Source organism: Tribolium castaneum, chromosome 1 (assembly GCF_031307605.1).
Source record: "Tribolium castaneum strain GA2 chromosome 1, icTriCast1.1, whole genome shotgun sequence".
Classification (NCBI taxonomy): domain Eukaryota; kingdom Metazoa; phylum Arthropoda; class Insecta; order Coleoptera; family Tenebrionidae; genus Tribolium; species Tribolium castaneum.
In genome coordinates, this window is record NC_087394.1 from 15,597,381 (window position 1) to 15,850,934 (window position 253,554).

At 30.3% G+C, this 253,554-nt stretch overlaps 1 protein-coding gene and 4 long non-coding RNA genes across 7 annotated transcripts; 2 read left to right on the top strand and 3 right to left on the bottom strand.

The window, feature by feature from the left end:
- Nucleotides 1-18,221: 18,221 nt before the first annotated feature.
- Nucleotides 18,222-204,761, top strand: Nmdar2 (NMDA receptor 2). Of its 3 annotated transcripts, none has more exons than XM_015978316.2 (13): nucleotides 18,222-18,850; nucleotides 88,687-89,042; nucleotides 112,064-112,304; nucleotides 133,104-133,426; nucleotides 140,061-140,290; nucleotides 152,923-153,166; nucleotides 167,035-167,247; nucleotides 175,099-175,318; nucleotides 188,420-188,884; nucleotides 193,805-194,135; nucleotides 194,381-194,437; nucleotides 198,333-198,413; nucleotides 203,280-204,761. In XM_015978316.2, exons 1-13 carry the CDS (start codon nucleotides 18,409-18,411, stop codon nucleotides 203,317-203,319), a joined length of 3,243 nt encoding a protein of 1,080 aa, XP_015833802.1. In that variant the 5' UTR covers nucleotides 18,222-18,408; the 3' UTR covers nucleotides 203,320-204,761. The 3 variants fall into 3 exon arrangements, with proteins under 3 accessions (XP_015833802.1, XP_008191276.1, XP_015833804.1); XM_015978318.2 differs by lacking the exon at nucleotides 18,222-18,850 and adding an exon at nucleotides 42,581-43,019; XM_008193054.3 differs by lacking the exon at nucleotides 194,381-194,437.
- On the bottom strand, nucleotides 132,506-147,744 carry LOC135265635 (uncharacterized). The gene is made up of 2 exons (XR_010333368.1): nucleotides 147,620-147,744; nucleotides 132,506-133,333 (listed from the first exon to the last, which is right to left on the bottom strand). It is a non-coding gene; the product is annotated as an uncharacterized LOC135265635 (long non-coding RNA).
- Nucleotides 143,812-144,170, bottom strand: LOC107397600 (uncharacterized). Its single transcript, XR_001574680.2, has 2 exons — nucleotides 144,053-144,170; nucleotides 143,812-144,006 (listed from the first exon to the last, which is right to left on the bottom strand). It is a non-coding gene; the product is annotated as an uncharacterized LOC107397600 (long non-coding RNA).
- On the bottom strand, nucleotides 149,813-152,073 carry LOC135267116 (uncharacterized). The gene is made up of 3 exons (XR_010335410.1): nucleotides 151,762-152,073; nucleotides 151,453-151,712; nucleotides 149,813-151,376 (listed from the first exon to the last, which is right to left on the bottom strand). It is a non-coding gene; the product is annotated as an uncharacterized LOC135267116 (long non-coding RNA).
- Nucleotides 204,762-221,493: 16,732 nt separating the features above from the next.
- Nucleotides 221,494-232,411, top strand: LOC103314948 (uncharacterized). The gene is made up of 6 exons (XR_511777.3): nucleotides 221,494-228,703; nucleotides 229,037-229,248; nucleotides 229,395-229,627; nucleotides 229,678-229,899; nucleotides 229,952-230,022; nucleotides 230,080-232,411. It is a non-coding gene; the product is annotated as an uncharacterized LOC103314948 (long non-coding RNA).
- The last annotated feature ends 21,143 nt before the right edge of the window (nucleotides 232,412-253,554 follow it).

Genomic DNA, 253,554 nt, shown 5'->3' on the forward strand with positions numbered 1-253,554 from the left:
ATAGTACACCCCAAATTTTATTGCATTCTTGGACGTACCTAGTTTTTAAGACTGATGATTTTAACCTCAACTTGTGTTTTAGTAGATTCTGCTTAATTTTTGAAATAATTTGATTTATTTGACATAAACACGTTTTATTAAAAAATTTATTACAGAAAAACGGAGACTCATAGATAAGTAGGATTTTCTCCACTTTAAAAACAAAAGTTCAAACTTAAATCTGTTTAAGAAAATGTTTAGCACATTACAATTAAGAAACGTAGAAAAATGATGAAGTTTGGTAAAATTTGAATAACTTGAAAAATAGGACACCTATTTTTTGTTCTTGTTTCTCAAAGATTATTCAGTTGTCTATCTAAAAACATAAAGTTTAACTGCCGTTATTAAAAGTTAATAAATAAAAAATATTTCACTTTAAAAGTTAATTTCAACAACAATGCACACTATTTATGAGCATTTTTGTTACCATAGTAAACCATATCATAACCATAGCAACCACCGACCTTTGTTGGAGATTAAACTTTAAAAATTTGCCATAAATATTGACATTTTAGTTATTTTACTGTAACAAATGACAAATAATGGCCCAAAAGAAACATTAAAGTTATTATTAGTAAAAAATTCACTTTTTGACTATTAAAACAATAGTTAATATTTTTTTTGTTTAATGTTACATATCTTTTGAGTAATCAGCAAAAAACCCATAATTGTTTTTAGAGCGATAATTTAATGGTGTTTTAGATGCAAAAAACTGGGTGTTCCTTTTAAAGTTTTTTAGTTATTCAACTTGCAACAAACCTCTTCATTTTTTATCTTATTGATTGCAGTAAGCTAATAAAAATGATACATCCTTGAAGTTTGAACTTTTTTCTTTAAAGTGGTGAAAGTTCTACTTTTATGAGATACTTAGTTTTTATGTAATGATTTTTAAAGGAAGCGTGTGTTTGTCAAAAAACAGGTTATTTCAAAAACAAAGCAAAATCGACCAATAACAATTTAGCTTGAAAGTGTCTGTGTCAAAAGTTACATCCAAAAATGCAAAAAATATGGGTTGTTCCATTAAAAAAAAACATAAGTTTGTGTTGTAGCCAATTTTAGAAACATCTTGTATACTTGAAAATAATTTTAAGTGAGTCAGGGGGTTAGTTTGTAAAAAAAAGATTAATTTTCTAACATTTAAAGGTCAATAATTTTTCACATCACTGGGACACCCTGCATTTAAATGAAAGTGTTTTTGAGAGAGGATAATCACTTAAAATGAAGTAATTTACTGAATTCTAAAATTTTCATTCAATGCCTTTTAGGCGATAACATAAAATACAACCGTTGAATATTTTTTGAAGAGTATTTTTCTAGTTTCTGGTAGTTTATAAAATAGAATTCGGTAAGTAAATTGATTGGTCTTATTACTTTTTTATCTTTATAATCTCAGCTACGCTAGCACAAACATAAAACGATCTTATATTTTACATTGTTAAACAAAAACAAGAATTTTTAATTTCCACAGTCTAATTTTAACAATTGTTTAACAATTAAAACCTGTCTGAATAAATTTTTTAGAACTTTTTTCACACAAATTTTTTTGTCCCGTCCGTCATGTGTAAGTAAATTAATCAGTCGTAGCACAATATTACCTTATTCTTCAGTTTTGTAGTTTCAAAGGTATCAGTAGGTTCCACCTTTTACTTTAAAAATAGTTGTGGGAATTAGTGCTTTTGAAATTAACAGAATTTTAACATGAATGTCAACGATAAAAATATGAGGTCTTTTTTGTGTCCCGTCATCAATTTGTATTTCCTTTTTCTACTCTGTGGCTCTAATTGTAATTTGCAAACAGTGTGACTGGTATTAAGTTCTTATAAAGAAAAATTCACTTCTACTGATAATGTTCGTAAAAACTGAAAATAAAATCTAAAAATTTGTGCAAAGTGTTTTGTTCGTTAAAATGGAATGCTGCACTATAAAAGTATCCAAAGTTTTTATGTTCTTTTCAATACCAACATGGTAACCAAAAAAACTAAGTGTACTATTTTTCTCTGTATACAACATGTAAATAAAGTGTCTAAAGTAAAATTTAAATTTTGTAAGTGTTTTTAGTAATTCACTGTACCAGTATGTTCCGTTCACAAGCACAAATGGACTATATATTTTTTTAAGTTATTTACGATATATCCACTTTTCCGTCAATGCTGCCAACACCTAAACATGTTCTTGGATCGTTGGATGTTTTTATGTTGGACAATTTTACGGATGCTATTTTTATGTTGGATTATTCGACGTTGGACACTTTTACGGATGATGTTTTTACGTTGGACCATTTTACTTTGGATTAATATTTTGGATGATTTTAATTTGAACAATTTTGTATGCACCCATTTTTTTACTACGTTTGTACTAAAATTTGTTAATTTGTTGAATAGGAAAGACATATTTTTCACTCAAAGATCCCCAGATAACTTCTAGATATGATTTTAGCATTACGATGCTATAACCTTTCTCGTTTCACGATTGCAGACTCAACGAGGATAACACAATACGTAATAATAAGTATTTCAACCGTAAATGATCTGCGAAACATTGCTTAGGGGATTTTACAAATAAAAGGACTTTTCTCCTGTGTTTCTCGCAGAAATAGATAAGTTTTTACTCATCTTAATTGTTGCGAAGCAATTTGTAGGTACAAATTTTGCAGCTTGTCTTAATAAAACAAAGCGAAGATGTATTGCATAAGTGATGTGCGAACAAAGCCCAGAGTCCCTACGTAAGTAAGTAAACACAAAAGTGTCAAGATAACGTAAATGTCAAGCTTCAAGTAACTGCTTTGTAAAGTAATTTACTGATACTACCGAGACTTGTAGCCAAGTTCAGGTTACACACACGTAGTTAGCCTAATTAATTTATTCCTACACAAGTGGGCATCTTTTATGTGTTTACTCTTAACTTAGTTTGTTTAATAACACCTGATGGCACAAATGTTCGTAATTTCGAAATTTAGTTTCATGTTAATCATTGACTACAAGGTCTTAATTAAGGGACGATTTAATGTAGAAATTTTAGTATACATGTTGATGGATTACTTTTTGCTTTTTCTGTTTTTTTTTTTCACCAAACGCATTTTTAATTACGAATATATTCCATTTCAGTTTATAGAAAAATTACAACAGCGCATTTGATTTTTTTTTGAATAAATAATAAAGCACAAATTGAAAGTTCTGTATAAGAAAAGAATTTTGTGTTAATCTATATATCCCAGTGACACACTTTAAGCTAAGAAAACCCACCAGAAACTTTCAATTTGTGCTCCATTTTACTCATAAAATGCAAATGCGTTGTTGCAAAATTCTACTATGATCTGAAATGGGATATACAGGGTCGCTAAAAAGTATGGATATAGCTAAATATTTCCTTAAATTTGGGAACAGTTATAACTGTAATAAGTGTTTAAATGCTTTCATCTGAGATCTGTTTCATTTTCTACCATCATTTATTCTGAAAATACAAGACTAACTTGATTTCTTTTAGATGGCACAAACGGTCAAATTTAATAATTTTTAAAAGAGAATGTGTTTTAATGCAGTGATGTAACATACAGCCTCTTTTATTTTTATTAAAACCAAAAATTAAAAAATTTAATTCTGAATTTTTGGGAAAAAAATATATTTAAAAATAAATATAAATTAAAATTAAATTAAATTAATAAATTAAATTTAAAATAAATTTATTCAAGGCAGCTTTGGAAATAATGTTATTAGCGATCTGTCACTTATATATTAGACAAAAATTAAACTTGTTTTAATTAGTTTAGCAATGCTACATTTAAGTGAAACTGAGCTTATAGAAATTCTTATGATGGTTGGTTATAGCGATAAAAAGCTAACAAATCAATGAATATCATTTTGAACATCTTTTGTAGCATAAAAATCATGTTTTTCGTGTTTAAGATTGTTTTAATAAAAATGTGTGCTTTTTCAGTTAAAACTGTTATTTAAACAATTATTATTAAGTTTTACTTATTTTTGGATAAAGTTCAAGCGGCAAAGAGCTAACGAGAGATAAAGACAACATTTCCAAGGCTAACAAAATTTTACATTATTCAAAAAATTTTTAATTCGATAATATTTTTTAAAGTTTCGATTCAAATAAGGTATGCATGTGTTACACCATAAAAAAATTGAACCTTCTTGTTTTTAAAAAAAAACAAGTTAGCTTTGTATCCTAAGAAAAAAAGGAGATTTGAACTTATACAGCGTGGAATTTTTAACTGGTGACTTTAATTTTGGCGATTTTGGTGAAAATTTCCGAAACAGGTCAATTTTTATTCTTCCTTGCTTACTATTTGGTACACATGGTTTTTGTTTATCTGTTGTCAGAAATGCACAGCCACCTCTAACTTTTTTTTCAAATGTACTGGTATGTTAAGTGACATCTCGTATGAAAGCTCTTTTCGCAAGAATTACCATGCACTATTTGTTTTTTGAAATTTTTCAAAGCCTACGTGATAAAAAAAAATAGAAACCAATTTTATAAGTTGAACATTATTTAGTGCAACTGTTGTTTAAAATCGGCACCGTTCCTCTCTTGAGACATTACATAACGATAGTAGCATGAATTTCTAACATTTTAAAAATTGGTTTTTATTTTTTTAACGCGTAGGCTTTGAAAATATTTAGAAAACAAAAAGTGCGTTGTATTCTTTCCAAAGTGCTCTTTCACATGAGGTGATACTTAACATACCCTTACATTAAAAAAAAAGTTAAAGGTGGCTGGGAATTTTTGAAAATAGATAAACAAAATCTGCATGCACCAAATGATGTGCAAAGAAAATAAAAAATCGACATGTTTCCGGATTTTTTCGCATATATCCAAGTTAGAAATTTTATTTTAGTCAATAATTCCACACTGCTTTAATTTTTTTATTACTTGGGCATTGACAATATTTACAAAACAAAATAGTGCGTTGTACTGCTTTAGCAGTGCTCTTTAACATGAGGTATCACACAACATACCGTTACATTTGAAAAAAAAAAACGTTGAAGGTGGCTGTGCACTTTTGACAGCAAATAAAAAAAACATATTCAACAAATGACGGACAAGAAAAAACAAAAAGCGACCTGTTTCAGGAATTTTTACAAAATTTGCCTATATCTAAGCTATGAATTTTATTCCAGTTAAAAATTCTACACTGTTTACTCTTAAGCATATACCAAATTTCAATAAGTTTTGATAAATAGTTTTCCATCACTTTGATCTATACCTTTTAGCCACCCTGTATAATTTGTTACAAAACTATAAAAACGCCAACAGCGCATTTTACCAAATTATTTTTTTAAATAAAATTGATAAAATTGTAAAATAATTATTAATGATATTAGATCTCTAACTGAACGTCTCAATTACAATATATAGGATTTTTTTGAAATACATGAATAACTTAAAACCGTTAATTTTGAGAGAAAATGCGACGTTGGCGTTTTTATAGTTTTGAAACAGCTAATAGGTTTTTACACGTTTTCAGATAACAGAATTAAAAGCAATTTTAACAGACATTACTATCTTTAATATTAAGTATTATTGCCAGCTCAAACATTCATTCTTGATATGATAACGATTTTTTTTTAATGAAAATTAAAATTAAATGAAAGAATGTGTTAAAATAAACTTTTCCATTTAAATTTCGTGAAGCTCATAACAAGTATACAAGTGTAAAGCGATTAAACTGGTATCGCTACTTAAATTTGACATAGCAATTATGAAAGCTTGTAATTACATCAACAGGTGGGTACACAACTAATTTGTTGTCAAGTTTAAAATATTGATTGGTTTGCCATTGACGGAAACTCGTGCTTGACCTTATAATTGCACCTCAATTTAAAATTCAAAGCACATAAATTTAAGCAATACAAGTTAAAAATCTCTTAAACAAAGTGACACTTGACCCTTCTTATCATGAAAAAATATTAAGTTGAGGCCCTGCCGAGGGTCGTGAGCGTTTCAGAGATAAGTTAGGTGAAATTTATGAGAAAAAAGTTGTGTTAAAACTGGTGATGATGATGAATTGTGTTTCGCTGGAACATATAGTGCAAAATAAGTTTCGATAAGATATTAGCGGCTATAAAATTTATACTTTATATGCAGATACAGTTACGGATAGTGTATGGGTTAATAAAATTTTTATTTCAGTATCATATTTAGTGTGGCTTTATTTTTATCTATATTTTATCTATTACGAAACATGCAATATTTTTTATGTACACATAATACTCTAAATTATTTAAGAATATAAACAGCGTCAAATCGCTCTTGTATGGTTTAGCGAATTTATAGTGTGTGTTAGACGATAGTAGTATGGGCTACAAAGAATTTAATTTTTGTATTTCTTTTGTAAGGTTAAATATGTGCTGAAATATGTCATTTAAGTACTAAAACAGAACAAGATATATGAAACAAGTTTTTTCATTTTAGTTTTATAAATTTACACTAGCAGTAATAGTGGAGGTGCCGGGTAATTTGTATTTGACATTTTGGCTGTTACCAACCTTAAATCAACTAAATTTTATCCATTTATTAAAACTATGGATAGCTAAAGGTTAGGATATGAAATGACGTACAAATAAAATGTTGCCATCTTAGATCCGGTAATGTCTCCAGAGGTCGCAGTTATTTCATTACCGTCTAAGTTTTCAGAGCAATAAATGGTTGTATTAGTATAACAGTTACTATATCGTAAAATATATTTATAGTTATTAACAATATGTGTGCGAAAACATAAGCTTAAAATTCGAGGGCTGTCGTTATGCAACAAGCGTATGCGAGTTGCACACTTACATTCGGTTCACTTTCATAAAAACCATTGTGGTGGAAATTGGGTACTCTTGGCATTAACTTTTATATGAGTTGTCATGGTAACAGGTTAGTCAACTCCACCACAATGGTTTTTATGAAAGTGAACCGAAAGTAGACACCTGAGAACTTTCAGCGTTTTCGCATAAATGTTATTCCTTTGTAGAAACATTTTAACTGAAAACACATTGCTATGGGATGCGTTTTTTAAAGTAGTGAAAACATTAATTTAAAACACGTTGCTATGAGAAGCGTGTAACGCCACTTTCGATTGGATTTTCTGGTTTTTAGCTTATTTTGGCCAATCTTTTGTAATGTTTGTAATACATTTTCCAGCCACTTTTCACAACAATTAAAAGAATGCAAGTTAAAGTGCTCAAAAAAAGCAAAAATTGTGTACGTATTTTGGTTTGTTTTATAAGCAAAAATATAGTTTTTTACTTTAGAAATAAGTTGTAATGCTTGTAAAGCTAAAATGATAATCAAATTTTGTTTGTGATTTTTTGGCTTTTTTGCAACTATGTAAATGATTTAAATCAAGTAAAATAATACCTTGTATTTTTTTTGATTTTTAAGCTTTCTTAAAATCTTGCAAAAGCAACTGAAATAACGTCCACAACAGGAGATTTTTCACCATATTTCATCGAAATTTTGGGGAAAAAAGCCTAATTTAGTTTGTTGGATAATTTTTGGCACAATATAGAGAAATAAAAACGTTTCTAACTAAAATAGTTATTAATAATACGACTGCGAAAACACAAGCTTAAAGTTTGTGGGCTGTTATTATGCAACGAGCGTATGCGAGTTACATACCTAGACACCTGTCGCATATTTATCAAAACGCGGTAAGGAACATGTTTGTAGAGAATTAAATTTTCTATAAAAAAGTTCCAGGCACCATATTTCTATCTTTTACAGTTTAAGTATAAATTAACTTTCCGTCACTTGGCCGCCGGTAAAATGAAACATTCCGTTGCTTCAACTTCTTTTTTGTAATTTGCAGTCATTTTGATACTTTAATAGGCATATTAAAGCACGCAACGTCATCGAGTGTGATGTCATTATTGGGAAGTAAAATCACCGCTGGGGACGCCACTGAGTTAGATCGAAAACAGTAACCATAAATGGCGGGAAAATGTTTATTCGGATATATTGAGCGTTGTACGAATTTTGCAGCTTCTCAATTATTTTATTGTCTATGCGAAATGACTATTATATCTTTGGTGCAAGAAACAAATGTTGACAAATTAGAGATGACAAGGAAAATTATTACAATGACATTGAAAAGTCTACCTTTTGGAACAATTCATGCTTAAATGTATCAGCAGTTGTTCGTCTTAATTGTAGTTTTGTAGGTTTACCGAAATATTTCATGATTTTTTCAGTGGAAAAATTTTAACCTAAAATTCAGACACATCACGAATTTATTGGTTTCTTGAGATCAACAGTGTTTGCTGTGATCCATTTATTACTTATAGTCTTTAATTAGACAACTGTTTAATAACACTTCGTAATCAAAATTTAAATCTTTTTCGCTTTTTATCCATTTTCAAAGTCCCACAATAAACACTTTGTAGTACCATGAAAAACCGCAGAACCAAAGTCAAAGCTAGTATTTACCACTACATACTTTTAAAGTGAGTAATTAACACAATACACGCAAAATTGTTAAACAATTCATTAAATGTCAATTTAATGTGGAATCACGAAAATTTTGTTACTGTTTTCGACATAGTTCGAAAGTCATCACCAGAGGGCGTCTAGTTATGTTTATTTCCGAGTAGTCATTATTATCCAAACTCTTGTTTTTTGACTCATTCTTACACTCGTTTTTGAAACTGAATTTGAAGTTTGATGTTATGGTCACGATGACTTCTTTAATGGAAATTTAATATTCTCTTCAATTTGCTTCTGAGCATTTTTCTTGTATCATTAACTAGATTTGCAGCGTTTTGAAAAATACGGGACGAGGCGAAAATTTTAATTTTTAAATAATTTTTTTTTCATATAAATTTTAGTCTTTAGCGCGACCTTTAGTTTTTGTGTCTGTTGGGAATGTAGGGTTCAAAACTTCTGTATTCTTTTCCAGGTAATTAGTGAATTGGTTGGATTTAAATTGTTTTAAAACGATTTGGCTCTGAGCTGCTATAACGCTCATTTTTCCTCTATCGTGATATTTTTTTGCGTTCAGAAAATTCTGCGATTTCGTATCTTGTTTCGTCTCCTAAGTTATAGTCCTCCGTAGTTAAAACATCCTTTTCTAGGCTTTATTTTTGTGTCAGCTGCCCATTTTTTTCCCTGTAACTATATTTTTTTATATTCAAATTGTGAACAATTTTTCCTCTTGTTGCGATTCAGACTGTTATGAATATAGCCATAAAAAACTGTCGCTCACCGCTTAATAAAGCCGTCAGCTGAATCCAGTTATTTCAAAACGTGACTGATTTAAGCTAAAGCAGAAGACACAAGATCATAAAATAGGGCACAATATTCGATATGCAATAAATAAGCACAAGAAGACCTCCAAAGTCAGCGAAAAAAATTAAAACAGTTTGGCGAAACCTATAGGTAAATATACGATGCTAAATTTAAATAAGGATTTTGGGTGGCGTGAAATTGGAAATTTATTTCAAGTGATAAACGTCCAGGCTGACCCACATTTTTTTGCACTGACGAGTTTTGTAGGCAAATATTACAAAAATTGATTGATTCGTAGGTGATTGGCAAAACTGGACTGAAAATCCGTGATAGGATTTTTAGGGCTTCGCATCGGTTATTGGCAACATACATCAGCGGTTCGGTGTATTTAATCTAGTAGATGGTGCTTTTTGTAATCGAGGGATAAGTAGAGTTAATCTTTTCGTTTTGTTGATTTGTTTTGTTTCACGAATTTAAGCTAAAATTAATAAATACTGACTACGAGATATCTCATTTTTATTAAGTAGCTTACACGGCAATTTTATTTCAACGGATCATTGAAACCTGGGGTTATTGAATAAATAATAGGCTTTGACAAGCGGTCACACAGCGTTTGTATCGGCTTTTATTTGGTGACATCACAAAAGAGAAACATAAATTGTAGCTCACAGGTACGTGCTTGTGGTTTGTGCCAATAAATTATCTTGGTTGAATTAGAACTAAAAATATACATCTAGTTCTAGTTTCTCTTTACGAGACCAAACGTATTTTTTTTAACGTAATATTGCATGCAAAGCTCTAGCAGCGAATGAAATAGAGATAGAAGATACGGAATTTGAATTTCAAAGTAGTAATATTGCTTGCAAACACCGAATATGAATCAATTTTCTTTAAATTTTCATTAAGAACTAAGGATATTCGGTTAAAACCGATTCTTTTGTATACAGAGTGGTCCAGCCCAGCTCCTGTAGGTGACATTTATACTCTAGGATACATTTTAGGAAAATATTTTTGACTATACAGTGTCCAAAAAAGTATGACGTCATAATAATAACTTTTTTAGTGGCATGCTCTTGTTTCTTTGTGCTCATTATGATATTTTTTAGCTTCTTACATGTTCCTATTATTTCAAATCTGTTCAGGGGTTATTGTTAAAAAAATAAAAAACAAAAAAATCGGTTTAGACTTTTAGTTTTCAAAATCATAAAAATTAAAAACAATGTTTTTTTGACGACGTTATTACTAGGTACGTGTTGAACAAGGTCTAACAGACTTATTAATTAAGTTGGATTTATTTGTGTTACTACAGTAGATTGTTTACAATTTAATTCCAAACTTTTATAATTTTCGAGCTTTGTATGTTGCTTATTTTAAATGGCAACTCCAGTTTATTTTTATATAATATTTCTTCTTACTTAACACTTACACCTTAACGTTAATTATTTAATGAATTATGAATTATGAATTATGAATTATGAATTATGAATTATGAATTATGGATTATGAATTATGAATTATGAATTATGAATTATGAATTATGAATTATGAATTATGAATTATGAATTATGAATTATGAATTATGAATTATGAATTATGAATTATGAATTATGAATTATGAATTATGAATTATGAATTATGAATTATGAATTATGAATTATGAATTATGAATTATGAATTATGAATTATGAATTATGAATTATGAATTATGAATTATGAATTATAAATTATAAATTATAAATTATAAATTATAAATTATAAATTATAAATTATAAATTATAAATTATAAATTATAAATTATAAATTATAAATTATAAATTATAAATTATAAATTATAAATTATAAATTATAAATTATAAATTATAAATTATAAATTATAAATTATAAATTATAAATTATAAATTATAAATTATAAATTATAAATTATAAATTATAAATTATAAATTATAAATTATAAATTATAAATTATAAATTATAAATTATAAATTATAAATTATAAATTATAAATTATAAATTATAAATTATAAATTATAAATTATAAATTATAAATTAATTAAAAAATGAACACTCTCTTATATTACAACCCTAACGTAATTTTGGAGTTATTTGATAAAAACTTGTTTTATCAAGTATTTTAATGACAATTTTAATGAATACATATCGAAGATGGTTTTAACACCGTTCTTTTTTGTGTCTCTCGATGCAGAATTAAAAAACATTTTTTTGTTATCACAACCCTGCTGCAAATGCTAATATATTCGGAATTATTTGCTAACTCATTCTGTCATTGAGAAATGACAAAGTCGAACATGGTTAAGGTTTTTGGGAAATAACTCCGAAAATATTAGGAGTTGCAATATAGTTGTAATAATAAAAAATGTTACTTTTTTAATTGTACATCGAATGAAATAAAAATAAACAGGTTTGGAGTCATCTTTGACTTTTGTTCATTAAATTTGTTAATAGAATAGCAGAGAAAAACAAGTTTTTTGTAAATAACTCCGAATGTGTTAGAATTTAGGTTAGGGTTGTAATAAGAAAAAATATTCGTTTTGTAATTGTGCGTCGAATGATTTAAAAATACATAGGGGTTACCATTTGAAATAAGCAAAATAAATAACTCTAAAGTTTAAGAAGTTTGGAAATAAATTGTAAACACTCTGTTGTAATTCAAATCAATCAAACTTACTTAGGTAAGTCTGCTAAACCTTGTTTAACACTTACGTAGTAATAACGTCGTCAAAAAAGCACTGTTTCTATTTTTTCATTATTTTTAAAATTAAAAGTGTAAAACAATATTTTTTATAGCTTTTATTTTTTTTAACAGTAATCCCTAAATTAATTTGAAATAAAAATTAGGAACATGTAAGATGCTAAAAAGGTATTATAATGAACACAAAAAAATAATAGCATGCCGTTCAAAAAATCGATTATTATGACGTCATATTTTTTGAGACACTCTGTATAATTAAGAAAATTTTTCTAAAATGTATCTTGAAAGATAAATAACATGTACGAAATATTAAAACTCAATTTTATTAATAACTGAGCTGTGTTGGACACCCTGTAGGGTTTAGGGAAAAAACATCACGCTCCGTTCGAGTTGCAATTTTTATGTCACGTAGTATATTAATAATATAAAGAAAGGCCATTCCAACTTTTAGCTAGAGTATCACGTGAATTGACGTAAGTTTTATTGTATGGAATAGAGCTTCTATTCTAATTGTATTTCTTGTTTTACTTCAGCTCTGATGATAGCATTATAAAATATGAATAGTTTTTCCTCTATTTTGCTTACTCCTGCAAACACCTGAAAAATATCATATTCGAGAACAAGAGTTGAAACTCTTTGTCAGTCAAACGGACTTATCTTTATTAAATGTAAGTAAAGTTCGAGTAAGTTGGAAGACGCGTTGTTACTGAAAGTGACTTAATAATTTGTATGTAAAATGTGCAGAGCAAAAGTTGTTCATGGTGTGTGAAGTATTGCACTTGGATAATGCTTTCATCTCAACTTTCCTGAAATCCAGTCAAAGTTGAATTTGTGGGTGCGAATGCTTTTGTGTGCTGCGAAAACATCGATAATGCCGCGAATAGATTGGAATATACGTCTCTCTCGACGAAAATGCCAAATCTCGAATATAATTAAACTAGATTAACTACTGATCTATTCCAAATTTAATTTAAAAAATGCGTCTCGGCAACGACAAGTCATTTGGCGAAAAACTGGAAACGAGAAATGCAAACAAATACCAGACGTATAATGATTAATGAAACAGAACATTTCTCGAATTTGAGACGACATAATGGCAATCATCAAGTTTGATTGCGGGGTGGTGATTCGAATACTGAGAGTGAAATGTTGCTGAATAATGGAAAAACACCGGAAAAGAAATACCACTGAAAAAACTCTACAAATATTTTTCTGTTTTAAACCTGCTCGTAATTGAAAAACTACTAACAAAACGATGAAACAACATTATTTCTAGCACATGAAATGAATATATGGACGTAGAATTTTTTGCAAATACATTTCGCTGCTCCTGATTTATGCTTCTGGTCTTCAGGTTTTGTTTACAATTGACTTATAAAACCGCTCTGGGTTTTGGTATAAAAAATTGCACCTGTTTTTGGAAATGGAAAGTTAAATTTACACAATTATTCGCAAGACATTAATGGATTAAAGCTGTTGAAAAGATCAATTTTCTCTATTTATTTTTTGTTATTCCCTCCCTCATCTCTTTGAACGACGGAGTGGAAATTGTTAAATTCATGAGAGATAAACATACCATGTAGCAATCATTATGATGACTGAGGACGGGATGAGTCAACTCAAAGTGCATTTTTTCACATTTATTATTTCATAAGAGATGACTTATTTCTGATATTTTTCTTTGGTTTATTGGAATACTGATTAAGTTTTTTGTTGGTAACATTTTAAGCATATTTTTTAAATATATGGATCCTAGATTATAAACATTATTTTAAAACACGTTTCCTATATCAACGTGTTTTCACTTCTCATAGTAACGTGTTTTAAATTAAAATGTTCCAACAAAATAAATTTTGAATAATACTCATACGAAAACGGGTAAAGTTCTCGGGTGTCTAGGCATGCAACTCGCATACACTCGTTGCATAACGACAGCCCTCGAACTTGTGTTTTCGCTTCCGTATTGTTAAGAACTACAGGGTGAGTCTATAGTGGTTTATTTTTGATTTTTTTAATATGCAACCAATAATACTAGAATTATACTGGTTTTAGCTGACCAGATCAGTAATCCTTGAAAAATTTCAAAATTATTGTCTGCCTTGAGATTTTGTTAAAATGACATTATGGACTATTATTATTTAAAAGATAAAAAACAAATGTTGATTCAATTAATGATTTTAAAAGTCAAACAAAGTAACCAAGTGGAAAGTGTAATTAGTATTTTTGGTTGCCTTTTAGGACATGTTAGCAATAACCCACTACTGACTCACCCTGTATATTAATATATACTGAGATTTGTATTTAACTGAACATTACACAACACAACTATTCCTATGTTCAATTAAAAAAAATCACATCAATGCATTACTAGAGTTGCTAGATCTTCTGTATTACATAGTAAAGAGGTTATTTTGCTGAACATTCCATAACAGACATAATACGATTAATTGTATCATCCTATGTTCAGTTTTAAAAGATCGACATTATGCATTGCAAACACTTTCATAGAAACGCCTTTGTTCAGAAAGATAAAATCTTTACTGTACAGGGTGTTTGAGGTTTTAGTTCCAGTGACAAAATAAATACTTCTAGTTGCCGAAAAAAAATATACCCTGTATATATGTAGTTATCCTTAGGAAATTCAGCTTCCTACAAAAATATTTTTTTACGATTTTTTGTTGAATGTAATAAAATACTAATAACTTATGTTTCTAATTTTTACAAAATCTATTAAAGTCATAATTTTTTCTGACTGTTTTATTTTAGTATTAATTATGTAAAAGTTTTGATATGGATGCAAATTTGATCTAAATAAACGCTATTTGAATAAATATATGAGTTAAAAGTAGCACTTGTATCTGAGAAAGTAGCAATAAATCACTGTCAACTTGTTTTCAAATGTCTTGAATAGTTATTAAGATGTATTGGTGATTTAAGGATGGATTTTTAACATTAAAATAAAGTAATGAATTTTTAACATAGTTTTTTTTGTTAGTTTCCTCATTTCTTTAAGTTGAATCTCATAAAAACTGCGTAACTACAAACAGAAATTCTTCTAGAAAATCAGTCTGGATTACCGATTTTACTTGGTAATTATTTTTTGTTTTTTTTTGTTAGTTTACAGAGCATTAAATTGAAAATGGAGAATTAAAATGCCAAGTAAAAAGCCAATTAATATATATCACTTCACTTTAGCGTTTGTTAAAACTAGATAGCTTGAAATTGATTAATGATTATTTATTATACAAGACGATAAAGACTGCTTATCTACGAGTGAAAAGGTTAAGTTCAAGATTGACTGATGAAGACAACTGTGGACTTATTTCACATCTCTTGTAGAACTTTCATAGTATAAAATTTAAAAGAAAAAATAAGGACTGTAGTTTATGGCAAGATCTCCAGATTTTACTCCCCTTGATTTTTCATGGAGATTTTGCAAGTCTAAGGTCTATGAAACAGAATGAAACAACAGTGAGTAGTCTTCCAACCGAATTAGTGAAGATTGACTAAAATAATAAATCATTGCAGAATGCTGTTGGGGACAGATGATTAGCCTGCAGTAAAATGCAAAATAGAGTTTTCTCGGGTAAAGATGTTTATTGCTCAGTTCGTCTCAGTTTTTAGAACAGATGTTCTTGCAATACGCCGGTACTGAATAAAACCCTAACTCGCATTTTACTGCAGACTAATTATATTCTATCCGAAGCTGCTTTGTTGTATATGATAAATTACTTTAGTTAATCTTCAATATTTCGGTTGGAAGACTATACCTTAAAAGCATTGGCAACTTATTTTACCTGTTTGAAAATATCGTTTGTTTTAGATAAGTAGATTTTTTTCAAAATTCCCTACGATGGAAAATAAGTGAGATAATCGAAAGAAATCGTGACATCACAACTTTCTCAATCAGTTTTTTAAATATTTTTCACCTTCCACAAAATATTTTTTTTATTAACATTTGACAAATTTTGTTAAATTTCGATAAACTCTATCAATGCCACTTATATTATATTATATATAATATGTATTTGTTCTTAAAATGGGAACAATTGCTCGAAAGGCGATTATAACGTCATAATGCCAATTTTAAATCAAAATAACTTAAGTAAGAAAGCAAATATCTTAAAAAAGCGGTTCTCACTATAATTCGTTCTTCGTTCACGGTTGTTTTAAACACACAGGAAGACTAAATATATCTTCGTTAGGTTGGCTTCAGGTCCTGTCAGGTGCTTTCTTTATGACGTTTTCTTTAAAAGTTTCGTTTTGTTGTCACTTAATTTAAAATGGCGTAAGTAATTTCTGTTGATAAGATAGCGTGTATCAAAAAAATGTGTGAAGAATACAAGAAAGTAGACTAACAATAAGTTACTTATTTAATAATTCATTTAAAGAATAAAGCAATGTGAAAAATAATGTTTTTCTATCAGAGAAGAATATTTTTTCTTACAAATTAGGATTTTACAATTTATAAAAGTTTTGGGAACTGTGTTCAATTTAAGATAGTAATTCCGTAATGCCGTAATGTAATGACTTATGACCGTTCCCAAAGATTCTATAAATTTTTAAATCTTAATTTGTAAGCAAAAATATTCTCCTTTAACAGAAAAACATTGTTTTTTACGTTTTAGTGCATCTTTTAAATAAAAGCTTTTTCCTAAAAAAAAGTTTTTAATTTTTCCATGTTTTGCTTTTTAGTCTTTACTTACTCTAAATGTCTTTTTCTCTGAGATTTAGTTTCTCCGTATTATTATAACACCATTATTTTACAGATTTGTGCAAACTTGTTTAGTGGTATGTGATAGAAAACAGTTGTTAACATTGAAAGCACATCCTAACTTCTTTTCTGTGTCTATACTCTATCGTCCAATATAAATGAATTTAAAAAAATAGCGAAATTTGTTTGTAATGAAACGTAATGAAAATGATTAGGTATTAATATATTTCCCAATGACCAACATATAGCAAGGTCGATTTTTTCGTCATGTAGCGACTGTGATAGATTGTGACGGTATGTTGGTATATGTTACGGTATGTACACATTGAAAACCCATTTGTAAACCAAACCTAAAATTTCAAAACCCCATTTAACCTCTTTAGGGGATATTTAACCACATAGGATTGCATTGTCACGCAGATTAAGTAAGTATGCAAAATTTCAATTCATTGGGACAACGGGAACCTTTTCATATTTGGGTCCAAAAATATAAAACAGACAGACAGACAACAAAGCAAGTTAAATAAAAGCTTTTAAATAGATTTTTGATGAGAACTCACAGTGCTGCCAAATAAAATGTCAGATTGTCATAGAAAGTCCGAATTTGAAACAATCATGAACGGTGTACAGTTGTACAGTGTACACTGTAATAAGCGTTGTCAGAACTATCATTTAAGACAAAGTTGTTTTTTAAGGAACGTGTTAGGTATGAAATTAGAAATGCATAATACTGTCGCTTTGCAATTTACCAGGAAAGGAATGGACCTTATTTCAACATTTATTGCAATAAATATTGTTTTTGTCACGGTTTTGGAAGTAATCAAGAAACAACAATAATGCGTTATATTACTTATATTGCTTGTGAAATGGAGAGCAGATAAACGAAAACGATATGCGCCAAATGTAGACAAGGAATAACAAAAACTGACCTGTTTCAGCATTTTGCACAAAAATCCAATGTGCGAATTTTATTTCAGTTAAAAGGCCCACTCTGTATATTACTAATTAGGACCATATGAAAATTTTACTCTCGTAGACTTCTTTCAAAGTAATTTTAAGGATAGTATCCGATTACTGTAATACTTAGGGATCAGTATGAACTGCTTATTTTCCGGTTAATTACAATACAACTTTGTTAACAAACTTGAGGCTAACATACGATACTTTAAGTTTATAGTGTAAAGTTTTTGTATACAGGCTAATGAAACTTACAGTTTGGCAAACAATGTTTGTTGGATGTGTTAGTTACTTTTTCAATTAAGAAATCTTTGATGTTTTGTTTTTAGTGTTGGTTTAGGTAAACATGCAAAATAAATTATCGGAAGATTTAACAAGTGTTTTAATTTTATTTACCTTAAAGGTTCTCTCGAGATCTCGCTGCTGCTTTTACTGGAGTGTCTAGATATAAAAAAAAATCTTGTCTTATATCAATAAAATATAAAATTTTGGCCCGAAAGGGCCTTTGTGCGCAAGGCTAAGAAGGGGTGGGCGTTGTTATTCCGCATTGCAAGCGTCGTACATCCTCAGTTTCCAACGGACCTTATCGGAGTGGTGTTGCTCTTTTCCATCAGAAAGCCGTCACTCCCTTTTTCTTTCGTAAATGTTCCGAACATCGCCCGATAGAAAATCGCTCTCTACGCGCGTTTCCCCTTCGAAACAAAATTGTTGTGCAAATGTAAATAAATAAAATTCCCCTCGCAGCGTTCCGTCACCAAAAACAATTTTCATGTTTGGCAAAATACTCAATATGAATGTGGTGGTCTTCCTGCTGAATGTGCTGATTGTGGTGGTGGTCAGTGGCGGGCCCGCTTGGCGAGAAGTCCAAAGGGGCGGCGGGCTGAGGGTCGGCTCCGGCGCCGGCAAAAACTCCTCTTCGTCGAGAGGCAACGGAATTAGGGTCGGCGGCAGCACCAGAGGCGTTCGGATCACCACCACGATGATGCCGGAAGGCGACCAAGTCAGCCAACCGACCGCTACGGCCACTTCCAACCACCAGCATACGCCTCTCAATGTGGGGATGGTGCTGCCGTCCAAGTCCTTCGGGGTGAGGGAGTACACCAAGGCTGTCACTTCGGCCAAGTACAACTTGCAGAGGAAATTACGGCTTTTCAAGCACCACGATATCAAGGTTCACATCGTGATGAAAGAACTCACCCCTAGTCCAACAGGTAATTCGATGGCTGGAGTTTGTTTGGGGTCGTTCACTACTTAATTAATCAATCAATCTTTATGTTTGTTATGATATCTGACGGCGGAACTTCGTTTAGATATTGCTACTTTCAGTTCTTTTCCGATATACATCAACGGAGCCAAAAGTTTTGAAACAATTACATATTTTATAAATGGCTATTGAACTTAATTATTTTAAAGTTGAAGCACGCGTAATAAAAGAACAAGTACTTTATTGTGTAAAGGGATAATAATAACCGTAACATTATTTTTTAAAAGTAACAATAAAATAAAATACAGAAACGCTTATAAGAAAAAGTAATTATTGAAAAAGTTGTAAAAGCTTAAGATTAATAAAGGGGATTAAAGTAACTTGTATGAATTTCGCTTTTATGTTTTTCAATGTTCTCAACTTTATTTATAGCCATAAACTACAAACAATTGATCAAACTTTACTTAGTTGGCAAAATTGAAAACGTAGTGTACAGAGTGCTGCATTTTTGATGTTCAAATAGACGATCACCGAATCTAAAAGGTTTAGAGAAAAACGAGTGACACATTCTCAGGTCCGTTTTTTGAAAATAATTTCGGTCAAAACCGCATCCCGTTATCGTCTTTTGTTTTCGACTTATAAACAAAAGTTGACATTTTAGTGAAATATTAAAAAATTCATATCTTCCTTATTTTAAAAGATATACGTTTAAAACAAAGACATTATTATTATTATTAGCGATTTTTTTAACCTTTCGTTTGGCTGCAATAATATAAAGTTTTATGTTTTTAAATAGGAATCATAGTTGGCTATGAAATTTCGAAAAGCATATTTTTTCTAAACTGAAAACAATATAAATACAGTTTGATGATACTTTTGTTGAAAAATACATATATTTAAAATATTTTAATGTAGTTGGCCATGGAAAAATTATTTTATATAACAGGTGTGAATAATCTAGAAATTTTGCGAACGGTTATTAAAGAAAAAAATGTAAAATTACCAAAATAAGCTGTGTTAAAGTTATTTTCAATTGAACAAATATACGAGCGTCGCAGATTTTAATTACATAAAAAATGCACAGAAAATTAATCCAGATGTGTCACTACCATTTGATGACACTTTTTTATGATTTAGTGAAGTGCAATGACATTTGTAATTAACATTTTTTGTAAAATAAAATATTCTTGACAGGTAATCATACAATTAATAAGATTTTTATTTTCCCGATGTTTCATGTTTAGTTAGAAAATAGAATGGCAATTTTAGCTTGCCATTTTAATCTAAGAACAAATAATTTTTATTAATCGCAAAACATTTGACCTAATAACAATTTATTATGCCGTTTTTGAATAAATTAGAGTTTAAAAATTCATTAAATTATAAATAGTTGTTGGGTAATATATTTTTCATAGTTTTAAATAAAAATTTTAAATTTTTTCGTCGCCTACTATACAGAAAAAGCAAAATGTTACGTTTTTTTAATCTTTAAAAATGGTGTATTACACAAATAGACATATCAAATCAGAAAAAAATAAGTTTTTCAACAATATCACAGCCGCCTATGATTCCTATTAAAAAATATTACTTTATGCTGTTACAGCTAAACGAAGGGTTCAAGAAATCGCTGATAACACTAGTAAATTAAATTATTAAATTATCTTTAAAAAAGTGCCTGTATAATGTCTTTGTTTCAAATGTGTATCTTTATAATAAGGACGATATGAATTTTTTAGGATTCCACTAAAATGTCAACTTTTGTTTACAAGTCGAAAACAAAAGACGATAGCGGAATGCGGTTTGGACCAAAATTATTTTCTCAAAAAACGGATCCGAGAATGTATCATTCATTTTTCTCTAAACTTTTTAGTTTCGGAGATCCTCTATTCGGACATCCAAAATGCAGTACGCTGTACACGGAAAATACTTAGTATTTTTTAGTTGTTCTGTTTTGTCAAAAGAATTTTAGAATTATAGACCACAAGATAACCCTTTATGTAAAAAATTTTGCAACAATTGTTTAAACGAATGATCTTGACGTTTCAACATTATTTGCAGTTTCTACAAAATTTAATGTTTCTAGAAATTCGTAGTTTATTATTATTCATTATTTCTGCTCTTCGTACTATATGTCTACTTTTTTTATGTAAAGTGTACGACTTTTTATAATCAATAATGCTTCTGAGGTGAAAGATGAGATATGGAAACAATTTTATTTTAAAAATTCTGGGTATAATTTAAAAAAGGCAACTGAGGAAAATAGAGAAGCTGTACTGTTTACACGTAACATTAAAAAAATATTGTTTGTATTTGCCAAAGTGGAAAAGGACTCAATTTTGAATGAATTTTTGATATTCGTGCATTCACTCTGTTTTTAACAGAAAATTATTCTTAAATGTAAATATACTAGCAGTTGTCCGCGGATTTACACGCAGGTTCAAAACCATTTTGAAACGCGGAAAACAAACAGAACTTGGTAACAAAAAGTAGGAACACATTATTTCATTGTGAACCTTAAAACGGTGACCCAATACGAATTCGTTTTTATAAAACAAACTTTCATTTCCTGTTTAACCCCCTTGTGGATGTAATTTTCAATAATCCTAACATACGTTTCTTTATTTATAACCGAAAGTTCAAATACTAATTCTCATGTAACTTCAAAAATGACGGATTTTTGCAGTTTTGGGGATGGGTTTGCTAAAAGTTCTGTAATACACTTTTCTTTTGTGACCAAATATTTAAATATCAATTATTTATAATAACTTCAACAATGAAGTAGTTTTACGTTTACCTTCTTGAGAGTGGAATTTTCAACAAACCTAAAACACGAGTTTTTTATTTTTAACCGAAAGACCACAAAATGACGGATTTCAACTCTCTTGGGGCTGAAATTAAAAAAAAAATAACATGAAATCAATCCATCTCTTCATTTTTAACCGAAAGCTCAAGTACTAATTTTCAAAAATATAGCCTCAAAAATGACTTTTTATTCAAATTTTAACACTCTATTTAACTCTATCAGGGAGTGATTTTTTAAAAATACGTTTTTAGTGTATGTGACGTTATAAAAGCTATCTACTAGCTGTTTCAAAACTATAAAAACGCCAACGTCGCATTTTCTCTCAAAATTAGCTGTTAAAAATTATTCATGCACTTTAAGTAAATAATAGCTAATGTAATTTATACTTTCAATGAGAAATCTACAATGTGTTCAAAAATGATTGTTTATCAAGTCACTTTTGAAATTTGAACGTAATTTGCCGCTTAACTTAAATTATGAATGCCGTCAAAGTGACAGATGTTGTTGAGTTGTTGAGAGGTTTTACTGTATTTTGTCGATAGCAAGTATGTAGCTTGAAAAGAAGATTTATTTTGAACTGAAAAGTCAATAAGTTTGTTTCCGATTCATATGAGATGTTCTGAACTTTAAGTCATAAATACAATGTGTTTTTAAATGATTCTCATCTGGTCGTCTGTGAATTTCCCATGTAAAATCATAAATGTGGCTTTTTAGAGTTAACGACAGGTATTAAGTCACCGAATATTACCATTCTTCATTTAGTAAGTCTCCAATTCGGAAATAAGCTTCGACAATATAAAAGTTTTCTTGCATAGTGTAACAATTTAGTTGCATTTTGACGAAATTTTTTAAATTAATCAATTGACAATTTCTGAATTTCACAACTGACTGTTTTGACATTTATTGACAGAGAATTGAATTGAGCAGAGTGGCACAAGTTTTTTTACATGTAAACCAATTTCAAAATTAACTAGATGAGAATAATTTAAAAATACATTGTATAATACGCGTCCTCCTATTTTTTTGTATAATTTTCTTTGTACGAAGCAGAATTCTGCATAATAAATTATTTTTCATTAGTTTTGTTAATAAAGCTTCCATGTTTTGTGGTTGAGTTATTTTCTTGCATTTTGCATTTACAATTTATCGGTTATTAGGATTTAACCCATTAATTACTCTTTATACACATTCATAACCTTCTAATTTTTGATTTTATTAAAAGAATTTTAAAAATGATTTTGGCCATTGAAAGGAGGATACATAAAAGGTGAGTTAAATTTGGAAAAAATATTTTATGTAAAAGAGCCAATTTGTTTAAATTTTTTATTAAAAAAATTGTGATGCAAAAATGAACAAATAGAGGTAATTGATTAAAAAAATTTCTATTAATGTGCAAAATTTTATAATATCTTGAATTTTGTTCTACCTCTCAATATCGTTTACATACAAAACGTACGAAAACGTTAATTAAACCTTGAATTTAATTTTTCCCTTAATTTTGTCTAATTTGCCAAAACTGTCGCAATCTTAATAAAATTGTAATGAAACTTTGCTAATTGCAGAGTATGGAAAAAACGTAACAAAAGTTGGCGTCACTAATTAACAAATTGTGCATGGCGTTCATAATTATGTACACAGAAATTTTCTCAACTTAGGGAAAATAATATTTAAAGTGTGTTCCGGGTTCCAGCAAGTAGGCAAAAAACACTTCTATTAACTTCCATTCAAACTTGTTGAACGGGGAAATTATTTTACAAACTGCGGAACAATAAGTACCAGGTCAATAATAAATTTTGAATGTAACATGAGTTTTGGCTTGTTGCAAATGCAAATTCGGTTAATCAAAATGTGCAACGTACAGTTTAAGTTTGGCACTCTTGTTAAAATGTGAATGTAATAGTTGGAGTTAGATTAGTCTCTCACTCTGAGGTTCCCTCTTCTACCCATAACAAGTTTCAGTCAATTGCAATGAAAATGTCGTTATTATTTGTGCTGTATATTCGACTTACTGGCGTTACAACAAGGACACAGTCAGAGAGAGAGATAAATCGGTTTTGTTTTCCACTTAAGAACAAAGAGTGTTATCGAGAAGTGTCAAATAAAAGTGGAAGGGTAATTAGACTAATTAGGCTTTAACTACTTAAACTAGAATTTACGGTGGTCATTTGCAGGAAACGGTGTTTTGCTGAAAGCTTCTCAATTAATTCGAACTAGTTCAGGTAAAATATGATTGTCTTTGATAAAACTCGACTTAAGCTACATACTAACCTGCAGCATTACGCTAAAAACAGCTTTATTTTTTAATGTTTTAAAAGTTTAAATGATTCTAAATGGAAGGAAGTGTGTGGGAACATTAATTGTAATTTATTGCCATATTAAAAGGGTTTTCTAAAGTAAACTTTTTTATTTGCATTTTATATAAAAAAAAATTACTAATATTTCAAAAATTTTAGTTTATACGATAAATTTAAAAAAAAAATATACCCTGCGCATCCACCATTTATACTGGGCGCTCAAAAACCGGTGTGCCAACTCAGTGGAGTGTGGTAGAGAAATGCTTACATACTGGGTGTTCAAAAACTGGCGCACCAACACTGTGGTGTGCAGTGAAGAAATGCTTACATATAATGGTAAAAAAAATCTTGGTATTAAAGTTACTTGTGAATAGGGAAAATGACGAGAAAAATACGAATAACGGATGACTGTTTGTTAACTTACTTATTGTAAAATTATTAAGAAGACATTGAAAAACCTACTTTTTAGAACAATTTAAGCTTAATTGTATCAGTAGTTGTTAATTTTAATTCAGGTTTTTGTGGATTTACCGAAGTATTTCATGATTTTTTTTCTCAGTGGGAATATTCTAACCTTAATTTCGCACACTTTATAATAATTTACTGTTTTTCTTTGAGTCCAACATGTGCTTGCTATTCGCTGTGATCCAATACTTTTAGTCTTTTGTTACCCAATTGTTTTAATAACACTTTCTAACCAAAAATTAAATTTTTTCTATTTTTATCCATTTTCAAATTCCAACAAAAAACACTTTATAATCATGAAAAACCGCACAATCAGAGGCAACACTAGTATTTACTACCACATATTTTTAAACTGACTCTCTCTAATGTAAGAATATAACTGTATACGCACAGAATTGCTAAATTATTCATTAAATGAGGAATTACGAAAATTTCGTTACTGTTTTCGGCAAGTACGATATGTCGTCAGCAGAGGGCGTTTAATTAATTTTTTTTCGAATTTAATCAACAATAAAAATTAATTATTTTTGAAGCGGTTTCCTAGGAAATAATTACCAGTGTTGGCGCATCTAAAAGTTGTAACTTTTAGATGAATTTTATTTTTTTGTTGGTAACATTTTAAGCTTCCTTTTTAGTATTTAATTCTTAGATTATAAACACTATTTTAAAATGCGTATATATAGTATATAAGCAGTATATATGCAGTTTACCAGAAATACGTGCCTTAATTTTTTTATATTTTAAGTAAAATTTTTATTGAAAAATTACATACAGAAAAAATGTTTGATTTGTTGAGTCCTGTTACATGTTAAAATTAAGACACGTATTTTTGATACACTCTGTATACTATAAGCACGCTTCCCATAGCAACGTGTTTTAAATTTAATATAAAAACACACTTTCCATAGCAACGTGATTTTAATTTCACTTAAAACACGTTTAAATTAAAATTTAAAATAAATTTACAAAAATAATAATTTAATTTAAAACACATTTTATTCCAACAAAAAATTTTTTGAATAACACTCATGCGAAAACGCTTAAAGTTCCCGCTGACGCTCGTTGCATATCCGACAGTCTTCGAATTTTAAAAGCTTGTGTTTTCTTACTTGTATTATTAATAACTATTCAATTCAAAAAAACTGCTAAAGCCTGATCGTTAAAAATATTCATCATTTTGTTATGGAACAATTACTTAGTGTGAAACATAAAAACATTAAAAAAATAATGAAAACTAAAGAAGTTAACAAAATAAGTTTGTAGCTCCAGATTTTTTAAAATATTGCATTACGAATTTTTTCAAGATTTTTCACACCTCTGTCTACAGATGTTTCTCAACCACGGATCATTGAGTTGGTGCGCCAGTTTTTGAGTACCTGGTAGATTTTATATGCTTGTAAAAGCAATATTGTTTTTAAGATAAGCAAAAAATTAAAAATTTGTAGATTTAAAAAAAATCTAAAAAAAAATTCTAGTGTCGTTTGAGGTACGATATATTTTCTTGTAACTCTCCGTCTTTTTTATTTTTTCTTAATTATCCGTCGACGATTCAGACACCATTTTTTTTAGTTTTTGTTTTCTCTTTTAACAATTATTCTTCGTCTTTTTTTATTAAATAAGTTTTTTTTGTTTTACGTTTATTTCTTTAACTTGAATTAAAAAACAGTAGAAAATGTTATTCCTGAAAAACGAAAATAAGTCGGAAAATAAGTTCAACTTTAAATTAGTTTGGACAAAATTGCCACTGGAGCATGAATGTACAGAAATATTTTATGCAAATTCAAAAATTTCCATGCTCTAATTTATAATTTGGGATTTTATCACCGGCATATTCGCCAGCATACCTATGTCAGCATTAAAGTAAATGGTCTTTAGGAACTTGATTTAATACATTTATTCATCAAACTTGTGTGCTTTGAAGTATGAACGACGACAGAATGTTAAAACTTGTAAGTTAGCACCTATGAAAAATAAAACGACAAATCTAGTTGTGAATGCAGCGTCATGTTTTAAAAGAAATAAATCTGCTATCTTGTCTGCGCCAAACAAATGGTGTGTATACAAGTGTTAAACATGAGTTGTTATCTCTTTTACGGTGAAAGGTAATAACTTGTAATAAACAATGACATTATATCATAGTTATCAGAGATGTTGAAGCGATACTAAAATTGTCTCAATTTGGACGCCTCAATGACGCCACTACAGATTACGTTTAGAATTAGGACAATAGTGTTATTGTGCGATAAATCTGACACCGCTGATTAAAAGTCTTTTCTTGTTATAACTTAACACTTCAAAAACAATGCGACGATTCTAACGCATTGATTGTGAGTAATTCCCCTTGTAGTCTTATCGACGAAATTAATTATTTGGGGATACAAACTGTTTCACTTCGTAAACTGAACTGTATTATTAATTTCAAGAATCAAATAAAGGACGCAGATAAACGCTTCCTTGACGTTTTAGGAAGCTTTTAATTAATAAGCAAATTTTGCAGAAAAAATTGGACAATAAAATCACACCCGAAAACAAACTCAAACCGTTTCGATCTTGCGAAAATATCAGACGAATCAGGGATTTAAAGGCAACAAGGGTCTGCCAAAACAAAGGACGATCGTTCCACAATAGTCGTAAAATATTTATCTTTGTAACAACAAGAAAATTTAATCAGAATTTTTATTTGAGGCCTCTGAATAGGGGTTAATTTGCTCTTTCTTTAAAAAAATAATTTTTGATACCATAACATAAAACAAACCTAATTAAATTTGAATCGACAATAGTTAATTATTGTACAGGTTGAATCAATTATGGGTTATTTTTGAATTTTTTTGTACATACAACCAATAATACTAAAATAATATACTGATTCTAGCTAAGCAGATCCGTAATCGATAAAAAAATTAAAATTAATTCACCTTTGCATTGTTCTGAGTATTGTCAAAGTTTGTTTTCAGTGATTTGCTAAAGTTTTATTATTAACTAATATTATTTTTAAAATAAAAAAAACATTCTGGATTTATTGAATAGTTTCAAAATTAAATGCCGTATCCAAGTGGTAAGTGTATCCCGGCGCATCCACCATTTTTGCAGTAAATTAGCAAAATACACAGCGATCAAAAGGTTTTTCTATCACCTACGTTTAGAAATTAAAGGACGTATGTCTGCGGAACTCAAGCTTAATGTCAAGAACAAATGTAAAAAAATAAGCAATTGAAATTATTGTTGGAATCCAGTTTTGTCTTAAAGACCATTTATGTCACAAATTCACAGATTCTAAGAGTTTACGTTTGAGGAAATTTAATTTTTAAATTTTGACAGCAGGCTGAACTAATACGCGACCCCGGACTTTCTCAAGTAATATGCCTACTTGATAGAAGTCATAGTTGACTTGATGAACAACCATTTTTGAACACATTGTATTTAATAATGTTAGAAGTAATTGTAAATTAAAGGTTTTAAAGGTTGATAAAATTTAAAAACACATTATATTGTTGACAATAATACTTAAATTAATAATGTTTCTTCTACACTTAAACAAGTTTTACTGTAAAATCACAATATTGGAAATGCTTTTTTGTGACCTAAAACGGTGACGTAAAATTACATGCTACATGTATTTTTACAAAACTTTGTAATTTTACGACTTTGCTGTAAAGTGATTTTACCATAGAAATTGTAAATGTACAAACAGAAATAAAAAACACTAGTATATTGACATTGGCGTTGTTAAATATTACATAGTTAAAATTACATATTGATCAATTCTACATGGTAACGAATGAGGGTTTGTAAGGTGGGTTTGTCACCATGAATGAGCAACTTTAATGTGACACTATGCTAGTGATAATATGTTATGTTTTAGTATGTGTTTGTGCTGATAAAAGTCTAATACTTTGGTAATTCGTGTTGGATTTGATTAAATTTATATTTTCAATTTATTGATCACTTATGGTGCTTGCTGTATTTATGCAAATGGAGCTTGAAGTAAAATCTTTGCAGAAATTCCAGAATTGGGGCAATAGCTTCCAAATATTTCAAAATAAAATTGAAATATAAACCAAATGCCAATTTGATGGCTTTAAGTATCAAGACTTTGTTCATATAAACAAAATCTGTCAACTAAAACAGGTAACAATTACTTACAAAAGTATGATGCATGATATCATATCATTTAACAACGTAGTCTGCAACTAATATCGCTAGAATTACGGGTTAATTGAAGTTTTACTTAAAATGTGCATTTAAAAATAAAGTCCCCACTGGTTATTTAGATGCAACTGTATTTCGATGAGTAAATAAATATATCAAATTTGTATACTGACAGGAATTTTTTTCTGCCAGATGAAACACATAAACATATTGCTAAAATATAGACAAGTTACCTTATTTTGCAAAAATTTACCCATTTTATTTTTACCAAAATTTGTAGTCTTGTATTACAAACACATCAAGGTTAAGTTTTGAATTTTTGAACATTACCTTAGTTATTTTGAAACACGTTGCAAGTTGGCTTCCAATCAACAAACATACAAACCGACGTGATCTTTACAGTACTTTTCGTTCGTTGGTTTTGTGATTTTACAAAATCTTTTAATAAGATTACGTTGTAAAGTACAAATTTAAAATAAATGGGTGATTTTACAACAATTGTGTTGTGAATTTTTAAATGTTTTTTACATTAGTTTTGTGACATTAAGAAAACAGAAGGTATTAGCTTGTAAATTTTCTTAGAATGTACTGGCTCTGAGTTTTAATTGTCGTGTAAATTTACTGCTACTTTTTTCAGTGCAGTCCGCTGGGGCTCGTTTCATAAAAATTCCAAGTTGATTTTTACAAGTGAGAAGTTTATTATTTACATTATATTACTGTAGGAAAGTTTACAAGTGACAAGTAAATCACTTGTAAAAAGTTTTATGAAATAATCCCCTGGTGTCTTTAATTTTTAGGAGTGTAATTCTTACTTTGAAAACATTTTTCTTTTCCTCTATGCTATTTAAAATCAAAAAGGCTTTTTTTGGTTTCCACAGAAGACATTTGGACGTTCTACTTGTCGAGTTATTTGTTGATGATTCTTTTTATTATTTATACCTTATATTTACTCTAAAAATCTAATTAGAAGAACTGTCTAATTAATTATTACATCATGAACGGTCATAACTTTTTTTCTATTTTCTATTGAACAAAGAATGCTGCTATTTTTAGTGGGTTGTACACAAAATTTATAAATTATTTTACAAAAATTGTATTATTTTGAGTATAGTTAAGTTTGTCGTGACAGATTTTCAAAAGTTTTATTGACAACTATTATTATTTTCAGGATAAAAGGACAATGTTGATTCAAACAATGTTTTGAAAATCAATTGCTCTATCCAAGTAATGAGTGTAAAAATTAGTGTCTTTGATTGCATCTTAGAATAATCAGAAAAAATAACCCATAGGTACATAATTCACTCTGTATAGTATTAATAAAAGCCCACTAACTGAATAACATCTCATCTAAAATATTCCCTAGTTGTAAAAGCATTCTTTGTTTTAAAAGCATGTACTTACTTCTATTAATATTTCTTGTATGTTATTTTTTTTAATATTTTTAAAGACTAAAGAATTTCAGTTAAAATTCTCTAAACCGAGTGTTTAAATAATTGTGCTTTGTGCCGACAAAAAAGTCATTAACTTGCATTCGCCTTTTTTGTCAGTATATCACAATCGTTTAAAGTCAACGAAAAATGGTGGTAATTGATAACAACATTAAAAACTATTATAATTTAAGTAGCGTTTTGCAAATTAAAACTTCTCTAATTCATTTTTTATTTCTCCTAAAGACGTCCGTCGGCGGTAAGGATTTATGTTCAGAGAGTTAGAAGCTAAGTATAATAATTAATTTGACATCGCAGATGTTGCATAATTGACAAGTTTAAATTTCCATAATCAGTAATCTCTCAAGTTAATTCACGAGAATTTATCCCTGAGTTGCTCAAATTTTAAACAAAGTATATAAAAGTACCATATTGATGAATATTCAAGAAACGTATTAAACATTTTATCTGAAAGCCTCTCGGCTAAATTTATGACTACCAGACGGCACTTATTTTCAAAACTGGATAATTTTATTGATCTGCGTGGTTTCGAATGCTTCACTTGCTTCCATATAACATAACAATGCGGGATCTTTAATTAAAAGAAAATAAAAGAACTGGAATATTTCTATGCCTGAAAAAAGTTGCGTAACTTTTCCATATCTTGCGTTCTGTATTGGTTTTTCCACAAAATTTAAATTTATTGAAGTAAACAGTTCTTTATAGGGAGAGGCGGACTTTGAGAGTTGTTTTTGAAGCAAGGCGAACGGTGTGATTAAGATGAATGTTAAAAAATGTGCGCACAAAAAACGAAAATTCCACTTTGAAGTTTTAAAAACTCACATCATCGTGTTTTGTAATTTTAGGGATGTGTAGTAATTAAAACTACATTTTTTATCACCGTGTTCAGCTCCGGATTAGTCAGAGATTAGTATGCAAAGTTGGTAGCGTTGACAAGTTTGATGGATTTATCTAGGAAATTTCGACGAGGATGAAATACAAAGGAATATAATATTTCATAATTATTAACGGTTAATACATGAAACGAAGGCTGGCATTAAAAATTAATCGCCAGCTCGAACACTCATCACATAAATGTGAAAAACTTTGATGAATAATTTAGTTGGTATGATCACTTAACGGGATTAAAACTGAATATTTTACCATTAAACTAAAACGTTGCTTTTCAAGATTTAAGTTTTAATACCACGTCGCTGTGTAAATAACTCTGTTATCTGATAAAATCGTAGGATAGGTTTCTTTGAAATTTCATTAAGAGGCTAGTTCAGTTAGCGCAATTTAATCGGAAACCTACATCTGGAAGCAAGTTATGGATTTTTGCGCAAAACGTAAATATGAGGTTAGCCTCTTATTTCACTCATCGTTCCAAACAATGTTCGGTAAATTGGATTTTTTACTTGTAGCGGAAAAATTTAACAAGATTGCTATTTTAGCCTATTAGATGGAATACTGTTTCAAGCAATTCTTAGTTCAGATAAGTACATTTCAAGTTCAAAACTTTCTTTTAGATGATTGTGAAATGTTAATAGGAACTGAAATGTGTAGTTGCAAAAGTGTGGTAATTTTCTTACACTACCTGCAAAAGTTTAGCGAAAAGTGGAAATTTGTATGCGTATAGGCGGTACTTAACTTTAGTATGACTTACAGTCTGTGTATTGTTATACTTATAGCAGTTTATAAAAACTTCGATAAAAATTGTGACTCAAACCTAGACACCTTTGTTATTTGTTATTAATTAATATATTTATAATGAATTCCTAAATTCTTTGGGCACGCCGTAACTTGAGAACGACTTTACCGATGCCAAACATTTTTTTGGTTAAGTTTTCCAATACTTGGAAGAAGGTTTTTACGAAATGAAAAATTAGGAAAATTGCGGAGAAAATTGGAAAATTTCAGAAAACTTAATGACTTAGAAATATGAAATTCGGAAGATGCGTTCCTTAGAGGGTGTGGAGCTCGGTGTAGAGTTAATAATAATAATAACAATAGTAAATTTATTTTTCTAGAGGCAAAAATGTCTGTAGTACATAATTACATGTAATACAAAATATAATTTAAACACAAACGGAATATATTTTAAATAACAATATAAAAACATAGATAATATAAAAACAACTAACAAGATATGATGAATATTTAACATTTAATTTATTGGTAAAGCTGAAACAATGATTGTTTCTTGACAATACAATTATACAGACGCATACAATACAGGGTGTTAGGGAATGGCTTGGCAATATTTCGTATGTGAATTTGTCATGATCAGACGAGTAAAAAACCCTTATATCATTTTTCCAAAAAGTGCGTTCTTTGTTGAAAAAAATATTAAACTAACTGTTGAGAGCCACTGTGTGGCTTATGATACTTTATTTGCAGTTAATTTCTTTACTAAACAAAATGAAGATAGTGGCACATGGGCGTTTTAGAATTTTTGAAAATTGTGGCTAATATGTTCACTTGTGCGGTAGGTGCTGGCAAAAAAAATCTTTTTTTTTTGTACAATTTAATAACAAAACACAAATTGAAACAGAAGAATAACGTAGTGGAACAAGAAGATAATTTACCTCTGTTGTTTTGTCAGTAATATTAAAATTTATGATAATTTTTATAATTCTAGTTCAGCGGTTCTCAAAATTTGAGACTTTAATTTCAGAACGATTTTTTGGGAAAACTATATATTTTTGATTTACATAAACTTTGCTTAATCGATTTGATTAAAAATCCGTCATTTTTAAACAAATAATAAAGTTATATTCACGAAAATTGCTATTTAGGCCTTACGTTATAAACGAAGAAACACTGTAAAAAAATTGAAACGGACATGTCACTAATAGTGATAGCAAGACAAGACTGAGAAATGAGTGCCGAAAAAAATAATTTTAAAACCTCTTAAATTATGTAATTAATACTGCTTTAGTTTCTGATGATTGTTTGAATTAGAACAAAACTAGTCGACCAAAACAATTTTATTTTTATTTTTTGTTATTCATTATTGAGATGAGTGAAACTCTTACTTTTAAAATTCCTGTAATGCGAAATTTATGTTCTTGAAAATATGATCGGAAACAATGTGTTGGTTGTTAAGGGCAATAAGTAATTAAAATTTATATTTTATTTTTTACGACGTTTCGTTTTTTTATTAAATCTTCATCAGGCTGGAATATTAACACATGTTGCTTAAACTTGACATGACACACACACTGTGTGTTACTCGTGCTCTTTACCTTAAACAATTCTATATAATTTTAAAATCGAAGTTATTGGGCTTTTATAATATCCACAGGAGACTTGTTGAGTTACTCGTTGATGATTTTTCTATTATTTACGCTTTATATTTGCTTTAGAAACTTAATTGAAAAATTATACAGGTTGTCTCAAAATTTTCAAAAATAGTAGATTGTTTAACAAGTAAAGAAAAGCAATGGTTTTCTAGTAAGTGAAAACTAAAAACTTACTTTTTACTTCTTTTCTGTACTTCACTTCACGAAAATTATGATTTTAATTTAATTTAAATTTTAATAACCACAAAACCATTGACTTATTTCGCAAAAATCTTACAAAATTTTACAAATTTGATCCCACAAATCTTATATTGCCAAAAATCTTATAAAAAATGTCATGTAATGATGCAATAAAATATCGGGTGTTACATTTGAAAAAATTAAGTTTTACCATTTGTAATTTGTTATTTTTAGAAAATCGTAGTAGGCGATAGAATATTGACTCTGAGTTCGTTTTAATTGTATACTTAACATTTATGTTAATAAATTAAATGAAGAAAAAAATTGTTGCTAACCAGAAAAGTGTTGCTAACAAAAAAAGTCTCATTTTTCTTAATTATTTTGGGTTAAACAATATTATCACTATCTATTAATTACACAAAAAATTAGCTTTATTGTTGAGTAACAAAATCTTAAAATTTTTAATGTTTCCTAAAAATGAAATGGAAAATTACAACAAGTTAAGAATATTTTACTCCAAAATAAAACCAATTTTTTTACAGTTTTATTTTCTACACTTATTTACACCATAAATAACAATAAACACTGAAACTTTTATCTTACATTAGGAATTTTTTTTTATTTGGATTACTTAAGTGATTTTCTACGAGAACTGTGCTTTGGACTCGGAATTCGCTAATTTTGAGACACCTTGTATAATTAATTTTTACTTCATGAGCAGTTATTATTTATTTCCAAAAACAATGTATTTTAATAAATACCTGAACAAAACCTGTTAATATTTTTTGTGGGTTGTAAACATTTTCTGGAGATATCCAGAAGACATTACAATGTTTCAAACTATTTTTCAGAATTCAAATTGTTTCATAATAATAGTTAAGAATTGTTACATTTTCGCCTAATGCAATTATGTAGTGTGTTTGTCAAGCACCATATTGAAATATTTGTTATATCTTTATCAAGTCATTTTTTTATTATTTTCTGAATACTGAAGGAAATAATTAGTTGTTCATTGAAGAAAACAATGTGATTGTGATTGTAGATAAATCTGTTAAATTCTAATTAAAACCAGAAACAAGTTTCACCTTTTCTGTAACAAATTAATTTAGCAAATTTACCTTAAATTAAAGCGTTTGAATTATTTTTATTAATAGCAGGTTCACTTAATTAATCTTCTCCAGGTTGAAACTTTTCTTAAAAATTCTCGTGGGTGTTACTTAATTTCAGTAAACAGTTTTTTTATTGAAAAAAATTATTTGCAATAAGTTGATACGATACGTATGTGTAAATAACAAATTACGATTATTTTATCGTTTAAAAAATTTTACATATTTTTTACTACAGTATTTTGTTTATCGTAAAATAATCACAATCTGATAAAGCAATTTTTAATTGGAGGGTGCTTCATATAATCAATTTGCTGTAAGAGAAGTAGTCGTTAAAAATACATTTCTCACATAAATACGGTTTTTACGTTATTTTAACATTGTTTTAATTTCAAATATTTTGGTTCAATCAAATGAAATAATGTGAAAAGTATCTAAAGTGCTTCTTTTATTGTGGGACACAAAACTGTCTAAGAATGTTTTCAAATTTTTATTTTAATATGTCTTTGATGCAAGTGTCAGACTACCGATAGGTGTGATGCATGTATGTGTTCGGCACAAAAGATAAGGGAAATCTAATAACCTTTTACCTACTCCTGTTACGGCATAAATTCAGAAAGCTATGCTTCACAGTAGATGCAGTTTCAATGTTGAATTTCCCCTTTGAGATTCAAGTCTGACATTCAACTTTTATTATTTTTTTTATCCTTAAAGTGCAATAGAGATAACTAAATATAACTCCCATTGTTCAGTACAAAAAGCCGATCAGGGATTACTAAATTTTGCTGTTATTGCTTGCACTATTCCCTTTGCCACGTCCAAAGAAAGAATAAAGAAGGGATGACAGTGTTGGGGCCGGAATCTGCTCAATTGCCTGTATTAAAATGTTGCCAGACAAAAGCCAGCCGGACAAAACCCGCAAGGATATTTGCCCGCAACCGCATGTGAGCTTTTAGAAATGGATTCTACAATACAAAACTTTGCAGACGCGCTGCTTTTACACAAAACCTCTAATTAGTAAAGTATTTCAAAATTTCAAATTAATTGTTTTAAACAACTTTCATGAAGAAAGATCAATGGTTAAAGCTGAGCATAGTTTAATTCCATAAATTGTGATTTTGAAAGTATTTAAGCCGGGTTTTTGTAGGAAGAGCTTAACTCTCACTAGGAAGGTCATAAATCAAGATGAGTTTGACTTCATTTAGATTTAATGAGTATACAGGCTGTTTCGTCTAAATCCAACATTAGAAGTATTGGCAGTTCTTATAATGAATTATGTTGCACAATTAATTGGAAAGACAGCATAAGGTTTATTATTTACATTTTTATCAATAACTCGATAACGAAGAACAACTGGAAATTTTTTTACTCTTAACTTTCGATTTGTATTAGACCCCTGAATCAAATTTCTATAGCACGGGCGTCTATTTTGAAACACCCTGTATTTATGTTTTTTAATTTTTTTAGGATTTGTACTTTCCAGTTCAAGAATCAATAACTCTGCCATTTTTAAAAATTTGAAAATATTGTTAGCTCACTTGAGAGAGGAACCCTAGATCTTTCAAATTTCTAAAAAACAATAACAAACACCAAATGTTTAAAGTTAAGTTTTTAGAACTTTAAACACACATAACTCAATGTTTTCAAATAAAATGCCACAAGTTTAATTTAATTAAATCGTAGAGAATTTAATTCTATTAGCTGTTTCAAAACTGTAAAAACACCAACGTCGCATTTTCTCTTAAATTTAGCCGTTATGAATTATTCATGCATTTCAAAAAAATTATAGGTAATGTAATTTATACTTTTAATAAGAGACATTAATAATTATTTTACAATTGAATCATTTATTACAGAACATTTTTACGTTTTCGAGAAAACCTAGAAAACCTTTTTATTCTTTAATTGAAAGATAACTGACGACATTATTTATTGTAAACTCAATGTCTAAATACCAATACTTGTTATAACTTAATTTTGGTCTGTTACAAGTTCTGCAATAAACTGAATTTGGTCTAATGATTTATTTGTTTTATGTTCTCACATGGACATGGGAACGCAAATCAAAAAGGATTTAATTAACATTTTATTAGGTGCATATGTATCATGCCTAAAAATTTTTGGAAGTGTTTTAATAACTGCCCTGTGGACTTGAGGTGTAGAGTAATTCCTTAACCACTGTACGTATTTCAATTAAAGTTCTATAAAGAAAAGTTAACATGTTTACTTGTCGTATGATTATTATTTGTACCCGACATACCCGAAGGATGCTCGAAATATATCCAACAAATACCTGCTGCTTTATTTATTTAGAACTTTCTGTGGAAGAAAATAGACGAGGTTTATGTGTTCTGAGTGTTATTTTTTACTCTAGTTACTTTTGTGAAATACACAAATACAGATACAGAAGTCGTTAAAGACCAGTCGTCCCAGTTTTGACGATACATTAAAAGATATATTTGAATAAATTGGTTGGTTTTTAAAGTATATGTGTTTTTTTTAACAGTAATATTCAGTGAAATCAAACACGATATTAGTTACAAACATTTGTATGTGGTAGAGAAAGAAAAGTGACTATCTAATGCAATCGGAGCACACAAAAGTAAAGTGACCTCAAAGTAGCCAAAAATGTTACTTAGTCCCTTTCTGCAATAAACGAAAAACGCTTCAATTATCAATCTTATTTAAAAAAAAATCTTACACATATACTTATACTTATACTTATACTTATACTTGGATAACACAATTTTGAACAGAATTTGTCGTGTAATCAGAAGTGGCAAACTCATCAAAAATAGCTGTAGTTAGTAAGGAATGTCAAAAAAACAACATACCTTAAAAGCTATAACAGATAGGTATAGGGAATGCTAATATACAGATTGATGCAGAAAAAATTCTCCTCCGTGTAGTTGAAATTGTCCAAACTTGACCTTTAAATTTTTTGGTTTGTTAACTTTTTTCCAATTTTAAACACATTGGAGAACAGATATAAGCTTTCTCTTTTCATTCTGCAAATATGATTTCGATATCTCTAAAACTAAGAGAGTTACCGATTTTTTAAGTGGTAGGTGCAAATCCAAAAATTTTCAAAAAATCGAAAATGTTTTGAAAACGGTTAAATTTAATTATAGGAGAAGCTGACAAAAATTTCCTTAAAATAACTCAACTAATCCAAAAACGCATTGAAAAACGTTGCTTTCCATTTAAAATAAGAAAGTTGATAGCGCCTTCCGGTATAAGCGAAAGTGCTGCCATCTTGAAAATATTCTCATTGAGCAGAACTCAACGAATTATGGCTGAGTATCAACTTTCAAATAAATATCTTTATTAAAACTTTTAATACTTTTAATTTGGGGTTTAGACGGAACACCCTGTATGAACTAAATTTTGGTTAAAACTGTTCAAATTTTTTGTTTCCCAACATTGTAATTATTTGTTCTACAGATGAATGTAAAAGCCGCACTTTGCATCTTTCTCGTCAACTTGAGAAAGGTTGGAAAATAGTGACAAATTATTTACAGGACAAGGAACAGGATAACAATGGTTGAAAACGAGGTCAAATGGCTGACCGGATAGTCCATACCAATAACCACACTGATGACGTATGGCAATGTTCAACGTTTTGTAATAATTTAATACTACCTACGATTCGATATAAATCTTTCATTTGCAGTTGTATTAACCGAAATTCCATTCATATTTATTACCTTTGGTAAAAGACCTATGAAATATTTAAAAACATGCAGACAAGCAGTAGTTTGAGGTTTGTTATTTATGCATGTGTGCTTGTTTAGGTGTTTTCCTATTATCGCGACACAATTTCTTTGACAACTTGAGTTATTGGAAAAATGTAAACTTGCATTGTACGTCGCTTTCTTGCCACGTCAAAATAGCAGAATATAAATAGAATCAGCCATTAATTTTAAGTGCAAATTTTAAATAAACAACGAGTTATAAGTGAAAAATTGAAGCAGTGTTATAAGGAGCTGCATTCATTATTCCATCCATTAAACCATAAAATATCCCCAGTTTCCTGTTTGTTGAAGCTCAGCTGTTGACACAGCTATGAGAACCTGTGGACTAGGTGGAAATATGGGTAAAGCGAAACCCTAGGTCGCGTTTCATCGCAAGTTCCCCTAATGACAACAAGTGTGAGGTAGAAAAGGCGCTTCCGTACACTGAATTAATAATAAGTAATTAAAAACTCTAGTACTTTATAGCCCGGAAGATGAAAAGGGAAAAATGTTTACACTCGTTTCAAACTGCAGTGAAAAATTTATGTGGACATTGAGTGGCAACTGATTCTAAATAAGTGTCTTCATCAGGCGTTAAAGCAAATTTATACGTGTTTGTATGAGGGTGTAGTTCCAATATAAGTTGATTAGAAATGGTGGCACATTTGATTGGCTCAGATTTGAGCACGTCCTTAGTATTGATCTAAAAATACTGCGATAGATGTGGTGTCACACTCGTATTTCCTTAATTAGAAAACTTTTTATTTGTGTTAAAATGTCGAAGCTTTCGCGAGTAAGGTGTTTGATGTTTGACAAAAAGCATGAATTATGCGCTTTTGATAAATCCGAGCGGTTACTCAAGCAAATGGAAGTAATAAGATTAACAATACCATAAGAGCATAAGGAAGTTTGAAAACATTTTTTTTATTACAATTACTCTTGTTTTTAATTGTTGCGCTTTTTTTGTTAAAATTTTATAATTTGATTTTACTCTTACTGTTGATATTAATAACATTGAATTATTATGGGGAAATTGGTGTAAACCAAATACAGATTAATTCATTAAGGACCGGTTTATAGAAGCGTCATTAATTTCGTTTGCAATTAAATGCGTGGTTAGCTGATCACGTGACCAAACTGAAGCCGTTTGGTTGGTCTATTCGCGTTGTTAACGTTTAACAACGCAATTAACTTTAATTGAGCTTTCTATAAACCGGAACTAAAAGTAGATCATATTAATACGCTAGTTCTTATATTATTTAAAAAACTGTAATAGTTATTTATTTACCAAGGAAATTGTAAGGTGACCCGCGGGCCCAAGAGACAGTACGTTGCCCAAGGTTATTAACACCTAATAATTCCTGTGATAGACAAATAATTTTATTATAGATAATTATCATTTAGATAATAATTTTATTTCATTTCTCAAAAATTGTCGCTTTATAAAAATGAGTTAAAAAAGAAAAATCTCTGACGAAATTCAACAATAACCGAAAAACACATTCTGTTTTGGTTCCGGCAAAGTCTGAAATAACGTATGAAAAGGTATGAGTTGAATAATTAAAAAAACTGTGTTGGAGGAGATTTTGAGAGTTATGAGTTATGAGGAAATTATGATTTATGACCACCATTGGTTACCGCTTCCAAGACAATATTTGACTATAATAGATTAATAATAGTAAGAATTGTACAATGTGTTTTTAAGTGATTCTCATCTAGTCGTTTGTGAATTTCTCATGTAAAATCAAAAATGCCGCTTTATAGAATTAAAAACAGACATTTAGACACCGAATATTACCATTCTCCATTTATTAAGTCTCCAATTCGGAAATAAGCTTCGACAATATAAAAGTTTTCTTGCACAGTGTAACAATTTAGTTGCATTTTAACGAAATTTTTAAAAGAAATTAATTGACAATGTGTGAAATTTACAACTGACATTTTTGACATTTAATGACAGAGAATTCAATTGGGCAGAGCGGCACAAATTTTTTTACATGTAAACCAATTTCAAAGTTAACTAGATGAGAATCATTTAAAAACACATTGTAGTTATTATTAATACGAGAGCGAAAACACAAGCTTAAAGTCTGAGGACCGTCGTTACCTAGACAGCCGAGAACTTGAAGCGGTTTCGCATAAATGCTATTGAAAATGTGTTCAAAAATAGTGTTTATAATTTAGGATTCTGATATAAAAAAGAAGGCTCAAAATGTTACCAACAAAAAAATAATTCTTACAGTTAGTACTCTTAAGGACAAAATTTCCGCCCATAAAATTGTTTTATTTGTAAGACATTATGATAAGAATAAGCATTATATTTTTAATAATAATTAGAAAAAGAATTAGAATTAGAAGTATAAAAAAATCGTGAGCTTAAAACAGCCATTTTTGAAAAAAAAATATCAAAGGTATTTTGTTAATGCCTGAATTTGTATGCTATTCTTGGCCGGATTTAAGGCTTTGTTGATCAAGCGGCCATTAGAAAATTACTCTCAACAAGTTTGTCCTACTTTAAAACGTAAAATGTGGATCAACAAACACGCAAAGACGCAAATATTTCTATTGAACCCGGCGCATCCACCATTTTAATATGTTCTAATTCACGAAGATTTGCGTGAGCCTCGTTGTTTTAAACAGTGTTTGCAAATCTATAATATTTAGCAAATTGTTTTTTTAAAGCTTTACTAATAGTGGTTTAGACACTTATAAATAAATTTTAATCATTAGGGTAAGAATAACAAAGGAAAAAAGCTTATCGCCATATGCAATTCCTTGTAGTTTGGACCATATATCTAAAATTTATTTTTTATTGTTAACATTTAAGAATATAGAATAAATATCAATTAACATGAAACAAAAAAAACATTTAAATTGTTACCACTAAATAATAAGGAATTTTATTGAGTAGTATTGGTATATCGTGATTCTCAAAAAAATCAAGAATTAAAATATGAACACGTAGCAGACAAGTACTGTACAATTAGTGTACAGTGTAGTTTTTTATCGATAATAAGTGATATTTGTTTGTAGTTTTCATTTTAATGACTAAAGCATTGCAAGATACTTTTTATATTTTTAATTTAAATTTAGAACTATAATTAACAAACGGTAATAGCTTTCTAACCTCTCGATAATGAACGTTTGCACACTATATTAATTTAAGAATTTTTTTACTTTATCTAAATATCTAAATTAAGAAAGATTAGACATGATGTTAATTTAATCTATTATTATTAATATTTAATCAAAATTATCAATTTTGTTTTCGAATTATTTACTATTATTTTCTTATTATTGTGACAAATCTTAAAATTTAAAGTAAATTATTTATCAAATGGTGCTACAATTATACAGACAGAAATTGACAGTCACCTGTCATCATAAGGCTAAATTGATGATTCTGTTCAATACATTTTGACATTTCTTACAAAAATATACTTATGGTTTCTATTACTTTTTATAAAAATAAAAAAGTTGCACGGGTGTGAATATCAAACTGAAACACCCGGTATTATTATTATTAGGAGTAGAAGCGAAGCGTTTCATGCTTGACTGCCGAACGCAGTCCATTACATTACATATTTTTCAACTTTATTAATTTTGGAACTTCAAACATTATTATCTTTCTTTCATTTCAATTCATTTTTGATTTTAATTTTAATATTGACTTTATTAGCGACTGAGAAAAACTTATAATTTCTCCGCTCAACATTTCGTAAAAAGATTCAAAGTGGCAAAGACTAATTGTTTAAAACTTTGTGTGAATGATGATAAACGAAGCAAGTGATAGATTTAGTGACTCTATTCGGAATACAAATGTACAAACTAGAGTTGTAGAAAATTTGTTAGGAAACTTTGTGAAAGTTGGAGATGGCGCCCGATGACGTATGAAATAATATTGAACCAAAAACTTCGAAAACGTTTAGGAATCACTTTCTGATCTAACTTTTTGTCCCGACATCGGCCATTGCATGTTAATATGAATAAACTTTGCGCAAATTGTAGTCCGAGTTTGGCAGTGAAACTTCTCGTCTCTTTCAATTCTAGTTATTTTAGTTTCGATGACACGTTCCGGCAACTTTGGCCAGCCACTGCGGTATCGGGAACACATGGAGTGCAAGCAACATCTTTGTCATATTCGTATAATTTTTGAAGGGAAGATGTGGATGCTGACGGGCCGTCGCCGTGGCAACAACGCCTGCGCCCTTGAATAAAATATCACCACATCCTTTTCCTCATCATTATCCTTTAATATAATCGTCCTTGTTAGTGAGAGCAGTCAGCTGGGCGGTGGCTGCGTCCGTCCCCGTGCGTGTTGCAACTCGTGTGTATCTGCATCTCTTAAAACTATTGTTATTCGAGTGGTAATGACAAAACGCGGATGCACTTTAAGCGTGAAAAACTTAGAATGAATGGACCGATCTGTGCGGAACGAGTGATCCAGAATGTTGCGCGCCATATTGCTGGTCCTGATTTTATTTATGAGTGTCCACTCATACCAGAATTTCCAGGATCATAAGGATTCGCTTAACGTCGGACTCATTTTGCCGTACACGAATTTCGGGGTCCGGGAATACACCAGAGCGATCAACAATGCGGTCTCTGGACTACATCGATCTAGGGGACAGCGCTTAAATTGGCTCAAGAAGTATAATTTCACCCCGAAAAACGTCCACTATGTTCTCATTACTCTCACGCCTAGTCCAACAGGTTAATTATGCTTTTAATCGTTTTTTAATTCCGCTTGTTTGCCACGAGACACAAATCAGACAGCCCTCACTCACTCACACCACCCTTCCACCGAAAGTAAAAGTAACCAATTTCGTCATAGACTCGCACTTAAGAAATTATTCCGAATAACTATCCCCAAAAATTCTAAATATTGAAAATTCCAATCTTGTAGATGTAATACTTTAATACAATTACAAACATCTGCGCTGCTGGAGAACACAACTCGATTATTTTTAGTCGAGCGAAACAATAATGGACACAGCATGCACTTGCACTCGGCTGCATGGGACATGACTAAAAGTATTGGAAATTTTGGGTTTCTTTTACTGCCTGTTTGTATCTAAAACATGTTTAATTGCTTTGTGAAATTTTAACAAGCCTTAAACCCTTTGACTAGAACTTTAATTGTAATAAAGGGAAATCAGGATTTAAAAGTAAATACTCCAACAAAGTTGGTTCGCTTTGACCCTCGCTGCAAAGAAATCTATTCATGGTAAGAATAATGAGAGCGCAGAGCGTTGGACTGGGGCTTTTGCCGGTCAAGTATTCCCAACTCTTTCATTGCTTACCACTAAGTGATGTTAGTGGAATTTTCTTTTCAATGTGCACTTTTCGCATCAATATTTTACATATTTTATGTACAGTCTATCTTTGGGGCCCTGTTTGTGTATCAAGCACTTTGTATCATATTAAAGAACAGAGAAATATGGCAGCTATTTTTAATATCTCCTCTACGATGTTACCCAATGAGCACTAAAAAGTAAAAATGTGCATCTCTACATTCATGTAATTAAACTAAACTTTGATTTTCTTTTCGCAGAAAATAAACTTTACTAAACACATATGGTTAAAACAGTCTAACATTCTACCTAAAACAGTCGGGTCAGCTCCGATCATACAATCTTTCCCAAACCTGACTTGGTAATAGAAATTGTCTTGCTTACCCGCTTGCGATATAAGTCTTAGATTCTTTCAGTTTTCGAGTTACAAAATGTAAAAAACTAACTTTTGGGGGTATTTTTTTCTTTTTTTTGAATTCTCCCCCTGTGAAAAACGTATGTTCTACTCTACGTAAAACAGTCAAGTTTGGTCAGGTCAGTAGCAGTCAGTATATTGAATCTTCACCAAAGCCGACGTGGTATACACCGTTCACGATTGTTTTAAATTCGGACCGTCTATGAAAATCTGGCATTTTATTTGGCAGTACTGTTAGTTGTCATAAGAAATCTAATTTAGGTTATAATTAATGACAATCAAGCAATGTTGTCAGTCTACTTCATTTTTTAAATAAATCATTGAACACGTTATTTCTTGTTACTCGACTCATTATCCTTAGGTGAAAAGGTTCCGTTTGTCTTTCTGGTATTCTTTAAGGCATCTTTTGATATACACTTGCTTATCAACAAAAATTATATTCGGTATTTAAATTGATAGAAAGTAGAACTGACAACAAAGCGAATCTTTGAAAGGAAAACGTCATAAAGACAGAACCTGAAGCCAACCTAACAAAAATATATCTAGGCTTGCTACTTGTTTAAAACAATTGTGAACAGATAATAATTGATCTTGACTTTCTTACTTATTACTTGCAATACAGGGTGACCCAACTAAAATTTGCACTCGCTGAAATTTCCAAACTCGCCCAAGTTTGGAAAAAATGCTAAAACAGGTTAATTTTAGTTAGTAGAGGGGGCTAAATTTTATCGTAGTTTCAAAGTTATTTTTGCATCCTTCAGGCGCCCTGAGCTACCTATTCAAAAAATTTAAATAGCAAGAAGAGTCGAGTGAACCATCATTTTGAAGCTGTTTTGATTGTCTATGCAACCATAAACGTTTGACCGATTTATTGTCAAGAATCACGAAATTGTTTTATGATCAATGATATTTGGTTAATTGTCAATTTAGAACCCCATCGTTCAAATTTTGAACGTTTTTTTGGTACAAATTGACTTAAAAATGTTATTCGTGCTAATATTTCTACTTTTTCAAATATCAAATTAATGTCACAGAGATATCCCCTGTCTAAAAAAAAATAAAAGGCAAGAAGTGTCTAATGGAAAATCTGAGGGAAAATCATTTTGTTTTTTTTTCAATTTTAAACGATTTCTTTTAGACAACATTGCCTAGATTGCTGTGAGAGGAAATAAAAGTAGTAGTTATAAAAAAATAACTCAATCTAACGAATGTATTGCTCAAAATGTTCACTACCAACTGCCATACAATGGTACAATCAATTTTCAAATCTTTATCTAAGATTTTCTAACATTTCTGGTGTTATCAAAGTCCTTTTTGATAACAGAATTCTTTGTTCTGCACTATATAAAAGACTTGGTAAAAATGATAATTTTACGACTTCCATCCTCAATTTCTTGTTAAATTCAATACGTAAAAACAGTAGTGCGGATAAGGTAACATTTCTAAGTCTATCCATACCTAAAAACTTCTTCAAAATTTAAGTGAGACTATTTCAGATTGACAAATTAAAAAATGACTATTTGCGGTTCATCTTCCAAGCACCACCGTCCTAACGGGAGACTTTGCGAACATCAGCTCCGCTACGATTCACAAATTACCACCTTGGATAAAAAATTACTTACCGCCACTTGGACCTTAAATAACTATTTCAGTTTTGATGTTGCAAAATGAGAAGAAATAGCTTACTCACTCTCCCCCCCCCCCCAAAAAAAAGAACAAAGACTAAAACTTATTTCAACTATAACAGTCAAGTCAAGCCTGGTCAATTCATCTAATCTAGCCATAGATTCTGTCAGTTATTGGTTATGAGGGGCGAAACTTTGCATTCTGACTTGGTCAAAATTTCTGTGGATTTTTTAGTTAATTTCAAGTTAGTAAGACTTTCTTTTAAAAATCTTAATGGAATCACCGTAACAAGTTTTATGTACTGTATGAAAAATTCCAAAAAAAAATATTATTCAACACTGTCAAAGTTTACGGTGTTTCTCCTGCATAAAGAAGTTTTGACATCTGTTTGACATTTCTCAATATGAAACGTCAGATTATTTTTAAGAAATTTAAAGCAATTTTAAGCCTTGTTGGATCTAATTCGAAGAATAAAATGTTGTATTTAACTTGTTTTCGTGTAAATCGGTTTATTTATTTCACTTTGTGGATGACAGACAAAAACGAGTGGCGTTAGCCACGATCTTTTTGAAAGAATGAGTGCCCTTATGAAGCGAGTTATTTTATACTATTTTTTGTAATTTACCCTCTTTTAATCGTTTTAAACAAAAATTGTTATTTTAGTCGATTTAGCGATTTTTATGACGACAGTTGGTGATATCTCAATTTTGAAAATGAAAAATTGATTTAAAATTTTTGTTTTATCAAAGTTTTGTCAAAAAACAAGAGTTTGGATGTCAATGGAAGTAATCTTGCATAAACGCTTCCTCAAATTTGTGAAATTCGCAAAAACACGGTCCTGAATTTGCTTCTTCCCAACCTAAAAATTTTCGTAAAATGTTCCGTCAAATAATGACTATTACGACATCGCACTTGTTGACATTGAGTGCTTTAAGATGTCTATTAAAGCATCAAAATGACGGCAAATTACAAAAATAACTATTATATCTCATTTCATTTCATAGTAGAATTGCAACAGCGCATTTGAATTTTTTGGAGTAAAAAATAATGCACGAATTGAGAGTTTCTGTATAAGAAAAGAATTCTGTGTTAAATTAAATCCCAGCGACACACTTTGAGCTAAGAAAATCTACCGGAAAAAAAATAATAAAACAAAAAAAAAATGGTTTCTTGCTTTGATTCAAAATTTAAATACATTTTGAGGAAATTTTTTGAATTGTTAAAAACTGCAATTTTTATATTTTGAACGGTTTATAAACTGCAATGTTTTTAACAATATTTGTGTTTTTTTTGTAAAATTTTCACTGTATGTTCGCTACTTCAAAAGTTTACTTGAACTGGATGAAACAAAAAACAAAAATAGATAAAAACAATTCTATAAAATAATAAGAGCAACTACAATATCAAGTTTAAATTTTTGTTGTTGTTACTTTTTGTTTTATATTTTTAACTAAAGTAAAACGGAAAAAGTCAACCTGGAAATATACAGGTGTCCCGCGAGGTAATGTACATATTTTAACCATAGATTAACCATTAAAAATAAAGTGATCCATATTTTTTATTTTTTTTAAGAACGTTTTATTATGGAATTATGTGCCCCCAAAAATGACTTAAAAATACAGGTTATATTTATATCTTTAAAACTACTTATCCAATTTTTATAGAATATATATTTTTATACAATATAATCTGTATTTTTGGGGTTACTTTTGGAGGCTAAGATTTCCATAATATAATGTTTTTAGAACTGTTTCATTGGTTTCTAGCAATATTTTGGTTGTTTATGTGAGCAAAAACAGCAAATGTGTCGCATTTGTTACTTCAAAGTTTCAACATCAAGGATTAACTTTGTATGCTCGCATGATGATTAAAAAATGGAATGCGGGAGCTATTTATAATAGCTTGCTTACAAAATTTCATATCAATATCATAATAATACACTGTTCGTATCCTTCTGAATCGATTTACAAAAAATGTTGGAGCAGTTTCTAATATTATATCTTTACGTTAAAATTGCAAACTTTTTTTATACTAGATTATCTATCAATTTGGGAAATATCATTTTCGATAAATCTGAGTTTTTCCTAATATCCATTTAATGCTCAATATTTCTCGTAATTCGTTCGAAAATGCGATTCTTCCGTTCTCCGGATATTACTGTAAATCAAAACGAGGTGCAGTCGCTCAGCAAAGTAGCATTTCATAAGTCAAGTGTAACTTTTTTCTTGAAATTATTTAGTCTTAAGCCCAAGTTTTGAATATTTTAGGAAACTTTTTAACCGTAAGCTGATTAAATTAAAGCCAAATTAAATTGATTTTGTTTACGTTGATTCTTGGCGATTTGCATACTTTATTCTGAGGTAAAAAGAAGCGTTCCATTCGGCAAAGTTGGAATTTTTGCGTTTTGCTCATCACAGTTTAATTAAACGGGAAAATGGGTTTGTAAATTACTCGACACTAAATTCGGAAAACAGAATTTATATACTTGTAGCAACGGAATCCAATATCCAGCTTCAACTTTCATAAATTTGGATTCTATTGTACGTTCGCTAGGAATAGAGAATATTGGGAATATTACAAAGATTTCAGAAATCCGCGATTAAATTAATTAACTAACACGTTACATACTTATAAAGCCACATGTCAAGACAACGTCGATTATATTGAACCTGCAATGGACCATGTTGTGCCAGAAGGAATGCGATGCTTGGAATTTCATTTATTTGATCTAGAAAGGTTGCGAGGTGATTTCTTGGACTAACCTTTATTAGTTTTGGTCGAATTACGCAGTTTACTTTAAGCAAAAACGCAATATCGGGAATTTCCAAATCTGTATTATAAATCAAACACCCAAAGCTAAATTGAAACTCTGCGTCATACAATATAATAATTAGAGGGCGGAAAATATACACGTCAATTTGCTTAAAATATGCGCATATACCAGGTTGGTCCACCTCAAATCCAGTCTTCTATAGCTCAGTTATTATTCAAGTTGGGGTTTTGATATTTTGTAGATGGTATTTGTACTCCAGGATATATTTTAGGAAAATATTTTTAACTATACAGAGCGTTTTTAAAAAAGTATGACGTCATAATCACAATTTTTTTAATGGCAAGCTATTATTTTTGTGCTCATTATTTTTAGCTTCTTATATGCTTCTAAAGTATTTTCAAATGGGTTCAGGGATTACTGTTACAATAATAAAAACTATTAAAAAATTGGTTTTTCACATTTAGTTTTAAAAATTAATAAAAAATAGAAACAGTGCTTGTTTGAAGACATCTTCACTACGTAATTGTTAAACAAGGTCTAACAAATTTATTAAGTGAGTTTGATTGATTTGATTTACTATAGAGTGTTTAGAATTTATTTCAAAACTTTTTGATCTTTAGATTTTTTGCTTATTTTAAACGGCAACCCGTATTTATTTTTATATCACTCGATGCAGAATTAAAAAACGATCAAATTTTATAACAATACCATAACGTAAATCGTAACACATTCGAAGTTATTTGATAAAAACTTGTTTTGTCAAGTATTTAATTTCCAATTTTTATTATACGTCAAATGGTATAAAAATAAAAAATAAAGTTGCGATGTAAAAGAAGCAAACTAAAAGGCTTTAAAAATTAAAAAAATTGGAAATAAATTGTTATCACCTTGTAAGAATTCAAATCCATTAATATGTCTGTTAGACCTTGTTTAACACTTATGTAGTAATATTGTCTTTTAATTAAAGGTGTAAAACCTATTTTTTTGGTTTTTATTTCTTAACAGTAATTCCTAATTCGATTTGAAAAAAACTTTAGGGACATGTAAAAACTCAAAAGGTTTCATAATGAGCACAAAAAAATAATAGCATGCTAATAAAAAAATTATTTTTATGACGTCATACCATTTTTGGGACACTCTGTAAAATCAAAAATAATTTTTTGAAATGTTTCCTAGAGCATAAATAACATCTAAAAAATATCAAAACTCCAACTTTAATAATAACTGAGCTCAACTTTAATAATAACGGAGCTGGGCTAGAGCACCTTGTAAATGCACCAAATTTTGCCAAAATATGCAAAGTTTTCTTTAAAATATGCAAAAGGTATTTACAATAAAATACTTAATTTAAAAAAAATATTTTACAATGTTATAGACAATGAATATAGAAAAATTTTAAGAACTTTTCGCAACACTGCGCTTCTTCTCTTGCTTTATTAATTCACTGTTCTCAATACATCTTATTAAAATATAAGTAAAGTTTTTAAAATGTTTTTTTTAAATTATAAAAATACATTAATAAAACAGTATTAGTTTTATCAAATGGATGATTTCCTGCTTTAAGAATTTATCAAATTAGTAATACCGGGCGACTTTTAAAGACTGTGATTCTTGTCGTCAGATTGGTAACAAATTTGAAGTCTTACAAGTTGAGTATTGTTATAGCAAATCTAGCAATGTTATTGGTTGCTGCTATATGTATTAGTCATTCGGTTCTGACTGAAGCTCGCCTACGGGACAGTCACGTAAAACGGCTCTATACAGCCTGTATTAGAACTCACTCCCCACCGGAAATGTGCGTATAGTTTAGGCAATTCTGAAGCTAAAGTTCCTTTACAAAAAAATTCTAACTCTTTGCGTTTGGGAGATAAGAACGTTTGAAAATACCCAATTACAAAAGGCCTTGCTCTGAAGAATTAGGGGAACAAAACACGTTGCTAGGAAAACAAAAATGGGTAGAATGGACTAGAGTTGAACGGACAATAAAAGTGGGCACTTGAATTATTTTTTATTCCTTAGTAACGCATCTACTGTATGGGATTGGTCATTTTGAGACTTCTCTGTCTCGCAAACTAAGAATAAAAGACCTACATTTTTTTGCATTTTTGCCATCTCTATTGCTGTTACCACTAGCACCTCTCCGGTGGGGAGTGAGTTCTGATACACCCTGTACAACAAATTAGGGAGGCCAATAATTCAGTGTTGCCATTAGATTATTTTGCTTCAATCACTAAAAGTCTAATTAACATTTACGTACTTATGCACATGATTTAAGTTCGTTATTTTTGAAAATTCCAAGAAACAAAACGAAACAATTAAATTAATTTATTTACGAATTACTAATAATTAGATGCCCTAAACCCTTCCTTCAAGCTGTAAATAAACCGTTTTACATACCTATCAAGGTGCTGTGCCTAAATGCCTCGCAGGTAAAAAGTTGTTTACAGTTTTCTTTGGAGAGATTAGACCTAGCGGTATTACCAAACGGTTAAAAATAATACATTTGGTAATGTTCAGCAGAACACTTCAAACCATCTTAAATTTTTTTAGGAATATGTCGAAATATGCAAAATATGCAACTATTTCCTGAAATATGCAGCCGACTCTGAAAATATGCGAATATGTATGAAATATGCAGAATGCATTTACAGAGTGATTCTTTTAGGGCCTACTTTTCAATTTCTAATACAAATAGAGCTTTAAAATTTTATATTCGATTCAAATCGACTATTCTGAGTTCATCTTAATTATTTTAAAAATGGCCGACTTTCTGGAACTCTAAAAAATTGGCGCCAACTTTGAAATTTTAAATAGTACCCACTCACTTATATTGCATTTTTGAAATTACTTTATCAAGCTGAGTAAAATTTATTCAAGTTGTGGGTACTTATCTGTCATAGTTTTCAACATATGTCATTTTTTTGTTAAAAGTTTTATTTGTGTGGGTTTATTTAAGATATCACTGCTTTTGTACCCTTTGCAATAAGTGAATAATTTTTTCTGTATTGGATAACCGACGGTTTAAAGAGCCTTCTAGAATTTTCAAAATTGTCAAATGTCAAAATTTATGGCTAGTATGATTTTTTTAAATAGTTATTAAAAAACTTCTATAACTAAGTTTTTTCTACTGGAAAAATTTTATTTTCTTTATTTTCTTAAAGGCAATCGAAAAAACATCGATATTAATGGTGATTTTTATCAATACGTCCTATACCTATCTTCTCCAGTTTTTGAAAAAAATATTAAAAAACGAATTTTACTTCGTAATTTTTTTAGTTAATAAAGTAGATCTTGTAAAGTGGTCAACAATTGTCAAACTTCAATATTTTATTTAGTGTTTAGCTGGTTTATTATTGAATAAGTAGTAAAACAATAATATTTAATTATGCTATATTATAACTTAGTGAATTATGTAAAGTAACTCAATCAGTCTGGCATCGAATTTTGAATTTTTTGAACGAAAATGGTAAACAAATCGAACATTTCTTTTAATTAAAGGCACAATTTTATCGTCTTTTTCTAAAGTTTACTTGATTGAAAATGAAAGTAATGAGCTAAAATTTAGTTTTTTGCGATTATTTCAAAAACTGTAAGAGATAGATATAGATTTTAATAAAAGCCTGCATGAAAATTGATGTTTTTTTGATTGCCATGGAAAAAACAGGATTATTCTATTTCAAAAAATTGATTTAAAACCATTTTTTAATCACCATTTTTAAAAAATCATAGTAGCCGTGCAAGTTGACAGTTGACAATCTTGAAGATTTGAAAAGACCCTTCGAACCCTTGGGTATCAAGTGCAAAAAGGATTATTTACTTATTGTAAAGGGTTTACGAGCCGTGATTTTTAAATGAACCACTGCAAATGAAAATTTGAATAAAAAAAATGACATAAATAAAAAACTATGACAGACAAGTACTAACAACTAGGGTAAATTTTACTCAGTTTTAAGAGGCAAATTCAAAAATGCAATAAAAATAGGCGGTTACTATTTAAAATTTCAAAGTTGGCGCCAAATTCTCGTAGTTCCGGAGAGTCAGCTATTTTGAAAATAATTTTGTTGAACTCAAAATGGTCGGTTTGGATTGCATTGTTTCTAATGTAGGCCCTAAAAGAATCACTCTGTATAATCCGCCCTCTAGTAATAATGAATTAAGTGTTGAAGTGGATACCTAATACAACTTTTAATGTACATTTGAACGACTTTACATCGATTTTATAACGCTGATATTGTTGTTTATATACCCATTATGTAAATCGGTGGTGAAATTTCCGCACAGGTGCAGGTGATATCTTTTAGTTTCACCCTTTGGAATTGTGCAGACGTGCCAGTTTTATTTAACTCCATGTGTGATATTTGATCGATGTGTTAGTTCAAATGTAGTTTTGTTTATTCAGGGTGAATCAAGTTCACCTTGTCTTTTGTATTTTGAATGTTCGATGCTGTACAGCAGCAGCACGTCTATCGTTTGAAGTGAAAACACAAGTTCCATTTCAAGGGTCAGTGAAAATGAGCACAAGTGGATTAATTAACACGGAAGAGTGAAACCAGCAGCTGAAGCAGAAACTGAAGCTGCATTTCAGTTCATTGATAAAAGAGTGGCCAATAATTTCAGCCAACAACAAGAACTTGTCAATCCAAACAGACGAATCTCTCGAGGCTCTAAAACACGGCCGAGAAATTTGAGCAGTATAATTTATAGTCTTTGTTTGATTTAGATCTCTCGACAAGGAGGGAAGGGTCTCGAAAGGCGTTATCGACAACTCCATCCCTTGATACGAAGTATGAAACTGAAACTCCATTAGTTTTACTGTTTTACGCTCTGCTTTTGACAATTAACAAGCGGACGCCTCTTTCACAAATGTAAATTAAACGACTATGATTGCGTTTTTAAACACCTATGATGTAAAAAGCTGAAAGTGATTTTAAAAATTGTTCTTTTAATGGAATGGCAATTACTTTGAAATCTCGTTTTCGCTCTTCCATTGATATTATGAATAGCCCAGTCAAATTAGACAAAAATACGGCGATCGGTGGAAAAAATTTCTAGAGAGATGGAATTTTTTTTAAACGTTTTCTTTACACTTGGGTAGACATACAGTTTGTCTCATCTAAGACTTTCGAGCCTGATGTCTCAGACATTTATTAACGGATTTTTATAAAATTTAAAATGCAGATATTTTGGAAGATAAAGATTAAAATCCAATTAATGCAAAAACTCAAATCTTAAAAACGTTATTTTTACATGCCTTTTTAAAATGTTAAGCCTTTTAATACTTATATTAAAAAAATTATCGTCAGTGAAAAATGCTGTCAGAAAAAACTCGTTCGTGGAAGACCTTTGTTTCGCGAGAAAAATAAGAAACAAACTATCAAACGTGGGTACAGATGCAAAAGCGTAGATCTCTATGAGACAAATGAGCACTAGCATTGAATTTTGGTCATCCCTACTCGCAGAAACTAACTGTCACGCAAGGGACATTTCACACTTATCTCTCACCCATACAAAGTTAAAAAACAATATTTGTGACTTACTTTTGGTACTGGATGCTTTAATTCTTTCAAAAAGTACTAAAAGATTGAACAACAAATGAAAAATTCTAGACACTTGAACATTCAGGACTTTGGAAATGTTTCGAACACTGCTGATTGGATTCTCTTCAAAAGCTTGAATTACAGCCCCAACTATTGCTTCGTTTCCAGTGACGTGTTTTGTCCTCACTCGATTTAGTTCAGGTACGTTTCCTGTGTCTTCAAATTATTGACGATTCTTTGAATTTTAAATTTCATAAATAACATTTCCCAAAAAGTCCAACGATACTTTCCATAGGCGAATAATAAGTCCTTTTTTAACAACACAAAAATTTCAGCCACTGTTGTTGGTTTTTAAAGTAATTTCACCAAATTAAAACAATTTTACTTTTCTGACAGCGTGCACACTTTTGACAGTTTTTTTCAGTGGTACACAAAATGCCGGATAGAAATGCTTCATCAATTGTTTTAAAAGGTGACTGCCCAAATTACTATCAAAATTTGGATTAAGCTTTTAACAACAAAATTTAATACTTTTTGGATCAGCTGAGCGATTTGGCTAATTTTTTGCGTGGCTATTTATTTTTTGTGGTTTAATGATCCAACGGTAATTTGGCTTTATTTTAAATAAAAGAAATGTGTTGTAAAATTTCATTTTTCAGCTTGAGGTCATTTTTTTGCTCTTAATTGAAAGACAACCTCCTAAAGTATGTGCATTCTAAATTTCATAATAATCTGTTGACAAATAACGGAGATATTAAGCTCGAAAGTTTTAGCTGAGACACCTTGTGTATCAAAAGTTTCCGAGGGTGGGGGTGAGCTCGAGGAGGGGGAGGCGTTAAAGTAGTCTTTTTTTGGTTTTTTGCTTATATCTCGAAAACTGTTACTCCTATCAATTTTTATCTTTTCACCTAAATTAAAGTCGATAAAATTTCCTACAAAATGATCCTAGCCTTATTGTTGTAGGACTAAACGTAAGCGAGCTACTAGCTTTTGAAGTTTGGTGTCTACATGACACTGTATAACTAAAAATTACTATATCACAAGTATTTATATGGAAATAGTGTGTGTAAAGCGTCTCTCAACTAAGCTAAGAGTGGAAAATAAGGGAGAAAAATACTTTCTTCCCTCGGGCTCTCCAGTTGAAGACTACAATTCAGCATCTGAAGATATGATAGAATGAGCTGTTGGACTTAATACATACAGTTTATTATAAGATTTATTTAAAACATCTATATTAGATCATCTATTTATTAATATTTTACTGAACAAGGCTGTAATTCAGTTTTCAATGTTAGAGACGAAGACGAAAATGTAGCATCTAAATACGACTCTGAAGACTTCTGTGACTCCCATGTCTCCCCCTTTCCCCTCTAATGAAGTGTTAGATTCAATAAATTCAGTTTATTGTCAGTTTTTCAAATCACAAGACATTTTCTTTTGAAGCACATTTTTTAAAATGTTTATTTTTTCCAGCCCTATAACTCGCTTATGGTTAGTCCTACAAGAAAAATACATATAACTATTTTGTAGCAAATTTTATCAGCTAATTTTAATAAGAAGATAAAAATTGATAGAAGTAACATTTTTCGCGATATAAGCAAAAAACCAAAAAAAGACTGCTTTAACCTCCTCCCTTTCCTCGAGCTCGCTCTCCACCTTCAGGGACTTTTGATATATGTCTACCCAAATGTAAAGGAAGCTTTTAAAAAAAACTCCAACTCTCTAGGAATTTTTTCCACTGATTTGTCTAATTTGACTGGGCTATGGAATTGTGTTTCGAATTCTGGTTCAAATTGAAAAAATAATTCGCATTAAATTATGAGGTTTAAAAGAACTTCAATTGTTGAAATAAACCATAAAAATTCGCACAATAGACGCTTTATGTTTGCTCTTTTTTTACTTAACATTCATAACGTTTGCGCAATAATGCAATAAATCAGAAACGTAAAACCAATCAGACGAAAACTGGACTGCTTCCATTGTGTTCATTTAATATTGCACTGAAGTACACTGCATATAAAGAGCTTCGATATTTTTATTGAATAAGGGTTTCGTATCTCTTTTAATTCGCATCCAGAGTTTGGTATAAAACGGGAATTAAATTACGAGTTAGAGATATGAGACCCGAAAGAAAAGAATTTAAAGTTTTTCAGGATAAAATAAACGGTGGCGTCCTTTCAACTTGTGGAAACTTCACTCCAAAGTGAAGAATTTCATGGCTGTTGGAACCGAGCATTCAGATAAAATGCGTCAAGGAGTCTTGTTTCCGCCTTTATTTTTGTGTGCGAAATCTTTGACCACTCCCTGTCATCTTGTAGGTAGAAAATCAAGACCAAAATTTTTTTAAATACTGTTATAACGTTTGTTTACTATTGTGTGGTGCGAAAGGCAGGTTTTTGTTAACCGGGACGAGAAAAATGAGAAATGTGTTCAATTGTGCTTTTGGCATAGCGGCGACAAGAAGTGCGTCTTGAACCGGCAAAGTAACTAACAACTACTTGCTCCCAGCTGTGCCACTTTAATTTTCCGTTTCATCTTTCCAACAACTTTTTAATCGCAGGAGGTCTGTTATCGTAAGAGTATTTTTAGTGCGAGATTCAAGTACTTAACAATAATGTTATTAATAAACAAATAATCCTTTATTTATAATCAGTATCGTTAATTTGTCAATAATTTATACAGTTTACTGTCAGTTAAGAGATAATCGACTTTGTTGTATTATTTGAAAAATGTGTATTAATTAGCGTGAAAAATGGTGGAGGCGCCGTGTTCGAAATGAAATTTGTTTACAATGAAACATTGATGCAGCTATTTCGCGGTTGCTTTTTAAACATAATTTCGTCAATTCGTATCAGGAGATTACACAAAAGGAATTAAATTATAAATGTCAACAATGATTACCAGCAATACTAATATGCTTATCCGAACAATTATTTGTTGAATTTTAAAAGAAAAAAATGTTTGTTACTAATATTAGCTAATTTGAATTTATATATATTATAAAAGAAAATTGTTTTCAAGCGTAAGTATGTAGAAAAGTAACATGTAATATAAAAAAATAATCAGAAAATAACTTATTTAACATTAGTTGACGTCATGACATGTTAATAAGTCCATGTGTGGAAAAAGGAAACGATTCTTGATTTTGAGAAAAATTAAAATGAATGTGATTTTGTTATTACATTACCATATAAACTCGAGAATTAAAAACCAAAACAATTTTTCAAACAGCACTTGCTTACTTTTGTGTGTTGTTAACTGACCGTAACCAACAAATTGATAAATTTGTCCAATTGTGCTTTTGGCACACCGACGACAAGAAGTGCGTCTTGAACCGAGAAGATAAAGTGGAAAAAATAAAGATCTTTTTACACTCCATAGATGTATAAGTATACATACTTACAGCTACTAGTTGCTCCTGCTTGTGCCACTTTAATGTTCCTTTTCAGTTTCTCATCAACTTTTTAATGACGTGTGGTCTTTTGTCATACAAATATTTTACTGATACTGATCCAAGTTTAACGTAATAATAATAATAATAATAATAATAATAATAATAATAATAATAATAATAATAATAATAATAATAATAATAATAATAATAATAATTTATTGTAAGCTAAATAAAACTAGGATTAGTTACAAATAGCCTATGTGTGTATCAAAGTTTTTGGATACGACAATAACTTCATTAGTATGTCAATAATAGGATTTATTAACAGCAAAAGGTATAATTAAATTAGTTACTCTTGTATTATATTTAAAACATTAATCTGGTTTTATGGAAAAGAGTGGAGGTGCCAGAATATGAATTTGAACAAAATGTTTTTGAAGATTACACAAAAGCAATTTTGTCATAAATAGCAACAAAGATTTACCAAGTATTGCTATCATATGAGATAATAATATCTGGTATTATTTATAGTTTTTTTTCGCTTTTTTTTGCTTCGCTTTATAGAAAATAATATTTTGCTTCATAGCAGGGGTGCAAAGTTCAATTTTACCCACCTAAAAAAATGACACCTACATTGCACTTTTAAATTGTTTGGTTAGAATTATACTGTCGTATGTAGGTATGTATTTTATGTTTATACGACAATGTAATAAAATCATAATCGAACGAAATTAAAGAACAAATAATTATTTACTTAACGAGTTACGATTTACACTTAATCGGACCCTATATTTCACGAGTGGAATATTAAACCACGAGTGAAAGCGAGTGGCTTGTCATCCACGAGGTGAAACAAATGAATCAGTTTACACGAAAATGAGTTGAATACTACATTTTATTTTCTGAATTAGACTCAACAAGGCTTAAAACTGCTCTAATTGTGTTAAAAGTAATTTGATGTTTCGTAATGAGAAATGCCAAACTTTCTTTCTTACGTAGGCAAAAAATCGTATATTTTGACAGTGTCAAAGAATAAATATTATTTTTTATAAAGCGAGGCGAAAAAATCATATGTACGTATGTCACGGGAGCAAAGTGAATTGTCTCCCTTGTGCAACTACAGCTTCGCGTCGGCTGCCAACTTTACCTACGAGAGGAAATTGTACACTTCGCTCCCATGATATACAGGGTGGTTTACATGACTTTACAAGTTTTGCGCTTAATGTTCTCACCCAAATATACAAAAGTCACAAAACACTTGATACAAAAAATACTCATTTAATTATTGAATTTTTGGAAACCCACGACAGTAGTTGTCAAACTAATCACTGTTTCATAAATAGTCAAAAACAATTTTCATTTGTTTTAACAAGAGACGGCATAAATATGATTCTAGTGTCCCTATCTTAATCGTTAACTAACTCGTAAAAATGTTTCAATTTTTTGTAGGGGTGAACAAATTTGAGAAGACTATCTACTTTCGGTCCACTTTCATAAAAACCATTATGGTGGAATTGACTAACCTGTTACCATGACAACTCATATAAAAGTTAATGCCAGAAGTACGCTATTTGCACCACAATGGTTTTTATGAAAGTGAACCTCGTATAGTTGTTCAAAATTTGTAATCGAGTTCTTATAGGAATATGTATTGTTGATTGCATTTTATAGGCACAGGCCACGTAAAATTACGTGAAACACTCTGTACTAATAGATATTTTCTTCAATCGTCATAACACTCATAGCAATGACATTTTGATGACGAAATAATGCTACTAGAAGATTGATTTATATGATCTAGCTGTTAAAGTTCCTAATAACCTTAAGCAATAAAGTTAAGATGACTTGATAGAATAGAAAAAGGTACCTACAAATAATTTACAAGAGTTGTATTGCATTTGAATTAGACTGCCACAAGATTTCCTCAAATTAACCACTTAAATTAAATTAAAACAGTGCTATTTTACCAAACAATGCGTAGCTCGTGAGCAGACATCATTTAGACATTTCACATTTTATTTCGTTTACATTTAATTAAATTGTTTTGTTATAATTTTATACTTTTTGTTAAAAATAAGTATATAGTAAAATTTTTATAATTTGGGCCGAATGTCGTGTAAATGTATCAATTAATACTTTCCCATCTGCTTATTAGTTTTGTCTTTGTTGTTACAATGCGAATGAGTGAAACAAAATACAAACCGTCAATCCTAGCGGATAATGGGAGGGTTTACCAGTCATTCTCTATGGGATGCCACTTTGATATTTTTTGTTATTGTTTTTTGTTGTTAAATAAATTAATATGTTTTTTGTATGTTTGCGTAGTCAACTCCATAAACAAAATGTTTACTATTGACAGCAAACATCCATGTTAATTGTGAATTTCAATTTAAAATTATTTTTGAATCCCAAAGACTGTAGTAGTTGGGCTTGCGAAAGTTTGCTGTCTCTTTTAACTGACCTAAGTGCGAGAAAGACAACTTACCCCTAGTTTGGTCCAACGTTTATCTTACTTGTTCCTATCTACTTTCTCGAAGAGTGAGAAGGACAACAACGTTTTACGACATTCGATCAAAATTATAAGAATATACCACGACAAAGATACATTGGTTTGAAGGCGCAATTGAGGTGCTATTGAACTATTAAAGTGATTTTCTACAACGCTTTAACCTCTGAATTTGTCAATTTTGAGACTTTCTTTACATTAATCGAAGTTTTACATAACGCTTCGCTTATACTTCTACTAGTGTATATTATTAAATTACTATTATTTGAATTTAACTAACATCACTTTTTATAAATACTATTTGCTTAAATTCAAAATACAGTCCGTGTCGAACTAACAATATTAAAAAACGATTTATTAATGGCGAAGCGAAGTTAGGCAATTCTTTTGTGATTGCAAATTAAATTGAACTTAATGTTGAACAGACAACAAAGTTACACGTAAATAACTTTAAACACAATTTAAGTTTTAAATTTATGTACGATTTTGTGCAAATTGGATTTTTTCTTGTTGAATTTTATTCAGTTTAATTGATTTTGGTAATAAATTCGCAGACCACCGCAAATCGCACATTTCGCGTTCGAATATTGAGTGGATGTTCAGAAGCTTAATTAGTGTGGAATGTAAGCTGTAGATTTACTAATATCAAAGGCAAATAGCATGAAATTAATTTTCTTGACAAATCGGAATTAGCTAATTAATTTTACGTCTACTCAATGCTTCGATCTAGAAAACATTTAATTGATAGCTGCTGCGGAATTTGTTGGCTATTTTACGTAACACTGATTAAAATTGGGTTAACACGAGCATCTTTTTCAAGACATTCCTAATAAAATGTTGTTTAATGTGAGCATCGTGGGAGATTGTTCAGTTCTCTAGTGAATTTACGAAATAGTAATGAAATGGAATGAAAGGTACTACAAGTAGATTACACAATTTTCTATACCTTTAATTTTAATATTGCTGTTTAAATTTTCAAACGTTTTTGTGTCAGCAAACAATCTATGAGAGTGCTTTTGATTCAAAGATCAATTTACAAACTTCAAGTGCTTCCCAGAATAATAACTACACCATAAACGGAGTTACCTACACCTTGTAAAGTGTTAACGATTATTTTTACGCTGTTATAAACACAATCGGCTAATAATAAAAATTGCAGTAGTTTTGCTGCCGTTTTTATAAATTAAATTTTAATAAATTATTTTGTTGGGCGCACCACAAACAAATTAACTTCACGTATTGCTGTTTTAGCTCCAGCTGAACTAACAGGACACAGTTTGACGCTAGACTGTAATGTAAATGAAAAGCTTAAAAATTATCGCAACCACCGCTGTTGATATTACGTTTGTTTAAGTAAAGTTTATGCACCATCTGCTTCAATATTGGATTCAGGTAGAGAAACAGCAATTTCCCTTCACAATTTGTTGGGGTATTAACCGACCGGAAAAATAAATGCATTCACCCATCTATCTACAGCTGAATTTACGTTTGGTTTTGTCAATAAAGTATTACTTTTCTTGCACAAAGTATTGGATTATAGGTTTCGTGTGTTAGCCAATTTAAATGCAAATGACCACAGCTGATCAATAGATAATCGGAACGCAGCTTATTTATTAAAAGCGAGCTTAATTTAAAAACTAATTTTTCATTAATCGGGCAGGATTTGTGTTGCATTGCCTTTTTTTTTCGTTTTCATTTACAAGAATCAAGAATCAGAATTTGTCTGTGTTTCGAGAGAGAAATGTTAAGCTGTTTGCTTTTAAAGTTCAAAGCAGAACTCATTCAGTGCTTTTCGATGAAAGGGAGAGTTAAAATCTCTTAATATCGGGCACGTAATACAGGAATGCACTGGAATCGTTAGTTGACATTTCTGCCATTCGTGTACAAGTGGATGCATGCATTGCATGGTCTGCATACCGAAGTATAATTACACAAAATAGGTGTAATTGTGAGATTCCAACAAAAAGTAAAGAAATGGACTTTGTTCATTTATTTAAACTAATACATTAAATTATAAAAAGTGATTCTTCGTATTTTAATCTTTTTAAACTTAGTGTTTTATTTTATTTTATGTGTTTTTCAAACAGCAAAGATCTTTTTTTAGAGCACACAGAGGTCTATGTCTAATGTTCTTCTCCATAATACGTATAAAACAGTACCATGATTGACTGACAGACAACGTACTGCCTAAACTATTGAACCTAAAAACATGAAATTGGAGGATACGTTCCTTAAGCCCCGTTGCTCAGTTCGGGCTTAAACCGAGTTTAACATTAAACTGAGTTTAAGCCGGCATCGAGTGTTGCTCAGTTACAAAATATCGACCAAGCCAATGTTTAAAATTGGTTTAACTAAGCTGTCGATCTTAGCCGCTTAAGTATTAGCTTATCGTTAAACATTTTAATATTAACGTTATTAATATACATAACTTTATATTTTTATTGAAATTGTTAACAGATGAATAAAAGAAACCGAAGTAGCAATTTTAAGCGCAAAGAAAAAAATTGTCAATTTTGTTAAAAATTACTAACACTGGATTATAAAAAAGATACTTGATTACGTTCCATGAAAAAAATGGAGCATGGGCTCAAATTACATTTAAGGCAACAGCAGACACCTGTAGAGAGGTTGCTACATTACGATAAATATGCGACAATTAAAAAAAAATTAAAATATGCAGGCCAACAATGTTAGAAAAAAGTAGACTGCTGGAGGATAATGTGGAGGCACAAATGTGAAAAAAATTTTTTTTAATGATAATTGGTGATTTAGAACTAATAAATTACCGAATTCAATAGTGAATTTTCTGATGATGCACAGAAAACTCGTAAATAAGTTTCAGTTCAGTTTAAGTTAAACTTGTTATAAATAAATAAACTTAAGCAATAACAGTAATGAGTAGAAGGGCATGGCAATAACATGTAAGTTAGTATAAAAAAAAACAAAAAAAGTTTAATGATAATAATTTACTTAATTTTATTTTGGTATATTAAACTATTAAACATTATTTTTTCAATTGCAGCAGCAAAATCCGACAATCAAGGGAAGAATGATGTTAGAATTAGTGATACTATGTAAACATTATGTGATTTTAATTATAGCACAAATTTTTAAACTGTTAAATTTATATAAAATGTTATGCTTTAAAAGTGAGAACGCCCAAGTCTTCAAATGCACAAAAGCAACAAATAAACTGAGCAAATCAGTTTACTGCTGTGTTTTGAAATAAAATCCAGAAAACGATAAATTGCACTTTTTCAGAAGAAAGCATAATTTGAAAATGCCGCGCATAAAAGAGTTCCAAGAAATAAGGAAAAGCCATTTCAGTTATTATCAATTATATTGAGATACATTTTTAACCTTATGATTCTTATTATAACGATATTATTCCTACAATGTACTAAAATATTGATAAATGATAATATTATTCAATCTTAACCTAACTTTTCAAAATCAGAACTGACAAAACAAAACCTCTCCAAGCAACCTCATACCTGAAGTGCGCAAGCGTACAGTACTGCCAACTGCATAAGTGACAGCTTAGCTAAATTTTCTACTGAGCTACACAACTACGGTTTAAACCATGGGTTTAAACCGCGTTTATGTAAGCAAAAGCTTAAGCTCGAACGGAGCAACCGGGCTCTGTAGAGTAAAGTTCCGCTAAGAAAAGATTTTTCTAAAAATTCTTTCGAAACAAGCGAAATGGGGTGTTAGAATTTGAATAAAAACCAGTCATTTTAAAAAAAATATTAAAGTTATACTTATGAAAATTGGTACTTAGGACTTAAGTTAAAAATGAAGAAAACATGTTTCATGTTTTTTGAAAAATCAACCCCTAAGAGGGTTAAATGGCGTGTTAAAGTTTTTTAAAAGTCCGTAATTTTAAATTCATGCAAATTGGTACTTGGGATTTCGGTTAAAGATGAAAAATCCATGTCTTAAGTCTTGGCAATTCCACTTCTTTAGGCTAAATGTAAACTTTTTTTATTTTTGAATTTATTAACTTATTCATGAGAATTTTTATTTGGGCTATTGACTAAAAATAAAATAAACACGTGGTTTGCACTTTTTCAAAATTCCACCATCTAAGGGGGTTAAATATAAAAGTCACTTTTAATCTTAATCACTTAATCTTTTAATCACTTTTAATTTATATCTATGAGAATTTGTATTTTGGCTTTTGATGAAAAATTGACAAACAAGTGTTTTAAGAAGGTTAAATTTTAAAATCTGTTAATTTTGAAGTTATATTCATTCAAATTGATATTTAAGCTTTCGGTTAAAAATGAAAGGCGTATTTCTGGATTTTTCGAAGTTCTAGAGAAGTCTAACTAAGAAAATTAGTATTTGGGCTACAAACTAAAAATAAAAAAACGCGTATTTTAGTTTTGTTGGCAATTCCACCCCCAAGGGGGTCAAATGTAAAATTCCTTCATTTAAGAGACATGTAGTTTAGGATTTTTATAACTTCCACTCTCATGTGTGTTAAATTCAGGGTGTTAGGGAATGGCTTAACAGTGATCAGACAAGTTACCAGCCCTTGTATCATTTTTCCAAAAAGTGTGTACTTTCTTCAGAAATTTTTATTAATCCACCTGTTGACAGCCACGGTGTTTCTTATGGTAGTTTAATAGCAGTTAATTTTTTCTTTAAACAAAATGGAGATGGTAGCGCATTAGTGTTTTGAGTATTATTCAAAATTGTTTCTAACATGTTCGTTTTTGTGGAAGCTTCGAATCCCGGTCTTAGCAAAAAAATGGGTTTTTTTTCGTAAAATTTAATAACAAAACACAAACTGGAATAGAAGAATAACGTAGTAGACCAAGAAGTTAATTTACATCTGCTGTTCTGTCAATAATATTATAATTTACGCTAATTTTTATAATCTTATTTCAGCGGTTCTCAAAATTTGGGACTTTAATTCCAGAACTATGCATTTTTGATTTAGATAAATTTTTCTTAAAAGGCTTGTTTTGCTGTTCTCTATCTACCTTTAAATTTATGCTAAACCATTTTCTAATATGCTGTATAACAATCCGTCATTTTTGAAGTTATATTCATGAGAACTGGTATTTGGGCTTTTAGTTAAAAATGTAGAAACATTTGTTTTCAAAATTTTTGCTTAAATACGGTGTCAAAATTTGTATAAAAATCTATTACTTGTTAAGATAATATCTATGAAAAAATTGTTAGTATTGGTATATTGGTGATTTACTCTTACCTTACAGATTAGTCGCTAAATTCTATATAAGAATAAAAGTAACATGATAAAAAATCTGATGTCTTTAGTAACAAGGAGATATCTTTTTTAAAGCGCCCATTTTGAAGGTCAGATAAACAGAAGTGGGCTGCAGATTCGATAATTGTTTGGTAATAATCTATGTCAATACTTATAAAACTTTAACTATAATAAGCATTAAGTGCATTATTTATTAAAAAAAATATATTTATAAATAAATTTATTTAAAAAAAGGTTCCGCATTGGTTTGAGTTAGCAAAATCATTAAAGTCATAGACGAAGTGCATAAATTTACCATCTCCAATTGAAATCAATTTTGAAATGACATTTGTGATCTTGAAAAAATTTTGACGGAAAAAATTTGTTTTTGGTTGTTTAGGGCAGGGAGTAATTAAAATTTATATTTTTAGCGACGTCTCGATTTTAATTAATTCATAATGAGGCTGCAATATTGATACGTTTTGCTTGAAGGTAACTTGGCACAAACACAGTGTTGAGCCGCTTTGTCCAAATGACTCGGTTTTTTGGTGTTCCTGTTGTATTTAAAAACAATTAAAAAAACTTTACCCATTTATACAAAAAAGAAAAAAAGGCTTGATCCTTAATTACAACATTCAGAAACTACAAGTAGCTTTGGAACAAGGAATTTCATCATCAAGTACATGAAAAAAAAACATCTATAATCAGCCTGAATTAAAACTTACGCGAACGAAGTCGCGGGTAACTGCTAGTTTGAATGTAGATGATCAGTGCATTTAGTGGCAGAGAACCATGTATACATTTGCATAGTAAACGTCATAAAATGTTAATAGTCAAAGAGAAAAAAAATTAATAACCATCGCAATGCAATAAATTTTTTTTTTTTAATTTTCAGATTCTTTGATGTTGCGGACACATATTAAATAATAAAAGTAATAATGGCGCTATGTAATAGTTTGTAAAACAATTGTGTTTGTTTGCACCAAACCTAGCTTGATGAAATTCAATTTATAATTTCCCAATTACTTCGCGTTCACGTTTAGAAAAGAAAATAGTAGGCAGATAATTGCAGTCTACTTTCTGCAGTGTTATTTTAATTGAAATGACTTTTTACTCTTAGCTTTATTATATAAAGTCATTACCCGCGCAGTAATTATGGAGCCTTTCGTGCACTGAGTTTTCGTTTAATAGAAACCATAACAAATTAACGAACTTTCAACCCTCTTGAAGTAGATTTGTACAATTATGACGTAAAACGCTGTCGTATAGTTGAATTGTTTGGTATTTTTCCCAATTATCTCTTTTATGACTTATGGCTGTGCACCAACACAAAGGCAGTTAGGGTAAATGAAGGCACACAGCTTATAATTTTCTCACAATTTCCGTTTCAATGCACGAGTAAAACAGCGTAATAAAATTTTGTGTTGTATGTGTTTTCTTAATTATGTTAATATCTACCTTCATAACCAGATCCTGGATCGCAACAGGGAGCAATAAATGCTCAATCGAGTCAACTGAATGTGTGATAACTTTTTGTTTCTTATTTTAAACCTAACCTATCTAAAACTAGGATTTGTGATAAAATCGAATTTTGACATGTTTTTTTATACAATTTTACTTTTCTACTCTGTTTAATGTTACTTACACCATTATCAATCTGTCCAATGAAAGGATGCTTTTATTAATGACAATTTTAGCTATTTATTGTTTCTAGTGTCTGGGCTATAACTCCAACAATGTCACTTTTTTATTTTTGCTCTATGTTTCAGACTTCTATTTGTTCAAAAACTGCATTTTAACGTTTATAAAACTTATGTTTTTTATACGGGGTGACTCAGGGGTGCGTGCATTCTCCATAATTTTTTTCTATGCAAGCTATCAATTTGATTTTTTTAAACGATAGGTCTTACCTTAAGTTACGTTCTAAAAATGTTTTAATTTGTATACATGGTATTCCTATATAAAATAACCAACTAAGTTATGTTTTTTTTATTGAACTTTTGAATTGAAATTTTTGTTATGTTTTAATTTGTATACATGGTATTCCTATATAAAATAACCAACTAAGTTATGTTTTTTTTATTGAACTTTTGAATTGAAATTTTTGTTATATTGTTGAAATTGCGACTACAAAGTATCCGAGTTTCTTATACTTATCTGTCATAGTTTTTGAGTTATGTCAATTTATGTGTGAAAATAGCCTTGTGCATAAACTCATAGAAAAATTTATTGCTTTAGAAAGATTCAAGTTAATATAGCCGACTTTTTTCAGTCGATTTCTATAACTTTAGCGCATCTTTTGCAATAAAGACGAATTCGGAGTCGATATTTCATCGCCTACTACGATTTTCTAAAAATGAAAAATTACAAATGAAGAATTTTTTCAAATGTAACACACTATATTTTATCGCATCATTGTCCGTTATTTTTATGAGCTTTTAGTAGATGTAGGGTCTATAGAGTCTACATTGTAAAATTTGTGAAATTTTTGCAAAATAAAAAATATTGATTGTTTTTTCAGAAAAAAAATCGAGTAGGCCGTTAACGAAAATGTAACACTTCCATGTCATTCTAAAAAATTATTCTTCAACAAATTGTAAATTGTTATAGAAATTGTAATAGAAGTGCATCACAAAGGAAATAATTTTAGTAAAAGGCAATTTATTAAAAATGCTTAAATAGATCACCATGATGTTTCACACAAGCTGCTACTGTTCTGGTAAATGCGCTCCGAACTCTAGCAAGTAAGCAACAGGATCACGGAAGCCTTCCATTCAAATTAATGCTTGCTAGAGTTTGGAACTCATTTACTAGAAGTCTAGCAGCTTGTGTGTAATACGATGGTGACCTATCTGAACATTTTTTGTAAATATCTTTTTCTTAAAATTTTTCCATTGTGTTCTGTCAATCATACTTTTATGTTTTTGTAAAAACAATTTTAATAGTTTCTTTTGTGGTGTACTCTTGTTTCTTTTACAATTTCATTTTGTTGAAAGATATTTTGTGTTGTGGAATGGAAGTGTTGAATTTAAGATAACTGCCTACTCGAAATTTTTTCCGAAAAAATCATCAATATTAATTTATAATTGTGCAAAAATCTCACAAACTTTACAAAGTACAACGTATAAAGCCCATATCGATAAAAAGCGCATAAAAATGCTATGTAATGATGAAATAAAATATCCCTATTATATTTTGTGTTGTATTTGAAAAAATCAAGTTATTGGCATTTGTAATTTGTAGTTTTTAGAAAATTGTAGTAGGCCATGGAATACCTACTCCGAGTTCGTCATTATTGCAAAAGATGCGCTAAAGCTTAAGGAATCGACTGAAAAAAAGTTGGTTAAGTTATCTTGAATGGTTCTAAAGTTATAAATTTTTCTATTTTTATTTTCACACATAAATTGACATAACTTAAAATCTATAACAGCTAAGTATAATAAATTCGGGTGCGTTATATCGACAAATTAGTCGCAATTTCAAAAACGGGACAAAAATTTAGTTGGGTATTTTATTTTTGAACACCCTATATACAAATTAAATATTTTTACAACGTGCCTTATTGTAAGACCTATCGTTTCCAAAAAATAAAATTGATAGCTTGCATTGAAAAAAATATGGAGCATCCACGCACCCCTGGGTCACCTTGTATGTTGTTTACTATAATTTTTACATATACTAACCATCTGAACAACCATTTGTTTAAATGGCCATTTTCAGAACCGTTTTAATAAATAATTATTGATTAATCTAGTGGCTTAGCTTGAAAATTTACAAGTTGCTTACCTGATAATGCAACCAAAAAGAATGATAACTTACTTATGTTTGGTTCGTATTTGAAACCCAGATTTCATCTGCATTTTGACCTAAACAATAAAAGCTTGTATTGTTATACGGACTGTTTATAAAAGATTGTAGGATTGTAGAGGTATTAAAAGTTTGGCGCTTCTTTCCAGAAAAAACAAATAATGTTAGTATGTGAAAAATTTGGTCTTACAGGTTGCCTGAGTAGACAAAAATTGGTACTATTCAGAAATTTCATAGAAATAAAATAATTAAATGCGGTAAATTCAAATTCCAGAACCACCTGAGATCCTACACTCTTTTAGAAACAGTCTGTTCAATTTTACAGTTTATGTACTATTTAATAATATTTTCGATGTTACTAACTGTATAAAAAACAATTAATATAGTTAAACGACGCTTTTAGTGGCGATTTTTATAATTACCTGGCTTTTTTTTTCTTTTAAAGTTAATTCAAATAATAAAAAGTTTGGACGCAGATTGAAATTATTCACACATCTAATGACAATTTCTGCAATTAATTTTAATGTTTTTGCGACTGATTTCGTTTCAACACATGATAACTTGAAAATTATTTTCTTCCACTAAACAATATTCGATGTACGAGTATATAACATGAGATCGAAAATATATTCAATTAGAGCAAGCCTTGAAAGTGAAGTGTAACTTTAGCCACATTGTATCCTGTGTAAAACCATCATAAGACAACATAAGCTCAAAAGTCCGGCTGTAAATAAACGTTCAAATTTGGCTAATGTTCCGCAGCTCTAATTTAGCCTATTATCGATCTCATGTTATTTTTTTGCTTAACATCACTATGGTAAACACGTTGTAAAACTTCCATAGGGCCGCCTTTACAATCGTCGGATAAGTTTTTCCTGGAGATAACTTTTTAAAAATACATTGTTGTATTGTAATACTTGTAACTATAGTAATTAAACTGTAATAACCCAATTTATTTGACAACTATAAAATTCAACCGAAGTTAATTTAGTGTTTTTATTGCTCTGCCATATTTATTATTACAAAATAGAAAATAAGTTTGGGATACATAAACATTTTGTCATTTTGTGTTTTGACATGTTAATCACTTGTCCAAGAAATAAATTCAAATGATTCAATATTGTAAAGTGCTCGCGTAAATTACTTAATTTAGCAATTACACACCAATGCTGTAAAGTGCCGGAAGTCGTTGCAGCACTGTAATGATCCTCTTGCAATCACAAACAAAATGTTGCAACACAAACTTCCGCACCTCTGTCCTATTCTGTTGAATAATTAAATAAGAACCAACAAACGAGTGAAGCTAACATTAATCCTAACATAAATATCAAATGCAAGAAAAGTGACAGCCCAGAGATTAATTTTTTCATATCTGATACAACCCTCTTTTTCGCCCTGTGGCAACAACTCTGATGGAAGTCAAATTAAATTGAAACGAAAAAATATTTTTACACCATCCGTAACTTATTTTTATATTAATTACGAAGGTTAAATTTTAATTCATCGCACTCCATAAATTTCATTTGTGTTTCCCCAGATGCGTTGAAATATAGCCTTTTAGGGAATTTATCTCTTCATAATTTCACCAATACGCAATTTATTAATGGTTTCGGACTTTTGACAAAAAAATTAACAATAAAATTTAAATTGATTTAGTCGCAAATTTTATTCCACTTTGTAGCTATATTTGCGGTGGCGCACCATTATGTTGTCATTTGGTTTGCGAAATTAATAATTTTCAGCTTAACTCGGGCAGAAATGATTTGCTCACAAATTTCTCCGACCTCCAATAAAGGGAAGTGTTGCACCTTGTATTACGAAGATTAAAGTTGGGGATCTGATTATTTAACCCAAAACCTTAACTGCTAAATTGGATTTTCGAAATCAATCGCACACATGAAAGTGATGCCAGAGTAATGATAATATGAGTCGTTGTTGTTCAGCTTTCTTATGTTTCGGTGACAAAGGCGTAAAGTATAAGAATGTGCCTACTTTGTGAGAAGCTTTTACGGAAAATTAAATTAAGTAGGTATTTTGTTTTTAAAAGCTTGTGACAAAGATGTCTAACATTTTGTTCAAAATATAAAAGAGGCTTTCAGGGTTATTTTAGACGACTCTACGCAGTTCATAACAAATAATATTTTTTCCTAAAAAAGTCTTGTTGTTATTATCGGGCTGCCTGCTATTTGCTCTGCTAATTTAAAGAAAACAAGGTAAAAAGTTACATTTGTAAATTCAAAAATACAGTCGGTGTATTTATAACACACTGTATACAGCGTGTTCCGTCTAAACCCTACATTAGAATTATTGAAAGTTCTAATAAAGATATTTATTTGAAAGTTAGTTCTTAGCCATAATTCGTTGAGTTCTGCTCAATGAAAATATTCTCAAGATGGCTGCACTTCCGGTAATACCGGAAGTCGCTTTCAACTTATTTTTCACTCCGTTTTTGGATTGGCTGAGTTATTTTGAGGCCGTTTTTATCAGCTTTTCCTATACTTAAGTTTAACCGTTTTCGAGCTATTTAAGATTTTTTGAAAATTTTTAGACTGCACCTGTCACTTAAAAAATCGGTAACTCTTAGTTTTAGAGATGTTGAAATCATATTTGGAGAATTATAAGAGAAAGCCTCTATCTATTATCCAGTGTGTTCAAAATTGGAAAAGATGTTAATAAACCCAAAAATTTTAAAATTAAGTTTGTACAAATTCAAGTACTCATAACTTAATTTTTTCAAATGGTATGTCCCATTTTTTATTTTACTAGATGTAAAGGAATTTTTTTCTACATCGATCTGTATTAGCATTTTCTATACTTATCTGTTAGAATTTTCAAGTTATGTTGATTTTTTTTTGGCATTGTAGAAAACAATAACCACAACTATTTTTGCATAGTTTACCATAAGAACATTTTTGATTAAACAAACGACAAACTCTGTTTAAAGTTGTTTTGTACGTCCTGTGAAAACAAAATAAATTCATTGAGTGTTGGTTTAAAAAAAATTAAGTTTTTACATTTTTTCACTCGTTTCCATGGCAACCTGTGAGAAAAGGCTTATGGCTAATAAATTTCTCAATCCCAACAAAAAGTTATTGTAACTTGAATACTATTAAAAATAAGTATAGGGAATGTAATACAGATCGATGCAGAATTAATTTCTCTACAACATAATGAAATAAAACTCTTGGCATTTCATTCGAAAAAATTGCTTACAGTTCTGAAAACTTACATTCGAAAACACTAAAATGAGCTAAAGAATATTTCTAAAATTTAAAAAATGGCAGAGTTATCGATTTTGGAACTGGAAGGTGCAATTAAAAAAAATACAAACTCTAATGTTTCGTGAACGGCTAACTTTAGGTATAGGGAACGCTTATGAAAACTACTTTAAAATAACTCTAATAATCCAAAAACACATTAAAAAAATATTGCTTTCTAGTTGGTCGCCATCTTGGAATTATCTGCATTGGGCAAAACCTAAGAGATTATGGTTGTATACAAATTTTCAGATGACCATTATTATTAGAACTACCAATATTACTATGTGGCCTTTAGACGGAACAGCCTGTATGCTACCAAACATTACCACAAAACTTTGAATGTAATAAAAGTTGTCTACAGTGTTAAGTACGACAAAGTTGTCTGGTTCGCATTATTAAATTATATCGCACAGGTAGTATTTTAACAAATTAATGTTAATGGAAAAAGTTGGCAAAATTGCATAGAAAAATTCTGCTTTGCAAACTAGTAATTACGAGGTTGCGGAGTTTGGGTTCCTTTAATCATCGGCAAATTAGATTGAATTGACTTTCCCTCTGCATGTTTGTTTGTTATTAATTAAACTTAAAAGTTGCTCGTTTACTTGGCTCGCCAAATAGTGTGCCAGTGAAAATTAAATCGAAAAAAACTTTTGTCGATTTATAGTGCCAGTAAATTCAGTTTTATTAAGCTATTAATTATGATTCGCACTTGTTTTGCTTATCATTAGAGCTTTCGTATTGTAAATCACTTTTGGGTGACTATTAATAAATTTACCTGAGTGTTCCAATTAAAAAAAAAATTTAAAATTGGTTTCCAGTCCGGCGCCTCCACTATAACATACTTAAATTGTTGCATTAAAAAATAAACAATTTAAACATAATCCAACTTATAACTAAAAAAAGTTTATGCAAAAATTGTTTGTAAAAATTATATTATCCTGGCGCATCCACCATTTTACACCAGTAGTAAATTAATATCTACAAAGACAAATAATCTTGTTACCGTAGCAAACCATATATTTTTGCGCAGCAAAATGATGATTTTTAAAACCTTTCGTTACGAAACGTCCACGTCAATATTTTAAAATGTGTCCAAAACATCTTTGCTTGTCAGACAAGATTTCTCTCACTTTTCTGATAAAACCACTCATCCACTCTTGAGAAGCACTTTTCTTAAAGTAGACACCATTACGTCATTAGTCAAGTATCGGAGAAATATGTGAATTAAAATTTTTATTTAAAAAATAAATGAATAAAGTTATAACTGAAACGCAATTAAAAATGCACTAATTAAGCACAGACTTCTGCTATCCTATTAAATCTAAAACAAATATTCCAGTTATAACTTAGGTAAATTAAACGCACACAAATGGCTCTGTTTAAAGAGGATAATAATTTAGTTCGCTGCACTGCTTTCACATTAAATTATAAATCACAGGGTCCAAAAACACTTTACAAAAGTCTTGTTTGTTAATAGTACATGTCACACTTCAAGTCACTTAAAACTCATGTAACTTTGTTCCATTTGCTTTAATCCTTGCGAAACTCAAGACCTATAATTCATGTACGTCCTGCAAAAACACTTAACAGATGTGTTGTTTATGAACATCGTAAAACCAAACGTAAACGCATAGTTTGCTTAAATATTGCTGTAATATGTTGTGTCTACATGAGAAATGGACTCCTGATTAATTTCCAACCACTTACGATTGTCTAAAAGAATGAGTTTTTGCGTTTTTGTGGAAATAATTTTATGTCGTTCAGGCTAATGCTAAACAATAAAAAATAGGAATCCAAATTATAAAATCTTGTATTAAATAGCAAACGCTGAACTTTATGCGATTATAATTATATTAAGATACATTTCGATGGCTTATACTGCAAACCGCCTAACTCCATAATAGTTAATTTTACAGGAGACGGAAAAAACATAATATGTTCATAAAGAGTAATTATTTTGGAAATGTTATGTACTGATTTGATAATGAGAAAAATGAAAAATAATACCGTATTTTTAATAAAACATAAATATTTAGTTTTCTCATTATTTTTTATAAATTTCGGAGTTACATGTTTTACACATTCATAAATTAATTTGATGTTGGAGTTAGATGCTTTTATTACATCATTTAATTAATTTTTGCTATTTAATTTAACATTTTTAGCAACAAGTAAAGACATTGTTAAAAAAACTTAATTTTCATATTAAATATTATCATACAAGTTGTCTTTAGGTATTCTTTAGGTATTACTATCTTTAGGTATCTTTAGGTGTTACTATTTTAAGTTCCATTAAATCGTGATTTTTTTTACATTAGTTTTAATCGTTAATTCGTTAGTCTAAAGGTGGTCTAAAATAACTAAATGTGTTGTTGTACGTGTTTTAAATTGGAAACAATTTAAAAAATTTGGAAATTGAATTTGCCAGGTAAAAAATTACACCAACTTTAATACAAAAAAAATTACTATTTATGACAGTGCCAACCTGACGGCTCTTAGACAGTTGATTATAAAAAAAATCAACTACATTAACAATTATCGTTTTTTAATAATGTCAGAAATTATGACATTACTGTGAAACATAGCCAACTCCGTGCTTATTAATTTGATAAATTGGAGTTAGCGTATTTGCATATAAAAATTTTCATCATATGGAGTTAGGCGTGCTATGCAATTTGAGCGGTCATACTATTTTTAAATTTTTTTAAATTGTTTTAGAATATTTCTGAATGTCCATTTAAGTGATTGCCACTAAAATCTAAAATTTGACAAAAATTGGAGTTAGAAAGTTTGCACTCTAAGCCTTCGATTTAATTTTTATTTCATAAAAAACATTATTTTAAACCCGGCGCATCCACCATTTTTATATCGATTACAACAAAGGTTTGAAATGTTTAAAATTACGATCGAATGGGTGCTTACATGAAATATAGACTTCTGATGAATGCTTGAGCGGTATGTTTGTCTAAAATCATTAATCAGTTTTTTCCAAATCATGCGAAACTAGTTGCACGTAAACAATTTGGTTAATTCCATTTATTTCATCAATTTAATTTTGCGTAATAAACTGTTTCCAAATATCCGAATATTCCAGATTGCAAATTTATGTTTCCAAATATTTGCTTTGGTCAGGATTAGAAAATATAATAACTGTGTTATTGCAAATCGTGTGTTTCCAACAACTAAAATCAATTAAAAGTTTTTTGGCTTGGATGTCTTGACAAGAATATGCTATAACCCCCGAATTATTAGTTGGAGGAAGAAACTTTTATAATTAAACCAATCTAATTGCATTTATTTTGAGGTAAATTCAAATCAGTGATAGTTCGCCAAAGTTTAACTACTTTGCATAAATCTAACTTGGGTTAATTTAATCTCATACATTAATAAGTGCTTAGTCTCTTTAGTTCCAACTCAAACAATTTTCAGCCGTGAAGACCATTTTATTTAAATTAGATCTCCGGCGACCATGTCAACCTTTGCGTAACATTTAAGGCTCCGTGTTTGGTGAAGATTTAAACATTCAGTTCATCAAACAACGCTTTGGGCTTGAACTTGGATTACCCAAGATCCTGTGTTCAATTTGCCATAGAAAATCGTAGCCTCACAATAAACTGTACTGCATTTTCCGCTTTGCATTTAAATTCGATTTTTAGCAAATATCAGGGATAATTTAAAATTTCCTACAAACGGCTTAACAAAATATTGTAAATTTATGTGTACAGGGGGAGTCACGTAAACCACGAGGTGGCTAGCTTTATCAAATTTTATCAAGAATCAGGTTTCCAGGTGGATGTAATTGTAGTTGATTGTTGTTTAGTATAAATCACTGTACAATATGTGCTAAAATTAAATGACCTATTTAAATCACAAAATTAATATTTGGTTTGCATCATGAGGCTAACGATTAATTATGCCACCAGATTAACATATAAATTTAGTAATTACACCGATTTTATACAAGGTGTCCCAGTGAGTTGGAAAAGTCCTCCTGACCTCCTGACTTACCTAAAATGGTTTTCAGGCATTCAGGGTGTTTGCTACAATACAAACTTATGTTTTTTAAGTTTTAGCTTTTTTAGCGTTTAAGATCCGGTTGCTCAGCTTTTGCTTACGTAAACTCGGTTTAAATTTAGACTAAGTTGTGTAGTTGTGTTGCTTAGTGGAAAGTTTAGCTAAGGCACTCTGAACTTGTTACTTATACGGTTGGTAGTACTGTACGCTTGCGCACTTCAAGTATGATGTTGCTTGACGAGATTTTGTTTTGAGAGTTCTTATTTTGTAAAGATAGGTTAAGATGGAATAATATCATTTATCAATATTTTTGTACATTGTAGGAATAATATCGTTGTAATAAAAATCTTATGTTTAATTTTTAATTAATTATTTATTAATAATTAATTAATTAATTATTAATCACTAAAATGGCTTTTCTTTATTTCTTGAAACTCTTTCATGCGCGGCATTTTCAAATTATATTTTCTTCTAAAAAAATTCAATTTATCGTTTTCTGGCTTTTGTTTTAAAACACAGCCATAAACTGATTTGCACAGTTTATTTGTTGCTTGTGGGCAATAGAAGACTTAGGCGAGCTGTTTCAAAACTTTAAAAACGCCAATGTCGCATTTTCTCTCAAAATTAGCTGTTACAAATTATTCATATACTTGAGAAAAATAATAGCTTATGTAATTTCTACTTTCAAAGAGAGATCTAATCATTAATAACTATTTTACAATTTTATTAATCTTATTAAAAAATATTTCGGTAAGATTCAAGGTTGGCGTTTTTATAGTTTTGAAACAGCTAATACTTTTTTTAATTTTTTTTAATATAATAACTTACATGTTGTTGCTATGGCTTTCATTCATCACTGTTTTTGCTCAAGTTTATTTGTTTTTCACAAGTTTAACTCAGACGGAATTAAAATTTATTTAAAAAAGCTGTTTTTGTGCTTCATCAGCAATTGTATCATCGAATCCAGTAATTTATTACTTCTTTATCGTTAATCATTATTAAAAGCAATTTTTTTCTAAGTAAGTACAGTCGATTCACTTTCATAAAAATCATTATGGACCAAATAGCGTACTCTTGGCAGTAACTTGATATGATATATATTATCTTTTACGCAAAATAATTAATGTAAACTTTTTTTAGACTATTATGGGTCTATCTCTTTTCATTTCGGAATTATTTTACATTTCGTTATAAAAAAGACTAATATTTGAAAAATCACTGCGAAGCCCATTATGAATATTTTCCGATAAATTTGCAAAGCCTAAAATACTTTGTATTAGCTGTCTCAAAACTATAAAAACGCCAACGTCGCATTTTCTCGCAAAATTAACAGTTATAAATTATTCATAGTTAATGTAATTTATATTTTTAATGAGGGATCTAATCATTAAAAACTATTTTATAATTTTATCAATCTTATTTAAAAAATTAATTTGATAAAATGCGACTTTTTGGTAAAGCACGCAGATAATGTACAAATGTGCCAAAACGCAAAAAGTTGAATAACTATTTTTTTTTTCAAACGGAACACTATGATTTTTTTTATATGTCGACAGTATTTTTAATAAGCTTTTTAACAGTATGGAGTTTGCATAGCAAATTAAAATATTTCTAAAATGATTATAAAAAATAAAAAATGATTTTTTTTTGAAAACTTTAAGAAATATTGTAAATTAATTTACTTTACACAACCGCATATTTTTAGAAAGCATATGAAAATGGTATCGATACGTATAAAGAAATACATGATGTTTCTTAAAAAAATGAGTTATTAAAATCTTTGCGTTTTGGTACACCCTGTACATTATTTCCATGTTTCATTGAAAAGTCGACTACGTCCTAAAACAACAAAGTATTCTGATTTTTTTTGTTGCAAATTTGTCGAAAAATATTCATAACCTACTTCGCAGTGATTTTTCGAAAATTGTTTTTTTTTTATAATGAAAAGTTGAATAATTCCGAAATGAAAAGACATAGACTCATAATAGTTTATAAATCAGCAATTTTACTATCTAATCCGGTAATTTATTAGTTCTTTATCATTAATCATAATTAAAAGCAATTTTTTTCTAAATATGTGAAAGTAAGTACATTCGGTTCACTTTCATAAAAACCATTATGGGCCAAATAGCGTACTCTTGGCATTAACTTTGATATAAGTTGTCATAGTAACTGATTAAGTCATTTGCAATACAATGGTTTTTATGAAAGTGAACCGAAAGTAGTATTTGGGCTAGATGGCTCTTCAGCAGTCTGTTTTTTCTACATTGTTGGTCTGCACATTTTCTGATTTTTTTAATCGCATATTCTTCGTACTGTAGCAGCCTCTCTACGTGTGTCTGCTGTTGCATTAACTTTAAGTGCAATTTGGGTCTATGCTGTGTTTTTTTCATCGAACGTAATCAAGTATCTTTTTTATACTTTAGTGTTAGTTTATAATTTTGAACTTTTGAATTGAACTTTTTTTTCTTTGCGCGTAAAATTGCTATTTCGGTTTCTTTTATTCATCTGTTAACGATTTCAATAAAATTATAAAGTTGTGTATATTAATAATGCCAATATTAAGAATGTTCAGCAATAAGCCAATGCTTAAGCGGCCAACATCGACTCCTTAGTTGAACCAATACTAAGCTTTCGCTTAATCGATATTGTGTAATTGTGTAACTGAGCAAAACTCGGTGCCGGCTTAAACTTAGCTTAGAGTTAAACTCGGTTTAAGCTCATACTGACTCCTAACCTGATTTGTTGGTGAATTGTAATTGTTTTTTTCTAATTGCAGTGCGCAAAACAAATGTTACAGATTTAACTTTAAACCTTTCGCTTTAAAGTGGTGAAAGTCCTGAAAATCCTTTTTTGTGTAATATTTGTTATAAAAATGCATGTTTTCGTTGAAAAATTAAATTATTTCAAAAACTCAACAGACTAGACCAATACAAGTTGAGAAGAAAATCATCAGTATTTATAAAAAAAATATAAGTTTGTATTGTAGCTAATTTCCGAAACACCCTGTGTTGATGAAAATGATTTTAAAAAGGCTTTTTTAATAAATATTTATTTTTCAATTATTTAATGGTCAATAATAGACTTTTTCAATTCGCTGGGACACCCTGTATCACAGTTTGTGGTGGGAGAAAATTGTTCTGCTTTCTTGGAAAACGTATGTGGTTTCTTGTGGAGTAAGAGAATGCTTTGCTGAAATTCTTGGCATAATACGGCTTTCAGGTAGAAAGATAATTTCAACAAAGCGAGGCCTCTCCTCTGCCTCATTTCCATCGTACTTTTTTCATAATTATGCCACTTTGATAAGCATAAGTCTCTCTTGAATCATGAAAATCTCGCTTTTCGTTTACTTTCCTTTCGCGTTTTCCATTAGAAATATTTCGTGGCTGAGTTAATTTGCAGCATATTAGAAAAAAGTTTACTCGCAAATTACTCGATAAAATGGATCGAGTTAATGGAATTATTGAGGCATTCAGTGCATTTGAGTAATCAGCAGTTAAGTAAGGCAAAATCTAATAAACAGCAATCTATTTTATCCCAATAATTAAAATTCGGGTTTATTAACGTTTACCCATAGTTGCGTCTTAACCGTCCAACTCGGTCGATTAATCCGAGCGAAGTTTTGGCGTAATTCTCGCCAGGCTTTTCTTTCCATTGAAATCCAATTTAAATAATCGCTTGATAATTACTTACCCTAAATTTTGGTCTCGGCGTTTTTATAATTTGAGGGGAAAATAATGGAAGACCAATTTATTAACCCTCTAATAAATCATAAGCATTTGTTGTGATTGAGAGAGAATTATTGATTTTTAGCGCTTTGCCAGATGATTTTTGAGTGATGTAGAATATTCTTCACAAAAAGTTTTTCACTAAAAATTATTACCCTGTATTCTTGTAACGAAAGCTTGTCGTGAGTCCTAAATGATGAACTGGTAACACCACAATATTCTAAGAGGCTTTCGAACATGTAGAACAAAGGGTTTTGTCCCATTTACCACTTTCGAGTTACAGTTGCCTTCGGCGACGTTCGAGTGCGAATGCATGTAGTAATGAAAATATTATCTTCTAGTTGATATTTGACATCAGTGGAATAGTATGTGTACTTCTAAGTTTAATAAAAATTCGCGAAACAATTTTTATATTATTTTTTTGATGTGTTAACATTCCAGTAAGGTATCTGATTCAAAAAATAATCTCAAAACTGTTGAATGTTTTTTTTCTTGATTTGTATCCTTTACAGAAAAGATAACCAGAAATGAGTTATGTTTCTATGTAGCCATTTCTACTCCTTGGTTTAGTAAGTATCTAACATGAATAGTTTTTTTTAAACAGTGTTAAAGTGCAGAGTTAGATATAGGGTGAGCCAGGGGTGCGTAATCGGTCTATAACTTTTTTGTTACTTGAAATATTGCCATACTGTCTTTATTATCCAATACATCGACTTAAAGTCTACAAACTAAAAATATTTTTATTATAGACAGGGTGTTGTATACCGGAGGGTGAACCAAACTTATATTTTTTAATAGAGCACTCTATATATTTTTGCGTAATTAGATTCTAACGAAAAAATAATGTAACTTTATTTAAACTATTATGGGTCTATCTCTTTTCATTTTGGAATTATTCTACTTTTCGTTATAAAAATGGCCAACATTTGAAAAATCACTGCGAAGTCGTTGAATATTAAGAATATGAATATTTTTCGATAGATTTGCAACAGAAAAACTTAGAATACTTTGTAGTTTTAGAAAATAGTTGACTTTTAGTTAAAGCACGCAGATAATATACAGGATGTTGAATAACTAATTTTTTTCAAATGGAACACCATGAATTTTTTTACGAGTATGTGTCGATAGCTTTTTTGAAAAGCTTTCTAACGGTATATATATATATATATATATATATATATATATATATATATATTCTTCGTCACTGTCAAAGTTTCCGGTTTTTCTCTGTGTAAGACAGTTTTTTTTTTAGTTTTTTTTACGAGTGGAGAATCAAAACACGAGTGAAAATGAGAGGTTTATCATCCACGAGGTGAAATAAATGAACCGATTTACACGAAAACGAGTTGAATACAACATTTTATTCCTCGACTTAGACTCAACAAGGCTTACAATTGCTTTAAACTTTTTAAAATAATCTGACGTTTCTTATTAAGAAATGCCAAACAATTGTCAAAACTGCCTTACAAAGGAAAAAAACCGGAAATTTTGACAGAGTCGAGGAATAAAATAAATGAAGTTTTTTTTATTTTTTTGAACACTTTTTATATTGAAAATTTGTTATACAAACTGCATATCATTAGAAAGCTCATGAAAAATGATTTTGATACGTGTAAAGAAATATATAGTGTTCCATTGGGTTTTGGCACAACCTGTACATGATTTCTGTTTCAAGTAAAATTTGCAGTGATTTTTCAAAAATTGGTCTTTTTTATAACGAAAAGTTAAATAATTCCAAAATAAAAAGAGATAGACCTATAATAGTTTAAATAAAGTTACATTATTTTTTCGTGTAGAAACTAATTAACGAAATTAACGAAAACAGATAGACCCATAATAGTTTATATAAAGTTATATAAGTTTTTAATTATAAAAAAGTATAAAAAAATTATCGAACTAATAAAATTTTGTTAGTTTTGGAAATGTTGTATTAATGTAACGTTAGCTTTTTGCCGCCTGAACTTTTATCTAAAAACGAACGAAGTTTATTAAAAAAATAGTTGTATCAATACATAATTTGCTAACCTGTATATGAAACATATTAATGGATTCAGCAGACACTGTAAGATTTATTTTAATAAGTCATTATTTTAAAAACGCAGCAATTTTCATTTAAAAGTGAGTGAAGAATCGAGTAGCTTGTAATTCAGTGTTTAATGTTTGAAAAATGAATTTCTTTAGACTAGTTTAAAGATTGAAACTCTTTTACTACCATCTTGTAAAAAATTTAATTCTGTTAGGCGGCTCTCTGCACTATTTTTTATGACTTTAACCGGTTGTGCAGCGTTTTATGACGAATGTAAGGAGCCGACAATTCTTAATATTTTATATTTTTCTGATACGTCTTGTTGTAGACAGAATTGCTGTATTACCGGAAGTTTTTTAAAACTTAAAAACTTAATTTCTGATTTTTTGAGAGGGAGCAACAAAATTACAGCTAAACAAATTTTGTTAATTACTTTTTAAATGAAATAAAAATTTTAGTAAAAATATTTAAACGAAAGTTTCTGGTTCAAGTTGCAGAAAAATTGTTGTATAACAGTCATGAGCGACTTTAGCCCACTCAGGCTGTCATCCTTGTAACGATATCTGTAATTGATTGTAACATAAATGGCTGTTTTAATTTCGATTTCACAAATATAAATTGATAAAACCACAATTATTTTGATGCATTTATTTTAATGGACGCGCCCACACGAATATCAATACCTTTTTTATGAACAGATTTACTGGAAAACTCATTAATTTAAATGTAACAAATTAAAGACCCTTTGTAACGAAGTGTCCAGTTATAAACATTCATTTTCAATCAATGAAAGCTTGTTTAGTGAAAACAATAACTTTACATTTTGCAAATTGGATAAGTGGTTTTCGAAAGATTTAAAGACATTCTTTCCCACTTTAGTACATGCCTACATCAAAACAAGTTACAGCCAGAGAGTAAGTAGTTTTCCTAACTAAATTTTATAGGTGTGAAACTTTTAGCTACCGTTAACTTTGCTCTTTTTTCTTCTAGGTAATTTGCCAAAGTTAAAATAAATGTTGGAGCGGCTTTCGCAAAATGATACTTTATAAAATTACAAACTAGTTTTATTTAAGCACTTTCTAATAATAATAAAAGAACAAAGAACGTTAATTTTCTCGACAGCGTTTAACTTTGAAGATCGTTACAGCGGGAAATTGATCCGAGACGAGGGTCAAGGAAAGTGAAGGATTCCAAATTTACTGTTACAATCATGCGGTACAGTGAATTTTATCTTTGATAATAATCAGACTGTTGGAGGAAGGTTGGCGGTTACAGGAACGGTTCTGCGGTTTGGTAATATCTTCTCTTATTATCACGAGCATCTTACAAATAGCATTGGCAGAAAACGCATTTAAATCTGTCAACTGAACTGTGTTAAGATCCGAAATAAGCTGTTTATTTAGGAAAACACAACAATTTTGGCTAATTCTTGCAAGTTTTTTTCGACCTGTCGCCCATTTTCCTTTGGTGCCTCTTCGGAGCATTTAGGTCCGTTGTAGTTACTTAGTGACACGTTTAGTAAATGAAGCACACAAGGGATAGTTTCGCAATCCAATTTGCGAAGCTCCATTTATTGTTAGTAATTGAGTATCGAGATTGTTACCAATTAAAGTTGTGCTAAATATGAGTGGGAACCTTTGCGGTGTTCGTTAGCGTGAACCGTGAAAATATGTCATATTTAGGTTTCTTGCGTTGTAGCGGTGTTTTATCAACATCAACATTAAATTGATTCCTTGTCACACACCTTACAGTTCACTTGAGTAATAAAAAACGAGCTCTTATAACGATGATTTTTATGAGTTTTTTTATTGAATGTGTGGGGGATCTGCTGTAAAGCTTCTTAATCTACGAAAAGGCTTCCAAATGACCTGGCAGAACTTTTGCGCTTGAATCAATATCGAAACCAGAAATATTATTTTTTCGTTAGAAGTATTTGGTTGATATTTTTTGTTCTAAAAATAGATTATCTCAGTTCTAGAAATCCGTAATTGAGGTCAAATTCTATGACAAAATTAGCAGCGCAAAGTAAAGCGGTTAAGGATGGGTGAATAAGTTGTACCAAGTAAACAATATTGATTGTTTTTTGTAAATGACGGGCGTACAACTGGAATTTGTTTGTTCACAGCACTATTTTGTATTTTACTTTTCAAATTTATGGATAAAATGGAAAACTTAACATTATTTATTCGACATATTTGCTGTTTCAAAACTATAAAAACGTTAACGTCGCATTTTCTCTTAAAATTAGCTGTTATAAACTACACAGTGTTTAAAAAATGTTTATTTTAAAATGTTTGTGTTTTTACAATTTCCCAGAGCCGCAAATTACATAAATGAACTTTTTATTGCTTAAGTGACGGTCATAGCAAATTATTTTCACCCGTAAGAATCATTCAGTAAGCAAGCATGGATGGCTGGATTTTTAAACCAAATTTACTAGCAGTCACATAGTGCCATTAATTGTTCTGTTATTAATTAATTTGTGTTTCTTCCGTTACATTTAATCAAGTTTAACGTTATTTGATAGCTACTTATTAGTCTTTTTTATAAATAACGTAACAATACCTTATTAAATTGGAGTAAATTGTAAATTGTCAACCCTGTTTTTTTATCCTAGACCGACATTATACAGGAATTGCGACCAATAATTTATTTAGAAAGACCTTTACATTCAATAAACACTGACGTTTTAAAAAAAACAAAAATTTTCATTTTCTGTTACACAGTGTTATTCATACTTTTCAAAAAGATAATAGCTAGTGTAATTTATACTTTCAATGAGAGATCCGATCACTAATAACTATTTTACAATTTTATTTAAAGAAATAATTCGGTAAAATTCGGTAAATGCGAGATCTAATCGCTAATAACTATTTTAGAATTTTATCAATTATATTAAAAAAATAATTTGGTAAAATGCAACGTTGATTGTTTTTGAAACAGCTAATTTCCAACATATATTATGACCAAAATTTTTAAATACAGGATGTATAAAAATTGGTGGTTAAAAGTTCTTCAGCAGCTATAGCACATGTTCCAACGAACTCTAAAAAATAATAAAAAGTATTCCCTCTAATAAAAAAAAAGTGGATTTTTTTTTAATACGATAAAATATTTTTAGTTCGTGATATGCAAGAAAGAGACCAAATTCATCTTCTTCTCCACGTCAGGAAAACTGATTTTTTTATAATATTCAGGGTATATGGTAGCGCTCAGCTCCGTTTGCGTGTGCGTCATCTGACATTTCTGTCACTACGTTTACATAGCAGGTGCATAGCGGTGACGAACTATCAAATATTTTTTGAGGTTACGAAGTGTTTAAATTATGAGTTGTTACAAAAAATACAGTTTCACAAAACAAGAACTAATAAACGCAGAATCAAAAACCTAACGAAACGCAAATCACAAAACACAATAAACGAACAGAAAATACTTGCGATTAACACCGATAACACTTTCGACAACCATGTGACGACGTCTATAATTTACTGTCAATGTCAGTTTGACAAATTGGTGACACTTGACGGTGTTGTCGAAGTGCACATGTAAATTAATGTTCAAGGTTACCACCCTTAGATAGCCCTTAGCTGTTTAAATTTGCATTGTTTTTAATAATTTTTTATAGCTTTGTGTTGGTAATGAAAAAATGAAATTGATGACGCACACGCAAATCGAGCTGACCGCCACTATATCAGAAATACGTGTCTTAAGTTTAACAGGTAATAGTGCTCTACAAATAAAATCTTTTCTATTGGAATTTTTTACTAAAAATTTTGCAATTACAGGGTGTATCAGAAATACGTGTGTTAATTTTAACACGTAATAAAACTCATCAAATACAACAACTTTTCTAAATACTATAAAAATTTACATAAAAATAGAGCAAAAGTAATGTTTTTCAACACAAAAACTAAAAAAGCAGTGTTGGCCCTTTTCCTCGAAATATTGCTCAAAGATGTCTTTCCATAAAGGGGTAGATGACCCGTTATAACAATAATATGACATTAAATAAAAGTAACCAAAATTTTAGTTAACAATCTACGGTTAATGAAAGAGAATTTAAAGCAATATGTTACCTTTTTCAAAACTTTAAGAACCCCAACGTTGCATTTTTCGAATTATTTTTTTAAATAAGATTGATAAAATTGTAAAATGGTTAAACCTCTCATTAAAAATGTAAATTACATTAGCTATTAGTTTTTTGAAGGGCATTAATAATTTATAACAGCTAATTTTGAAAGAAAATAGACAATGCAACATTGGTGTTTTTATAGTTTTGAAACAGCTAATAGTCAGTATATTTTTGCGCAGCAAAAACTATTTCTTGTTCTTTACGTTGATGTATTTTTTGTTAGTTTTTTCATTTTTTTTTAAGAACTAACTTTTCTTTTCTTAACAACTAGTAACTTTTACCATTTTCAACGGTAGGGCATCTATTCCGGACTTACTCTATACTTACTCTAAAATCGGAGCAAATCCACATTGTTCTTACAAAATGTACAGTATTTATTTATAGTAATTTATAGTAATAAATTCAAACAAAATTTAGCAATGTTAAAAAGCCTCAAAATATTTAAAAAGTCACATTTTAAGTTAAGCAGTACATTTCACCCGGCGCATCCACCAACCTTGACACACATTCGTTGAAGTCGCGAAAACTTTAGGACTGATGTTTTTTGCATTATTTACTACTTGTTCACAACGCCATTGTTTTAGTGATAAGAAACATAAAGTTGTAATAAGTTTAAGAATTTGAATAAAACTAAAATGAGGTGATACGTCGGGTTAAATTAATTAAAGCAGAAAATACATTTTATGTAGTGTGCTGTGCTCTCCGGCTCTCCCTAGGTTTTATTTACACTTTTAATTTATCTTCGAAATGTTTTCATGCAATTGTAAAACGCTGTGTAAACACTTGTATTTGAATTAAGTCGGAGCAAAAATAATTAAAAACAGGAAAGTTTAAAACAAATTCTTTTTTTGCTATACCTACTTATTAACTATTTCAAAACTATAAAACGCCAACGTCGCATTTTACCGAATTATTTTTTTTAAATGGCATTGATAAAATTGTAAGATAGTTTTTAAGGATAAGATCTCTCATTGAAATTTTATGCATGAATAAGTTGTAACAGCTAATTTTTAGAGAAAAAGCGACGTTGGGGTTTTTATAGTTTTGAAACAGCAAATATATTACTTTAATATAATACTTTAATACGATATAGCGAGATCTAATGTTTGCCAATAATACTCATATTTCTTTTAACTAACATACTAAAAATTTCTAAAAATAGAAAATGTGTTATTTATTAACATTCGATAATCCTATTTAATGTTGCAGAATAAATTTCAAATTTACAGGACAGTTTGATCATAATTAATTGAATGCTTTGTAAAATATCATGTTTCTCAAAGTTCTAGAATGCATAGATAATTCACAAAATTATGAAGTTTGCAAAGGTGCAAAATATAGTCAAGTCAAGTCACGTCAGGTCAACAAGCATTAATGTTGCGAAAAATTTAGAACTGATGAGGTTTTTTGCATAAGTCCTTTTTTTATTGACTGTAAACTAAATTCTATGCAAAAAATTGAACAGTTGTTTTGTTTGAGAAAGTTTCTTTACTACTTGTTCAAAATGCGATTGTTTTAGTGGTAAGAAACATAAAGTTGTAATGAGTTTAAGAATTTCAGTAAAACGAAAATGCGGTAATACGGTTAAATGAATTAAAGCAGAAAATGTTACATACATTTTATGTAGTGAGCTTTCCCTAGATTTTATTTGTACTTTTAATTTATCTTAGAAATGTTTTCATGCAATTGTAAAACGTTGTGTAAACACTTGTACTTTGTATTAGAGCGGAGCAAAAATAATTAAAAGCGAGAAAGGAAATTTTAAAAGAAATCCTTCTTTCTCCGCTATGCTTATAATACTTTAATTCTACAATGTGTTCAAAAATGGTTGTTCATCAAGTCCCCTAATGAATTCAAATTCACTGTGCCACTTTGTTTAAATGACTATTGTAATCTGAGTATTGTCATCTCTGTCAAATTTTTGAATTAGCATTTGACCCACTGTTTTGAGTTTTTCGACAAAGTTGTTACTAGTGTTGGATTTGTCTTGATTTGTGTTTTATATTTCCGTGATATTTGTTGTTGTGTAATGTTTCGTTTTTAAATTCCAAGCCCTTTTGCATTATTTTGACGGATCTGTCACTCTGACGGCCTTCACAATTTAAATTAAACGGCACATTACGATTAAATTTCATAGGTGACTTGATGAACAACCATTTTTGAACACATTGTATTTTATAACGATGTAACGAGATATATTTGTCAACAATACTAGTCATGTGTTTTCTAACGAACATACGAGGAATTTGAAAAAAGTCAAAAATATATCATATTTTGGCTTATATCATTTGATAATGTAATTGAATATTGTCGACTCAATTTGAAATTCATAGGCCAGTTTGATCATAAATTTAATGAAATGTGCTGCTGTGTAAAATATCATGTTTATGAGAGTTCTAGAATGCATAGATAGTTCCCGAAACTAGGGAGTTGACAAAGGTGTGAAATATGGTCATTTTTAGTAAATTAGTTAGATTTAATGTCTTGTTTACATTGAGCGATCCAACAAAATGACAATTCATGTAATAAATCAAAGACATCTGGGTTACAAGCAATTTGTAGAACCATAAACTGTTGACAGAAATTTCACCAAAGAACCCCTTTATTCAAATTGTCTCCTTGATACTTAACAAGCATTTTTCTCTTTCAGCAATTCTCAAGTCCCTCTGCAAGGAATTCCTTTCGGTTAATGTGTCAGCCATTTTATATTTAATGAATTACGAGAAATACGGTCGAAGTACGGCATCTGCACAGTATTTCCTTCAATTAGCCGGCTACTTAGGGATACCTGTCATCGCCTGGAATGCGGATAATTCAGGATTGGAAAGGAGAGCATCACAATCTTCCCTCCAACTTCAATTAGCGCCATCGCTGGAACATCAAACAGCTGCGATGTTGAGCATATTAGAGAGATATAAGTGGCATCAATTTTCAGTGGTAACCAGTCCGATCGCAGGACACGATGATTTCATACAGGCTGTGCGGGAGCGAGTCTCGGCAATGCAGGTAATCCCACTTCTAGTTATAAAAGTGGAAAAACCACTAATTAAATTCATTTCAAGAGCCAACGAAATCATAACTAACGACTTCTCTAATTACATGCATTTTTAAAAAGAGTCTGCTTAGAAAATTATATTATTTCAAAAATAATGCAGTATTTCATTCATTAAAAAAACATAACTTTTTTTTGAAACACTTTGTAACAACCAGAGTGGCCCGGCTCAGGTCTCGTTCTCTGTAGCTCAATTATTACTTGAGGACGTATTTCAGGAAAATATTTTTGATTGTACAGAGTGTTCCAAAAAAAAACGTCATAATAATATTTGTTAACGGCATGTTATTCTTAAATGTAAAATGCTATTCTTAGCTTCTTAAATGTTGGTAAATCGGTCCAGGGATTACTAAAAACAAAAAAAAATTGGTTTTAGACCTTTAGTTTTAAAAATTAATAAAAAATAATTTTATACTAATTTATTTATTAATATATTTATATTATTATAAAAAATAATAAAAATGGTGTTTTCTTGAAGACACTATTAATAATTACGTTTTGAACAAGACCTAACATCTTTCTTGAAAAAGGAAAAAGGAACATTTTTTTGTTAAAACCCTAACGTAAATCCCAACATATTTGGAGTTATTTGCCAAAAACCCTTATCACGTTCGACTTTTAATCATTAAAATCATTTTTCATTGACAGAATGATTTTTTGGTAAATAACTCCAAATGTGTTAGGAAAAAAAAATTTTAAATTCTACATCGATTGACAAAAAGAACCGTTATTGATATATATTCGTTAAATTTGTCATTAAAATATTTGACAAAACAAGTTTTCAGCAAATAACTCCAAATGTGTTAGGAATTACGTTAGAGTTGTGATAACAAAAAATGTTCGTTATTTAATTTCGCATCGAGTGATGTAAAAATAAACAGGGTTGGAATCATCCTTTACTTTTATTCATTAAATTTTTCATTAAAATACTTGACAAAACAAGTTTTTATGAAAGAACTCGGAGTCTCGGAATGTGTTTTACACATTTACGTTACAGTTTTGGTATGAAAAAACGTTGATTTTCTAATTCCCCATCAAATAGTGCAAAAATAAACAAGAATTGCCATTTAAAATAAGCAAAATAAAATTTCAAAAGCTCGAAAATAAATTGTAAACACTCTGTGATAATTCAGATCAATTAAACTTAATTAATAAGTCTGTTAGACCTTATTCAAGACGTACGTACTAATAATTTTATCAAAAAAGCATTGTTTCTATTTGAAAATTACTAAGTGAAATAAATGAAAGCAACTGTTTATTTTTAAAATATTTTGAAATAGCATATTTATACAAAAATAAAACTATTCGTAAAAGAATAATTTTAAATTTTGTACAGGTACATCAACTGTTGTGTATTTACATACCTAATATTTATACAATTTACTCAATAAATTCACCTTACTTTACTCTAGGCAAATTCTTTTTCTAAAATATAATTTATTTAGTCCATTGAGTATTTTTCTTTCCACTGCAGTAGTAGGAAGGTAGAAAAATTATTAAATTGATTTTGGGACATCGTCTTAAATAATTTTTAATAGCTTTTCTGAAAAGATCTTGTCCTCTGATAACACTAAATAAAAAACGTGAATTCTAAAATAATTTATAGAATCCGCAACTGTTTTGTTTTTATTTCCATAACCAAATTGCTTTGTTTTTTTTCTTGGCTTTACAATTTTTACGATTAATTGAATTTGGAAATACGTTTTTACTTAATTTTGTAAAAGATTTAAACAAGTTGTTATGTTCATGGTTGAACATTTTACTAAAACTTACTTTAATTAAAGAAATCGAATTGCATACCAAAAAACCATTGGATATACAAATTTGTAACCACAGTTGAATGAACCATGAAAAAATTACACATGGGTCATTTTTTGTGCTCTTTTAATTTTTGTGTTTTTTTGCGATTTAAAACTTTTGTATTCGCTGTATTCGCATACATTTATTTATTCCGTCAATGTGCTGAGAACAAATTTGGCGGTTAGTGATACTTAGTGTTTATTTTACTCCATTTTTCGTCATAAATAAATTTACAAAACGAAAATTTCTGACAATAATTGACAGGTATGAAATATAAGGAGCTTAGAAGAGGGAACAGACGAACAGGTTAACATAAATTTAACTATGAGAGAAGTTAAAACGTAAATATAACTAAAGCCGTTTAAAAGCGCTCGAAAAAAATTTATTCTGCGAAAAATCAAAGATTTTGCTCTAAATTCTTTAAAGGAAACGATTAAACTGACTAAATATTTTCCTGTTACCAATTAGTTTATTGTTCATAGTATATTATTATTGCTTTGTTACTTTGTTGTATTATTTACATAATAAATAGTTTAACAAAAAAATAAATTCGAATAAGTGAACAATCTCCATTTTATGAAAACCTCTGTTTTTATTAGTTTACATAATAAACATTATTCTGATTATTTATACTTTATAAATACTTTATAAATGTTGTGCTTTCAAAAAAAAGGTCGGCTCTATTCATTAATCCCTTTGATTGCATTCAGGCGCTTAATTTCAAGAACAAGAACGCATTCGTGAAATAGATTGTGTCACAGGAAATATTAGTTATTGTTGAATGTTTCTCAGAAAAAACATTTAATGATCAACAGTAAAAAATGCTGAAACAGCTAGACCATTTCTTTATAATTTTTTTTATTTTTATTTTAATTTTGATTTTGCGAAAGGTGGCACTGGTGGCAGGTCGGTGGCCGGCCCGTGTGCCATGCACACATTTCATATCGGCTTGACTCGGCTCTGTTAGAGACATATAAGAAGGTGGAAAGGCATCATAATAAGCATTAAAAAATAATTAGCATGTCATTTGAAAAATATTATTATGACATCATACTTTGTATAATTAAAAATATTTCCTGAAATATGTCCTAGAGTATAAATAACGTCTACAAATGATCAAAAGTCTAACTTTACAAATAACTGAGCTACAGAAGACGGGAGCTGAGCTGGGCCAGCCTGTATAACATTCGAGCACTGAAATTGTTTGTTCTGTCTCCACATATCGAATATTCAAAAATGTGTGGCATAGTTTTAACCACGAATACCTCTCTATAAATGAGATTAGATAGGAGAGTAATTAAATTATTGACCCAGCTCAAAAAATTGATAAATTGCAACTTTTCAAAATTTGGTATGGAAAAATGGTTTTTTGGAAATATTTTTGTTATTGCTCATCCAAATATTATGACCTTAAATTAAACTCTACACCGTGCTACAAAATCAGTTTAGTTTAAACCCAAATAACTCAAGAACGATACATTTTAACGATGTGAAACAAGAGTACCTTTTTTTATGAAAAAATCATTGGTCTTTTGATTTTTGGCATTAAAAATACGTTGTAATAGGTTGAAAAATTGAGTTTTGACTAAAAAACTGGAACGGTCCCCTTGTCACCGAAAATGTATAGCTTTAACAAGACTTCCATATACACCACATCAACGAACGTTTTTTTGTCTCTTGAAGTAGAAAGTTTTATGATAATTGGTTAAACGATAACAAAAATTATTCCAAAAAACATTTTTCAATACCGATTTTTAAAAAGTTATAATTTTTCTATTTTTTGAAGTGGGTCAGTAAACACTGCCCTATCTATTTGTGTTTGTAGAGTAGTATTCGTGGTTAAAATTATCCCACACATTTTTCAATCACCCGATATATCATGTAAATGCATTTTGGACATTATTGATTTTGATTGTGTTAGTTGTGCTCATGATAACCTAGAGGTAATAAAACCGTTGAGTACAAAAGTAATAAAAATAAATTACAGCTTGAAAATACGTTGTGATTTGGAAAAATGGAGCTCGCGTTAAAAAATGATGGTTTTATTTGAAAATATCTACACAACAAATTCTCTTTAATTATGATGTAATTTACAGCTTGGGTATTAAATATAGTAAACAAACTAGATTAATTAAATTAATAAGATCTGAGTGACGTGTGATGCTTAAATAAATGAGTAGGTGTTCGCATTAATGAAGTAAATTCCGGGGGCTAGACGTCTTCCTGAACATCTAAATTAATTTGTTTTTATTTGATCCTTTCATATTTTCACTCTTTGGGATTACTCTGTGTAGTGAATACTATACTACAATAAAATATCATTTGAATAAATAGTCACACAGGTGATAGAAGCAACTAAATTTTGTAATAAAACTTAGATTTAGAATTTGGCACAATTGGCTGTGAATTGTACAAGGAGTCTCATAAATAATACATTACGTTAGAGGCGGCACAACATATTGTTCCACAACAAAATATTGTTATGGTGATATATCGGATTAAATCGATTTTTATGGCGTGTTACATCATCTGTTATCAGTCAAGTCAACGAAAAAGAAAATTTTTCAGGAGGGGGACTTTAATATGTAACAACTTCATCAAAATTTATTACAAATAATTAAATTTGGTGAACCTTTTGGTAAAAGGTGTTTCAACATCAAGTACAACGTTTAATAAAAAATTGGTTTTGTTACGATCTGGTTGAGTGCATTAAAATATGTATAACTAAGGAAACTAAGAACTGTTTGTTAGTTTGCATTTTCGCAAGAACTTGACGTTCTTGAAAATATACGGTGTGTCTAAAAAACTTTATTCTTTTTTATTGTTAACTTCTGTCAAGATTTACCAACTATGTATCATTTTAGTTACCAAATGGTTACAAAATGTAGTCTTTGTAGTTTAAATTAATTGTTAAAGATTTTTTTAGATTAAACTTTAGTAGCAGATTTTTATAAATACAGACTGACCCAGATGTGGTAATCGGTCTATAACTTTTTTGCTATTTGAAATATTGTCATGTTGTTTTTATTATATGATAGATGTTTTTAAAGTTTACAATCTAAAATATTTTTATTATACACAAGGTTTTGTATACAGGGTGGTGAATCAAAGTTATATTTTTTAATGGAACACCTTGTATATTTTTACATAAAATTCTACGGAAAAAATAATGAAAGTTTATATAAACTATTATGGGTCTATCTTTTCTCTTTTCGGAATTATTCAAGTTTTTGTTATAAAAAGATAAAAGATTTTTGAAAGATCACTGCGAAGTCGCCTATGCATATCTTCCGGCAAATTTGCAACAGAAAAATCCAAAATATCTTGTAGTTTTAGCAAATAGTCGACTTTTACTTGAAAGACGCACATAATGTACATACAGGCTGTGCCAAAGCGCAAAAAGTTGAATAACTCTTTTTTTTTCAAATGGAATACCATGTATTTTTCTTTATGTATCGACAGCATTTTTTGATATGTACTAATGTAATGTAATGACTAATTGCATTAGTAATGTTATTATTACCTGATACATAAAAGAAAAAAAATTAATCACTAAGAAATATTTTAAATTTGTTATGCAAACCGCATATCATTAGAAAACGTATAAAAAATGCTATCGACTACATGTAGTACATGATGTGTTATATTTGAAAAAAATTAGTTATTCAATTGTTTTGGCACAGCCTGTGTATTATATCTACGTGTTTCAAGTAAAAGTCGACTATTGCTAAAACTACAGGGTACTTTGAGTTTTTCTGTTGCAAATTTGTCGCAAAATATTCATAGACGACTTTGCAGTGATATTTCGTAAACTGTTTTTTTTATAACGAAAAGTTAAATAATTCCGAAACGAAAAGAGATAGACCTATAATAATTTATACAAAGTTACATTTTTTTTTGCGTAGAATCTATTTATGTAACAATATATAGGCTGTTCTATTAAAAAATATAACTTTAATTTACCAGCCTGTATGCAACACCCTGTGTATAATAAAAATATTTTTAGTCACGACAATATTTCAAATAATAAAAAAGTTATAGACTGATTACACACCCCTGGACCAGCCTGTATATAAACATTGATCTAACTTTGTCCTACTTTAAAAACGATACCAAAATTTAATAATTTATTAATGCTCTGAAGAAAGTTATTTATTGTTTAAATTATCTAAAATAAAAGAAAATTTAAAATCTATACACCAAACGTTTTAATAAAAATAACGTGACAAGTCCAGATGACGACTTTTTTAAAGTTGTTTGGTACTGTAAACCTGTACATTTTGGTAAATATTTCATGTATCAGCGTATATTTTCTGATGTTGTGATGTTGAGTAGAGTTTAATCTAAGATATTCTAAAGAGAATAATAAATATAGTGGCGGTCAGCTCGATTTGCGTGTGCGTCATCAATTTCATTTTTTCATTACCAACACAAAGCTACAAAAAATTATCAAAAACAATGCAAATTTAAACAACTAAGGGGTATCTAAGGGTGGTATCCTTGAACATTAATTTACATGTGCACTTGGACAACACCGTCAAGTGTCACGAATTTGTCAACCTGACATTGACAGTAAATTATAGACGTCATCGCATGGTTGTCGAAAGTGTTATCGGTGTTAATCGCAAGTATTTTCCGTTCGTTTATTGTGTTTTGTGATTTGCGTTTCGTTAGGTTTTTGATTCTGCGTTTATTAGTTCTTGTTTTGTGAATCTGTATTTTTTGTAACAACTCATAATTTAAACACTTCGTAACCTCAAAAAGTATTTGATAGTTTGTCACCGCTATGCCCCTGCTATGTAAACTTAGTGACAGAAATGTCAGATGACGCACACGCAAACGGAGCTGAGCGCTACCATAGCTATTATTTTACCTATAAGCAAATGTAAAAATATGCACTTGGCATAATAATGCGCTCTTTAATTATAATTATAATCTTCATTTTATTTTATTACATTCTATATATTTTTTATTATCAGTTTCGTAGATCTTTTCGAGTTGTTGCAAATCCTATTATGGACAAATTTATGTAACTGAACTATTACCTTTTATTTAGTTTTATTTCCAATTTTAGCATTGTTATTTCATTGTGCTCGAAGCAAAAACAAGGTAAAATGTTATTCTTGTATAAACAGAGGAAACGTATATGCCTAATGATGGAGATATATACAACCCATTCATCCTATTTGCTGCCGGATACATAATCAATTTCCACAGTCCCACAAGAATATTATGGCTAGGAATATCAACAAATGGAAATAATTTAAGAAAATAATCAAAAACAGTTGGTAAAAAATAAAATCAATATAGTATATTATGATACGAGTTTTATAAGATGCATTTTGTCGCACACACGGATTTAGGGCACGACGAGCGCAGCGAGGAGTGCCATAATAGAGTAAGTATTTTTTCTACAGTATTTTTTCTACTTTGCACTTTTTGTACCAAAAAAATTAATTTTGAAATTTAGAGAATTTTGTGGCAGATGACAGCATTTGAGCGCAGGCCGTGAAATGAATTTAATATTTTAGACCAAAGGATAATGAGATCTCAAGTTATATACTTGCACTGAATTTTAAAGTTATGTTTGTACATTAGTCGAAAGGTGTTCGAAGGGGCTACATGTCAGGAATGGTACAAAAGTCTCTAAAGAATCGTATTACATTAATTTGATTAAATTATGCACATGAAACAGGTGCCAATTGACACTGAAAGTTCTCTCGAATAATTGTCAAAAAACTAGGTTGTCAACATTATCCAACTAAATTACTCTGGTTTTTAGTGTAATTATTATGGCACTCCGTTGGATACTTACGATACGCAGCAAATAGCGTATTCAGTACGAAACCGAAGTAGAAAAAATAAATTTTGAACGTGTAATGAATATAATAAAAAAAAATCTAGTTTGCATGAATAGTCAATGAGAAAAGTGATCTTGTTGCTGGAGGTGTAATAATTCTTTTTCAATTTTTTCCTTTTTCAATTTCAAATTTACGCAAAAAGCATTAAACATTAAGTCCACATACGATGTATGTACCAAGGAATACTGAAATGCTGCTGAGACAATGGAAAAAACTGAAACGTGAGTCGACTTGCTTTACTGTTGTAAATTTTTTAGAGACTTTGAGACCGTTACAAAAAACTACAGGATTATAATCTCTATACAAACTTTCTAGGATTGTCTAGACTCTTGTTTACGTTCTACGCCATCGGAAAAAGCTCAAATCGATTAGGAAAAAACGATTCGAAAAAGTAATTTCACTGGTAATTAAGAGTTTTGTTGAATACACCTAAAAAGCGCGTTTTAACAATTTTGCTGATCATGTTGCGATATCTCATCGAGATCCCGTTTCGTTTCAATAAGCTATTCTGACATGTGGTTTGAATGTCAGAGGGGATAACTTCTGCGAATGGAATACAGCAGAAGCATTTACTTTGCTAACACAACTTGTGTTCCGGTGATAACAATTTTATTGTGTACAGAAAATTTCAGCTTTACTTTTTTATTCCAATTAAAAATTAAAGTGTTAGATGGAATGATGGGGGCTTACAATGCATTTCAAAGTTTTAACGGAAATGCTGGCTTTGTGCGATTGAATAAAATATGACTTATTGTTTCATACGTTTGACTAATGTACATAAAACCTCGAAAAAGCAAGAAGGTTTAAAAATGGCTCAATTTCATGTTTTATTTTAAATTACGCTCACCGTAAACCGATAGTGGGTGTGTTGTTATATCGTAAATAATAAATATAATCTTTTATGATCGATAACAGATGAAACGATGTAGGTAATACCAGAAGCATTAAAATTTCCGAAATAAACACGGAAATTGTGTTAATCCCTATAATCACAGACAAAAACCTATATTTCTAGACAATAAAAGAGCACTTAAAACACATTTGCCTCAGTTTTGTCGTGAATAAATCACTCTAATGTTTGCAATTAAAAAGCAGTCGTGCGAATCTATTTAGTAAGATTTACAAGAGCCGAGAAAATCCAGTTGCTAGTAGTTACTGTAAAAAGATGAATTTATGTGTTGAGTAAAATTTTCAAGTGTCTGTGCATTGAGGGAGTTGTAAAAACGTTATTTTAGAGCCATCTTTATAATACTTTAAACGGATCTCATTTTACCACAAAATCAATTAAACAAACAAACAGACACATCACGTCCCAAGAGTCTTAGTATAGGGAAGACTGGAACTTGGGTCCTTAAGAGCGAATATTGAGTGCAGACTCTGTCATTGACCGCTCTCCAAGGCTTCCTTTTATGTCGTATATTTCGAGTCTTGGACTTTTTCATTATATTTCTAATGTCTGGCTGAATTAAAAGGCTTGAAAACGTTAGAAGTCTAAATAGATAGTGAGTTGGAATTACGCAATCGCAATGTGTAGCTATTACATTTTAATGTGGTGTTGAACTGTTGAAACTACCACAACTACAAACAAGGTTATTGCATTTTTAATATTCAATAACTTGTTAAACTTTAACGACTTTGGAGAGCAGTGCTGTCCAACTACCTTTAGTCTGTGGACTATTTTTAAGAAACACTTCGTCCAAAAATAGAAAAATAATAATCAAAGTCAGTAATAATTATTAACTACGATTTACGAACTAGAGGGCTTGAAATTGGTTGGAATAACGTAATTTAAACTTAGTGCGATTTTTTTACTTTTTTAGCGAAATGGATTGAAATAAGTTTCTGATATGGATATCTAAAACTAAGGATGTGAAACGATGTACAGATAAAACGTCCCTGTTTTTGATAGTTCCGTTATTGTCACCAGAGGCGCAGTTGTTCCATTACCGTTCAAGTTTTCAGAGCAATGAATTTATGAAAATAGTTGTAATCAAATAACGGTTAGCACAAGGCCAATAAAAAAATGCAGGCAGATAGAGCAGTAAATTCTCAATAATAAGAGATAAAAATAATTCAAAAATTATATCCCAAACTATATTAAAAAAAATCAAATGTTTACTAATTTGCACACTGATTCTTATTTCTCAAAACGCTGCGAATTCCGTTACAGATACAAGAAAAATGTCAGGAAGAAAGTTGTTGAGAATTAAATTTTCTTTAAACAAATTCGGAAGACTATATCCCTGTTTTCAAGCATTTAGGCCCCAAAGTCATTCAAAGACGCTCAAGTGACGGATTTATTTCATTTTGCCGGTGAAAAAAAATTACACCTAAACAGTTGAAGTAGATATATGGTGTCGCCGATTTTTTTGTAGAAAATTTAATTTCCTACAACCTCGTTTCTTACACATTTTTGTATCTTCCACCGTATTCGCTGCGCTTGCAAAAATATCAGGTGGAACACAAATTGATAATTTTTATGCGATAATTTTTTGTCTATTTATCAAAACGCTGTAAATACGGCTGAAGATATAAAAAAGTTTAAGAAATGAGGTTGTAGAAAATTAAATACTCTACAAAAAACTCCGCGACACCATATTCTTATCTTCAACGGTTAACTTAACCACCGGTAATTTGAAAGAAATCTGTCGCTTGAGCGTTTTTAGGGCCTAAACCGTGGAAGATAAAGATATGGTCTCGCTGACTTTTTCAAAGAAAATTTAATTATCTACAACTTTTTTCTGAACATTTTTCATCTGAACAACTTTAACCGTATTCGCAGCGTTTTGAGAAATAGAGGACGAAGCGCAAATTTTAAATTAATTATTTTATTTTATATTTTAAATTTTAAATTATTATTTTCTCATATTTCTTATGAAAATTTTAGTCGGCAGCTTTTCTCAGTTTGTTGAGAATACAAAGATACAATACAAAGTAATTAGTGAATTGGTTGAATTTAAAGTAATTTAAAACGATTTGTCACCGTTCATTTAGAATTGACTGAATCTACATAAGTATATAAAAAATAAACAAATGGGATTAAAGTCATTATTGATTCTTTTGTTTTTATATTTCTTTATATCTCTTATTTTTGTACGTCTATTGTCTAAATTCCAGTTTATTTTCTTTTTTTCCGAAATCTTTTCAGATTGTTTACGCAAAATGCCTTAAAAGTTTATGACTTAAAAATAGCTTTTAAATATTGAAAATGTTTGTAATAACGCACCTTGGACCTCAAAAACAATCTAAATCGGGTGAAGTTGTCTGAAATAATTCAATTTGTTCGTCATTCGGCGAGTTTTAGCGAAATGTGAAAACAAAAACACATTAAATTAAATTATTGTTTTGCGGGACGAATGTGTAAAAATACCCACGAAGTGATTTTTATAAAAGGGTAGGCGCTATTTGTGGTCTAATTTTAAAAATCAAAACAATTATGAAATGGGTTTTAATGTAGTATAAGCTGATGGTATTATTTTTTTTATGTAATTGTCATTGTATAATTGTTTTAGATGGAAAATTTGAAAATTTTAGATTGTATCATTGATACAAACATGTGCAATATGTTTAAAAAGTAATAAAAATGAAGAAAATTATTAAAAGCTAATAAAATCTAGTTACCACTATTGTTATGTCAAAAAACAGAAAATAATAAAAAATATTGCCAATATTTTTCCAAATACACTTGCAACATATACAGCTTGCTCAAAAACTGTCGCACCAACTCAATGATGTGTGGTAGAGAACTGGCTACATATAAAGGTAAAAATAGTAAAAAAATTCTTTGTATTAAAATTATTGATAAATAACGAATCTTAAATAAATGATATGTGGCAATGTTATCTAACAGTCGTGATCTCAATAGAATTTGATCAACAATAAAAATAAATTATTTTTGAAACGGTTTCCTAGGAAATAATTCCCAGTGTTGACACATCTACACAATGTGATTTTTTGATAAATTTTAATTTTTTTCAATCAAAAAAAGTGCTGAAGTCTGATAGAAAATTTAAAAATAATTATTCATCGTTTTGTTAAGGAACGATTATCTAGTGTGAAACAAAAAAACATTAAAAAATAATAAAATCTAAAGAAGTTAACACAAGTTTGTAGCTCCAGATTTTTTAAAATATGACTACACCATTGTTCTCGAAATCCGCACTTGCTTCTCAATAACGTACCACTGAGTTGGTGCGCCAGTTTTTGAGCACCCTGTATGTTAAGTAATTAAAACTATTAATTTTAAAGAAAGTGTTTACATGTAACAAAATTTAGATCTAAATTTTTTTATTAGCACTATGCTACTTAGTTTTATTAACTTTTGTTAATTTGTTTACTTTTTTAAACATTTTTGTGTTTATTCGATACAACTTTTTTGAGTAAAAACGATTTAAAATTTATGTTATAGACCATTAACCGCATGAAAATCAAGAAGGATGACCAGAACCAAACTGACATGGGTCTTTTGGGGTTAGACCGCATCGATTTGTAAGAAAATGTCGACGTTTTGGCAGTACTTGTAAGAGGCATTTTCAGGACAGGTTCTGACCACAAAGGCTGTGATCATACCTGATTTTCATGCTGTTTATGGTTTGTTAGACACGTTTAAATTAATTTGCCTCAAAATCAGTGAGTTGTATTGCAACAACACACAAGAGACTATTTTTGTGTAAAAAACACATGGAATTTATGATTTTGTTGCTGAAAATGTCAAAAAACTGAAGCCAGAATAGTTTGGGTACCCTACACCCCCCAGTTTGGGACGCCCCTGATTAAAAATTTTTAGATTTGATCCTCGAATTCGATTAGGTGATAAAGATTATTGACTGTATCAAATTTTGTAATTCTATCTAGAAAAAGAAATGCTAGAAAGCCGCAGCTGAAATACAAATAATACATCATTAAAAAGTGGTATAGCTGTCATAAAAACACATAAGTATAGAGTGACCTAAGGACAACATGCTACATTAGGTATAATTGCGGGGTTTATGAACATATTTAGAACACATTTAGTATGTTCGAACATCTGTCCTTTTTATGTACTATGGTTTTTTAGTAGTCATTTGGCAGATACTTTGATAAACATAAAAAATGGTAATATTTTTAGAAAGAACATGAAATCTGATTTAAAGCTGAAAGAAGCTGACAGAATGATTCTTTAAAGTCAGTTTTTCGTTCAATCTCTATCTACACCAACGTTATTTATGAGGTGTTCGAAAAATGCATCAGATATGAGCATGGAAGGTACCTATAAACACAAATTTGTCACTTATTATTTGTAACTCATCTTTCAAGGGTGTAACTCACAAGAGCTGCATTTGTGAAAATTAAAAACTTACGTTTTCATAAAATGCCTGAGTAGTTAGTTTGAAAAAGCATTTTTATTTCCAAACGATTTGTGGGTTTCTGGATACAACAATCTTCTTAAGCTGGCTTTACACAACATACAATTTTATGGTAGTTAAATATGTCCTTAGTTTTAACAGTTAGGGGTTTTAACAAAAGTTATGTGGCGATAGCGTTACAATATCTTCCATTGTTTGGAGCTAGTGGAATAAAAGGGTCGGCTTCATCCTAATCGCATATGAGCCAATGAATGTTTTGAATTTCCATTACACATTGTAATGCTAGAAACAGTAAAATGAACGTTTTTTATTTTAACTATTAAACTTCGAATGTAATTCTTGCTCTTTGAAGCAAGAAGAGTCAAGTTACTTAATGTTGAAACCCAACTTTTAGTCTTAAATTTTACTGTATAAATCAGGAGTGAAAGAAAGGTCTTGCATAGGAATTGCTTTTCAAACAGAAACCAATTGAAACGTAGCTTCTAAACCTGAATCACACCTGTTGTAATTTATCTCGGTGAAAAAAATAACAGTTAAAATGGAAATCACCAAATACACAATTTAAACCTTACAACCCTTGTCTTTGTAAATAAGATGCTAAGCATTTAATAATAATTTAATAATTTGCTTCTCGTTTTTTGACTAGTGTGGTTTCTTAATTCGACTTCCATAATTTTATTGATGGATTTTGTCCTCGGACAAAGGTATCAAAATATGATTTGAATCAAATAAACTATCTCTTAATGAAGACAAAACACAATTAATTACATTTTTGTTACGCAACATTGATGAAACTTCAAAAGCTATTAAATTATTGGGTATTTATGTTGATAATAAATATACTTGTGAAAATCATGTAGCTTACATTGCCAATAAAATATCACAACAAATTTACTTATTAAGACAACAAACAAAAGTTTCTTTCAAAAAAACAATTATCACGGCGTATTATTCTTTCATACAAAGCCACTTAACGTACGGTGCACTACTGTGGCGGCATTCTTGTCATACGAAAATGCTATTTGCACTCCAACGTAGAAGTATCGGCATTATTAATAATTTAAATTATAGAGAAGATTGTCACAAGAGTTTCGCAGATTTTGTGGTCATGACACTTCCGTCTTTCTACATTTATTTTTGTTTACTTTTTGTTAAAGATAACTTTTCACAATTTTCAATACTAAATCATGGACATTATACTCGTCATAAAGACTTATTAGCTGTTTCAAAACTATAAACACGCTAGCGTGGCATTTTACCGAATTATTTTTTTAAATAGGATTGATAAAATTGTAAAATAGTTATTAATTATTATTACAATAAGGTCTCTTATTGTAATTATAAATTACATTAGCTATTATTTTCATAATATGAATAATTTATAACAGATTATTTTGAGAGAAAATGCGACGTTGGCGTTTTTATAGTTTTGAAACAGCTAATACTTCATTATGAATTCTTAAGATTAAATCGTTCGCGAGACGCTGTCAATTATTATTGTTTAAAATTCTTCAATATTTTACCTTTTCATATTAAAACCTTACCTTGTAAAATATTTAAAAAATGTGATCAAAAAATTTTTAGTGAAAAACCCATTTTATTCTTTTAAAGAATATCTTAATTGTGACTTTTCTGTATTATAAATTTTCACTAAGAATGATTTATACACCGTGGAACTTTTAACTGGAATAAAGTTTATAATTTTGATTTAGGCGATTGTAGTGAGAATTCCTAAACCAGGTCACTTTTTATTTTTCTTTGCCCACTATTTGGTGCATATGGTTATTGTTTATCTGCTGTCAGAATTGCACAGCCACCTCTAACATTTTTTTTTCAAAAGTAACGGTATGTCAAGTGACACCTTGTATGAAAGCCCACTTCGCAAGCAATACAATGCACTATTTGTTTTTTAAATTTTTTCAAAGCCTACGTGATAAAAAATAAATACCAATTTATAAGTTGAATATTATTTAATGCAACAATTGTTCAAAATGAGCACGGTTCCTCTCCTAGGAATAACATAACAATCGTAGCATGGATCTCTAACATTTTGCAAGATTTATAGTGTAATTTGATTTCAAGTTACAAAAATTGGTTTTCATTTTTTTATCGCATAGGCTTTGAAAATATTCAGAAAACAAATAGTGCGTTGTATGTCTTGCAAAGTGCCCTTGACACTTGATATTAAAAAAAAAAGTTAAAGGTGGCTGTGCATTTTTGAAGGCAGATAAACAAAAACCGCATGCACCAAATAATGCGCAAAGAAAAACAAAATCGACCTCTTTCAGACGTTTTTACAAAAATCGCTTATATTTAAGTTTCAAATTTTGTTTTAGTCAATAATTCCACACTGCAATAATTTTTTTCTTACTTGTGCATTGACAATATTTAGAAAACAAATAGTGCGTTGTACTGCTCTTTGAAATGAGGTGTCACACGACATACCGTTGTATTTGAAAAAAGTTGGAGGTGGCTGTGTAGTTTTGACAGCAGATAAACAAAAACTATATCCACCAAATGATGGGCAAGCAAAAACAAAAAGCGACCTGTTTCTGGAATTTGCACAAAAATCGCCTATATCCAAGTTATGAATTTATTCCAGTTATAAATTCCACACTGTATAATATGTTCACTTACATTGTTTCTGCCATTATACTTATTGCTGACTTGAATAAATGCCTACGTTGTATATTGACACCAATAAAGATTATGATTATGATGTTGACTATGATTATGATGATCAAGGGATTCTTTTTTCCTGAAAGTTTGGTTTTTGTAATATCTGCTAGTGACTGAAAGTATTTCATTTCTTTTAGCACTCCTAAAACATCCACCCTCTTCAATAATTTTCTAATATTTATTTATCTCTTCGTCTGCAGTGGAGTTAACACAGACGTGCTTAGTTCATCTCATAAATACTCGTAAAATCGTAAGATACGAGTAGTTCTAACAAATTTGCGGTTTTATAAACGTTTCTAAATGTTAATATTATGCTGTAAAAGTAACTTGGTAGTATGCTGACGTTTCCCACTAAGTCAGTCCTTTTTGAGGGCTACCACTAAATGCTATTAAATGATATTCAAGAAACGAATGAATTGAAGAAAAGAAGTTTTGAGAAAGGTCTGAGTTGGTCTGAAATGTTGACAAACTAAAATGCGCCTAAAAAAGATTTTTACTTCAGTTCATTATTACACTCTCAAATTATTGTAAATTAAAAACAAAGCCTTAAAATTCCTCAGACTTTTTAAAGAAAAATCTTGTCAATAATTACAACTTTCTTAAAAGAGTTTTGAATCTTACAGGACAAGTTCATGAGGACCTATTTTCACCTATTGAAAATTTATTTCTTTTGTAACAATTCAATGCTTTCTATAAATGATTACTTCATGTGATTTGTTCTTTAATTTTAATAAATAATTTCAATATGTGGAGATTTTTTTATTACAAGTCGAATCAACTTCCTGATTAATAACTTTATCATTAAGTTTACAGTCTGTTTTAAAACTGATTTATTTCAAGACCAATTATTGAGGAGATATTTTAAAATATATTTCTTAAACTACCACTTTACTAAAAGCTTGAATCACTTCATTAATTACCTATTTACCCAAGTATCACTTGATTTATCTTAAAATGGCACAGAATTGTGAAATCAATAGTGATAATAACATTACCCGTTACACAAATATTGACATATCTCTGCCACACACAATACGGTGTCGAAACCGTCTGACTGCAGATACACGTATTTGTAGTAAATTTGATGTAAATTAAAAAATAAAAGCACGAGTTTGATGAACTTTTAAGGATGCTCCACTTTGCAATAATGATTTTATTAAACTTAAATTAAATCAGACACGAATTCGGATTACGAAATAAGGCAACCGCACTGAGACCGTAACTATTGATTCGTTTCGGGTAGATGTAAATTCAACGAAGATGCCGAAAGACGATTTTTGTTAATGCAATTTACATAATAACGCAAGTAACAAGAAATTTCAAGTGCCATTTAGCACATAAAACTGATTTAAATTTATTCAAATTATTATTAAATGTGCGACTAGAAATAGGACGTGCCCTCTGGCACAATTAAATGATTCCACGCATTGCACCAAAACGCTGTGGGTATGTAATTTCATAATGTAGCCCAAACACAATTGTTATACCATTGTGTTAGTCCCGATTTTTCAGAAATGTACAATTCAAGCTGATTAATTATGCTATTCAGCAGCAACATTTCGCACAAAAGTTTGTATTATCAAACAAAGGATTGCCCTTGCTGTCCAATAATTGATTCTGCTACATTCTTTCTCTTCGAGATCTTGTTCGAACACGAAATGATCGTCTTAACTCTGTAGCGGATAGCGGACTTGATTAATAGGGCCCAAGATCACTGTTCTTTGACAATTGGAAAAGTTGCTTTTTCTACTTCGATGACGCAGCGTTTTGGTGCTTTGTGGACCTGTTAGGATGACGTTCATCGGCTGCAATTACAGGGTGAAGATGACGCAGATAGCGAGCAGAATCTTAAATTCTTAAACGAGTTACTACTAGCTATCTAGGAAGATAGACCAAAAATGCAGTGAAATAATTCTTTAAATCAAAATGTTAGGGATAAGCTTGCATTTTTTCACATAAGTTACAGTGAAGTATTTAAAAACCTTTAGTCAAAGCACTGTCTGTTACTCTGTTTCAACCCCCGAGAAGGGGATCAAAAAATGAAAATAAATTGTTTTTAAAGATTATTCAAAATCGGTAATAGGAAAAAAGTTTGAAATAAAAATTGTAAAGCAATAAATTCTACATTGGTATATTAACGTATAAGTGGATGTTGAGGTCTTTAAAACACGCGCGACTCGAAACAAAGCAAGTGTTTTAAAGACGTTATCCACGAATCTTCACGTTATTTTTTTAGTGGTAGACTCTGAAATTATAAATACTGATATAAATATGACAAAAATTGGAAATAATATAATGTGAGATCAGTATACCTTTCGTTGTCATGGAATTGACTGTCATTATAATAAAAAACCATTATAAAGTTGTCATTTTTACTTCACGTTTCTTGGGTTATTGGGTTATTGGGTTAGCGTAGATCTCAATGAGACAAATGAGCACTACCATTGAATTTTGGTCAATCCTACTCGCAGAAAAGTAACTGGCACGCAATGGAAATTTTACAATTATCTCTCACCCATACAAAGTTAAAAAACAATATTTTTGACTTACTTTTGGTACTGGATGCTTTAATTTTTTCCAAAATGACTAAAAGACTGAAAAACAACTGAAACATTCTAGATACTTGAACACTCAGGACTTTCTCTTCAAAAGCTTGAATTACAGCCCCAACTATTGCTTCGTTTCCAGTGACGTGTTTTGTCCTCACTCGATTTAGTTCAGGTACGCTTCCTGTGTCTTCAAATTATTGACGATTCTTTGAACTTTAAATTTCATAAATAGCATTTCACAAAAAGTCCAACAACACTTTCCACAGGCGAATATTGATTCCTTTTTTAACAACACAGAAATTTCAGCCACTGTTGTTGGTTTTTAAAGTAATTTCACCAAATTAAAACAATTTTACTTTTCTGACAGTGCGCACACTTTTGACAGTTTTTTTCAGTGGTACACAAAATGCCGCATAGAAATGCTTCATCAATTGTTTCAAAAGGTGACTGCCCACATTACTATCAAAATTTGGATTAAGTTTTTAACAACAAAATTTAATTTTTTTCTTGGATCAGCCGAGCGATTTGGTTAATTTTTTGTGTGGCCATTTATTTTTCGGGGTTTAATGATCCAACGGTAATTTGGCTTAATTTTAAATAAAAGAAATGTGTTTTAAAATCTTATTTTTTAACTCAAGGTCATTTTTTGCCCCTAATTGAAAGATCACCTCCAAAAATATGTACATTCTAAATTTCATATCAATCCGTTAACAAATAACTGAGATATTAAGCACGAAAGTCTTAGCTGAGACACCCTGTATTATTAAAATTAAAAGAGTTAAGAACGACTTATAGTTAGATAAATTTTATCGGTTTAATAGTTGCTAAGGTAGGAACACAGTAGGGATGATCTGCTGATTGGTGTTTCTACAGAAATTATGGACCGATAAAATTTAACGTTAACTTCTTGTAGAAACTGTGCGTACATGTACTTACTTCTAGTCGTATTTACGAAATAAACAACAAGATTATTAAGACGTAATATTTGTTTCAAAAAACAACTTTAATTTTTCACAATAGGTTTTCTCTTTTAATTAATGGGTTTACTTGGCACCAGATTATAATTATCACACGGAAACTTAGTAAGTTTTAATCTTTTATCTATTTGAACCAAAAAAATGTAAATGGACTGTTGTCATTTTTTGTAAAGTTTTGAAGCAGAGAAAACAATTTTTATACCGTTTGCCATCGGTGGACATTAAACAAAAACAAAAGTTACGCATTGTTTATCGAACTTGTAAATTGTCATTGAAGACAAAAAATGTCCTAGCCATTTGGAGCTCTTGGAACTCAAGGAGATGTTAAATCAATTGAGTTATTTACTTAATTACAATTTTTACATACATCGAATGGTATAAAAATAAACAGGGTTTGCAATGTAAAATAAGCAAAATAAAAGGCTTTAAAAATTAAAAAAAAATGAAAATAAATTGTAAACACCTTGTAGTAACTCAAATCAATCAAAGTCACTTAATATTTCTGTTAGACCTTGTTTAACACTTACGTGGTAATAATGTCTTCAAAAAAGCACTGTTTCAATTTTTATTAATGTTTAAAACTAAAGGTGTAAAATCGTTTTTTTTTGTTATTGTTTTTTTAACAGTAATCTTTGATCCAATTTGAAAAAAACTTAGGGACTTGTAAGAAGCTAAAAAGGTTTCATAATTAATACAAAAAAATAATAGCATGCCATTAAAATATCATTATTACGAGGTCATAATGTTTTTGGGATATTCTGTATAATCAAAAATACTTTTCTGAAATGTGCCCCAGAGTATAAAAAATATCAACACTCCAAGTTTTATAATACCTGAACTACAGAAGACGGGAGCTGGGCTGGACCATCTTGTAGATGTAGATCTACATAACTTGTTATGTCTACTATAAACCAATAAAAACTTCCCTAAAACTGCAGTGATTATTCTGGCCATTATTAGAAATCTTAAACAGATGGTGAACCTCTTGCAGGTATTGACAAGTTTTGTTTAAGATGTTTAACTGAAAAAATCAACAATGACCAAAATAATGACTGCGGATTAAGGAAAGTTTTTATTCGTTTATAGTACACATAACGAGTTATGTGGGCTTCTACAACTTTCAGATCACTTCACTACTTTACATTCTTCTTCCTGAGCCGAACTTCTCACCCTATTTATATGCACCAATTATAATTTAGAATTCAGTTTTCCAGAAATAACTTAACCAGCAAGACTTTAGCGACCGAAAACTAACGGCCTTAATTACTCTGTTAATTTTTTATTAATACAAAAAAATCAAAAGAGTATTTTCATCTCCTGTAGGTAAAAATCCAAAAAAATGCCGAATTACAACTAAATTACAAAATTCAAATCCATTTCAATTTGTTTTAATGTTTTTTTTATAGTTTACTATTTCTAGGCCTCTAATTGTTTGAAAAGGTAGGGTGACCACGCTTCAGAGACAAATACTCGTAGGTTGCGATTTCACTTCGAGCGCATTTTACAATACTTTTACCTAAATTGCAATCACGTGGTAGATACTACTGAAATCGAGATAATTCTTGCACCAAAAACTGACCTGAACTGTTTGCTTTATTTTATCTCGATTAAGTAGTAGTCCATCTTTTAATAGTTATTTCTGGTACACGCTCCCAAAAATGGGAACTGCTTTAACTTCGCAAAACGTCATTTTAAAGAACAAGTTCTTAAAGTCGTCATAGCAACACTTTTCGGACTCTAATTCATTTTGAGGACTCTAATTTATTTATTATGTGACAAAAGCACGACCTCCTTAATGAAATGTATCAATATCTCGTCTGGGCATTTCGTAAAAAATGCACTGAAACAGTGATTCCATAATTCTGCGCGTTGTTATGTGCAGTACGTCAACTTCTGTCATCAACTGCCAAGAGTGTCAAGTTATTAATGAACTGTCAACAATGACAATTTATTATTGTTTCAGTAAATCAGTCGTTGCTATGACCATCGATTGACTGCACTTTGATGAAAGTGGATTTGAAACGTAAACAATTTTACAATTTGGTTGTTCTAGAGAACTGGTACCAAAAAAGTTTGTATGCAACATTACCGTTAAATAGTTTTAGCAGACTCAATTCATTAAGGACTCGGCTTCTTCGTTGCCTCGTCCATTTGTGGAAGTGATTCGAATCTCGGTACTGCCATAAAAATTTTCTTGTTTTTTTTTGTAAAATTTAATTAATAAAACAATTGAAATAGAATATGAAGTGTCTCAAAAAGATATTTTACCTATGTCGTTTTGTCAATAATATTATAATTTACGCCAATTTTTATCATTCTAGCAGTTCTTGAAATTTATGACATTAAGTTCAGAACGATTTTTTGAGAAAACGATGCATTTTTGATTTACACAAATTTTACTTAATCGATTTGTTTTGGTATTTTCTATTTCCTTTCAAATTTTATATTACTACACAATTATGTAACGTTACAAGAAAATATAATTTTATTCAGTTTCTTTTTATCGAAACTCAACTTTGTGTAAGCACGTTAGAAATTAGAATCTTCATTCAATGACAAACTTTTTACAGAAAATTGAAGTTGCTACTCGTAGCTTTATCTAGAAAGAAGATGTAAACGCAAGATTTTTCCTATTTTATGTTTTTGTAAAATTTTTTCTAAAACCTTTAATTCATAATGAAATCAATTTTAAATCAATCCAAAAACGATTTTCGCATTCGAATTAAGCAGAAAACTTTACATAAGAATCAAATGTTTATGATGATTTTTAAAAATTGTTCACATCATCTCTTTACTTAAGGTGCGATTAATTATTAGTCTTATTTTTTGGTATATGATTAATTGTCGACGTTTCGCTAGCTTTTTTGAGTCTTCTTCAGGACAGTTAATAGAGAAACATTTGTGTAGTGTGACGGGGAACCAACGATAAACGTCGAATTCATCATCCCTTTACATTTAACCACCCTAAACTTTGTTAATTAATAGTTATTAATAATAGGAGAACAAAAACACAAGCTTATACTTGGAGGCCTGTCGTTATGCGAGTTGCATACCTAGACATCTGAGAACTTTAAGCGTTTTCATATGAGTGTTATTCAATTTTTTTGTGGATCATTTTAATTTAAAACACGTTGCTATAGGAGACGTGTTTTAAAATAGTGTTTATAATCTAGGATTTGGACATTAAAAAGAGAGCTTAAAATGCTACAAAAAAATATGAAAACAGTCAAGAAATTATTTTTATACAAAATTTTATGCATTACAGTTTTTGTTTACAAGGTTTTTCTAACTCTTACCGACTTTGAATAATCTTTAAAAACCCTTTTCTCCTGTTTTCAACCCTATCTTTTTTTAAATATTTCTTCACAGTAACTTATATTAAAAATGCGAGCTCATATCCAACATTTTAATTTAAAGCCTTATTAGCGGTTTCCACGTAGGTATCTGTACGGTATGGACAGAAACTGAATTTTTCATTGTAAAAGTTTTATAACAATTAATTCTAGTCAGTAGTGGCACATCGTAATACTCTTTTCTCTAGCGTCAGAAAAATAAAGCAAAATATTTAGATGTTTACAAACACAGCCTTAGATCGATTTTGAAGCTGATTGAAAATTGTACAGACGTTTTAGGTTCACTCTTGTATGAAATTGCAATTTAGAAAACTCGTAAATGTACGTTTCTTCGACTGGCGAAACCGATTTGGCCCCATTTAACTCTAATTTCTGTAAGTAAACAAAATTATCGTAATTATTTTTTTCCAGGACCGCTTCAAGTTTACGATCCTCAACGCAGTCCTCGTATCACACCATCGCGACTTGGCTGCACTTGTGGATTCTGAAGCCCGAGTAATGCTGCTTTATTGTACGAGTCAAGAAGCAATAGACATACTTACTGCCGCTAAGGATTTTCACCTTACTGGAGAAAATTATGTTTGGGTTGTAACACAAAGCGTTATAGCGAACCCACTTGAAGCACCAGGCCAATTTCCAGTTGGCATGTTAGGTGAGTTTTATACGCGATTACCTTCGTCTTTTGTTCTCCAAACGTATGATTTGATAAAGTTATCCGCTGGGAAAATCGCACAACAAAAACAAACAAGACGCTTATAAACTTCAAAATCTTAAACTTTTGAATCTTCAAAAATCTCACTGCATATTTATTGAATTGGTAAAACTAAAAGCTCAAAATTAAGTCGTTTGGAGCTTAATCTAATCTAAAATTGTTTCAGTTTTAATTAAGTCATAAAAGCCTTACCTTCTGCGATACGTTCTTAGATTTTTGTCGAGCCATAAACTTTAAATTCTCCACGGTGTGGTGGTTCGACTATCGCAGGTTAAACTTCCGGCTTAAATATTTGTTAGAAACCTCAGAAAATAAAGTTGAGTGAAGTAAAATTTATGACAAGCTCCTCATCCTAATTCAAAGTTTGAAGTTTCGAGCAATGAGAGTAAAAGAAGATGAAAGGAATGCTTATACGGTTATTTTTCAATGAAGTTGCTGCAGCGTTTTCTTAATTAAATAATTGCATTACTGATCAAACGTTTTATCAAATTTAAAATAACCCAATTAAATTTAAAGTGGGCAAAATAAAACAATAATTTGATTTTTTCTTTGTTGGTAAGTTTCTCAACGCACTAAAAAATTCATAACGAATTTTGTTCCCGGGAACCAATTTAAAAGTGTTTAAAAGTTGGAATCTAAATCCAAACTAAAGAATTGCGAAAAATTTGTCGGTGGAGTAAATCTGACGTAAAATAGTGGATTGTTGTGGGTTTGCGTTTTCTCCTATACTTTTGGCATGCATTAAAAGCACTGTAAAATCAAATCTCCTGTCTTATTTATCATTTTTGCTGCATACAATAGCAGAAAATGCTCTTTTGGGAGCGCGGCTTTTATTTACATCATAATTAATCAAATTTACATGAATCAGACGTCAATCTGTAACCACACCATGATTGAGCGATTAATAAAAGAGGTTCTTTGTGTCTGTTTAAAACGAAAAACATGTTTTCCCTTCTGTGCAACCTGTAAGGGTTTTAGGAGGGGTAGGTTTTATGTAGTTTAATTTAAATATAGAAAGGAATGTTAGAAATAAAAATACTTTTCACTTAATGTTGCAGAGTGTTTTGTTATCTTCAGAAAGCAATATACAGGCTGAGTCAATAGTGGGTTATTTCTGAATTTCCATAAATATGCAACCAATAATACTACAATGATACTGATTCCAGCTGACTAGATCGGTAATCGTTAAAAACATTAAATTTAATTCACGATTACATTGATCTTAGTCGTGTCGCGTTTGTTTTGACAGTTATGAATTTGAATTAGAGTAGGCAATTTTAATTTTTTTGTGAATAAAAAACTAATGCAAACTGAGGAAAAAAGTATTCAAATTCAATATTACCCTTCAAAACATTATTATTTGACTCTTCAGTTTGATTAATTATCACAATTACCGTTTTTATCCAAGTTAAGAAACTGACAATGCCTACTCTAATCATAAATTCAAATGATCGCATGGTATTTTTGATTGCTTCTTAGGACATGTCAAAAGTAACCCACTATTCACTCATCCTGTACAGCAAAGTATTATTTTGTTGAACAATTATGTTTCTATGGAACTGTTTACAATGCATTGTCATGTTTTTTTAATTGAATATTTATAGGCTAATACAATTAATAGTGTTATATGCAATGTTTAGTAAAATAAAAACCTCAGTGTATATATTCTAGTAAATTCTGAAAATAATCGATTATAGCAGATTGCAGGTCATTTTCAGGAAAAAATTATCTATCCGTGTGGCGTTATAGGTTTCGTTAGACAGTTTTACGTAATCTATTTAAATGTGAAGAAAAATAGAAATCAATGCAGTTTTCAGACCATTTTCAGGAAAAAAAAAATCATCCATCTAATAACTTTATCGAGTCAAGTTCTGCAGCTTCCCACTTTTCAAGTTGATTTTAAAGAATCTCATCTTATTCAAACTTCTGAAACCTATCATAATATTTTTGTTTAATAACTTTTATCTCGTATCAAGTTTAAATCCTAATGAGAAGAATAAAACTTGTGCAGTTCTTTATGTCAGTTTGAACAATTCTTATTGTAAAGAAACGCCAATTTTTTATTCAAATTCTTTTCTATAACCAGAAAGCTTGGTAGCTGCAAAATGCCTGAAGCGTTGAAACACTGCAGTTTCTCCTGCTGTTTGAATTTTATTTGAAGACATAATTTTGTAACCTCGTTGAAGGGAGCAATAATTTACTTTTGCCATTTTCCGGATAATGTTTTTGTTATTAAGTACGCAAAATTTTTATTACTGTATCTTAACTCAATTTTGTTAATATACACAGGGTGATGTATACAGGGTGGTGAATCAAAGTTACATTTTTTTAAAAGGAACACCTTATATATTTTTGCGAAATTGGTTTCTACACAAAAAAATAATGTCACTTTATATAAACTTTTATGGGTCTATCTTTTTTCGTCTCGGAATTATTCAACTTCTGGTTATAAAAAAGACCTACATTTGAAAAATCACTGTGAAGTCGCTTATGAATATTTTCCGATAAATTTGCAACAGGAAAACTTATAATACCTGTAGCAAACAGACGACTTTTAGTTAATACATGCACAAAAAAACAACACAAAAAGTTGAATAACTCATTTTTTTCAAATAGAACACCATGCATTTTTTTATGTATCGCATTTTTAATAAGTTTTCTAATGGTATGGGGTTTGCATAGCAAATTTAAGACATTTTTCAAAATTTTTCAAAAAAAAAATTTATTACAAGAAAATTTGTTATCCTAGAGTCTGATAAGTCATATGGTAATTTATTTTTTATGAGTACTAATGTGACTAGTTACATTAGTAATTTAATTATTCCTTGGTCCACTAATGAATTTTACCTACTCATCAAGAATTAATAATAAAAAATAAAAAAAGAAAAAAACATATTGGAACTCGTTTAGAAATACTTCACATTTGCTATACAAACCACATATCAATAGAAAGCTTATCATGGACAGAGGTACTGCCATCATATGACTCTGACAATGACAACGACTTTTTGACCTTGGAAAAATGCCAAAGAAGTGACAAGATTTGAAAAATTTTGTGTTATTGTCACAATTTATTGACACAAAAGGTAACCTAAAATATTTATTTTTGACAATTTAGTCGATTTGCCAAGGAAAATTTTTAAGGTCAAAAAGTTGCTGTCATTGTCAAAATCATATGATGGCAGTCCATAACAATATCCAGTACCTTAGTTTATATAAAGTTACTTTATCTTTTTGCGTAGAAACCAATTATGCAAAAATATAAAATAGGCTGTTTCATTTAAAAAAATATAAATTTGATCACCATCCTATAACTCGTATACAACACCCTGTCTATAATAAAAATATTTTTAGTTTGTGGACTTTAAGTCGATCTATTGAATAATTAAAACAGCATGGTAATATTTCAAATAGCAAACAAAAATATGTACCCCTGGGTCACCCTGTATGTTACAAGCTCGGTTATAATATAAGTTAGATATGTGTATGACGGCACTGTCATTCCTGTGGCTAGGACATTTGCAAAAAAGTTTTCAAATCGATCGCATTGTAGCATATTTTGTACTAACAAATTTGGTAAACTTGCTTTTAATAAAATTTTGTTTCAATTTTAAATTTTATTTTTTATCAATAACTCGATAACGAAGGGCAATTGGACAATTTTCCACTCTTAACTTTTGGTTTGTTTTAGTCGTCTGAAACGAATCCTAAAAGCACGGGCGTCAATTTTGAGACACTGTGTATACTAACCATTGAGGTATGATATACTATAAAACCATTGTAAATACACTACTTTTTAGTTTTTATTATAAAATTTGTCTATAAAACACAATACGATGTTGTGGGTATAAAAAGGTTATTTCTGTGGTTAATGAATACTCTGTAATAACTTTTTACAACCATTAAACATCTGCAAACTGTTGAAAAATAGATACAAATTTTTGAAGTTTAGGAACTGTTCTCAGCTAAACTTAAAAAATGACTGAGAAAAATCTCTTCAACAACTTTGGTTTGTTCCAAATACCAGGAGTAAATAACTTAATATTTAATTCCTTCCAAGTTGTCATTGTCGCGTATTTCGTAAATCTATCTAGTGAAGTTCTAGAAACAAAATGTGTATTAACTTAATTTTTAATCCCTAACAAATAAAACACGGTTTTTCTAAGTCAATAAAACCAATAATTTAAAATTAAATGGAGGTCATTAAAAGGAAAAATCAAATAATATTAGGCATGTATTGTTGTAAAGTCAGTAAATAACTTCGACATCAAAGCATTTAACGCTTTTCCGCCGAATTCTGCCTGCAGCCGTCGATACGTCACTAAGGAATTTTGCTATTGTCATTTATTCCATTTACACATTTCAGCCAAATACAATGTTTGTTTTCCAATTCGGCATTGGAAAGTGTAGTCAAAATGTAATTTTTCTAATGTTGTTTACAAACCCATTAAAGCTCTCTTTTATTCGAAATAAAAGTTTATAATACCATTATGATACATTTCGCTTCCCACCAACTGCACTGCCATTCCCAATTGTTCTGCGGTTTTGTTTTAACTTTGCGACGTTTTTGTATATTTGAGGGTTTGTGTGCAAACATTACATTACAGTCGTGGAGCATAAATTTTTCATTAATTTGTGTATTCATGGTAATTTTTATGAATTTGGAACAAAAGTTTTCACTTGAATGAGGTTTATTCAGGAATAATTATAACGTATGTAAAATACACTCCGTTGTAAAGTTTTCAACTCGACTCAGCGAATGCAAGAATATTTAATCTCGGCAAAAATGCGCAAATATATGGAAACATTTTTCAACGTGCAGTTAGTTCCTCACGTGAATAAATTTTTGTTCTTAAAAAAGACAAATTGTGGAGAAGGATTGTAATGGACTTTGGAGAAAATAGAACAGATAAGATGAAACGTAGCTAAATTTGTTCGCCTTTGAGTTATTTATCGCACGTATTATCGAACATAGTCGTAAAGCCAAACTAGGCTATTAGGATTCACTCACGTCCTGAATTTTTCACCTTTGTCTTAGACTACAAATACTTTGTTTGTGCCTGGTACCTAATCAACCTAATATTTTGAAGCCAAAAGCGCACAGACGTGTTGCTAAAATATTATTTTTTAACAGTAAAAAAAATATTTTCTGAACGACTTTCTTTAATAAAAATCAAAAGTCATGCGCTTTTTTTCAGTCTATTTATCATCAGTTATGTTATAGTTTAAGAATATTTTAGTCAACAATATAATTTGATTTAGGTTCAGTTTCTGGAAACATACAGGGTATATCAGAAGTACGTGTGTTAATTTAATAAAACACATCAAATAAAACAACTTTTCTATGCAGGGTGACTCTTTTAGAGTCTACATTAGAAACTTTTTAACTTCTAATATAGCTAGAGTTTTAAAATTTTGTATTCAATCCAAATCGACTATTCCGAGCTTAATTAAATTATTTTCAAAACGAATGAGCTTCTGCAACTACGAGAAATTGGCGCCAACTTAAAAATTTTAAATAGTAACCAAACATTTTTATTACATTTTTGAATTCACCTTTTCAAACTCTGTAAAATTTATCAATGTTGCTGGTACTTATCGGTCATAGTTTTTGACATATGCTTTTGAAATGTTTGCAATAAGTGAATATTTTTTTGTGTTCGATAACCGAAGTTTTGAAGGAACTTCTAGAATTTTCAAAGTTGTCAACTGTTAAAATTCAAGGCTAGTATGATTTTTTCAAAATGGTTATCAAAAATCGGCTATAACTCGAAAGAACAACAATATTTATGGTGATTTTTATCAACACGTTATGTACCTTTTACAGTTTTTGAAAAAATCACAAAAAATCACAAAAATCACAGCGGATTTTACTTCGTAATTTTTAGTTAATTAGGTAGACCTTGCAAAATGGTCAACGATTGTCAAGCTTCAACATTTGATTTCGTTTTTAGCTGGTTCATAAGCAGCAAAACATTAATATATTTCATATCTGTTTTTGCTAACTAACGTCGGTAAAATCTTTGATAACTAACCGATGGTAAATCTTCCCAAGATTTTAACTTTGAATGTGTATTTCAGTGCATTAGTGGAAATTGGGTTAAATTCTCAGCTTTTTGGCAACATCGCACGCTAGAATTTTAAATGCGCAAGCATTGTTGGCGTTGAAAAGCAGGAATCTGTTTTTGATTTTTATTGTTCCCTAAAATGCAATAAACATCTACAGCATTCATATAAAATAATTACCGTGTTATCGAAACACGAAAAAAACGAGTTGCAAAAATTAGCAAAACGGCGTGAAATCTCGGAAAAATAAATAGGTTAGAAAAATAAAGAGACTGCGCATGAGTATGACTAACCCTGAAAAAAGTTGGTAATCCAACACGTTTTCTTTGGTAAAGATTTTAACCTAGGAAAATCATAACCAAGCACTGAAATACGCCTAACCAAGAAATTAAGTGGTAACCAGAATATTTTCAGCTTAACCATCTGAAATACCGGGCATTATGTAAAGTAACACAGTCAGTCTGCCATCGAATTTTAAAAAACTTCCTTACTGAAAAGGGTGGACAAATTTTATATTGCTTTTAATCAGTTGCACAATTTTATCATATTTTTCGAAAATTTACTCGATTAAAAATAAAAATAATGAGCTAGATTTCTGTTTCTTTGGCATTACTTCAAAAACTGTAAGAGATAGATGTAGAAACCGTTAATAAAAATTTGCGTAAAAATTGATGTTTTTTTGATTGCCATTAAAAACAGGGTCATTCCATTTGAGAAAACTGTTTTATAATAATTTTTTAATCATTATTTTCAAAATATCTTAGTAGCTTTGTAATTTGACAGTTGACACTCTTAAGATCTCAGAAGACCCTTTTCATTATCAAACGCAAAAAAATTATTCACTTTTTGTAAAGATTTCAAGGGTTGTATTATTTTAAGTGAAACCCTGCAAATAAAAATTTTAACAAAAAATTGACATACTTTAAAAATTATGACACATAAGTACTAACGATTATGGTACAATTTACTCAGTTACAAAAGGCAAATTCAAGAATGCAATAAAAATAGGTGGTTACTATTTAAAATTTCAAAGTTGGCGCTAATTTCTTGCAGTTCCGAAATTTCAGCCATCTGGAAAATAATTTGGTTAAATTCAGAATGCTAGAATTGGATCGTGTACAAAATTTCAAAGCTCTACCTATATTAGAAGTTAAAAAGTATATAATGTAAGCCCTAAAAGAATCAGCCTGTATAAAGTTTTGTAAAACTCTTATTTATAATTTTCACTGTTTTCCTCCTTTCTTCTGTGCAAACGAGCTGGTCAGTATTTAATAATTAGTTTGTATTCATAGCAACAATTTTCATTGTTGTTTTAAGTTGTTTAAATTGTCCGTTTCTATCACAACGAACATTACTCTTGTACCTATGGGCAGGTACACGTTTCAGTATGTTTTTCCATATTTTAAGTAAATTTGCGAATTTTTTAATAAAAAATTACAAATAACAAAACATGTTGTATTTGTTGAGTTCAGTTACTTGTTAAAATTCAGACACGTATTTTTGATACACCCTGTATTTATCGGAGGGATAAATTTAAACCTCAGTTAAAACAGCAATGCCAATTAGTTACATACTACCTTAGCAACTAGCAGAGAGTTAAAATTTCACTGAAGTTTAAAAGTCGGTTTACAGGAAGCAAAAGAAATTAAGATTTAATTCAAGTTTAGCTAATTCAGATTAAGTTACCATTTAAAATGCATTGACAAATGTCTAGTCAATCCTAAACTAAATTTTAATTGCGATCAAAATGTTCTGTAAACATGCCCTAAATGAACCAGAAATCGGCCCTTAAATAATTAGCCCGGCGCATCCACCATTTTGAACATTTAAAATTCTAACTTCAAATTTACATTTTTAAATTTTTAACTAACTTTTCATTGTTTATAAGTACGACAAACACATCCACAATATCAGATTTGCGCATAAGTTAAGCCGGAATAAAGTGGTTATTTTTTGCTGTTGTTCAATCGACTTTAGCGCTGGTTAGAGCACTAAAATACGTCAAACTAAGAAATATATCCTTAACAAGATCTTTCTTGTTTTTCCCTGAACTGAAGTACTTTTTATGTATTGATATTAAATCATATACTTCTAAAGCTTTACTTTTCCCCACAAAAATGTAATGTTTTTTAAACTACTGTACGATTTTCTCGTTTTTTAATAAATATTGTGACTTCAGCTTTAAACGGTTTTTGGGATACGTAATTTCCTGTTACTATACCAATATTGCAATTACCTGCCATAAAGACGGGTATAATATTAACAAATAAGTCTAATTAAGGTAAGATATTGTTGTAATAGGATATGAAGCGGTGGTGTGGGGGTAGGAATTAATTTTCCATTACAGTTATTATAACAGAACCTCTCTTTGTAATATTTGGTGCATGACCTCACCATATTGTATTTAACAAAGCAGCTAAATCTGATAGAATTTTGCAATAATTGGACTCTTACTAAAACACAAATCACACCAAATTCAAGTAAAAAACTGCCAATAATTTTAAAAGACGACAAAAGCGAATCTAAGCAAAAATGTGATATTTTTACGAGACACTAATGGCAACCACATTACAGAATAACTCAGTGACGGCTTGCCAAACACATTAGAAGCTTTTTTTACGAGATAATCAATTACTGGTATCTCTGATAAAAATCAGTCGGTTGAAACGAATGCTTAGTGACAGAATGGGCAAAAATTGTTTGAATTTATGTTGCGTAATAATAAATTAGGAAGATGACGCATGTTGAGGCAGATTTGGAGTGACATTGTTATTACAACTATTCAGCTGATTAATTAAGCAATTATCAAGATGAAATTAATGTTTAATCTGTAATTATGAGTGATAACAGGAGATCTTAGTTCAACAGGAATGTGTGTAGGATCGATGTTGTATTGTAGTAGGCGGATGCATAGACTTATCACAACATCGCGTTATTACAGAGAGAGCTCAGAGCTCCAAATGCTATTTCGGATGCTTTGTCGAACTAAGTGTAGCACTTGTTCTATTTAAAATAATTAAAATTAACAATTGGCGTCATATCTACGACTGCATGTTGTTATTGGAATTGTTTTCCCTCTTTTTTACCGCAGCCGTCTGCATTATTGAATCCATGTCACAAACACCCTTTGACATAAATAACATTGTTCTTGACGGTGACAAGAAAATATTATGAGATGCATGTTATATCTTGCGCGATATGACACAAGACGAAAACATGCATTTAATTTATGTCGCCGGTTTGAGAAATGAACGAACGTAGATAATTATGCATGCAGACACGTCTGAAGAATGCATTTTTGTGCAAAAGGGGTAACATATGTGGGGATTTTTAATTTTGCAATGCTTTCTGTAATTATAATGCTGCTTTGCATTTGCCATGTAGAGACACGTCTGAAATTTAAATATTACTATCTACGGAAACCCGTGCTGGCCTATTTACAAATGTGGTTCCGAATTTGCGGTTAACATGATGTGAATCAACACTTGCATTACCAAGACAAATAATTTTATCAGGAAGTTTCACACGGAACATAGGTTTGCTTAGTTTGAGGATCACTGCAGTTAAAATTGTATAATGAGCATTGAGCTAATTGTAATTAATTTAACAAAAATTTTACTTAAATGCACTGAACTGTGATAATATTATTTTGGTAAATTTATGACACTAGATTTAAATTCCGCCGCTAAAATAGCAAACGTTTTGAGATATTTATAAGCCAACCAACAAAAAGAAACAAACTACTGAAAGTGTCAAGACAGTGTATTTAAAATTATGCCACCATTTATCTAAAACATTTAGGAAATGTGGTTATTTGGGAAAAAAAATAAGTCTAGATTTAGTTTAAAGTTCAGAATTCTAATTTTAATTAAAATTGCAGTGAGTCTTACATTCTGACTTCGTAAATTGTATTTCTCGAAATCAGACCTAAAACTTTAATTAATAGGTTAGAGTGTGGAGTCACTAAATTCTAAATCAGCTTTGAATTTATCAAAAAGTATAGTTTTTAAAAAATAATGAATTACTATGTTAAAATTCTTAAACCTTAGACTGAAAAAGTCAGATTCACGAGACGTAAGTTTCAAAATTGGTATATTATAAAAAAAATATTAATTGTGTAGGTAAAAATATAAAATTTCCAAAAAAAATTTATTATAAATTACTAGGTTTAAATTAGTAATTTTACATAAAAGGAAGTATGAATAAAATGTAGCAAAAGCTTTTACTATACTTCTATATCTTTCTCACTTTTAAAATATAAATTAGTCTATCTTTTACTATTACAAGTAAGTAGGTAAATAACTATTTTGTACTTATAGCTTTTAGATAGGACTTTCACGCACTGCGGTGTTTTTTATTTGCAACAATGGCTAGGGACATTTAATAGGTTGTATCGCTACCGTTGAGATGGAAACGATAATTTTTTTATAATAAGTGACAATTTTTGTCAATTAGATGATTGTTTGACTTGTTTACTGGCTCGTCAGAAAAAAATAATTATAAAAAAAATATTTTTTTTTGGAGATATTCGTTACAAAAAATATTGTACCTAACTTTTTTGGAAAGCAATTTTCCACATTCGCACTTCATGCAACCCTCGCTGTGCTCGTGCCGCAAACAAAGTGCTCATGTGGAAAATTCAGGTAAATAACTATTACTGCACTTTATTCATACGACTCATTATTTAATACGTACACTATATTAAAATTGCGATTTGAGAACCAAATACACGTTTAAAAAAGTTAATACAAAATTTCTGAATAAGTGAAGACAAAAATCACTATTTAAATTAAAAAAATACATTTTTGATTTACTTTTTGTAAATTTATTTAATCACCGGAAATCCTAAAATAATAACTCCGGGTCGCTTTACAGAACGTTTGTTTGATCGCAATTAAATTTTAATTCGCGGTCAACTTGATGTTTGTCAATGCAAAATAAATGGCAACTTAATTCGAATTAGTTTAATCCTGAATTTAAATTAAATTTTAGGTCGTAAACCGACCGTTAATTTAAAACAGATTTGATTAAAATGTAATTTTTGTATTGTTTTAGACGAATAGTTACCTGAATCTTCTATTCGATATTTTTTGACGCTTTGGTTAAAATTGTTTAAAAATAAACTGTCGATAAGTTTAATAACACAGTATTTAGAAATGCCTAAACTGAAATATAATATCAAAGGTTAGTTCGTAATGTATATTTATTTCAAGCGATAATTTATTTATTCCACAAACCAACCTTCCATATCAAAGAGAAAGGATACGAAAATAATGTACATTTAAACTGAAATACAGGGTGGCTCAGCGAGTAGGTCTATTATTCACATCTAAATATTGGAAAAGTAATCGTTTTATTTTCCTAAGTCGTAGATACTAACTCTCTGCCTCACTTAAAATTATTTTTAAATACACAGGGTGTTTCTGAAATGAGCTATAACACTAACTTATGTTTTTTTACATGGAACGTTCTATATTTTTTTAAAATAATACTTTTGATTTAAATTTTTATAGGTGGTTTTTGCTTGGTTTTTGAAGTACTTTAATTTAAAAAAAACAAGCTTATTTTAAAAATTTATTACTCAAAAACTAATACCTCTAGGAAAGTGGGACTTTCACCACTTTGAAGTAGAATGTTCAAGCATTAAGCGTGTATTTTTTAGCTCATTTTGATCGTACAATTAAAAAACATAATAGGTTTGTTAAAAGTTAAATAACTTAAATTTGTTAATTTAATTAATTAAAATTTAATTAAAACGTAATTAAAAATTATTAAGTATTATTTCAGTAGTCAAAAAATGAAATTTCAGCTAGTATTAACTTTAATATTACTTACTTTAATATTATTAGGTCATTTTTAAACTAAAATAATTAAAATTTTAATATATATGGCGAAATTCCATTAAATGATTCGCGGTGAAATTGCTATGGTTATGGTATGGTTTACTATGGCGACGAAAATGCTCAGTTATAATCTGTATTGTTGTAGAAACCAAATTTTAAACTCAAATATCTTTTTAATTATTAATTTTAAGCATTGAAACTTTAAGTTTTTTGATAGACAATTTAATAATTTTTAATTAGCAAAAACAAAAAAATGATACAGAATTTAAGTTTGAACTCTTCTCTTTAAAGTGGTGAAAGTCCGACTTTTCTAAGAGTCTTAGTTCCTGAGTTACACATTTAAAAAAGAACTTGTTTTTGTAAAAAAAAATAAAATATTTCAAAAACTAATCAAAATCAACCAACAAAAATTTAAGTCAAAGTTATTAGTTTTAAAAGCTGTATCTAAAAATACAAAAAATATAGGGTGTTCCATTAAAAAAAAACTAATTTTCTATTGTAACTCATTTCCGAAACACGCTGTATTTTTGAAAATAATTTTAGGTGAGATAGGAGATTAGTATCCATGGCTTAGAAAGAAAAAGTTATTACTTTTCTAACATCTAGAGGTGACTAATCGACTTTACCAACTATCTGGGAGTCACTGTATAATGTTAAGCCAGAATTACGTGTTTGAAAGTTAGGATCCCAGCTTTAAATCAAATTTGGAAGACAATACGCTAGTTGGTCTGAATAACTGTATGTTTCAAAATTTAATAAACAGCGCAAATTTTCATGTCAGAAAGCTCACGAATCACAAGAAAAAATTGCGAGTCTATATCTCGAACAGCTCGAATTTTTGAAATCTGAAATACGATAAAAAATCTGATTTCAAGTTCAAATTCTAATTAAAAATTGGGAGTGTAAGAGTACTAATTCATACAAAATTAGGATTTACGAACTGTAACCCGAGTTTTCATAAACGAAATACCTAGAAAATAATCTTTTAAATAGTGAAAAAACTAAAAAAAATAACACAAAACTTCTAATTCCAGTGAGTGAGAACTTAGAATTAAAAAAAAAGAGTTAAGAGCATTGCAAAACAAATAGTTTATAAAATTTTGGGCAAATAATAATAATAACCGATTGTGGATATTTTATACAAATTGAAAAAATAATTCATTTGCTTCGAATAATGTTTTAGTATCTAACGAAACATTTGAAAACATAATGTTTCAGTTATATACATTTCATTTATATTTATATTTATATATTTATACTTTTGTAAATTTTCAAAATTTTCTTCCTTTTTCACAATCGGGGTTTAGAAAAGGTTTCAGTACAAACAAATGCTTCACTAATCAATATTTTAGATTGCTTAAAATTGATAATTTATTGTCATACTGTGAAAGAGTTACATCAGAGGTACCCCAAGGCTCCGTCTTAGGGCCCTTATTGTACCTTCTATATACTTTCGACATAGTAAATTCTGTTCAACATTCATCCATTCATGCATTTGCGGGTGACACCCAACTTGAGTATTCTTTTAGACACGAAGCAGTAGTTGAAGCAAATTTTTGTCTAAACTCCGGTATTCAAGGTATTCAAAGTTATTCGTCTAGACACAATTTGAAATTAAATGTTTAAAAGTGCTCCCTTTTAGTTTTCGAACCTAAATTAAATGACATTGATCTCAACATACATTTTGAAAAATCTAAATTAAAAATTGTCGAAAGTATAAAATTACTGGGCGTAGTCTTTGATCAGAAATTACGATCCAAAAGTCATGTCTCTTTTTTAGTAAAAAGTAGTTACGTGCGTTTGCGTCTACTTTACCAAAATCGTAAAATAAATTAACTTAAAATTAAGTAAAAAACTCTGTGAAACACTTGTGTTACCTATTATAAATTACTATCTCACTTTTTTTTACCCTTGTCATGACTTAAGTTAAAATAATTATTTACAAAAAATTCAAAATAATTGTTTATTTATTTGCAAACTTAGAAAATATGATCACATTTCTCTTAAAATTAAAGAATTAAATTAGTTAAAACATAATTATCATTTTAAATGTTTGATAGCAGTGTTATGGTTCATTCTATTTTGTCTTTCTCAACCCCTTATTACCTTAAGCAAAAACTTGTGCATCGTAGATCTCTGCACAATGTAAATCTACGTCATGTCTGCCGGCTGTCGATGCTCTGTTTTGGTACGGACTTGTTTCTTAGATATTTTACCTATAATGCTGTTGTTATTTATAATAATATTGTATTTTTATTTTTTACATTTTTCAGTAATATTCAGAATACATACATCTACTTTTTTTTAGTATTATTTAAAAATTATATTATTTTCTTGTATTAATATTATATATTTTTTGCCTGTATTTCTAGTTTTGGTTTTTTGGTTTATTTTGAAAAATTTATTATTTGTTTTGTGAGTGGTTAAGTAGAGTAGAGTTAGCTAGACTTTGCCTCCTCACATTTTTTTTCTTTAATAATGGTTATTATTATTATCATTATTATTTCTATAATGACAGTTTTTCCTACATAGTTCTGGAATTTGCCTCTTTTGCCAAACAATTACTTCTCCAAATTCGAATTAATTCTGTAAACGTCGTGAATAACTGTAAATCCACCTTGTATTAATTAACCGCATTTGTAATTGATTAATGAAATTCGCACATTTCCAATTAAACATCAGTTAGAAAGCACAGTGTGCAAGTGTTTTGTTTGTTCAATCAATGCTAATCAGTGTGTACACAGCGCGGGTCAGGATTTAAACTCCTCCTTTATCAGTGCATTTGAAACGACTCAAGCTGAAAACCCAAAACTTGGTGTTGATGAGAAACATAAAGCGAAAGGTATAAATGACATTTTGCCGCACAATAACAAACACATTTATCATTGTCTTAAATGCAAGGGAAATATATTAACAAAAAATGAAGGCAATGTTTTCCCTGTTTCAACTCATTTATAACAATCACACAAAACGTTTGTTATTTGGTCTCGTGATTAAGCTGGTGTGTGGAAATGTCACCCCTTGTACTTTTTTAGCCAATTCTGTTTGCAAATATTAATAATCAAGTGCTTCATTGAGGACAAGTAGGATATTTTAATCACCCTTCTTTTTCAGACAGAAAAGAATGTAAAAAGGCTTACAATTAAAAAGAAAAATTTCAGCTGTCGGAAGATAATTGAAATTAATAGTCAGTCAGAAGGCCGGCTCTACATTTAGCTAATCGACTGGATTGGGAGCTTACTAAAAGCGAAAACAGAGATGTTTCCTTTGTTTTAAAATATTGGAAATGATTCTGTCTAATTTTTCGATGTCAAGGAAAACAAGTGTTTTTGCTATCGAATTTCAATCACAAAACCTTTTCTTCTAAAGCATTCAAATGTAATAATTAAATTTGATGATTGCCTCTCCAATTAAAAATAAAATTGGAGAGCAAAGCAATTACATCGACCGACACTTATTGACACTTGAGTGTGATTTTTGTGTTAAAGCTGAAATGATTTTTATTTTATTTCTGAGTATTACTTGCAGCTGGAGTATTTCGTATGCATTGGTACTAACCTAATAAATTGTAACGCAAATGCCATCACAGTCTGAATTACACTGACACTCTGCAAAATGTGAAAATTGTGTCGATAACTTGCTAAGAACGTTAAAAATTCTCTTTTCCGAAATTTGTGTTTTAACTTTTTTTCGGTTTGCACTGCTCGTACTTAATTAAATGTTTTATCTGCTAGATGCAAGAATTCGTGCATTAAAATTCCTTTTGTGAGGAAACGTGGTGAGCCATTTGAATTCGAAACATCTCGTGTTTCACTTCAAATTCAGCTCAAGGTACATAAAATTCCGCGACTAGTGTTTACATGGCAAATATATATCCGGATCTAGAATTTCAAGCGTAACTATTTACTAAAAATGAAAGAAATTGAACGATTTTTAATTTTATGACGGAACAATTTTGCCTTTATTCCTGAGGGTCGTAAGGGGATCTTGATATGTACTCTAAAAACCATATTTTCTCATCAAACAACTAACACATCCATTTATCACGAAATTCATAAAGTTGACAGCTGCTTTTACTCCGAAAAGCAATTTTTACTCAAGTGTTTCGCAAGACGAACAATTTCTTATCACATCGCGATAAAGTTATGACATTCTATTATCCATCTGTGCTTCTTTTACATTTCTAATAAGTAGGACTAGTCAGTTCATTGTCGATGGAAAATTAGGGTTTCACCAACTAACTAAAGTTCAAGACCGAATTGAGTTTGTTTCAGATAACTTACATAAATACACTTTTTCATACTTACCCTAGGACACCGAATTATTGATCTTTCCAAGTTTCAAAGTTTTTTCACTTACCTATTTGAACCGGAAACCATTTATCTTCAGTATCAAACTGGTGTTTCCTGTCAAGAAAATTTGAATTTCACCTATAGGAAAGAAATGCTAGTGTGGTCTCTGGGCTACGGAAGACGTAGATTAGGAAACGAAACAATTTTTTATACCCAAAAAATATAGTACGGCAAAATAAAAATGAGGACACTTCGAGCGTATTAGCGCCAAGTCGTTTTAAATTAATATAAATTCACTCAATTCACTAAATACATTAAAAAATACGAAATGTTTTGCTTGCATTCTTAATAGGCAGAAAAAGTGACTATAAAAATGTTTACAACAAGCATGAGAAAAAACTAGGTAAAATGAAAATTTGCACTTTGCTGCATATTTTTCCATATGAATACGATGAAAGATACACGAAAAATTTATCGAAGAAAATTGTAGAGAATTAAATGTAAAAAAAATCGCGAGATCATGGGCCGAATAAATAAATGTGAGCAAATGCTCTTACTTCCAATTTTGGAAGTAAATCCTCTAAAATGTATAAGTATAAGCTTTTACTAAAAGTAAAAGCATCTTTGGAGAGTATTTGCTCCAACGTCCAGGTTTTACTGAATACAAAATCAAAATAATAAAGTAAACGCTTTTTTATTGAGCATTTACTTCAAAATTCTTAAAAGTAACACATTAAACTCGAAACGATAGTGGATGTTGTGCAATTAAGAGTAAGAAAAGCTTACAACCTTGCAAACCCTTAGGAAAAGATTTCAAGACTTTATATCGGATTGAACTAGAAGAGTTCATGCTTTGGCCAGGTATGTTTTGCCTCAGAACAACGAAACCCAAGGAAGTAATCTAATGGGAGATTATTGTTAATTATTATTATTTGTTGCTTTGTTTTATAACATAAGATTAAAAATAAAGTGAATTTGAGTAGGTCGTGCCTGCAAAATTTTAGCAACATACCAAATATTGACAGATCAGGATTTTTCAAAAATTGTTTTCTTGCTTATTCTAAATTATTCCGAAATAGTGTTTTACCACCCAACAAAAATCCTACATCGTAGAATCGTATTTTAAAAAATAAAACTAAGTTAGCTTTGAAAATACTGTTAGCGATCTGTGACTTGTATTAGCCAAAAATAATTTTTTTACTACGAAGTTTTTTGCTTTGAATTTCGATTAAATTAAGGTATGCATGTGTTACACCATACAACTCAAAAAAATGCTCTTCTTGAAACTATTAATTTTGACCATTTTTGCTATTTAAAAAAAATCAAGTTTGCTTTGTATTCTAAGAACAAATAAAGATATAAAGTCGATAAACGTCTGAAACGATAGAATTATACCCATAAGCATATACCAAATATCAAGAAGTTTTGATAAACAGTTTTTATAATATTTAACTGTATCCATACTATTTAGCGACCCTGTATAATAGTTCTTTCAAAAATCATCTTGAAATACAGGATATTTCTCGAGGTAGTGCACATATTTTAACCATTGGTTAAGCATTAAAAACAAAATGACTCAAATTTTTTATTTTTTTAAACAATTTATTATGGAATTATCGGCCTCCAAAAGTAACCCCAAAAATACAGATTATATTTCTTGTTATTTGAAACTACTTATTCAATTTTTATAAAATTTGGTAAACAGTCGTTGTCATAAATGTTCATTTAATAATCCGAATTGTAAGGTTGGAGAACATTGTTAAAGGGGCTATGGCGGCCCCGTTGACATCAATTGGCGATTTTGTTACTTAAGTTTGAAAGCCTATTGCATTTAGAAACTTATATGTCTTTTGTAATTTTTTGTTAAATGTACCGTTTTCGAGTAAAATAATAAAATGTGAAAATATGTAGTCGATATCAACCCAAACAACACAGTGTTTTTAAACTAAACAGCTCGGATTTCAAATCTGTCAGAAATGCAAATGTCATTGTCAAACGTTTTCCAACTTTATTACAATTTTGTCGTCATGCCTGTGCATTTTACAAATGAGTAACCATTTTATAAATAAGCTCCATTTCTTTTTGAAAAAGTATTTGTTGTATTGACCGAAGAATACATTTTAGAATACAATACCAAATGCAATAATATTTGCATATTTGACAGGTTTGAAATTCACGCGGTTTAGTTTAAAAACACTGTGATCTATGAGTTGTATCGACTGTATATTTTCTCATTTTATTATTTTACTTGAAAATGGTACATTTTACAGGACATTTACAAGAGACAAAAATTTTTTCTAAATATAGTGGGCTTTCAAATGCTAGTAAAACCAAAGTCAAAGTAAGTTGTGCTACATGATATTATTTATGCCAAGGGGGCCCTCGTAGCCCCCTCTAACGATGTTATTATAAAGAAAACAAATTGTGGCTAAGAAATTGAAACGAGTTTATTTCTATATTTCGGAAAGTTTTAGGCCCAGTTTCTGGAAACATATTTAACGAAGAGATAAATTTAAACCCCAATTAAAACAGCAGCGCCAATTAGATTCGCACTACCTTAGCAATAACGGAGAGCAACAATACATTTTTCGTTAAAAAACATTTTAAATCAAGAAAATACGGCTTTGGCTTAGAAAATGTGAAATTAACAGCAAATTATAAAAATATTATAAAAGAATACAATTTTAAAATGTTAATGTGTTTTGTGATTTTAAAAATTTCAACAGCTTCCACCTTTTACATTAAAAATACTTGTTGGAAATAGTGCATTTTAAATTAACAGAATTTTATAACGACTGTTGAAGGATAAAAAAGTCTTTTTTTTGTGTCCCGTCCGTTATCGATTTGTATTTCGTTTTTTTGCTCGTATTTAAAATTTAAAAATTGTGGTTCTAACTGTAGGTTGCAAACAATGTGACTGGTATTAAATGCCTATAAAGAAAAGTTCACTTCTTCTTATGCTGTTTGTATAAACTGAAAATAAAATCTAAAAATTTGGACAAAGTGTCCCGTCCGTTAAAAAAAGGGATGGCTGAGATACAGTAAAACCACAATTGAATTTTCAAAAAGAGTATATTTTAACAGAATTTTATAACTACCGTTTAACGATAAAAAAGTCTTTTTTGTGTCTCGTCCGTTATCAATTTGTATTTCTTTTTCCTGCTCGTATTTCTAATTTTAAAAATGTGGCTTTAATTGTAGGTTACAAACAATGTGTCTGGTATTAAGTTCCAATAAAGAAAAATTCACTTCTTCTGATGCTGTTTGTAAAAACTGAAAATTAAATCTAAAAATTTGGACAAAGTGTCTCGTCCGTTAAAAAAAGGGGTGGCTGAGATACAGTGAAACCTCAATTGAATTTTTAAAGAGTATATTTTAACAGAATTTTATAACGACTGTTTAACGATAAAAAAAATCTTTTTTATGTCCCGTCCGTTATCAATTTGTATTTCTTTTTTCTGTTCATATTTAAAATTTTAAAAATGAAGCTCTAATTTAGGTTGCAAACAATGTGTCTGGTACTAGTTTCCTATAAAGAAAAATTCACTTTTTCTGAAGATGTTTGTAAAAACTGAAAATAAAATTAAAAAATTTGGACAAAATGTCCTGTCCATTAAAAAAAGGGATGGCTGAAATACAGCAAAACCACGATTGAATTTTTAAGAAGAGTATGTTTGAACAGAATTTTATATCGACAGTTCAACGATAAAAAAGTTTTTTTTGTGTCCCTTCCGTTATCAATTTGTATTTCTTTGTTCTGCTCGTATTTCAAATTTTAAAAATGAGCCTCTAATTGTAGGTTTCAAACAATGTGGCTGGTATTAAATTTCCATAAAGAAAAATTCACTTCTTCTGTAAAAACTGAAAATAAAATCTAAAAATTTGGACAAAGTGTCCCGTCCGCTAATAAAAAAGATGGCTGAAAACAGTAAAACCACAATTGAATTTTTTTAAAAAGTATATTTTGTATTATATCTTATATTTTTAAAAATGGAAGGACTACGGTTTAAGACAGAAACAATGTTGAAGAGAACTAAATTATCTACATACAGTTTGTATTAGAACTCGCTTTCTGACGGAAAGGTGCATATACAAGCTGGGATTGGTTACTTTGAGACCTCTGTATCTCGCAAACGAAGAATAAAAGACCTACTTTTTGCATTTTTGACATCCACATTGCTGTTATCACTAGCACCATTTCGGTGGCTAGTGAGTTCTGATACACCCTGTATTAAAAAATTACGACACTGTAATTTTATCTTCAATGATTGAGGTTCAAATCAAATTTCCGAATCTTGAGCACCGACCGATAAATAGGGTAATTTTGACTTTCGAGCATAACAACTCCTGCAATTTGTGAAAAAAGGAAAAAATAGATTTTCGTGTTGAAATAATAAAATAAATCTGTGTTGTCAAGAGCTTCCACTATCCTAAGAGTCCGATTATGTTGTCAGCTCTCGGAAAATCACCCCGATGCCAGTCTTAGTGATGGAAAAGCGTTGTAAAATGTTTGATGTTTAATGCGTTTATTTTTCCAGGTGTACATTTTGACACATCGAGTTCCAGTCTGGTAAACGAGATAACGACCGCAATCAAAGTGTATGCTTATGGTGTGGAAGACTTCACAAACGACCTGGCAAATGCAGGGCGCTCCCTTAATACCCAACTTTCGTGCGAAGGCGAAGGTGCAGCTCGATGGAATACCGGTGATCGGTTTTTTCGGGTACTTCGCAATGTGAGTGTTGAAGGCGAAGCCGGGAAACCCAATCTGGAATTCACGCAAGACGGAGTGTTGAAAGCGGCTGAGTTGAAAATAATGAATCTTAGGCCAGGAGTTAGCAAACAGCTCGTTTGGGAAGAGGTAAGCTGTTTCTTGTGATTTAGGTGAATCTTTACTAGCGAAAAAACGGGTAAAGATTTACAATTTGTTTTGTATTTAAACGAAAATTTGTAACGGAATTTGTAAATCCGGTTTTTTATTAATTTTGATCACAAAACTTCAGCAAAAAAATCTTTTAAAACGAAAACAAATCCGGTAAAAGTTTTTGAAAATTTGGAGACGAAAGGTGTGAAAATATAATTAAAGTCATAAACCACCGTTGAAATTTAAGTCGTAAGTATTTGCTAAACATTGCAATATTTTGCGAGAAAGTGAAGAAAATTGTGGCCATTGAAATATGCTGCCACCAATTTTCCTACCCAAGTTTTGACTTTATTAAATTTGAAGTCTAGGCAGCTGTTTGAACTTGGAACGATCAATACGAGTAAATGGACCCACAATTTAGTTATAGTTTTAGTTATTTTGTTAAAAACAACTAATGTAGAAAATTGGTAAATTTTTGCACAATGCGGAACAAACTACAAGTGGAACTTTTATGCTAAAAAGCTTTGATGTAAAGGGTCTGCAAGAGGCATGAACTAATTAGGTAATGTCGCTCTTAGATACTCGTTGTAACGTTTTGTTGGACTTCATTTTTTGAGTCCAGAAGATTCGAAACAATTTGATTATAAAAAAATTCTCTGATATAATATTTCCAGTCAATAATCAAGTGAAAAACAAGTTACTAACACTCTGCGATTAAAGTAGTGCAGGATAAAATTTTAGTTTTTCCTTTAAAACGTTTTAATTTTTGTTTTGATGAATCACAGTGTTCAGGATTAAGCACCTATTAAATAATCAACTAGGAATATTTGCATTTACCTAAACAAATTGTAAAAATTTTTCAAATTCTTGTCTTGTGAATGTCTTCAAATAACCAAAAACAAATGCACTATAAATATTTATGAATATTTATTAGAACACAAACTAAAAACTATTATTAACACATTACAAACGTCGCTAAGGTTGAACTATACTCAGAACGTCCGAAGAGGAGCTGTTCAAGCAAGCGCGTGAACGCAAAATGTGAAACTGGACTTTTAAGAAAAGTAACAAACAAAATGTTTTCTTTACAATTGTAGGTTGTTCCTAAATTCAGTCACTACCTCACAGGTCAGTTTATATCTCATTTTAAGTATTTGTAAGCGAGTTTAAACGGGTTAAAAAGTCGAGTTTATTTATTGTTTTTTAAAAAAAAAGTTCAAATTGCATGAAAACAAATGGCAACTCTCTGAAGACCTTAGCAACAATATACATACATTTAAAAATGAAATTAAAACAATCGCAATTTTTAGTCATTTTATTTTTTTATTACCATGTTTTTTAATATTTTTTTATTTTTATATAACTTACTTATAATACTGTTTTTTTTTCATGCAATTTTAACTTATGGTTTTTCCATAAAATCATTAAAATTATTACGCTGTTTACCCCGTTTTAACTTGGTTACAAATATTTAAATCGAGATAAGAATTGGTCTGTGAGGTTCACCTAGAAACGTCATACAATTAAAAAAAAAACGATTTTGTTTATTGATTTTTTTTTAATTGAGTTTCAAATTAGTGCATTCTCACAGCCGCGTGGACGGTGAGCTCAGTATAGTTCTACCTTAAACAAAATTAGTCCTTAGCACAACGGGTTTTGAATTCGAATTTGAGTGGACCAAAAAAAAACATGACAGGTGCAAAATCGGCGGAGGATTACAATCAATTACAAGCGCGGGAATACTAACAACCTAACAGAACGCACTAAACACCCCGCCCATACGTAGATCTCAGTGATTTTCATGTTTCCAGGTTATTTAAAAAAGTCCAATCTCTTGCTAAGAAATTATATGATAATATTGACTGTTTATAAAAGAGTGTATTATTTCTATGAAGTTTCTGAAAAGAACCAATTTTTAACTACCCCGGTAACCCGTAAAACAATTTTTTCATATACTAACATTGTTCGTTTTTTCTTGAAAAAAGCGGCAAACTTTAATTCGGAAGTAAAATTACCGTTGGGGGCGCCACTGAACTAGGTCGAAAATAGTAACCATAAATGGAGGGAAAATGTTTATTCGGATATTTTGAGCGTTGTGAATTTAGAGGCTTCACAATTATCGCATTGCCTATGCGGAATGACGATTGTATTTTTGGTGCAAGAAACGAATGTTGACAGATCAGAGATGACGAGGAAAACACGAATAACGAATGACTGTTTGGTTCACTTTCTTTATTGGAAAATTATTACAAAGACATTGAAGAGCCTACCTTTTGGCATAATTTTGCGTTTAAATGTGTAAGAAGTTGTTAATCTTAATTGTAGTTTTGTAGATTTACCGAAGTATTTCATGATTTTTTCAGTGAAAAATTCTAACCTAAAATTCACACACTTCACTAATTTATTGCTTTCTTGAACCCAACTTTGTGTTCGCTGTGGTCCATTACTTATAGTCTTTAATTAGACAACTGCTTAATAACACTTTGTAATCAAAATTTAAATCTTTTTCACTTTTTATCCACTTTCAAATTTCAACAATAAACACTTTATATCACGAAAAACCGCAGAAACAAAGTCAAAGCTAGTTTTTGCCACCACTTACTTTTATAGTAATTCTCTCTAATATAAGCAATTAACACTATACACGCAAAATAATTAAACAATTCATAAACTGACAATTAAATGTGGAATTACGAAAATTTAGTTACTGTTTTCGACATAGTTCAAAAGTCATCACCAGAGGGCGTCTAGTTAATTTTATTTCCGAATACCTACTACGATCCCACATTCTTTTATACAGCGTGGTTCAAAAAGATGTTGCTAAACGTTAAGAGCTTATAGCTGTCATCAAGACAGACATTTTTTGTCTTTAAACCCCTAGGCGCAAATGAGCCGTTTTGCCTCTGAAGCCATTTACATTTGAAGACTATACAGACATTTGTTTATAGTGAAGCAAAAAACAACGATAGAGCAGCCGAGGATGCTTTTGCTGAACATTTTCAAAGTCACCGACATCCTTGTCGAAGCACATTTTCGTTACTTAAAAATTTATAAATCGGTGAAGATCTATCGCAATTGGCCTGTCCAAAATCAGGATTTACTCACGTTGGATTTTTTCCTCTGGGGTTACACCAAGTTTCTAATCTATGGCTAAAGGGGCCACACAAAGGGAACTTGGTGGAAGCATGTTTTTCGTGCATTAAGATCCGCAAGTAACAAATGGTTACAGAGACAAAACGGTTTATTTGCGGCTAGGGGTTTATAAGCATAAAATTTCTATCTTAATAACGTATGGCAAGATCTTTATGAACCACACTGTATATTTCATGAATTGCAACAATTAAGCCCATGGAACCTTTTTTGTCATGTTTTCAAATTAAATTCTAGAGCTATATTAGTTTAATATTAAGTTTGCTTGAAATTAGATATAATTCGAGAGGATAACGCACTTTTTTTATAAAAAAAATCATAGCTGTCTCAAAACTATAAAAACGCCAACGTCACATTTTACCGAATTATGTTTTTAAATAATATTGATAAAATTATAAAATAGTTATTAATGATTAGGTCTCTCATTGAAATTATATATTACATTAACTAATATTTTTTTAAAGTGCATAACAGTTAATTTTGAGAGAAACGCCACGTTTGCGTTTTTAAAGTTTTGAGAAAGCTAATATACCTCATAGCAATATTTTGCATTTGCGGAAAAGTTGAAAAGAAAAAGTAAATATTTATTTATAAATTCCTGCACGTTTCGCCCAACTTTTGTAATGGCCATCTTCAGGCAATTGTTTTTAATTCACCTTGACTATTTTGTGAAATCACTTTTTTTAATGTGCTGAAAATGGAAATATACAAAGTGTTTCTCGTCTTCTGACCCGCGCAAAAATAAATATTTATGGTTGAGTAACAAAGCAAATAACGTAAACGACAAAATAGAAAATGATAAAATACGTAACAATTTGATAATTTGATGTGGTTCAATTTTTTTTAAGTATGTCCGTCGAACCAATTTTGAAAAAAATCTTAAGTTATTGGCTTGTTTTCTAGATACATGATGAAATTCCTTAAATTTTTGTAATGGTAAACGCTAAAATAAAATTAAGCAAAAGTTAGTGAGTTTTGAGGAATTAACCCTTATACATTGGGGACCCAAAAAGTTCTAACACTTTATAGCTCAGTTTATGGTATTTGGTTGGATAATTTTTGGATAATCGAGAAAGGTCAGCATTATTCTGGGGGCGTACAAAAATTGCAGATGTTTTTCTGTTGTCAACGAATTCTGATCTGATTATTCCAACTTAGAATTTTATGATATTACAATATCAATAACTCAAAACCTTTCAACTTTTGCATAACTCTTTTAGTAGTTCCTAAAAAAAATTGAAGGATTTTTTTGATGAAGAACATGAAAATGTTTTGAATTTTTTCAAAATTGGTTTTAGTGTCTCACCTTAAAAAATTAGATTAATATTAAACTACCATACGCTTTAAATTATTTTTTTTAATTAACAGAAATATTTATTTTTCTTTGGGCCAAAAGACTTGAAACACTCTGTATATGATGTATGATTAATTTTAGTTAATTATTTGTTGGCCATCTTTAGTTCTACTTGACACCAAAATTGAGCGCATGTACAAGAGAAAAAATTTTGAGTTTACAAAATTATGTCAAATAGAACATAAGCAAGGTGATTTAAAAATGGTGTAAGTAAATTTTAATATCATACTTTTCAACAACGTGCTCAAAGATGACTTACAAAAGTTGGTCGGGATGTATAACAATTTATAAAAAAATATTTTGAGAGGAAAAAATGGATCAGTCAAAAATCAACAGAATTTTTTTTGCTTTTTTACGAATTCTGTTTGAAGTGAACGGGTCTACTATAAATGTGAAAACGTCCTGTATATTACGGGTGGCAAAGGTCACGGAATTTTTACTACAAAGTGAACGAAAGTAAAGGCGCTAAAATTTGGTTTCGACTAATAAAGATATACATACCTAATATTCGTATATACATATAAAAATAATATGAGAAAGTATTTGTTTTAAAAATATAATTAGTGTTGATATTTTTTTTTCTGAAACTCATCTGTGTAAAATGAAAATGAAAAGAAAGAAGTTTTCTAGTTAAATAAGGCCTGTTTTGTTAGAAAGTTTAATGAACGGTTCTATTTTACGTTACTAGTTCTATTTAATTTAAAATGAAATTTTAAAGTATATTTATTTTTAATTATTTGATTATTTCAATTCCATGTAGGCAGTTGTAGAAGTAAATTAACGTTAAAATATCTTTGTTTTTCACTATCACTAAAAATAACTAAATGAAATATACCTACTTCTGTTTGTTTTCGTTGGAAAACATACTGATTTTATGCATTTGCATGAAAATAAAATTAAAAAATGCATTTATAATTAAAAAAAACACTCATTGGCAAAAGCAGATAGGCGGCATATGTTTCATGTTTTTATCATTATTCACACACTATAAATAATGTCGAAATAGCGTTGAAAAGGTGCAAATGGCATTTGTGTAAAATATAATATTTACATTTTAATTTTATTCAACTCTGTCAATATTACTTATACTCGTTAGTAATTGGAAATAAATCAAAGAGCACGGAATGTGCGTTCGAAAATTTTATTTGTTGTGATGCAGTATCCAAATTTCATTTAAAAAACCCAAAGCTTACCTACAGAATTCATTTTTCTCGAAGAGTATTTTAACATATTTCTTTCAAAAGAACTTTAGAATAATATTTAGATGTGTGTATTAAAAGACTTCCAGCAGTCACAATTAAACACACGGAAGGATTTACATAGGTCGTCACAACCGAGCTCTTCTTCCTGTTAGTCCTGTGAAAAATTATATACTCATTATTTTTATAATGCCCTGTTTAGCGCATAAACACTGTTAACGGTATTAATTTAGAGGTCTTCCCAAGGGAAAAAATATGTTAAAGATGAAATTGAATTCGCAGAAATTATTTACTTCAACTCCTGCTCTTTTTCTACTCGCTTTTCTGTCAAAAATATTTAAAAAATCCTAATGGAACAGAGTTGTTTTATTAAAAAACCCAATATTTCTAACAAAAAAAGTATTTCTAAATTTTTAAATATAGTACGTAATATTCTGCATATGTAAAACGAATTAGTATTTATTTTTAATCAATCTTGGAATTAAACAGGATATTTACGGTTTTTTGAAGAAATGAGAAATCTTTAATAATTATTACGCAAAAAGCAGCTAAAACAACCTCAATTATACAATATCAACTTATTTTATTGTACTCAAAAGTAATACAAATTGAGACACAATTTGCATTAGCAAACAGGAAAAAACAAATAATATTTCCTGTTTGGAGCAAATCTGTTTGCGACTAAAATTGAGCCGAATTGCACTAATTTATTTCCTCTTTTCTGTTTCCATGCATATTTAATAGCAACCTCTTTCAAAATTTGTGTCACACTAAATACATTTTGTTTTCGGAGAACGAGAGAGCCATCCCATTACATTTGCATGATGACGTTTGATTTGCGTTTCCATTTACATCCATTTCTCGATCGGACATGATGTAAATAGAATAAATACTAAAAGTTTTATTAGATGCTTAACTCCTATTCCAGATTGGAGTTTGGAAGTCCTGGCAGAAGGAGGGTTTAGACATTAAAGACATTGTCTGGCCGGGAAATAGCCACACGCCACCGCAAGGAGTTCCTGAGAAGTTTCATCTAAAAATCACTTTTTTGGAAGAACCACCATACATAAGCCTAGCACCTCCTGACCCCGTTACAGGAAAGTGTTCAATGGATAGGGGGGTGTTGTGCAGGATTGCCAGCGACGCAGACATCACCGAGTAAGTAGCTAATTTTTAGAAGCTTATACCGGTGTTTCACATAATTTTACAAGACCTGCACCTGTAAAATGCTTTCAAGAATGCATATTCCCATACGAACTCGATTACAAATTTAGAAAAATTACACAATCTTCTCTAGTATGTTCACTCCTTCAAAATCTACAATATTTTTCAGTATCTAGTGATTGAAATATCATATCATATTCATTCCGTCTCTTAATTGAATACACGACAACTGTTAGTTAAAAATATCAGTTTTTGTCCGTTAATGAGACAAAGTGACAAAGTAGTTTGACTACTACTGTCATGGGTTTCCAAAAATTAAATAACTAAATGCGAATTTTTTGTATTTAGTGTTTTGTGGCTTTTGTACAGGGTGTCTCACCTAAGACTTTCGAGCCTAATATCTCAGATATTTGTAAACGGATTTTTATAAAATTTAAAATGCAGGTGTTTTAGAAGGTAAAGATTACAATTTAATTAATGCAACAACTTAAGTCTTAGAAACGTAATTCTACATGCCTTTTTAAAATATTAAGTCTTTTAAGACATATTAAAAAATTTATAGTCAATAAATATTCTGTAAGAAAAAACTCGTTCGTGAAAGACGTCTGTTTTGCAAGAAAAATGAAAAACAAACACTTAAACGTGAATACAGATGCAAAAGCATAGGTCCCCATGAAACTGATGCGCACTACTACTGAATTTTGTTCACTTTTACTCGCACAAACGTGAGTGTCACGCAAGTGACATTTCACATTTCTTTGAACCTTAAATTTTAAGAAGGCTTTATTTGAATAACATTTCATAATAAGTCCAATGGCATTTTCCATAGGCGAATATTATTTCCTTTTTTAACAACACAGAAATTTCTGCCGTTGTTGTTTGTTTTTAAAGTAATTTTACTATATTAATACAATTTTACTTTTCTAACAGCGTGCACACTTTTAACGGTTTTTTTAGTGGTACACAAAATGCAGCTTAGTAATGCTTCAGCAATTGTTTCAGGTGACCGCTCAAATACTTTCAAAGTTTGGATCAAGTTTTTAACAACAAAATCTAATTTTTTCCTTGGATCAGCCGAGCGATTTGGTTAATTTTTTGTGTGGCCATCCTTTTTCGAGGTTTAATGATCCAGTGGTAGTTTAGTTTTAAATAAAAGAAATGTGTTTTAAAATTAGATTCTTAACTTGAGGTCATTTTTTACCCCTAATTAAAGGACCACCTCCAAAAATATGTACATTCTAAATTTCATAACAATCTGTTGACAAATAACTGAGATATTTAGCTCGAAAGTCTTAGCTGAGACACCCTATATATTTGGGTGCGTACAGGGTGCTGCATTCTGGATGTCCGAATAGGGGATCTCCGAAATTAAGAGGTCTAGAGAAAAACCAGTGACACGTTCTTGGGTCTGTTTTTGAGAAAATAATCTTGGTCAAAACCGCAATTCGCTATCGTCTTTTGTTTTCGACTTATAAACAAAAGTTGACATTTTAGCGAAATCTTCAATAATTCATATCTCCCTTATTATAAAAGATACATATTTGAAACAAAGACAGTATAAAGGCACTTTTTTACGGAAAATTTAGTAATATTATCAGCGATTTTTTTAACCGTTCGTTTAAGTGTAGTAATAACATAAAATTGTATTTTTTAAATAGGAATCATAGTTGGCTATGACATTTTCGATAAGCTTATTGTTTTCTAAACTGAAAACAATGTAAATACAGTTTGATATTTTTATATACTTTTGATAAAAAATATATTTAAAATATTTTAAAGTAGTTGGCCATTGAAAAATTAGTTCATATAAAAAGTGTGAATAATCTAGAAATTTTGTGAACGGTTATTAAAGTAAAAAATGTGAAATTATCAAAATAAGCTGTTAAATTTATTTTCAATTGAACAATATACAATTCTAATTACATAAAAAACTTACAGAAAATTGAAAACGATGCGTCACTAACTATTTGATGACACTTTTTTATGATTTTGTGAAGTGCAGTAAAGGTGACGGTGATAATGTTATTTTTTTACCGTAGATGGGATTTGATTTTGGTGTTTGGATTGATATTTTTTTGTAAAATAAAATTTATTTGCAAGCAATCATACAATTAATGAATTTTTTCTTTTTTTCCAGCATTTCATATTTAATTAGAAATTAGAATGACAATGTAAGCTTGCCATTTTAAATATTAAAACAAATATTTTTTATTAATAGCAAACATTTGATCTAATAATTATTTATTATGCTGTCTTTAAATTAATTAGTGTTTAAAAAATCATTACATTATAAATACTTGTTGAGTAATACATTTTTCTTAGTTTGAATAAAAAATCCAAAATTTTTTCATATCCTACTATAAAAAAGCGAAATGTTTTGTTTTTTAATAATTTAAAAATAATGTATTACTCAAACAGACATATGAAATCAGAAAAAAATAAACGTTTCAAAAATGTCATAGTCAACTGATTCCTACTTAAAAAAATAGAACTTTATGTTATTACAGGTAAACAAATGATTAGAAAAAATCGTTGATAAAATTACTAAATTCTCCGAAAAAAAGTGCCTATATAATGTCTATGTTTCAAATGTGTATCTTTTATAATAAGGAAGATATGAATTGTTTAAGATTTCGCTAAAATGTCAAATTTTGTTTATAAGTCGGAAACAAAAAACGATAGCTAGATGCGGTTTTGACCAAAATTATTTTCTCAAAAAACCGACCCGAGAATGTGTCACTCGTTTTTTTCTAAACGTCTTAGTTTCGGAAATCCCCTATTCGGACATCCAAAATGCAGCACCCTGTACATTAGGCGCAGCCCTCGTAAAGATGTCTAAAACACCCTGTATTTAACTTGCTTTATATTTTCCGAGGAAAATTTGAGAAGGTTTCTGTTGTCCGAATGAGCTGCAATTTTGCATACTTACGCAATTTCCGTGATAATGCAGTATTATTCGGTTGATCACACGCTAAGGGGGTTAAATTGGATGTTAAACTTTTAGATTAGGTTGCCTACTTACTTCTATGGAAATATATAGTAAGAAGGCAAGAACGCAATCATTTGTTGTTTAGTAACCATCGCATTATGAAACATGCACGTAATGAAAAAGTAATTAGCAAGTAATACAAGGTGATTCAGATAAAATAAAGAGCCTGACGATCTGGCGATGCAACCCAAAAAATAAATTTCATTTCCATCTTGATCTAATTACAGATTGCATTTGCAATCCAAGATATTTAATGACAGTGCTTGACAAGCTTTGAAATCGGTGCTGGTTATTATTATCACATTGTACCATGCATTGTCTTGTTGGAATGAATTTGTTTGCCCAACGTAGTGGCATGATTTTTAAACGTCCTAAGAGGAAACTTAGATGTAATTGGCTTCTTTGCAAAAGAAGAAACACACAGCTAGGTCTTTGGAAAATAAATTTCGTGCTGATAGTATACAAGAACTTAGGAAAACTGAATTTCAACACAAATTAGAGTTTTGTCTCTTTATCAGAACACAAATGCAAGTTGGCAACAACTTTATTTAGAAAATTTAATTCAGTGATGAAGCCCAATTTTCTGCCATGGCTATGCTCAGAAAAATCCACTGTGAATAAGTGAAACACATTTCCATTGGTTTTGGTCACGATCTTGGAGGTCGTGGTTTTGGTGAACGTTTAGTATGACATCTCGCCATGAAAGTAATTTTTTCTCTCCCTGTTTGTTGTTGTAATTTATGATTTCGAAAAAACGGTTTACCTACCTTTAATGTTTCATTCTTCATTCATTTTGTATTGGAGGTTACACTGAAAAAGCTTTTCTACTTGTTCTATCATTCCGCGAGAACTGAATGACACTAATGATCGTTCTCTGCGCTGATGTCATAGTGACATAATATGATAGATAACTTGGATTTAACTTGCAAATCGTAATTGAAATCGGATCAAAGTCGTAAATGAAATTTGTTTTTTGGGTTGCACCGGTAGGTCCTCAGGCTCTTTATTTTATCTAAATCAGCCTGTATATTATGTATCAATTATTATTACAAAGCTTCAATCAAGTAGCCTACACAAATTAATTTGACATTTATCATTGTTGAATATGCAAGACGCTACATTGGAGTTATTTTGATTTAATTATTATTAATAATTTATTTATTCATTACTAAAATGAGTGAAGGTGACTCCACAGAAGAAATTGTTGCAACTCTGCCAGAAATTAGACATCACAGCGGATCTTCTCCCGGAAAAATCGACAGCGCGTTGTAACTCTGTAGAGTTGTTTACTGTAATTTCATGGATTGGCCTTTAAAAATCAGTGTTGTAAAATTACGAAAAAATGGACTCTCGTTTTTGCAACTCGTAGTTACAGATAATTATTAAATTAAATGATCATAGAAATTAGGCCATTGCAAATGAAAAATGAAAAACGTACTTTCTTTACATTTTTATTTTAACTGAACTGGAGATGATGCTTCCATATTGTAAACAGAAATTATATTATGTTTAATTGCTTTTGTGGCTCTTATTGCTTTTTAGCTTAGTTGCGATCTGATTTTGGACGTGCTGACTATTCAACTAAATCGCGGTAAGAACGAAAATATGTATTTATTTTATATACCGTGGTCTCATAATTTATGCTCCATTTTTTACACTTTGAAAGTGCGAGTCCTTTCAAATTTAATTTAATTTAAAATAGACTTATCTCTAAATAAATCAAATACGAATTAACAGATTCTGAAAAATGTGTGCAGAGAATCAATTTAGGCAAAGTAACTGTCAAAAACATGGAACAAGTGAATTTTTTCTGCTGGTTAGACCATACTTCACTACCTAGATTGAATCAAACCCTCGGACGATGCTGCGGGAATTGGTGGAAGCATCGTTTTGAAGAAATTAATATTTTCTAAATTACAAAAAAACTTTGATGGTACCACGTATTGTCCTCGCATTACAAAGGTTTTCTACTACCAAACATTCCTCATCCAAGTGCTATAAGCGGGGAAAAGAAAAACGCCACCGATGCGGTATTGCTTTTTTCAGTGAATAACTTGAATGATAACTGAATGATTTTGTAATTTGTAAGTTATTGTTATTTAATATGTGTTTATACAACAAATTGCTTCACTGCTTTTTAGCTTAGTAGCTGCATTATTTTAGGCATATATTGCAAATAGAATTATGCGATAAAAATGTTTATCAACTTTTTGTTTCACGATTGTTTCTCATAGGGCTAAAACGCTCTACAAATCGACAGATACATTTAGCCTGTTTCTCTAAAAATATGGTGTTACTGCTTTTTAGCTTAAGAGGACAAAACTTTCGTCATGTCATATGCTATTATTTTGTTTGTTCATTTATTCAATATTCGTACTTCTAAGAAACAATAAATTTGCAATTACAAATTGTTTATTATCATTCAATTCTCTGTTGGTTGAGTTTATTGGTGAAAAAAAAGATTAATTTTTTATAACTGTTCCTCAACGGAGATGTTCTCAAATAAGATGCCTTGCAACTGCACTGCCATTTAATTCGAAATGAAATTATTTACGGAATTAGCCAGCGAGTTGGTTAGTCTGTAAATTAGCCACAGCATTCGTTATTTTGTGTTACGAGAAAGTTTGGTTTTCATATTAGCCAAACTGCCGTAGATGGAATATAAATTATCCAGCTATTTTCTCTTTCAAGCAAATTAGTCGAGATTCTTGGCTAGTTTGTAAACTACCTGCTATTTTAGTTAAATCTGCGTTTTCTATTAAAGGGGAGAATACCCATGCTAAAAAGCGTTGAATTTCTGCCATTACCCTCGGTGCTTTACAGCCGTTGTATGTAACGTTTTTGAAAGTTTTGTGCAGGATATATTTTTCTACTCGAGTGATAGAAACGAACAATTTAAACAATTTAAAACAACAATGAAAACAGTGAAGATTATAAATAAAAATTTTGCAAAATGTTATATAGAAACGTTGTTAAAATTATCACTTATTTCTACTACAACTTGTATTATAAATTAATATTAATGTAATGACACTTTATTTGAAGAGATACAAAGTTGGCGCAATGATATGAATTGTTCCTTATTTCAAGAGTTCTCAAAAAATCCAGATTTGAGTTGTCATTAGGTGGGAACCCCCCTCTTTTAGAATTATTGAAATAAATTTGCACTTACTGTAATTCGAGTGAAGCCTGTTCATTTCTCACTTTCATTCGTGATTATACCATTTCAAACCATTGCCGGAATCCAGTACCTTAATATAATCGAATAAATTTACAATGTTGCCAAATGGCATCGACGATTAACTGACGATGAACTAAACGGCAGTCACTAAGGTTTGATGCAAAGGAGATATAAATTTAAATCCGAGATTTGTTAAACGCCGACTAGTTTAACAAAGATTTTAATCCGAGACAAACCATCCATAATGTTATTTTAGAGATAAAGCGTACGCCACTGATATGTTCGTAAGTATTAGCTGTTTCAAAACCATAAAAACGTCAACGTCGCATTTTCTCTCAATATCAGCTGTTATAAATTATTCATGCATTTCAAAATTAATAGCTAATGTAATTTATATTTTCATTGAGAGATCTCAAGATAGATTAATAACTATTTTACAATTTTATCAATCTTGTTAACTAAAAATGATTCGGTAAAATGCTACATTGGCTTTTTATAGAACTAATGTAACATGAGATCAAAAATAAACTGAATTAGAGTAGGCCGTGCCTACGGAATTTTAGCCGCATATCAAAAATTGACAGATCAGAATTTTTCGAAACTGATTTCTTATTTAATCTAAATTATTACAAAATGGTGTTTACCACTCAACAAAAAGCCTACATGGTAAAATGCTAATTTAAAAATTGAAAAAAATGGGGAGTGGAAATATTCAACTGGTGACTGATGCCTAGCAGAATTTCGGAAGAAATTTCTCTAAGAATTTTTTAGACGGTTATTTGCTAACATTATACAGTATTTCTGGACACCTCCTTAGTCTCCTCTACTGTCTTTTGCATTACGATGATTTAAAAAGAAATACAGGGTTAGTTTGAATTCCATTATATTCCGGAAACTGGAGTGTCTTCAAGATGTATAGAAACCGGAAACGTAGTTCAAAATTGCAAACGCGTAAAATCAAATTTCTCTTAATTCCATCCCTAACGCGACACTTGTGATAAATCAAATCTTGAATAGTCGCAAATGCTTTGAAAAAAGAGGTATTACTAACTTACTGTGAATGAAATAATGCAAAAATGGTTTAAATGATTGAAAACAAGTGAAGTGACAAGTTAAGCAAAAACTTCAAATAAAAAATACTCTCTCTACTTACAATTATAAAAATTGGTCAGAAAGTCCATTTGCAGTTCCGTAACAGAATCATATCGATCATTTCAGGACACAAATCAAAGCCGAACTAACAACACATTAATCTGCACGTAGTACGACGCACCGGCGATAACACAAGTTTTTGCGCCTTTTTTGCGTTGGACGCGATAAGTTTTTAATTTCTTGATTCTTTTAAACGTAGTTACCAGTGGCGTACTAACATTTTGTGCTTAAATTTTTCATCGGTTTTTTTGGCTTCATATGGACGCATCGGCCAAAATGGAAATTTCGTGATTGTGCGAAATAGTCTGACGACTCTTCAGTTTTCAAAGTATGATGGAATGCATCCTCACCCTGTATGTCTAAAGTTACACTTCCCTTCCAAAGGTTTTTAAATTCAGTACATTTTCGATCTCATGGTAGTATTGGCAGTTAGTGGAAAGCATTATAATCATTTGATGATAATCAATGATAATGTACTACATCAATGCAACAATGATCGATATTCACGAGGAAAACAAACACATTTTTGGGCAATACAACTAATTTACAATTAATCTACAAAATTAATCTCATAGACTTAAAGAGGTTATCAAAACAGACATGTTTTGCTTATAAACACTTAGCCGCAAATGAGCCGTTTTGCCTCTAGAAGCATTTGTTATTTGCAGATCTTGCGGCATGAAAAGACATGTTGCCGTCACTCTGCCTAAGAGTTCTTTTTGTGTGGCTGGAGGAGGTCATATATCAGAAACTTGACTTAGGACAGGCCAACTGCGATTATAGATCTTCATCTCTTAGGAACTTTTTGATTAACGAAAATGTACTTCGACAATGATGTCGACAATTTTGAAAATGCTCAGCAAAAGAACTCTCGCCTGCTCAAGCGTGGTTTTTTGCTTCGTCATAAGTAGACGCATGTCTGCATTTTCTTCAAATGTAAATGGCTCGAGAGGCTAACCGTTCATTTGCAACTAGGGGTTTATAAGCAGAAAATGCCCGTCTTATTGACAGCTATAAGACCCTAACGTTTGGCAACATCTTTTTAAACCACGCTGTATAAAATTGCTTGTCTTGACTGACTGACCTATCAATGCACAGCCTAAACGACTAAGTATAAAAACCTGACATTTTTACAATAGATGGCTTTTATAACGCAGGCATGTACTAAGAAAGAGATTTTGAAAAATCACCCCCTAAGAGTGTCAAATAGGGTGATTTGAATTTAAATTTGCATAGAAGTTCAATTCGTCATTTTTAGAGTTAAATTTTTGAAAATTAGTATTTGGGCTTTTGGTTAAAAGAGAACAAAGACGTTTTTTAGGCTTTTTGGAAAAGTAACCCTTAAAGAGGTTAAATAGGAAGTTGAATTTGAAATCAGAATTTAGAAAATCCGTAATTTTTAAATTACATTGAACTTACATCCTTGAAAATTAGTATTTGGGCTTTAGGTAAAAAAGGAAAAACGTGTTTCAAGATTTTTGAAAAATCACCCCCTAAAGGGGTTAAATGGGGTATTAAAATATGAATAAAAATTTGTCATTTTTAAAGTTATACTCTTGAAGATAAGTACATATTTGGGCTTTCGGTTAAAAAAGAACAAAGACGCCTTTCAGGATTTTCGAAAAATCAACTCCTAAGAGTAATAAAATTTGTATAAAAATTCGTAAATTTTAAATTTACATTATTTAAAGTTGGTATTAGGGCTTTCAGTGAAAAGTAAAGAAACACTGTTTTAGTTGAAATACTAACCCCATGGGAGTTGAACAGGGGTTGGAATTTGTATAAAAATCCGTATTTATGTATTTGTATTTATGCAATTGGTACTTAACTTTTCGGTTAAAAATGAAAAACTTGTGCTTAAGAACATAGGAATTTCTACCTCTAAAGGGGTTAAATATAAAAATTCGTAATTTTTTAACTGATATCTATAAAAATTAGTATTTGAGCAAATTTACCATAATTATAGTCCCAAAATATGCCACAATGTGATTTGGAAACTTTTCCGCATGTGCACTAGCCTCAGCAGTGATACACACATCTAACTTATAGCCAAGCTTTTAACATAACAACAGAATCTCGAATGCACAACTGCAGTAGTATCGTATCATTTTAAACATACATAACCGAAGAAAATTAATTTTAACATCGCTAACATCAACTAATGAATTATGTTACATACATAATTGGAAAGACAGTATAGTCCGGGACATTTCTATATGAGATACGTCATACCGCATACCTTGACGCGAGACTATATAGAGCACAAAAACTAGATAAGAGCTCAAATTTAGGGAACTTGGCTGTTTGATGTGTTTGACAGATGACAAATGTAAACAATAATAAAAATTTAAATATTTCTTTATTGTAGTAAAGTACAGCAAAATGTACCAACTAGAACACTTAAAAACAAATGGAGAAACTTTCAAACGCTTTGAAGTACCGTTGCTGGAGTACTGTTGAGGTTATGTTTGACCTTGATATGACTGTCAGGTTTAAAGTTGAAATTTGCATTAAAAAGGCCATAAAAGCCTCGAAGTGCCTTTTAGGGTAGTCATCGTCATGTTCCAATTGCATGCCCCCTCTCTGCCACATCAGTAAAATTTGCCACAAAAGTTTTAAAAAACGACTTTAAACAACAAAAAAGGCCCTATTTTCATTAACAATGAGACATATCTCGCTGCATGCGGCACGACATAGGCCTCATAGACCAATCTCATTGTGAATGGTTTTCGCTGAGATCATTTTGAGAGGGTTTCACTGAGACTGACGTTGGCGGAAGGCTGAAACCTGCGTCGCGACAAGTCTTTGCACCAACATTCGAAAACGCTGTCAATGGCTTAAAATTATGAAACTGTGTCAGTTTTTTTGTGTCTTTTGGGATTAGTCTTTGAGTCCTGTTTGCGCCGCATGTAGCGAAGCAGATCTCATTGTGTTCTTTAAGAAACAGTTTTAATGTACACCACAAGACATACACTGAGACGGCCTCATGCCTCATATCATGGCTTGTAATTGACAGCATTTTATAAAATGATTTGGAATCATAATGCAGAGATTGTTGCGAGACAGTCAGGCAGGTCTCAAGCCTACTGCAGAAGTCGCTCTCAGTGAGTCCATGTCTTAGAGATGCAAGACCAATTTAGACCATTTACAGTGAGATTGGTGCCCGAAACCTATGTCATGCAGGAAGCCAAACTTCATCGTGAATGGACCCTTTTCAATGGGGGTGTGCTTTTTGAATAAATTTGAAATGGCCTTTTTGAAAAAAGCAGTTGTCTCTCTTTTATTCATCTATTCAACACGTTTATATTCGATGCACTTACACCAATTTCATTATCAGTGTCTTGATTATCAGGCAAGGGCAAAGTGGAATTGGAGGCAACCCAGAAATAAAAACACTTTAATTTCCTTTATTAGTAAGCTATATTTTTTATAAAAGACGACTACTCTCAGTTAGAGACGTACAAAAATGTAAACAAGAGTAAAAGTTGGTTTTTCGCAATATTTCACACTATTCTTCCACACGTCCACAGTAAAATCAGAAAGCGCTTGTTGTTATAAAGCCCTTATTATGTTTTTCGACGATGGCTGAGACTTTGTGACGTATTTGTTAAACGTAAGTTTTCAAATACCCCATGCCAGTGCAACGGAGTTATATTAACAATTTTATGGGATTATTTTTAACTTTACACCCATTCTGCTTGAAACAAGAGTCGCTACCAGGAAATAACAACGAAAAAAGTGGACCCAAAAGGCTTCAGCTACAAATTATAAACACTATCTGTGATTTTTTAAATATTTTTTTTATTAATTAATTAATAAATGTCGTGAACTTACTTTGAAGTAAACAGTGAGCTCCATCTATAACTCATAATTACTTGAACCGCAATTCCCATCATCAAAATGTGCAAAACTGCGATAAGTGAGGTTATGCAGCTATGCACTTTGTTTTCCAGTTTTTCACACAAAATATATCACAAATTACGCAAATCATACAACTAGCGACAGTCAGTACTGTCAGTACGTCACAGCAGCTTTCTCCAGCACAATCACTGACTGCAATTCTGTGTTGTGCCATTCCCGTCTCATCATACAATCTATAATTGTTATATGACAAGTAATGTTTCTACCTTCAAAAATACTTGCATAAATATTTTATTATCCTGTTAGTACACGCTTTTAAAGCAGCCACTGGTTATATAGATTAAAATTATAACATTTCCTTCCTATTTCCTTTGTTATTGTGTTATTGTTTACATCAGTCAGCTGTTTACTGTCATTTTCTAATGCTACCAATTTAAAAAATGTCCCTGTTATTAAAGCTCAAGGACCATAGAATGAGAGAGAGAACATTTTTTGTTCACATAGACGCTGAATATACGTATAAATGTCAGAAAATTCAAATTTTTTATGTCCAAATAGAAATGTCCCGGACTGTATAAAGCTTATTATTTACATTTTTATCAATAACTCGATAACGAAGAATAATTGGAAATTTTTTACTCTTAACTTTCGATTTGTATTAGCCCCCTGAATCAAATTCCCAAAGCACGGTCGTCAATTTTGAGACACCCTATATTTACAAAAAATGGTATTTGATCTTTCGATTAAAGATGAAAAAAACGTGTTTCTGGATTTTGGAAGTTTTACCACCAAGAGGGTTGAATATAAAAATCTGTCATTTTCGAAGTTATAACCAAAAAAATTGGTATTTGAGCGGTCGTGTAAAAAAAAAAACGCGTGTTTTAGGTTTTGTTGAAAATTCCAATCCAATGGGATTAAACAAAAAAATCCTTTATTTTGAAGTTATACATATAAAAAATTCTTTATTGTTGCAGTTATACATATCAATTAATATCTTACACAGCCGGTTAAAAAAGAAAAGACGTATATTTCAGCATTTTTACAAATTCCACCCCTCATGGAGTTAAACGCAAAAGTCCTTGTTCAAAGATAATGTGTTTCAGGATTTGTAAAAATGACATCTACAAGAGGGAAGCAGAGAATAAGTTTGTTTGCAATTATGAAAAAAAGCAAAATTTACTCGGGTTCCAATTGGATCATGGTTTTAAAGTTTACAATAAAATTATGTGTTTCCACTTTTTATTATACTAAGTTTTGCATTGTTTTTCTGTATTTCAAAAAGGTTGTGAAAATGCATGCGAACCCGTGGGCAACTGCTAGTAAAGACGTAAATATGGACATCGTCTCTACTTATACATATTCTCTATGTATTCATTTTTCTTGAAAAAATAATAAAAACATTGATTACATTCAATGTTTTATTTATTTTGTAATTTGTTGCAGGGTCGACACGACGCTGGCCCACCGCAACGGCAGTTTCTATCAGTGCTGCTCTGGATTTTGCATCGACCTTTTGCAAAAATTCTCCGAAGAGTTGGGTTTCACCTACGAACTCGTCCGTGTTGAAGACGGGAGATGGGGAACGAACGAAAATGGAAAGTGGAACGGCCTCATTGCTGATCTAGTTAATCGAAAAACAGATATGGTTCTGACGTCGCTGATGATTAATGCGGAAAGAGAGGCAGTGGTGAGTGTTGTGCTTTTCCAGTCATGTGTTTGAATTAGCCAAAGTTTCGCTGCACTGTGACATTCCAGCACAATGAGCCAATTGCAAAGATACAAAACAAAAAAGCAACTCCATCGATCGTAAAGTAGTCAAATACAATTTAGAGAGTTTTTCGAACAAAACTTGCAAATTGAATCACTTGAGTTTTGAAAAGATCGGGCATAAATTGCGCTGAAAATCACATGGAATTGCTTTTAGTTTCAATGTAATTTTTGTTAAGCAAAATGATTTGGGGCTGTCTGGAGTTATTAAATGGCTAAATGTTTTGAGATAAATGAGTTGTGTTAAGAGGGCCAACTTTCAAGACGAAATTAAATCGGTAAGTGTATAAACAGGTTAAGTCGAAATTTGTTTCACGGAAGGAGAATCCAATTTAAGAAAGTACAGAAATATTTCAAACCATTCTTGGGAAAACAGTGAGAAACTTATCTAAATTTTAATTTTTATTGAATTTCAAATTAAGTCTTTTTGTTAAAGTGTTTCATCACTGACTCACAGGGTTCTAGTTTGTAGATTCTTGTGTCACCCTAGATTTAGTTCTAATAATCGTAAACGATATCGAGTGGAGCTTTTAATGCAGTTTGCTTTGTTTCTCTGCAACTGTTAAACGTCATAATGCACTCTCACAGTTAGTTAAGACGTTGTAAGAGGTTGGATTTAGTTCACAGTGCTCATGAATGATTTACAATTCTACTTGGCATCAGTAACTCTGTCCTTTTGGTCATGATATTGGAAAATCTTTCATTTATACAAATCAATATTACACTTTCATTCGAGTTTTCACTACGTTAATGAACGTGGAGTGAGAGGCAAAATTATGGAATAGTCTTACTAAAACTAAACACACTTTGTTTTGGCAAACTTGCTCAAACAAGTCAATATCTTTTTAATCTTTTATGTCATCTACAATTGTTATTTATAAAAACTTCTAATATTTTTTACATTTTGATATCATTTAAAAATACCTAGACACGATTATACAGTTTATATTTTACTTTTCAAAAGTAAATAAAAAAAATCAAGAGTTGTTCATAGTTATTTATTTAATGAGTTTGAGTGTAAATCGGGCGCTTTATTTCACGAGTGGATTTTTAAACCACGAGTGAAAACGAGTGGTTTATCATCCACGCGGCGAAATAAATGAACCGATTTACACGAAAACGAGTTGAATACAACATTTTATTCTTCGACTCAGCAAGGTTTAAAATTGCTTTAAATTTGTTAAAAATAATCTGACGTTTCGTACTGAGAAATGCCAAACAGTTGTCAAAACTTCCTTACACAGGAGAAAAACCGTAAATTTTGACAGTGTCGAAGAATAAAACATTTTATTCTTGTTTACATTGTTACACAAGAATCAAATCAGGTATGGACGTCGAGTAATGGATGTAAAAAAATGAATTAATAAAATGAATATGGATACATTATTTATCGTTTCACGCGCAATTGTAAGTACCAAGTTTAGTGGACACATTTCGATGATGTTATTGCGAATTGTTACTAAATCTGTTGAACTTCCCTTTTACTATAACAAGATTGTGAATAGATATAAATTTATGGCCGCAACTACAGACTTTGCACGCTGGAAGGAAGTTAAAATTTTTAAACAGTGATTAGTTTTTTCTTTTATAAAATGGTAAGGACAAAATGGCATTGCCTTGAATGTTACTTTAAGTTTTGAATTAGCAATTAGTAAAGGTGTAATATGTTTCTGTTCATTATTTCTATTTAGTTGGTGTTAATTTTTTGGTTTTAATTCATAAAATAAAAATGTTCTCTGCGCGCTGCATTCGCATAGATAAAAAGTTGCTAAACAATATAATTACCGTGAAACAAAAATATTCTTATAACGTCGAAAAACTTTTTAACGTTTGCTATGAAACAAAACGATATATATTAAGTATATCGATATTGCAATTTATAAAAAATTGTGGATGCGCCGGGACAGAATACTATTTATTCGTACACAGTTTAAATTTTAAAATATGCGGAACATAGTTAGCAACATTAACAAATAATAATTATATTAACCTAATTATTAATCCTTATTATGTAGTACCTAGAGATGGTAAAGCATTACAATTTTTTCCAAATAAAATATTTAAAAACAAATAATTTACAATATCCTTTTAAAACCTTCTTCCCTCACTAACTAAAACACATAACTTTTAATTCATACGTCCTTTTTTAAATGTTTTGTATTGAAAGTATTGATTTGTAATTTTAAAACCTCATCTCGGCAATAGTCGATTTTTCTTGTTTATTTTTCCATTGGAAAGAAATATTTTAGGGCAACATTAACATTAATAGCCTTTCTGATTTGGGAGAATCAACAAAACTCGAACGTTTTGCAACTTATAAAATTAGTGCGAGTTTTAGTTTCATAAGTGTTAAATAAAAGCAAAACTAACATCAATTTTAAGTTTTAAGTTTAATTTTATTATTTCTAACAATTAAAGAGCTCTTACAGATTGTTTATCTAATCGTAAAATAAGTACACTTGTGACTTCGTCATTCTTGAGTTTAACCTTTTCACTCGTAGATGAAAAATCGCTTTATCGTCTTATATACAACATAACTTTTAATAATAATTTTATGTACCATGCGATCATTTTAATTTATAATTCGAGTAGGCATTATTAGTTTTTTAACTTGGACGAAAACGCTAATTTTGATAATTAATCATGCTGAAGAGTCAAATAATAATATTGGAGTTGGAATACATTTTTCCGTCAGCACTACTTTTTCAATCACAAAGACACAAAATCACCTACTCTGATCATAAATTCAAATAATCGCATAGTATTTTAATAAATACTTATATTATGATTATGAATCAAAATAAAATGACGTCACTGATTGTATACTATACAGTATACTGTACTCTTAGTACTCTTAGTTTAAAACAAAGTTTGTCTTTGGCATTGTCAAAACATGTCAAAATTCACGAGTTTAAAAGAATTAAGCGAACAGCAACGAACTAGCTGTTTGTGTAACCCCATCGAATTGGCATGGGGGCCCGCCAAGACATTCAGTAACCACTGACAAAGGTTATTATTAATATTATGACGAGAGAGTTTAAATCAATCTGCGGCTCACAAAACAACATAAAACACGCCTAAAAGTCTTCTCTTCTTCTCTACTTATTTGTCTAAAATAACTTCTAAGGTAAGTTCTACCGGTCTCCTTTTTTGTCCGTTCATATTTTTAGTACACAAGTTTATTTGATTATTTGTCCATTAATTTATTTAGCTTTGTTATTAAAATGTGTTATATTTGATACATTCGGTCACTTTTTGACTGTAAATAAGCTTGAGTGATGCAGTTTTATGATTGTCTGAATGCCCATTTTTAGCGGCTGAAAGTACAAGCAATGTATTCAGATATCGCTAAAATGACTAAGCAATGTTACTTACAAGCAGAAAACGTAAGACACTGAATGCTGTCATGGACAGATTTACTGCCGTCATATGAGTTTGACAATGACAGCGGCTTTCTGACCTTAAAAAAGTGCCAAAAAAGTGTCAAGATTTGAAAGATTTAGTGTCAGTGTCAGTGTCATAAATTATTGACACAAAAATTAACCGAAAATATTCATTTTTGACATTATAGTCGATTTGCCAAAGAAAATTTTCAAGGCCAAAAAGCCGCTGCCATTGTCAAAATCATATGATGGCAGTACCTTTGATCATGTCAGCATTCAGTACCTTAAGAAAACCTAACTGACTAAACGTATTTTGCAAGATTTTTATTTAATAAAGAATTGAATAATTTGACACTGACACATACCGTAACTATGAACGTAACCTATTTTTGAAAGCCTAAATTCGCGCTAAATGATGCAATTTACAATGCCAACATTTTCGAGTTAATGCGATTGTGTTTATTATTACAAAAGTGATGGGAGTTTAGAACTATGCTAATGTTACAGGCCGATTTACTATTATTTAACGAGTTTGAGTGTAAATCGGACATTTTATTTCACGAGTGGATTATTATCCACGAGGTAAAATAAATGAAACGATTTACATGAAAACGAGTTGAATACAACATTTTATTCTTCGAATTAGACTTAACAGGGTTTAAAATTGCTTTAAATCTGTTAAAAATAATCTGATGTTTTGTACTGTGAAATACCAAGCAGTTGTCAAAACTGTCTTACACAGGAAAAAAACCGGAAATTTTAACAGTGTCGAAGAATAAATATTCTTGAACATATTGAAATATCCCATATAATTTTCAAATTATGGTGAATTATGGGTCAGAAAAATAGATCAAAGTCTATCCGCACGTTAAAGCCATCCGGATTTGTTTAAAGTGTTACCTTAATAACCAATAAATCAGCCAATCTTAAGGCTGGCGTTTGGTAGACAAGGGTAACATGCATAAAACATGAAGTTAGGTAGGTAAAGAGTGAATATTAATTTGGTTTAAAAATTACCTGCCTGTTATATTTTACGAGGAAATATTGTATTAATAATAATCCACTGTTTACTTAATAAATACAACGTTAAACCATACATCAGTGTGGCTTATGTGTTTTTATGTGTTTTAATTAAAAAATTGCTGGAATAATTTGAGCTTTGATAAGGGAAAATAAACCAATTAATTATATATTTTACAGAGTTTTTACTGTTAAATTGAATTTAAAATAATTTTTATTGCTTTAAATGTTTGGTTAAAAAATTAGATGTTTAATTTTGTTCGATAAAATCTGCAATCATTTAAACACTCCACACCTACATAAATAAAATTAAGTTGAGGCTCAAATGCAGAGGTTGAATTATTTCATTTCGTGCTAAACAAATTTCACAATAGTCTGCGTTTTTAAATTAAAAGACGAAAACTTAATAAATTTCAAGAATAAAGTAGATGGAGAGCCCATGTGAGGAATACGTATGCAGGGTTCATTACCATGAATTTTAAGCAAAAATTTTAAATATTCATGACGGTCGACGCTGATATGAAAGTGTGGGATTTTTATGGTTACCCCCAGCACCGTTTAATGTAATGAGATTGTGGTGAAATATTCGACTCTTCTAATTTAAAAATGAAAAAATAAGGAATTGAGAGTCATCGTTCATTATGCTGCTGGATGATCTCATCAGCTTTTCCGCGACAAAACAAGCAACAAGTATTAAAGCTCCGAAATCATTAATCCGTTCACTTCTGAAGTAGAGGAACACATGATTCGAATTTCGGCGTTAATCTGTTCACCTTAAAGCCCTCATTTCGGAGCACGCTTCAGGATTTAACTCGCAACTTAGAGCTTTCTTACGTGCAAGAACAACAAATTTTTATCCCTATTTATATAAAAAAAATATATGCTCTTTTACTGTGAGGAAACACGAGCAAGACGGTGGATATCAGTTGTTAATAGCACAGCACGAAAGCTTGCACATGGCGTATTAATTTGGGTTCTATTGTTTAATCGTCAAAAGATGACATGAAGATAGAACGTATTCGGTGTAGAATAATGATGGTTTTATTTTATTTCACATTGAGTTAACGAGAGATATCACTCGAGCAAAGTGAGCTGATAAGTTATTTTAAAATCGAATTGGGTTAAATGATTTATGAATTTGTCAGTGTGAGATTCAGTTCGACAAAGCATCTATATTCAGTGCTAAATTTAGATGATTTATGAAAAAGAAATTTATCTATATGAATGCTCAATCACGTTTCAGGATTCAATGTTCATTTCGACCCTTTTAAAATTCGTCTGAAACGTAAATACTGAAATCTTAACTTTTTTGGATTACATACAGGGTGTCCTAGCGATTTGAAGTCCATTATTGACCTTTAATAAAAAATTAATCTCTGATTTTACAAAAGCCTTATACAGCGTGTTAGTTAATGGTTTAGCAAAAATTTAAAGCTAGATAGGAAATGGCAGGACAAATCGATTAAGTAAAATTTATGTAAATCAAAAATGCTTAGTTTTCCAAAAAAAACGTTCTGAAATTAAAATCTCAAATTTTGAGGACCGCTGAGCTAGAGTTATAAAAATTAACGTAAATTTTAGTATTATTGACAAAACACAGAGGTAAATTAACTTATTGGTCCGCTACGTTATTCTTTTATTTCAATTTGTGTTTTGTTATTAAATTTTACGAAAAAAACCTCATTTTTTGCCAGGACCGGAATTCGAGCCTCCCACACAAATGAACATATTAGCCACAATGGAGTGTTATACTAAAAAATGAAAATTTTTTTATGGATAGCCAACAACAAAATAGGCGACCCCTATTTTTTTATTTTAACCAAAGATCTACCGTTTTTGAGAAAAATAATTGAAAATGTGAAAATTCCTAGCCTGACGTCAGCAATGTTTCTTTTTGAATCAGCCAGTCACAGAACTTTAGATAGAAAACTTGCAAACAAAGATAGCTTGAAAGACGACCGTTTTTCTTAATTTCTGCCTCTGTTGTTTTACACGACACTCCAATTTGCTGCAGGAGCAATCATTTTACCAAAACACAAAATATTAGCACTGTCACAATCGACAACGCACGGTTTTGACGTTTGTATTTGACGTTTACCAGCCCATACGTAGGTCGTAGCGTTAATTGTATGCAGCGAAAGACTGACGAATCATTAGTCGAGACATTGCTTACGTCACAGCGCAAATTTTCTATTATTACTAAAAAAGTACCGATTTAAAAAAACTCAGACCGATATTACTAGACATCATTTTGTGTCTACTTTCAAAATCTGCAATTTCCAAAAACTTTTACTTTCGAGTATAACACTTCTTTTTGAAAAATTCTCAAAACGCTAATGCGCCCCCATCTTCATTATGTTTAATGGAAAAATTAACTGCTAATAAACTAGCATAATCCACTCAGTGGCTCTCAACATGTGGGTTATTAAAAATTTTTGAAGGAAGAACGCACTTTTTGAAAAAATGATGTAAGGATTTTTAACTCGTTTTAACTCATGTTAAATTCACATACGAAATATTCCTAAGCCATTCCCTAACACCTTGTATAGTAATCTTTGCCTCACATAACATTGTTTTCAAGTATACGAGGTGTTTCGCAAATTAGCTAGAATATAAAACGACAAAATAAAATCTATGTAGTGTCAAATGAGTACATGCTGGGAAAAATAAAAAATAAAAAAAGTTATATTGGAGATAAAGCGTAAGCTACTAATTTAAGTAGTATTAGCACAATTAATGGAAAGCGTAATAATCATTTGATGACAATGTACTTGATCAATGCATTAATGAACACTGTGTACTATTGATATTCATGATGAAATGATTAAGGGATTTCTACCGCTACAAAATTAAAACGTAAATATGGTACAATCGTCTCCTTGGAAAGCTGTGATAAAATTTTGAAGGTCTATTTAAGAATCACCCTGCATATTTATGTTTATGTTTAAATAAAACATCCTATATTTTTTGCATTTTTAAATTTTAGCTTTTAACACTGATGTTTTTTAAGCTAAATTTTTATTTATTGATTTTGCTTAATTTTTAAAACAAGTTGATTTATTTGACAAAAACACACTGTTAATTTAATTTTATTTTATCTTTTAGATTGTCACTCTAAAGACATTAACAGATAAGTGTTTACTTAAAAGATATTTAATTTTAAATATTAATAATGTGCATTGTTGCTGACATTAACATTTAAAATAAAATATCTTTTTATAGTTATTAATTTTAGGCATTTGAGATTAATGTTTTAGATAGACAATCCTATAGACAAAAGACAATTCTTTGAGCAAAAACAAAACAAAAGGTTCTTCATTTATCTTTTTCAAATTATTTAACTTTTAATAAACTTCTTAATTTTAAAGTGGTGAAAAGTCCTACTTTTCTAAGAGTTTTAGTTTTTGTGTAATATTTTTTTAACAGAGTTTTTATCGAAAAATTAAATTAAGCACAACTTTGAAACCTACTTCTATAAATGCAATAAGATGGGCTTTCCATTAAAAAAAAAGGCTGCGTCTAAACTCCCGGCGCCGGTATCCAGTCCAATCCCGGCAGCATCACGAACATTGACAGTGACGTCACCAATGACCGGGATTTGTTTTCGATCTCGGCTTTCTAATACAGACTGGCCAAAAATTTTTGTCCAATTTTAAATACATCTGACATTATGTAACAGGCCAAACAATAATCTCGGATTTACCTATAAGTTTAGGTCAAGATTTATTACGCCCTATATTCAGTATAAAAAAAATTAAAATGAAACAACACTTAGCAAAGACACGATTTCACAGTACAATTTTTAATAAAAATTAATTATTTACACAAAAAATAGTTCTGTGCACCGGGATTGGACTGGATACCGGTGCCGGGAATTTAGACACAGCTTTAAAAAAAACATAAGTTTGTATTGTAGTTCATTTCTGAAACAGCCTGTATATTTAAAAACAATTTTAGGTGATGCAAGGGGTTGGTATCTACACATCTACAATTTTTTGAAAAGGAAAGGATTAATTTTCTAACATTCAAAGTCAACAATGGACTTTTTTAAACGCTGGGACAGCTGTATACAAGCTGTTCCGTCTAAACTCCACATTAAAGTATTGGCAGTTTTCAAGATGGTGATACTTTCGGTTACACCGGAAGTCGGTATCAACTACCTTATTTTAAATGGTAAGCTAAATTGTTTAATGCGTTTTTGGATTACTAGGGTTATTTTAAGGTAGTTTTCATAAGCTTTTCCTATACTTAAATTTAGCCGTTTACGAAATATTCAGTTTTTGGATTTGCACCTTCTAGTTCAAAAATCGATAACTACGCCATTTTTAAAAGTTTGAAAATATTTTTTAGCTTGAAACAAAAAGTCTAGACCTTTCCTTTAGTGTGTTTAAATTTCTAAAAACGAATAATAAACCCCAAATGTTGAAAATTAAGTTTTCTAAACTTTAAAAGCACCCATAACTCATTTCTTTGAAATAATATGCCACAAGTTTTATTTCACTAAATGGTAGAGAATTTAATTTATTTTCTATACTTGTGTTTATACTTTTCAAGTTCTAATAACTTTTTGTTGGGAGTAAGAAATTCATTAGCTATAGGCCATTTCGCATAGGTTGTCATGAAAACGAGAGAAAAAAATGTGAGAAATTAAAGTTTTGTAAACCAACATTAAATAAATACATTTTGTTTTTAAAGGACGGCCAACACAATTTTGAAAAGAGTTTAATTGTTTGTTTAATCAGAAATGTTTTTATGGCAAACTATGCAAAAATAGCTCTGGTTAGTAAGATAATTTCTCCAATATCAATAACTTGTAAATTATCACAGATAGGTATAGGGAATGCTTATAAAGATCGATGCAGAAAACAATTCGCCTCCATCTAGTAAAATAAAAAGTGGGTCATCTCATTAAAAAAAATAAGTTATGGGTACTTGAAACTTAATTTGAAAATTTTTGGGTTTATTAGCTTCTTTTGAAAACACTGGAGAACAGATATAGGCTTTTCTTTTAATCCTCCAAATATGATTTCGAAGTCTCTAAAGCTAAGAGAGTTACCGATTTATTAAATGACAGGTGCAAATCTCAAAAAATTAAAAAAAAATTAAATATCTCAAAAACTTAGTTATGGGGAAAGCTAAATAACTCAACTAATCCAAAAACGCAGTTAAAAACATAGTTTTCCATTTAAAATAAAAAAGTTGATAGCGACTTCCGGTATAACAAGAATTGTCACCATCTTGAAAATATTTTCATTAAGCAGGACCTAAGAGGTTATGGTTGTGAACAAATTTTCAGATGAATATCATTATTAGAACCACCAATACTTCTTGTGGGGTTTAGACGGAACATTCTGTATATATCAGAACAGTTTGCCTAACGCACTACTATTTCAAATATTCGGTCTACAAAAGCCCTACTTTTTCAACGTTTTAATTGCACTTTTATCTCATGCCATTACAAGCCTGTCTTTGGCGGAGATAAATGTATTACGCCTAGTAGTAGGTACATAAAATCGTTCAACTACAAAATTGGTCTCGATCAATAATCCGTTTACAAACTTTTTTGTGAAATTGTGCATAATGCCTGACTGTTGAAATCCCAGTGACGATTTCCGTGACAAAATTTAATCATAGTTCACAACTTGTAATTATTTCAATTCAAACAAACTTTTTATCGCTTTGACGTAAATGAAAAGCTTTCCTGAAAAGGTATTCAATAGCTTCCCAGCTGTTTCACCATTCCTTCTACCGGCACTTGTTATTATGTGTAAAGGAGGTAGACTGTGATAGATTCCATGAAGAAGGTAGAACACCGTAATCTAATTTGTTGGGCTGTAAAGCTTCATTTGTGGAGCGTCGGGTCAAATAATGTCGTAAAACAAAACCACCGACCCTAGATGCTGTTCACTCAGTTTTTGGTAAATTTTATTGTTTGCGGTACAATGCCATTCCCTCCATATAAAGAAAAATAAAAATAAATCTCAAACCTCGATCAAAATAAATAATGACTAAAACCACTACAGTGTAATAAATTAACGAAAAAGTTTCTCTATAAAATACCAAAAATTATCACTTCTCCTAATTTCCCCTCACAGAAAATGTTGCTTTACTTCTTGCTAGGGCTCTAATCTATTTAGGGAGATCGCTAAATCTAATGAGTCTCATCAATTTTAAAACATTTTCAAACTAACAGAATTGCGTCGGAATATATGACCCACAGGAGATTTGGAAAGTAGTAAGCAATAAAATTCTTCACAGGAGTCATAAATTTAAGTGAATTTTTTCACAGTTCCTCATTATGAAGATCTACGGGATATCGTTAGACGGACAGAAAGTACGATTTTTTTTATTTTGTTTTTATACTGGGTGATTCAAAAGTGTAGGACAAACCCTACAATGGTGATAAAAGACGATCAGTTAAGCACAAAAATGAAGTTACATTTTTTCAAGCAATTCAATTTTTCATATTTAATATACAGGGTCGCTAAAAAGTATGGATACAGTTAAATATTTTGAGAACGGTTTAACAGCGAGAGAAATTTGGGAAACTGTTAAAAGTGTTTAAATTCTATCATCTGAGAGCTTTTTCAAATTTGTATCATTATTTATTTTGAAAATACAAGGCTATTTTGATTTTTTTAATGGCACGAAGAGTCAAATTTAATTGTTTTTAGGAGAGCATTTTTTTTTCTGAATTCAGTGATGTTACCAATACCCACCTTTACTTTTATTAAAAGATAAAAAAATAAAAATTCAAAAATTTTCTAAATAGTAAAACTAAGTTAGGTTTGAAAATACTGTTATCAGCGATATCTCTTACTTGTATATTAGCTAAAAATTAAACTTGGGTGCAATAACTAGTTTAATAATGGTACATTTAAGTAAAACTGAGCGAAAAAATTCTCATGTTAGTTTATCATGGAGATAGGAAGCCAAGTTAGTGGAAATCATTTTGAACGTCTTTTGTAACATAAAAATTAAGTATTCCGTGTTTAATTTTCTTTAATTAAAACGTGTTCTTTTTCAGCTAAAAGTTTTTATTTTTAACTTTTACTTATTTTTTGGTCAATGTTTAAACAGAAAAGATCTAACGATAGATAAAGACAAGATTTCCATGGCTAACAAAATTTTACATTTTCCAAAATTTATGAATCTTTTTAAGTTTCGATTAAATTAAGGTATGCATGTGTTATACCATAAAACTAAGAAAAAAAAGAAAAAAAAAAGCTTTTCTCAAAAATATTAAATATGACCCTTGTTGCTATTAAAAAAATCAAGTTAGCCTTGTATCCGAACAACAAATGGAAATACAAATTTAATAAACATCTGAAACGATAGCATTTATATATATATATATAATTATTACGCTGTATATATACTGTATATACTGTATATATACAGCGTGCTCAAAAACTGGCGCACCAACTCAATGGTGTGTGGTAGAGAACTGGTTACATATAAAGGTAAAAATAGTAAAAAAATTCTTTGTATTAAAGTTATTGATAAATAACGGATTGTAGATAAATGATATGTGGCAACGTTGTCTAACAGTCATGATCGCAATAGAATTTGAGCAACAATAAAAATAAATTATTTTTGAAACGGTTTCCTAGGAAATAATTCCCAGTGTTGCCACATGTACACATTGTGATTTTTTGGATAAATTTTAATTTTTTTAAATTAAAAAAACTGCTAAAATCTGATAGTAAATTTAAAAATAATTATTCATCGTTTTGTTACGGAACGATTACCTGGTATGAAACATCAAAACATAAAAAAATAATGAAAACTAAAGAAGTTAACACAATAAGTTTGTAGCTCCAGATTTTTTAAAATATGACTTTAGGAATTTTTTCAACATTTTTTCCGTAATCTGCACTTGCTTCTCAATAACGTACCATTGAGTTGGTGCGCCAGTTTTGGAGCACCCTGTATATATATATATATATATATATATATATATATATATACTCTTAAGCATACACCAAATTTCGATAAGTTTTGATGAATAGTTTTTATAATATATAACTGTATCAATACTTTTTACCGACCCTGTATATTTTTTAATTTTTCCTTAGCAACGGTATCGATTGTTGGTTGCGCTCTTTTATTTCCTATGATTTCGAATTTGCAAGTTTTTTAAATGTTTCGTACATCATAACGCATTAATTTGTGATTTTTTTTTCAATAGGTATCTCTTTAACGTTGAAAAAGCTATCGTTTAACTTAACATAAAAATATATCTTTAGGGAGCTTTATCACGTAAAAATTTGTTTGTCATAGCAACTTTTAATTCAGTTTAATATCTGTTACCACCACCCGAGGGATTGTTCGACACTTTTGAATTACCATGTAGTTATTGTGTAAGTTTTTCTTTTAAATAACAACCTACATGTTTTTTCGCATTTTTGTTTGACTTCTTCGAACTGTTTCCGTTATAATTTTTAAAATGTTTGTTATGTAAAACTCTCAATAACTTTAATAACCTTTTCAATTTATCTTTTTTATTTTTTTATACTTACCAAAAAGATAAAATATGTAACTACTATCTAAAACACTAATCAAATATGGCAATTGACATTTAAAAATGACACCACTATTTAAAAACGAATGACTTCAGAAATATCCTCATGGTGTCAAAATGTAAATGTACTTTACAAAAGTAAAATCGACCGGTTTCAGGAACTTACAGTTTGAGGTTAGCAAGCTATTTTTAGCAATACCTGGACAAATAAGAAAAAGTGAAATATTTTCTGAATTTATTTTTGTGAAAAATCAGTAAATGTCAGATTGTTGTCAAATTAAAAGTTTGTGTGGCGTTTGTTTCATGTGAGGGATACGAAACAAGAAAAACATCACTTTAAATCAACATTTGTTGCAAAATCAACGCTTTAATACTGTTCTGAAGGTATTTCAAGTGGCATACGTTGATATTTAATTTTTACTTACAGCCCACGGGGTGTAAGTAAAATACTATTGCAGGGTAACCATGGAAACTTGCTCCTGACTTACAATGAAAAATATTTGTCAGTGGAAGAACCGGTTTGCTAAAAATAAGTTTTTTAACTGTACCTTATAATAAATGGGCATGTTGGAGTAAAAATATTTGCGTTCTGGGCAATTATCTTCATAGCCCCCATCGATGGTAAATTATTTGCAGCATAAAGTGCTTTTGTCAGAACCACACTATATGATTTGTTAAACCCGCCCCTTGTCGAAAGGTTGCATTGCGATTAGCCAACTTCTGTCACCGAAATACGTCTGCATAAACCCACATCCCGGCAGCTGTTACATAGCCAAATACTGGCATAAACTGATAAAAAGTTGTTACCCCGAGGAGCAGCTTAGCATATTTTAAAACAAACAAATATTCTCTTCTTTGCAGGTAGACTTCAGTGTTCCTTTTATGGAGACGGGAATTGCAATCGTTGTGGCCAAACGAACTGGAATTATTTCTCCGACGGCATTTTTGGAACCGTTTGATACAGCCTCTTGGATGCTTGTGGGGGTTGTCGCAATTCAAGCTGCCACCTTCACCATTTTCCTTTTTGAATGGCTGTCTCCGAGTGGTTTCAATATGAGATTGTCGCTTAATCAGGTTTGTATTAATTAATAATCGAACGAATTTATCACACAGACTAGGGCGGAAATTTATCCTCTTTTAACTTTACCCCATTTTCTTAATTAAAATTTACACTCACCGTTTTTCACCCCAGCTCCGTATTCTATCTATTCTCCAATCTGGACTATAAATTGCTGCTGTACTTCCTGAAACAAAAATTCAAAGAAAATTTTGAAGTACACACAATTTTAGCGAAACACAGGAATAAAGATAAGAAAAGCATATGAACGTTAGTCAAAAGAAAGAAATTTAAATTAAAGAACCAAAATTTGTTATTTGCTAACAACTTATTCTGTCAATGACAAATGACGAATGATTAAAAGTCGAACATGGTTAAGGTTTTTGGCAAATGTGTTAGGATTTGCAACTGGGTTGTAATAACAAAAAATGTTGGTTTTTAATTCCGCATCGAATGATATAAAAATAAACAGGGTTGGAGTCATCTTCGTCTTTTATTCATTAAATTTGTCAGTAAAATAGTTCACAAAACAAGTTTTTGACAAATCACTACAAATGTGTTAATGTAATAAGGAAAAATGATCCTTTTTTAATTCTGCATCGAATGATATAAAAATGAACAGGGGTTGTCGTTTGAAATAAGCAAAATAAAAGATTCTAAAGTTTAGGAAGTTTGAAAATAAACTGTAAACACCCTGTAGTAATTCAGATTGGTCAAACTTATTTAATATATCTGTTAGACCTAGTTCAAGACGCACATATATGCAAATAATTTCATCAAGAAAGCACCGTTTCTATTTTTTATTAATTTTTAAAACTGAAGATGTAAAACCGTTTATTTTGTTTTTATTTTTTTAAAAGTAACCCCTGAACTGATTAAAAAAAACTTTAGGGACATGTAAGAAGGTGGAAAGGGATCCTAATGAGCAGTGAGCACTAAAAAGTATAACAGCATGCCATTAAAAAATATATTATTGTGACGTCATACTTTTTTGAGACACTCTGTATAACAGATCATGGGAGCTGTGCTGGACCACCCTGTATAAAAGAATATAAAAAAGTTTCTTTGATTATAATTATTTTTTTTATTTTGTCAAACGGTAGCTATTTGTATATTAAAGGCCTGATTTCAATTTTGGTCGCTAAGTTACGCGGGTCGCAGTTGCATAGCAGCAACAAATGATGACATTGCTAGATTTGCGCCGTTGCTATAACAATACCGAGTTGCGTCGGTTGTGAGTCACGTTAAAATCAGCCCTCAAGGACCTAATTCTAATTTCAAGTTGACTTACGACCGGCGCAAATCGGTATTGTTATGGCAACGGCGCAAATCTAGCAATATCCTTTGTTGCTACTAAGCAACAGCGAGCCGCGCAACTTTGCGATCAAACTTGAAATCAGTCCCTAAAAGCGCAAAGTCGAACATTGTCGACTGCGGGCCTGATTTCAAATTTGATCCCAAAGTTTCGCGGGTCGCAATTGCATAGCAGCAACCAACAACATTGCTAGATTTGCGCCGTTGCTATAACAATACCGACTTGCGTCGGTTGTAAGTCAACTTGAAATCAGTCCAAATGACTATTGAGAGAATGTTGACACGCGACGATGGAGCGCGGCGTTTTTTCCAAATCGACAATGTACATTTGTGCTCGCAACACACACAAGATTTTTTCTCAATCGTAAGTATTAAGAATATACCATAATATTCAAGACAAATCTATATAATAATTTATTACAATCAGAAATTATTTACTTTCTGTTTACTCCTGGTTTCTAGTTACCTTAGCTAGTTACATAAATCACTAGATATTTGATTTAAAAAAAAAATGGGAGCGCGAGCGTTTGGTCCATTATGTCACTTTAAAATAACAAAGTTAAAACAAAGTAAGTTGGCAGCATTAAAATAAAGTTAATTTTTATCTGGGTTGACAGTTTTAAGCAGATATACATAGAACAATTTTAGATGTTATCTATCACAACCATAACGAAATTAAATAATAAAAAATAGTTGTTACCGGTAGATGAAAATTCGTCACTGGTTTAGAACCGCACATGCTCTTTATATATTAATCTAGGACTATTCACGATTAGTTGTCAAAATCCTTACAACGCTATTAAAGTAAAGCTCAATTCAAAATCATACCAACATTAATAAAATCTGAATTAAAGGCATTTATTTACTATTAATATGAAATTGATAAACACATTTCAGTACGTACACCATATTTAATTATTATTAATCATTTAATACAGTTTTCGAAAACTGGTAGATACATATTTTGTGAAATGTTAATTTACATAAACATCGAATATATTCACTGTTGTTTACGGTAAAAACATATGGAGCTGGAGGAAAACAAGACCACATGATCACCCTTTTTACTCATTTGTTTTATTATGATGACCTTCATATTATGCTTAAAAAATATTAGAATGATTGTCGACAAAGTTATATTTAATTGGAGCTGTCTTGCAACACAATTTGCATTGTCTAGGCTTGTTACCTGTTTGTTTAATTAACTGGCGTTTAATTTTTTGTAAAAGATTCGTTTTTTGTCCTGATCACAAGTTGTCTCTTTGACAAATTACACAAAGAATACTTTATGAAAATAATTTTGATACGTCAAAGTGGTAGTAAAGGTGGTAATTACAGTACCTACATTATTTTATTAATAATGTTCGCTCGACTATAATATAACTCAAATTTCAACGTAATATTATTACTTTGGAAGATGACCAAGTTTATCTAAATAATAATTAATTGGAAATTAATTAGGTAAAAGTTCCAAACTGTTTCAGAAAATGACCGGAATTACTAGCAAAGTTCTTATAACAAAATTAATTTTGCTTCGGATATGGCAATTGGATATTAAACAATAATACAAAAAGTTTAATTATTAGCTGAAAAACAACAAAATTTTCTGTAATCATGGGAGTATTTTTAACATATTCTTTTCCAACTGGTAAATAAAAAATTAAGTAAAAATTGTCAATAAATTATTGCATTTCTATAAAACTTAAGTGCAAAACTACAAAAGGATTTTCCTTTAAATTTCTCCTTTAAATTTCTTTGTTTTCGTCAAAATCATGAGAAGAATTAAACAAAATGTCTTTTTAACTTTGTAAATAATATTGTCTTGTGAGAGGCACATAAGTACGGTGTTTTAGGTTTCATAAATAAAAAATAAACAACACATTTTTTCTTTCAACGTTTTTTGCAAAATTTTGATAAATCATGCTTTAATTACACTTTTTAGTATACAGGCTGGCCCAACTCAGCTCCCGTCTTTTGTAGCTCAGTTATTAGTAAAGTTGAACTTTTAATATTTAGTAAACGTTATTTATATTCTAGGACGTATTTCAGAAAAATATTTTTTGATTATACAGAATGCCAAAAAAATATGACTTCAACATATTATTTTTTTTGTCATGCTATTATTTTTTGTGTTCATTTGGATACCTTTTTAGCTTCTTACATATCTCAAAAGTTGTTTTCAAATTAAAACAGAATTTAAAAAAAAATCGGTTCTACAGCTTTAGTTTTAAGAATTTATAAAAAATAGAAGCATCGTTTTTTGATGACTTTATTGCTAAGTATGTGTTGAACAAGGTCTAACAGACTTATTAATTAAGTTTGATTGATGTGAATTGCTGCTGGGGGTTTACAGTTTACTTACAAACATTTTAAACTTTTATTTTGCTTATTTCAAATGGCAACTCCCGTTCATTTATATACCATTCAGTGGGGAATTAGAAAATGAACATGTTTTTTATTACAACTCTAACGCAAATCTTAACACATTCATTTGCATTTCAAGACCGTTTTTTCTTACGTCAATCGATGCTGAATTAAATATCAATTTTTTTTTCTTATCACAACCTTATTGCAAATCCTAACACATTCGAAGTTATTTGCTAAAAACTCATTCTGTCAATGACAAATGACTTTAACGATTAAAAGTCGAACATGGTTAAGGTTTAACGTTAGGGTTGTGATAGGAAAAAATGTTCCTTTTTTAATTCTGCATCGAATTATATAAAAATGAAGAGGGGTTGCCATTTAAAATAAGCATAATAAGCATATATAAATGGCTCTAAAGTTTAAAAAGTTTAAAAATAAATTGTAAACACCCTGTAGTAATTCAGATCAATTAAGCTTAATTAGTAAGTCCGTTAGACTTTGTTCAAGACGTACGTACACTCACCTAAAATGAAAATGACGCGTCCATAAACGAACGTCTACCGTGCAACTCCGATTGCTTGACCGCAACCAACCCCTGCCATAAATCATTAGAGATCGTAAATTAGTTTTGAGTCGTGTTCCACATTTCATTTATCGGCTTTTGAAATGTTTAAGGATTTCTTGTTGAAAATTATTTGTTATCGCAAATGTGAAATAATACAATTTTTAAGTTCTTCGCAACGCGATGTTTCGACGGTTTGAGAGAAGGTCACAAAAATAAAATTATTAGTTGGTTTGCAAATTTAATTTATTATTTGGTTGATGCAAAATAAGTTTTAGTATGCATTTAAAATCTGCCGAATAAAAAACACTGCGAAACATGAATTTTTATTTCATTTTCTTAAATTTCGCGGACTGTGATGCGAGCGCGAAAGAATCACTTCGATATCCATTGTCCAAAAAATATTTCAAATCAAAGATATAAAAGAATATAAAACCTCTTGCAATAACAGTTGTGAATAAAACAAGATAAAATAAAAATGTCGAAGTCCAATTGTTATTTTAAATTTCATGCAAAGACGTCTACATTCTAAGGGCCGGTTTATAGAAAGCTTCATTAAATTTTAATTCGTTGTTAAAAGTTAGACAAATTAAATTGGTTCAATTTGGTCACGTCATTTAATTGCGGATTAAATTAATCACGCTTTTATAAACTGGTCCTTAATGGTTCTAATTATTAATTGCACAATCGTTTTTGTAAACATTTTGGTTTATTAGTGCAGGGTTATAAAAAGCTTCATTAAATTTTAGTTTATTGTTAACAACGTGTTAAATTTTATTGGAGCTTTTTATAAGCCTGCCCTTAATGTTTAAAAAAATAGAACCGCCAGAATAATAGTTATTAATGAACGTTACGGGAATTCATTCATGGGAATACCCGGATTAAAATTCCGACCATTGCCGCAAATAACATTCACTGGAAAATAATTAACAAATCCGCACCATCACAGGGGATAACTTAAGACCAAAACTGCAATGAAAGAATTTTAAAATTCTTCTCCGAATTGATAAACATTTATTAATTTTCTTGGAAGACACATGAGAAGTAAAAAAAGTTTCATGTTCGTCGAGACGTTTCGACACTTTGAGAGGTCAAAGAAAATAAATTTGTTTTTATGCAAATTTAATTTATAGTTTAATTAATGCAAAATAAGTTAAAATAAGTTTATCATAATAAATAAACACACCAAGTCTTATTTGATTTTATTCAGAATACCATTTCCAATTAATGAATAAAATTAAATATTATAAGTAGTTAATTTTTTATTGTTTTCTACATTTGTCTAAATTTTAGAAGAACCCACAAAATGATAATTAAAAATGTTTCCCTCTTTAAAATTGATTTACCACTAATTTTTGAGATTAAAAAATTATAACTTTTTTTTTAGATTTTAATTGTATTATTTTGTATCAACCAAATAATAAATTAAATTTGCAAATCAACTAACAATTTTATTTTTGTAACCTCTCAAAGCGTCGAAATGTCGCGTTGTGAAAAATTTAAAAATTGTATTATTTCACATTTGTGGTAACAAACAATTTCCAACAAGAAATCCTTAAACATTTCAAAAGCCGATAAATGAAATGTAGACCACGACTCAATACTAGTTTACGATCTCTAATGAAACAAAAAACCTTTTTTTTGGTTTTTATTTTTTTAACAGTAATCCCTGAACAAATTTAAAAAACACTTTAGAGACATGTAAGAAGTTAGAATAGAAAGGCATCCTGGTGAGCACAAAAAAATAATAGGCTGCTACTAAAAAGATATTATTTAACGTCATACTTTTCTGGGGCACTCTGTGTAATCAAAAATATTTTTCCTAAATGAGTCCTAGAGTATAAATAATATCTACAAAATATCAAAACTGCAACTTAAATAATAAGTGACCTACAAAGGACGGGAGCTGGGCTGGACCACCCGGTATGGGACTGTAATATACACGGTGTTTCACCTAAGACTTTCGAGCTCGGATATTTGTCAACGGATTTTTATGAAATTTTAAACGCAGATAGTTTAGAAGATACAGATTAAAATCCAATTAATGCAACAACTCATGTTTTAAAAACGTAATTTTTACATGCCCTTTTAAAATGTTAAGCCTTTTAAGACTTTTATTAAAAAAATGATCGTCAGTGAAAACTGCTGTTAGAAAAAAAACTCGTTCGTTTAACAAACTGTTAAACGTGGATACAGATGCAAAAGCGTAGATCTCTATGAGACAAATAAGCACTACCATTGAATTGTGGTCAATCCTATTCGCAGAAACGTTACTGTCACGCAAGGGATATTTCACAATTATTTCTCACTCATACAAATTTAAAAAACAATATTTTTGACTTCTTTTGGTACGGGATGCTTTAATTCTTTCAATAAGAACTAAAAGACTGAAAAACAACTGAAAAATTCTAGACTCTTGAACATTCAGGACTTTGGAAATGTTTCGTACACTGCTGATTGGATTCTCTTCAAAAGCTTGAATTACAGCCCCAACTATTGCTTCGTTTCCAGTGACGTGTTTTGTCCTCACTCGATTTAGTTCAGGTACGCTTCCTGTGTTTTCAAATTATTGACGATTTTTTGAACTTTAAATTTCATAAATAACATTTCACAAAAAGTCCAACGACAGTTTCCATAGGCGAATATTGATTCCTTTTTCAACAACTCAAAAATTTCAGCCACTGTTGGTTTTTAAAGTAATTTCACCAAACGAAAACAATTTTACCTTTCTGACAGCGCGCACACTTTTGACAGTTTTTTCAGTGGTACACAAAATGCCGCATAGAAATGCTTCATCAATTGTTTCAAAGGGTGACTGCCCAAATTACTATCAAAATTTGGATTAAGTTGTTAACAAAATTTAACTTTTTCTTGGATCAGCTGAGCGATTAGATTAATTTTTTGTGTGGCCATTTATTTTTCGGGGTTTAATGATCCAACGGTGATTTGGCTTAGTTTGAAATAAAAGAAATGTGTTTCAATATTTCATTTTTTAACTTGAGGTCATTAAAAGACCACCTCCTAAAATATGTGCATTTTAAATTTCATAACAATCGGTTGACAAATAACTGAGATATTAAACCCGAAAATCTTAGCTGAGGCCGCCTGTATATTTTAAATTTTCTATATTATTTGAACTAATTTTCATTTTCTAATGGTATTTCGGGTTTCAACTAGAAGTGATCAAATTGCGCAATTTTCTAATGCTTATAACTTTATTATTTAAGTATGATACTCTGTATGATTACTTTATTATAAGCCGTGGTTAATTGTTTTTTGTTGTGAATACAATTTTACACATTTGATGGTTGAAGTGGCAATTTTTCAGAAGAAACTGAAAATTTTATTATTATTATTACTGGTCTGTAGTGAAACAAAAAAATTCAAGAAATTCATTTAATATAAGGAAGCTTTCAATTGAGAGCCAACTTCATTATTAATTAGTTGATTACAGTATAGAAAAAGGAATGCTCGTACACACTAAAAAATGTTATAATGTTTGATTGTTGACAATGATTTTTGTGTACAAGTTATTACAGAGATATGAAAACTGCAGTGTCGTAAAAAAGTCTAAACTTAGATCAAACTACAGAAGGTACTTTTACCGGGATCTTTTTTATTTTAGTCAACGCCATCAGCGTCACATCGTTTTTCGTTATTCCGCACTTACTGGCTGGTTTGGGCTGTCCTTTTCCAAGCGGCGGTTCATGTTGATTCTCCCAGAGGATTCACAGCACGTTTTATGACAAATGTTTGGGCGATGTTCGCCGTAGTCTTCCTTGCCATATACACTGCCAACCTCGCAGCCTTCATGATTACCAGAGAAGAGTTTTTTGAATTTTCAGGTAAGTGCAAATTTCATTAAATTTAGGAAAATTTCAACTCACGTTTGAAAGTTTTATCGAAATAAAATCGTTTCATTTTTTTCTAATCGGCGGGATTCTATCGTGATCGCGTTATAAATTAGCGTAATTGCTTGTCGTAAATTAACAAAACACGTGGTGTGCCAATCACGTTTAGCGAGTGATGGACCCTGGGGTACCTAATCTGTTAAATAATTCGTCAAAGCTTTGCTACTACAGTTTGACGGCTGAAAAGGATACATCAGTTAAACAGTTTTATTGTCAATGGAAACGTATAGGTACCTAATTTAAAATTCCATTTCAGTTTTTGAGTGGCGAACAAATTCGTGCATATCTGACTTGAGAACGCAATTTTGATCATTCATCATGAAAAAATAGAAAAGCTTTATGACAATCCTCGATAGATTTTCAGTTTTCCAGAACACAAAATGGGTCAGATATTTGGAATAGGTATATTAAATAAGTAAAATTATAAATATACTATTTACCGACACAGAAGAATATAAAAATATGTTTAATCGTTAAATACGTTCATTAAATGGAACCAAAAAAAAAGAGATTGATGTAAAGCTATTTTTTGTAGGTACATCCCTTTGTTGCAGTAGCTTTGAAACTACTGTTAACAACAGGATCACAGCAAAAACTGCAAAGTATTTAAGCTGGCGATTATTTTGTGCAATGCTTTTGGTTCGCTTTGGAATATACCTACTTTTAGCTTTTTGTATAATAAAATTGATTATTATTTAATCATAGTCTGCGTTGCATATTTTTTTAGAGAGAAAATGCATATACGCATAATACGTATATATTTTCCAGCGATAGAGAGGACTTTTCTACATAAAAAATATTACATTTTTTCTCAAAAATTAAATTCACTAAAATATACCTGAAATCCTCCTGTAATTCTTTTTGTCCTGTCAAATTTGAATTGGAACCGTGTTGTGTTAATGATTTGGGATTATTTTTGATTTACCTACACCGTTTTAAAAGTTTAAAATATTTATTGGTGTTGGTGTGGGTCTGTTTTTGGTTATTTAAAGACCTTTTCTCTTTAAGTACATGCACATATTCTTAGTTGATTATTACTGGTGGCTTAAAATAAACATTTTGACGTGTCGTTTAACAGTAATTTAAATGTAGTACTTTTAGTGCAGAATGATAGTAATCTGTTTTAGAATAATTAGTAATTAATCAGTGAAAAGACTATTGTAATATGTTGTTTGTCTTTGAATAGTAGTTAGGTATTACAAGTTTCAAAACTATGAAACACCAACGTCGCATTTTGCCGATTTTTTTTAATTAAATTGATAAAATTGGAAAATAGTTATATATGTTTAGATCTCTCATTGAAATTATAAATTACATTAGCTATTAGTTTTTTGAAGTGTATGAATAATTTATAACAGCTAATTGGGAGAAAATGCGACATTGGCGTTTTTATAATTTTGGAACTGGTAATACGTATTTTTCAAATTAAAATAAATTATTTTTACATGATAATACGCATAAATTACTACAACTTGAAAAAATAATAGTTTTTTTTAATCATTAATTCGTTTTTTTTAACTTTTATGTATTTAACAAAACAAATTGGGATGCAAGCAAAAAACTATATACAGGATGTTCGGTCTAAACCTCACATTAGAAGTATTGGGATTTCTCATAATGAAGATTTGTCATCTGAAAATTTGTATACTGTAAGCATAATCCCTTAGGTTATACTCAAAAAAAATACTTTCAAGATGGTGACACTTACGGTTTTATACCAGAAGTCGCTATCAACTTTCTTATTTTAAATGAAAATCTATATTTTTTAATACGTTTTTGGATTACTAGAGTTATTTTAAGGTAGTTTTCATAAACTTACCCTATACCTAAATTTAGCAGTTTACGAAATATTTAGGTTTTTTAAAAAAATTTTGAATTTGCACCTTCCAGTTCAAAAATCGATAACTGCCATTTTAAAAAAGTTGGAAAGAATATTTAGCTCTTTTGAAATAGAAGCCTGGATCTTTCCTTTAGTGATTTCAAATTTCTAAAAAAGAATAACAAACCCCAAATGTTTAAAGTTAATTATTCAGAACTTTATACACCCATAACTCAATTTTTTCAAATAAAGTGCTGCAAGTTTTATTTTATTAGATCGCTAAGAATTTAATTCTGTATCGATCTGTATTAGCATTCCTTATACTTATGTTTAACAGTTTTCAAGTTACAATAACTTTTTATTAGGATTGAGAAATTCAATAGCCATAAGCCTTTTCTCATAGGTTGCCAAGGAAACGAGAGAAAAAATGTAAGAAATTAAAGTTTTTTAAACAAACAATCAATGAATTGATTTTGTTTTCACAGGAGTGACAACACAATTTTGATCAGAGTTTATCGTTTGTTTCAACAGAAATGGCAAACTATGCAAAAATAGCTGTGGTTAGTAAGAAATTTTCTACAATGTCAAAAAAAACAACATAACTTGAAAATTATCACAAATAAGTACAGGGAACGCTAATACAGATAGATGCAGAAAAAAATGTTCCTCCATCTAGTAAAATAGAAATTGGGACATCCCATTTGAAAAAATTAAAAGTTATGGGTACTTGAAGTTGTTCAAACTTAAAATTTTTGGGTTTATTAAATTCTTTTCCAATTTTGAAGACACTGGAGAACAAATATAGGGTTTCTCTTTTAATTCTCAAAATATGATTTTGAAATCTCTAAAACTAAGAGAGCTAACGATTTTCTAAGTGACAGGTAAAAGTCTAAAAAATTTTAACAAATCTTAAATATCTTGAAAGCGGTTAAACTTAAGGATAGATAAAGCTGATGAAAATGGCCTTGAAATAACTCAACTAATCCAAAAACACAGTGAAACACAGCTTTCCATTTAAAATAAGAAAGTTGATGGCGACTTTCGGTATAACAGAAAGTGGCGCCATCTTGAAAATATTTTCATTGGGAAGAACTCAAAGGATTATGGCTGTGTACAAACTTTCAAATAAATATCTTTATTGGAACTTTCAGTACTTCCAATGTGGGGTTTAGACGGAACAGGCAATATAAAACATACCTCTTTTTCTTTTATGCATAGTTAAACTAACAGTTTTGTAAATAAGTATGTTTGTTAGTAAATGACAATTAATTTTCAAATTACAAATAACTTTTCCACTAAAAAAAATAAATTAAAGTATTCGTGAATCATTGGTCTTTAAAACACTTGTTCTATTTCGAGCACTTCGACTACGCCGTCGTGCTCGAAAAATTGCGCCTGTTTTAAAGACCTCAATAGAAACTTACACTTATACTTATACAACGCATAACTATATAACATTTCTTTGGGAATTGGAGTTTTTCGCCAAATAACAGTGACTTGAATATGAAATAATTTGTTATATGACCAAGAAAGTTTTTTGATTATAAAATTATAGAGTTTACGAGTGATAAACAAGAAAAGATTTTTCAAAAAACCCTCATTCGTAATCAAGACGAATATCCACTCAAAGTGCAAGAAATTAGAATGCTCTGTTGACTTGCCTTTGCGACATTATTTGCCAGCATACCAAGTACTTGTGTAACATCAAAGCGCATAGCAGAGATAGTAAAATTAATTTTCTTGTGTCGAATAACGCACTACCTCGAAACAATGACAAGTAGTGTTCACAGACATAGTGTTTATCTTCGAAACTAAGTAATTTTTCTCTGAAATATTTCTTAACATCAAGAATAATTTTCCTACAAATTTAACGACACTGACTCCTTTTATTCAAAAATAACGAAGTGCAAATAACCTTTCTTCCACGCAATTTCCTAATCTCGATGTCATTTTACTCTCAATAGTCTTAAATTAAAATCCTTAGAAGAATTTATTTCCGTACAAAAGGAGCTGTGAGAGTTTTACTGCCTTCAATGCACTCTGTGCGGCTCATGTTACTAGAAATCTCCTAAATGGGTGAATTTTTGTCTCAAATAAAAAATTATTAGGACAGGATTCTCTCTTAGCTTCGGATGAATTTTTACCCGAAAATAGGACGAAGCTAGTTTGGGGTAAAGTAATAAATGGATGGGCGGATTATGTGCCTTAAATCTTGTAACCCTGCATGAAAAAGGATTCATTTAAAATGTGTTTTTTTCTCTGATATCTGTTATGCAAAAAATATTGTTAGGGCTTGTATTATTAAGCGTCTTGGAAGCCATTTATATACAGCAACGTAGCTGAACTCGTTACAGAGTTTATTTGCAGGATTTTTCGACGAAATTGAGAAAAGAATTGGACGAGGCAAAAACAGTTTTAATTAAAATAACTATTCAGTATAAGTTTTTCATTATCAGAAATTTCTAATTAAAATCAAAAATAGTACAATTTAAACGACTTTTATTAACTTTAACTTCAAACTCTCCTGTCCTTATTAATTATGCAGGGTTGGATTTTATGTAAATGAACGACGATCTTTTCGAGGATATGAAACACAAAAGCGAATCATGTTTTATTATTTCTTTGATAAGCACGTACTTTGGAAATGAGTCGATGGAAAGTTCAGTTAGCAAGTTTTAATGGGGACATTTTTTCAAACAAAATATGAAAAACTAGGTATTTATGGAGGTTTGTTTACACGTGGATACGTCAAAACAGTGTGCCAAAAATTCCCGTAATTGAAATCATATTTCAATTTAGATTGCGAGTTTTAGTGGTTTCAGTGTGTGTGAGGTTTCAGTAACTTAACACAAATGGTAGCGACATGTGTCGGTCACATATAAAGGAATGAGAATTTTAAATCACGCTGAAATGAAAACCGTAAAAATATCACTATGAGGTTTGTTATATTCACATTAAATATGCAAAAATAAATCAAGTTTTACCACCGCCAATACTTCAAACATTTACAAACTGACAAACATAAATGTATTTTGCGGAATTAATTGAACTACAATTAATTTTTTCTTATTTATTTTGGAAAACCTAAACGTCTGATTTGTATTTCTACTTTCCAAATTAATTTGTTACCATTAAAACGGAAATCAAGTTACAAGTTGTTGTTGCTGAAACTAAACAATATAAATCGTCTTAAAAATTAAAAAAAATGATGCACTAAAAAGTAAAAAATAATATTTTTCTATCAGAGGAGAATATTTTTGTTTACAAATTAGGACTTTAAAATTTATAAAAGCCTTGGGAACAGTACTCAATATAAGAAATTATGACTTATGACCGTTCCCAAAGCTCTTATAAATTTTAAAATCCTAATTAGTAAGCAAAAATATTTTCCTCTGATAGAAGAACATAATTTTTTACTTTTTAATGCATCTTTTAAATAAAAGCTTTTCTCTAAAAAAACATTTTTTAGTTTTTTTATTTATTGCTTTTTAACCTTTACTTATTTTAAACTTTTTTTCTCTGAGATTTAGTTTCGCCGTATTATTGTAACACCATTATTTTGCTAAATTGTACAAACTTGTTAAGCGGTATGTGATAGAAAACAGCTGTTAGCATTGAAAGTACATCCTAACCTCTGTTCTGTGTCTATACTCTATCGTCCAAGATAAATAAATCTAAAAAAATAGCGACATTTGTTTGTAACGAAACGTAATGAAAATGATTAGGTATTAATATATTTTTCCAATGACCAACATACCGTTAATATTGGTATAAGTTACGGTATGTACACATCAAAAACCCATTTATAAACATAACCTAAAACTTTAAAACCCCATTGAACCCCTTTAAGGGGTTTTTAACCACATAGGGTGATTGCATTATGACGTAGATTAAGTCAGTATGCAAAATTTCAATTCATTGAGATAACGGGAATCCTTTCAAATTTGGCTCCAAAAATATGAAACAGACAGACAGACAACAACGCAAGTTAAATAACAGCTTTTAAATATTAAAGGCTTTTTCATTTGGATTTGTGAATACAAACCTTTATGGTAATTTGTTAAACTGATTTATAATTTTTGACCCGCCGCAGTTGTCAAGTTAAAGTTAAAAGTCGATTATAACCAGTCTTTAACTTTTTTAATATAATAATTTAATTTTTCTAAATCCGATTACAGGCAAACAAGCAACCCCGACTTTCCCGTATTTTTGCTTCCAATTAAGCGCATAATATGATTATAATTTCAACTACACAGTAACTCATTTAGTAAACAAGCAACATATTATCAGACTAAGTTCAGCAGAAGCAATCTCTATTATGATTAATTACCGAAACCATACAATGAAGCGAAGTAAATAACTTGCAGACATTTTCTTTTTATTGATTCAAATATTCTTACATTCCTTTACGTCACATCGTAAAATGACAAGCATAAATTTATATTTCCTGCAAATCTTAGCATAAGCCATAAAACATATCGTCTCCAACATTTACATGAACGGTGGATTTCCAGCGAAATCTGTTAGATCAGCCGGAGGCTGCACTGAAAAGAGTAATGTGGAATGCATTACAATTGCAAAATCAAAGCAAAGTTCCTTCTTGTCTCCTCTGATGTTATCCTTCGAGAATTACCTTTGAACGGAGTGCAACTTGAAGAAGCTGTAAACTTTGTGTTGTTAAAATACGCTTGCTTGAATAACAATAAAGTGAGGTAAAACAAACACGCGTATTAACATGTCAAGTCAAGAAAAGTTCTAAACTAGAAATTTCTGATTAAAAAAATGTATTAGTCTACGTTACTGCGATTATATTCAAACAGTTGATTGGCTGCTTATTAACACAATGGTGTTTAGTGTGTTAACAGCTTTTATAACTGGTTCTTGTTCCTATTAATTTAATATAATAGTAGCATTAGGTATTATTATACTACGTAGAGAATCAGTGACACTTCATTTCATTGTTCGTCAAACGAATCAGTTTTCTGCAAAATTTCACAAAACAAATGGATGATGTGGTGGTTTTTCTATTTGGTGTGCGAGCGCTCCAACGAAATGAATACAATGTGGTTGTGAATGTTTCGAATTTGTACCCATTGTTTGTGAATAAAACCAACACGGACCAATTCAAAACTCACTCTTTTAAATCAGAATTGGTCATAATGGTCTAAAAACAAGGTGTTTTATCTTCAGGTGTCGAATGAGACTGCTTATCACTTCTACAACAATCTAAAATAAATTGGTACATAAAAATGGTGAATAAAATTACAACGCTCGAAAAGGGGAGTTCTGCTGTATTTGAAACAGTTGGCAGGACTATAAATCCCTAACTACAACCCTACATTATATTAAATCTTTATTCATGAATTTGGTTTTGGTGCTTATCGTTATAAAATAATTGTAATTTACGAAAAAGTAAATAAATATAAATATTCTTATGTCGTATCTACAGCCTCTAACTTTACCACAAAAAAGTAAAAAATTTGAACATTCATTATAATGTGGTTTTAAGAAAATAACCAACTTCTCACTTAAAAATGGCAAAACATGATTGTATTAACATTGATCAAATTAGGTTTTGTAAAATAATTTTGTAAAAATAAGTTTTATTGCTGTTCAACTGTTGGGAATACATAAGTTTTATGAATTTATGATAAATTCTGAATACGTTTTTATCCAATTATTTCCTAATAATAACATAATATCTAAAATAAAACTAAAATACTCATACGCTCGCATCTCTCAGCAAAAAAGTAATAGGTAAAGTTCGTCATGGATTTTCTATTAATAGAACAGAAATAATGAATGCTTTTGTTGCAAAAATCCGGTAGTTAGTCGAAAAATAAAGCTGTCTATTTTAGACGAATTCAGTTTTATCAGTGAGTGTTTTTATTCCATAGACTATCAAGTCGATGGCTTAGAGTGCAAACCTTCTAACTTCAATTTTGGTCGAATTTTAGATTTTAGTGGCAATCATTTAAATGAACATTCAAAAATATTCTAAAACCATTTAAAAAAAATTATAAATGATATGATAGCTCAAATTGTATAGCACGCAAACCGCCTAACTCCGTATGATGAAAATTCTAATACATTCGGTTCACTTTCATAAAAACCATTGTGGTGGAAATTGGGTACTCTTGGCATTAACTTTTAAATGAGTTGTCATGACAACAGGTTAGTCAATTCCACCACAATGGTTTTTATGAAAGTGAACCGAAAATATGTAAATACGCTAACTCCAATTTCTCAAATTATTAAGCACAGAGTTGGCTATGGGCTATGTTTCATAGTAATGTCATAATTTCTGACATTATTAAAAGATGATAATTGTTAATAGGTGTTAATAGGAATAAATAGGGATAGTTTTGAGTGAGTTAAGTACGCGTAATTAAAAACAAAATAATGGATAACGACAAACGTAACAAAAGCGTATTGGCGACAGATTTTTCGTAGTTAGAAAATTTGTATTATTGTAGAAGCAAGATAACAAAAAATGACAATTTTATGGGACTGAAAATAGTAATACCTAGAGATTGTCACAACTTTTATGGTAAAATTCAATATGAAAATTAAGTTTTTTTTAACAATGTTTTTACTTGTTACCTAAAATGTTAAATTAAATAGCAAAAATTAATTTAGTGATGTAATAAAAGCATCTAACTCCATCAAATTAATTTATAAATGTGCAAAACATCTAACTCTAAATTTATGAAAAATAATGAGAAAACTAAATATTTATGTTTTATTAATAATACAGTATTATTTCTCATTTTACCATTATCAAATCAGTACATAACATTTTCAAAATAATTACTCTTTATGAACATATTTTGTTTTTTTCGTCTCTTGTAAAATTAACCATTATGGAGTTAGGCGGTTTGCAGTCTAAACCATCGGGTGTCCTAGAACTACCTAGTCACGAAAATGCTAAAAAAAAAGACTAAAAAAGTTTTTAGCACTATTATAGCACTATAAGTATAGCCTGCATCTGCAAAAGGTAAAGAAAAAAATAAAAAAACAATTAAGTAAAAACGTAGTAAGTATGAAATTTGGTCTCAAAAAAATTTGACAAAATTTATTATTATTTGTATTATTAGTATTATTTATGAACAATATTCCAAAATTTTACAATTTTTTACAAAATTGTTATGTAATATATAGATAAAAGTAAATATAAAATATCTGAATCTAAAAAATATAAAGAAAAGTTTTTGAAAATAATCTGACTTTTTTTGAGTTTAACTGAACGGTTTATATCACCATATATATAATTTGTCCTACACTTTAAAATCACCTGTATACACCTTTTTTCCAGGGTCTTGTCCAGCGCAGGGACAGACAGGGCGAAGCCCTACCTCATTTCCTATTTTATACAGACTACTAAAATTGTTGCCTGTGCGATGTACATATTTCTGTTTCTATTACAATTTACAATTTGTTGAAAGATATTCTTTTCGGCATGGTATACGAAGTGTTAAATTTAGCAACAACGACCTATACTCGATCGTTTTTTTCCGAAAAAAACATCAATATTTTTTATTTTGGAAAAATCTCACAAATTTTACAGAGTAGACTCCACAAACTCGTAAATCAACAAAATAGCCGTAAAAATGTCATGCAAAGATGCAATAAAATGTGAAGTATTGCATTGGAAAAATCGAGAAGACTGTCATTTGTAATTTGTCCTTTTAAAAAAATCGTAGTAGGCGACGAAATATAGACCCCGAGTTCGCTTTTATTGGAAAAGATGCATTAAAGCTTAGTGAATCGACAGAAGTTGGTTAAATTATCTTCAATACTTGTGAAGTTTTAAATTTTTCTGGACATCGACAATTTCAAAAATTTAACAAATCAATCGATGTTTCGAAGTCTTTGTCCCATCCTTGTGGATCAATTCTTTTCGTAACTCTTCAAAAAAGCTTCTTGTAACTTTGTAGCTGTGATTTCTTCAAAATTTCCAATATACAGAGTGATTCAAAAGTGTAGGACAAAGTAAATTGTCAAATTTTTTTTCAAGCAACTTTTTTTTATTATTTCTTAAATTTGTTTTTTTTAGCAACGGTATCGATTGTTGCTCTTTAGTTTCTTGAAATGTCGAATTTAATTTATTGTCGAATTTACAAGTTTTTCGATAGTTTTGCGCATCATTAGATAATAATTCTTGTTTTTTTTTTCAACAGGTATTTGTTTAATCTTACAAGAACTGTCGTTTCCGCTAACTAAAGTCAAAAAAGTATGATCTGAAGCATAAAAAAAATAACTTAAAAATTTAAATTTGAAGAGTTATATCTCGTGAAAAAAGGCTCAAACAATTTTTTGTCATAGAAACTTTTAATTCAGTTTGATGTCCTTTATCAGCATCTGAGAAATTGTACGGTACTTTTGAATTAACTTGTATTTCTTTCCAGCGTATTTTTTTTAATTGGGCTGAAGCCCAGTTGTTAAAAATTGGCACATGAAATCCATTGGATTGTGTTAAAATAACTTCAAACATTGTTCAGATCTCATTTTTCTAATGAGCTTTTGTGCTAAGATAAGGTATCGTGCGACATTTTGCCAATTTTTTCTCATATCTAAAACTTGATGAAAGATATGATGTGTTTGCCTTTTTAAAATCCTTAAGGCTCGAACTACTTCATACAACTTTCTTTTTCTAATATTGTTCTGTGTACTTTCTTGGCCATTTCTGGACGTGGTGCACCCTTAGAGCCATTATGCCCAATTGAGATTTTGAAATGCAGTTTTAGCCAAGCTAAGCGATGAAGGAGGTGTACTTAATGTAGAATCAAACCTATTTTTTTAAACACTTTATTAATTTAAGCCACAATTATATGCATGACTAATTTATCACGTGACCATGTTGAACCAATTTGATTGGTCTATTTGCGTTGTCAACTTTTAACAACGAATTAAAATTTAATGAAGCTTTCTATAAACCTCAAGTTTTTATTTAATTAAAAAATATTTCATAAGGTTAAAGGGGAACATGTTTTAGTGTGTTTCTAAGGCGCAAGATGGCGCGGAATTTATCTTTCTATTGTCTTTTTAACTAGTCACTATCTTCGGAAACTAAAAAAGTTTTGAACATAGAATTTTCATTAAGGTTGAGGCAACGTAACACTTTTAATTTTTTGAATTATTTTTGAAAAAAAAATTATAATAAATTTTTTTTTTAAAACGAAGGTAGGGCGACAAATCTCCATTTTTCGTTGATCACAAATATATTTTTGTTTTTAAAATTCGATAACAGGAAAGGTATCAAAACGCGAATTTCGTAAATTTTTTTGTTCTGTCATGGTCAGGCAGTGAGGAAAGCATTCCTTGGTGTACGTATTAGCCACTAGCAAGATATTTTCAGTTACATAGTAAAACTTAACTTTAAGTAACTAAGAAAAAAATTGTGGGTTTGCTATTTAGGCAGTGAAGCATTTGCCTGTATTTTACGTTTTGGGAAAAGCGGTCTACTCATATTAACAAGCTTTAGAAAAAATCCTACATAAAATTTTGTATGTTTGATGAAAATTAGGGATTCCAAAGGCTGATTTATCTAGGAGTCATTTAGTTTAATGATTGGTTTTGTCTCTCTTTTATATTTTTTTACAGAACTAGTGCTAGTATTAAAAAGCTACTTTTTTCTGTATTTCAAAAACTTATAATAGTCTCACGTAGAAATGCGTTTGCACAAAATATTTTATTATTTTCTTTATGCATGTGAATTTTTTCGGATTTTTTTTATAATTCCATACAATAAAATTATTATCTTATCATTGTATTAAAAATACATATTAATAGTAGTTAATAAAATTAAAAATATGAAATCATTAATTAACCAAACTGTCATTCTAAAACAAACGATGCTTAAATGATGTTTTGTTCAAAAGTTTTTAAAGAAATTTACATACGAATACCTATTTTGAGAAGAAAATTGAACATTTAAAAGCAAACGCTAAATTCTAGTGATTATTACGAGTAGTTTTTATTTGTTTTGCCGATTTGCCTGATCCCTTTCAGCTTTTTCTTAGAATGGGAAGCAAGTATACTTAGGCTTTGCTTACAGTTTCAACATATTCCGAGAAAATGTTACGTATTTCAAAAAAATTAATTCCAGAAAAATTGGTTGGTTATTTGACAATATTTGCTTCTTGCTGAGCTTTCTCATTCTATCATCAGAAATCTTTATGACATCATGACAAATCAATTTTTGACCGAAAATAAATTAAAATTTAACCTATTGTTTTCCAAAGTGAAGAACAGATTTTATCGTATTCCAAACTTTTGATCATTTACCCGTTTTTAAACAAGGGACAACACATAAAAATTACTAAAAAATAAACACTACTACAAAAAACACACTGATGTTTAATGCATTACTAAATTCAGTTCAATGAATTAATAGTATAATTCTGTGTATGAATGATACAAGGATACAGAAACATCGTGTTACACATCTTCTTGTCTTTAGTTGATCGACGTTTATTTTGCCCTTCCTTCCTCTTACTTCGCACTTTACTGTTGGAGATTCTCGGCGGCAAATTTTGTCAAAGTAAAATCATTATTCGGGTTTCGTTCAAAACTACTAAAAATTTTATTTGTTTCTTGGACGCATTCTGTTCGTATCATCACAGTGCATCTTTCCCGTACATGTTTTTTAAAAATATTATGAATATATTTTTTTTAATTTTAATAAAAAAATATCAAATTTTTTTTTCAAAAAAGTGTTACGTTGTCTCAAATTCTAATTATTTAAAAGACTTAATTCCATTTTTCGATTTAAAATTGGATTACAAATGTCGCTAAAAATAGAAAAATTAATTTCATTACTACTTGTCTTTGTCGCACACTTGATTTAACTCTGTCGTCCCCTTTAGCTTTAACTTCAGGTTTCAACTTGTTTTAAAAAGTCGAGAATTTAGGACACCTGATATGGCAGCAACTTGATAAAATTTTAACGTTACACAATGAATGGGTGGTACTACAAGGAAACATACATAATGAAAAAATACAACTGCCTTCTCGAACAGATCACAAATTAATTATCCCATCCTCGTACATTTAATCAATCAATTCTTAAAGTATGATAATAGAAAAAAAAACTATTTTGCCTAAAGAAACATTAAGCTTTTGACGCTTTGTAATTTAAAAATGTATGGGCAATGTAGGTATATTTTGAACGTTGAATCGTTTTGGAACAAGAACAGTGTATAATAAATTTTCAGGTCTCGACGACCACCGCTTATCGCGGCCATACTCGCAAAAGCCACTCATCAAATTCGGAACAATTCCCTGGTCTCACACCGATTCAACAATAGCGAAATATTTCAAAGAAATGCACGCTTACATGAGACAATTCAACAAATCCACAGTCCATGAAGGAGTCGACGCCGTTTTAAGCGCCGAAATGGACGCTTTCATATACGACGGCACTGTCTTAGATTACCTCACTTCGCAAGACGAAGACTGCAGACTTCTCACCGTCGGTTCCTGGTACGCAATGACCGGCTACGGCCTGGCCTTCCCCCGAAATTCCAAATACCTGAAAATGTTCAACAAACGACTGCTGGATTTTCGAGAAAACGGCGACCTTGAACGTCTGCGCCGCTACTGGATGACCGGGGTCTGTAAGCCCGGAAAACAGGAGCACAAGAGCTCGGACCCCTTAGCTTTAGAACAGTTCTTATCAGGTAAGTAAATATAGTGTTAGTCCGGGAACAAGGTTGTACCCAAATCCAACATGGCCGTCTGGACTCGATTACACACGTTTACTGAAAACTGATTCTTATGTAAAATTTTCTGCTGAAGGTAGGTGGTTTTTAGATTTAACATTGTCTTCGATATAAAAAAAACGTTGATGTGAAAATTTGTTACAAATTAAAATTAAGCAAATTTTGCGTTTACATCGTTGTATCTTCCTTCTAGATAAAGCTGGAAACTTAATTCTTTACAGAAGATTTCCCAGTTAATGTAGTTCTTAACGTATACAGGCTGTCCGTTTTTCGAGCTCCACTATGGGGATCTCAATTGTTATAAGAGATTCGAAGTCGGTAAAATTAGGGCAAAGTTGCACATTTTTATTTTGATCAATTATCTGCAAGAAAATTCGATGTGTCATTTTTAGTTTTTTAATATTGGAAAAAACGGCAATTTGTAATTTTTGTTATTATTTTTTAAGCAAAAACTAAAAGAACTAGGCGTTTGTAGAAAGGACGCTCTTCAGGCACTTTTTTAACAAGGAATCTAAATCCTTCATCGTGTTTTCCAAGACGTTCTTGATGTCAGAGTACTCAGAGTTACAACACTCAACATTGTTTTTTCTTATGGAAGCCATTCTTCCTTTTTGTATTTTTGAAAAGTGTTTTTATTCCTGATTACAACAATGTAGTATATGATATAATCGAATGTTATATTCTGATCAAAATGGAGAAAAAAGTTTTTTTGCGAAGAGTGCTTTGAAAAAAGTGAGAACAATTTTGTTTTTAAACAAACTAGATTTTAGAGGTTTAATTGAATTTGGATCTGGAAGGTTCACATTTCCGCCAAGCTTACTTATTAAAAAAATTAACGACATGATAAACTACAATTTTATTCTTCGCAAAACAAAACAAGGCAAAGTTATAAAAATTCTGCTTGCATATTTAATAGAACTGTCAAAATTTTGTTTAAAAATGGCCTGAAGCATGTCCAATTTAAAAATGTCTAGATCTTTTGGTTTTCGTTAAAAAAAATAAAAACGAAAGTTACAATCCTATTATTTTTCTCAATAATTCAGAAACTAAAAATGACAAATCAAATTTTCTTTCAGACAATTGTTCAACATAAAAATGCACAAGTTTGCCCTAATTTATCCGTCTTTGTATCTCTTATTATAATGACTGAGATTCTCATGGTAGAGATCGAAAAATGGACACCCTGTATAAACAAACTTTGGTTTTTAGAAAGAAAACTAATAAAATTACAGTTTTGCTGGTAAAGTGTCATATTTGTGTAGTGAAATTTTTGTGATACGATATATTTTTTACCTTTAAATAAAAATATTTCGAGATTCAAAAAAACGTAAATTATTAAAAAACCAATTAATGTCACATCAAAAATATTTATTTACTAACTAACAAATCACTTGAAATTAGGTACTATATTAAAAAAAAAATTCTGTCTTGAAGCACGAATTTAAGTTTAAAATCAAGTAGCGAGTTACTTCAACGAGTATGTGCTTTAGGGTTTTATGAAACAAGTTTTTTTAGGCTATTTTTTGTAATTTGCCCTCGTTTTACCGCTTTTAACAATTTTTTTAATCGACTTTGGAAATTTTATATCGATTGGTAATGTTGTAATTGGTAACGATAATAATGTAAGGTAATCTTGCATGGGCGCCCTATGAAATTAGTGAAATTGGCAAAAATACGGTTGCGAATTTGCTTCCTGTTTCTGGTGGATTTTCTTGGCTCACAATTTATTGCTGGGAATTAGTTTAACATATAATTCTTTTCTTATACAGAAACTCTCAATTTGTGCTTTATTTTACTCCAAAAATTCAAATGCGCTGTAGCAAAATTCTACTAGGAACTGAAATGGATATACAGAGTGATCCAAAAGTTTTGGACAGACCCTCGAATGGTGATACAAAACGTTCAGTAAAGCACAAAAATGAGGTCAATTTTTTTTCCGAGCAATTTAATTTTTATATATATTTTTAGTTTGTTTTACTTAGCAACGGTGCTGATTGTTGCTCTTTTGTTTCCTATGATGTCGAATTTAATTTATTGTTGGATTTGCATTTTTTTAATGTTGCAAAAGTTGTCGCTTTAGGTAAATAAGGTCAAAAAATATCATCTAAAACATTAAAACTTAACTTAAACATTTTACTTTGACGAGCTGTATCTCATGAAAAAGGCTCCAACAATTTTTTGTTATAGGAACTTTTAATTCAGTTTGGTGTCCTTTATCACATCCCGAGATATTGTCCGACACTTTTCAATCAATCTTTATTTCGTGAAATTAATATTCGTTCTTTGCACCACCACTGATCGGTCTGTACATTGTAAGAGGTAATAGTTATTTTTGGCCTCCAGTACTGTAAAACGTAAATGACAGTTGCCCATTCATGAAAGGTAACTTGACCTTTAAACACGATGCTGTAAACTGGTAGCAAACAATTAGGTAAAGTAACCACAAAACACTGGACGATTAGACATGTTTAAGATACAAACCGTGCTTACCATAATTAAGTTCGTATAACGAAATACTTGTTACCTATAATTATTTAATTCAATCGACCATGGTGTATATTTAATTAGTGAAAATATAAATCCCCCCGGAACAGCGCCACCTATACATACGTTTGGGAACCACAAATTTTACATTTTTTTTCACATTTTTTATTTTGCACCAATCTTTAAACGTACTATATTGCGCCTCGTACCTTGTCTTCGATTTTTCAGGCAATAATTGTTTTGTAGCACCCTCTGCAAGTTGCCTTATTTCCGGAGGTGTAGCGGTGAAACTATCACTTTCACCACTGTCGCTCATCTTGGTTGATAATGGTTGATAGATATAAACGTGATTTGTGATATAATTAAATTTGAAATCGTCGCTTGATTTTCACAAATTTAACAACTGTCAAACTGTTTCAGTTGTTTAACATGGCGGCCAAAGCCTACTATGTTTAAGTGACTTTGAGTTTTTATTTATTTTATAAAGAATAATATTAAAAGCTTGTCGGCCAAAAAGTTTTATACAAATCTCATGCGTTAAGTCATTTTACAGCGCTTCAACTAATAAGGCACTCGCCTTTCAGGCTCGTGCTTCAAACAAAGTTGTCGCGCTGTAAAATGTGACTTACCGCATTCGAGTGTAAATAGCTATTACATTATACGTGTAAAATATCTCTAAAGTACCTAACGCACAAATAACGTACAAAACTTTTTATTCAAAGACCATTTTTCGATCAATTAAAATTTCGATTTAGCAACACATAACGGATCTTTGCGTTTACTATTTTAATTGTGTTTATTATTGAATACCAAATAAATAAATGAAAGTGTAATATTCTCTTAGAATTATTAAACTTTTTTCATCATAAAGTATCAATTTTTTTCGTTGTCTTTGAAAGCCTAAAATTTTCCTGTTATTTTATCGCACTGCGTCTGGGTAAATGCACAAGTGCCTGTAAAAATCCAAGTATCGTAGCTGTCAAAAATGAGTAATATTAGTCAATTACAATTAAAATCAATTGCAGTTGTCGTAAATTTTATATTACATATTATTGTAGCAAATTAGCCAAAAGTCTTGGCCAGTTTTATAAACTAGCCGCTGTTTTAGTTGAAATTTCGTTTTCTTTTAAAACAGCCATAGTTTGGCTCTCGTACGAGCTAAACAGCTAGTTTATAAAATAGTCAAATATTCACAATAACTGTAACATACAGATTGTTGCGTCTAAACCCCACATAGAAATATTAAAACTATGTTTTTCACTGCGTTTTTGGATTTGCTGAATTATTTTAAGGCCGTTTTTATCAGCTTTCCCTATACCTAAGTTTAACCGTATTCGAGATATTTCAGATTTTTTGAAAATTTTTGGATTTCTCACTTAAAAACACGGTAACTTAAAAGAGAAAGCCTATATCTGTACTCCAGTGTGTTCAAAATTCGAAAAGAAATTAATAAACTCAAAAAATTTATGTTTGGACAATTTCAAGTAGCCATAAGTTAATTTTTTTAAATTAATGAAATGATTTTATTTTACTACTCGTAGATGGAGGAGAATTTTTTCTGCATCGATCTGTATTATTTTCTTTTTTCTGTCATACGAATATATATATAGCATTTCCTGTACCTAACTGTGATGATTATGAAGTTATGTTGTTTTTTTTTGACATTGTACAGGAGATTCCTTACTAATCAGTAATCACATCTACTTTTGCATAGTTTGCCAAAGAATCATCTCTGATTAAACAAACGACAAATTTTGTTCAAAATTGTGTTATCCGTTCCGTGAAAACAAAATACATTCATTTAAAGTTAATTTCAAAAAATTTAATTTCTCAATTTTTTCTGTCGTTTCCATGGCATCATATGAGAAAGACCTATGGCAATAAACTTCTCACAAAAAGTTAGTGTAACTTGAAAACTATTACTTCTAATGTGGGGTATTCCACATACAGGGCTTTCATTTTAAAAGGAGCCAGTCTCAATAACTTTTAACAATGAGCAAATCTGTTTTGATGCAAAAATAGGTCGATTATGATCGCAAGGGGAAGTTCAAAACCAACATTAGTTACATTTTAGGGTTCATCCCTTATTCGCTAGCCACCCCTACTTTACTATTAACTTTCCTTTATTCAGAAGAAAGATATTACAATGTAAACTCAAATTTTGCTCAATTTTAGTACTTCAAAAATTTTCACAAACGTGTTTTTGATAATGAAAGCAATGCCAAATCAAAAAGTGACTCCCGGATTTGAATTCAGCAGAAAATTAATTTCACATAAGAATCAGTCTTCAGATAACGTGTGCAATCGAGTCGAGATGAACTTCTTAATAAGCGCCATTTGAAGTACCTGCTCCTTGACTTAGTCTAACACCTCAGTATAACTTGTTTTTCTCAGCGTTCCTATTGTTGATGGCGGGGATACTACTCGCCGCGCTGCTGTTGTTTCTCGAACACTTGTACTTCAAATACGTTCGGAAGCACCTCGCAAAGACCGACCGAGGAGGCTGTTGTGCCCTCATCAGTCTGTCTATGGGCAAAAGTCTGACGTTTCGAGGGGCTGTGTACGAGGCTCAAGACATCCTGAGACATCACCGCTGCAGAGACCCCATTTGCGACACTCATCTCTGGAAAGTCAAACGGGAGTTGGACATCTCCCAAATGAGGTGTAAGCAGCTGGAGAAGGAGTTGGAAGCGCACGGTATAAAGCCGCCGCCTCCATGCAAACGGTGAGTTTTGCCCCAGATTCTCCTTATGATCACATCTCGACTTAGCACGAGCATGATAGACATCATTTGTTAGCACTTAAATTTTTGGCAATCGCTTGAATTGGCACAATTTGAAATTTTACTGTTATTTCTTCACGTATATCGATCGAGTAAAACTAAGACACGTTTTCACCAAATTACCAAAACTGATCTTAGCTGCAACGATTTTATTTGCGACACTTGTGTTAATCATTATGTATGAGTAGGCGTCAACGTAACACCACCTGTCTTTCGTCCTGTCTGGATTCTTCCGAATCACCTGAGTAAGTCTGTGACCCACATGTGTGTGTTAGAGTCATAGGAAGCTTGGCATTTACGTTCACAGTGTTTAGATAAATACGCTTTTCGACGACACGTCTTATTTTTTTATTTATGGGATGCTTTAGCCTATAGCATGCGATGTAAAATGATAAATCAAAGGATTTCAACTTTGGGGCGAAACGAACACTCGAATATGGGTTTCACACGTACACATATTTCTTTGTATTATTGTACAACAAGGGAAGTAAACGTTATCCGACATAAAAGAATTTTTACATATCGTGAAAGTTAATGACACTTGGGACACATTTTTTTCATCTCAAGCAACGTACAGCTTCAGTTATTCATTGTATGTAGGTATGTAGTAAAGACCGCAAATCAAATGAACTTATATTTTGTTACTGTTTTTACAAAACCTTGCATAAAAGTTAATAAACCCGAAATTTTGATAACAATTCACTACGTTTTTCTTTCTCAGTTGTAGGTAAGTAGGTATTTGTGTGTTTTGTATTAATTCAGCTCAGTATTGTTTTTTAGATTCAGTTAAATTAATACAATGTGACTCGAAACTTTAAAAATAAGTTGGCAACATTGAAGAATGAGGTTTGGTCTTAGTGTTGCCAATTTGAAATGACCGCAAAGTATAAAATAAATAAATCACTTAAGAAATTTTTTTTATTAAAGTAGCATATGACTGAAACTGAGTTATCAACATAATACAGTGTCAATTTGAATTTGTAATTAGAATAGACAGTCTTTTTGTTTTTTAATATTTTTGAGTTTTCTGAGGTTAATTGAAGGCAAATTAAAATTTGATTGCAACAAATTGTACTGTAAACCAGCTATTAAGTTGCCAATATTATTTAATCTTTTTATTGTTTATAAATAAACTAGCAAGAAATTTCATCCACTTTTATGACTTCTAAACCCTTCTCCTAAAGTTTTAGTGGGGATAGAAAATATGTCGTTAAGAACGATTTTTAATTCTCAAGATCTCCGATTTTTTCAAAATAAAAAAATCAAAATTAAATGGAATACCTAATTGAAAAAAGATTTTATTATTAACTGTTACATCGTATCGTAGCCAAAGACATTTCGAACCTATCAGTTCTTGTAGTTTTCCAAAATAAAAAAAGTGAGAAAACCGACCCAAAATGATGCGGTTTTTATCTGGCGTCTGGAATTCACGCAAAATAAGTAAATTCTTATTTTTCTGTCTACAATACATTTATTGTTAGCAACTTAATACCTATTCACGGACAAGGAAATAAGTATGTCAAAACTAGTTCACAACTTTAAAATAATTTTAACAACAGTTCGTCAACAGTTTATTTCGCTTTCTCTCACTACCAGAGTTAATTATTAAAATGGTGGATGCGCCGGGTTAGACAAGCAGTAATTTAATTATCGTAATTAACATACAGGGTGTCCGTTTTTTGAACTCCACCATGGGGATCTCAATTATTATACGAGATACAAAGTTGGTTAAATTTGGGCAAAGTTGCACATTTTTATGCTGAACAATTATCTGCAAGATATATATAATTTTAGTTTTTGAATTATTGGAAAAAAACGAAAAATTGTAAGTGTTGTTCAGGGCGTTCTTGATATCGGAATTACAACACTCAACCTTGTTTTTTCTTATGGAAGCCATTCTTACTTTTTGTATTTTTGAAAATGTTTTTATTCCTGATTACAACGATGTATTACATGATATGATCAAATCGCAAATCTTCAAAATGAAGAAAAAAGCATTTTTGCAAAGAATGCTTTGGAAAAAATGCCAACGGTTTTGTTTTTAAACAAACTCGTTTTTAAAGGTTTAATTGAATCTGGAAGGTTTAGATTTCCACCTAGCTTAGGCGTTAGATAATTAATATTTAAAATCTAAACGACATGATAAGCTAGTATTTTTTCTTCCCCAAACAAAACAAGACAAAGTTATAAAAACTCTGATTGCATATTTAATAGAACTGTCAAAATTTGGTTTGTTAAACAAAATTTTTGACGTTTTTTTACATATGTACAAAAATTCAAAAATGAAAACAAATAAATGAATACCATGCGATCATTTGAATTTATAATTAAAGTAGTCTTGTTCGAAATTTGATTATTTCACTCTTCAGTTTGATTGATTATGATAACTGGCATTTTCATATTAGTTGAAAAAATATTAAAACCTACTCAAATTATAATTTCAAACGATTATAGGGTATTTAATTAACCGCAGAGTTACGGTAAAATATCATGTTCCATTTAAACATCAAAAAAATATATTTCTTTGCAAAACACCAACAAACGAGTTTATTACAAAATAAAAATTCGATACATCTGTGGAGCTTTTACGACACGTCTGTAAAAAATGCGACAATTTATTTCCAATTGTATTTTTTTGTTTATTTGAGTGCTTTTAAACATTTGAGAATCCCACTTTCATTATTTATTACTCATCTTTCCTAAATAATTAATTAAATTTAAAAATAATTAATACAGCAACACAGAAACGGTGCGGTTTGATTAATAGCTAGGAATACTTGCTCAAAATAAAAAAGAGTCATGCCTGCAACCAGCTTTTTATATTTAATTAGTGGAAAACTTCGATTTATCAAACTTGAATAAGTACGCTAATGATGAAAAGGGAAAATACAAAAATATTTCATGCACATTGAAGAAATTCTCTTTTATATAAATTAACGGATCGGTAGCAATAGCTTTGTTGTCGATACCAAAAAAATTAAATATTTTTAAGTGGTTATTATTACTAAAAAAATTATATTCCTGTTGGAGGAATTACTCCTTTGATTTAATCACCCAAGAGATTCCAAACATAAGCCGCTTTGCATGAGCATGAGCCTCATATAGGGATGAAATTTCGTTTGAGTAAGTAGATATAGAACCAGTTACATGTGTAATACCTACTACGTCAAAGCAATTTTCATTTAATTTCCGAAATTAAAAGATTTTTTTTTATTAAAAATTATAATAGCTTTTATTGTGATACGCGTTTCTAAACACTTAGATAACGACAGAATCTGAGGGAATTCTGCGATATTGAAAATCACTTCAAGAATCCTTATAGGACAAATGCTAATTTAAAGTTTCGAGGAGTTTCAGCTGACATACCCTTTAACTAGAATTTAATTAATTTAAATTCGAACTGGGTCAGTGTTTAGTACTTATCACGGTACTAAATTTACAATTGTTTTCGCATGTTTGGTCCCAATTTACCTTATCACTTTGTGAAGCAGTTGGATTAAATACAATGTGTTCAAAAATGGTTGTTCATCAAGTCACCTATGAAATTGGTACGTAATGTGCCGCTTAATGTAAATTGTGAATGCCGTCAAAGTGACAGATCCGTCAAAATTATGCAAAAAGGCTTCGAATCCAATAACTAAAAAATACACAACAACGAAAATCACGGAAATATAAAACACAATACAAAACAAACCCTACACTTTAAACAACTTTGCCAAAAAATTAAAAAAGTGAGTGAAAAGATAATTCAAAAATTTGACAGACAAACTACGATACTACGATAATCATTTGGACGAAGCGGCAAATTAAATTTGAATTCCATAGTCACCTTGATGAACAACCATTTTTGAACACATTGTAAATTCAAGAGTATCCACCAACTTATTAATTAAAGTTAAAAACATGAAAGTTTGTTATAACTTGTGCAGCTGCCCGCCTATTGTCACTACAACCTGGTATTTTCTGTTATCGAAAGTGATAATAATAACACAATTCCTTGTAGTCCTTGAACCAATTTTGTTTCAGCTGTTCCTTATTGAAGGATGAAATAAATGAAAGTGTATTTCTAATTTACAAATAGTATAGGATACACAATTGTCCTTATTAAGCTAATACAAATGGGTTTTTTGTTATTTTCAGTGTAATAGTTTCTGGAGAACAAGCCAGATCTAGGTTAAGAAGCTTAAATCCAGATAAAAGTAGCAACTCTGATTTATTTGGGTAAGTACGTTATTTTTAACATTTAAGGTTATTTATGATCACAGTTTATCTTTTTCACAAAGCCTATAATGTAACATTGAAAAATATTTTACACTAACATTTCAGTTTTTAATAAAAAGGGGCATTAAACATAGATTAGATTCGGTTTGAAAATTATGTGTAACATTTAATTTTTAATCAAGTATAGTTATTAATTTTTTTTATTGTTATTTTATTTTAAATACGCCATGCGTAAATATTCTTCTTTTATTGGAGAGTGCCTTATTTCAGCAACCAATGGTTTAAATACAATAATTTAGAACAACGGCAACGTTAACTCATTTGGTAATCCAATCTGATATTCTAGACATCCTTTTACTTTAAACACATCCAGCATGAAATTTCTCTAACATTTTTAATCCCAGGTTCGAGCAAGCTTAAAAAAAGGCGACAGATTAAGTCCGCGTTTTTATTTAATCGCAAGTTTCTCGTTTGTGAAACAAACTACGCGATATTTTTACAAAACGTTGTATTATACGATTATTAAGTAACCGTAATTTAGCATTTCTGGAAAATCAAAACAAATAAGTTGTTTATTTCGGTAATAAGCTGCGAAAAAGCACAAATGGAGTTATAATCTTGTTACGGAGAACTAAAAACTAGGAGGCGAAACGAGGTACATAATAAACCTTGATAATAACTCAATTTTTGGTTTCGGCTTCAAATTTTTTTAAATTAATTATAATTCAACTAGTTCGCTAATTGTATTGTAAAAAAACAGGACAACAAACTTTTCATAAATTGAAAAAATCTGGCGACTAAAATTTCAACCTAAGGAAATTGTTATTAATAATACGAGTGCAAAAACACCAGCTTAAAGTTTGAGGGCTGTCGTTAGGCAACGAGCGTATGGGCGAAGTTAAGCATTTTCGCATAAGTGCTATTCAAATTTTTTGTTGAAACATTTTAATTAAAAACACCTTGCTATGGGAAGCGTGTTTTAAGATAGTAAGAACATTAATTTAAAACACGCTGCTATAGTAAGTGTGTTTTAAAATAGTGTTTATAATCTAGGATTCAGAGATCAAAAAGAAGGCTTAAAGTGTTATCAACAAAAAAAACACTTTTTTTGTAGTTTTTTTTTGTAATAAAATTTCCGGTCAATTTTTTACTTTACCTTTATCTCTTGTGCCTCCTCATCGTTACATAAAGGAATCTATTTTTTTAATTACGTTTTTCTTAGACCTAATAAGACAAGTTAGGAACAACTGCGCTACCTGGCGATCCTAATGCAACTAACGAGAAGGGAACGTCATGTCGCATCCTAGTATTTTGGTATCGAAGCTGTAGCAGAAAGTAAACTAATTACAACATCCGAGTTCATTTTTGCGTAGTGTAATAAGGGTTCATAATAAGAGAGTAATAATAAACTTGTGCTTTTAAACAAATGTAAATCCAAATATACAAAATTTAATTTAATATTGCAAGAATGTGAATTTATGGCACCTAATTAATTTAATAAAGCGGGAATAGGCTTACTTTTAGGCTTACACTTTTTAGTAATGCATTAGACGTCCTCAGATTTATGTAAATATCCACATCAATATTCAACACACGTATTAATCTAAGGAACCTGTCAGTAAATCATTCGTATGAATTTTCCATAAACATGTCGCTCTTTTAAAATTCATAGCGCCGTGTGTTAGTCGATTTCATAAATAAAATCAGAAGCACAAGTATGGAGAAGCTTTTTTCAGATAGAATCGTTGTACGAAATATTTCACAAAAGCAGGCATAAGCACATATTTTAAAATATACAAATAGTACACATGATGTAGCAGAAATACAATAATTTGTATCATAATTTTGTGCAATATTTTCATTTTACGTAAGTCTCGGTGGTAGTAATGTTTATTTTTTACAAAAAAATTAACGGTAGGCAGTAGATGAACACGTGAACATAAATTGCTTAACTGAAGTGGAAATTTCGCTTGCATGCAATGAAGTTATGTGCAACTCGAACTGAATCAATTATTGATACGTGTTGCAGCAGATAATACGGAATTTGTGTAATTTATGTAATTAAGAATCCAGAAAGCAAAGAATAATTTAGAATTAATGAAATTATCTGACATAATTTTTTTTTCAATTAGCAATGATGTTTTTTATGCTGATATGTTTTGCCCAGTGAGCAGTAACCAGTTATACGTTGTCAAATTTCCCGTAACTTTTCGTAACTTTAATTTAATTAATTTGTCAAAGGACAAGTAGACAAAATTAATGTAAAAGCCGTGCAGTTTTTTAGTGTTCATTGTAGTGCAAACAGCGTGCTCTTGCCAATAACTTTTTATATGAGTTGTCATGGTAACAGGTTACTTATTTGCACCACAGTGGTTGTTAAGAAAGTGAACCGATTCTACCTATCTCTGTCACACGTTACATGTTGTAACGTATATTGTACGGCTCGATACATCGCAATTCAAATTTTGTAAATTAGGAGACTTCCAGTTTTTTTTGCAATATAGGGATCCGAACAGACAGCAGAAAAAGTTACAAAATCAAATGAAATGTGAGTATAATTTTTTAGATGTCAAAAATGAATGTCACATCATTTCTATGGAAAACCGCATCGTATAGATTTTTATTGTGACCTATAATTGGCTTACAACCAAGCAACGTTAAACAGCAGACAGGCAGATTAGTTGTTGATTTAAATACGAAATTGAAATCTATTGCTGTTTGATTGACTTTTTTCTAAAAATAGAGAATTTTGCTAAAATTAACACTGAGCGGCTTTTAGTTATGATTTATGTTAGCAAGGGGGCGACAGCTTAAGATTTTAATTTGGCTACTTATAGATAGAATACACTTAAATGGTTCAGTGTTGACAACAAATTTTTTGTCGCAATATTTTACGAGTTTTTGTTACTGATTTATGTGAAAAATTGCAAATTTGCAAACAGTTTTAGGTAAGTGTGTTTTGTCACTCAAAGTAACCTACAATTTGTCTCGGCAATAAAAACAAAAAAAACGCACATTTTTTTTAAATTATGCAAAATAAGAACAACAAATGTGGGTAAAATCAGTAAACATTGTTCATTTTTTAAAGAAACTGTATTAATCTTTAGGGAGAGTTTCACTCATTTCATTCTAAAGGCACTTCTTGAAGTAAGTAAGTGTTTTGTTGTTACTCCGGTGGGTGCTATTAGAGTTGTGTAAGTTTATGTTGTGTGATGTCAAGAGCTCTCCATGCACCTTCCGTTCAAATATTAACTTTTGTACACTTTAAATACCTTCTTTGTTTCCTGTTCCATGTTTAAAATTTAAACCAGTGATTATGTGCTAAAAAATCTGAAATATTTCTAGGGAAAAAGTGTAATTGAAGCTTTTCCAAACTTTATGTTAATTTAATGAAAAATAAAGAGCAAACAGCAGAGAAAAATAATCGTATGCGAGCCGAACCTTAGTATGGAAACATTATGCAACGAAGTAAAAATCAATAGTGAAATAAAATTGTTGCACCAAAACCGAAGACAGTGTGTAGTACTTTCCGTCCAATCTGCATAAATCAGCTTTAAATTTGGGTTTATGTTATTTTTATTTGAAAATTTGTGTGCCGTTTGTTGTGAGAAGCTGCTCTTGCGAGACTATTCTCTTGGGGAGTAACAGTATTAGACTGGCGTATTTTGTCCCAATTTCTTTAACCTTTTCCCAAAGCAATATTCATTTATTGGTGAAATATTGTCTTTATACAAAATTCTTTTCTACAGGGTGTCCGTTTTTCGAGCTCCACCATGGGGATCTCAGTTATTATAAGTTGCAAAGTTGCGCATTTTTATGCTGAACAATTATCTCAAAGAAAATTTGAAGAGTTATTTTTGGTTTTTGAAAAAATGAAAATTTTATACTTTTTGTTTTTATTTTTTTAAGCCAAAACTAAAAGAACTAGACGTTTTTAAGTAGGACATTTTTCAGGCACTTTTTTACAACAAATCTAAATCTGTTATTACCTTTTCCAAGGCGCTCTTTATGTTAGAGTTACAACACTCAACGTTAATTTTTCTTGTAGACCCTATATTTGATACTTGTATTCTTGAAAAGTCTTTTTGTTTGTTGTTTACAATGATGTATGAAATGGATACAATCGAATATTACATGCTAATTAAATTGAAAAAAAGCGTTTTTGCAAAGACTGCTTTTGAAAAAACGTCAAAAATATTGCTTAACAAACTAAATTTTGACAGTTCTAATAAATATGTGAACAGAATTTTTATAACTTTGTCTTGCTTTGTTTTGCGAAGATTAAAATTCTAGCTTATCAACGTCGTTTAGTTTTTAAATAAGTAAGTTTAGCAAAAAAGTGAACCTTCCAGATTCAAATTCAATAACCCTCAAAAATCTAGGTTATTTAAAAACAAAATTGTTGAGTTTTTTTATAAAACACTCTTCGCAAAAATGCGAAATTGTCTCGCAGATTAAGTAAGTATACAAAATTTCAATTAATTGAGGCAACGGGAACACTTTCAAATTTGGCTCCAAAATTATGAAACAGACAGACAGACAACAAAGCAAGTTAAATCAAAATTTTTAATTAATGACACATCAAATTTTCTTTTAGATAATTATTCAGCAAAAAAAATGCGCAACTTTGTCCTAATTTAACCGACCTCGTATCTTTGATAATAACTGAGATCCCCGTGGTGAAGCTCGGAAAATGAACACCCTATATAAACGCAAAGCCCTAATGGTAATTTTCTTAGTTCAATATAACAAAAATCGCATGTGATCTCAAAAATTTTAACAAAAAAACCTTGAAACCTAATCCAAAACATATGCTGTATTTTAAAAATTAATAGACACGTTTTGACCGAACATTGTGTTTTGCAGTCAGAAGACAGAAATAGCAGAAATGGAAACAGTACTGTGATCAATTAAGAAAATCGAGATGAACAACACCAAATAATTTCCGAGTACATTGGTACCATCATCATTGCCTGAAACAAAGAACTCTTATGAATTGTGGTGCATTGTTAAATAGTATCAGTGACTACCTAACACATACCAATACAAAACTTCTTGGTGCCGGATAAGCTCATAATTCGTCAAATACAAATAGCATTTAGATCGAAATATTTATTCATATTGTAGATAGTCAGTCGCAAATTCGACCGTTATGACGTTAAACTGACTGAACGTTGTATAGATTACATTTTTATCAAACTCAAAGACTAATGTTGCAGAACAAATTATTTTGTCGCCCAACTGTAACCTATACCACTTTCTATTAGTTTACATTGTTGTTGCTATAATGTTGTTGCTGTTATTGTTGATGTTTTCACGCTATAAATTATGTCAATATGATGTATAATAAAGGTCATGAGAAATTTCAAAACGGAAATTTTATCACACACCACCAATAAACCCCAACACGTATCCCGGAAATAAAACCGTAGAATTTAGTTGTAAAAAATTTAAGAGACAATGTTCACAAGACTGCCTTTGTTGCATAAGATTGCAAACTAAATTTTTAAATAAATTCCTCCTCGACTTCTAGTAGAATTAAACAACATTGAAAATTTCTAATGACCGTTCAGAAGTACACGACAGGAGTCTGTTTTTTATGTTTGTTTAGAACAAATACTTTCGACTCATTTGTAGGAAGCCTACTCCTTGGCCTAATTCTAGACAGTTTTTAACAGATTTGTAAATCGAAAAATGATTTGACGCTTAAATGATGGCTTAGTTGATGACACTGTTAGCCACTAAATGGTAAATGTCTTGAATGCATGTCCATACAAAACACTCGAAACATTTAATAAAATCAATGTTAGGGACTAAAAAATTCGTCTCTTAAATGTGTGTAAATATTAATAATTTTACGTTAGTGTCAGTGTCTGTTTATGCATTTAGTGTCAAATCGTTTTTCGAAGAAAACATAAAATCAAAAAAAAAAACAAATATGTTCAAAATCGTCGGAATATTCCAACTCCGGAAATTCGAATAAATTCTTAATGAATTTATTCAAGTTTCAAGATTAATCGCACGTTGTTTAGTTTGTAAACCCACACATTGTAAACAAATGTAAAATCTTCATTTGAAAATGCTTTAAATCTCATAATCACAAAAATGGAGATTCTACATTTCGTCATTGATTTGAAAGTTGTTTTGTAAGTGTATAAGAAATATTTTGGCCGAATTAACTGTGTACTATTCTGTGTTGATCATTTTGTATTAAATAAACGAATGTAAATAAGATTGCAATAAAACCTATATTTAAACAAGTCAATAATATAGAAACAGTATAAATGTTAACCATGTAATCCGTATATATTTCAGTAAATAAAACGTAAACGTAAATGTTCCAATAAATTCTTCTTTATTAAATTCTGCATTAAACACATTTCTTTTAAAAATATTTTTCGTTACGGATAGACCTAGAGAATATTCTATTTTCTAATTAAGTGACTTTCATAAAATGTGATATTAAAGAATATATTAACAATTGTTAATTGTTGTTATTCCCACAAAACACACAGCCACAAGTCACGAAAGGTAAGTAAAAACTGATTTCTTTTTATTTTATTATTTCTTTATAAGATGAGTAGAAACCATTATGGCTCATTTGATTAGCTTCATTTCTTTCGGGATTCCACAAAAATTCATTGTTCCGGTGAGAATCACAAAGTTTTAATAGTGAGGAAATCCCCTGACGTTTTCCGAAAGTAAAAATATTTGAGTTTGGATTGTTGTCTTGGGATAACAAATGCTTGTTGTGCTTTTAGTTGGTTGTAATTTATAATATTTCACTGTTGACAGTGATAAGAAAGATTGATCATTCAGCCAGATCGGTTTTAAAAATATTTCATTCCACATTTCTATGTTTACAAAAATTATGAAAATAGAAAAACAGATAAAAACATAACAAATAATCATATTTCAGGAACGTGAAGCGCTTAATAATAAATTCATAAAAGTGTTATAAAACAGAAAAATACAGGGGATCTTATCTAATATTTCCTTGACGAATGCCTCGACAGCAGAAAAGGATTTGAAATTTTCAACTACCGTTCCAATTCCAAAATGTACACACAACCTTCAGATTTATTACCTTTTCAGAGATAAACGAGAAAATACTCTCGTGTTTTAAAAAACTTGTTTTTCAAAATTTAAATACAAGCACCATAAGTAATGTACTTTTTATGAACAATAATGTAATAATAGGGAATTAAAAAGATCTTAATGACCGGTCATTATAGTCAAATATGTATTGTCCTAGGTCCTGATTTCAAATGTGATCGCAAATTTGCGTCGTTTGCAGTTACTTAGCAGCAACCAATAACATTGCTAGATTTGCGCCGTTGCTATAACAATACCGACTTGCGTCGGTTGTAATTCAACTTGAAATCTGTCCATAAGGGGCTAATTTCAAGTTGATTCACGACCGACGCAAGTCGGTGCGTCGGTATTGTTATAGCAACGACGCAAATCTAGCAACGTAATTGGTTGCTGCTATGCAACTGCGGCCCACGCAACTTTGCGACCAAACATGAAATCAGACCCTTAGTTACGGCAACCACAAAGATAGTCAATTCCGATAAAAATTAAACAGGGTGTCTCACCTAAGACTTTCCAGCTTGATACCTTAGATATTTGTCAACGGATTTTTATGAAATTCAAAATGCAAATATTTTAGAATCCAAAGATTCTAAAATATTCAATTAATGCAACAACCAAAGTCGTGAAAAGGTAATTTATACCTGCCTTTTCAAAATGTTATATCATTTAAGACTTATTTTAAAAAATTCATAGTCAATATAAAATGCTGTAAGAAAAAAATTAACTCTGAAAGACGTTTGTTTTGCATGAAAAAAGAAAAAAACTGTTAAACGTGGGTACAAATGCAAAAGCGTAGATCTATGAAACAAATGAGCACTATCACTGAATTTTGGTCAATCCTACTCGCACAAACATGTCACGCAAGAGACATTTCACATTTACCTCTCACTCATACAAAGTTAACAAACAATATTTTTGACTTACTTTTAGTACTGGATGCTTTAGTTTTTTCAAAAAGGATTAAAAGACTGAACAACAACTGAAAAATTCTAGACACTTGAACGTTTAGAAGTTTGGAAATATTTTGTACGCTGATGATTGGATTCTCTTCAAACTCTTGGAATACAGCTCCAACTATTCCTTCGTTTCTAGTGACGTGTTTTATTCTCACTCGATTTAGTTCACGTACGCTTCATGTGTCTTCAAATTATTGCCTATTCTTTGGACTTTAAATATTATGAAGGCTTTATTTGAATAACATTTTACAAGAAGTCCAACGACACTTTCCATAGGCGAATTTTGTTTCCTTTTTCAACACCATAGAAATTCCTGCCACTGTTGTTCGTTTTTAAAGTAATTTCACCAAATAAATAATATTTAATGCTTAGCAATGCTTCATCAACTGAAGTATTGCTCAAATAATTTCAAAACTTTGATCAAGTTTTTAACGACAAAATCTAATTTTTTCCTTGGATCAGCCGAGCGATTACATTTTTTTGTGTGGCAACCTATTTTTCGGCGTTTAATGATCCAATGGTAATTTGAAAGACCACCTCTGTGCATTCTAAATTTCATAACAATCCGTTTACAAATAACTGAGTTATTAAGCTCGAAAATCTTAGGTGAGACACGTTGTAGAAAGAAATTAGCTATGAATCTTTCATTCCCACCAACAAAGTATTTTCGTTAATCATTCAACCAATTCCTTTTTGTACTTTGTTTCAGACTTTGCCGGAATCAAAACAAAACGTGTTTTTTCATTTTTTTTCAAGAGCTGTGATAATGTGAGTGAACCTGCACTGCAAATGAAAATTTTGACAAAAAAATTGACATACGTCAAAAAGTATGACAGATAAGTACCAACAACTTAGGTAAATTTTTCTCAATTTGAGAAGGCGAATTCATAAATGCAATAAAAAGGGCGGTTGCTATTTTAACCGTGGCTGACAGAAGAGGTGCTTATTTTTTTACTCGATTTTGCTTTTTAAACTTACGTTTATTTGCGTCACAACAAGCCATTAACATTAATATTAACTTACTGTTATTAATACGCGTGTTCTACGCAGGTTTTTAGTTCCCCTTACTAAATATCGTGGCTAACGAAAATGACAAATAGCTTCACTCATTTGGCCGTTCCAGTGTGCCTAGAGTTCCAATATTGGGAGTTGGGCACTGAATGTAAATTTTCGAAATTTTGTTTCATATACGTCCGCTGGAATGTGTAAAAAAACAAATTGGGATAGAAATCAGTGGTGTTATACTCAAAATTTGGCGAAAAGTCAAATAAATTGTCAAAAATGTTTCCCTTTTTCGTCGACTAACTGCGTTTAGAAATGGTTTAAACTAGCAGTCGTCGTCAATTCACTGTTTTTCTTGATATGAACTCCAACTTTTAAAAGAGACTTTTTTGTAAGTACAAGAATTGTACGTCTAAACTCTTCATCATAAACATTTTTCCCTTAACTTTAAGGAATGGTAATCATCGACGAAAGAGAGAGAAATTCAACTTTTCCTGACAAGTTTTACGTTTATTATTATTAACAAGCATTTGGAAAAGTGGATTGTCTAAACAATGTTATGTACAAAATCTATGAGATTTAAGGAATTTGTCTATGCGTTTACAAAATACCTAGGTACTTGAACCCAGAATTGGTTCTAATTTTTAGAAAAGTTGAACCTGTCGCTGTTTGGCCGCCTTTAGCTTCTACGTAAACTTTAGATTCTGTTTCAAATTATAAAGTAATTGGAATTCACGATTTTGTTACGTTTTTCACACGAGAAGACCTTCAACATAATTTTTTTGGGAAATTTAAAAAGACGACGGTAAATATGGTGGGTTCTCGATGACCAATTTTTGGGACGAGGTGTTTAACTTAAAATTGTGACCGAAAGAAAGGCATTTTTAGCAGTCAAGTATGTGTTATGTTATGTATTTAATACTAAAATAAATATCGACAAATTTCAGAAATGGGAACATTAATATTTGTAGGTATTCAATTATTTTCTTGTTTTAAATAGTAATCCCTGGTTAAATTTGACGTAAAATTATGTCATTTTATTCATTTGACAAAAATTATAACCTTGAAATCATTTTCGACATGAACCTCTGACATAAGTTTCTAACAAAAATTTTATTAAAAAAAAATAAAAACATATACCTCATCCACATAATACAAAATCGGTTTGACGTTCAGTGTCCCAACTCTCCCAATAAAGGAACTCTAACTGAGCCTAGTTTTCATTGTTGAAATTGATTCTATTTGACATTTCCAATTGCACGGCAGATTACGACCTCTACTTCGTTTGAGTTTAAAATTTTAGCCGTCAAGCCTTGTCATTTCGCCGTCATACCAAAAGTTTTCTGTTAAAAAAAAATAATTTGCTCATATATGCGTTAAGACCAAGATGGTGAGTTAAAATATCTTCCAAAGAAGTTTTTCAGCGATGGAAGTTAAATTTGATCTTTTGGAAATTTCTAATTAATTCCAATACGATAAAGAGTACGTAGAATCACACCCCGAGACGCTATAATAATAATGAGCTTTTCCAGTGACTGATTTGATACGCCTAAGATTTGGAAGAGTAAATACTAAATACGTACAACATTTACTGCAATGAGTAAAACAGAAAAAAAGACATAAGTAGTCAATAATTTGCTGCGAAAATGGTTTACGCAAAGTTTAGTATTATACCTAATCTTTTAAACCTTTGATTAAAAGAGAAAATACATTGAAAAATACCTAGAGAGTTCAGATATAAACAGGAAATTTAATTTCAAGCAACTTTTTCACGTATTCTTCCTCTACCTTCATGCACATACGCCATTTCTTTGGTAGTTTTATACTTTTTTATAGAAGTTTTTTGGCTTAGTGCGTTGCCAGTTATGTAGAAGAGGTTCCACCGAGGTTCTTAGGTTCTCAGTGGAATTTTTTCAATTCATTATTACGTATGATAAAACCTGAATTCGTCATTTTATTCCAGAATTCAAATAAATCTAATCCAATTCAAAAAAGTGACTACCCATATTTTTCTAAAGTCGATAAATCAAAGTTGTGGTTTCAGATAGAGAAAACATAGTCTCTTTATTTTGGATGACCTATGGCGTTAAGTACACGGATTTTTTGTAAACCAAACGTCCAAATGAATGATCCATATTACTTTTAATCGAAAAATTAACTCTTCATTTTGATCAAAAAGACGGAATCTTTCAGCAAGAGGTGTGATTTTGTTGCAAGAAAACGCTCTACTGCATAGTGCCTCTTTGACGGCAAAGATTTTGGAAAACGTACACTGAAAGACTCCTCCATATTCTCCTTATAGTCCTAATCTGTCACCTTGTGAGTTTAATTTTTATTGAACCACATAAAGAAGCACTGGGGCAATAGGTAAAGTTTTAGATTCCACTATGACGATGAGCTTCAAAATTTTGCTCATACGCCGTTCTTACGTAGTTGACTAAAAAATGCTGTAAAGAAAGCTTTGTGAAGTGTTCGTGGAAAAGTAGTTTAAAAAGTTTAGTTAAAATTTTGTTATTTGTTAAAATTATAAACAAATTCCGGTTTATATTTGAAATCCCCTCGTATATTGTTTTTTTTCTACTAAGTAATAACCTAAGTATACTAATACCACAGTATTGTGCAAAGAGAGTTAATTACACATTTATTACAATCTTCATAGTTGCTTGAGATTTTCAATAAAAATTTATTCGGATTACTGCAAGCGAAACACTTACGTTTAACCATTGAATAAAATGTAAGGAAAAACACAATTACAAGAAACAACGAAAAAAACAACTCAGAGCGAGATTATTAAATTAAGAAAAGTACCTGAAAAGTGTCAAGAGAATGTATATAATGTAAAAATGTATATTATTTAACAGTAACTAAGTAATGGTGGAATTTTTCGAATTTCGCGTCTATTCTGCCCTGTAGAGGGCCCTATATGCCGGCCGCTTCAAGGCCTTCTGATTTGAATCAGAATTTCATGTCCAGTGAAACGGCCACATGAGTGAAGCGAAATGTCATTTTCGTCGGCCACGCTAAATATAAAAGTAATAGAGCCTTAAGATAGTACTAGAAGTTAGAGAATAGCACCATTAGGGCCGGTTTTTAGAAAGCTTCATTAAACTTTAATACGTTGTTAAAAGTTAAGAACGCCAATAGCCCAATCAAACTGCTTCAATTTGATCACATGACCAGTTAATCACGCATTTAATTGCGAATTAAATTGATGGGCCGGTGTATAACAGCTTCATTCCCTAGATGACAATTTTTTTATTAAAATAAGAAAAAAGGGGTCGCAAAGTATAAAAGCATAAAATACTTGTTTTATAAGTGTTTTGACGCACTTATCCGATTTAATAGTATAAGGGTGCACAGAATTTAAAAGCGACGGATAATTTAGAGCAAATGATGTAAAATCGAATAAGAACTAGAACTCCAGAGCTAGAAGCACATTTTTTGTTTGATACTTGACACATATCTAAGTTCTCTCAAACTTTTTTCTCGGAGCACATAGAACCCTGTCTGTGAGAATTCAGTATTTTATGCCCAACGTAATCGAAAAAAATGAAATGCAATGGCAAACGCAAATTAGTAAACTGAAAACGGTCAGAGCAAAATGAACTTACTTGCAGAACACTTTACGAATTTTACAGAGAGCTTTAGGCTTAAAAAATAACAATCTCCTTTAAAAAAAACTGTTAACCCCGAATAAACCACCTTTAACAGAATTATATTTATAAAGATTAACGGGAACCAATTTGACTACGACCCTTTTTTGTGGATGGGAATTACTTTAAATAATGTGAGGTACTTTGGAAAGACTTTAAACCGCCTATTTTAATTATAAATTTAAATGATAGCATAGTATATAAGAAGATAGTATTCCGAAATACTACGTTGCATCTACCATAGCTTTGCAAAAATTGTTTAAAATAGCGAGCCACACGCAAACCGTCGTAAAGTTACGTGTATTTAGCAACAGTCCAAATATCGGTAGATATTTTGTAGACAATTGCATGGTCTACAACTTTTGTCTGACCTATTTTAATGAAAACATTTACCGTTTACGAGAAAGATTGCAAAAACCGATACATTTGACCTTTAATCTTGAATATTTTTTTTGGGATCGATCAGGACTTTTAATATTCTATTTGTAAATTGTAATGATGTCCCAAAGATTGAAATGTCTATTTTGACCGAACTATCTTTTTTCTAGCTCTTACCAGTAGTCCTTAAAGGCATTGACAACTTAAAAACAACTTTGTCTTAAATGATAGCATTGGAAACACTTATCACAGTTATAACAATAGTAAAAAGTTTCTCTGTATCTGCTCTTTAACTGAAGTTATTAGTTATTAATAAGAATAGTTAAGTTATTAATAAGAAAACAACTTCAAAATAGTTGTAATTATTGAAACAGCACCGTTGACATTTTTTTTAGTCAGTAATTAATAATTAATCCGAGTAGGAGCGTAATTTTTGCGATTTGCATCCGGGTTAGGACCAGCCCTGTACTCCTGTCCAGCTCTGGCAATTTTTTTTTATAATTTTTATTACCGTGTGAACAAGAACGTCTCGACAGTCCCTTCCCGCCAACCTTTTCCCACTCCTTCCCATCGCCCTTCACACCTCCCAAGATTCGCTTGCTCATTTGCAAGGTGGTAGTCGTTGGTGGTACAATTATTGTAAAGTTTTTAAATTTTATTTGCGTTCTTAAATAATGGTGTTGTTTTTGACGACTTTCCTTCAGTTTCCACAATCCCAAAAGGTAGGTGGCCACACTTGCGTTTAGCTCATTGTTCTTGACCAGAGATTTTCCGGGCACTTTATTTACAACAATAGTGTTTTTTTTTCTACGAAAACATTTTACAATCATTTTTGAAAAACTATGTAGGTGATGTTAGTGAATATTCTAAAGGTTTTCATGAAAAACTCAAGTGGTTAAATACTGGGTATATTATTTTTTCATGATTTTTTAATTCCTGTTAGAAATTGACTTTTCTATAATAATGAGAAAAATTGAAGGAATTACAACAAATTTTGATTGTTGGGTGGAAAATTATACGAAAAATCGCCTTGCATATGAAAAAGTGGAACGTGCTCATATAGTTTATAAATGCTAAAAACAATCGGATTAAAAACTTGCTTGTGGCGCAAAAAAACTTGTTATTCAATAACAGTTGATGTGTTTCACTGATGATAAGGTTCCCATTAATTTTGATTTCGTCTCGGACTTTAGCTGACTTTGGTGTTTAAAACAAACACACACAAATTAATACATGATTCCTTTTCTTTCCATCCCTAAATTGCTTTGAAAATTATATTGTTATGCCGGCTTTGTTTTCTATTCGTACATTTTACATTTTACAGTTGGAAGCGGTTTTATTTTTAAGTTTTTTGAGCGATTCCGATTATGCACAATTTCGATAGAAAAATTCAATTATTCTGCAAAAGATAATAAAAAAATTGGAACGGAAATTGCTTAAGATATATTCACATGATCCGTTCTTGAATAAATCTAATAATTTTTACAATTTTGATTTATTTATAAGAAAAATATGTAGTGATGATGTCAGCGGTTCTCTAAATAAAAGGAAAAATTAACAGGGCGTTCTATAACACCCCGGGGATTGAATTGAAATAGTGAAAAACTAAATTAAAAACCCGAAGAGTAAATGCCAACATTTTTACAAAACTTCAGCCTTTATTTGTTCTATCAAAAAAGTGAGGTGAGGGATAAGAGTTTTTTATAAGATTATTTTTTAAGGTGAAGAGGAGACCATAAACGATTTTCATGATGTTTATTATATGTATTAGCTGTTTCAAAACTATAAAAACGCCAACGTTAGTTAACGTGGGAGCTTTAACAAATTTACACTTTATATTTATTATTACAACTTTACTTTTACAATTATTTCACTTGTTATTAATAAATCAAATTATAACTTTTACAATATTACGAATGACTCGAAAATAATGATTAGCAGCACCACGACTCAAGACTATGTTCCAGGCTAAAATGCGTATTTTCATGATCTGAATTTATAATAATAAATCCTGTAGGAGTTGCAAGGTTTTTGATGACCACGGTGTTGGAAAGCGCGTGTTGGAAATTTGGGGATCGTACGAGAATCCAAATTTTCAATTGGAATTGCAGACGGCGTGGGCTGACTTGCGGCGGCTTGTTGGTTGAGCTTTCTCGTCATATATCGAGGGTAGAGACATTTGGTCCACAAAAAATAGAGAGCAACAGCTAACAACAAAACATAGATTAAAATTGTCCAAATATTTGTGTTGTATGAAATTGGTTCATCATCTTCTCTTCGGAGGGTTTCTTCAATTTGCTGCATTTGATGATACACGGGTTGAAGGTTGTTTAAGTCGATTTTTTTAAGTTCGAGAGGTTCTAAGTGGAGAAAGTTTTCTTTTCTTGAATCCATTTCAGAAATTTCAATTTTCGGGAGTTGAATGGGAATCTTCGGAAAATCCGGATTTTGATAGGTTTGGAGAGTTGTCGAGTTCATTTGGAGTTTGCATCCATCAGGAACGACGATTACATAACTTCCTTTTATTGACAGGGATTCTTCATCTTGATTACAAATTGATGTTACTGGTTGTTCGGTTGGAAAAATTCCTATCCACTGATTTTTGTCCACTTTTTGTATTTGTAAATCGTTGATCTGGATGTGGAGGATTTGGCAATCTTGATATTTTTGAGTAAATTTCAGAAGTTGAATTTCACATGGTGCGTCTTGAGATATTTTTTTAGTTTGTGGTAAATTGCAAATGTAATCTCCAGGTTTCACTTCGTTACATTTTTCGTTGGTCAATGTGAAATAATACTCGTTAAGGAAAAGGAATTTGTGTGACGGAATTATGACTTGACAGGATTTTGGATTTGAGCAGATTGGAAAAGGATATAATTGGTAATAATGATAATTTTGGAGTTCAGTTAAAGGAACCTCAAAAATAAACGATAATTTTTTGTCTTTTTGATATGCTTTAATTTCAATTATTCCCTCATAGAGCAAGATGTTCTTCTTTCTAGGTTCAAAAGCAAAATTTTTATAATTAAGATTCTCTTTTACTATTTTCAACTCATGCAATAAATCTTCGGGGATTATTATTGAATTATGCAGAGTTTTGAGTTTGGCGAAACTGACTGCTGTTTCTAAATTTTCCAGAATTCTCAATATTTCTTCCGAAAATGTGATTATTTTTAGAAATTGTGATGTTGAATTTTTCAATTGCAGAGATTTGTTCATCGAGTAATAATTTTTGTTTGTTTTGTTTTGCTTGTAATTTTGAAATCATTTCTTCATATCGTTTGCCGTCTTCATTATCTAAATTTCCTGTTATTGCTTTTATTGCACTTCCGAAAATATTAAGTATTCCTCTTTTTGTTCTTTTGTTTTCTGAAATGGTGTTGGGAAATAATTGTAAAATTCTTTCATCTATTCGGATAAATAATTCGTTTAAAATAGTTTAGTAATGTAATAAGTCTTTTCTAAAATGATCTGAGTTGCTGGAATTAAATCTATTTTCTACATTTGAAAGGTGATTATATACTTTGTTTCTAAGATTATTATACTCTGAGATAAGATTATCTACATCAAATATTCTTATGAAGGTCCAATGATCTATTATGTTTTTCGCTATACCCAACTTTTGTAGTAAAAGTCCGGCATTTTATGTTATTTTTGTCAATTTCGGGGACTGGAAGGATTGGGTGATGAGGATCCAGAGGATAATCCTAGAACAGGGGGTCTTAAATTATCAAGGTGTACTCTCTTTCTTTGGTTATTTTTGTTTTTCATGATACAAGTGTTGTCGTTGTTAATTGATTCAATTATGAATGGGCCTAAATATCTGTTTTTTGATTTGTTTCGATCGGCAAGGGGATTTCTTTCGAAAACTGTTTGTCCAATTTTAATTGTTGTTTGTTTCGGTTGTGCGTTTCTTTTATTAATTGCTTTTTCTTTTTGCATTTGCATTAATTTCGTCATTTCTGTTCTATTATTGTTGAGTGAAATATTTCAATTAGACTATTTGATTGAGGATGTCTTGGAGTTGTAAAATGAATTTTGATTTTGTGTGTTTCTAAAAGTTTTTGGACTGTATCATTTTGAAATTCTGTTCCTGAGTCAAAAGTTATTTTTTCTGGGATTCCGTAATGTGAAAAGTAAACAATTCATGTATCGCTTATGTCGATTGCGTTTTTACTTCGAATTGGGTAGGCTTGAGCTAATTTTGTAAAAGCGTCAATTATTGTCAAAAATGTTTTTTCCTTCGATTGTGAAGAAATCAAAGTTAAGTTGTTGGAAAGGACAGTCAATTTTTGGTGTTACTTTTAATGGAATTTTTGGAGGGTGTCTTTCGTACTTTGTCTTTTTACAAATTTCGCTTTTATTGATAAAATCTGATACGTCTAGAGTTAATTTTGGCCAATAATATAGTCTTTGAAGTCTAGTATATGTTTCTCTTATTCCGCGATGGTTGGTTTTTCCTTCATGGTGATTTTTAATTAGGTCTTGCTGTTCGTCTTTGTTTGTGACAAGGGTAATTCTTTTTGTACATCGTTTTAATATTGGGGCATCGTCATTGAATGTTTTCGAAAATGTTCTGCAAAAATCTTTATACATTCTTTCATTATCAAAAAAGCACTAATAATGGTTTTTGGGTTCGCAAAATTCTGTTAACAAATTTTTTATCTCTTCATTATTATTTTCTTGTGAAACTTGGGCTTTGATTATTGTCATTCCGTTTTCTTTTGTAACTTTTGGTTTTTGAGGGTTTTGGAAAACTGTTGTTATAAAAATTTTTCGATCGATTGCGTCCTCACAAATGTTAATTGTTTTGGTTTTTGGTAAGTTTTCACATCGAGATGTATTTGAAGTTGAGGTAGATGTTGAAATTTGTCTTTGAGTACCGCTAGGACCTGGTATTTGTGAATTATGGCTTGAGTTTGATCTTACAGTTTCGAATTCTGTTAATAAATTTTCAGGTGTTTGCGCTCTAATTGGGAATTTAAATTATGAGTTGGTAAAAATTCGGGAGTTCTTAATTCTCTGTTTTCAGATTCGATTATTTCATTGAGTAATTGTTCAAGTTTATCATCGGGTTGTACTGCTGTTGATTTTGCGTCAATTTCGATTGGATAAATTTGAATGCGAGATAATGCGTCAGCATTTGTGTTATATTTGCCTTTTTTATAAACAATATCGTAGTCGTATTTTTCTAATTTTAACCTCCATCTGACTAGTTGTGAATTTGGTTCTTTTAATGAGAAAAGCCATTGAAGTGATCGGGATAAATTGTAAATTTTCTTCCGTAAAGATAGGGTCTAAAATATTTTGTTGTCCAAACGATTGCTAAAAGCTCTTTTTCAATTGTCGAATATTTTTGTTCGGTTTCATTTAATGTTCTGGAGGCATATGCAAATGGTTTATCTTCTCCTAATTTTCCTTGAGATAATACAGCACCAAGGGCTACGTTTGAAGCTTCTGTTGTTAAAATGAAAGGTTGTGTAAAATCTGGATATTGCAAAATTGGATGGTTTATTAAAATTTGTTTGCATGTTTCGAAACTTTTAATGAATTGTTCGTTATGTTCAATTTTGGAATTCTTTTTCAAACATTTGGTTAAGGGTTTTGTCAAAAGAGCAAAATTTAAGATAAATCTTCGGTTATATCCAAGTAATCCTAAAAATGATTTGATTTCTTTTTGTGTCTTTGGTATTGCGTACTTCATTGCAGCTTTGATTTTTTCGGGAATCGGTTTAACTCTTTCGGGTGTTATAATATGTCCTAAATATGCGACCTCTTTTCGTACAAATTCATTTTTATCTAAATGAATTTTAAAATTTTCATTTCGTAATCTTTCAAAAACTTCTTTTAGTCGGACACTATGTTCCTCGAGTGATGTTGAAAATATTATTATGTCGTCTAAATAAACAAGACATTTTTCATTTTGAATTTCTTTTAAAATATTATCCATAACTCTTTGAAATGTTGCGGGCGCATTCTTTAAACCGAAAGGCATTCTTAGGTATTCATAATGACCATTTTCTGTGCTGATGGCAGTTTTTTCTATATCATCGGGGTTCATTTGAACTTGGTGGAAACCGGATGCTAAATCGAGGGTTGTAAAATATATACTTTATCCAGGTTTATCTAAAATGTCAGTTATGTTTGGCAAAGGGTACTTGTCATTAACAGTTTTTTCGTTTAATTTTCGATAGTCTACAACTAATCTCCATTTCTTTTTTCCTGATGCATCTAATTTTTTCTCGACAATCCAAATTGGACTGGACCAAGGTGATGTTGATGGTCTGATTATACCTTGAGTTAGCATTGAATTTATTTGTTTTCTCACTTCTTCTTTGTGAATTTCTTGGTGTCGATAAGTTTTTGTAAATATTGGGTTGTTGTCTTTGGTTCGAATGTAATGTTTAATTTGATTGTTAAAAGTCAGAGGTAAGTTTTCGCAATAAAATATATCTCTGTATCCAACGCATAAATTTTTGATTTGTCTTTGTTCTTCTGAATTTAAATGTGATATTCTGATATTTTTCAAATTTTCCTTTAATTGTTGGTCAATATTTGAGTCGATAAAACATAATTCTTTTTCTGTGGGGTTAATTATTGTGGTTGTTGCGATTTGATTTTTTACAGTGACGAATGATGACGGTATTTCGACTACATCAAATTTATTGTATGATAAAATTTCTTCATTTATGTTTTTATCAACAGGGATATTTATTATCTGCTCTGATTTCTTTAAAAATTGTTTTTTTCTTTTTTATTTCATCTGATTCAAAATATATTGGTATTTTTACTTTATTTGTTACAAAAAGTTTCTTTCCGAAATCGAGGGAGCATTTAATCTTCTGATCGAATCTATGCCTATTAATCCATTATATTTTGGGTTAAAATCGACAAGGTAATGTTTGTGTTTTAAATCTGGTCTTTCGAACATTTTTGAAAGGGGAATTATTGCACTTGCTTTATCACGTGTTGTTCCATGAATTGAATGTATTTCAAAAGGATCTGGGACTATTAAATTTGGATAAAAGTTTTGTGCGATTTTTGGACTTAAAAGTGTTTTTGCGGAGCCTGTATCTGTCATCATCTTTGCCTTAAATTCGGGTAGAATTATGTATGGTAGTTTTGAAATGTAATTCCGGTCAATATTTAATTCAATTACGTTTGATTGTTCATTGGAGGTTGTATCCAAAAATTTTGGGAAAGATTCTAATTTTTTGTTTCGGGAAAATTGTTTGTTTCAGCAAAATTGTTTATGTCGCCAAATTCTTCAGTGTTTTCATTCATTTGATTTTCAGGGTTTTCTGCATCTTGATAATATAATTCTTCAAAAGTAAAATTTGGTCTTTGTTGAGAAAGTTGTCTTTGTGGTTGTTGTCTCATTTGATTGTTTCGACTGATTGTGGAAGTTTCCATTGGAACTGGTTTTGGAAATTTACGATTTGGATTTGGTTGGAAAACGTTTTGTGTGTTGCGCGGTTGTTGATTTTGAACATTATTTTGGGGATTATTTTGGAAATTTCTTTGTTGATTGTAGAACTGGTTTTGGTATTGATTTTGGTAACTTTTCTTTGGAAAATTTTGTGAATAATTTCTTAAATAATTCTGAGAATAATTTTGTGGATTATTTTGGTAAGTTCTTCTTTGATTTTGGTTGTAATTATTCGTGTTAAATCTCGGTCTTACATTTTGTTGGCCTCGAAAATTCTGATTGCGCAATTGAAAAGTTGAAGGACATCATCATTAACACGATCATCATTGTCATCATAAACATCATCAGCATGATCATCATTATCATTTACATCACTCACTTGATCAACATGATCAGCATGATCACTATTTACATCATTTATATCATTTACATCATTAACATTAACATCACTTGATCAACATAATCATTAACATCATAACATTTACATTATTTGCACCATTTACATCATTAGCATCATATTTGTCATTTACATCACTAACATGATCAATACGATCAACATGATCAGCACTAACATCACAGTTTTTACATTATTTGCACAATTAACATCATTGTCATCATAGTCATTTAACATGACTAACATCATCATCATTAACATTAACATCATTTACTTCATTTACATCATTACATTATTTACGTTATTATCATTATCATCATTAACTTGATCAACATGATCAGCTTGATCAGCATGATCACCATTGACATCATTAACATCATCTATGTAATTTACATCAGTAACATGATCAACATGATCAGCATTAATATCATAACTTTTACATCATTTGCACCATTAACATCATTGTCATCATAGTCATTTACATCATTATCATTATTATCATTAACTTGATCAACATGATCAGCTCGATCAGCATGATTACCATTGACATCATTAACATCATTTACATCATTAGCATCACTTGATCAACATGATCAAAACAATCAACCTGATCAGCATTAACATCATAACTTTACATCATAACATTTACATTATTTGCACCATTAACATCATTGGCATCATTGTCATTTACACCATTAACATCATCTATGTCATTTACATCACTAACATGATCAACATGATCAATAGATCAATATGATCAGCATTAACATAATAACCTTTACATTATTTGCACCATTAACATCATTGTCCTCATAGTCATTTACATCATTATTATTATCATCATTAACTTGATCAACATGATCAGCCCGATCAGCATGATCACCATTGACATCATTAACAGCATTAGCATCACTTGATCAACATGATTAATACGATCAACCTGATCAGCACTAACATCATAACATTTGCATTATTTGCACCATTAACATCATTGGCATCAATGTTATTTACACCATTAACATCATCTATGTCATTTACATCACTAACATGATCAACATGATCAATAGATCAACATGATCAGTATTAACATAATAACTTTTACATTATTTGCACCATTAACATCATTGTCATCATAGTCATTTACATCATTATCATTATCATCATTACCTTGATCAACATGATCAGCCCGATCAGCATGATCACCATTGACATCATTAACATCATTAGCATCACTTGATCAACATGATCAATACGATCAACCTGATCAGCATTAACATCATAACATTTGCATTATTTTCACCATTAACATCATTGTCACTTACACCATTAACATCATCTATATCATTTACATCACTAACATGATCAATATGATCAATACGATCAACCTGATCAGCATTAACATTATGACATTTACATTATTTGCACCATTAACATCATTGTCATTATTGTCATTTACATCATTAACATCATCATCTTCATTGACACCATTACATTGTTTACATCATTATCATTAACATCATTAACTTGATCAACATGATCAGCATGATCGTCATTTACATCATTAACATTATCTATGTCATTTACATCACTAACATGATCAACATGATCAATAAGATCAACCTGATCAGCATTAACATCATAACCTTTACATTATTTACACCATTAACCTCATGGTCATCATTCTCATTTATATCTGTTATGCTGGAGAGTGGGGTGAGGATCGAGGCACGTCTGTGCTACACGAGAGTCAGCTAAAGACTAAACTTTATTATGTACAATACAACATACACATGTATAACATCCTTCCCTTTAACTAGATACAAAATCCTTTAACCTTTTCGGCCGTTTCGATTTCCGTCCTGATTTTGTAGTTTTAATTTTATTGTCTTTGTTGTTTTCCTTACTAATTTCTAAACTACTTTCTAAGTTATTAACGCTACTTACTGCTAACTTATCTTCTAAACTCTTATTACTAGCACTTTCCTCCCCTTGTGTGAGTTCACTGGTTTTGTTATTTTCACTTTGAATCTCGACAGGCACTAATTCACTTTGATTTGGTACTTCACTGTTTATTTCTTGGTTGTCAACCACACAAGGTTCACTATTGCTTTTATCACTTCCATCTAAATCTATATTATAAACAAAAGTCGAAGAAAGAGTATACATACAATCATTATTGGACTCAAGAGAATGCATGAAATCGTCTGTGTTTTCTCTAGTTTTCTTAATGTACCTGCGATTTCTAATAATGCATCTTCCATTGTCCTTTTGAATCCTATAAGTACGATCCCTAAGTCGCTCTACAATTCTACCTAGTTTCCAACAGCTTTTTGGTACTTCCTGATACCTTACAACTTCATTATTGTAAAATTGTGGAAACTGTTTTACTCCCCTTTTATCAAAATTAATTTTACTTATTTTTTGTTTATTGTCAATCTTTTTATGAAATATTTTAGTGTTAATAATTTTTGGTTTTAAATTGTGATTGCTGATGGGTAGTTGATCACGTAAATATCTAGACATTAGTAATTGTGATGGAGTATAAATGTCGTAAATAGGTGTATTGCGAAGAGCTAAAAGAGCTAAATACATGTCTTCTCCCATTTCAGTTGTTTTTTTAATTATGTTTTTAACAGTTTGTATAGTTCGTTCACTCTGGCCATTCGACCTTTGATTTTTAGGAGAAGCAGCTATTAAAGTAAAATTCCATTCTTTAGCAAATTTTTTTATTTCATTACTTATTAATTGTGTTCCACTATCTGCCATTACAATTTTGGGTATTCCATGACGTGAAAATATTGATTTTAATTTATGTATGATATTTTTAGAAGTTAAATTTTTGTTTAGGTTGATAACTTCAGGATACTTGGAATAGTAATCAACCACGATTAAATATGTTTGTCCATATATTTCAAATAAATCCATTCCTAATTTTTGCCATGGTTGTTTTATAATTTTATGAGGTAACATTGGTTCATTTTTATTAGAATTTGAATACTTATTGCACATTTCGCATTTGGATATATAATTTTCAATATTAGTTGTTATTCCTGGCCAATAAATACAAAATCTCGCTTTTTGTATGCATTTTTTGATACCTAAATGTCCTACATGTAAGTCGTTTAAAATTTTAGGACGTAGTGATTTGGGTATGATTACTTTTCGTCCTTTATAAATCAATTCATTGTTACCTTGAGTGATTTCTGCTCTTTCCTTGTAGTATGGTTTAATTTCAGAAGGAACTTTATTAATTGATAAAGGCCAACCGTTATTTAAATAGTGTCTAATTTTTTGGAAATCTTCGTCTCGTTTGCTTTCAATTATTAATCTGTTTAAATTTTCATCATTTATGACCAAATTTTGTTCTACAATACAAATTTGTAATTCTAAATTTAAATTATCTTCATATTTTTGAGGTAAAGTAGCCCTCGACAAAGTATCTGCTACTATCAGGTCTTTGCCCGGTTTGTATTTTAAGCTTAAGTCAAATTTTTGAAGAGACAATCTCATTCGTTGTAATCTTGCTGGACAGTCATTTAGGGATTTTTTAAATATAGATATTAGCGGTTTATGGTCTGTTTCAACATTAAATTCTCTACCGAAAATATATTGATAAAACTTATTTACTCCAAAGTGAATAGCTAAAAGCTCTTTCTCAATTTGGGCATATCTTTTTTGCGTTTCAGTCATTGCTCTTGAAGCGAACGCACAAGGTTTGTTATCTTGCAAAAGAACAGCTCCTAAGCCATTCTGAGAAGCATCCACTGAGATAGTGATTTCTTTTTTAGGATCAAAAAATTGTAAACAAGGTTTACTTACTATAATTGATTTTAAATTATTAAAAGCTTCTTGTTGTTCTTGTTCCCATTCAAAACAAACGTCTTGTTTCAGTAATTTTCTTAAATGATAAGTTTTTTCTGACAAGTTATTTATAAATTTACCTACATATGTAACTAGGCCTAAAAATCGCTCAATGTCTTTTTTGCAAGTAGGTGAAGGCATATTTTTTATTGCGTCAATTTTTTCTTCATCAACTGAAATACCTGCAGCACTAAATTTATGACCTAAATACTTTATTTCATTAAGACCAAATCTGCATTTCCTTAAATTAAATTTAATATTTTTTTCTTTTGCAATCTGAAATACTTGTTCAAGAATTTTGTCATGTTCAGTTTTATTTTTTGCATAAATTAAAATATCGTCTACATATACCTCTACACCTGGAATATTGAATATTTCACTAAAATATTCTTGAAAAACCTCACTCGCTACTTTGATACCCATAGGCATGCGTAAAAATCTGTATCTTCCATATGGCGTTCCAAACGTACATAACTTACTGGACGTTTCGTCTAACGGAATATTCCAAAACCCACTAGCAGCATCTAAAGTGGAATAAATTTTTGACCCATTTAATTTATTTGTAATTTCGTCAATATTTGGAATTTTATATTTATGATTTTTTATTACTTTATTTAAATTTTGAGGATCTAAGCACACTCTTAAGGAACCATCTTGTTTTTTGACTAATACATACGAGTTTACCCATTCAGAAGAACCTTCAACTTTTTTAATTATTTGAGCTTGCTCTAGTTCTTCTAGACATGTTTTAAATTTATCTCTTAAAGCAAATGGTACATTTCTGATAGGACAAATAACAGGTTTTGCATTTTCAATTAAATCAAAATGATAAGGTTTATTTATTTTACCGATACCTTTGAAAGCAGTGTCATATTTAGAGACTAAGTTTTTGTACTTACTGTTTTCATCTTGTTGATTTACATTGATATTATCAATTTCTTTATTAAGTTGTAAGATACCAGTTGCAATAGCTGTGCTAAAACCTATTATAGTTTTATTACTATTTGTTTGTTCTACATAAAAGTCAACCTGAAATTTTTGTTTGCGAAATTCCAAACATAATTTACATTTTCCCAAAATCGATAATTTTTCCTTGGTATAAGTTACTAATACATCCTTGGTGTTTTCAATCCTGTTTAACTTAAAATTAAGATGTTTTAATGTATTTAGTGAAATAATATTTGCTTCTGCACCACTATCAATTTTACATTTAATGAATTTGTTGTTAATTTTTAAGTTGATTACATTAGAATTATTGGAACAATTGTTTTTACAATTTATTGTTTCAACAAAAAAGTATTGTGTATCATCATCTTCTTCATATTTATTAATTTGTTGAATTTTCTTTTTATTTCTGTCCTTATTTAATTTACACATGTTTGCAAAATGATTTTTATTTTTACAAAAGGAGCAAATTTTTCCATAAGCTGGACATGCATTAATATTGTGACTACGACCACAACGCGAACAATTATTTATTACCTTACCCGACTGCACAGTTTTTTGTTTGTATATCACGTCTCGACCGTTTCCTGTATAGTTCCTGGAATGACCTTGTTTCGATGAGCACGACGCTGATTTCGTGGAAGCATTTTGACCGTTGCGTCCATTGCGGTGCTGGATGACTTCTAAATCCAAATTCCGATAATTTTGACTTCGATTTTCTCCTGTTTCACCTTTCATTTCATTTAATTGTTTCCTGGCAGCTTCGGTTTGTATGCAGCATTCGACGGCTTTGTCCAACGTTAACGATGTCCCGTCCTTTTCCAGTAATTTTTCCCTTACTGATTCATCCCTTATTCCAGTAATGAGCATTGTCTTGATTAAGTCATCTTGTAAATTTCCTAGTTCACATTCCTTTGCTTTATTTTTCAAGTCAGTTACAAATTGTTCGATTGTTTCATTGCCTTGCCTCGCTGAGAAGAATTTGTATCTGCAATACGTTAAGTTCTTCTTCGGAACGAAGTAATCTTCAAACTTCTGTTTTAAAATTGCGAATTTGTCCCTTTCTTCTTCAGTAAATTCAAATGAGTTATATATTTCTATACATTCTTCACCCAACGAATAAAGAAGTTGTGCACATTGGACTTTTTCTTCTTTTTTTTTCAATTCGGTGGCTGTGGAATAAATTTCAAATTTTTGTATCCACCTTTTCCAGTTTTCAGAATGATTGCCGGTTAATTGAAGCGGTGATAACTTGCTGGGCTCCATTTTTTGATTATCTTATTTCTTGATTTTTTTTCCTCTATTTGTAACTGTTACGAGTTTCTGACTGCGCCATGTTATGCTGGAGAGTGGGGTGAGGATCGAGGCACGTCTGTGCTACACGAGAGTCAGCTAAAGACTAAACTTTATTATGTACAATACAACATACACATGTATAACAATATCATTTACAGTTAACATGATCATCATTAACATTAGCATCATTATCTTTATTTACATTATTACATTATTTACATCACTATCATTATCACCATTAACAACATTATCATTAACAACATTATCCTTACTCTATTTGATTCAGTGAAGTAGCAATTGTGAGAGGGGGTAGAGATGGATTTTCATTAAATTGATGAAACTTTAGTAGGTCCTACTCTGGGGTGATGCCACTCTGGAAAAGAACGAGTTTTTGTGATTCTTGAATGTTAATGTTGTTAGATCAGTAGAGTTTTTATCAGGATTTGTTATATTTGGAACTTCAAAACTAATTCATTATGTGCAATTGCTTCGATAAATTTGTTAAAATTTTTAATTGATCAGTCGTTTGTTGTTTTAATAATGTTTTAACTCGTTCTTTGTTGTGGAAAGGATTTTGAATGACTGTCACATTGTTCGGCATCATTGTGGTCTATTTTTTTTAATTGATTATGTTACTGAATATGGAACCTAGTTCATTGATTAGATTTTACTTTTTAGTTATTCATAGATTAATAGGGTTAACTGAGTACAAAAACTATGAATTTTCATGTTCAAAATTTGGATAAAACCATCATTTTTCCACTACTTCTGCTGGTTTCTACGATAGTGTTTAAATGTATCATGGACTATAATTGTTGGATAAAAAAAATTGTTTATCTTCGTAACCTCTTAGCATACATCACAGGAATGGTACTACGTTATTCGAAAAACGCTGTTAAAGGTTTGTACTATTTTTAGTCTTTCTGGGCCTTTTTTTGTCGAAAATAAGTACCGTGTATTCGACTTCGTGTTGAAAAAAGATAGATTTTTTCTTTTTTACGCTTCACCCTGCTTCATCTTGTTTGTGCAAAACTTTTTACAATTGTTCTTTTGTAGCGCAACTTTTTTTATTCTTTGGAATAACTTCTGTGTTTCTGAAATTTTGCACCAGTCGGTAAAATTCCATTTTTGATCAAATGGACTAATTTCTTTTCTATTAATTCCTTCAAAACTAGAGAGATTACAAATTGGTTTGGAATTAGATTTCACGTCAGAGGATACCTTGTGGTCTGAACGAACCCAATGCAGCACGATTTGGGAATCGCATCAAAATGTGTAGCATTCTTTTATGTTCAATGAAAAATATTGTCTTGGAATCCAAAAACTATACATTTTCTTTAAGTCATTTATAATTAGTCAGATTTGCCATTTTTCTTCTCGCCGATACTTTTTTCTTTTCTAGAATGTTTTTGTCAGTTTTGTGAAATTTTGTTTCGTAAAAGCCTCTAAAATCCTTTCAGTTACGTTTAATTAACAGGCTGTTCCTAAGCTTGTCAAGTTTCTGCTCTTAAATTTTGGTAAACATCTTCGAATTCTTTTCTGTTATTTGCAATAAAGTTGCAGATAATCCACACCACCTTGCGTATAAATGTAAATTACATCTTTCACCATCTGTTTTGCTTCTTCTTACATGTTGACTGATTTATTATAGCTTTTGTAACTTCAGAAAATTGTGTCTCAATTTTTTTTATTTTAATTCTTGGCGTCTTGTGCCGTACACAGACCGCTTACAGAGCCAAAAAATACTACAGTGATTTCATAGATGTTAGGTTTTGTTTTCAATATCCACATACCTCTTTATAGGATGTGTTGAGCTCTTCTGTCTTCTTGTCTAACTTAAATTTGCAAAAATCTTCCTTTTCATGTTAACGGTTTTTCTTAATTCCGAGCGAAATTACATACAGAGAATTTTATAAATCAGGGCTGGCTGTAAAATAGCTAGTTATATAGGAGACATTGAATGAGGCATAGAAACCAATTCGAAGTTTGTTAAAATGAGGCAAGTACCAGGTTTTGTTGTTTGTTATTGCAGCGTCTTTTTTTTGAAATTTTTCTTATGCATCTCTTGGATTCAAGTCTGTGCATTTTTTTTATAATTTTCAGCAAATACTGCCAATTGATCCATCCGTTTTTCTGTACAGTGATGCCTTTTCATTGCGTTCATTTTATTTTCTAGTAACACAACATTAAAATTTTTCTACACCATCTCAAATTTGAATTATTAAATCGTCACCAAAAGATCAAGATTTTAACTTTTAACAAGTTTTTTTATTTTAATTTGTGCAAAAGCAACATTGTTATTTGTTCTGGTTAAACAAATCTGTCTGCGCAATTTAATTAATTACTTTGTATTTTGAGACATGGTTAACAAAAATTATACAACTTTTCACGTATTGTCTTTAAGAGCTTTTGTATTCCATTTCGTGTATCGGTGAAACCTCCAAGTGTGTTCACATTTTAATATTTGGCCATTCCGTCGCCTTCCATCGAATTCAGAAAAATTTTGTAGCAACAAAGGTCTTAAAAAAATTATCGTCTTGAATGACTTCAGACACGTACATTAAAACAGTGAAAAAAATTAGTCAAACTATTATAGACCCAGAATAGTTTGTTGTTCTAAAAGAACTTCCAGGAATTTTATGAATGTTCTTTTTGCTCAAGCTGTGACTGAAGTAGGAAGGGGGGGAAGGGGCTAATTCATCCTTAAGGACGTGCCCCACTTAAATTTGAACTACAAACAAAATCGTCATGAATTCGAGGCATTGCCTCAGGGACGAATCGTCTTATCATCTGAAATCCCATATTTCAACAAATGATCTGATGCGTTCAATCAAATATATATTGCTCCAGAAGATATTTCTAGATGACTGTTAGTTCAGTTCATTTCAGTGTGATTATAAACGTTATAAAGTTTCACAAATTTTCAGTTTTCATTATTCATTTTTAAGTTTGATATTTGTTCGTTTTACTTGAATACTAGTATAATTTTTTTGTAAGCTAGGTGATTATTCAAATTTAAATTCGTAAAACTACTTACTTCAAAATCTTTTGTGCACAGAACTATATCATCCCAGTTAGTAATTAATACTTCCAAAACATGGAGCTTTTTCTGTAGTTCTATACAGTACATTGCTAAGTTTTTTATATCACGGGTTTCCTTATTACATAGTATTAACGTTATTGGTCCAAGAACAAGAGTTTATAATAGGTGGCTACTAACCTTCCCTGTTGTCCTTTTATCCTCCAACTATGAGATGGACTTTTTCTGTGCATTTGATGAGGTGAGTCTTTACATTCTTTTTCAATGGCCTTATTGCTGTAATGATCGCGTGCGTTCAAGCAGAATTGTTAAGTCCAATTTTGAAACTTAAGAAAAATAAAATTTAAACATTTTAAAGTTTCGTTAAACTGTTTTTGAGTGCACAGTTCAAATAATAACTTATATTCATATTGTGTACGATAATAAAATCACAATCCAAACATTGTGGGATCATAAAATCTCAAAAGGGTTTCTTAATGACTTCTGTTTGAACAAGGACGATATCTGTTGAAATGTTACTTTGAATTAGTGATCTGTATTATATTAATAGATTCGTATTTGTAATTTTTTACAGTGGACCGCTGATAAATATTTGCGACGGCTTTTTTACAACTACAACCAAAAGATTTGTCTTTTAAACGCTTTATTTGCCAAAAAGACCACCTGTCGCAATGTAGAGTTGATAGATAATCTACTTCCCAAAGATAATAAAAGTAGTAGAAGTGAACTTTCTGCCACAATGGAATTTCCGGTCAAGTATAATGTTCATTGGAAAAAAAACTGGAGGTATGTGTATTTATGAACGGTTGAGAAGTCGTCTATTAGTAAAAAATATAAATAAAAGAAAAACTTTTATTTTGTTCTTTTGCCTAATTTGAAATAATATTCGGACATTTGTTGAAGAGATACTTATAAAATCTAACTATTTGTAGGACAATCTACCCGTACTGTTCTGGTTGGTGATGATGATAGAAGTTTACAACGATATATAGAATATAGAAGCAAGAAAATCGAATAACACCTTACATGAACCTCTGAGATACAAAATCTACAAGAAAAAATTTTACTATCGCTTAGGATCTTGCGCTTGAATCAGTGAGGATTTTTTTGCTGATAATCTACTCGCCAACAAATATTTTCTTGATTATTCTACAATTTCTTTAAGGTAATAATTACATCTTTCTTTGTATTGGCTTAGCTCTTGTTTCTTCACAGAAATAAAAGGATCTGTATCGAAGTTATTGGAAGAAAGACAGTACTTTTACAACAAGTTAACAACAAGGACTTCCAAAAATTGTGACTTGATCACTAGATTTAATTCAAAACTTGTCTCAAATAGAATAACTTCATTTCCCTACATTTGGAACTTCCAGCTTGGTTATTCGGGTATTGACGATATTGTCAGTAATGTTGTGATCAAACCAGCAGACGTATCGAGTTAGTATTTTTATCAGGATCAGTATTATTTTTCTTAACTCAATAATTTTAGATCATTTTTCATTACTGCTTATGTTTGCAAGGAAACAGCTCAACTTCTTGGAAATTACAACGATCTTCGAGGTAGGTATTATTATTAAAATATTAATTTTTAGTTATTAGTAATATTTTTGTTTTTAGGGATAACTTCAAATTTATCAAATTTTATAATGATGTATTGAAATTACCAAATATGTACCTACCCAATGATGTTATCTATGTTTTTAATGAGATACTATTAGTATTTTGTCCAAAAATAGCTATTTGTAAATTTGTTATAATTTTCTATTCACATAGTCAATTCTAAAAAGAAATGTTAGTTTTAAGTAGACAAGAATGTGAAGCAGATTTATTGTTGTAATATGTTGTTTTTTACCACCACAGCAATACATCAGTAAATCTGTTTATAACCAGTTGTGCAGAATTTTTAACAGTTTGAAAAAAAAACAAGACAAAAAAAAAGAAAAAACAAACAAAAAAAGAAAAAACAAACAAAAAAAGGGAAAAAACAAAAAAAATATTTACGAAAAAATGACAAAAAGCAACAAGATATACCATAAATAAAATAAAAACAATAAAAAAATAAATTAATTAAAATAAAACAAAAAAATTAATAAAATAGAACAAAAAATGTCGAAATAATTCAAATTAAGGATGCTAGAGTTAAAAAATGTAAGACAGCTTTTACAAATATTTTATAATTTTTTTCGTAGTTTTTTTTAACTGAAAATCATTTAGATCATTTTTCCGTCGTTTGTAAAAGCTGCCTTTGCTTTATTCGAATCTAAGTAAAAATTCAACCGACGCATATTGTATAAGTAATTAAAAAATGTAATGAAATTGGGAAAACTTTTGGTTTTGTTACGTTTTTTGATTAGGTTTATTAAAATTAATTCATAGTAAACTGGCGTTCTGTTTTCCAAATTTCAAACAATAAGTTAATTAACTGTCTTCGACAGGTAATGTAATATCGATCCTTGAACTTGTGAGCATAACTTAAACGCTTTATTTTCTGTAAATTAAAAATAATTGTTCCCGGTATTAGTTTTAATGGCTTACATATTGTCTATGATTTTAATGAGTAATCAATTTTATATTAACTTTATTTTGTTTAAAAGTTCGTTGATGTTTGCACAAATTTGTCCTTACTTTCTGTTCACATTGAGATCATAGTCAATTAAAAATTTAAAAAGATAGTTTTAAGACACGAATGTGAAGCAGATTTATTGTTGTAAGTTCGGTTGTTTTACCCCCACAGCAATATATCAGTAAATCTGCTTGTAATCACCTGTGTAAAATTTTTAGTCGTTTGAAAAAAAAGTCAAGAAAAAAGTACAAAACAAAGAAGCACAAAAAAATAACAAAAAAAACAGAATAAAAAGAATGAAACAAAAATGCAGAAACGACTATGAAAAAATACGAATAATAGCTTTTACAGTTTAAAATGTAAGGCAGCTTTTGCTAACACTTGATAATTTTTGCCGCACATTTTTACTAAATTGGAAAATCATTTAAAACAAAACATTTTTTCTTTGGTTTGTAAAATCTGCTTTTGTCTCGCTACAGTTGGAGTAACGATGCAAATTGTTTAAACAAGTGGAAGGTGTAATGAAATTGGGAAAACATTATCGATATTGTTTTTGATTTTGCATTCAATGTACAATTCACAATAAATTGTCAGTGTTTTCCAAATTTCAAATAATAAGTCTGTCTGATTTTCTTCTATTAGTAATATAAGACTGATTATTGTGCCAATGAACATGTTTTTGTGAACGCTTTATTTTCTGTGATTTTAAAAATAATTGCCCCCGGTCTTAAAAGAAAAAACGTCAAATTGTCAGATTTTTGGAAATCGTATTTGGTCTAAAAATCGTTGACAATAAGTAAGTGACTAAACTTTACATTACATTTTATTGTAACTTTGTTTGTTGTGTATATTAGTGTGTGGATAATTGTTAACGAAATACGGAAACCTTTCATTAATTTTTCAAAATTTTAACTCCACTATTTACGTTTTTGTTATTTTATAGGTTGAAACTGATTACAATCATTTAACAATTTTCGTATTTCGGTTCGATGATTTATTATTTTGGGAGATGTAAATTTACATCAAACATATTTATTACATTATTAGTTTAGTTTTAGTAAATAGAAACATTGAGCTTCAAAAAAGACCGGGGAATATGAATTGTCTGATTTTTGGAAATTTGGTTGGACTAAAAATCAAATGACAAATTCATATAACTTAGATTAAGTTGTGTTAAATATTCTGTTATACTGGATTTGTAAGATACATAATTTGTACTACATGCATAAAGATCAACGAAATATGAAAAACAATAATATTTTAAATTAAATAAGTTAATTTGAGTTTTACTAAAATATTATCAGATTTTTTGACATTTGTGACGTTTTTTCTTTTTCGTTGACAAAAATCCTGTTATTTTGGTTATTGGATCTGTACTATCAATATTTGTAAAATAGATTTTTGAACTAACAAGAAATATTAATGTTTCACTTTACCCTACTTTTTTAAAGCCATTGGCAACTTAAAGAACAACTTTGTCCTAGGTGATAGTACTGAAATTTCTCTCTTTTCTTAACTAAGTTTACACTAAGTAGAACACATTTTCCGGCTTGGTTTTAAAACCTACGGTTCTCTGTGTAGATTTAATTGATTGAAGAGAGATTGAAAAGGACAAGAAGACAAGGATGCCACTCTAACCACGATTCGAAAAAAGTAAGAAAATATTATGAAAACACTGAAAAACACTAAAATAAGATGTTGCCGGTGCTTACATTCTGTCTCAAAAAATACGAATATTTATTTAAAGTACAACCCATTGGCTTGTTGCGAAGTGTTTAGAAAAATTTAACTTTCAATTGAATTTTGTCTGTCACAAAACTACATTAACATTTATTTTACATTTTTTATACAGGTGTCTCAAAATTGGCGAATTCCGAGTTCAGAGCATTTTAGAGAATCACTTGAAGATCACTCTTATTTATTTATGGTAAAGATGATTGTGGAGAATAATGTAAAATGATTTCTCAAAAAAAAGTTTTATTTATTTTTATCTCGCATTTGAAAAAACGCAGTTCAAAGAGCACCCGAAGACCTGAATCTATTTTGTTTCTATATTTAGACTAGTGAAGTGATTCTTTACCACTCCAAATTCACCAGTTTTGAGGCACCTGTATTTTCGTGTTTTTGCTTTTTTAACAGGATTGGCAGTATTATGTGTTTTTTATGAAGTGGAAATGTCTTATTCACCAATAAGCTTACGTTTGCCATCAGAAACCACTTGAGTTGCAAACAAAATCAGCTCGTACTTACTAATTTTTTTCAGTTCTTTTAAGAGTGTTGGTGAAGCAGTCGTAGAACTGTGCCTGTTGCATGTTGTGTAAAATGACTAGCTAAAAACTTGTATCAGGTGCTGCTACAATGACCAAAGATACAGTTTTTCTGTAAAACAAAGTGAAAAAAAGATATGATTCTGATAACCAAACTAACGCAACTTGAGCTGGAACGGGGTCAGAGCCACAAGCTAGATAAATCATAAGTAGAGAATCTGGTAGGTGCAATGTTTAAGTATTGCATGTAATGTTTTTTTTTCCAAAAATTGTTAATTTTATTTTTTAGTAAAAAATAATACTGGATTATATACAGTAGTATCAGAAATACGTGTGCTCATCAAATGCAACAACTTTTTTATATAACTTTTTGCAAAATTATTATTTATAATTTTCACTGTATTCCTCCTTTCTTTTGTGCAAACGAGACAGTCATGTTTAATACAATTTTCATTGTTGCTTTAAATTGTCCGATTCTATCACAACGAAAATAGTTCGGCACTTTTATTTTTGTGCCCGTAGGCAGGTACACGTTTCAGTATGTTATCTTTTTCTAAATTTTAATTAAATTTGCGAATTTTTTAATTGAAAAATTACAAATAGAAAAGACGTTTTATTTCTTGAGCTTTGTTATCTGTTACAATTAAGACACGTATTTTTGATACACACTGTATAGTTCTTAATTTTATTTTAAACTGTACAATTTAGGCATGTAATAAAGCGAAAAAATTACCAATACAGACTAAGCCACTAGGAACACACAAATATTATATTTTTTTAAGGGTAATTTTTCCAACAAATCCTGATTAGGTTACTTTTTTAATGCTACATTTTACACCATAGTGACATTTATAACGTCAATGGTTTTTGAGTTTTATCGTCATTTTTTTTTTAAGTAACCACCGACATTTTTGTTTGCTGTTTTCAATTGTATATTTTTTATCTATTTTCTTTGTTTTGTTCTATACTACTATTAGCTTGAAATCTGTCCATAAGGGGCTGATTTCAAGTTAATTTACGACCGACGCAAGTCGGTGCGTCGGTATTGTTATAGCAACGACGCAAATCTAGCAATGTTATGCAACTGCGGCCCACGCAACTTTGCGACCAAACTTGAAATCAGACCCTTACTTACGGCAACCACAAAGATAGTCAATTCCGATAAAAATTATACAGGGTGTCTCACCTAAGACATTCCAGCCTGATACCTTAGATAATTGTCAACGGATTTTTATGAAATTTAAAATGTAAATATTTTAGAAGCCAAAGATTAAAATTCAATTAATGCAACAACTAAAGTCGTAAAAAGGTAATTTATACCTGCCTTTTCAAAATTTATATCATTTAAGACTTATTTTAAAAAAATCATAGTCAACATAAAATGTTGTAAGAAAAAAAATCAACTTTGAAAGATGTTTGTTTTGCATGAAAAAAGAAAAAAACTGTTACACGTGGGTACAAATGCAAAAGCGTAGATCTATGAAACAAATGAGCACTACCACTGATTTTTGGTTAATCCTACTCGCACAAACATGTCACGCAAGAGACATTTCATAAATATTATGAAGGTTTTATTTGAATAACATTTCACAAGAAGTCCAACGACACTTTCCATAGGCGAATTTTGTTTCCTTTTTCAACACCATAGAAATTCCTGCCACTGTTGTTCGTTTTTAAAGTAATTTCACCAAATTAATACAATTTCACTTTTCTAACAGCGCACTTTTGACAGTATTTTTAGACGTCCACAAAATAATGCTTAGCAATGCTTCATTAACTGAATGGAGTGTTATACTAGAAAGTAAAAGTTTTTGGAAATTGCAGATTGTGTAAGTAGACACAAAATGATGTCTAGTAATATCGGTCTGAGTTTTTTTAAATCGGTACTTTTTTAGTAATAATAGAAAATTTGCGCTGTGACGTAAGCAATGGCTTGACTAATGATTCGTCAGTCTTTCGCTGCATACAATTAACGCTACGACCTACGTTTGGGTTGGTAAACGTCAAATACAAATGTTAAAATCGTGCGTTGTCGATTGTGACTGTGTTGTGTGCTAATATTTTGCAGGAGTTTGTGTTTTGGTAAAATGACTGCTTCTGCAGGACATCTGAAGTCGTATGTAAAACAACAGAGACAGAAATTAAGAAAAAACGTACGTCTTTCAAGCCATCTTTGTTGGCCCAGTTTTCTATCTCAAGTTCTGTGACTGGCTGATTCAAAAAGGAACATTGCTGACGTCAGGCCAGGAATTTTCACCTTTCCAATTATTTTTCTCAAAAACGGTAGAGCATTCGTTAAAATAAAAAAATATGGGTCGTCTATTTTGTTGTTGGCTATCCGTATAAAAATTTTCATTTTTTAGTATAACACTCCATTGCTCAAAACTTCGATCAAGTTTCTAACAACAAAATCTAATTTTTTCCTTGGATCAGCCGAGCGATTAAATTTTTTTGTGTGGCCACCTATTTTTCGGCGTTTAATGATCCAATGGTAATTTGAAAAACCACCTCTGTGCATTCTAAATTTCATAACAATCCGTTTACAAATAACTGAGTTATTAAGCTCGAAAGTCTCAGGTGAGACACGTTGTAGAAAGAAATTAGCTATGAATCTTTAATTCCCTCCAACAAAGTATTTTCTTTAATCATTCAATCAATGCCTTTTTGTACTTTGTTTCAGACTTTGCCGGAATCAAAACAAAACGTGTTTTTTCATTTTTTTTTTCAAGAGCTCTGATAATGTGAGTGAACCTGCACTGCAAATGAAAATTTTGACAAAAAATTGACATACGCAAAAACTATGACAGATAAGTACCAAAAACTTAGGTAAATTTTTCTCAATTTGAGAAGGCGAATTCATAAATGCAATAAAAAAGGGCAGTTGCTATTTTAACCGTGGCCGACAGAAGAGGTGCTTGCTAAATTATTTTTTATTCGATTTTGCTTTTTAAACATACGTTTATTTGTGTCAACAAATTGTCAAAAATGTTTCCCTTTTTCGTCGACTAACTGCGTTTAGAAATGGTTTAAACTAGCAATCGTCGTCAATTCACTGTTTTTCTTGATATAAACTCCAAATTTTAAAAGAGACTTTTTTGTAAGTACAAGAACTGTACGTCTAAACTCTTCATCATGAACATTTTTCCCTTAACTTTAAGAAATGGTAATCATCGACGAAAGAGAGAGAAATTCAACCTTGTGACCGGAAGAAAGGCATTTTTAGCAGTGAAGTATGTTTTACGTTATGTATTTAATATTAAAATAAATATCGACAAATTACAGAAATGTGAACATTAATATTTGTAGGTATTCAATTATTTTCTTGTTTTAAATAGTAATACCAAAATTCCTACGATTCCTACGTCCCTGGTTAAATTTGACGTAAAATTATGTCATTTTATTCATTTGACAAAAATTATTACCTTGAAATCATTTTCGACATGAACCTTTGACATAAGTTGCTAACAAAAATTTTATTAAAAAAGAATAGAAACATATTCCTTATCCACATAATACAAAATTGGTTCGGTTCGACGTTCAGTGTCCCAACTCTCCCAATAAAGGAACTCTAACTGAGCCTAGTTATGGCCTAGTTTCCATTGTTGAAATTGATTCTATTTGACATTTCCAATTACACGGCAGATTCCGACCTCTACTGTCGTTTAAGTTTAAAATTTTAGCTGTCAAGCCTTGTCATTTCGCCGTCATACCAAAAGTTATCTGTTAAAAAATAATTTGCTCATATATGCGTTAAGACCAAGATGGTGAGTTAAAATAGCTTCTAAAGAAGTTTTCAGCGATGGAAGTTAAATTTGTTCTTTTGGAAATGTCTAATTGAATTCCAATACGATAAAGAGTACGTAGAATCACACCCCGAGACGCTATAATAATAATGAGCTTTTCCAGTGACTGATGTGATACGCCTAAGACTTGGAAGAGTAAATACTAAATACGTACAACACTTACTGTAATGAGTAAAACAGTAGTCAATAATTTGCTGTGAAAATGGTTTACGCAAAGTTTAGTATTATACCTAATCTTTTAAGCCTTTGATTAAAAGAAAAAATACATTGAAAAATACCTAGGGAGTTCAGATATAAACAGGAAATTTAATTTCAAGCAACTTTTTCACGTATTTTTCCTCTACCTTCATGCACATAGGCCATTTCTTTGGTAGTTTTATACTTTTTTATGGAAGTTTTTTGGCTTAGTGCGTTGCCAGTTATGTAGAAGAGGTTCTACCAAGGTTCTTAGGTTCTCAGTGGAATTTTTTCAATTCATTATTACTTATGATAAAACGTATGATAAAACCTGAATTCGTCATTTTACTCCAGAATTCAAATAAATCTAATCCAATTCCAAAAAGTGACTACCCATATTTTTCTAAAGTCGATAAATCAAAGTTGTGGTTTCAGATAGAGAAAACATAGTTTCTTTATTTTGGAAGACCTATGGCGTTAAATACACGGATTTTTTGTAACCAAACGTCCAAATGAATGCTCCTTACTACTTTTAATCGAAAAATTAACTCTTCATTTTGATCTAAAAGACGGAATCTTTCAGCAAGAGGTGTGATTTTATTGCAAGAAAACGCCCTACTGCATACTGCCCCTTTGACGGCAAAGATTTTGGAAAACGTACACTGAAAAACTCCTCCATATTCTCCTTATAGTCCTAATCTGTCACCTTGTGATTTTAATTTTTATTGAACCACATAAAGAAGCACTGGGGCACCAGGTAGAGTTTTAGATTCCGCCAGGACGATGAGCTTCAAAATTTTGCGCATACGCCGTACTTACGTACTTGGTTAAAAAAGCTGTAAAGAAAGCTTTGTGAAACTATCAAAGAAATGGCGTATGTGCACAGATGTAGAGGAAGAGTTCGTGGAAAAGTAGTTAAAAAAGTTTTGTTAAAATTTTGTTTTTTGTTAAAATTATAAACAAATTCCGCTTTATATTTGAAATCTCCTCGTATATTGGTTTTTTCTACTAAGTAATAACCTAAGTATACTAATACCACAGTATTGTGCAAAGAGAGTTAATTACACATTTATTACAATCTTCATAATTGCTTGAGATTTTCAATAAAAATTTATTCGGGTTACTGCAAGCGAAACACTTACGTTTTAACCATTGAATAAAATGTAAGGAAAAACACAATTACAAGAAACATCGAAAAAAACAACTCAGAGCGAGCTTATTAAATTAAGAAAAGTACGTGAAAAGTGACAAGAGCTGAACATTATCAACAATGTCCCTTAAAAATGTATATTATTTAACACTAACTAAGTAATGGTGGAATTTTTCGAATTTCGCGGCTATTCTGCCCTGTAGAGGGCCCTACATGCCTGCCGCTTCAAGGCCTTCTGATCTGAATCAGAATTTCATGTCCAGTGAAACGGCCTTAGTAAGTAATAGAGCCTTAAGATAGTACTAGTAGTTATAGAATAGCACCATTAGGGCCGGTTTTTAGAAAGCTTCATTAAATTTTAATACGTTGTTAAAAGTTAAGAACGCCAATAGCCCAATCAAACTGCTTCAATTTGATCACATGATCAGTTAATCACGCATTTAATTGTGAATTAAATTAATGGGCCGGTGTATAAAAGCTTCATTATCTAAACGACAATTTTTTTTCTTAAAATAAGAAAAAAGGGGTCGCAAAGTATAATAGAATAAAATACTTGTTTTATAAGTGTTTTGGCGCACTTATCCGATTTAATAGTATAGGGGTGCATAGAATTTAAATGCGACGGATAATTTAGAGCAAATGATGTAAAACCGAATAAGAATTAGAACTCTAGAGCTAGAACCACATTTTTTTTGATACTTGACACATATCTAAGTTCTCTCAAACTTTTTTCTCGGAGCACATAGAACCCTGTCTGTGAGAATTCAGTCTTCAATGCCCAACGTAATCGAAAAAAAATAAATGCTATGGCAAATGCAAATTCGTAAACTGAGAACGGTCAGAGCAAAATGAGCTTACTTGCAGAACATTTTATGAATTTTACAAAGAGCTTTGGGCTTAAAAAATAACAATCTCCTTTAAAAAAAACAGTTAACCCCGAATAAACCACCTTTAACAGAATTATGCTTATAAAGATTAACGGGAACCAATTCGACTACGACCCTTTTTTTGTGGATGGGAATTACTTTAAATAATGTGAGGCACTATGGAAAGACTTTAAAAATACTATTATTTATTAATTTTGTAAGAGGTACAATTATTAAGTTTTCTAAGATTTTTGATAAACTTAGCATTAAGGTCATGTGCGACTTTGCTGGTAGTATTTTTTAGTGAGTCAATCAATTGAATGTGATAGGTGTAAACTTAAAGCAATTTGCATCGTTATTCGTTATCCATGTAGAAGCAAGGTAGGAGAATGTAAACGCCAATTTTTTCCAATTTTACATTTTTGTAACTTTTTTACTAAAATGTCTTTTTCATAATGTAAACAATTTTTGTAAAAGCAGAAGATTTTTCATACCAATAGAATGTTTTTGCTAGTTTTTTAAAATTGGACATTTCATCAAAAAAGTCAAGAGAAAACTTTCTACGTAAAATTGTATGCCTTACAATTTACAAGATTTAAATCTTAGTCCGGTCAAAATAGACATTAAAATAGTGGCAAGTTTGCAAAAATTCGCATAGTCCCAATCGATCTCATGTGTGCAAAAAAAATTTAAGGTTAAAGGACAAACACAGGGTGTGTGTGTTAATTTTACTACGTACTAAAACTTATCAAATACAACAACTTTTCTATATACTGTTTTTCAAAATTCTTATTTATAATTTTCACTGTTTCCTCCTTTCGTTTGTGCAAACGAGCCGGTCAGTGTTTAATAATTAGTTTGTGTTCATAGCAACAATTCATTGTTGTTTTAAATTGTTTAAATTGTGCGTTTCTATCACAAAAAATAGTTCGGGTCTTTTAATTTTAAGTAAATTTTTTTTGAAATTTTTTATTGAAAATTTATAAATAGAAAAAAAGTTTTATTTGTTGAGTTCTCTTACTTGTTAAAATTAAGACACATATTTCTTATACACCCTGTATGTTGCCAACTCAATTTCAGTCATATGCCACTTTAATAAAAAAAAATTCTTAAGTGATTTATTTATTTTCTACTTTGCGGTCATTTATTTTTAAAGTTTAGAGTTACGTTGTATTAATTTAACTGAATCTAAAAAACAATACCGAGATATCGCGATTCTAAAAGCTATAGAAGGCCTATTCTACATAATACAAGTTTTTCATTCACAAAGACACAAAACCGCCTATTTTACTTATAAATTCAAATGATCTACTTTGCATCTACCATAGCTTTGCAAAAATTGTTTAAAATAGCGAGCCACACGCAAACTGTCGTAAAGTTACGTGTATTTAGCAACAGTCCAAATATCGGTAGATCTTTTGTAGACAATTGCATGGTCTACAACTTTTGTCTGACCTATTTTAATCATAACATTTACCGTTTACGAGAAAAATTGCAAAAACCTATTCATTTGACCTTTAATCTTGAATATTTTTTTGGGATCGATCAGGACATTTGATATTCTATTTGTAAATTGTAATGATGCCCCTAAGACCTGTTTCAGCTCTATGCGAATTTTTGTAAATTGAAATGTCTAGTTTGACCGAACTATCTTTTTTCTAGCTCTTACCAGTAGTCCTTAAAGGCATTGGCAACTTAAAAAACAACTTTATTTAAAAGGATAGAATTGGAAACACTTATCACAGTTATAACAATAGTGAAAACAGTTTCTCTGTATCTGCTCTTTAACTGAAGTTATTAGTTATTAATAAGAATAGTTAAGTTATTAATAAGAAAACAACTTCAAAATAGTTGTAATTATTGAAACAGCACCGTTGACAATTTTTTTAGTCAGTAATTAATAATTGATCAGAGTAAGAGCGTAATTTTTGCGATTTGCATTCGGGTTAGGACCAGCTCTGTCAATTTTTTTTATAATTTTTATTACCGTGTGAACAAGAACGTCTCGACAGTCCCTTCCCGCCAACCTTTTCCCACTCCTTCCCATCGCCCTTCACACCTCCCAAGATTCGCGTGCTCATTTGCAAGGTGGTAGTCGTTGGTGGTACAATTGTTGTAAAGTTTTTAAATTTTTTGTGCGTTCTTAAATAATGGTGTTGTTTTTGACGACTTTGCTTCAGTTTCCACAATCCCGAAGGGTAAGTGGCCACACTTGCGTATAGCTCGTTGTTCTTGACCAGAGATTTTCCGGGCACTTTATTTACAACAGTAGTGGTTTTTTTCTACGAAAACATTTTACAATCATTTTTGAAAAACTATGTAGGTGATGTTAGTGAATATTCTAAAGGTTTTCATGAAAAACTCAAGTGGTTAAATACTGGGTATGTTGTTTTTTTCATGATTTTTAATTCCTGTTATAAATTGACTTTTCTATAATAATGAGAAAAATTGAAGGAATTACAACAAATTTTGATTGTTGGGCGGAAAATTATACGAAAAATCGCCTTGCGTATGAAAAGTGGAACGTGCTCGTATAGTTTATAAATGCTAAAAACAATCGGATTAAAAACTTGCTTGTGGCGCAAAAAAACTTGTTATTCAATAACAGTTGATGTGTTTCGCTGATGATAAGGTTTCCATTAATTTTGATTTCGTCTCGGACTTTAGCTGACTTTGGTGTTTAAAAAAAACACACGCAAATTAATGCATGATTCCTTTTCTTTCCATCCCTAAATTGCTTTGAAAATTATATTATTATGCTGGCTTTGCTTTCTATTCGTACATTTTACATTTTACAGTTGGAAGCGGTTTTATTTTTAAGTTTTTTGAGCGATTCCGATTATGCACAATTTCGATAGAAAAATTCAATTATTCTGCAAGATAATAAAAAATTGGAACGGAAATTGCATAAGATATATTTACATAGACATAGAGCAATAACTTAAACAAAACGACCAAACGTTCATGATTCGTCCTTGAATAAATCTAATAATTTTTACAATTTTGGACTTTTAGTTCTTTTGTTTTCTGAAATTGTGTTGGGAAATAATTGTAAAATTCTTTCATCTATTTGGATAAATAATTTGTTTAAAATAGTTTTGTAATGTAATAGGTCTTTTCTAAAATGATCTGAGTTGCTGGAATTAAATCTATTTTCTACATTTAAAAGGTGATTATGTACTTTATTTCTAAAATTATTATACTCTGAGATAAGATTATCTACATCAAATATTCTTATGAAGGTCCAATGATCTATTATGTTTTTCGCTATACCCAACTTTTGTGGTAAAAGTCTGGCATTTTCTGTTATTTTTGTCAATTTTGGGGACTGGAAGGATTGGGTGATGAGGATCTAGAGGATAATCCTAGAACAGGGGGTCTTAAATTATCAAGGTGTACTCTCTTTTTTTGGTTATTTTTGTTTTTCAAGATACAAGTGTTGTCGTTGTTAATTGATTCAATAATGAATGGGCCTAAATATCTGTTTTTTGATTTGTTTCGATCGGCAAGGGGATTTCTTTCGAAAACTGTTTGTCCAATTTTAAATGTTGTTTGTTCCGGTTGTGCGTTTCTTTTGTTAATTACTTTTTCTTTTTGCATTTGCATTAATTTCGTCATTTCATTGTAAATCAATTCCATTCGATTTTTATGGTCAACATGGTATTGTTGAAAGTATCTTACGTTATGATATAAGTCGAAAGGGTTTCGTGTTGATGTATGTCCGAAAAGTAGTTCTAAAAGTGTCAAATTAGTTACTGAATGCATTGAGTTGTTGTAACCTATTATTGCATAAATCATTGTTTTATCTGGAGGGTCATTAAAGTTTTGTTTTAAAATTCGGTAATGTTCTGTTATTGTTGAGTGAAATCTTTCAATTAAACCATTTGATTGAGGATGAGTTGGAGTTGTAAAATGAATTTTGATTTTGTGTGTTTCTAAAAGTTTTTGGACTGTATCATTTTGAAATTCTGTTCCTGAGTCAAAAGTTATTTTTTCTGGGATTCCGTAATGAGAAAAGTGAACAATTAATGTATCGCTTATGTCGATTGCGTTTTTACTTCGAATTGGGTAGGCTTGAGCTAATTTTGTAAAAGCGTCAATTATTGTCAAAAATGCTTTTCCTTCGATTGTGAATAAATCAAAGTTACGTTGTTGGAAAGGACAGTCAATTTTTGGTGTTACTTTTAATGGAATTTTTGGAGGATATCTTTCGTACTTTGTCTTTTTACAAATTTCGCATTTATTGATAAAATCTGATACGTCTAGAGTTAATTTTGGCCAATAATATAGTCTTTGAAGTTTAGTATATGTTTCTCTTATTCCGCGATGGTTGGTTTTTTCTTCATGGTGATTTTTAATTAGGTCTTGCTGTTCGTCTTTGTTTGTGACAAGGGTAATTCTTTTTGTACATCGTTTTAATATTGGGGCATCGTCATTGAATGTTTTTGAAAATGTTCTGCAAAAATCTTTATACATTCTTTCATTATCAAAAAAGCAATAATAATGTTTTTTGGGTTCGCAAAATTATATTAATAAATTTTTTATCTCTTCATTATTATTTTCTTGTGAAATGTGGGCTTTTATTATTGTCATTCCGTTTTCTTTTGTAACTTTTGGTTTTTCAGGGTTTTGTAAAATTGTTGTTATAAAAATTTGTCGTTCTTTTCGATCGATTGCGTTCTAAAAATGTTAATTGTTTTGGTTTTTGGTAAGTTTTCAAGTCGAGATGTATTTGAAGTTGAGGTAGATGTTGAAATTTGTCTTTGAGTACCGCTAGGACCTGGTATTTGTGAAGTATGGCTTGAGTTTGATCTTACAGTTTCGAATTCTGTTAATAATTTTCAGGTGTTTGCGCTCTAATTGGGGAATTTAAATTTTGAGTTGGTAAAAATTCAGGAGTTCTTAATTCTCTGTTTTCAGATTCGATTATTTTATTGAGTAATTGTTCAAGTTCATCATTGGGTGGTACTGCTGTTGATTTTGCGTCAATTTCGACTGGATAAATTTGAATGCGAGATAATGCGTCAACGTTTTTGTTATATTTGCCTTTTTTTTAAACAATATCGTAGTCGTATTCTTCTAATTTTAACCTCCATCTGACTAGTTTTGTATTTGGTTCTTTTAATGAGAAAAGCCATTGAAGTGGGCGGTGATCGGTATAAATTGTAAATTTTCTTCCGTAAAGATAGGGTCTAAAATATTTTGTTGCCCAAACGATTGCTAAAAGCACTTTTTCAATTGGCGAATATTTTTGTTCGGTTTCATTCAATGTTCTGGAGGCATATGCAATTGGCTGATCTTCTCCTAATTTTCCTTGAGATAATACAGCACCAAGGGCTACGTTTGAAGCGTCTGTTGTTAAAATGAAAGGTTGTGTAAAAATTTGTTTGCATGTTTCGAAACTTTTAATGAATTGTTCGTTATATTTAATTTTGGAATTCTTTTTCAAACATTTGGTTAACGGTTTTGTCAAAAGAGCAAAATTTGGGATAAGTCTTCGGTAATATCCAAGTAATCCTAAAAATGATTTGATTTCTTTTTGTGTTTTTGGTATTGGGTACTTCATTATCGCTTTGATTTTTTCGGGATTTTAACTCCTTCGGGTGTTATAATATGTCCTAAATATGCGACCTATTTTCGTAAAGATTCACTTTTATCTAACTGGATTTTAAAATTTGCATTTCGTAATCTTTCAAAAACGTCTTTTAGTCGGACAATATGTTCCTCGAGTGATATTGAAAATATTATTATGTCGTCTAAATAAACAACACATTTTTTATTTTGAATTCCTCTTAAAATGTTATCCATAACTCTTTGAAATGTTGCGGGCGCGTTCTTTAAACCGAAAGGCATTCTTAGGTATTCATAATGACCATTTTCTGTGCTGAAGGCAGTTTTTTCTATATCATCGGGGTTCATTTGAACTTGGTGAAAACCGGATGCTAAATCGAGGGTTGTGAAATATATACTTTTTCCAAGTTTATCTAAAATGTCAGTTAAGTTTGGCAAAGGGTACTTGTCATTAACAGTTTTTTCGTTTAATTGTCGATAGTCTACAACTAATCTCCATTTCTTTTTTCCTGATGCATCTAATTTTTTCTCGACAATCCAAATTGGACTGGACCAAGGTGATGTTGATGGTCTGATTATACCTTGAGATAGCATTGAATTTATTTGTTTTCTCACTTCTTCTTTGTGAATTTCTTGGTATCGATAAGTTTTTGTAAATATTGGGTTGTTGTCTTTGGTTCGAATGTAATGTTTAATTTAATTGTTAAAAGTCAGAGGTAAGGTTTCGCAATAAAATATATCTCTGTATTCAAAACATAAATTTTTGATTTGTCTTTGTTCTTCTGAATTTAAATGTGATATTCTGATATTTTTCAAATTTTCCTTTAATTGTTGGTCAATATTTGAGTCGATAAAACATAATTCTTTTTCTGTGGTGTTAATTATTGTGGTTGTTGCGATTTGATTTTTTACAGTGACGAATGATGACGGTATTTCAACTACATCAAATTTATTGTATGATAAAATTCCTTCATCGGAGGTAAAGTGACTTTAAAAATTGGTTTTTTCTTTTTTATTTCATCTGATTCAAAATATGTTGGTATTTTTACTTTATTTGTTACAAAAAGTTTCTTTCCGAAATCGAGGGAGCATTTAATCTTCTGATCGAATCTATGCCTATTAATCCATTATATTTTGGGTTAAAATCGACAAGGTAATGTTTGTGTTTTAAATTTGGTCTTTCGAACATTTTTGAAAGGGGAATTATTGCACTTGCTTTATCACGTGTTGTTCCATGAATTGAATGTATTTCAAAAGGATCTGGGACTATTAAATTTGGATAAAAGTTTTGTGCGATTTTTGGACTTAAAAGTGTTTTTGCGGAGCCTGTATCTATCATCATCTTTGTGTTAAATTCGGGTAGAATTATGTATGGTAGTTTTGAAATGTAATTCCGGTCAATATTTAATTCAATTACGTTTGATTGTTCATTGGAGGCTGTATCCAAAAATTTTGGAAAAGATTTTCATTTTTTGTTTCGGGAAAATTGTTTGTTTCAGCAAAATTGTTTATGTCGTCAAATTCTTCAGTGTTTTCATTTATTTGATTTTCAGGGTTTTCTGCATCTTGATAATATAATTCTTCAAAAGTAAAATTTGGTCTTTGTTGAGAGGGTTGTCTTTGTGGTTGTTGTCTCATTTGATTGTTTCGACTGATTGTGGAAGTTTCCATTGGAACTGGTTTTGGAAATTTACGATTTGGATTTGGTTGGAAAACGTTTTGTGTGTTGCGCGATTGTTGATTTTAAACATTTTGAAAACTATTTTGGGGATTATTTTGGAAATTTCTTTGTTGATTGTGGAACTGGTTTTGGTATTGATTTTGGTAACTTTGCTTTGGAAAATTTTGTGAATAATTTCTTGAATTATTCTGAAAATAATTTTGTGGATTATTTTGGTAAGTTCTTCTTTGATTTTGGTTGTAATTATTCGTGTTAAATCTCGGTCTTACATTTTGTTGGCCTCGAAAATTCTGATTGCGCAATTGAAAAGTTGAAGGACATCATCATTAACACGATCATCATTGTCATCATAAACATCATCAGCATGATCGTCATTATCATTTACATCATTCACTTGATCAACATGATCAGCATGATCACCATTTACATCATTTATATCATTTACAACATGATCATTAACATGATAACTTTTACATTATTTGCACCATTTACATCATTAACATCATATTTGTCATTTACATCACTAACATGATCAACATGATCAATACGATCAACATGATCAGCATTAACATCATAGTTTTTACATTATTTGCACAATTAACATCATTGTCATCATAGTCATTTAACATGATTAACATGATCATCATTAACATTAACATCATTTACTTCATTTACATCATTACATTATTTACGTTATTGTCATCATTAACTTGATCAACATGATCAGCCTGATCAGCATAATCACAATTGACATCATTAACATCATCTATGTCATTTACATCACTAACAAGATCAACATGATCAATAGATCAACATGATCAGCATTAACATCATAACTTTTACATTATTTGCACCATTAACATCATTGTCATCATAGTCATTTAACATGATTAACATGATCATCATTAACATTAACATCATTTACTTCATTTACATCATTACATTATTTACGTTATTATCATCATTAACTTGATCAACATGATCAGCCTGATCAGCATGATCACCATTGACATCATTAACATCATCTATGTCATTTACATCACTAACATGATCAACATGATCAATAGATCAACATGATCAGCATTAACATCATAACTTTTACATTATTTGCACCATTAACATCATTGTCATCATAGTCATTTACATCATTATCATTATCATCATTAACTTGATCAACATGATCAGCCCGATCAGTATGATCACCATTGACATCATTAACATCATTAGCATCACTTGATCAACATGATTATTACGATCAACCTGATCAGCACTAACATCATAACATTTGCATTATTTGCACCATTAACATCATTGGCATCATTGTCATTTACACCATTAACATCATCTATATCATTTACATCACTAACATGATCAATATGATCAATACGATCAACCTGATCAGCATTAACATCATGAAATTTACATTATTTGCACCATTAACACCATTGTTATTATTGTAATTTGCATCATTAACATCATCATCTTTATTGACATCATTACATTGTTTACATCATTATCATTATCATCATTAACTTGATCAACATGATCAGCATGATCGTCATTTACATCATTAACATTATCTATGTCATTTACATCACTAACATGATCAACATGATCAATACGATCAACATGATCAGCATTAATATCATCTATGGCATTTACATTACTAACATGATCAACATGATCAATAAGATCAACCTGATCAGCATTAACATCATAACCTTTACATTATTTACACCATTAACATCATGGTCATCATTGTCATTTATATCATTTACAGTTAACATGATCATCATTAACATTAGCATCATTATCTTTATTTACATTATCACATTATTTACATCACTATCATTGTCACCATTAACATTATTATCATTAAAAACATTATCCTTACTCTATTTGATTCAGTGAAGTAGCAATTGTGAGAGGGGGTAGAGATGGATTTTCATTAAATTGATGAAACTTTAGTATTGTAGGTCCTCCTCTGGGGTGATGCTACTCTGGAAAAGAACGAGTTTTCGTAATTCTTGAATGTTAATGCTGTTAGATCAGTAGAGTTTTTATCAGGATTTGTTATATTTGGAACTTCAAAACTAATTCATTATGTGCAATTGCTTCGATAAATTTGTTAAAATTTTTAATTGATCAGTCGTTTGTTGTTTTAATAATGTTTTAACTCGTTCTTTGTTGTGGAATGGATTTTGAATGACTGTCACATTGTTCGGCATCATTGTGGTCTAAATTTTTTAATTGATTATGTTACTGAAACTGGAACCTAGTTCATTGATTAGATTTTACTTTTTAGTTATTCATTGATTAATAGGGTTAACTGAGTACAAAAACTATAAATTTTCATGTTCAAAATTTGGATAAAACCATCATTTTTCCACTACTCCTGCTGGTTTCTACTATAGTGTTTAAATGTATCATGGACTATAATTGTTGGATAAAAAAAGTGTTTATCTTCGTAACCTCTTAGCATACATCACAGAAATGGTACAACGTTATTCGAAAAACGCTGTTAAAGGTTTGTACTATTTTTAGTCTTTCTGGGCCTATTTTTGTCACAAATAAGTACCGTGTATTCGACTTCGTGTTGAAAAAAGATAGAATTTTTCTTTTTTACGCTTCACCCTGCTTCATCTTGTTTGTGCAAAACTTTTTACAATTGTTCTTCTTTTGTAGCGCAACTTTATTTATTCTTTGGAATAACTTCTATGTGTTTCTGAAATTTTGCACCAGTCGGTAAAATTCCATTTTTGATCAAATGGACTAATTTATTTTCTATTAATTCCTTCAAAACTAGAGAAATTGCAAATTGGTTTGGAATTGTATTTCACGTCAGAGGATACCTTGTGTTCTGAACGAACCCAATGCAGCACGATTTGGGAATCGCATCAAAATGTGTAGCATTCTTTTATGTTCAATGAAAAATATTGTCTTGGAATCCTAAAACTATACATTTTCTTTAAGTCATTTATAATTAGTCAGATTTGCCATTTTTCTTCTCGCCGATACTTTTTTCTTTTCTAGAATGTTTTTGTCAGTTTTGTGAAATTTTGTTTCGTAAAAGCCTCTAAAATCCTTTCAGTTACGTTTAATTAACAGGCTGTTCCTAAGTTTGTCAAGTTTCTGCTCTTAAATTTTGGTAAACATCTTCCAATTCTTTTCTGTTATTTGCAATAAAGTTGCAGATAATCCACACCACCTTGCTTATAAATGTAAATTACATCTTTCACCATCTGTTTTGCCTCTTCTTACATGTTGACTGATTTATTATAGCTTTTGTAACTTCAGAAAATTGTGTCTCAATTTTTTTTTATTTTAATTCTTGGCGTCTTGTGCCGGACACAGACCGCTTACAGAGCCAAAAAATACTACAGTGATTTCATAGATGTTAGGTTTTGTTTTCAATATCCACATACCTCTTTATAGGATGTGTTGAGCTCTTCTGTCTTGTTGTCTAACTTAAATTTGCAAAAATCTTTCTTTTCATATTAACGGTAACCCTGTTTTTCTTAATTCCGAGCGAAATTACATACAGAGAATTTTATAAATCAGGGCTGGCTGTAAAATAACTAGTCATATAGGAGACATTGAATGAGGCATAGAAACCAATTCGAAGTTTTTTAAAATGGGGCAAGTACCAGGTTTTGTTGTTTGTTATTGCAGGGTCTTTTTTTTGAATTTTTTTTATGTATTTCTTGGATTCAAGTCTGTGCATTTTTTTATAATTTTCAGCAAATACTGCCAATTGATCCATCCGTTTTTCTGTACAGTGATGCCTTTTCATTGCGTTCATTTTATTTTCTAGTAACACAACATTAAACTTTTTCTACACCATCTCAAATTTGAATTTTTAAAACGTCACCAAAAGATCAAGATTTTAACTTTTAACAAGTTTTTTATTTTAGTTTGTGCAAAAGCAGCATTGTTATTTGTTCTGGTTAAACAAATCTGTCTGCGCAATTTAATTAATTACTTTGTATTTTGAGACATGATTAACAAAAATTATACAACTTTTCCGGTATTGTCTTTAAGAGCTTTTTGTATTCCATTTTGTCTATCGGTGAAACCTCCAAGTGTGTTCACATTTTTATATTTGGCCATTCCGTCGCCTCCCATCGAATTCAGAAAAATTTTGTAGCAACAAAGATCTTAAAAAAATATCGGCTTAAAAGACTTCAGAAACGTACATTAAATCAATGAAAGAACTTAGTTAAACTATTATAGACCCAGAATAGTTTCTTGTTCTAAAAGAACTTCCAGGAATTTTAGGAATGTTCTTTTTGCTCAAGCTGTGACTGAAGTAGGAAGGGGGGGGGGCTAATTCATCCTTAAGGACGTGCCCCACTTAAATTTGAACTACAAACAAAATCGTCATGAATTCGAGGCATTGCCTCAGGGACGAATCGTCTTATCATCTGAAATCCCATATTTCAACAATTGATCTGATGCGTTCAATCAAATATATATAGCTCCAGAAGATATTTCTAGATGACTGTTAGTTCAGTTCATTTCAGTGTGATTATAAACGTTATAAAGTTTCACAAATTTTCAGTTTTCATTATTCATTTTTAAGTTTGATATTTGTTCGTTTTACTTGAATACTAGTATAATTTTTTTGTAAGCTAGGTGATTATTCAAATTTAAATTCGTAAAAATACTTACTTCAAAATCTTTTGTGCACAGAACTATATCATCCCAGTTAGTAATTAATACTTCCAAAACATGGAGCTTTTTCTGTAGTTCTACACAGTACATTGCTAAGTTTTTTATATCACGGGTTTCCTTATTACATAGTATTAACGTTATTGGTCCAAGAACAAGAGTTTATAATAGGTGGCTACTTACCTTCCCTGTTGTCCTTTTATCCTCCAACTATGAGAAGGACTTTTTCTGTGCATTTGATGAGGTGAGTCTTTACATTCTTTTTCAATGGCCTTATTACTGTAATGATCGCGTGCGTTCAAGCAGAATTGTTAAGTCCAATTTTGAAACTTAAGAAAAATAAAATTTAAACATTTTAAAGTTTCGTCAAACTGTTTTTGAGTGCACAGTTCAAATAATAACTTATATTCATATTGTGTACGATAATAAAATCACAATCCAAACATTGTGGGATCATAAAATCTCAAAAGGGTTTCTTAATGACTTCTGTTTGAACAAGGACGATATCTGTTGAAATGTTACTTTGAATTAGTGATCTGTATTATATTAATAGATGCGTATTTGTAATTTTTTACAGTGGACCGCTGATAAATATTTGCGACGGCTTTTTTACAACTACAACCAAAAGATTTGTCTTTTAAACGCTTTATTTGCCAAAAAGACCACCTGTCGCAATGTAGAGTTGATAGATAATCTACTTCCCAAAGATAATAAAAGTAGTAGAAGTGAACTTTCTGCCACAATGGAATTTCCGGTCAAGTATAATGTTCATTGGAAAAAAAACTGGAGGTATGTGTATTTATGAACGGTTGAGAAGTCGTCTATTAGTAAAAAATATAAATAAAAGAAAAACTTTTATTTTGTTCTTTTGCCTAATTTGAAATAATATTCGGACATTTGTTGAAGAGATACTTATAAAATCTAACTATTTGTAGGACAATCTACCCGTACTGTTCTGGTTGGTGATGATGATAGAAGTTTACAACGATATATAGAATATAGAAGCAAGAAAATCGAATAACACCTTACATGGAACCTCTGAGATACAAAATCTACAAGAAAAAATTTTACTATCGCTTAGGATCTTGCGCTTGAATCAGTGAGGATTTTTTTGCTGATAATCTACTCGCCAACAAATATTTTCTTGATTATTCTACAATTTCTTTAAGGTAATAATTACATCTTTCTTTGTATTGGCTTAGCTCTTGTTTCTTCACAGAAATAAAAGGATCTGTATCGAAGTTATTGGAAGAAAGACAGTACTTTTACAACAAGTTAACAACAAGGACTTCCAAAAATTGTGACTTGATCACTAGATTTAATTCAAAACTTGTCTCAAATAGAATAACTTCATTTCCCTACATTTGGAACTTCCAGCTTGGTTATTCGGGTATTGACGATATTGTCAGTAATGTTGTGATCAAACCAGCAGACGTATCGAGTTAGTATTTTTATCAGGATCAGTATTATTTTTCTTAACTCAATAATTTTAGATCATTTTTCATTACTGCTTATGTTTGCAAGGAAACAGCTCAACTTCTTGGAAATTACAACGATCTTCGAGGTAGGTATTATTATTAAAATATTAATTTTTAGTTATTAGTAATATTTTTGTTTTTAGGGATAACTTCAAATTTATCAAATTTTATAATGATGTATTGAAATTACCAAATATGTACCTACCCAATGATGTTATCTATGTTTTTAATGAGATACTATTAGTATTTTGTCCAAAAATAGCTATTTGTAAATTTGTTATAATTTTCTATTCACATAGTCAATTCTAAAAAGAAATGTTAGTTTTAAGTAGACAAGAATGTGAAGCAGATTTATTGTTGTAATATGTTGTTTTTTACCACCACAGCAATACATCAGTAAATCTGTTTATAACCAGTTGTGCAGAATTTTTAACAGTTTGAAAAAAAAAACAAGACAAAAAAAAAGAAAAAACAAACAAAAAAAGAAAAAACAAACAAAAAAAGGGAAAAAACAAAAAAAAATATTAACGAAAAAATGACAAAAAGCAACATGATATACCATAAATAAAATAAAAACAATAAAAAAATAAATTATTTAAAATAAAACAAAAAAATTAATAAAATAGAAAAAAAAATGTCGAAACAATACAAATTAAGGATGCTAGAGTTAAAAAATGTAAGACAGCTTTTACAAATATTTTATAATTTTTTTCGTAGTTTTTTTTTAACTGAAAATCATTTAGATCATTTTTCCGTCGTTTGTAAAAGCTGCCTTTGCTTTATTCGAATCTAAGTAAAAATTCAACCGACGCATATTGTATAAGTAAGTAAAAAATGTAATGAAATTGGGAAAACTTTTGGTTTT

Coding starts and splice junctions, on each gene's coding strand:
- Nmdar2 (XM_015978316.2), top strand. CDS start 18,409: ATGTTTGGCAAAATACTCAATATGAATGTGGTGGTCTTCCTGCTGAAT. Junction 167,248..175,098: donor TGAGATTGTCGCTTAATCAG/GTTTGTATTAAT, acceptor TTTTTATTTTAG/TCAACGCCATCAGCGTCACA. Junction 198,414..203,279: donor AGCAACTCTGATTTATTTGG/GTAAGTACGTTA, acceptor TGTGTTTTGCAG/TCAGAAGACAGAAATAGCAG.